The 287103-nt window shown below is 36.5% G+C and overlaps 21 protein-coding genes across 38 annotated transcripts; 11 read left to right on the top strand and 10 right to left on the bottom strand.

Annotated features, from left to right (window-relative positions):
• The first annotated feature begins 1433 nt into the window (after positions 1-1433).
• On the top strand, positions 1434-22319 carry LOC128677512 (nose resistant to fluoxetine protein 6-like). Its single transcript, XM_053758415.2, has 12 exons — positions 1434-2669; positions 7508-7647; positions 16179-16506; positions 17951-18065; positions 18683-18770; positions 19220-19386; positions 19777-19962; positions 20126-20299; positions 20683-20833; positions 21244-21430; positions 21648-21790; positions 22134-22319. The coding sequence occupies exons 1-12, from the start codon at positions 2582-2584 to the stop codon at positions 22278-22280; spliced, it is 1914 nt and encodes a 637-aa protein (XP_053614390.1). The 5' UTR covers positions 1434-2581; the 3' UTR covers positions 22281-22319.
• Positions 22320-27692: 5373 nt separating this feature from the next.
• LOC128677813 (nose resistant to fluoxetine protein 6-like) lies at positions 27693-34209 on the top strand. The gene is made up of 13 exons (XM_053758930.2): positions 27693-27801; positions 28251-28387; positions 28991-29203; positions 29530-29677; positions 30269-30377; positions 30642-30729; positions 31006-31166; positions 31359-31544; positions 31865-32035; positions 32509-32650; positions 33179-33365; positions 33496-33638; positions 33849-34209. Exons 1-13 carry the CDS (start codon positions 27738-27740, stop codon positions 34071-34073), a joined length of 1974 nt encoding a protein of 657 aa, XP_053614905.1. The 5' UTR covers positions 27693-27737; the 3' UTR covers positions 34074-34209.
• A 3791-nt stretch (positions 34210-38000) lies between these two features.
• On the top strand, positions 38001-47456 carry LOC128677470 (nose resistant to fluoxetine protein 6-like). The gene is made up of 12 exons (XM_053758355.1): positions 38001-38113; positions 38616-38752; positions 39628-39979; positions 40408-40516; positions 40843-40930; positions 41928-42094; positions 42589-42774; positions 44185-44355; positions 44685-44823; positions 44982-45168; positions 45899-46047; positions 47003-47456. Exons 1-12 carry the CDS (start codon positions 38050-38052, stop codon positions 47309-47311), a joined length of 2058 nt encoding a protein of 685 aa, XP_053614330.1. The 5' UTR covers positions 38001-38049; the 3' UTR covers positions 47312-47456.
• A 3014-nt stretch (positions 47457-50470) lies between these two features.
• Positions 50471-64249, top strand: LOC128677472 (nose resistant to fluoxetine protein 6-like). The gene is made up of 13 exons (XM_053758357.2): positions 50471-50688; positions 54432-54571; positions 55923-56244; positions 57229-57337; positions 57745-57829; positions 59089-59255; positions 59574-59652; positions 59978-60081; positions 60734-60907; positions 61298-61448; positions 61699-61885; positions 62659-62801; positions 63217-64249. Exons 1-13 carry the CDS (start codon positions 50619-50621, stop codon positions 63385-63387), a joined length of 1902 nt encoding a protein of 633 aa, XP_053614332.1. The 5' UTR covers positions 50471-50618; the 3' UTR covers positions 63388-64249.
• A 14-nt stretch (positions 64250-64263) lies between these two features.
• On the bottom strand, positions 64264-83090 carry LOC128677471 (nose resistant to fluoxetine protein 6-like). The gene is made up of 13 exons (XM_053758356.1): positions 82938-83090; positions 81257-81393; positions 74611-74763; positions 74011-74173; positions 71626-71743; positions 71167-71254; positions 70506-70672; positions 69665-69850; positions 68313-68492; positions 67266-67416; positions 66559-66742; positions 65879-66021; positions 64264-65270 (listed from the first exon to the last, which is right to left on the bottom strand). Exons 1-13 carry the CDS (start codon positions 83056-83058, stop codon positions 65052-65054), a joined length of 2010 nt encoding a protein of 669 aa, XP_053614331.1. The 5' UTR covers positions 83059-83090; the 3' UTR covers positions 64264-65051.
• Positions 72164-73443, top strand: LOC128677473 (D-erythronate dehydrogenase-like). Its single transcript, XM_053758358.2, has one exon. The coding sequence runs from the start codon at positions 72268-72270 to the stop codon at positions 73222-73224; it is 957 nt and encodes a 318-aa protein (XP_053614333.1). The 5' UTR covers positions 72164-72267; the 3' UTR covers positions 73225-73443.
• A 468-nt stretch (positions 83091-83558) lies between the features above and the next one.
• Nedd4 lies at positions 83559-116737 on the bottom strand. Of its 5 annotated transcripts, none has more exons than XM_053759011.1 (21): positions 116455-116737; positions 114113-114192; positions 108444-108525; positions 107933-107971; positions 106808-106977; positions 105355-105505; positions 103429-103503; positions 102130-102245; positions 101477-101600; positions 98954-99595; positions 96744-96825; positions 96337-96435; positions 96134-96259; positions 95593-95717; positions 94554-94695; positions 93731-93940; positions 92972-93078; positions 92429-92562; positions 91639-91867; positions 89955-90124; positions 83559-89617 (listed from the first exon to the last, which is right to left on the bottom strand). In XM_053759011.1, the coding sequence occupies exons 1-21, from the start codon at positions 116602-116604 to the stop codon at positions 89515-89517; spliced, it is 3156 nt and encodes a 1051-aa protein (XP_053614986.1). In that variant the 5' UTR covers positions 116605-116737; the 3' UTR covers positions 83559-89514. The 5 variants fall into 5 exon arrangements, with proteins under 5 accessions (XP_053614986.1, XP_053614987.1, XP_053614990.1 ...); XM_053759012.1 differs by having other exon boundaries at positions 106814-106977; XM_053759015.2 differs by lacking the exon at positions 116455-116737 and adding an exon at positions 115770-116102.
• Positions 116738-117850: 1113 nt separating this feature from the next.
• On the bottom strand, positions 117851-121200 carry Nse4 (Non-SMC element 4). Of its 2 annotated transcripts, none has more exons than XM_053759018.2 (7): positions 120873-121200; positions 120234-120341; positions 119978-120096; positions 119560-119729; positions 118848-119041; positions 118418-118530; positions 117851-117978 (listed from the first exon to the last, which is right to left on the bottom strand). In XM_053759018.2, exons 1-7 carry the CDS (start codon positions 120985-120987, stop codon positions 117925-117927), a joined length of 873 nt encoding a protein of 290 aa, XP_053614993.1. In that variant the 5' UTR covers positions 120988-121200; the 3' UTR covers positions 117851-117924. The 2 variants fall into 2 exon arrangements, with proteins under 2 accessions (XP_053614993.1, XP_053614992.1); XM_053759017.1 differs by having other exon boundaries at positions 120234-120344; positions 120873-121190.
• A 350-nt stretch (positions 121201-121550) lies between these two features.
• Positions 121551-125380, top strand: LOC128677864 (uncharacterized protein). The gene is made up of 5 exons (XM_053759019.2): positions 121551-122089; positions 122179-122332; positions 122694-122913; positions 123446-123590; positions 124164-125380. Exons 1-5 carry the CDS (start codon positions 121925-121927, stop codon positions 124269-124271), a joined length of 792 nt encoding a protein of 263 aa, XP_053614994.1. The 5' UTR covers positions 121551-121924; the 3' UTR covers positions 124272-125380.
• Positions 125381-125459: 79 nt separating this feature from the next.
• Positions 125460-138521, bottom strand: LOC128677861 (uncharacterized protein). The gene is made up of 20 exons (XM_053759010.2): positions 138159-138521; positions 137544-137744; positions 137125-137284; positions 136651-136793; positions 135541-135692; positions 134054-134619; positions 133819-133923; positions 132982-133103; positions 132361-132552; positions 131564-131756; positions 131113-131206; positions 130307-130512; positions 129945-130187; positions 129112-129241; positions 128604-128749; positions 128023-128219; positions 127618-127737; positions 127185-127362; positions 126740-126867; positions 125460-126531 (listed from the first exon to the last, which is right to left on the bottom strand). Exons 1-20 carry the CDS (start codon positions 138437-138439, stop codon positions 126489-126491), a joined length of 3600 nt encoding a protein of 1199 aa, XP_053614985.1. The 5' UTR covers positions 138440-138521; the 3' UTR covers positions 125460-126488.
• Positions 138522-139543: 1022 nt separating this feature from the next.
• On the top strand, positions 139544-142436 carry HSPC300 (Haematopoietic stem/progenitor cell protein 300). The gene is made up of 3 exons (XM_053758506.2): positions 139544-139802; positions 140340-140422; positions 141101-142436. Exons 1-3 carry the CDS (start codon positions 139682-139684, stop codon positions 141125-141127), a joined length of 231 nt encoding a protein of 76 aa, XP_053614481.1. The 5' UTR covers positions 139544-139681; the 3' UTR covers positions 141128-142436.
• LOC128677562 (3-ketoacyl-CoA thiolase, mitochondrial-like) lies at positions 142420-147964 on the bottom strand. Its single transcript, XM_053758505.2, has 8 exons — positions 147861-147964; positions 147156-147322; positions 146501-146632; positions 145841-146105; positions 145156-145316; positions 144370-144507; positions 143833-143987; positions 142420-143300 (listed from the first exon to the last, which is right to left on the bottom strand). Exons 1-8 carry the CDS (start codon positions 147877-147879, stop codon positions 143219-143221), a joined length of 1119 nt encoding a protein of 372 aa, XP_053614480.1. The 5' UTR covers positions 147880-147964; the 3' UTR covers positions 142420-143218.
• A 475-nt stretch (positions 147965-148439) lies between these two features.
• LOC128677561 (3-ketoacyl-CoA thiolase, mitochondrial-like) lies at positions 148440-153901 on the bottom strand. 2 transcript variants are annotated; one of them, XM_053758503.2, is made up of 8 exons: positions 153748-153901; positions 152405-152571; positions 151519-151653; positions 150977-151241; positions 150540-150715; positions 150033-150233; positions 149687-149841; positions 148440-149022 (listed from the first exon to the last, which is right to left on the bottom strand). In XM_053758503.2, exons 1-8 carry the CDS (start codon positions 153767-153769, stop codon positions 148941-148943), a joined length of 1203 nt encoding a protein of 400 aa, XP_053614478.1. In that variant the 5' UTR covers positions 153770-153901; the 3' UTR covers positions 148440-148940. The 2 variants fall into 2 exon arrangements, with proteins under 2 accessions (XP_053614478.1, XP_053614479.1); XM_053758504.2 differs by lacking the exon at positions 153748-153901 and adding an exon at positions 153179-153409.
• A 1550-nt stretch (positions 153902-155451) lies between these two features.
• Positions 155452-164485, bottom strand: LOC128677613 (3-ketoacyl-CoA thiolase, mitochondrial-like). Its single transcript, XM_053758585.2, has 8 exons — positions 164334-164485; positions 163627-163793; positions 162572-162703; positions 161754-162018; positions 161028-161203; positions 158793-158987; positions 157310-157464; positions 155452-156180 (listed from the first exon to the last, which is right to left on the bottom strand). Exons 1-8 carry the CDS (start codon positions 164350-164352, stop codon positions 156099-156101), a joined length of 1191 nt encoding a protein of 396 aa, XP_053614560.1. The 5' UTR covers positions 164353-164485; the 3' UTR covers positions 155452-156098.
• Positions 164486-165148: 663 nt separating this feature from the next.
• Positions 165149-165882, top strand: LOC128677607 (uncharacterized protein). The gene has a single exon (XM_053758578.1). It carries the CDS (start codon positions 165187-165189, stop codon positions 165880-165882), a length of 696 nt encoding a protein of 231 aa, XP_053614553.1. The 5' UTR covers positions 165149-165186.
• Positions 165883-166021: 139 nt separating this feature from the next.
• On the top strand, positions 166022-167022 carry anox (anorexia). The gene has a single exon (XM_053758576.2). The coding sequence runs from the start codon at positions 166165-166167 to the stop codon at positions 166930-166932; it is 768 nt and encodes a 255-aa protein (XP_053614551.1). The 5' UTR covers positions 166022-166164; the 3' UTR covers positions 166933-167022.
• A 59-nt stretch (positions 167023-167081) lies between these two features.
• Not11 (CCR4-NOT transcription complex subunit 11) lies at positions 167082-173805 on the bottom strand. Of its 2 annotated transcripts, none has more exons than XM_053758574.1 (10): positions 173630-173805; positions 173452-173543; positions 172891-173114; positions 172361-172521; positions 171629-171776; positions 171146-171268; positions 170454-170651; positions 169816-169955; positions 169360-169525; positions 167082-168730 (listed from the first exon to the last, which is right to left on the bottom strand). In XM_053758574.1, exons 1-10 carry the CDS (start codon positions 173680-173682, stop codon positions 168605-168607), a joined length of 1431 nt encoding a protein of 476 aa, XP_053614549.1. In that variant the 5' UTR covers positions 173683-173805; the 3' UTR covers positions 167082-168604. The 2 variants fall into 2 exon arrangements, with proteins under 2 accessions (XP_053614549.1, XP_053614550.1); XM_053758575.1 differs by having other exon boundaries at positions 167082-168696.
• Positions 173806-182734: 8929 nt separating this feature from the next.
• On the top strand, positions 182735-217106 carry RIC-3 (RIC3 acetylcholine receptor chaperone). Of its 11 annotated transcripts, none has more exons than XM_053758649.2 (13): positions 182761-183072; positions 183947-184255; positions 188320-188450; positions 198311-198448; positions 199684-199789; positions 200390-200410; positions 200711-200802; positions 204972-205544; positions 206496-206588; positions 213790-213912; positions 214888-214960; positions 216108-216160; positions 216964-217106. In XM_053758649.2, the coding sequence occupies exons 1-13, from the start codon at positions 182916-182918 to the stop codon at positions 217084-217086; spliced, it is 1992 nt and encodes a 663-aa protein (XP_053614624.1). In that variant the 5' UTR covers positions 182761-182915; the 3' UTR covers positions 217087-217106. The 11 variants fall into 11 exon arrangements, with proteins under 11 accessions (XP_053614626.1, XP_053614624.1, XP_053614616.1 ...); XM_053758641.2 differs by having other exon boundaries at positions 182762-183072; positions 188320-188495; positions 204975-205544; XM_053758640.2 differs by having other exon boundaries at positions 182762-183072; positions 188320-188495.
• Positions 217107-220495: 3389 nt separating this feature from the next.
• Positions 220496-221757, bottom strand: ND-B14.7 (NADH dehydrogenase (ubiquinone) B14.7 subunit). Its single transcript, XM_053758653.2, has 2 exons — positions 221172-221757; positions 220496-220594 (listed from the first exon to the last, which is right to left on the bottom strand). The coding sequence occupies exons 1-2, from the start codon at positions 221662-221664 to the stop codon at positions 220584-220586; spliced, it is 504 nt and encodes a 167-aa protein (XP_053614628.1). The 5' UTR covers positions 221665-221757; the 3' UTR covers positions 220496-220583.
• A 336-nt stretch (positions 221758-222093) lies between these two features.
• cpa (capping protein alpha) lies at positions 222094-224043 on the top strand. The gene has a single exon (XM_053758652.1). It carries the CDS (start codon positions 222125-222127, stop codon positions 222989-222991), a length of 867 nt encoding a protein of 288 aa, XP_053614627.1. The 5' UTR covers positions 222094-222124; the 3' UTR covers positions 222992-224043.
• Positions 224044-227310: 3267 nt separating this feature from the next.
• On the bottom strand, positions 227311-255289 carry LOC128677649 (murinoglobulin-2-like). Its single transcript, XM_053758639.2, has 30 exons — positions 255041-255289; positions 251001-251176; positions 250337-250409; positions 249919-250081; positions 244930-245100; positions 244035-244150; positions 243391-243589; positions 242692-242817; positions 242054-242245; positions 241373-241552; positions 240468-240794; positions 239596-239818; positions 238907-239076; positions 238560-238706; positions 237990-238097; positions 237611-237807; positions 237259-237341; positions 236579-236697; positions 235883-236021; positions 235446-235570; positions 234641-234763; positions 234001-234209; positions 233216-233364; positions 232604-232749; positions 232029-232212; positions 231612-231772; positions 231069-231186; positions 229884-230077; positions 228743-229430; positions 227311-228403 (listed from the first exon to the last, which is right to left on the bottom strand). The coding sequence occupies exons 1-30, from the start codon at positions 255139-255141 to the stop codon at positions 228255-228257; spliced, it is 5256 nt and encodes a 1751-aa protein (XP_053614614.1). The 5' UTR covers positions 255142-255289; the 3' UTR covers positions 227311-228254.
• Between the last annotated feature and the right edge of the window lie 31814 nt (positions 255290-287103).

The following is a 287103-nucleotide window of genomic DNA, read 5'->3' as shown; positions in this document are numbered from 1 at the left end:
AGATTTGATTAGTCTAACATTGGGCCAACCAGCATTCTAGGAAAAAATTTAAAAAAGGCGACTGTGATTGTGCTACGACTCCTAATTCAAATTCAAATTCAAAATTCTTTATTCAATTTAGGATGATATACATCACTTATTGACGTCAAAAAAAATTACTTAAACTAAGTCTACTGCCGGCTTCCAAAGCGCAAGTGAAGCCTTTTCTCTAAGGACGTCAATTGACAAATATAGGTCTTATACATATATTAAAAATTACGAGGACGAATTTACATCATTATTAAAAATGTCAAAATTTGTATTTCCAATAAAATTATTGAAAATTGTCACACAAAATATATATATAAATAAAAAGCTAAATGTACAAAACGTTGTAATAATGTCATAAATCAGTTACATATGTTATGAGGATACTGCACCATGCTTGGGCCAAACATTATTGTCGTTCACATAATCGTCAGACTTGTAATATGCCTTTTTACAAAGTACTTCTTTTATATAATTTCTAAATTTTTTGTCCGGCAAATCAAGAATCCATTTAGGCAATTTGTTATAAAAACGGATAGATAAATCTATCTAGTAGTAGTAGATGATTAATTAAAAGAATTGATTCAATTGTGACGATGACGCTTGTTAGGTTCTTCATTCATAGATTTAAATAAAATAATAAAATTTTACTCAAGGGTATATTAACTTTTGGCCCCATGACACAATGCTACGGGTAATTTTAATTCCCTTCTACATTGATACAAGCGCCTGTGAAAATAATGTTATTAATTATTATTTGTTGTAAGTTTTACTTCGTCATTTGGTAGGCGTTCCTTATAATATAGGAGTCAAAGACAAGAGCATTAATTGCAAAATCTGTGTTCGTACATGCATACAAAGGACGATAAAAGATTTACAGTTTTAATACTACACCAATTTCGATGAAATTGAGCATGAGGGTAGAACAAAGTCAGAAATTACTTTAACAGCCAGTAATATAAAAATGAAAAATAAAGACGGGAGTCGGGAATATCTAAATCTAGCCAATTAATTTGAAGACTGACGACCTCGGTGGCGTAGTGGTAAAGTGCTTGCCTCTGAACCGAGAGGTCCTGGGTTCGATCCCTAGTCGGGTCATGATGGAAAATTATCTGTTTCTGATTGGCCCGGGTCTTGGATGTTTATCTATATATGTATTTGTTATAAAATATAGTATCGTTGAGTTAGTATCTCATAACACAAGTCTCGAACTTACTTTGGGGCTAGCTCAATCTGTGTGGTTTGTCTTAATATATTATTTAATTTCGGGTCAGGGCCGGTACAGGGCCGGTTTTTCTGATTTTCCAATCAGACCAGTCCATGGCCTGCGGTGACCACTTCCCATCATGAAGAACTCCATGTCTGTGTTTTGTTCAGTAGTAGGTACCCACAAAATAAATAATATTACCCAGTATCCTGTTTCTTAAGCTGTAAAATAATTGTGATGGTTGTGGGTTGTAGATGAGAATAAATAAACATTTATTATTTGCTACGGCTCGCCCCGGGTTCACTCAAATTAAATCATAACAAATTCTGCACCTAAACCTTCCTCATGAATCGCACTATCTATTGGTGAAAACTGTACAGAAATCCGCTCGGTAATTTTTGAGTTTATTGCGTTTATGCAGACAGGTGCGATTGGGGGACTGCGAATTTTCTGTTCAAATGATCTGTATCCTCGCCGAGGATGAATGCGTGCGATACTTGTTTTTTCTAAGCTTTGTTTTGTTTACAGGCAATCGTCACTGAGACTGTAGAGGTCGACCCGTGAGGCTCGCAGTCAGATCAGATTGAGGATAACGAAAGAGTGTAGAGTAGGCGCGGGCAATTCCTACACAGATTTATAACGACCGATTTTTTTTTTATTGCTGTACCAAATATATCTAATTTTATTTTAAATTAGACATCAAATATTTTTTTGGGATAGCAATGATTGTTTATTTATTTCAGGCAACAAGTTAGGCGCCGGCCGTCTTGAAACCCTTCCTCGCGCGATGAGAGCCAAACTTTTGGTAAAAAAATGTACTTTTTAAATTGAATAAATAACATAGGCCTATATAATAAGTACTGGTCTGGGTCAAGACAAGATAAAGAGCCGATTGGTTTTTTTGTTTGAGCCTATTCTGATCTAGTACAAAAATCCGTCAGTCTAGTTACAATAATTTATCTTTAGGCACATCATACCCGTGCTGATCTTTAAGAAATGTAATCAAGAGGTATATTTCTTAACATCGCGTATTTACACTCAGCTTCGACTATTGTTACGCTTTTTTATGCCCTCAATGAATATTATAGCCGCACGTACTACTCCGCAGGATCTGTATGCGCGTGCCGTACTCTGTGCACGTCGTATTCACATCTCGCATATACATTGCCGTGTTACAGATTACTGCTGGACAGTGCTCAAGACGAGTGAGCAACTGGTTCTTAAAAATAATAATTCGAAACTAATTTTTTAAAATATTTGTAATGTTTACACCTCTGTAACTGTCGCTGTGCTGACTGTAAAAATAGCGTTAAATTTTTTGACAATATTTTTTTTTTGTTTTCTAAAATGGGTTGTTTAGGAAATAAAGTGTTTGGTGTTGTGATCCTGTTGTTTTTGTTGAAAAGTTGCGCAGGAGTTATATTCAGGCTAAATGGTGAGTAAAAAAATACTACCTACCTATATATGTGGAATGTATGTGTATTAATTATACTCTTGAATACTCCTATTCAACCGACTTCCCAAAAAGGAGTTATATGTTCCAGTCGTCATCACCATCGTCCATTTTAATCTTCCAAAGGATAGGAAACGACTTTCTTTTTGTTTTATTATTTATTTTAAGCTTTACACCAGTACCGGTGGTTATGTGCACCTAATTCTTCCCTTCCCTAATTCTGATGGAGATAACATTTTGCATGCAAATCGTATACAAGCGCCTAAAAGACTCCGGCTCAGGTATTATCCATCACAGCTACGATTTTCAGGCATAAAAAGTGTTTCAAGAAACGTTGAACTAATCCTGTTATTCATAAATAGGCTAGACATTGAGCCCCAATTGCACAAACAAAGCATGACCTGCTTTCTTGTATCTACATGTCCTAATTTAAAGTTGGACTCTCAAATTGGAAAGATTACTATGACATTTGAAAGTTAAACTCTTCTTTTAGTGATGTCCTTAAACATTGATTTTGGCGCCAAATTTGGCACCGGATTCGCCTTTGTCAAAAGCCTTCAAACTATACCGAGCTCTGGGGGCCACCATAGATAAAATATATTTATTTTATCTATGGGGCGGTCTACCATAAAACATAAAGGGCGTCATTGCCACTCGTACTAATTTTGGAATGGAAAAAGAAACAGCATGTGGACGTGACACCTATTTGTATGTTTGTATGTTTCGTGGTAGGCATTCAGAGATCAAAAGAAATCTTTCACGTTTAAAAACTGTAGTTACCATTGTTCTATCTTTCTTTCTTATCGAGTGTAATCGCCTAAAGGCCTCTGATATGACTTTTACGACTACCTACCGATACGTAGTGACAAGTAGTCGCATACAAACAAGTGAACTTAACAGTTGACTGTAGTTCCTCACGATGTTTTCCTTCACCGGAAGCAAATATAATAGCTTTTAGTCGTAAATTTCTCAGCTATAGCAAAACCGTCATTATTTTCATACAAACTATCACTAGCGATTATAGTAATTTTAGGATTGTTTTGCCCGGGGTGGGTTGTTTTATAGTAAATTTCATTAAAATCGGTTTAGCGGTTTAGCCGTGAAAGCGGAAAAGACAGACTTTCTCATATAACAATAACATGGATTGAAAACCTATGTATGCATGCGAGGTAGCTTTTTTGCCATACAAAATTATGTTTTTTGATTGTGGCTGCGTATACACATATACATACATGCATTACGATTCCATACAAAAAAGCGCAAGTGTTACATGCTAGTGTGCACCAGGCCTTAAATTAATATACTTATATTTTTATTTGTGTGAACCTTGACAGCGCCATTGTTATTATATACTTTAATATATAATTTACTTTAAAATGTTGCAAGTTGCAAAAGTTGTGTGTCGTTTTGGCTTATGGCAGACCTTTAGCCCAATGTTTTACGATTGTCACACTTCACTTTTAATTTAGAGTCACAGAAAATAAAATTATTATGTCGACTTTATACTTGGCTTTACTTGGCACTTTATTGAGAATATATATATATATATATATATATATATATATATATATATATATATATATATATATATATATATATATAAATATATATTTCAATGACGTAATCTATTTAAATGTCAAATTCAAATTCAAAATTCTATATTCAATTTGGGATGATATACATCACTTATTGACGTCAAAAAAATTACTTAAACTAAGTCTACTGCCGGCTTCCAAAGCGCAAGTGAAGAAGAAGCGGCGCAACAAACTTCACCGCAGCCTTTTCTCCAAGGACGTCAATTAACAAATATAGGTCTTATACATATATTAAAAATTAGGAGGACGAATTTACATCATTATTAAAAATGTCAAAATTTGAATAAATAAATAAAATAAAATATGTATTTCCAATAAAATTATTGAAAATTGTCACACAAAATATATATATATATATATATATATATAAATAATAAGCTAAATGTGCAAAACGTACGTAATAATGTCATATAGTCAATAATGTCATTAAAGTGCATATAGACTGAATAAGGCACATAACACATTGTATTAGCTCTCGGTTAAATCCGGTAGATACTTGTAGAAATCTAATTTTCCCAGCCATAAGAATATTTTTTTTATCGTCATACGTTTTTTCCGGGGATTTCATTAGCTTTTTCACACTTTTCCGTATGCCAGATAGAGTATTTGCAAATGCAAAACTGAAACTGACTAAAATGTAAGCAACTATACTTCAAATTTCAAAAAAACCGTTAGTCATTTTCATTGTGTACACATTGCGTAGTTAGTATGAGTGCTTTTATTTATCGCAATGACCAGCAATGTATGTCGAATCGGTTAAACTTTGGCGAACTGTTTGGCGACAGTGTGGAGCCGGTATTAAACATATAACTTCCCTCTGTTTGTCGTCGGGGGTTAAAAAGTGAAGTGATATGTCTAAGAAGAAATTATTGTCAGAGAAAGCTATCCTCGTAACCTTGGGCCCACCCATGTGATAAATACGTCACCGACAGCTATGGTAATATCGTGGAAATTGTATCATTTTCTTGTGATGTCCACAACTTATTTCATGCTCAAGAAATAATTTCGATTATTTTATGCCTTATCCCTTATTCGGAAACGAGGAAGAGGACCATAACTTGCAAGATTTGAGTGATTTGAGTTGATCAGAGACTACCGGCACAAAGGATATAAGCCTTATTTACATTTTTTTTATTTAACTGGAAGCGGTGGTGGTGTAATGGTTAAGACGCCCTCCTGTGGATCGAAAGGTCACAGGTTCTAATCCTACTCGTGACTCATGTATAGTAGTTTTCATCGGCCACCACTTGCTTCCGGTGAAGGAAAACATCGTGAGGAACCTGCACATTGGTTGATTATTAACTTGGACGTTTTGCTACCGTCACTTAGATGTCTAGAATTAAGATAACGAATGCGTTATCTCATTTCTAGATTAACGAAACGGCCAAGCTAGACGTTTTAACTAGAATGTAGAGTGTGTGAAGTTAGGTCTGGTAAAGTTAGGGCGCATATATCAAGAATCTTGGCTCTACACGAGATCTGACCACTTTTTCATACATTTTGACTAAAGTGTAGAATTTGTGAAGCAAACTAGACTCGTCTTAGCAACATTTTAATATGAAAATGTTTTTTATTATGATATGCATCACTTGGCGTTGCAGGATTGGCTCCAGACGCGGGAATTCCTCAACGGTATACCGCACGGCATGACATTTTTGTGTCCACTACTATAATAAGTAGTTCCAACGGTTGGACTAGTGGAACTTTGTAGTCCCAGTTGTTTAACTTTTTCAACAATAGTTAGCCATTGTGATACACACGGGTGATACAATACTCGGCGCGCATGTCCGACTCGCACTTGACCGGATTTTAAAGTCAGAAGTCGTTTGCTAAAACTACATTATGTGTCTAGTTGTTCGTGAACCAAGTTCAAGTTTACTAAGTAAGGTCTGCCGGAAACTTTTATTTTTAGCACACAGTCTATCCTGAATTGAGCTTGGCACGATTGCCGTCTGTCAACGTCAACGCACCTCAATGTCAAACTCTATGGAAAACAACAAAACACAACGGAGCACGCAACTATGACGGAGTAGGGAAGCCGGGTTCTAAATCGAACTATTGAGAATACAAATTCTTGTATCTGACAATAGTTATGTGTTCATATTGCCGATAAAACTAATGAGAACTATCTGTTTCCTTTGCCTGACTACGGCAACAACAACATTCCCAAAAAGGGTTGATATTAAGCACGCGTGGCCGGTCGAAAATCAAAAGACAAATCTTCAAATTGTTTTACGCGTTCTCAGGGATCTGGGTCACACAGCCGTGAGAATGAAAGAGAGAGAGGGACCCTATTTTGAACTAGTACTTTCAGAGTGCAGTAGTTCAAGAGACACAGTAGTGGAATACCGTAATAGGTAACATAGGAAATGTGTTCGCAAAGTTGTCCAATTGGTTAGCCGACTGCAATTACACAAACGAACGTGTAATTAGTGTAGCAGTCGACGGAGACACTGTATTTAAGTATATTATTTTAAAAATATTTTTTTTCTTTCGTTTTCCACATTTTAGAAGCTATTTATCAATTTAAACGTTAAGGCACAGGCCTTACGGACAGATAAGGAGTACGAGCTATGGACTCACCACGCGGGCCCAATCGGATTCGCGGGTTTTAACGACTGCAAATACAGACAGAATCAACGGCTCAACGTGCTGCGAAACACGATGAAACTCAAGATAATACATTTTTGGTCATCCATCCAATGACCTACCATTGGCCCAGCACGCTAACCACTGCACCATTGCGAGCTCTTCAAGCGATTAATATACAGAGTTATTGTTAAGACATCAGCAAGCTCACAGGACTAGATAACTGACATCAAAAACTATTTTAGTTCGACGGGTCATTTGCTTCTTCTTTTCGAGTGTGTTAATTGCTAACACGGGTCAGATATTATTCAAGTCGCCCAAAGGCATCTGACATAACTTTCACGGCTACCTACAGCGCAAGTAATCGCATACATCTAGTGAACTTAAACTGTCAACCAGTGTGCAGGTTTACTCAGAAAGGTTTTTCTTCACCGGAAGCAAGTTAACATACATATTCAGATTGGTTCGATATTCGATAGTTCGAACGTGGGAAATTTCGATCACAAGCGGATGGTCTTAATCATTTGACCACTACCGTTTAAATTTTCTGGTATTGAAGATTGGGTTTCGAGCCATTTTCCATGTATTGAAGTTCGGTTTTAGAAGAATTTTTAATTTTTTTAAAATTTTTTGCAGAAACTCAATACGAGTCAATGCCGCCCCTGTTCGCGCTGGACCCGTACGAGCCTTGTCTCCGGGACCCTGGCGGGATGTACTGCTTGGCCGACTTCGACCTGTTCTCTGAGGAGAAGTCTGACCTCATGCGGCTCATACAGGTACCTGTTGATATACATATATCTCTCTTTCTCTCTTTCTCATCTGAGCAATTTCTCGGTTTCTTTCCCAGCCGTTAAGCGTCAGAGCCCAGTGTCCGCTTTCGTACTTGTTCGCATGGTCGTCGGCATCGACATGACGTACCCGTTGATATACCTTTTAATTAGTTGCCATTTTGAATACGATTTATAGTATTTTTTTTTATATTAGTACAAATCACACAGATTGAGCTAGCCCCAAAGTAAGTTCGAGACTCATGTTATGTATTATGGCCAATCAGAAAAAGATATTTTTCCGTCATGACCCGACCGGGGATTGAACCCGGGACCTCTCGGTTCAGTGGCAAGCACTTTACCACTGCGCCACTGAGGTCGTTAGTCGTCGTCAGTAAAAAAGAAACAAACCGTTCAGTAGATTTTGCGTGAAAGAGTTGAATGTTAGTAGGATTTGCAGGATAATTGGCACGACCCAATTTTACGCCCAATTTGATTAGATTGACAATCAAATTGGGTCGTGTGGATGGAAATATGAAATTCAAGGTCATTGGGTGCTCGGTATCGCCCGATTTGGGATCGCTCAGTCAAATACTGAAATTAGCGATTTAATGTGTACGTGTGGACGCATGATCAGATCGTGCGACCCAATTCAATCGGCAATCAAATTGGGTAATCAGATTGTATCGTGTGGCAGGGGTTTAAAAGAAAGGCTGAAATTTTGTATAGACGCCTTAATACAAGTTGTGTAAGTTTTACTTATTTTTGTTATAGACTGTACTTACGATTAAAGTAAGCCACGCCTCAAAGTAATCGATTTCCCCAGTAAGATAATCAATATAATCGATAAACTGTTCACTCAACTCGCTAAAATACTGCTCTGTAATCTTGTTTACCAAGGAATAAATGCCAGCAATTATTATAATAATGCGCTTAATTGTTAGGAAGTCAACAAAGCTATGGGTTAGTTGGCGGTCAAGAACATGACATGGTCAGGAATATTATGTAGCATGGTCAAGTGTAGCCGTAACGCCAGGGGCGTAGTTATTCGCTACACGGTATCATGCAATGGGGTTCTTGAGCTTTGGGGGCCCTTCGCACTTTCTTCGTCGCACACTCGCCAATGCACTGTAACTATCTGTTGCCCGCAACTCCATTCCCGGTTCCCTTCGTTTGATCTCTGGTCTTTAATTATATATATTCCAAATTTTATAAAAACAGGTCTAGATTGTATAACCGTAAAAACGTCATAGAGAAACTATCGCATAATATAGTGAAATGAGTGTTTTTGCAGCGTATTCAAATCTTTTTGGCAAACAACTAATTTTAAAAATTAACGATTCATTATTAAATACACACAGTAGGTATTTAACAAACCATGTACTTTAGCATTAACGACAATTATATTGACGTCAACATTTATCTTAGATTAATAAAGACTCATTTTTAAACTCACTGACTTTAGACTTGTCGGGGTTTTATCGTGGGTTGGATAGTGAATAGGCACTAGGCAGTAGGTAGTAAAGTAAGTTTATTATAAAACTTAAGGTAAGACCTAGAACAATTAATATAAATTAAAAATCTAAAATAGAGATTAGGTGATACGTTATACTATACATTCACAATAAATGGAGCACTACCAAATAAGGGTATTATTGGGTCTGTTATTATTTAATGTTTATAAATTTATCACGGTCACCCTCTTGCCTCGCTAGCTTGATCGTAATGTTAACGCGTCAAAGTGTTCGAGCGGATTTAGAATTTTAAAATTTATGACAGTAGTTCCAAAGGTGCCAGCGCAGGCGAAATACTTTGAAAGAGATTCCAAACAAAGCGTTGCTGCGTTACATGTTTAAAACCAAGTCTATTGCCACTTAGTTGTGGGACCGAAGGTCTTATTTAGACCAGGGCTTGTGATAACCAAGCCTTGCCACCGCATAACGATAAACGATCTGTATAAACGATTCAAGAGAAAAATGGCGGGAAATACCGAGTACACGTGGTTGTGTAGTAGCGTTGTACAATACAGACATGCGAATAAAGAAACAGAATTGACAAGTGTTTGTCGTTACACCCAGTGCTACTATGAAACATAAAACACGTAGCACGTAATTGCGTCCACACGTTCTTTTTTTTTTACTTATAAAAGATACCTCATGTGAAAATGAAGAAGATTTTTTTTGTTGTGGACGTAGTAACGTATGTTTCGTAGTAAGTCTTGTATACTATTCATGGCTTGGAATGAAGCATGGTGCTATTCAAACCATCACAGTAATTGTCGGTCATCATAGATAATTAAATTGTGTCACTGAGGTCTACCGCTACGTTTTTACCGGTAAATACTTAGGTATTTTCTATGTAGATTACCTTCTGTCAATTAATTTTATAAAATCTTTTCCTAACTAATATTATAAGCGCGAGTTTATTTGTATTTTTTTTTTTGTTACTGTTTCACGCTTTGTTTGCTAAAGATATATTCTTGAAAATTTTCCATGTATGTTTATTGAAGTACAGAAAAGGACGTAGGGTATCTTTAATTCCGGAAAATTATTTGTTTCCGTGAAAAAAAAAAAACATACGGGCGTGTATGAGATAGTTTCCAATAAAAGAGTTTTGAAACCCAGACGATTCAATAAGTATAGTAACCTTACTACAGCCGCCTTGAGCTGTATGGGTTGCTGTATTAAGATGAAATAATGACAGGTAGTTAGCCCATCGCCTATGAGAAGAATCTGTATTATAATATAGAATATTCATTATTTGACTTGACTTTTATTTGTCATCTGTTACAATATTCCGTAAACGCATCAAAGAGTTTACTTTATTGCGGCAAATTGAGGGCAATACATTGAATTATTAGTTTTCAGTTTATTACTAGTTTCATATTATATAAATATAAAGTATAAATATGAAACTAGAAATAATTCAAAAGATTAATTACATGGAAGCTATGGAAGAAAAAATAAAAAGAAAAAATAAAATATTTTTTTTTTCCATAGCTCCCATGTAATTTATCTTTATTCCTTTTTTTTTAGGAATAAAGATATTTATATAATATATAGTAAGGTGGTAAAATAAACAAGTTAATATGTACGGAAACCTCGACACCACGGCACCGTGCTGAGCTGGCCGCCATTTCGGCTTACATATTGTATTCGATCTATATTCGTTACTCTTTTGTATGTTTGGATTTTATGTGTTTGCCGAATAAATGATTTCTTCCTTTCTTTCACAATTACTATATAATATACTATACTATATAATATATCAGATCTTTGTTTATCTCCACCGGAATCTTTATTTATATGAATTATGAATAAATCGTGTCATGGCAAAACATAATTTTCGTGTGTACCGCAGACTTGGGAATAGCAAGCCTCCTGAAGTGTCTCTGCAACTCAGAAAATATCTTGAGAGATATTTTATTATTATCTGAGTATTGAGATACTCCGAAATAATTTATCGAATCTTTCCGTACGAATTTCAATTTGTCCATATATTTGTACAAATAAGAGCGAAATATGTATATGTGGTCGTCCAAATCAAAAGGGATTCTATGGCGCCTGGAACTTACGCCATTATTGCCGTTGTTTTGTATTCGAACAACGGCAATAAAGACCTAATTTCCAGCTGCTATAAGGTTCCTTTTAATTTGGACGACCACATAATTATCATTCAAAAAACAGTAGATGTCACTTCAACCGACAAGTTACGTCGAAAACAATAGCCTGGCCGAGCCTGGCTGAAGGAATAAATGAAAAAGTGCTTGATGTGGTCAAGGAGTGTCAATGGTCTGAGAACTAGTGAGGATGCTGGCTGAAGATCGTGCAAAATGAAGAAGAGGTAGGTACAAAAGCGGACTCTGGGCTCCGACACTTTACAGTGGAGGAAGTAAACGGAAAAACGCTAAAATAAGAGAGAGTTGAGGTACTTCTATTTGCTTTATAATTACAAACTCTGGCGTAAGTAAAGTATGCTTAAAAGCTGTTCATATTTCAACAACGACGCCATTAATTTTCGTGAAACCATTATACGGTTAAGGCACAGATGATAAAATATAATTTTGTATAAATTTTACGGTCAAGAACGAGTTGGAGCTACTATAATGGAGTTTTATTTATATAATTTATTTTGTTGTTATGTTCAAAGCCGGTATAGGTACATGTTCAAAGCAGCATACGTGACTTACATCAAATCGAATTTAACATACGCAGCAAATTCTAGTCGAGAAGAATGCATAAATGTAAATTAACATATAAATAAACTATATTTGGCCGCGACAGCACTATAACCTTTATTTATTATTTTAATTAATCATTTACTGATAATTATAATTCCTATTTAAGGTTCACGCAAGCTCAAAAATGCATATATATATATATATTTATTTATTTGAATGGAAGACTATCGGCTAAACAGATAATGTACTTAAAAAAAAAAATAACAATCTTTTAACTATTATTATTATTAATCTTATTCCGATTTTTGTTTAAGATAATAATTTTTTACTGTTTTTGTCATGGACAAGTATTTTATTTTTGTTATGTGCAAAACACAAAAAAAAATAAGGAACGTTAAGTATAAGTAGTAAGTCAGCTGCCACATTAAATAAAAAGACGTACCATGAATATGTATATAAATATAAGCACATAAGGAAGTTCTGGCAGCATGACACGGCTATATTTAGTGAATATAACTTGAGGAAATTATTTAAATAACTACCTTAACCGGCGTTAAAGTTGCCAAGTTTTATCAAATTTGAGTTTTGGCACGTGTGATGTTACTCTGATACATACCTACATACACATAGATGATATCATTAATTATTTATCAATATACGACCTTCGTGGAGGTCTCGGGTTCGATCCTCAGTCAGGTCAACATGGAAAATGATCTTTTTCAGATCGACCTGGGTCTTATATGTTAATGTTATCTATATTTGTGTTAAGTGATACTTCCTATAACACAAGTTTTGAACTTACTTTGGGGCAAACTCAATCTGTGTGATTTATCCCTATATATTTAAAAAATAAAATGGTCATTTATTCCAGTAATCCGGGTTACAATAAGGTTAGGACTTCCCAGTGAGTAATCTAATGATACTCGAGATGGGAATGACCTGCTACTTCCTTATAAAGTTTTACATGAAGACTACAGTTGTGAATGTTAAGTAAATGAAACAAACAAAAAGGAACGCAGTTATGGTAGGAATGAATGTGAGACCACAAGTGTGCGTGTGTAAGTTGAGGTAAATATTATATATAGTGTGAGGAGCAGTTTGGTGTGCGATAATAGTGGTAATGTGTGAATCGTAGCAGAATGATAATTAATATACAGGGTGTTAATTTGCATTCTTGCCATATTCACACAGCTAATAGTACTAACCAATACCAATCAGTTTAGTTTAATTTGAGACATCCTAGAATAACGCAGGCTGAGTAATCAATAAACTTAAATTTACAGGACACTGAGGAATAAACCAATTTTTTCGAGTGCATTCATAAGTCGCAATAGGAATAAATCTAGTGGGCGTGGCCGTCTGGCACGGCCGAAATCACCCGAAACAGCGCATGTAAATGAATAATTTCAGATTTCCCTTCCTACTTTACGGGCTTAGGACCGACAGAAATACCTATTTTTAATTAATTAGTTTTATTTTTTTATTACATTATCCCTCATTTCTTCAGAGATCAAAAAGTTAAAACTTATTTTTGTTTTTATAAATTAGGTATTTTTGGCGTAGTTAAAAAGCTGAAATCATCCTATTTACAATTAATTCGTCTATTTACAACACTAAATTAATCTAAGTAAAAAAAATCTAAGTCTTTCTAAGTAATTGTTCGAAGTGCTCACCATTTTCACGAATGCACAGTCTTGCACGGCGTAAAGAATTTCGTTTTAGTTTTCGTAAAACGTACAAATCCTGTTTCAGTTTATCGAATGCTGAAACGATTCGTTCGCGTAACACTTCAACACTGTTGATTTCTTCAGTGTACACCAAACGTTTAACATCACCCCACAAATAATAATCTAATGGAGTTAGGTCTGGGGACCATGCTGGCCAGTTTACTGGACCTTCACGCCCGATCCAGTTATTACCGAACTTGCGGGTCAAGTATTCACGCACTTGGATTGCAAAATGTGGAGGAGCACCATCCTGTTGGTAATAAAAGTTTTGCAGGGAAGCGAGAGGAACGTCATCCAGCATCTCGTTTATAACGTGATCCAGCAACTCCAGGTACGTTGAGCCGGTAAGACGGCCCTCAATAAAATAAGGTCCGAGTTAATGTCCGTCTATTATGCCAGCCCAGACATTTAAACCAAATCGGTGTTGAAAAGAGTGTCTTTTTATCTTTCTGGGGTTTTCGTCCCGATAACTCCACCAGTGCTCATTATGGATATTGAATACACCAACTCTTGTGAACAAACTTTCGTCTGTCCACAAAATGTTGGCGTTTCGGTTGTCTAGCAGCCAGCGACAAAATGTGATTCGTGCATTATTATCCTGTGGGAGCAGATCTTGTACTTTTCTAAAGTGAAACGGGTGTTTCTGTTCACTTTTCAATAGTCTCCACACTGTCACGTGGCTCACATGGAAGTGTCGTCCTGCCTCACGGGTACTGGCACGGGGCTCTACTTCGAAGTAGTCTAGAATTAATTCCTGCAACTCTACAGTAAGCCCTACACTGCCTCGAGCTTGCGCGTGTCTTGGGACGTCAAACTGACGAAAGTCTCTCAATCGCTGTGTGGCCGCAAGCATAACCTGGCGGGTCGGCCTCCTTTGATGTGGAAACATTTCCGCAAACATATTCACGGCTTGCCGCAAACTGTCACCACATATGGCATACAAGCGCACCATTTCCACCAACTCGTGGTTGGTATACGCTTCAGTCATTTTCTTGATTTGATTGTGATACGCAACTTAAACAACACGGACCGAGCAGAGCGAGCGGAGCGAGCGAAATCTTGACATCCGCCGTGCGTCGGCGTCGCGAATAGACTGGGGCGGGGTGGTGGTGCGTTGCGGGGTTGCGGGGATGGCTGGCCGTCGGTCGGCGTTTACGCCGCACAAAGAAAAGGGGCGGAGCTTTTTTTGCCGACTTATGTACTCAAGTTTGCCGACGGACTAGTGATGTGCATATGTTTCGATAATAAGTGTTGTTCATAACATAATGTCGATTAAATAAAATATTCTTAAAAAAAATACCTAACTTTTGATCATGTTTTTTTAATTGATTTGTGTTCAGAATCAGTAATATAACAACCTCTGTGAATATGGCAAGAATGCAAAGTAACACCCTGTATATACTCAGTACTTGAAGTTATAACTTTATGTAGGTTTAGGTAATAAGTTTTCAATTTCATCATAAGTAAGTGCGTCCAAGTATTGTAATGAACATTTTTTGCATTTATATAATTGAATAGGATAAATTTCAAGAAGCACATTTAGTTTGTCAATTTATATTTATATTTATTTATAAATAAAAAGTAAAAAAAAAACAAAAAAGCGAATAATATAAATATATCAATAAAAATCAATAAATATATTGGAACAAATCACACAGATTGAGCTAGCCCCAAAGTAAGTTCGAGACTTGTGTTATGGGATACTAACTCAACGATACTATGTTTTATAATATATTGATAAACATTCAAGACCCGGGCCAATCAGAAAAAGATCATTTTCCATCATGACCCGACCGGGGCTCGAACCCGGGACCCCTCGGTTCAGAGGCAAGAACCTTACCACTGCGCCACCGAGGTTGTCTGGTCTGGTCAAAAAGGTCATGGCTCAGTGGATCTACTACTGGTTACACTGATTTTCAGCTATGTCTAGTGAGGGAGTGCGAGTCAACTGATTTGTGAAGTGTGATGAGTTGAGTGTAATTAAAACGTATAAATAGTTAAGTCGATAATTATAATTTATATCAAAAATAGCATGGATGCACTTTTTATCCTACTGGGGCTTGTCTTACGAGGGAACTTATACAGGGTTACTGGTATAAAACGCATAATCTTCCAAAGGCGCATAAGGCACTAACATCTTTTGTTCTACGACTTTTGTCAAAACGTAATAAATACAAAAAAAAAATCGTTTCCATAAAACGCTAACTCTATGTTCGATTCCTCTACATAACGCTCGTGATTCATGGCATTGAGTTAAGATGTATAGAATCGCAAAATATTGTATTTTTTATATGAATTAAAAAGGAACTACGAGTCACGAAAAGTCTTTCTCTTACCCAAATAGTTTTCAGGAGGTTTTGCGTTTGATACCAGGGGGCTTACCATCATCTCTTAACGCGATCCACTTTACGACCTAAACTGACCTGCATCGCAAATCCGTACCATCGACTTAATTTTTTGTATGAATGCATCATTTTAGGTGCCTAAATTAAACCGAGTTGCATTGGAATCGTTCTGTAGTAGGAAGTTGATGGTAGACCTGCTGTAACCCTGTATAGGCAACTAAGCGATAAAAAGCCTTATTTTATGAAAGGCAAAGTCTAAAGTCAATCTTAATCATTTTTTATTTTCAGGAATACTCCGCTCACTCACTGAAACATTTCAACCATACACAAATTCACAGAGGTATTTGTGTCAGAAGAGCGTGCAAACAGTACTTAAAGACATCAAATTTAACGACGGATCTAGGTGTCATCCTTGAGGCGTGCCTCAACGAAACTGTATGGAAGAGCTACAAACTTCAAACAAGACTGAATAAAATTAATTACTGTGATAAAACTAATGAAACTAGAACTTTGGATGTCAGTGATATGGCTATGGTGGTCGTGTACCTTGTAATAATAATACTTAATGTTGGTGGAAGTGTTTACGATGCGGTGATCAGCAAAAAATCTGGAAAGGGTGAGATAGTTTTGATTTTATCTTAAGATGAGAATGACATTACCAGCTGCGCGCCGGAGCTTCGCTCCCGTGGGAATTTTGGGATAAAAGTACACTATGTGTTATTCCACTTTATATTCTAACCCGTGTGCCAAATTTCATAACAATCGATCCAGTAGATTTTGCGTGAAAGAGTAACAAACATGTATACACACATACATCCTCACAAACTTTAGCATTTCTAATATTAGTAGAATAAGGATTATAATATTATAAGTATGGAATTATTGAGTTTGGCTTTACTGACCTAAATAATCGTAGCTGTGATCCTGATAAATGATAAAGTTAAATAGTTTTCATCCATACTAATATTATAAAGAAGAATATTAGTATTTTTGATTGTAATGAATAAACTCAAAAACTCTTGGGCCAATTTCGATGGAATTTGGCACAGAGATAGGCGAAACGTTCAGGAGTGACATAGGCAACGTTTTATTATGGTTTTACCTGACCGAAGCCGGGGCGAGACGTTAGTTTATTAATGTACATAACAGAGTAGATGCTTTGAGTTTCACCCCTCAACGTCTGTAATGATTTATGCCGGCAACAATACAATACTACGATAAGCAAGCATTACCTACATTACATTTTTAGTCAAATTCAAATTCAAATTCAAAATTCTTTATTCAATTTAGGATGATATACATCACTTATTGATGTCAAAAAAAATACTTAAACTAAGTCTACTGCCGGCTTCCAAAGCGCAGGTGAAGAAGAAGCGGCGCAACGAATTTACATCATTATTAAAAATGTCAAAATTGGAATAAATAAATAAAATAAAAGTTGTATTTCCAGTAAAATTATTGAAAATTGTCACACTATATATATATAAAGCTAAATGTACAAAACGTACGTAATAATGTCATAAATCTATTACATATGTTATGGGATACTGCACCATGCTTGGGTCAAACATTATTGTCGTTCACATAATCAAAAGACACAGTACAGTAATAGTGTACACAGAAAGGGTATATCGAGAGAACCAATATAATATTGGTCATAATAATTTCGAAGGTTTAAAAAAAACGGTGGTGGCGTATTGGTTAAGACGCCCGCCTGTGGATCGAAAGGTCTCAGGTTCGAATCCCACTCGTGCCACATGAGTTTGTATACGAATCTGACTCATCTCTAGTAGTTTCCATCATTCACCACTTGCTTCTGGTGAAGGAAAACATCGTGAGGAAATCATCGTCCACCACTTCTCACAGGAAAACATCGTGAGGAAACCTGCACACTGGTGTTGATTCTCATTAACTTGTGTGTGAAATGGAGAAGGCAATGGCCAACCACTCCATTAATAATGCCAAGTTGATGTGTGTGTTTCATTCCATGTAATAATCACGACCCTCAGCCATAAGGTATACGACTATGAAGAAGATATTTATCGATTCATCTGTTTCAGGCAATTCATATTTACTAGCCTTCTCTATTCGTCGTAATTGGGCCAAGCTGGTGGAACCCGCGGGCGCTGGTCCAGACCCTAGGCTCGAGAGGTTCAAGATATTTTACGGGATAAGGTATATGAGATGAATACTTATTACTTTCTTTATTTCTGCGTCTTCTTCTTCGTCGGAAACAATTCTTTTTCCGGGTTGAATCTTCAAGCTGCATGTATGCAAATTTTCAAGATATTGGTTGATTAGATAGTGTGTTAAGTGGTAACAAACAAACTCATTTTCGCATTTATAATATTAGTTAGGCATTTGGACTATTCAATATTGTTGCATCATCAATATATAGGACGAGGTTTTTGTCGATGGAGTTTAATTTTTCCATTTTACTCAGTTCGGAGTTTTCCATTTTACTCAGTTCCTCGTAGGATTATTAGATTTTACCTCCCCACATAACATTGTTTTACACTGGTCAACTTTGACGTCAACTTTAACCTTTGCAGAACAACGCAAAGTATGTTATTTTTTTGTCTAAACGAGGGCGTCGGGCAGGTCAGAGTTAGCGTCAAAGCTGACTGGTGCAAATCACTTTAAGGGTGAGTTGATCGATCCAATTTGACGTTGATTTTAACCGGCGCGCCGCTTACGTTTAGACAAAATGACGTATTTTGTGTTTTTCCGCGCTCAACCAGCTATTCTGAAATGTTCAGCAAAGATTTGACTATTTGTTTTTATACTTTCAGGACATTGACTATGATCTGTGTGTTTTTCTCACACACGATGCTAACAATGGCGTTTTCATACATTGATAATCCTCTTTATATTGAAAAGGTAAGTACTTACATGGAGCTAGAAACATGTTTCAATATATAAGAATTCTTACTCTTTTTCCGGGACGGAAAGTAGCTTACATCGCGTTCTTCGTGCTCCTTACTGTATGTATGGCTAAGTAAGACGTGTAGAGGAAACAAACTTACTTTCTCATTTATAATATTAGTTAGGGATGTTAGAATACATCCTATTTTGCTAATATTATAAATGCAAAAGTTCGTGAGGATGTATGTGTTAAAGTTTGTTAATCTTTCACGAAAAATCACGTGGACAGGTGATTTTGCGTGAAAAAGTAACAAACATTTTGACTGTCATTATTTGGTACACGGAATACAATCTGGAATAACACTTAGGGTACTTTTTATCCCGAAATTCCCAAGGGAGCCCGAAGCCCCAGCGTGCAGCTACTATAGACATAAATTGTTCAGTAAACGTTTAAAAATCTGCAGTCAGCTGACGACCCGACGAAACAGATCCTATTCAACGGCAACCTGGTCACGTTGACCTTCTTCGTGATGTCCGGTTTCCTCCTGGCCTACAACTTCCAGCTCCACGCTGAGAAGTACGGCGTCAGCTGGTTCCAGGTCCCGAAGGGCATACTGCTCAGGTGGCTACGGTAAGATACACTATGTATATCTTGATAAAACTCTCATAAATATTCTGCCTATCTAAGCATATATAAGGATAGAGAGAACGCGGGAAGCGACTTTGTTATCTACTTGCAAATGATGGTTTTATCCCGCAGTTAGATATTTGTTTGGCATATACAATGTTAGTGACCTTAAGGCCAACTCCGGATGTTCAAGCGCTAGCTTGAAACGTCCGGAGTTGGCCTTGGGCTGACCTACTGACCTGAGCAAAAGGTAGTATAGTTACCACTATTTGCTCAGATCAGTAGGATATTGCAACAGGCATCATTCAAACACTAAAACCCAACTAAAAGACGGGGTTGTGCCTGGTTAATTGGTGAATAAACTGCAGTAACTCGCCAACGGCCTCATTTCAGATTGACACCAACATTAGCGCTGGTCCTCTTCACCATAGCGACCGTGATGCGGCACGCGGGCGCCGGCCCGCTGTGGAAGCTCGTGGTCAGCAGCGAGGCGCGCGCCTGCCGCACTTACTGGTGGGCGCACCTGCTCTACGTCAACAACTACGTGTATGATGACGCGTATTGCATGCCGGCCACTTGGTAAGGACCAGCATCTTTAGGAAGCAAGTATAGTCTCAATATAAATATACTATTGTGTTGTCAAGCGGTGGCAGTGGTCAATAGTAGTAAAGCGGTAGCATAATCTCCTGTGGCATTTTTACGTGCATGTGATGCATTCATTCTAACTTCCACAACTCCTCAGGTACTTGGCCGCAGACACCCAGCTGTTCTGCATCGGTATCGTCATATGTTTCGTCGCTCGTACTCCTCGAACTCAGAAGATCATACTGCCCGGACTGCTGCTGGTCTCCATGGTGATCGTGGCCGCTCACACCTACTTCCAAGACCTGGATCCTGTCGTGTTGCAGACGCCAGAGTAAGTATCTTGGGACTAACCAAATTGGTAGTAGATTATACCGGGAATGAAGGCAAATGACGAGAGCCAAAGGTGAACGAAGAGAAATAACTACGATGATTAAAAAAAAACTATTGTTTTAAAACATACGATAGATCTAGATATATACCTAGGTACAAAGCTATGATAACTTATTTTCTTAATCATCTGTTATATCACCATCTTTAAATATAATCGAGCGTTAATACTAATCAATTACCATGGCAAATTAATCCTTCACAACCTTATATTCTATCACACGGCGCTGTGAGTTCGCCATTTTTGTAAGTAGGAGCTATCAAATGATATTTTTAGGAAATTAATATACAGTTTCAAATTTATAATTTTTTTAATGTTGGTTATAGGAAGTACCGCAACCTGTACGAGACGGATGACACGTTCCGCCTACTGTACACGAGAGGCCACACCAACCTGTCCACCTACATCCTGGGCTTGGCTGGCGGGTTCTACGTCTACTACCTCCAGCGAGAGAAGAAGGATTGGAACAAATACAAGGTCTGAGGGTTTATGGCGGCGGAAGAAACCAGGAAAAGTTCAGATGAGTGAAACAAGGTTACAATACGACAGATAAGGGCTTTGATCGAAAATGTCTCACTGCTGGTCATAGGCCGGTTTCCATTATTTTCGTTCGGTTTTGTCAAACTTATCGGTACTTAAGGAATTGTCAAAATCGTCTTACAATCGGCAGCTTGTTTTGTTAGGTATTTTTTTGTTGCTTGTTACATGTTTAACACAGAAGTGGGTATCTGTTCCCAGAATTGATTTAGCATTAGATGTACATGATACTTATATGGTAGAAGATAAAACCGATGTATAGCAGAAAAAGTAGAATAATGGACCCTAGACTCCGACACTTAAGGTCTATACTGGACTTTTTCTTTACGTCTATACTTTTTCTTTTCCAGTCTTACCGCTGGGCCTTCTGGCTGATGATCCCCATGGAAATAGGGGTGATCCTGTCTGGAGGAATCTTCTACACAGACGAGGACCATGTCTCCACACCCGTGAAACTGCTGTATGCCACACTGTACAAGCCTTTCTTCCAACTGCTCGTCGTAATCTTCATCGTAGGATGCGTGCTCAAGTTTGAAAGTAAGGTCTAATTTCTAGTCTTGTCAACAATTTCTTGTTTGATAGGAATCGGTAGATGATGACTTGTCCTTTTATAAGTTAGTCACAAAATTGATTAAGTTCACCCCTACAATTGCCCTAAGTAGACATGTTCAGTAACTGACTGTATTTGTATGAACCAGGTAGGTCGGCTGTGTTACCGTCTGCTCATACCACTGAGTATTCTTTTTGTTACCAGATTTATATCGCAGCATTTTGGAGTGGCGTGGATTCACGTGGACGGGACGTGTTTCTTACAGCGCGTTTCTGTTGCATTTGATATTCCAACGCGGTCTCGTGGGCATCCAGCTTACTCCTGTCCACATGTCTGACTATTATGCGGTAAGATTTTTCAAGGGGCAAACCAAAAACATATCATACGTACGTAGTTGACGTCGTAAAGAGGGCTAAGTAAGCGTGCTATATATATAGTCTGATTGCTAAGGATGCCGAAGACAGAACGAAGTGGAGAAGAAGAATTAGGGAAGCTAATGGCGCTTAATGGCTCTTCTGAAACGTTTATAAGAGAGAAACAGAGAGATTACTTTCACGCTATTTCATTAATTATACCTACAAGGACTTCTGATGAAGTCAATTTTGTTATAAAACGAAGACCCTAGTTTGGACTACTTTAAGAGTTTAATAAAAAATTTAAGATTGATTTTTGAAAATATATTGTTTTCAGATGGTGGTGCTTACGGCCACCATAGCCTTGTCATTTTCCAGCGCAGCTCTGCTCTGGATCAGTGTGGAAGGCCCGATCAATGCGCTCACCAAAGCGGCGTTCAGACCGGCCACTTCTGAACGCAGAGACAACGTGCAAAATGTCTAAATACACCCGCTGTAATCGATTCTAATAAATGCTTGCCAATTTCATACTTTTTTCTTTCTTTTCTTTATTTACTAAATAAATATCAGAATAAGAATAAGAATATGGAATAATGAATTGGCCTTATTAATTTCCTTCCCAAATCATCTAGTTTTTATCCAATAAATGCTTGTCTATTTCATTTTATGTTCTGGACTAGGTACCTACGCAGTTTCCTTGGATTCATTTGAATAATAATTATGATTATAACCACTTCACCTATGGGATCGGCCTAGGGGATCCTAGGTCTTCCTCAACCATAATGGGTTTGAGCTCAGGGCTGCATTTCTACTTTTCCTGCTCTACTTCGTTCGGTTTCTGACATTCCCAAGATGTTTGTTCGTAATAAAAAAGCTCATTGCTAATACATCCAAAATTGAAACAGAGTTATGTGTCAATGCACTATGACAATGACATGTATGTTGATAAGAACAGTTAACAGCACATCAACCTACCCAAATTCATTGCAAACTAGCCGCTATTACCGCGCCATAGATTTTCATGCAGGATAACTTGATGTGCTGTTGACTGTACTGTATTTGAAGTTTATTTCAGTGACGAAACAATGATATAAATAATATTAATGTATTTTTATGTTTCTCGATGATCAGAAATTGGAATCACCTGCGCATACGCAACCTAAATTAGTCAAATTTCAAGGAATAAATATTTTGAGGTACCTAAATAGATGATTACTTCGTTTTATGTTCCAACTAATGTTCGTAGTTCATGTTATTAACACTTTGAAAGAAACAATATCTTCCCCAGTGATATTTACGCCTTATCTGTTTATTTATTTGATCAAAAATTTACCCTGACATTTCCTTCTATGGACAGTCCAGTTACATAAGTTGTTTTTGACCAACTTTAGTCTCTGATCTTGGAGACAAGTGATGGCCAAAAGGACATATAAAAAAACAAAAATCATTTATCTAGACAGAAATTTACTTATTTAGTTTTCTTACTGACAAATTCCTGGCACACAGCCGCAGTCACCCAGCTGTTTTTCGTGGGCGCGTCGACATCTATATCCTGTGGAGGAAGCTCCATCTCATCCCGGGCACTCTCATGTTGGTGTCCTTCATACTGCCGGCTTGTTGACCTTGACCGAAAGGTCAACATGAAAAAGATCTGACACCAAAAAGAAATGCAATAAGAAGTATAAAAACACACAGTAATCACATTTGGAACGAAATAAATAAGTTTCTCATTGGAGAGAAATTATTGATTTCTCATCATGGTGATTGTCCAAAAATTAACATGTCTCAAAATTACAAGATAAGAAATCCTTACACACAAACCCATGTTTTTTATTATATATGTTGGGTAAATATTTTATGTGCTGAATTTGAATTGAAAATGAGACGTCATGGTACGTACATTTTGTAAACATGTAAAACAAAACTTACACGCGCATGAAACATGTATGACGGAAGGATTTTTGAAAGTAGCCACTGGATGAAGAACAACAATAAGTTTTAATTTTGGATTAGATTTTCATAGTGGATATTTCACTTTGGGATCTTCAAGTATCTCTCTGCCATTTCTTATGAAAATATCTAGTGACGCGTGCTCGTGATTTTTAAGTAATTGTAACGCGTGAGTATAATATGGAGCTAAATAATAAAAAAGATTTATAATAAATAAATAATAATAAAATAATAAAAAAACTTTGTTTGAATACTTATATTATATTTGGTTTGGTAGAGATAAAATCGACATTGCCCGAAGGACGATGAAATATATAATATAACTAACTATATAGCTTGACTGAAAACTGATTGCGTTAAAATTAAATTAGAACTTTTGAATAAAAGTAGCACATAGGGTGACATGCTTCTAAGGGCTTAAAACTAAGAAGTAGAGAATGATGAAGTATCTGGTTTGTATCTGTTAATTAGGTCATCGACGTATGTACATATAAACAAGTGAATACTATGTTATCGTGTATAGATTTTGTGCTACGGCTAATAGCAATGAATTTGGTAAAGTTGATGTTCTGTTTTCTGCACATAATCAATGTTGTTTCCAACCGTCTTAATGTAGTATACAATCTGTATAAATGTCATTTCACAGCTCCAAAACCTGTTCTAGTTTATGTAACGTCATTATTTATTTATTTTGTATTTTGAAAGTTAAAGATCCATAATCAACAGTTGATCATTTATAACAAGCAAAAATAGTGATCACATAACGAAGGTATGACCGTATGATGGTGAACACTACTGAAAATAAAAACATTAACAAATAAATACTTTGTGTCACATTTATCATACCGTCTCATCATGATTGTATTTGTGTCATTTTGCGCATGACGCGTAAGACTAGACGAAGAAGGAACAGGTTTACATTTAAAAGATATTTTTTTTACATGGCATGAAATCTAAATGACAATCCAGTTCTAAAGTGCAAACTACGTCGTCTCATTCGACTGTTTCAATTAACGTGGAGGCTGCAGTGGAACTAAATTTATTAATAATTATACAATTTTAACTTCAACCTTCACTGTTTGTGAAATTGAAATTGCTGAATGCAGCTATCTAAAATGGGCTTTGATTTCGTATATAATATGCATGTGCATGGCCACTTCGATCTGTCTCTTCAATGGTCACGGCTTCACGGCTTGTAGTTTGCGGATTGCGCAGATTTTCTTTACAGATTATGCGATATGTATGTACTTAAAATCAAATTCAAATTTCTTTATTCAATTTAGGATGATATACATCACTTATTGACGTCAAAAATTACTTAAACTAAGTCTACTGCCGGCTTCCAAAGCGCAGGTGAAGAAGAAGCGGCGCTTCAAACTTCACCGCAGCCTTTTCTCCAAGGACGTCAATTAACAAATATAGGTCTTATACATATATTAAAAATTAGGAGGACGAATTTACATCATTATTAAATATATATATAAAGCTAAATGTACAACACGTACGTAATAAAATCATAAACCAATTACATATGTTATGAGGATACTGCACCATGCTTGGGCCAAACATTATTGTCATCCACATAATCGTCAGACTTGTTATTACAAGTGCCTTTTTACAAAGTACTTCTTTTATATAATTTCTAAATTTTTTGTCCGGCAAATCAAGAATCCATTTAGGCAATTTGTTATAAAAACGGATACAGTTCCCAACAAAAGACGTTCTAACTTTGGCCAACCGATGCCCGGGGACAGACAATTTATCTTTATTACGTAAGGCTCTATCACCAACTTTTTTAAATAAGTTGCATAATGTTGTCAAATATGTATTAAGAGGGTAAAGTTAAAAAATTAATATCTTTAAAAAAATCTCTAAGGGAATCTCTTCTCTTCAAACCATATATAGCACGTATTGCTCTTTTTTGTAAAATGAAAATAGTGTTAATGGTGCTAGCACTCCCCCAAAGTAGTATCCCATAGGACATTAAGCTATGAAAATAACTAAAGTAAACTAATCTAGCAGTCGCCACGTCCGTCAGTTGTCTGATTCTCCAAACTGCGAATGCCGCGGAACTAAGCTTTTTAGATAGGCCATTAATATAAGCGTCCCATTGCAATTTGGAATCAAGGGTAATTCCTAAGAATTTGGTGTTTAGTACAAAATCTAAGCTTTCTCCATTCAGAGTCACGTCGACGTGAGCCTGCCTAACATTGGGAAGTGTAAATTTAATGCATTGGGTTTTATTTGCATTCAGCAATAAGTTATTAGCAGAAAACCAATTCGAAATGGTAGACAAAATACGATTTACATCATCAACATCTTCGCTATAGCGGTCTACTTTAAAGATTAATGACGTATCATCAGCAAACAGCACGATGTCAGCCCGCTTTTCTACCATGTATGGCAGATCATTGACGTAAACTAAGAAGAGAAATGGTCCTAGAATTGAGCTTTGTGGTACGCCAATTTTTACATTACAACCATTTGATTTAACGTTATTAATATCAACAGTTTGTAACCTATCTTTTAAGTAAGAAACTATTAGCTCAATTGATTTAGAATCAAAACCGTACTGACTAAGCTTTCGTAAAAGTGTTTCATGATCTACACAATCAAATGCTTTAGAAAGATCACAAAATACTCCGATGGCATCCTGTGAATTCTCCCAAGCGTTGTAAATATGACTGACAAGAGCCACTCCCGCGTCAGTTGTACTTTTTCCGGCAGTGAAGCCATATTGATGGCCGTGGAAAAGATTATGGGTCTTAAAATGATGTAGCATTTGATTGACCATTATCTTTTCAAATACCTTGCTTAATACGGGTAATATGGAAATTGGTCTGTAATTGCCAGGCTCAGATTTTTCACCTTTTTTGAATAATGGAATTAATTTACTATATTTCATTAAATCTGAAAAAGTACCTTGGTCAACACATTGATTAAATATAAAAGCTAAGTCTACAGCCATGACATTGATTATATTTTGAATCAAACTAACAGACATACCCCAATGATCTTCAGAATTTTTAATATTTGGCTGTTTAAAAGTTTTAATGATGTCACTAGATTCTATGTGTGAAAACTTAAATTTAGATCTACATGCAGTGACATTAGTTTTAAGTAGAGATACAGCATTACTAGGGCTTGAATTTATATTAGAAGTGAGTTCTGGAGGTATGTTAGTAAAATAATTTTGAAATAAATCAGCTATTTCTTTTTTCAAAGTCGTCTTTTTATTATTATAAGTAATTTCTGTAATTAAGTTTTTGTCACCATCAGCTTGGTAGTGTTCTTCTTCTTGCTCCTTACCAAATCCCATTTTGATTGAGGTGCGCGCATAATGTATTTTCCTTCCACAACTAATCTTTCCTGTCATACCTTCAAGACTGACATTCCTTCCATCTTTTCTTCGGTCTTCCTCTTTCCCTCACTTTTCATACTACTTCATCATAGTCGTATTCCTCATGGCTGAGGGTCGTGGTCATTACGTGGAAATAAACACACACAACAACTTTCTTGGTATTAGAAAAATTGAGTGGTATGCCATTGCCTTCTCCATTTCCCACACAATAATCAACCAGTGTGCAGGTTTCGTCACGATGTTTTCCTTCACCGGAAGCAAGTGGTGGTCTATGAAAACTACTATACATGAGTCAGATTGGTATACAAACTCATGTGGCACGAGTAGGATTCGAACCTGGGACCTTTCGATCCACAGGCTTAACCATTACACCACCAATACTTGCTTGGCATTATATCAAATAAATATATCATAATCACGAGTACGGCTTAATATTTTAAGGCATCTTGATTGAGTTAGGTAATTCAAGTTATCTTTAAACTATTCGTGTACCTATACCTAATACAACATGTTCTTAAAATTTTTTTTTTTTTTCAGCTGCTCACCAAGTATTTAATGCAGTGATGTTTAGGTTATAACTTAGTCGGCAAGTATCAGTTAAGTTACCCAGTGTTTAATTTTAAAAATATAATGATTAACTTGTTATATCTACTGTTAATTTTGGTTTATAAGTGCTCAGGATTTGATGTAGACGGTGAGAGTAAAATCCACATTTTTTCTCTAAAACACAAATCATATAAATTTCAGGATTTCATAAAGGATTTTCAATTTTTTTTATAGCTTTTAACCGAGGCTTCGCCCGCGTCAATTTTCCACTAGAACATTGTTGCATTCGTCGTTTTATTTTGAGGACAGTAAATTAAAATTAGTCCATGTACTTAATTATGATAAATTAATTATGTGGGCAAGTTATATAACTTCACAAGTATGATATATCAAATTAAAGTGTTCATACTTCCACGAAACGAAGTTGGTATTCAGTCCTGTGTTACAGTGTAATTAGTAAAAAGTTATTTTGTAAATCTGTTTATTTTATTGTTTTTTTTTTGTATTAGTGTCCGTCGCAATACAAATAAACTTTTTCTATGCCTATGTCTAGATAAATATTTAAATTTATATCAAATCTATCGTCTCATATTCCAGATGTCCAATATGACAAAATGCCTCCGCTGTTCTCACTGGATGACTACAACAGATGTCACCTGTACAACGGCACGTACTGTATGGTCAAAGTTGACCTCTTTGCCGACCCTTCCAATGATCTGATGAGCTTATTAAAAGTAAGTATTACTTACCAGCTGCATCCGTGGGTATATTAGGACAAACAAAACTCAATGTACCCATGTTATATTTCATTAAAATCCGTCCAGTAAAAGGAGTCACAGAGCAACAGACTTCACTCACATCCAAACCTTTGCAATATTGGTAGGAAACAGGGTTATATTTTGTGGTAACACTATTAGATTTGACCTTTTTAAATCTGTACAATTTTTTTTCCGAATAAACGCGTGTGAAAGTGAAATTGTTATTATGATTTTTTTTATAGACGATGTCCTAGCAAGCTTACACCAATAAGCCCGCCATACATTCACAACTCTTTGCTCTGTCTATCCCGTAAAGTATAAAGACGTGATACTATATATAAATTATTACATATACTTTATCTGACGACTTCCGTGGCCTAATGGTCATCATGCCGGACTGCAGCTGAGGTCAACATGGAAAACGATCTTTTTCAGATTGCCCCAGGTTTCAGATGTAGTTTTATATATGTACTTATGTTATAGAATATAGTATCATTGAGCCACCAAGTCTCGAACTTACTTTGGGACTAAATCAAATAATATATCATTTCAGTTATTAATACCTATTTTATTTTTCAGAATTACACCCTGTCTAGTCACATAATGCATTACAACCACACGTATCTGGACAAAGGAATATGCGTTCACAAGACGTGCAGAAACTTTATAGGCAGCAGAGATTTAGACACACAAGCGGATTTACATCAAGTATTACAGACATGTCAGAATTACACCATTTTCGATGAGTATGGCCTGGAAGCCAGGGTCGCTGAGGTGTACTACTGCGATAAGGTATAAACATTTTATTAAAAATCTAAGAAACCCAAACGCTGAAGTAGTTTGCATCACATCCGCTAGAAGAGGACTGACGGTTACCAAACCAAGAAAAATCTGGATTAAATTCTCTATCATACAAAAAGGAACTAGATCAAAATCGGTTCAGCCGTTTGGCTGCTACGATGCCACGGACAGAGATACAGATACATAGACACGTTAAACTTACGAGTATAAATCCCCGCCTTCTGTAGACTGTAGGGGGTTAAAAATATTACGTTTTCAAGCAACATACATACAGACAGCCTTTAAACTTATACTAAAACCTAAACTTAACGTTTCAGCCTAACGACAGAGAGAAAGAAAAAATAACTGCTGGGGACTGGTATGTCCTGACGGTGTGCTTGCTGATCGTCTTGGTCAATGTCTCCGCGACCATTTACGATTTCCAACTGGACACCAATACAAAAGCTAGAAATACCCTCAATAAAGGTAATATTGTTTTTTTTATTATTATTTATTTAATTATCTAACATAAATACAATTTAATTTCAAATTCTTTATTCAACTCACTTGTTGACGTCAAATTTTACTTTAAAATCACGAGTGAAGACGAAACGTGCAAATAAAACTATGAACCTAATGGGTTTATCTAAGTATCGCACAGTCGCACAAAAGAAGTTTAGTGTTTACTTTTCTCTTTCTCATCTTCGGATGTTACCGCGGTTTCATTCGGGTCTGTGACACCGCGAAGTCCGACGTCAGGATAAACTCGTTTCATAGCTGCGATAGAAATCGGGAACACACGCGGATGTGTGTGTGTGTATATATATTTCGGTGATTTTGAAAGACAAATTACGCAAGTCAGAACTTGCCTCGTTTTGGCAGCAGGGGCAATCCCAACGAATGCTAGCTTGGTGTAATCAAGGATTAAAAGCGTGCCAATAATCCAAACACCGTATGAATTAAAGTAGGAAAGCGGAACCTGCAACTGCTCTCTAGTACCAAAACAACTCAGATGACAGGAAGAGAGGGAAAAACGAGGGCTTCTTCTATAAAGATCTTGTCTGTTGCATTTTTCAGGCGAAGAACTGCTGCTGTGCTTCTCCATGAGAAGAAATTGGAATTATTTGATAAAAGAGAACAAGAAATTCCCAAACGCACCAAACTTTGATGGCATCAGTTTTTTTCGGTATGCTTATGTTGATGAATAAAGTTTTTCAAACGCCTTCAAGTCATTTGACCATATTTGACTTTGGCTTTGGCAAATCGAGTCCTAGAAATAGGACCAGACGAAGTCCTCATTTCTATCGGGATCCGAATGGATAAGATCCAAGTTTTATATTCAATACCACTTCGTAAATGCATTTTAATTTGTACTTACTTAATAGATGTACTGTATAGATAAATCGATATTTATATTTACTATTTATTTGTTACATTTAAATGATTACAGTGTCAGTGCCTCGTTCATGATGGTCTTGGGGCATGTGAACTGGATCTACACAATGGGCTTCATCGATAACACTCACGATTTTGAAAGGGTATGTAATTTTGTAAACATTGAATAATTTATCGTTTATATTTTTGCTTGGTATTAATGTTAATTACATTGGTGTTAGATGTTTTCATCAATTCTATCTAGTTACATTGATATTTACTATAATAGTTAGGAATTAGCTTTTGTTCTAAGTAGTTGCAATCTGAAATCTAACATATCGTCATTCAAATAAGGTATTTTTTAGGGGAATTCCTTCTAATTCTATTGCGAAGAAGTGAATCTTGAATATGATTTAAATGACCTTTGATATATTTTCCAGTCGTACACACAGCCGCAATGGCAAGTGATCTTCAACGGGATGATCGTCGTGCAGATATTCTTCGTGATTTCCGGGTTCCTCATGATGACCAGCCTGAACTTGGACTCCGAGGTGCCGGGCTGGCTTGTCATGGCCAGGACTTTCAAGAACAGATTTATCAGGTATCAAATCTTACACTTTTGCTCTTAATATGGCTTTTTGATAATGAGGTGAAATTTTTTAAAAGTCTAATCAATATTTATTTTTCATAATTATGTGGATAACAACGTTCGGTGCAGCTAGTTTTTCAAATTATTTTTAAATATCTGTAGTGTTTTAATAAAACTCTAACAATATATTTGACAATATCTCAGGCTGGCTCCATCACTCGCTGTGATGTTAGCCTTCACGGCGACCTGGATGAGGTTCCTGGGGTCTGGTCCACTGTGGAACAAACACGCGACGCCGGTGGTCAACGACTGCGGCACCTGGTGGTGGACCCATTTGCTCTTTATCAACAACTACGTGCAGGAGAACAAATACTGCGCTATTCAGACCTGGTACGTCCCCATTTTTCAAAATATATCTTTGTCTAAAGGTGTGATGAAGAAATTGAGTCCCAACTTTAGTTCAGCTGTAGGTAAAGTCTCTATTTCCTATTGAGCTGAGCTTGCTAGGGTTATTTTTTTTAAGACACTAACAGGTGATTAAGCTGATACGTGTGTGTCTTGAAGTTTAAAGTTTTTATCGCAACACTTTAAGCGTTTTCCCAAGGTCCGCTTTCTTACAGTTTCGTCTCCACTTCCCTTGCTATTTATTGCAGTATTATTAGTTAGCAGCAACATTCTACTGTAACTGTAACGTGATCTTTTGTTTCCAGGCATATAGCAGCAGACACCCAGCTGTTCATGACCTGCCTTGCCGTATTCCTACTGACGAAGCACTATAACCGGTTAAATGTCATGTACGCAATGCTGCTGATCTCCTTCGTTCCGCCGGCTCTCCATGTCTACTTCCAGGACATGGACGCCATGCTTTTGAAGAATCCTGAGTGAGTATTTTCATTTAATTTGTGTGACTGTGGCATTGTGCAGTCAACTCACCTAATGTCGTGTCACAACTGCCCTACTTCCTACGTATTTCACGTACGATGGAGGATGGCAAAATAATGGTAGTATGTATCACGACTTGTGATAATGATATTTGTACACTAATGAGAAACTAGTGATAAACACTAAGCCAAGAGTTGCCAATATCGAAGGCCATATTTACCTGTGTGGGGGCTTTTTGAGATTAAATCAGGAGCTAACGGGCTAGCAATGTATGTATAGGATATGAAAATAATGTGTAGTATATTCTTTCCCTTCATTTACAATCTACGTGGAAGAAGAAGCAAATAGCACATTCTAATGTTTTTTTTCGCTTCCAGATCAGCATGGAAGCAAGATGATATTCTTTTTGTTATCTTTGCCATTGCAAAGTCTTATTGTTGTTGAAGAAAAATTAATGTGTAATTATTTGCAGGTTTTTGCGCACTCTTGAAGATAAGAACTTCGGCGGTTCATACGTGTTGGGACACAACAGTTTATCCTGCTTCGTGCTCGGCACTATTGTCGCGTACAAACTGCGCGAGTGGCTCAAAAATGGAGTTGTCTTTGAAGGCACAGTAAGTAGTGACATATAATTTCTCGATTTCTTCCTCAGCTCGTTTTCCTTCACCTTTTCAACTACTGAAATCATCGCTTCAAGATTGCGGTGATATCACCATATTTATCTCGTCATCACCCGCTGTCGGGTATACGCCAACCTTTTCTGTCTAGTGCCATCCTAATCCAGTCGTTGCCAGTAATTTATTTTACATCTAGATGCCATATACTACGCTCCGCTTTCTATTTCTAGAATAATCGGTATTAGCATAGTACTATACCGACTCACTCACTACAGTACAGTCTATCAATTCTTGCAACACGAACGTTGCTTATTCTGTGGCCTTGGACTTTTGCCACTGTACACAGCCTCTCTCACCCTTCACACCGAATCGCTACCATGCAAGTACTACTGTTTGGCGGCTGAAATAGATAAAGACCCTTAAAGACGACCTTTGCCTGTGACCTTTGACCACCAACGTCTATGAAATTTGTCGATTATTATTATCACCATCAAAATGCCACTTGACTTGCCCGTTTGTTCCCAGCTGTACCGCTGCCTGTTCCGGCTGAGCGTCCCAGTCATAATGCTCTGCTTCAACGCCGGCAGCTTTTTCTACGAGGAGGACCACCGCACGCCGCTCTGGATCAGGATGCTCTTCAACAGCACTCATAAGTTCATTTTTGGACTGCTCACTGCTTTCATGATCGTCGGATTTGCTATGAAATTTGATCGTGAGTTTTTCTTTACTTTTCTTGACAAAATTATTAGACTACAAAATCGCGGGCAGGATCGTTGATGAAGTAGGATTCAAATCTGGAACATTTCGATCGGCAAGCATAACCTTTAACCTCTATGTTCCAGGTGTATCGCAGAGGTTCATGCAGTGGCACGGGTTCGTGATCCTGGGCAAGCTGACCTACTCCGTGTACATCGTGCACATGAACTTTGTGCCCATTATCGCTGGCACCAGGGTCGGTCTGGCGCACTTCTCCTATTTGAACATGGTTCGTACCCATAACTCAAAAGCTAGCCGACGAATTTTTGTACGGCTTTAACCAGATAGTGTGCACCAAGATTGCTTGGTGCACACTAACATAGCTGTGGAATGGAATAGAGGAAAATAGCATTAATAACACACTTTTACATTAGATAATGATGATTAAACGTAAACTAAAAGTATACAATAATTATTAATTTTACCGTTTATTCTACAGATGCTGTACCAATTCGGAGTAGTCGCGATATCATATATGATATCGTTGCCACTATTCCTAATGGTCGAAGCGCCGGCTACACCCTTCATTAACCTTTTGTTCAGCCCTGCCAAAGCCCCAGTGGTCAAAAATAAGACAAACTTGGAACAAGACAAAGACGAAGGAAAACAAAAATTGCCCGAAGAAAGTATACGGGAAAGTAATGGTATTAAAAAAAGTGAATAGGTTATAAGATTAAGTTTTGACGTGACAACGTCTTAAATTAGGTTGTGGCTGGGAGTCACTTATGAAAAAGTTTAACGCCCGGTAACGTTACGATGAGTCACCGAACGAGAGAGAGCCCCGCCGAATGCATTGCGTCTCTCTCCCACTCAACTATGATCGGTCTGCCGCGCGCGTAAAAAGACGTTGTCACGTAAAATCTTCGCCCGTAAAACCGACTTTACAGGCAACCATTTTTTTTATTATATGAATTATTATTATTTATTTAGATATTGTTCAATTAAATCGTACTCACTGTGGCTGGAGAGCTACCATGGGGCATATAACACGCAGCAAGTCATTGCGTCCACACGTTCTCTTTTTCTAAAGATGCGTACGCAGTGCATAAGAGACAGCTTGTGGACGTTAGTAACGTGCTACTTTTGTATGTTTCGTGGTAGGCCTTCATTTTCTTTATAAAATAAAAAGTTATGATATACATTTATCCATATATTATTTATTTTAACCCACATTGTTCAACTATTAGGCCATGGGCTTCGTCCGTTGGAAACTCGAGATAAAAAGTACTCTTTGAACTATTCCATTTATATTCTGCCCCTGTTTCAAGTTTCATCGAAATCCATCCAGTACAATTTACGCGATTGAGTACATCCTCACTCACAAACATCGAAACTTCCGCAATTATAATCTGTCTGTCTGATCGTGATAAACTCAAAAACTACAGCAGGGATTTTGATGTGGTTTTCACCAATAGATAGTGAGGGAGGTTTAGGTGTATAATTAAAAAAACTGGCCAATCATATCAGTCGGATTTATCTAGCAGTTTAGTTAAATCGTCAGATTTCAATATGACATTTTATCACAAGTGATAGAACAGGCCGTCATTATTTTAAATATTATAATTTTTTTATGAAATATTACATGAAAATCTGTGTTAGGCTTGTTAGGTAGCAATATGTTATGTTAAAACTTTGGCATTGTTATTCATTCAAAGGTCTCAAAAATACCCAAAAGGTTAAGTAGTTACAACTTGCGCATATGCGTTTAACAATTTTTAATATATTTTTTGATTGTAACCATGATTGTGCTTTTTTATATGAGCTTGAAATAGAACCCGCCCTATATCCGTTGAAGATAGGTTTTCTTGAGTCGAGACAATGTGAAAAGAAATTTAAATGTTAACTTTTAAAATTCTCTCATAGTTGACAGCTAGATTTGGGCTAGGGGTACAAAATACGGTCCCCCCGACGGGTTCCCATCTTGTCGCGATGGTGGGGCTTAGTAACCGGGGGGGCTGGTCTGACACAACCAGCCACCCCGGTGAACCAAGAGGAACCCAAGGCCCAGATACTTTGGTGGGTGCTCTGGGCCTGGTGGACGGTCCCCTCGGTAGTACTGCCATTGGCTGGTGACCCGCCACCTGCCTTTGGATGTGGAAACTAGAGGGGACCAGAGGTGGGGTCGCGGGGGTTTGTCCTCCGCGACCACAGCGCGGCCGTGGCGCTGAACACGGTGCGGTGGGGCCGCAGGGGAAGAGGAGAGTCGGTACGTCTCTCGACGATCCCCCTGTCCTCTGCGGCCGAAGGGTGGCTGCCTCTGTATCGGGCGCAATGTGTGGGTGTCACCTGCCTATCACCTCTTGCGCCCGTACAGAGGCAGACTTGACGTCCCCCATAACGGCAGCGTGGAAACGCCCCAGGGGTTTAGTGTGTAGGCTGGGCCGACTAGCGGCCCAGGAGTCCCACACTCAGTGCGTAACAGGCATTCCCCTGGGTAAACAAAAAAAAAGGGGTACAAAATACTTTAGCTTTGAATTTATTATTGAATTTAAAATTTTAGAAACTCCTGACTCCTTAGTTCATGGCTACCTCTAATATACTAGAAAAGATCTGGTGTCCGAACGGATGAACACACATTTATCAAATATGAACACTCTCGATTAAAATATTTTTCTTTAAAGCGGTAAATAAACAAAGAACAAAAGGCATTAACTTGATTCGCATTAATCGAATTCAATACTTGTAATGAAATTCCATTGTGTTGTAATGTGAGTTACATACGTGGCTGCGAGGCCGCGTCGCCCGGAGTGAAGTCAGCGTAAAAAGTGTAACACTACAATTTTGAAGGTTCTGGTGTGATTGAACCGTCCGGATGTCTACGTCAATCCTGTTTGAGAATGTTATTGTTGCTTATTAGCTAATAGGAACACATAGCCTTGGCAGTTGATGAAACATCCACGAGAAGTGTCTTATGAAATTTGGAAAATAAATATATATTTTATTTTGACCTTGCATGTTAGATAGATAAAATGTGTTAACACCTGGTTAAATGTTCACCTCTACTCGCTCCAAAAGGTCTTTAAATAAAGAAAGTTTTTGAGGATGTTTGTTACTCTTTCACGCAAAATCTACTGTACCTATTGTTACGATATCTGTTACACAGGTAGAATAGAACCTGGAATAAAACACGGGGTACTTTTTATCCCGAAATTTTAATAATAAATAAATTTATTTATTTCGCGACCAAATTGTAGACAGAAATGTTAAGATTAGAAATATATATCTACCAAAAATCACCTAAATCAAATGGCCCGTTTTGACATATAAGTAGAGCAAATCAACCAGTAAAAGTTTATTTTCTGCTCATAAATAATATATGCAAAAATACTAAGAATGCAATGCACTGGTCAACTTTGAGGTTAACTTTAGCCAACTCAGAAAAACGTAGCGTAGTTACGCCATTTTATCGCATATAGTTCGTATCAACTTGGTAATATTTTGGGAGAAAATTAGTTACTATACGCCTTCTGAGAAACATGTAGGAAAAGAAAGAAAGAAAAACTCTATTCGTCAAAACAAAACAAATTTACATAATATGTTTACATATTATACTAAAATATACCTAACTTTATAGGAACTTAATAATGGAAAATTCGAAAGTCGTAGCCGAAAAGGTAACCAGCTCAGCTATATGCTGAGCTGGTTACCTTTTCGGCTACACATGAGACACAGCGCTGATTTTCAGCTGACCCTATATAAGTGAAATAAAATATATAAACAAGAATTTAAAATATAAGTAACTAAGCTCCAACATCGGAAACACTTGTTATCTGCAGGCCAGTTGCACAAGCATCACACTTTCACATTAATATTAGTATGGATAATACCAAACTGTTGTTAGACCGTATTTACAACTAAATAAGTATTTTGTATTTCGTCTCGAGGGGCTATCCGCTTGAGCCGCAGTCGCTTTGAATTGTTATAGTGGATTAGTAAGTCAGTATTTTGTTTAGAGTAAAAAGTAACTACTGAAAGTAACCACTTAACTATTTATTGTCTTCACATGATGTGCTTAGGCTAGCGACCCGTTTGGCTCGGGAGAAAATATAATAAATTATACATATTCAATTCCCCAGGAATTACACTTACAATTGGTTAAAACCGCATGAAAATTGTACACTTACAATTTGTATCGTGAACAGAGAGACAGATGCGCCAGAGAACTTTGTTTTATAATTTGTAAGGGTAAGGATAAAGATAAATTGACTTTTCTAAGATACAAAATTCAATTTATCTTCACTGTTATGTATCCGTTTCATAAATTAGAATTGAAACGTTACAAAGATTATCAGTTAAACATAGCAATATATAAAAATTTAAAGCCATTTAATCTCATCTATCTATACATAAGATAATTAAAAATTCTGACGACATAAATATGTACTAAAATTTTTGAATAAAAATGTGTAAATGCGAATGTAAGTTTGTTTTTGAAACAAATGAACAATAGTTGTCAAGAACCATACGGAAAAGATAAATGTTATATTCCGTGTCGGGAACCCATAGATTTTTAGTCCGCTCTGACTTGTCAAACAAAATTCAACAGCGTCTGTTGTATTTGGTTATAAATATGCAGGGAGTTGTGGTTTACTACAGTATTGTTTTTAGTTCTTTTTAAATGTCGACGTGAACAACAAAAAATGTTAAAAATCGGAATTTTATTTTGTGTTTTGTTGGTTAAGTGCTATGCTTTCGATTTAGACGGTGAGTTCCGAACGGAAAATGGGAATGAATAAAAATAAAATAAAAATGAAATGCAAAAGCTATTGTTAGCGGAGATACGGTGATAGTGAAGAGGTTAAAAAGTCAATCCGAGTTCCTTGACTTTGTCACAGAAATAATATAATGCCATCAAAATGTAAAAATAATAATAAATCCATCAGCTCAAAGTCCAGGAAAAATTTTAAGGAGAAAACTGGACAGATCATAGAACAGCAGCAGCCATAGGCATAGGCATAATATAAATATGGGTCCTTGGGGCTCTGATACATAATTATTGTTAAGACACAACAGGGCATTTGGGAGCTGGCAGCTTTTTTTGCTCAGCGTGTAAGTCTCGCAATACAGCGAAGGAAACTGCTAGTGTTTTGGGCAAGTTGTATGTGGCGCGTTGGAAGATTATTCTTACTTATTGAACAAAAATTAATTCGAGAATCAAACTTGAGACGTGAGAACTAAGTAAATAAGAATATGACTTTCTTTCTAGATGAGGTATACGAGAGAATGCCCCCGCTGTTTGCGCTGGACGAGTACCACCGTTGTCTTCTGTATAATGGCACGTACTGTGTCATCAAGACCGAGCTCTTTGCGGAGCCCGACAATCAGCTCATGAACATGATGATAGTAAGTTTTTCTCAGTCATAGAGTACGCTGGTACGGGTCTTGGCGGCCAATGTATGTTATCAAATGTTAGGTTACGCCGCTTCCGACTGGCCCCGGCAGTCTTCAGTCAGTGCGTGATGGTCTGACAACTAATAATGACGAAGTGAAGTAGAAACTGGTGGAAAGTGGACCCTGGGCTCCGTCACTCACTCCGTCACTTGCGGCAGAACCAACCGGGAAAACGCTCAGGGATGAGAGGGATTCTTTTCATTCTTCCTCAACTACTATAAAGCTTAGGGCTTTAGTTTCTCCCTCATCTAAGCGGTTTGCCAGAATCTTCCAGCTATAGAGCGTTAGAACCGGCTTTCCTATTGATCCTAAATATAAGTCCATGCAGGCCTTGGGCAACCTTCACGTCCATTTTTTCACGTCAACTTTTATATTAAATAGTTATTTTTCAAGCTACAAACTATTGGCATTTCGGAACGACCACTGCTGAGAAGAAATGCTAAAAGAAACTCATTAGAACAGTGTTGGTCCCTATCATGCCAGATCGGCTTACCATTATTGTTTCATACATTTTTTTTTCTAATAATATATCAAAGTACATCCACGTTCGGGATATCAGGCCAGCAATAGCTGAGCTCCCTGCTGCCAAGACCGGACAGAAACAGAACAGGCAAAATTAGTTCCCTACATTAAATATAACCGAAGCATCGAAAATGCATACTTTGTATATATGATCTCTAACATTAGGATTCTTGATGGAAAATGATTGAATTGAATGAATTCTCGAGGGTAAATTATATTTCAAAATATAGATACACTTCCTTCTACATCGAGATAGTTTCACTATACTTCATGGCTTCAATTTATTTGTTAATCCAAATTTTCAGAGTTATACCAAATCCAGTCGAGTGAAGCACTATAACCACACATATCAAAACAAAGGCATATGTCTCACCACGACCTGTGTTGACTATATCGAAGGCAAAGATCTGAAAATAGATGAAAATCGCCAAGAAATACTTGAAAAGTGTGAGAATCTGACCACTTATTCAAAATATGGCATACAAGCAAAGGTATCAAATATCTATTATTGTGATACAAAGGAAACGAAAGTGGATAAAAAGGATGTTATAGATTGGACTGTTTTGGTACTAATTATTAGCTTAATTTTGGTAGTTCTTGCAGCAACTTATTACGACAAAACACTCGATGAAAAATCTTCGGCGAAATTAAGCTATGGTGGGTGAGGCAAACTTTTATTCACGAATTCAATCGGTTTTATTTTTAAGATTCACAACTTCGTTTGCAATCGGTTTTATGATTAAAATATATTTTGGAAATAGCAGTTATTTTTAAAACGCAAATTCTTGAGCAGTTACTCGGGTTCAAAGTTTTAAATACACGCTTAATTTACATGTTTTTCACTGCAAGTAAACAAACATAATGACAATAACTTGTCTTGCTGAGATATACATGTATCATGCCTGTTTTATTATTTAAAAGAAATAATTGTATGCACAAGCAACAAAGAAAAATTCATTGCCAAACAATTCATTTTAAATCATTCAATAATTATTAAAATATAAATGTTTTTAGATACGCAAATGCACGGCAAAAGTATCAAAAGTAAATGAAAAATATAATTGTGTTTTTTTTTTTTTTTGCAGGGGAAAGAATGCTTTTGTGTTTTTCATTAAAAAGAAACTGGGATTTTTTGGTCGCGCCTGTCAGCCAGGATCCTAATGTGGCCAGACTTGCTGGAATCAACTTCATAAGGTGAGATACATCGATTATATTAATTGCATATCGTTGCTATCTGAATTCATAAAATTTAAGATGTTTTTTTCTATCTTGATTGTTATCGTAGTTTGGGAATTTAGTCAAAAATTTGTCGGCATTTTTGAAGCTATTGTCAAGGTTGTAAATGAAATTCGTTCTACAGCACGTTATTATAAAGTGCACAGCTGAGGATTTGTCTGGGAATGTGCTCAGATGAGAGAGAAAAACATCATCCTAAAAAATGGAAATGCACTAATTAAAATAAACCTTTTTTGCAAGTATCTATGGTTGTTTTCATCACAAACAGTTGTTTGATGTTCCAGGACTTGTGCTTCCTTTATGATGGTGCTTGGTCACGTGGTTTGGATTTTCGTGATGGGTTTCATGGACAATGCACATGATTTTGAACGGGTAAGTCATCTTTTATTTAAAGTGTGTCAGAAGGCTACCACGAAACATAAAAGCACGTTACCGTTACTATCGTCGTCCACATTCTGTCTCTTTTTCTCATATCATCGTGCGTATCGTGTAAAATAAACAGAGAACGTGTGGACGCAATGACTACATGTTTCATGTTTTATGGTAGCCCCCGACCTCCCAAGTTATTTTAAAGTATATTTCTAGTAGTTTATTTTAATATTTATAGGGAAATAAATAAATATATATAAAAAATTGTCATAGCGATAGAGGATCCTGACATTATTTGTATTGTTTTAATATCATGCCTCCTATACAGATTATAAATATCAAGAGAAAGGGCATATAAGGTGTGAATTCTTCTCATATGTGATGGGCCAGCCACCTGTCATATTCCATCAATTGAGTTCGCCACATGTTGCGTGTGGTTCCGCCGTAGAATAGGACTACTCCATATCCTCTTGTGGATGTCGTACGAGGCGACTAAGGGATACATAGCCTGGGCAGCTGATAGGAAACAATAGCATTCCCAAACAGGATTAACGTTAGGCAGGCGGTCAGTTGTAAAATTACAACCGAATCTTGTCAATTTTAAGGATGTTTTTTTTACTCTGACCCGGGCTTCGCGGTTTCACAACCCCGAACATAACCAAGATGCCATCCATGCATAGATGATTGAGTTCACGACATTTGGCTTTGTCTGTAACGTAGGTATCGAAAAAGACATAACGGCCAAACTCCACAACACAGGTTCTACTAGTGTGAATTTTGGTGCCACAAATACATAGCTTAATTGCTATAGACATTTTTCTTAAGCTTTTAATCATCATCTATCATCTGCAGCCTTCCCTCCGTCTACGCCAACCATCTTTATCCTGGGCCTTCCCCATCCAGTTGTTGCCAGCAATTTCCTTTACATCATCGACCCATCTTTTAATATTGTTAATTTATTCAGTGTTTCTATCTCAATACATGATTTACTTTTTTCCAGTCGTACACCGATTACCGTTACTACGTGATCTATAACGGTATGATCGTGGTACAGATATTCTTCGTGCTGTCCGGGTTCTTGCTGGTCTACAACATGGAGGCTGCCTCTGACGTCAGGAGGATCTCCATCAGAGCGATGCCAATGATCCTCTTGAGAAGGGTTATTAGGTAAGTCTACTGTTCCTGACTGCACAGCACATTGCACCAATCTAGCGAGTAACAGAGGAATGGGAAGGATTAATTATCCAAAATAATCATATTAACAAAGATTACAACTCTATTCTCAACAAGAAAATGGTGCGTTCGTTTTTCGAAAGATGGAAGTATTTAAAGAAACTGATTTACAAATAGAAAGAAAGAAAAGTTATTCTGCAAAAATTTACTACTAATATCATGCCCAAATTGATTCCAGATGTATGTCTCAAAAGCCATAATGCTGATTTTCAGCTGGTACCAGGACATGTGGTTTTAGCAAATTGTGGGTTTAAATGGATTTGTTATACATATCACACATGCTTTTTAACTTATTTTTGAAAACAATAATGCGATGAAAACATTCTGGAATCGAGCGGGAATTGAACCCGCACCTCTGTCTATCCGGGACAGTGCTCTTGACAGCTGACTGAATTAATCATTCATCTCTTTTATGGGTTTGTCAACAGACTGGCGCCGCCAATGGCAATAGCGATAGCTTTGAACGCGACGTGGGTCCGCTTCATGAACACGGGTCCGCTGTGGAAGTTCTACGTCCACTCCATGGTCAGCGACTGCCGGCGCTGGTGGTGGTCGCATCTGCTCTTCATCAACAACTACCTGACTGATAACACGTACTGCGCTGTGCAGACTTGGTGAGAACCGTATTTGCGTACTCATATATTTTTATAATTAAAAGCGTTTATTCAGGAATTAGGTTAACCTACTTTCAGACTTTTCTCGTCAAATTTTAAATCTAATTAATACTGGCAATTTAGGAATGACCACTGCTGTGAAGAAATGCCGAGAGAAACTCATTTTGTATTATTTTATGAACACTGCACAAATAAAGTAGCTACTAATAGTTCCCAAAATACAAATTCTAGTCTAGCTTGGGAACTATAGAACTTATGTACATAACGTTCCATCAATCTTAAGTACTTCAGATTCTGCCAGTTTTTCCGTTACGCCTTCTACCAAGCAAAATACAGGTTAATTCCTAGTTTGCTGGTGAATGGTTGAGCGTTGGACCTGCCTTAGAAACTGTATCATATGTATGTACAAAAATGTATTGATTTAAGACAATAAACTTAAACTTATCATGTGGTAAGTATTATATATAGGTCGGAAAGCGCGGGTTCTTTCAGATGTTTTTTTTAATATTCTCAGTTAATGGGGCACAACAATGCCAAAGTTAAGTTTTTGACATTATCAAAGTTAAGTTTTTGACATTATATGTGGTTGTTCCGATAAATCACACTGGTTGATTATAAACTTGTATGTGAAATGGAAAAGGCGATGGTATACCGTTCCAACCTTGGTTGGAACGGTTTCATTCCACGTAATGCCCGCGACCCTAAGCCATGATGAATTACGACTATGAAGAGATACGTTCACAATGCTACTATTTGTTATGTGTTTGTAATGTTTTATCTACAAGAGATTCCCATTACTGTTTTTTACCTAAAATGTGACATGCGTGTAACATTTAAGTAAAGATTACATTAGCAACGTAACGTAAATATGTAAAATGGAAGTAGTAATAAGGACAGTGAGGAAGGAAATAAATACAAGCTTGTGTAAAGTGAGCGTCGTATCATATGAGAATGTGAAATAGTAATGACGAAAAAGAAACATTTAAGGAAGATCACCGACAATTTATCGATGGTATCAAATATTTATTTATTAATTAAAACGCTTTAAATTTAGACAAATGCGATGGAGATTCAATACATTTTTTATTAATGTAGCACTGTAACTTATTATTATTGTAGGATTATATACGCCTACTCATATTATAAATGCGAAAGTTTGTGAGGATGTATGTTTCACGCTAAATCTACTTACTGGACGAATTGTTATGAAATTTGGCACGACGTTATGAAATTTGGCATTGACGGGTAGAATATGAACTGGAATAACACATAGGGTACTTTTTATACCGCAATTCCCATGGGAGCGATGTCCGCTGGCGATGCTAGTAGTTATGTAAATCTGTTGATTAATTAAAGTTGATTTAAATCTGGTTTATGTAGAGCCTATATACCAGTAGTATATGTTCACAGGCACACAGCAGCCGACACACAAGTGTTCATCGTGGCGATCTCCCTGTATCTCCTGGTGAAGCCGCAAGCCCGTCGCTTGGTCACCATCCTTGCATTCATCATCGGGTTGGTGATACCTGCCCTTCATGTGTACTTCCAGGACCTGGACGCGCAGATGTTGAAGACGCCAGAGTAAGTTTTAACTCTTATTGTCCCTTACCAAATTCAATTTGAACTTTGTCGCATACTTAGCGTCATTTTCTTCCACAACTGTTCCTACTATACCTTAATTCGGCTAAAAGACTTATCATTCCTAACAGGTAGAGTATTTTGTTTTTCAATTTTTCTTCAGTTTTTTCTCATTCTTCATATCCACTATCTCCTTTGTCACGTGCCGGAGTAAGTTTTACAATATAACTGCTTCCAACCGTTATTTAATGAAACCTAAAAGAAGACATAATATGATTGTCTATGACTGAAGAACTTAAAGGAGATACTATAACAATTTCATTTTCTCGCAGGATGCTACGTTCTCTCGACGACCCCAACCGTTACCCTTACGTATTTGCTCACAACAACATCTGCGGCTTTCTCCTCGGAATGGTGACCGCCTACAAGGTTTACCACTGGCAGAAACAGGGGTATACAATGAACGAAAAGGTACTTAATATACATCCACATATGTAAGGATGTATGAATAGTCTGAACGAATGGTGATAAATAAATCACCATTCGTTCAGACTCTCTCTTTCATCTGAACGCATTTCTTCGGTTTAGTTACTTTGAGGACGTTTAATTTACAACAGTTTTGATTTCAGCTTACAAGATTTCTGTACGCCGTATGCATACCAACGATTGTTTATTGCTTCAATTTGGGGAACCTGTTTCACGAGGAAGACTACCGGACGCCATTGTGGATAAGGATGTTGTGGCAAGGAACCCATAGGCTGTTCATCAGTCTGCCGGTAGCCGCGCTTCTCGCCTGCATGACCGTGGGGCCGCACAGTAAGTGTTGTTTCCTTTGTGATTCTGGGGAAGATGATAGCCAGGCGATCTAGCGAGAGAAATAGCAATGATTACCAGTAAGAGTTTGATCATAGCTATATCTTTCGCTTGCTATAAAAAGGAGCTACGCGCAAGTTATTGTCATATCTATAGGCTTCGTGGTTAGTGTGAGCGCAGTTTAAGTGTAATTACTGTTACTGTACTTTCTTTCTCTCTTGACTTTTCTTTTTTGACGACCTCCGTGGCCTAATCATCAAGCGGGACTGCTACTGGAGGTCCCGATTAGTAGTATCCCATAACACAAGTTTCGAACTTACTTTGGGGCTAACTCAATCTGTGTGATTTGTTATCCTATATATATTTCTCTCATATGAGCAATTTCTTGATTTCTACAACCAAAGAGCGTCACAGTACTGGACCTGTCATATTCTATTGGTGACCAGATTATTATAGTATTACTGTGTCGTGCTCTAACTGTCCAAATTCCGTTAACATTTTTATCAAATCAGACTACCTAGTAGGTAGGTACATTCTTTTTGCTAAATATCAGTTCGAACAAATTCTTCTGCTTTGTTATATTAAAGATATTCTTTATGGCTTTTATGTAAAACAAAAGTTTACTTATTTAGAACCGCACGCAATCGAAGTGGCGAACACAACAAGTATTATATAAATAGCCATAACGACTCGCAAAGAGGATTCTTCTTGTTCTACTTATTCTATGGTTCAGTTCCAGACGGCGTGGCGTCCATGATGCGTTGGCCCCTGTTCAGGGTGCTGGGCAAGCTGACTTATGCCGTGTTCCTTCTGCACGAGACCTTCACGCCAATGGTAGCTGGCTCCAAGACCGCCCTCGTGCACTTCGACTACTTAAACCTGGTACTTGTACTTTGTAAATCTTTTATATTTGACGACCTCAGTGGCGCAATAGTAAAGTCCCGGGTTCGAACCCCGGTTGGGTCATGATGGAAAATGATATTTTTCTGATTGGTCCGAGTCTTGGATGTTTATCTATATATGTATTTGTTATAAAATATAGTATCGTTGAGTTAGTATCATATAACACAAGTCTCGAACTTACTTTCGGGCTAACTCAATCTGTGTGATTTGTCCTAATATATTTATTTATTATTTAATTTGCAATGTAACTTGTTTCACTATGTCCCTATGAGGAATCTTGCAACTCAAATTTTAAATTATATCTTCAACCAACTGAGCTGAAATTTTGTACACACGTTTAGTTTGGATGACAATGCATTATTATGATAAGCGTGACCTGACGATGCACCCAGGAGCGGCTCCAAACGTGAGAACTCCGAACACGGACATGTTTTTTTTGTCTTACATTGCTACATGGCTGATCAACTTAGATGTAAATAACACTGAACCTATATATTAATCCCATCCCAACTAGCTAAACATACTTTCCAAACGAGATTAGAAAAAATACGTGGAGCAAAATAGCAAGCAGCGAAATCGCGGGACAGAGAAAGTTTAATCTTCCTCAGGACCGTACAAAAATTCGCAAACAGACGGGATAAGATACTTTTTATGATATGAAAAGATAAAACGAAATTAACATTGGACCATGCATAGATAAATTCATATATATTTATTTTTTATTTTTTTATATAAGGTACTAATTAAATCTGATTATCTATTAGGGTGATTTCTGAGGAAATTTTTATCATGTTTTTACCCGAGCTCTATAGGGATAGAAACCGTTGATCAACAAGATATAGAATCTATTATACATTTAAGATATGCTTTTATATCACTTTTCACATATATCTAAACACATCTTCGTTTTGTCAATAATACATTTTTATTCCAGCTAATACACCAATGTGGAATCGTCGCGTTGACCTATTTATTATCAGTACCATTCTACCTAATGATGGAAGCACCAGTCACACCTTTACTGAAGTTGATTCTAATGAAACCAAAACCCGAAGACGACATCGTAGTACAAGATCCAAGGAAGAACTTCATATCAGACGTGATCCAATATAAAATAAAGAAAATAAAAGACGATACTTCATCTGAGAAAGAGAAAGAGAAAGAGTTAAACGATAAAAGAGATAATATTATGAACGAGTTATTGGAAAACGCTGCGCGGGATGACGTGAAGAAGACAAGTTGATTGGTTGATTGTTATCTAGTTTTAATGAAGTTATGTAATTGTATATATGTGTAACTTTTAATTTAAATGACATTTAAACATGTGTATTTAATAAAATAATGAAACTAAATAAAACTAACTGAATTAAAGTTATAATGAAAACTTACAAGTTAAATATTTACAAAAATACCAGTCCAGGCAATTCGATGCCTTGAGGCAATGTGCCCAGAAGGCTCGCAGCATTACCACGTTAAACGAGCTATATACTAGCCCTCAAGTCACCGCAGTCACCTCTATAATTTTTTTGGGGATAGCGTGAAATAATTTATGGGCTGAAGGCTCCCACGGCCCAATGTCTCAAGCCCAAACGGCTCAAATATGAAAATGCAAAGATCTTAACATATTTGCGCCGTTTAAAATATAAATTTATTTAGAAAGTTACCGTTCTAAATTTATTATCTTCATAGACAGATTATACAATACTTTCAGTATCCATAGTGAACAATCTCCGTTAATTAATCTGTATTTTTGTCATCGTAGAAACTAAATCGACATTTGCAAATAACTATAACTATATTGATACAAATCTTCAAGAGTAACATATAGTCTACTTGTGATTTGAGATCTGGACGTCGATCGCTATCGACGTCCGACGGCAATGAAAGACCTGGAAATTCAAATTCAAATTCAAAATTCTTTATTCAATTTAGGATGATATACATCACTTATTTGACGTCAAAAAATTACTTAAACTAAGTCTACAGCCGACTGACGGTGAAGAAGAAGCGGCGCAACAAACTTCACCGCAGTCTTTTCTCCAAGGACCTCCAAAAAAGTGGGTGGCAGTTTCTTTCCATTCTTTCCACCTACCACGGTGGCGCAGTGGTAAAGTTCTTGCCTCTGAACCGTGAGGTCCGGGGTTCGATCCCCGGTCGGGTGATGATGGAAAATGATATTTTTCTGATTGGCCCGGGTCTTGGATGTTTATCTATATATGTATTTGTTATAAAATATAGTATCGTTGAGTTAGTATCCCATAACACAAGTCTCGAACTTACTTTGGAGCTAGCGCAATCTGTGTGATTTGTCCTAATGTATTTATTGTTATTTATTTAGCTAAAAAAAAAGTGGCTGAGATATAAAAGCACATTTGGAAGTTCGGATATTTTTTTTATTAATTTATCAAATTGGGCGTTGAACTGATTAAGTTTGAGAACCGCTGTTGCGGAAGATACTGGCCACTACATAGATCAAGTTCACATATAAATATATACAGCTCTGTATTGCCATTTATATCACAGTTCAAGTACTTGTTACCTATGTATATGTAAATTGACCACGTACATACAACGATTAAAATAATATTATTTTCAGTTTGTATAATAAATAGTGAGTATGCGAATACTTGCCGCGGCAGGGAGTCGTAAAAGTCATGACAGATGCCTTTAGGCGACTTATAAAATAGTGTGTATCCTAATAAAATCTAACACCAGTCCACTGTTCATGATTAACACGGTCGAAAAGAAAGATTTTCAATTTTAATAGCATTTTTCAACTCCATTCAGAATCAAAAAAGACTTATTAAGATAGATCGATACAAGTTTAATTGTTAGACAAATTAAAAAAACCCCCGACATTCAATATTCATTTCGCTACAACTTTTGAACGGCTTAACCGATTTTCATGAAACATTGCTCAAAAACACTCGGGATAAAATTATCTACGACACAAAAAAAAAAACTAAACGAAAATCGGTTCATCCGTTTGGTAGCTACGATGCCACAGACAGACACGTTAAACTTTTAACACCCCTCTTTTTGCGTCGGGTGTTAAAAATCATTCATTCACATCACGAAAGGAACACACTCACAATACAAAAAATGAAAGACATAAATTAAAAAATTAAGTAACTCCTACTGCGAAGATCAACTAGAGAAGAACTGGCGGTATCCAAACGACTGAACACAGTTCGCAATCATAGCCAAGAGCACTCTCGATTGAAATTATTTTTCAAATAAAAAAAAACTAGATCAAAATCAGTTCAGCCGATTGGCTGCTACGATACCACGGACAGACATATAGATACACACACATATTTTTAAGCCCCGACTACAGAGTCGCTTAATAAAGAAATTATCATAATTAGCTGACCTGTAAAGTAGTATTGGTCTAGTAAAAATATGTATAACTAGCTGCGCCCGGGACTTCGCTCCCGTAGAAATCCCTATGTGTTATTCCAGGTTATATTCCTTCCGTGTACCCAAATTTCATAACAATTGGTCCAGCAGATTTTGCGTGAATAAATAACAAACATACTCACAAACATCCACGCAAATTTATAATATTAGTAGATACTTAAATACTTTGTAGGTAAATGAGACCGTAAGCAGAATGGAATTTAGGGCGCAAAGTAAGCAAAATCACTATAATAGTGTAAACAAAATCACTTCCCGCTGTCTGTCTGTCCCTATGTATGCTTAGATGTTTTAAACTACGTGACGGATTTTGATGGGGGTTTTTAGAGCGATACAACAGGTTTAGATAAATAGAAAATATTTTATTTGAAATGAGTAAACTCTACTACTAGGTTGATTTTGAACAGAAAGAAGAAGAGTACAGAAATAAACGTAATCATACATAAAAGAAATATTATTAATATGTATAAAATATTATTATCAATGGCCGTCTTTATTTTATTTCTAGAAAAACACAAGCTGTTTTTTATTATGGTTTTACCCGAGCGTAACCGGGTCGGGCGGCTAATCCTATTAATATTGAAACTTAAATGCGAAAGTTGCTGAGTATGTATGAATGTATGTTTGTTACTCTTTCAGGCAAAATCTAGACTGGACCGAATATTATTAAATTTGGTACACACTGGTAGAATATAACCTGGAATAACACATAGGGTACTTTTTATCCCGAAATTCCGACGGGAGCGAAGCCCCGGAGCGCTGCTAGTATTTTATAAATGTATAAAGGTGCAAGTCTTAGATAATTCTGACCTGAAATAGATCATTATGTCATTTTCCATCATGATCTGGATCGAGCTCGGACTTCCACGCCACAAATATTGCCAATTTTAAATTATTAACAAATGTTTTGGCTACTAAACCGCTTACAGTCCAAGCGTATATTGAAATTTGTTGGACATGCTTGGACATATAAATCTAATCTGTCGTTGACAACTCTAATAATCAAATAGAGCGACAGCGGCCGCGCGCGCGCATGTGAATTCATAAATCACGCTGTGTTCGTAATATGAAGTGAATAAAAAAACCAACTTGAATTCTCTACTTGAAACTCTCTATTTCAAAGTCGGTTTAAAATGAAGTTATTTAGTTTTTTTATATTGGTATTGATCGAGTGGACCTCTGCAGTGATATACAGGCTAAATGGTATTAATTTTAATAATATATTTTCATATATTAGTCTTAGTATTGATTTAAACCATATAGACATTTTCCGTGCCAATAAGGCTGTTTTTATGGCAGTATAGTAGACATGTGGATCGCCTGATGGTAAGCAAACACCAACAGAAAACCCAACGTGTCAATTCTACCACTGTGGCGTAGTGGTCACCACGCCTGTCCGCTATCTGGAGTTTCTGGATTCGATTCCCGACGCGGGCAAACATTGACCTGTGATCACAAATATTTTTCTGCTGTTCAGGTTGTGTACTGTGCGTTTCTGTGTTTATGTCCATTAGACCCCCGATAAAAACAGAGTTTAGTGTTGGCCGTTGAGTGTCATTTACTGTTTATATTACTGCGTTATCAAAGCATGTTGCTTCAGATACATATATAAAAATATTAGTAGAAATATCTTTTTTCTACTAATATTTTTATATATGTATCTGAAGATTACTTACGAGATATTTTTATAATCCTTTTATATCCTCATTAACTAATATTATTATGACCGTTTATGACCAATAAGTTACTGAGAAAATAATTAAGTAACATTAATAATATATTTCTGACAATATCCATACAAGAAAAAAATCTATATAATGGGAAGTTTTGATTTTTTCGATTATGAAAGAGAAAGACTAAATTGAGAAATTTTTAAACGATTAATTTGTCATAATTTGTCCAGGATTTAAATAACAATAAAATAACTGCACTGGCCACCAAAATTGTATTAGAGAAATAAGTTGACAACGTTATTCTAATTTCAAATATTTTACACTGTCAAAAAAATTGCCGCCGATAGTTGAGTTGTATTTTTGGTTTCCAATATATATTTACATTTTAATTGCCACAACACAAGAGTTTCATTTATTACGACCATAGATATTGTTCATAATTGTTTATTTATCTTGATTGCTTATAAAACGAATCTCAATTAGTGTACCAATGAGTAACTGTGTGTTTATTAATTCGTAGCAATTAGTGTAATATTATGTATTGTTGTGTAGGTAAAGGAAGACGACCTCGGTGGCGCAGTGGTAAAGTTCTTGCCACTGAACCGAGAGGTCCTGGGTTCGATGGTCCCCGGTCGGGTCATGATGGAAAATGATCTTTTTCTGATTGGCCCGGGTCTTGGATGTCTATCTATATATGTATTTGTTATAAAATATAGTATCGTTGAGTTAGTATCCCATAACACAAGTCTCGAACTTACTTTGGGGCTAGCTCAATCTGTGTGATTTGTCCTAATATATTAATTTAAACGTTTTTATAAAAATTGCAATAAATGCATTCATTGAGAAAGAGTTTATACTCTCTCTTAGCGTGTACCCGGTTACTTCCGTCGTCGACAACGCTTTATAGGTATTCTTTCCAATGAATACATTTATCGCACTCAGCGTAAAATTGGAAATATTTGGAATGCATTTTATGCACTACACATGCTTATGATACAGTACATGGACGGAGTATTAGGTACATTGTTTTTTTAATCAACACTCGAGCGCAATCATAACATGTTTTTGTATACTTTTCAATACCGGCTACATACTATCACGGACCAATTTTGTTGGCTTTTCATTATGGTAAATAGAAGCACCATACAAATTGCGCAATGTTTATGCATTCGCGCTTCTGTCCGAGTTCGGCAACAGTGTGGAACTGTCATAACCACAACAATTAACAAATTCGTGTGGCACAAGTAGGATTCGTACAGTCAAAGGCATATCAACCTATCCAAATTCATTGAAAACTCGCCGCTGTTACCGCGCCATAGAGTATAACTGTTGACTGTACACAGAAATTGAATGTATATTCGATTTGATTAAAATATTAAAATTGATCTCGTGACATCACAGAGATAGATCGAGATCAATTTCTGGTACCTATTTACCTAGGTAGGTAGGTATATAGTGGTACAGTTACCTAGTATCTGATCACTGACCACCACTCAGTTTTAAAGATGTATTGTTTACTTAGCACAATGCCGAAACATCGTGTCATGGTCAAAGTTAAACAAATAGTCTTTACACATTACGTTCACACCTGTACTTTTATGATTCTAAACCGAGATTAAACAACTTGTGGAACGAACTTCAACATCGGATCACTTTGATAGGTTTAGTAATACTCTGTATTGGTACTCAATATCGAGTGTCTGAGCAACAAACAGATATCAATATTTGTATGCAAGATTACGATTTCATAAGATTCATTCGTACACTATGATAACCAAGACAGCAGCAAGCAGCGCAGCCAGCGTTATGGGTGCTTTTGAACCGGATACAATTCGGGGTGGAATTTTTGATTGACATTGCAATTATTTATGTTTTATTTTATTTTGTTATTTGTTTTTTTAATAATAAATTTATTTTGATCTGCCTTAAAATAGACAGCAACAACACAAAAAATGTGTTGTCCACATACGGCTGACATTTTTTTATTGTACATTTCCAATGTAATTAATCTGAGAAATCAAGTAAAACATAATTAATTGTTAACTGGAGTGTTTGGTGGAAATCACAACATAAAATGCATTAATTTGTATACATTTTTATTGTAGTTGTAGAAGTTTTAACTTTACATTTAACAATATAATGTTAATGGTAGTTTCATCAATTACAATTGAACGATAATTGTCCTGTCCACAATGGCTCATTGACTGGGTACAAAATAAAATGTATAAAAGTATATAGATAATCAAACACGATAATTAAATGTCACTTTAATTGGATTTACAATTTTTTAGGTCCCATTAAAATGTATCAAAAATGCTTCTTGACTCCAAAATCCGTGACGTCACAATACCTTACTGTCATACAAGCTCCATACAAAATTTAGTTTTTGGCATCAGAAAAAAGTTTCTGATTTAACCACTTAGTTAAAAAATAGCCAATACCAATCAAAATTTGCCAATTAACATTGCCTTCGAGATCGCAAGTAGATTTTATAATTTTTGTTCTAACTGTAACACTTCCATTAAAGCTGAACAAATATTTTATCGGATGTTTTTAGACCTTGTACATGTAAACTGTGAGGTTATTGGTCTAAGTTCTCGTCTTGTTGGGTAAGGTACAAGGTGAGACGGATTTTGTAGAAATGTTGACGCAAAAATATATTCCAAACTGTCAGAAAGGAGGAAAATTTTTGATAAATAGTATATATTTCATAGCGCACACAGCACAGCACTTATTGGCCTTTTTTAATAGTTCCGTTGAACACTTTTAAAATCACCAAAATTGTTGTCTCTTGTATAGTTAAAGTTGTAATGAAAAATTGAATTAATGATCGCATGTCACATTTTGTCCACAAAATTTTAATGCGCTCTTAGTTATTGAATTTTTAAGTCTAGTATACGTTGGTGCATCCTTCACTGGCCGAATTTCAGAGAAAAACATATGTTTTGAGGCGTATTTTACGATCGCATGAATGGACAAACAATACACCTTATTACATGAAATCTTCAAATAACTAGTTGTTTGTCACGAACTTAGACCTCCCGGACACAATAAATTTTTACAAAATTGTGAATATTTCAAAAACGGCTTAACCGATTTTGTTGCCCAACAAAATTAAAAATTCTATTATCTAGGACCAAAGGTTCGAAGGTTATCGCGTTACAAAAAACATACACACATACAAAAAAATGTATTTTTGCCCCAAGTAGAATGTTAGACAAAAATTAACAAAAATTTTGTAACAAAAATTAGATACAAATTTATTCCCAACAGAAACGGAGTATTACCGCATGCCGCCGGTGACCCATCTGGACCCGTACGAGCGATGTCTGTCCAGGCCTGGAGGGGTGTACTGCAGCGCGGAGCTGGGCGTGGTGGCTGACGGGCCCAACGAGCTGTATTCCCTTATGAAGGTCTGTTTTTACACCTGGATCGACCCCAAAACTCAATTGGTGGAACACAAAATTTTTATTTGTCAATAAAATTGATGACATATGTGTACTAATGGCTAATTGATAATATGTGTTCTATTGATATTGATATTGAATAGTCATTTATATTTAAAAGCCTGTTTAAGGTTATATTCTACCCGTGTACCAAATTTCATAACAATCTGTCTAGTAGATTTTGCGTGAGTGAGTAATAAACATACAACACACATTCATCCTCACGAACTCGCATTTATAATATTAGTGGGATAGGATATTTCAAGCAAATAAATTCATTTCAAAACTTATTAAGCTGCTTAAAAGACACAGGTGATGTGAAAACCTTCGTGTCACTAGATGCGATACGCAGGGAATTAGTAGGTACTCCGTACGAAGTACTTACTAAATCCATGGCGTTAAGTCACGTCTGGCCATAGACACAGAAGAACACTGAAATTCATTCAATATTATTTTTCAACCTCAATGTTTCTTTCAATGTGTGATTCATGGAAAGACCTTTTGTAAATTAGAGGCTCTGAGAGTTTAATATATGTTAACTTGAAGCTGCACCACCGATGAAAATAAACTTAATAATATTATAAGACTTTACTTAAAGAAATAACTTTCTTGTTATTTATGATCAACGGATCAAATTATCCTTGTTATTATGTAAACCTTTTAATTCAAGCATGTTCACGACACACAATATTGTTGTGTCGGTTACTTCCCTATGCCTACAACGGTTCAAGAGTTCACGTGGTGATCTGAAATGTTTCTGCTCAATTACTAGTCCCACTCGTGCAGAATCACGTGACTGTTGCATGTTATCAATGGCTATAAATGCATTTGTGACTTTTTAATACCCTTAGCTTGAGTGTTATAGCCTTGTTTGAATGTTGGCAATTGTCTTTGTCATGTTCCTGCCATTAAAGCGCCATTTAGCCGCACACAAGAGCCACCTTCTAATTTTTATCTATTTCTTAGAGAAAAATAAAAAAATGATCTCGAGAAATTATGCCATACTAGAAAAATAATTATATTAGAAAGTATTTTGTCATAACACAATGTAACAGTTAACAAAATTGAATCCGTTTAGGCAACTGTATGTTAAAACTGTGTTTTAACCTCCTAACTAAAAAAATATATAAAATATCTAATATTGAGTGAAAGTACAGGATCAGTCAATAATACTATTTTCTACATCTTACTTAACATGCTAAAAATGTATTCTAATTATAGTAAAATATAGAAGTATAGGTGCATCGTAAAATATAACCCTTTAACTAAATGTGAATACGAAAGTTTGTTTATTAACATGAGCAAAATATTTTTACAGGAATATTCAGAACACACGGTAACACATTTCAATCGAACACAACTATTCTACGGAGTTTGCATGACATCAACTTGCCGAGATTTCTATAATGCCAACGAGACGGACCTAAAGCACATCCTTGAGGCATGCCTGAATAAAACTCTTTGGGATGAGTACCAACTGAAGACCAGAGTCACTGAGCTCATATCCTGTGATAAACATGGAGATACAAAACAAGTCTATGCAGCGGACATAGTAGTTGCAGTGATTTTGATGTTAATAGTGATGCTCAACCTAATCGGAAGCCTTTACGGATTCTATTGTATCTCAAGAAATAAACAAGGTAAGATATATTTTAAACTTACAAGCGTCCCGTCCAGTCTTCGCTCGGGCGAAACCATAATAAATTATATACATAAACCTTCGCACTACGGGAATCGCACTATCTATTTTAAAAAACCGTATCGAAATCCGTTGAGAATTTTTAAAGATCAAAGCATTCATAGAGACAGGCAGCAGGAATGGGCTTTGTTGTACTATGTAGCGATGGAGACTCGCGGCTCCGAAAAAAAAAATGTAACTCTCAAACTACACCTATCTTCACACCAAAAATCTCAATCCAATGCTCCATTTTAACATAAAAGAAGGACAAACAGACTTTTAAATTTATAATAAGTAGTAAGTATGGATTTTATATGGTTTTTATATATTTCTGATAGATATTAACAATTTATAACTGGTTCGAACTTGACCTAGTGCCTTTGATTGGTATCGAATATTAGCCACTGTCCTTCTATCAGATTTTAAAATAATTATGAAACGTATGCTAAACAGTAGACTGTGGTAGATACTTATTTTGTGACCAGAAACAACTTTTAAAAGTTGTTTGTCTTGAATCATTTGTTATGAAATCTATTTAATATACGCCCTTAAGTTCATTTTCTAATGAAAATCTTACATATTTATTGAGAAATATATCATTACGTTCACTTGATATATGATTGTCTGAATAAATTAAAAATTCTATAAAATAAAAATACAATGTAATTGTCATTGGTACATAACCAAGCATTTAAAATTGTTTTTGAATCATTTTACAGATTTTAATTTAAAAAATAACCGAGGCAAAAGATTTTAAAAGAAATTCATTCTTAAAAAGTTAAATAATTGCTTCATTCACAAATCAGTCAGTTACACAAGTTCAATGCACTTCCGTGGCAAGATGTTTAAGTATTAGAACTATTTATCAATGAAAGTGAACTTTGAACCTTATTCTATTGTCTATATAAAGATTATCTCATTCATAAAATTACTCAATTCATTGCAGATAGAAACTGGCTGCTATGCTTCTCAATTGTTCACAATTGGGAAAAGTTGGTGAAACCTCCAAATCCGGACCCTGAGGTGGCCCGGTTCAGGGGACTCAGTGGTATGAGGTGAATATCTTCGTCTTGGCGAATCGTCTCTGGTGTTCAAATTTGTGAGGACCAGTTGCTCGGTCGTCCTCCGTTGTTTTGACGTCCGTCAATGGACAATTCAGAAAATTTATGTAGATTCGACGAAAGTCGACGCACGACAATGTCAAAACAGAATAGAATGTTTTTACCTTCTAGGCAACGCGGACCGCAAACCAGAACTTGGTTTATTCCGGCGACTAAATTTCATCAAAACCGGATAGCGGTTTTATATACTTGGTTCATAAATCAAACATCAAATCATTTATTCAGAAATTAGACCATCACAGGCACTTTTTCACGTCAATTTTTATATTAAATAGTTATTTCTCACAAGCTACAAACTGCTGGCATTTCGGAACAATTAAAGATTTTTACCCCAATTCCAGGAGTCTAACAATGATGCTAGTCATATTGGGTCACGCGTTTCTTCCATCGGCGCTCAGTGCTGTCAACGAATTTGAGTTTGAGCAGGTAAATATAGTCCTTTACTTTTAAGTCACTTGAGTTTACATAAAACTATTAAAGCGTAAAGTTTAGAAATAAATATAAATATCAATATGTCAGAGACAAATCAACATGATTACAGTTAGGACTAGAGTAATTTCTAGATTTGCTTTTATATTTACAGTTATCAACGATACCAATTATATTCTCGTAGATATGGAAAGTTGTTGCAGTATCATGGACTGGGCATGTATCACGGACTAAGACAAAAGGATAAACAAACACCCTATACCTAAATCTATATATATATAACTCTTACGTTACTGAGTGACTGACTAACAGACAACGTACAGCCGAAACTACTGGGCGTTAAAATTTGTAGGTGTAAAACATGTAGGTTCGCCGGGGAGTGTAGATGAGCACTAAGAGAGAATTTTCGGAAATTCCACCCCGAAGGGGGTGAAAGGGGTGAAAAACATTAATATGAAAGTTCTACACCGTTGAAGTCAGTGATTTGAAAATTTGGATTTTAGTTATTTACAACAAATTAAAAAACACGTGTTTCAGGCTTTTTCGAAAATTAACCCTCAAACCCTTCAAAATAGGGGTGAATTATTGTATAGGTTTTCACACAAATTTCAAGATAAAAATCTGAAAATTGATAACCGAGATTTTACTATGGAATTCACGCGGGCAAAGCCGCGTGCAAAAGCTAGTATGTTATAAAATTTGTATCGTGTATAGTAAAATAAGTAAACATCCAAAATATAATTGACCATGACAATTATAATTTTCCATCTTGGCCTGAGTCGAGGATGCCGTTTGTTTGTCCGCCATGAACACTGCAGAGGTCATCGCTTAAAAGTTGACGAGCCCAAAATAACAACGATTTGACGACCTCGGTGGCGCAGTGGTAAAGTTCTTGCCTCTGAACCGAGAGGTCCTGGGTTCGATCCCCGGTCGGGTCATGATGGAAAATGATCTTTTTCTGATTGGCCCGGGTCTTGGATGTTTATTTATATATGTATCTATTTATAAAATATAGTATCGTTGTGTTAGTATCCCATAACACAAGTCTCGAACTTACTTTGGGGCTAGCTCAATCTGTGTGATTTGTCCTAATATATTTATTTATTTAACAAACAATTTATAATTTATGTATAATGGCAATGTGATGTAATCCGAATGGTTGGAATTAAAATTATATATACTTTTAAATCAAATTAATAATAATATTTTTTAATAAATATCAGCTGCTTTAACCACATTATAATTACAATTTCCAGTTGTACGACAACCTGGCCTACCAGATCTTCTTCAACGGGACCCTGATCGTGCAAACATTCTTCGTGATATCCGGCTTCCTCCTGATGATGAAGATATTGACCTATTCTGAGCACCACCAGATGTCTTGGAGGATGGTGCCCAAAGGAATCATCTCTAGATGGCTCAGGTTTGTGACACTCACTTTATATTAATTCTTCTTTGTTACCTTTCTTTTATCTGAGCGTATTCCCTGTTTCTTCCACAGCTATTAAGCGTCGGAGCCAAGGATCAACTTAATTACTTTTGGCATCCCTTATCAGACCTTTGGTACCTCTTTGTTGGTTGGGCTGGTCCTACCAGACATTTGTTTCATACGTTAAGCAAGGTGGCACTCTTGAAGTTTGTCTGCTACAAGAAAGTTTATATGAACTCATTTTAGATAATCTTTTGTCTTGTTCTCCTAAACGTTGATTAACAATCTAAATATTTCATACCTATTTCTCAGGCTTACCCCGTCGTACGCTGTCCTCCTTGCGTTCACAGCTACTTGGATGCGTTTCACTGGAGCAGGACCTTTCTGGGCTGTGAGTATACGTATTCAAGTTTCTATAATACATAGCAGGTATTACATGCTGTAAGTTTTTTAACTTTAATCTGCAGCGTTGCCCGGGTAAATAATACTTTTCAATGAGTTTTATGTATTTAGAACCAAAATGAGCATAAACCTATTTGACAGTCCATTACAGACTTACTTAAATACTAACAAATATTTTTTCTTTCTAAATTGTTACAGTTTAACTTTGAAATGGTATTACATATATTTATATACCTATATATATCAGTTTATACGAGTATTATAAAAGTATACAGTGCCCGGATACAAGACTTATATAATTTTGTTCCTTCCAGAGAATAGCAGAAATAGAAGTAAATGACTGTCGCCGTCACTGGTTCTACAACCTGCTGTACCTCAACAACTACATCGACAAATCGCACTGCATGACACATACCTGGTACGAACGTAACATATAGCTGAATCGAAAAATATTTACCTTAGCCGTTTCATCATCAACTGCATCTGCCCTCTATGACCCACTGTATAGGAAGCTTTCCGTCTACGCCAACCTTCGCTATTATACTGGGCTATTTATAACCAGTTGTTGCCAGCAAATTTCTTTATATCGTCGACTCACCTATTTGTCGGATGTCGTACGCTTTGATTGACCATTTCTGAGGTACCACTCAGTTTACGCAGAACTTTTCCAAACCTTGAATTTTGTTTTTCTATCCATAGAACTGTAAGTATTGAACCGTCACTGTACCACTCGCCTTTTTCCTTAATACGTAATTTTCGTCAAGCGATCACTAGAAGTGGGCCCTCAGATCACACGCACATACTTTTCGTGATCTGGTCAGATTGGTATGGAAAGTATATGGCACGACTGGCACGAGTAGGATTCAAAGTTTAACACCAAGTATTTGTAAAGAAATTAGGCCTTTACAGACACTTTTATCAACAAGCAAAAATTTACTCACATTTCGGAACGATCACTGCTGAGCTGAAATGAAATTCGATCATGGGAACTTTCAGTTCACAAGCGGGCGTCTTAATCACTGGACCACCACCACTGTTCTTAGTACACTCAATTTCTATGTCTTCGTCAGGTACCTAGCCTGTGACATGCAGCTCCACGTTCTCGGCCTCATCATCCTGGGCGTCTTCACCAGCGGCCGAGCGAGGAAGATCGCGCTTGGCTGCCTCTTCACCGTCGGAATGTTGACGCCGATGCTCCACACTTACTTCCAGAACCTTGACGCGGTTCTTCTAGTGTCTCCTACGTATGTTCACAATGTGATTACTTATATCATTATTTATTACAAATTTAACAATGTTTAGATGACTTTTGGTTCATTGATATTACTAAAACCAGTGAATAACCAAATTACAGACAATTTGCCATACTCACTTAGATTTCGAATCCTATAAATAATGATGATTACTTCATCGTAAAGATAAATAAGAAAGATATTCATAAATATATTTTGGCCATATGAGACATTCATTTGCTGCTATATCCTTATCAACAGGATCATGACAGTAAATCATGAATGATGTGCTTGCCAATGGTCGAAGATACGAAGTAGAGACGAAAAAGTAGCAGAACACCAAGGGATCTAGGAAAACGCTTAGATGCGAAAGATGACAATAATTCGTCTGTCTGTCAACAGGATCATGACAACATTTTTCGTGACGGACCCCACGTTCAACAACGTGTACAAGCGCAGTCACACAAACATCGTTAACTTCGCTCTGGGTCTCATTGCCGGCTGGATCGTCCACGGCTGGAAGAAGAAGCAAATTGATGAAGCCAACTTTAAGGTAAGAATACGTATTTTCATTAACAATGAGCTTCAAAGATTATAGTTACTGTATTAAGTAGTGGACAGTAAATCATTCGGCTGATTTATGATTCCACCTATTCGTTTTGACTAGAATCCGCCCGCCAATGACATAACTGTATAAATATATAACCTATAAATAGAAAACTAAGTACGAAGGTACTACTTATTTCTGTAGAAATGTCTTCCAATAAATAAAATAGGTATGTAAATTTCATTTGTGTTTCCAGAAATACCGCTACGGCATGTGGCTGGTGTGGCCGGCCATGCTGGGCGTGGTGGACCTGGGCGCGCTGTTCTACCAGGCGCGGCCGCCGCCCGCGCGGCCGCTGCGCGCGCTGTACTCCAGCCTCGTCAAGGCCAGCTTCGGCATGTGCGCCGTGCTCGTCATCATGGGCTGCGTGCTCAGGGTCGAGGGTTAGTTGGTACTTACTCTATTGGATTTGTTTAGCACATCAACGAAGCATAAGACTTCGTTGATGTGCTATACAAATTCGCTTCGGCGGCGTTTGAGGCAATCATTAAGGCAGTGAAGCCGAAAATGGCCAAGGATATTGGACAAGCGGTTCCCCGCAGCAGTAAACATAAAGGTATACTTTTAAGCGAATCCGACCTTCAGAACCTCTCGCAGTCTTTTATCTGAGCGTATTTTCGGTTCCTTCCTCAGCCGTTGAAACATTTGCGTCTCCACTTCGCACGGTTACCCGACCTTCAGAGCATTGCAGCCGTAAACGTAAAAGTGGAGCACGCACACGCCCGTCTGAGACTAGAGACCATTTTTCACCTACAGTCAATTTGCGAATGCCTCAACGCTCCATCCACGTGGGAGCTAAATGAAGGGTTGTAACTTTATTTAAAATTGACCCCTCAGCTCTCTCTCGGCCCGATCGCACTACGATGCTATTGATTTAAAGACAATTGAGTCTTTATTATCTCCAGGCCATGGAATTAGTAAGTATAGGTACTCCGTACGAAGTACTTACTAAATCCATCCAGGCTCAAAGTGTTAATAATATTAATACGGTATTACGTCTTTCATATTTTGTGACAAATCTGTCAACTGTAACAATGCAATTCGTGTTATGTGATGTAGTCGCATTGTCAACGCTGACGACTGTTTTCAACTGTATGAATCTCATTAAACTGTGACTATGCCATGACTGAAAATCTAACATCTATTAATCTTGCAGACTTGTACCGAGGTATCCTGGAGTGGCGAGGCTGGACGGCCCTGGCTCGGCTGTCGTACTGCGCGTACCTCATCCACGTCATGCTCATCAGGATCCTCGGCGGCATGCGGTCCACACTCACGCACGTCTCCTTCTTGCAGATCGTAAGTTAACCATCTCTCGTTTACCCGGTCCTCGTAAGCCGTGGAACCCAGCATCCCTTTTCTTACTTTTTCGCCTCAACTTCTCAACTTCGCACGGTCGTCATCAATACGGTATCTCTATCTAGTATATATATATATATATATATATAAGTAAGTATATTAATGTTTCTTTGGATGGAATCAACTCAATTTTGATTTATAATAAATTGAGCTGAAATTGGGTACACGTTTAATTTGGATAACAATCCATTTTATGATGAGCACAAATTGTGTACCCAGTACCGGCTCCCATTGAGGGAACTATTAAACGATTTACTGCACGAACATGATTAATTGGCACGCGTTGAATGCGACAAGATCTTCTCTAACGACAAGAAAGCTTGTGGTTTTAAAACTTAAATATTACGTTTCACAGAACATGGAAGTATATGGCATGATCGCTCTGGCGTTGCTTGTAGCAGTGCCTTTCTGGTTGATGGTGGAGTCACCGTTGTCACAACTGGTGAACATACTTCTGGCGGGGAATGAGAAGGAGAAACCTACCAAGACTGAAGTCAATATGAACGAGAAGACAGAGAAGAAGTGATCAGTGGTTGGTTATTGAGACTGTATTTTGTTTCACCTTATACAACACGACGACTTTGTGAAATACTAGATGTTGCCCAGTGCTTCGTCCCGTGGGGATTTTGAGATAAAATATAGCCTATAGCAATCTTGGGCCATATACCATTCTAATGGTGAAAGAATTTTTGAAATCAGTTCGGTAGTTTGGGAGATTACCCGGCTCAAACACACAAATGTAATACCTCTTTAAAATAATAGTATAGATATGATCGAAGGAAAATTTTAGGCTAGAAGATGGAAAGGAAAGCCAAAAGGGCATTCATAGATGATATAAAAGACAAGTAAAAGTCGTGTCGTATAGGAAGGTAACATCTATGGCAGGAAACAGAGTACAATGGAAAATACTCCATTGACAAGAAGCTCGTTCTATGATGAATGGATTGACTAAAAAATGGAATGTTGTTTTCAGTGTTCGTGTTTCTGTATGACAGTTTAGTCATAATTTCTTTTATTGTAATTCATACTTGCATACTTACTCATATTATAAATGTGAAAGTCTGTCTGTCTGTTCCGCTTTCACGGCTATACCGCTGGACCGATTTTGATGAAATTTGGTAGAATGTAGATAAAGAACCCCGTTCAAAAATAGGCTACTGATTTTTTCAAAAATCAACCCACAAATGACTATAATGAGGGTGAAAGTTAGTATGAAAATCGTGTCTGTTCCGCTTTTGCAGAGAAATTTACGCGGGCAAAGCCGTGGGCAAAATCTAGTAAGTTATATATGTTTAAATAATTATATAATATTTAATAAGTATTATTTAATGTGCCAATATATTAAGTATTTTTTTCTAAGTAAATATTTTTAAGTTAAGGTTTAGGTAATAAAAGGAAATAATTTAAAAAAATACGTTTATTTTCAGTTATTTCAGTCATCTCGCAAAATATTAGTACAAACTAATTTGTAAAATTTGTTTTGATTTTTTTTACTAAAATATTCGAGATTTTCCCCAGTAACCTAACTTCTACATAAAGCACTAATCCCATATTAGTGGCAATTAATATACAAACTTAATAAAACAATATCACAATATCGACCAGTTAGTTCACAAGTACAGCCAACTGCACATCAACCTGTACAAATTCATTGCAAATTGTACGTTATTACCGCGACATAGAGGTCGTAACATGCGGTATTTTGTACATTGGTTAAATGACTATAATCTAATCACACGTCCTATAATTCTAGCTAACATATCTTTGCACACTATATAACACAATTTTACAAAAATTAACTTATTTATTTAAAAAAATGTAAAATGTTAAAGATTTCGAATTTGAGCTAACCTTATATTATTATCTCCAAATGTTACATACTTTACATGGCTTTTTATCGATAAAAAAACTCCTAATACCTTCGTCCTTCCTTCGTCTTTTCCTTCTGCTCGTTCCATAGTTGTTACTCTGTATTGGTTCACTCGCAACCAGTTACGTTAGAATAAAAACTAAAATTTAGGTAAGTTTTCTTACCAAAATGGACGAAGACGGATATAGTAGTCTGGAAATCTCCTTTGGTGCCCGTGTTCAAACTGTGAAAAATAATGAGGGCTCGGGGCGCCACCGTTCCTAATGACACCTAGAACATGGGAAGATAAGAGAGTGATTGATTGAAACACAATTTCACGATTAAACATCGCTCCGTCTTCTGATATGAGACAGTAAGTCCATGGGCTTCAAAGCCGGTAGAACGGGCAACGATGGTCTTGGAGTAGGCGTGGGGGCGGGAGACGGCCTCTCAGGGGTGGTCAGAGCCTTCCACAGCTCGATGGCTGGCAGCTCCACGAGGAGGCAGACGGGGACGGCGATCAGGTATGAGAGAACTGACACGGTGATCAGGAGGGAGATCTGTAATGGAAATGAAGGCTGGAGATGTCACAAGAATTTGCCGTTTTTGCCCGACCCTGGCAGAATGAGAGAGACCAATGGCAGAATTAGGGGAAAGCCCAAAATGTGTCCAAATGACTTGACGTTGTCAAGAAGACAGAGTTATAGTAGTTAATATATCTCTTCGTTATGAGCGTATTCCCGATTTCCGCAGTGTCCCACCTTTTTAATTCTACTCCACTTCGCACAGCTTTCGGTATACAATTATCAGACCATTGGTCTTTTAGGACTTAAGTTAGCACTTATTGATTTTGTTCCTACTGCTCCAGTGGTTGTTATGATAATGAATCATTAGCTTGCTTATGTTCATTTTGGACGCTCGAAATTGCCATGGAAGTGGAGCCCCAAGGCGAAAAAAGTTCTACTAATATTATTATTTTTTTCTAGCATCGATGACAAATCTATACCGTGTTTAGTATCCGATAATGTAGGATACGCATTACTCAATGAGAACGTCCCCTTTCACAATACGTCAATGCGGCTGAATTACACAAAAAAGTATTGGAAACTTATATACGAAATTCCCATATCCCACGAACTAACGGGCGTAGTTAAAGATCACGACTCACCATAGAGTAAATGGAGATGTGTCCGAGCTGCGTGTTGCCTGCCAGCGTCAGGCGCAGTATCATGAAGTGGATGATGAAGACGCAGTAGGACAGCCGCCCGAGCGTGTGGAACCCGCGCCATTCCAGTATGGAGCGGAGACCGGCTGGAAAGATACCCAGACAGTGGCTAAGTCGCTAAACGATTTTCCTCTTCTTTCATGCTACAAACCGCAAGGTTCCCATCGTCGTAGGAATTGTATATACAAAAATGCATAAAAATTTGCTTTCTTTACGTCTTACTCGTCATTACTTACTTGCAACGACTGAAGCCGCAACAAAGAGAGATTGAAGTAGAGAACTAAGCTAGCCCCTTTCCAGGCAGAAAATGAAATAAGCCTCGACTAATTCTTTATGTGATCAGCTGTTTACCGTTAATTGTAGCTGTGCTCACCCCTTCTCTATATTTGATACATGTTATCAACACTTATAATTACTTGCAATCTAATAAGAAGACGTTGAAGCAGAGAGATAAAGAGAGACACGATTGAACTGATGGTGATAGCAGGTCGAATTGGAGGATAAACCGCTGCCATTATTAATACCAAATAAATTTACACTTGAATTGACTGAAGCAGCCAAGACGTAATGATAAGAGACACTGAACTGATGATGTCAGGTGGACTACAGGTTGACACACTTACACTTGCAATGACTGAAGCAGCCCAACAAGAAGACGTTGAAGCAGAGAGCCACGACAGTTCTATCAAGCGCCGCGTACACCGCGCTGGCCCACCGCGGCGGGGCGGAGTCCGACAGGAACACCGCCCCCACTAGCACCACGATGGAGCCGAGGGTGATGGACAGGTGGAACAGGAGGTTGAACCACTGTAAAAATTATGAGGCTTAAAAATGTATAGTTAATTTCATTTCCACTTGTCATTGAGGTTAAATATACATATGTACAGTAGTAAACTAAACAGTCTACCAATTGCTTCTCCCTCTCTCTCTCTCTCATCTTTCCGATCGCATCCGAGACTGTCGCCACAAAGCCCTGCGTAAATTGACAATATAAAAAATAACCTTAAAATTATATAGAGTTAGCGGTGATTTTTAACTGCCCACCTACCTGACGTAAGTCTTCCTTGGGAATACTACTATTGCCAATCAGCTAGGCTATGTGTCCCTTAGTCGCCTCGTATGAAATCCTTGAGTTGATATGGAGTTATCCTATTATAAGGTAGAATCACACGCCACGATTCAACTTTCTGCTACTAAATGTTAGCCTATATCTGACAACCGAACATCAAATTTCTTGATTAGTATTTTTGAGACTAAAGTCTTCCTTGACTTTTAGTCTTTCTCATCTGAGCGTTTTTGCAATCAAGACGCCTATCATTTTAAGAATTACCTTGTTCTGGTTGAGCTTGAGTCCTCGAGTCTGCGCGTGGTGCAGCAGGAAGGCGCAGCCGACGCCGCCCATGTACCCGCTCAGGTTCATCCAGCTCGGCAGGTACAGCATCGTCAGGGTCAGGTTGCCCGCGAACATCGTGCGCAAAGTTCTTGGGAAATCCAATTGATTGTGATATATTGTGATATTATTGTAGTGTGATGTATTGTGATAAATCTAGCTTCGCTTTTGATATATCTCTTTCAATCTTTCAAAGTCTAACTAGCTATTACACCCAGTTCCGCCCATAGAAGCCTGTGTACCGATTTTAATGGAATTTGGAATAGATGTAGTTATTTAATGACCCGAAGCCAAACAAAGCTACCACAAGCGGAGCTGCGGACAACAGCTAGTTTATAATATTAGTACAGATTAGTGTGAATAATACCTTCACAGGCAATTTTTTACGTCAATTTTTTTGTAATATGGTGTATCTCAATAAACTACACACTACTAACATTTCGGAACGCATCATCTGAGCGTATCTGAGTCTATTGTCAGCTTTTCTATTTTTTTTTCTTCACTTTCTTCTTCCTCATGACTGGTGGTGATCATTGCATGGAATGAAACACACGTAAAAAAATTCTTGGCATTATTAATGGAGTGGTTTGCCATTGCCTTCTCATTTTCACACACAAGTTAATATCCCTTCACCGGAAGCAAGTGGTGGTCGATGAAAACTACTATACACAAATCAGATTGGTATACAAACTCATATGGCACAAGTAGGACTCGAATCTGGGACCTTTCGATCCACAGGCGGAGGTCTTAACCATTACACCACCACCGCTTCACTTTACCTTTGTTTAATCTCTCCTCATTTATTTTTCACTGTTCTGTCTCTTTATCTAGGGGCACGGCGGTGCCCCCGCAAGAAAAAAAAGCGGCACGGCCGTACCATCCTTTTCTCGAAGAAATTCTGGCCAAATTCGAACCCCAATAACTTCGTTGTGGATAAAACAGTAAGCCTGCATTTTCTATAACTAAGCAGGTATGAGTAAAACTTACTCAGGCGACTGCCCCGTGACTATAGGCTTGATGTCGTAGAAGTAAGACACAATTCCGGCCGCGAGCGCTGAAGCAGCGATCAGGCCGCCCAGCACCGGCGCTGCTACCTTTTGGAACCGTACCAGGAACAACATCACTATCAGGCCTATGACGTACAGTTGGAGATCTGCGGCCAAATACCTGCAGGTGACCGGTACAAAGACATATAGGTATATTATATATATAAAATCAAAAATCAAAATCAAAATCAAATCATTTATTCAGAAATTAGGCCTTCACAGGCACTTTTTCACGTCACAATCTAAATTAAATGATGTTTACCAAAGCTACAAACTACTACATTTCGGAACGACCACTACTGAGAAGAAATGCCGAAAGAAACTCATTCAAACAGTGTTGGTCCCTATTATGCCAGAAGGGCTTACCATTTTTTAAATATAAATTTATGTATAATTTTTTATCAATAATATAACATGTAAGTACATGGTCAAAGGGTATACTGAAACATATTATGATTGTGATCAAGTGCTGATGAAAGGAAAATATATATACTTATATATATATATGTATAATTAACCAAACAAAAAAAACTTTTAATAAAAGATTGAGCTGACCAGTTCCCCCGGCAGCACCCGTTCACGAGTTGACGCGTGAGTCAGCCATCGCGTAGCTCAACTACAATAGAGGGAACCTCCCGACCCGATCCACGATAAGATCAGATCACCTCATTTTTAGGCCTTTAATTGCATATTAAAAAGTGGAACATTCCGTATTATTTTTCGGCGGTACATAACTGCTTATTAAATTTACCTAATTAATAATCTTTTTTACTCGAAATTTTCTTTCATTCTCTGCATTTTAATCATTGTGTGTGTTGATGTTTATAACCAGATGCAATGATCTATCATGGTCTTTCCTTGTCCCTGAATGCCATTTCTTTACTTCTAGATTCTGGACAGTTTAGTTAGTGGACTACACTAAACATTAAACTAATCAAATGACAATAATGATGTCAGACCAATTTTCAATCAACTTCAACAATTTTTACAAGCACACCTGAATGTACAAAATTGGCTATTCTATAAAATCGGATACTTTTTTCTGATGTCAATAATAAAATTTTATATAGAGCTTGTATGACAGTAATGTATTGTTATCACGAATCGTGGAGTCAAAAAGAATTTCTAATATACTATAACGAAACCGAAAAACCAGTAAATCTCGTAATTAATGAAACTAATCAATTAAAGTGACATTTAATTGTCGTGTTTGTCTATTTGAATACTTGCATACATTTCATTTTTTACCCAGTTGAATAGGCAATTATTGAAGTCGTCGGCACGTGCACTCACCAAGTGTGGCCCATACAGAACTTGCCCATGGGCAGGTGGTTGTGCAGGTACAGCAGGTGGTACCACCAGCGCTGGGCGCAGTCGCGCGCCTCGCGCGTCACCAGCCAGCTCCACGCGGGACCCGCGCCCAAACCAGGGAACCACGACATCGTGAACCACAGCGCGACACCAGCCACTGGTGTCATCCTGGGAGGTTAAACATCACAATACATTTCTTTCTTTTGACGACCTCGGTGGCGCAGTGGTAAAGTTCTTGCCACTGAACCGAGAGGTCCCGGGTTCGATCCCCAGTCGGGTAATGATGGAAAATGATATTTTTCTGATTGACCCGGGTCTTGGATGTTTATCTATATATGTATTTGTTATAAAATATAGTATCATTGAGTTAGTATCCCATAACACAAGTCTCGAACTTACTTTGGGGCTAGCTCAATCTGTGTGATTATTTCTTACCGAGTGTGTTACTGCGTTAGTCAGTGGTAACTGCTGTCAGAGTTTGCAGGCATCTGACATGACATTTACGATTACTTGCCAACATGTAGTGACAAGTTTAAATGTCAATCAGTGTGCAGGTTTCCTCACGATGTTTTTTCAATTACACATTTGAGACCTGTTTCCCTTCTTGTTGACAATGTATTTGATAGCCGATATAACATAGCGAAGAGATTGACTTTCGTCGCGTTTGTGTAGAAATTTATTTCTGTTTAGAAAATACATTTTACAAAGATATATACTTAACAAAAGAAGTTTGCATACATTTGTGCGATTCTCTGCTCCCTAAACTAGGAATAAACCTGTATTTTAGGGAGTAAGTAAAAATTAAGTAAAAATTGATACAAACCTTACATATCTGTTGATAACACTCATGATACACTTCATTACGGTCATTGGTTTAGTTTCGGCGGTGATGAGAATGACGTAGGCTGAGAGGAAACCAGACATGGAGAAGAATGCTTGCAGCCAGAGTGGAGAATTCATTACTGCTTGCCAACCGAACTGGTCGTACATCTGTTTAGAGAAAAAAAAATCTTCATCTTCTTCATAGTCGTATTTGATACAATACAAGCTTAATGCTGAGTGTGTGCCGACGCGCTGTCTGTTTATAGTTATAGTTAGAGCGAATTTTCAAAACAGTTTATAGCAAATTATTTTTTCAATGCCAATTATTTTTACCTACTTTTCGCATACAAGACCTGATTAAATAATTTGATTTGTTGGTTAATAATATATTCATTTACGACCTCGGTGGCGCAGTGGTAAGGTTCTTGCCACTGAACCGAGAGGTCCCGGGTTCGATCCCCGGTTGGGTCATGATGGAAAATTATCTTTTTCAGATTGGACCGGGTCTTGGATGTTTATCTATATATGTATTTGTTATAAAATATAGTATCGTTGAGTTAGTATCCCATAACACAAGTCTCGAACTTACTTTGGGGCTAACTCAATCTGTGTGATTTGTCCTAATAAATTTATATTTATTTATTTAACGTTTAAAATCTTACGTTTTCAATGTACTGCGGGTTATCTGTGAAGGAGTAGATGTTGATGAAGAGAACATGAGAGAATATGACGCACTGCATGCCTATCACTCTGAAAGGAAAATTGCAGTTAAGACAGAAAAGTATAGGGCACAAAACGAGAAACATCGTCCACGCTCATAGTAAAAAAAGTTTTGTTTTCATTAAGTCACTTTTATAACCCATAATTTGACGTGTCAGTAACGTTTCGTACTGTTAGTTAAATTTCTAATTCCCCAAGGGAACCAACAAGATTTGTAAGTATCTACTAAACATAGATAAAAGATTAATTTTATCTATGTTACTATAGTACTACAAAATATGAGATGTTCCAAAAAGGATATGTGAATACTGTTGAGAAACCAACAATATTTTGGTATTTCACAGTCCCAGGACTTACCCCATTGAGATTTGTGAATCTTGTATGTAGTGGAAGATATTTACCTGATGCCCTCAATGGCTGTGAGGTCCTTCATCCTGTCGTCACTGCGCGGCTTGGAGCGGTCGTATGTGAGGATCGACCAGTTGCGCTTCAGCGAGAATGCCAAGAGGTATCGGTTGCCTGCATCAAATTATAAAATACTTTTATTTTTGTTTGCTCGCCTATGGTAAGGAATAGCAGATGTTAGCTATATATATTTAGATTAATATGTTTTTGTGTATATATATATATCTAGATTAATATGTTTATGTACTAAGATGTATCGTTTACGTATAACATGTATGGAATCAATATAAAATGAAATATCCCTGGAGTACAATGCCATTCTTTCTTTCTTTCTATGTACAAACATTACGACGTGAACGTGACGGCGTAAGTGTATGAAAATTTACGACCCGCATTAAATATTTGCTTCTTAAAATTATCTATCAATTTGTTACATGTCTGTCACGATTTTTATGCATAACAAGTAAAGTTTACATGCCAAATAAACCATTATCTATAACATAAGGCTAAACGTTGTTATCAACTTATGTAATCGAAGCTGTGTTGACTTTTGACTTAAATATCAGGCAATCATAACTAAGTAAACTATAGTATTCCGCTCAGTTGTTTTTTAAACTCCAATTGACAAACTCCAAACAATGAAGGTCGTGATAACTGGTGCTGCCGGCTTTTTGGGGTCCCGAGTGGCTGACGCGCTGCTAAAACTTGATTCTCCAATACCCGTAAAGAAACTTATCCTAGTTGACGCGATACTACCGCCGAAGCGCAATGATCCAAGAGTCAATGTTGTTGCTGTTGACTTAACATCACCTGAAGCTGCTCTCAACCTCGTTGAACCTGACTGTGATGTGTTCTTCCACCTAGCAGCCATCGTCAGCGGCCATGCCGAAGCAGACTTCAATCTCGGAATGGCCGTCAACTTCGACGCTACTAGATCGCTCCTCGAGGTAGCTAGGAAGAAAGTGCCTGCACTAAAATTCGTTTTTACCAGTTCCTGTGGCGTTTTCGGAGGAAATCTTCCCAAAATTGTGACTGATATGACAGCCTGTCATCCTCAAACCTCATATGGTGTGCAAAAAGCTATGTGTGAACTACTGATACAAGATTATTCAAGAAAAGGTTTCCTAGATGGACGTTTCGTGAGATTGCCAACGATTTGTATAAGGCCTGGTGCTGCTAACAAAGCTATGACTTCTTTTGTCAGCGGAATAGTCAGGGAACCTTTGAATGGTCAAGTTGCTATTTGTCCTGTAGATAGAGAGCAAAAAGTTTGGATATCAAGTCCTAGTATGGTTGTGAAGAATATAATCCATGCTGCTCTTGTTCCTGCAAATTCTTTGGGTTTATGGAGGGGGATCAACATTCCTGGATTTTGCGTATCTGTCGACGAGATTTTGACAGCTCTGAGGAAGGTGGCCGGAGAAAAGGTAGTGTCTTTAGTAAGGTTTGAGAAAGACGCGGAAATCAGACGGATGTTGGAATCTCTCCCCCTTAACTTCGACAACTCACATGCCCTTAAACTTGGGTTTGGAGTGGACACTGATTTCACTGATGTCATCAATTCGTACATTCGAGATGAATTGAAACAGAAATAATTTAAAAAAAAAACGTGCATGTTTGGCAGGTATTGAAAATTATATAATTACTTATTTATTTAAAGTATAAATAAACATATTTAACTTATAAAAATGTATGTTGTAATATATGACCTTGATACTGATTTATATTATATCGGTATTAATCGCAATGTATTTATATTTATTAATTATTTATTACATAATATATAAAGATTTCGACATGTCTGCAACATTATTATCGCCTTAAGTTTGCAGTCGGTTTAGTTTTTTTTATAAATATAGGAAAGACATACTTACTCCCTTTGGGTTCATTCACCGGAAAATTTTCTTTCACTCCCTACTTTCATACTAATAGAAAATCTGTCTATTACGCTTTCATGTCTAAACTATTACACCAATTTTGATAAAACTTGGTACCTGGATATGGTTAAAGATCCCATAAACCTTCTAGAGCTTCCGTCAAGGGGTGAAAATTAAATTTTAGATAGCACCAGGTAAGTAGATTTAAGTTTTGACATTGACGTAGGTTTCATACAATTTCTGCGTTGATCCGTCAACGGACGACAACGTCATGAAGAACTTTGAAACGAAGTTTCATTTTAACTGTTTTTTTAAATAACAAATAATGTTTATTTTGTTTCCACAACATTAATATTCAGTAACGTCTTATATGTACACATAATGATGACGATTTTGATCACTATAGTGCCAAATCTGATTCCTAAACTATCCGAAGAACCTGTCTCACCTCCTGATAAAATATAAAATACTGGTAACCTACATCTGTAACTTAAAGTCACTTACTGTCAAGTTTAGCCCAGCGGTCGCCGACGACATGCAGCACAGTGCCCAGGAAGGCTAAGGCGACCAGCACTACACACAGCACGGCCAGCGCACGCGCAGAGCTCGCGTCCGTCGCGGGAGGCGACCCCTGCGTGCTGCACCAGCTCACTGACGTCACGACTGCCTAGAAAAAGAAAAAAACATATTATTATATGATTTATTATGGTAATTACTTGTCACTAGACATCGGCAGCTAGTCGTAAAAGTAATGTTAGATGCCTTCAGACGTCTTAAATAAAATTTGATACCAGTGTTAGCAATAACATAACACACTTGAAACCCTATTCATACAAACAGACAGACGTGACAAGCGGGCTTCTTTTTATAATATACTAGCTGCGCCCCGGCTCTTCTCTCCCGTGGAAATTTTGGTATAAAAAGTACCCTATATGTTATTCCAGGTTATATTCTCATGTACCAAATTTTATAACAATCCGTCCAATAGATTTTCCGTGAAAGAGTAACAAACATGCATCCTGACAAACTTTCGCATTTATAATATTAGTAGAATGTAAGGATGACAAAAGTGATAACAAAATACAATAATACAATGAATCATACCTGTAGCCCATATTTGACCACACTGTTGTTGACACAATGCTGAGCTGCCGTGTGCTTGTCACCTGAGCCATGGACTTCCATACATCGGGACACACACACGCCTCGGTGCACCAGCGTGCGATTGTAATGCTTCAAGGTTTGTTGGGAGTAGGCCTGGAAGAATTAATATTAAATTAGTTTTTCAGTGAAAACTTCTTTGGTTCACTTTTTGTGTTGGGTGAAAAATGTTAAACTCGCGTCAGAACACGTGACCTGATCGAAAATTCTTAAGACGTCAAAATGCACAACGTTAATATTCAAATTTTAACTTATGTCGTCACTCCGGGAGTGCAACCCGTTTTGTTATTTATTTATATAGGTATACCTTCAGATCTGTACATGAGCCACAACTAACTATTTAAATATTAAAGAGACAATTGCTATCGCTGCCGTCTATTAAATGAATTCCGTTTTTATACTATTTTAATATTATACAAATCGGTGAAGTCAGTCGTAAGATTCACTATTCTTTTCATACTTTGATGTGTCTTCAATATTTCTTGCCTATTGAGACTAGAATTTGCAAAGTCTCATTTTACCCATCCTTGACTACGCCTGCTTTTTTGATGTCACCGAGGAACTTTTGAATAAGTTGGAACGTTTACAGAATCTCTGTATACGTTTTGTTTATGGCCTAAGAAAGTATGATCACGTATCTGCCTATAGAGTCCAATTAAAATGGTTACCAATTCGCCTGCGGAGGAATTCTCGTATTCTTTGTCTCCTCTTCAACATCCTCTTTAATCCACATTTCCCATCTTATCTTCGAGATCGCTTCTCTTTTGTTCACTCCTCCGACTCTCCTTGCAGGTCCCATCGTCGTACTATCCTTAAATTTCCCGTCCATACTTCCAATTTCTTTTCCTATCCTGTCTCGGTCCATGCCGTCAGGCTATTGAATTCCCTTCCACCGATTCGCGATTCTCAGTCCATTTCCATTTTCAAAAGACGCGTCAAAGATTATTACCTGTCCAGTTCATCCTAGTTCAGTAGGTATATGTAGTTTATGTGTTATTTATATACATATATGTATGTATTTATGTATAATACTTGTATGTATGTGTATTTTATTTTTTAATTGAAATTTTCGTTTTCTTTTCCTTTTTCTTATTTTTTTTGTTTGTATTTTATGCACACGCCAGTCTGCCTCTATGTACCACATCTCCTCTCACGGGTCTACTGGAAGAGATTTATCATTTGACATAAGTAGCACCCTTGTACTCATTTTTATAATGTAATTTATATTTTAAGCTTTTTGTGTACATAAATTGATAAATAAATATTTTTACCGTCCATAAAATATAACAAAATTAAAACATAATCATTATAAAAAATAAAATATGGATCAATGGCGGAATTATTGCAAATAAATCTCTTCTAGCCATTAATAGTATTACTTTTTTCTCTTAATATTATTGCTACAAATAAATACAAAGATCACCGCAGGTATCACGCGTATCTCTTACCGGGTAGACAGGGTCTAAAATCGCAAAGCAACACAAATGACGAGCTCCTTTCTCGATACTTGAATAAATAAATATTTATCGATAGTTACTCCAAGTTAAGAAACACTACATAACCTTCACATGGCCACTGTAAGTATTGTATAATCTGTGTTATGTCGAATTGGATTTGTCCAACTAAGTAATTTCCTATTTGGGAATTTAATTTTAAAATCCACGATATATTTACTGGACTGGATGTGACAAGCAAGATCATCACGAGGTAATTCATCTTGATGGTTGAGGAAATTGATACTCGATGATTGAAATATGTAATACCATGTCTGTATTTAAATTAATCTACGTTGATAGCTCTACCTGGTTTTAATGTTTCCTGTGTTATTATTAAAACGCGTGTGCTCTCTCTATCGTCTTGAGTATTTTCCTGGTTTCTGCCGCAGCCGTTGAGCGGAGCTCAGGAACCGCTTTCCTACTTTTTCTTCGTCGATTTTGCTATAAAATCAGACACATTAACGTGTGTCGTTGGCATCAGACCTCTTATACTTTCATACGAATTAAGCAATGTTAATTGTTATAAGACCTCTCATACAAACTACAACTACACATTGCGTTGCATATAAATACAAGAGGTTTTATTTACGGCAGTTTATTTATTTTAACCGATTCGGTAATCCGCCGCTAATTAGCCAAACTGTATCGCCATAATATACAGCGTGAAACAACGCGAGCGATGTCACGGGCTAGCCCTAGTTCAATCATAATTGCATGGTGTGAAATAACCCATTACGATATCCGACTCGCCATCGACATAACCGGGTAACTGCTTTCAACAGATTCCCCGAGTCAAGGCCAGCCGCGTTTGCCGCGTGTTGCAAGTTGACTGATGAAACTGGCTCGTGCAAGATGTATGATATTGCTAATGGGAATATAAATATATGGTGATAATGACCAAAAATATACCACTGTATGAACTATTTATACGCCAAAACACTTTTTAGCAATGAAATGTGCATAGATTTATTTAGTACATATAGGTATAATTTGAATGACTCCCTAAAAATGTGGTTTTTGCATTCTCAACACAATTTTTATACGCAATCTTAAACATTCTATAAATTTCACATACGTACATAAGTTAGAAGTGCCGGAAATACTTTTACTCGTTATTGTCCCTGTTGTAAATGAAACCGTGGGCAAAAGCTACTAATTTTATATTTCAAGGTCAATGAACTGCAAGATAAAGGTTATTATATTCCTTTTTAAATTAATTTATTTTAAAAGTTTAGAGCATAATATAGTAGTTAATTAACATGTAACTATTTATTAACCTTCGTCAATTAATATAATTTGCTTACCAAAAATATCTTGATAAAAATCTAAATTTTAATTATATGCCAATCACCTTTTATACGTGTTCACGACGATATTATCTCAAACAAGTCTCGAACTTACTAATATTGTCTCGAACTTACTTTGGGGCTAGCTCAATCTGTGTGATTTGTCCTAATATATTTATTTATTTATATTTATTTATATTTATTTATTTATTTATATTTATTTATTTATTTATATTTATTTATTTATTTATATTTATTTATTTATTTATATTTATTTATATTTATTTATTTATTTATATTTATTTATTTATATTTATTTATTTATTTATTTATTTATATTTATTTATTTATTATATGAGTTAAAATCCATATTCATATTATAAATGCGAAAGTCTGTCTATCTGTTCCGCTTTCACGGCTAAACCGCTGGACCGATTTTGATCAAATTTGGTATGCATGTAGTTAAAAACCCCGTTCAAACATAGGCTAATTTTCTCCTAAAATCAACACCCAAATGACTATAATAGGGGGGTGGAAGTTTGTACGAAAAGCGTCTTGCGCTTTCGTAGATAAATTCGCCCGAGCATATAATATAATCTCTGGGTTTATATAAACCCAGAGATTATATACTTTTGTTTGTCTTTTGTTATATATTATATAGAATCATGCACCATTGCTCAGTCGTTTCGACGACGCATCGCGTTGTAGCTCCGTTATTTTCTATATGTTTCGACACTGACGTGCGTTGACGCACGTCAAAATTTCATACAATTTCTGCGTTTTTATTTTATTTATATACTTCGAGGGCCTGCGTTCAGTGTCGTGTTTCGGCCTTAGAATATAACCACTATCCACCCGTGGATATCGTACGAGGCGACTATGGGACACATATAACCTTGATAACTGATAGGCAACAATATCATTCCCAGGGTGACTAGGTAGTCAGCCGGTAATAAAAACACAGCAATTTGTATGTCCCTTTTTCACACTAATTCCGGGCTTTGCGGCATCATAGCCTCAAATGCAACCGGGACAAGACAAGAGACATCTTATAACAAACAGATACCGGATCAGATGCTACAAAGCAGAGATTTGTGGATTTTCTATGTTGTTTAGAAATGCCAAAGTGTTTTTTATATTTTTTGTGTGTGTTAATCATTTATTTAGTTATGTACCTAAATAATATTGGTTTTAATCATGTTGATTCTGTGATATTATAATTTTTCTGATTAGTAAACTTTAATTTGCCAAATATTTATAACTTTTATTCCACGAAAGTGGAGATAATATTATAACCCTACTTATATCACAATTCGGGATACGATATGAAAAGTCTGTCGGGTCAGGTTAGGAAGCGGGTTAGGTTCATAAAAAATATTGTATTTTTTTTGAAGTTCCTAACCTAGCCCGCGACCGGGTTCGGAATAATCCCATAAAATCAGTGCACAACAATGCACTTGTTTATTACTTTACTTAGACGACCTCCGTGGCTTAATGGTCATCATGCCCGACTGCTACAGTGGAGGTCCCGGGTTCGAATCCCGGTCAGGTCAACATGAAAAATGATCTTTTTCAGATTGACCTGGGTCTTGGATGTTTATCTATATATGTATATGTTATAGAATATAGTATCGTTGAGTTAGTATCCCATAACACAAGTTTCGAACTTACTTTGGGGCTAACTCAATCTGTGTCATTTGTCCCTATTTATTTATTATTTTATTTATTTATTATTTATTACACACATTAATCATTCTCCTTGACATCTAAACTAACCCTATAACCTTATAGCAAACAATTAAACTAAATGTTTGAACGAGTACACTAATAAACGATCAAACTCGTTGTTATGTACCGTATTGTTATTGCAATAAGGTTTCGGTTTTAAAGCTATGGATTCAAGACGAGTTTTTAGCATGGCTTTATGGTTTACCAATGGGTTAATGATTTCGACCTTCATGTTGTTAATTCAGAGGAAGAAGCAAATAAATATACGTACTTGTAACTAAATTTTGTCCGCGGATTCACCCGCGTTTATTTCGTGTTCTAAGTCGCGAAACCAAGACCATATTTTAATTTTATTTAGACCATCCGCTACACATCTGTGAAAAACGCATCAAATTCCATAATAAATTATTCACTTAAACCATTCTCAAGAATTGTAAAATTTAAATCCAATATGTTCAAGTACTAAATAATAAATTTAGTTTTTTTTTTATATAGCCTGTATTTTGTGTCCCACTGCTGGACAAAGGCCTCCCCTTCTGTCTTCCAAAGGTCTCTATACTGAGCCCTTTGTTGCCAACCACGCCGAAACCTGTCTAAATCTCAAATAATCATCTGGTTCGTGGTACTACCTCGAACTAGATGGGGTAGTTATTTTGATATTTCTAAGAAATATCAAAATCAATTTAGTAAAGTTGTTTTAATTCATATTAAGTTAATATTTTCCATGGCAATATAACATGACATATGTAATACGCTTTGGAAACGTGTAGGTAAGTCAAATTTATGTTCGCAGACCTACTATCGTAAATGAAGGTAAGCTAGTGACCTTTCGGAGAACGTATAGTGAGGAAATCCGGAAAGGGTGGAGAATATTTTCCGGTTTAAACAAAATATTATGAAATAAATAACAACATTGAAACGCATAGAGTTCAATAAAAGTATTAAACTAACAATAAACAAATATAATGCGAGTTTTGTTTGCTTGTTTTATTTTGATATGTGAATGTGTATTGCGGAAAACATTTACGACAAATAAACGTAGTTCCCCAAGGAAAACAGGTATGTTTTTTACATGAGTATTTCTGGGACAAGTTTCTCATTTATCAGTTTATAGAAGGATACAGACTACAGCCGGGTATTGACCTAAGATCCGGCTTAGTTCCCAATTTAATAATTTACCTATCGTTCGCACGGACAAAACATTTTTTTATAATCGTTGACGTAAATGACAATCCACGTTCAACCCACCGTCCAAATGGAATAAATAGGTTATCAGACTAAATTTTGATTTGATACATAAATATTATGAATCTCACAATTATATAATCATCCAATAGTGACTTCACTTTCGTATCCCAAGTATTTTCCAAAATATAACAAAAAACAATTCACATTTTTTGGATTTCTCGTTCGTCTTACCAAAACCGCTAGCCCCATACTTCTAAATGTATCGCCTTATAACGTGAGCGTCAAGGAAATCGACGTTCCCATAAAGTTTGATCGCTAATAAATTTACTGACTGATATAAACTCATTCACTCAGTCTTTTATTATATTATTACCATGGAATTAGTAAGTACTTGTACGGAGTACTTACTAATTCTATGAATATTGCATATTTTTCACAATTGACATACCATGTCTGGTCCCCTGATGCGACAATGCGATGCGACGCGGAGCCATGTCACTGAAAATCAGCAACATGGCTCCTCGTCACGGCACAAGCTGAGTGGTACCCTCTATATGGTATAGCATACTTTATGTAACTTTGTAAAATTATGAATTTGTCCATTTTCTATAATGTATATTTGTATGCCACCTATATGAATAAATGTATTTCTATTTATCTCCTTACACATTATAAAACAAAGTCTATAAACTCTGCCGCGTCTGTCTGTCCGTTCGCGGTAAACTCAAACACTAATGCACGGATTTTCGTGCGGTTTTCACCAATAGATCGTGTGGTTTCCGAGGAAGGTTTACGCAGGACGGGCCGCGTTTATATCTAAACTCAATACATTTAATATTTTGGCGTAGGTTTGTCTTAATGAGGACAGTCGACTTCCCGTAAGTGTCTCACCTCTAGCAACCTCAAGGTGGGTGAAGGAGAGTCGGAGCGCAGCTGAGCATCAACGATGCAATACACGTCTCCAGGGTTCTGGCACTGCGCCCACTCGTCCAGCGCATACAGCGGCGGCAGGGACGCGAAAGTAGTTTCTGAAAACATAAACCAATTACTTATACGAATTTAGTTTATCATCGTCATCACCCTTTTTCTTCTTAGAGCCATGCCCCACAGCTGAGGCGTTCTCGTGTTGTAGCTCCGTTGTTCTCGATAGGTTTTGACACTAACGTGCGTTCATGTACTTAGGAACTTCATACAATTTCTGCGTTGTTTATCGATAGACGTCAAAACGACTGAGCGCGTGCGAGTGGCCAATAACAGGTCTTAGTCGGCGAATCGTAATAGTGAAGAACAATAACCAATATCCTTTTTACCCGACTGCTCATAAAAGAGTTGTTAATATTTGAAGGCTTCATGTGTGATGGAGTAATGAAAGATTTGTATTATGGGGTGATGTGAATTATTGTTTTTTATCATTTCTTTCGTAAAGATTAATGGCTTATTCAACAGGCTCAACATAATCATTCTATAAAAATAAACCGGCCACTTTCCAGAAGTTAGTGAATTAACCCTCTGTAGAAATGCTGCTGTTGCCTGTCACTTGTCAAGGCTTTTTATCCCTATCGCCGACGAAATCCAATTAGTCTTAAGTACTAAAACGACTGCCATTGACCGATTATTAAAACGACTTAAATTTATATCCGAATAAAATGTGTTAATATAATATTATTACTTATATATGCTAATTAAATTGGGAAACCATTTTAAGATGTTATGATGCACTAGCCTATGCTTTTACTTCATTTATTATTCACAAGGGTGCTGCACATGGTACACGCCGCAGGCGCATCTAAAAGGGCTCTATACGCACACACCACTATAACAATATTATAAATATCTTATTTCTAGCGGTAAATAAAGAAAATTTTATATGAATGTGTGCACCAAATTTCATAGCAATCCGTTAAGTAGATTATGCGCGAAAGAGTAACAAACATACATAACTCATTCTTTTAACGTAATAAAGCCATAATTAATCGATACATTGACGTAAGTAGTTTGTTTGTTGGTGTATCTAGATTCTACAGGTACATCAATTATTTAATTTGATAGCCATTCATGACCCAGTACGGGGCAAAGACCTGTCTCTCTTTCTCCCTCGACGTTCGTTCCAGTGCTATATCGCGAAGCATTATTTAGGGAATACATATTCATCATGTATAATATTATATCGAAAAGAAGTCACTTCTAATATTTCAATTTGAATCAGGTCAAGTCCGGAAAATCCTCTACATTAATACATACCTAATTAATTACATTAGTTACTTATAACAGAAACTAGTTACCTTAAAAGTAAGCAAGTAAAGTTATGTACAGTTAGCAATGACAGTAGCTATAGAAGTGTTCAGATTCGTCCAGAGCTTTATGTGTAAAATAAAGCTTGTAGTAAAATGTATGGACATCAAAGACACCACAGCTCTTTAAATTTATAGAAACAAATCAATCGATACGAGTAAAAAATAAATATTTAATAACTAGTTGGTAAGATTTGTTGTTTAAGCGTCACATTAAAAACAAAACTCATTTTTTGACAGTCCTTCGAAAATAATTTAGGTATCGGGTTTAAAAAACTTACCATTGATTTGAACAACACTTCCCCACGCGACACTTAGAAGCACAGACAACACAGCTGCGCGCAGCATCTTTCCCGCGCGAAAATGCACTGAGCCGAAGATTTGGCGGGAATGCGCTTGCATAACCTCAAATGTAAGGTGGAGGTCGCCCCTTCTACATTTCGACAGATCACTAGTAAACTCAACGTATTGTCTGACATGTGGACATTCATTAGTGATGTAACTGGCCAGTCTGATGTGTGTAAGGGCATTTAAAAAGAATTTAGTTCACAATTTAAATATTTACAAAATTACAGTCAGCGTAGGTCGAAATTTCCACATCTTTATTGAAGACAAAATTAACTTTAATAATTATTACAATGCTGAAGTATGCCTGTTTAATTGTTGTTTGCTTGCAAGTTGTCCAGGGACAGAAAATAAAACTACTTTCGAAAATCTATATATCAATGCCGTAGTCAAAATGGCCGATAGGGCGCTCTACGTTTCCCGAAGGTGGTAGATAATGTTTTTAGTATTAAGTCTTGTTCGTTTGTGCCATCTTCGTCAATAAATTTAAATAAATAAATAGCTAAGCACTTTCTATAATGAAATTATGCGCAGAATTAACCAGTAAAACACAAAAGTATAATTAATAAATTTTTATTTGCATGAATCCTTCAATTTCAATAATCTATTTACACGATAGTTGTAATAATAATAAAATATCGCTATTGTTAATGCATAACATCAAAAAGTTCCGAGGAAAAAATCAAAACGCCACCAACTAAGCACAAGGCATTTCTATACAGAACATAGACAGTTAAATGAATAGACCGATCTGACAAATAAAAACTGAAAAAAAAAAAAACAGGGAGACACGAATTCGTTGATAAATCTAAACTTGGGGTAAAAAAAACTAATTCCCATTGGCGTTACTTTTGCCGTGATCGGTGTATAATTTTAACAAATCTATGTGTGCTATTGTCGAAACTGCATCCGCTACGGCGCATCACTGCGTCGCGAGCATTTTACGCAAGTTTCGGAGTTTCTCAAAGTATACATTATGCCGTTCAGTTGATAATATAATGGCTAATTTTTTTTTTATATGTTTGTTAATAACAAACAAAAGTTAATATTTTTTAAGAATAAGCGACGACATTTTCGTAAAATGCTCGCAAGGCCTCCTTACTAGCCTTATTCAATGTATTAGTAAAACTTCTATTTTATGTCTCATTTCAGCACTCTTTATAATATTTAGTTTTTAGAATACATATTTTAACATTTTGAATCGGCATTTTTTTTTTAACAAAACACTTTTTTTTATCCCAATTGCACGCATACACACTAAGCCTTAGGTGAGCTTTGAAAAATTTTTTCAGAACAATATTTTAATCTAATAATTTAAATACTAACAGTCTTACTACAATTGTGTATTAAACAAATATTTAAACAAGCCATGTCTATTAGTGTAATCGCACGATATCTACGCGATACATTATTTTCACAAATGTGACAATAATAATATAACAAAGACAATCGATTTTTTTTTTTATAATTTGATTTAGATATTTAAATGATTTTGTTAAACATTTCACACATGCTCTTCATCAAATTTTGTCATCAACAAAAATTAATCAATTATAGATTTTTTCCAAAATTTGAATTATTTATCACATTTAATTCGTAAAAGCATGTTTCCTGTAACGGGCACGCTCACTGACATTACTGTGGAATAATAACAACTAAAATTATAAAGAGACCAAAACTCACACAATTTAATACAATCATTGTAAACTATCTAAAAACGAAATAATTAAGTAAATAACATAACTTACTGACTATATATAAATAATACACAAATACATGGTGTAAACGATTGCTATAAAATATATAGTAAATACAGTATTAGTACAATATAAATATTTTATTTTTGTCCATTTAATGGAATCTTTTAGTTTTTATTAATTTTTAATTATTTTTATAATTACAATGTAGCAATTTTTTACACCGTATATTACAATATATACAACGTTTGATTATGAAAATATATCTATTTAGAGGTATTCCCCTCAGAGCAGTCACCTGAATAGCTCCCGACTCCAATGGCACATAGGGCGAATCAATATGATTATACAAAATGCAGATTTTTAAAGAAAAATCACTACTTTGAAAATCTAGGTGCTATTGCAGTTGGAAGTTATTTTAATCAGAGCTCTGAGAGGAATACTTATATATTTATAAGCAAAAGCCGACTGGACCAGTCGTTTAGGACGCAAATAAAAGCACCGGCACAAATTAAGAAAACATTAAAATGTATTTAATTTATTATACATAAGATTTATATACTTGCAAAATGTTAATAATTTTTGCGTTCTTAACTCGTGATAGTGAAATCACTTGTTCCGTTAAAATAGGTAAACATAAATCTGTGTTTAAAAAATAATTATAGTTCGCGTCAAGTTCATTACAAATTATCAACGGAATTAAGGTGTTATAAGGATAATTATCACAATAAACGCATTGGCTAAACATATGCATCGCAAAACATTTAATATAGGATCATCCGGTGCAAAATTTAACAATTCTAAAAGTAAAAAGTGATTAAGGGTAAAGGTACGGAACCCCAAAGCGGAATTCTAGGTACGAAACTTGATTCCTTAGTCTTAACCATAACCTTTCTTGCGATTTTTACATCTGTTTATCATTGACACTGATTGTCTTGACATTTACCAGTCTCTGTCTAACCCGTCATAGATGAAGTCGTTTTTATTACCATACATATGCTTCGATCCATACAAAATCGCTACATAACTCGTAATCGATATTATACTTATTGCCATCGACACCTTAATTACCGATTGAGATACGTCATCTAAAAAAAATATAACTCCATGAAACATAAAGTTATATAAACGCAATATATTGTAAATCATTTTCTCAACAATAAAATAATAATTTAATGTTTTTTTAATAAATGCTTTTCCGATACACACAACAGCAAAATTTTGTATTATTAAGAATGAATTAATCAATTTTCTTATGTCAGGATTTCACTTTTTTATATACTTTATATTTGGAAAGAAAAACCTTCCTTATTACATATTTACAAGCATAACTTTTATATATATATATATATATATATATATATATATATAGCTTTTAATTCGATAATCTGTTAAATCTATTTTCATTGTATTTCAGGTCGAAAATATACGGAATTTTGCAGTGGCATCTTCGCGAATGCGCAAACGACGGACTGGTGAAGCAAAATAGACTCTAATATAAGTCGCATAGACTTGTTATTGCATTGCTTTCACTTAACATTCGAGTCGCGCGAAAATGGCCTTGATTGCTGTGCAATTCATTTCCTAGCTAACATTAACTTCAATTGACATAACCCAGATACAGTTTTGATGAAAAATTATAACCACAGCGTTACGCGTAGTCTGATTTATACAACATCGCTCTCACCCCGAGAGAGATCATTCAAAACTAAGCTTTAAAGCGTACTCTGTAGACATACTTTACATTGGCAACAAATGTGCGTAACGTTCGCTGTAAGTTAGTTAACAGTTGATAATGCAAAGTGTGTCTACAGCGTAAGATCGAAGGTTCACTTTTCATTGAAAGTATTTTGTCGGGTGATAGCGGTGCCTTAATAAAGCACCTTTCTACCGCACCACTCCCATCAGGCAAGATGTAGTTCATTGAAAAGTGAGCTTTAGTGTGTCCCCTGTAGACATATTTTACTTTGACAACTTAGACGACTGCTCGCTGTTAACTCTCTTTTTGTCAACGTAAATTATGTCTACAGAGAACGATTTAAAGCTCATTTTACAATGAACGTCATATTGCCGAGTAGAAGTGTGTATATTTTGCCTGTGCCCAACAGTCCACACACAATATAAAAAGTAAGGTGAGCAAAAGAGTTTTTTTTTTCTTTTAATTATTTAGTACAGTACAAATGGCACACCAGAAGTAATTCGAGTAATAAAGATGTGATAAAAAAGTATATGTTATTTTGCAATTTGCAATTAACTTGTCAAGTAAATTGCAAATTATGTATGAGTACATTAACAGGAACTACATCTGACGTATGAGCACAGAGTGCAAGGTTCAGTTTGCAACAAATTGCCATAATGAGGATTACTTTATTAGGGACGGGTAAAAATATTGTGCATCTTTATATTTGCAGTAAAATTAAATATAAAGAAGTGCTTTAAATTTTTGATTAAACTGCTGCTGCCTTCTTAAAACCATTTTGGATTTAACCAACTTTTTTTTATTGATTTAATTGATGCGACCCACTGCTAAAATCTCAGTCGAGGGCAGCTTGTTTCCACCTCTGCAGGTACCCATTAATATCATCCATCTCATTCGCGGTCTCGCTCTCTCACTCTGGCCCTTCTGGCACCCATAGGGTAGCCAGGAGTGGGACTCATCAACAGACTAAAATAATAATTTAAAGGAATTTTGTCACGTACATCATGTAACTTACTGAGTTATAACAAAATATAATTTATATCGCTGTATTTGGGGCAAGGCGCTTAATATATATGTGCGTACATAACACATATTCAGAAACATATATTTGGGGATCTATAAATTTTTATTACGTTAACTAATTGCAAAAGTAATTACATACATACGTATGAATAATATTGCATTACATAAAAGAATAGGAATGAGACAAAAGAATAAGAAATATAACAAAGCAGTAATAATCAAATAAAAGCGAAAAAAGATTATGAGAAAAACATAACGTTATAAAACTTAATATAATATTTTTAGTTTTCCAAATAAATAAGAACTATACTGCTACAAATGACATTTTAAGATCGCTATATCCGATTTCGTCTTTTTACTATCATTTTCCGTCTTGACCTAACCAAGGATCGAACCCGGGAGCTCCAATGTCCGGCATGATGACCATCAGAGCACAAAGCCATTACTCTGCATGATTATAAACACATCATCGCAAAAAATCTGCCATCCAACAACGACATTAATCCATTGCGTCAAAAGGAACACGTGTATAGTACAGCGAGACACAAATCTAGAATCACATATATATACAAGAACGCAGCAACGCGCAATTGTATTGTTACGTTTGATCTGTAGCCCTGTGTATAAAGCTAATTTAGAACAACGTAATTAGGTAGGCACTTAATTTAGACAATAATTACATATAATATTGCATATGTATACATAACATAGGTTATGTTGAATGAAGGTTAACGCGAACATGCCACTAGGGGCGCTGTTGTAGAGCGAGGTTCATGTCAAAATCAATTTGTTTTTCTTAATTTGAACGTTCGAATTTGCTTGTGGTGCGCATGTGCGCGGTTTTTTTTTAATGTCAGTCTTACGGGTTGGCCCAAGAATCAACAGGCGCGATGCGTCGCGACGCGATAATATCATTTACATGGATGTAAATTACAGTGCCCTACAGTCTATACAGAACAGACATATCGTCCGTATGATAATCTCGCGTCGCGTCGCTTTGTCTCAATTAGGACCCGAAATTAGTGAACAGGACCTTGTTTGCCAGTGGCGCTAACTAGCGAAGTTAAAATTAACTTCGTTGGCTACAGACTCAACATTAAATAAATACAGATGACATAAATTGTATTAAACTTTGAACGATACTTATCAAAGTTCAAAACATTCGACAGAGAAAACTATAAACTTCGTCATATCTTTCGTTTCAGTCATACAAGAAAGAGAAATGTGTATTAGAAGTACACGAGAAGAAAGGGGACAGAGCGCTAATGTCTTTTGTCCCTGACAGAAGACAGAAGCGGCAAATTGGTCGTTATAAAACCAGGCACATGTGGTTTTATAACGACCAATCTGCCGTTTTGTATGAGATGCGCCAGGAATTTGTAATGTTTTATTACATTTGGTTACGCTAGCTTGTCGTCTTTAGCTTTCTTTGTCGATGAAACAAAGCAAATTATTTTATTTTTTTATTTTTTATAAAAAATAAAATTATTAACGGGAAATTATTAACGGGAGATAAGGGTGAGCTAAATATAATGGTTTAATAGGATAATCCTCATATATAAAGACCAACATAATCAAGTTTAAAAAATCAAATTTTCATCCCCTGAAGCAAATTCGTCCCCTCCCATTTCAACACAACAAAAACATATGTTATAAGTGTTTGAATGAGAAATTTTTGAGTTTTCATAGCCAAATATTCGTTCCCTAATGCGAATTGATCCCCTTTATGATTCACACATTATCGATGATGTATTTACCAAACGAAAACAAGAAACGTCATAATCTCAACTATATTATCACTTGACGAGCAGATTCATTAAATTATTATTAATATAAGTATATAAGTTCATTTTTTTTAATAAAAGGGGTGAACGAACTTCTATATAATAGTTTAATACAAATAAAATATCAAAAGCCAAATATTCAACCCCCGAGTGAAACTCATCCCCTATTTCATATCTCACATTACTGGTGATGTATTTGCCAAACGAAAATAAGGAACAAGGCCATAATCCCAATCAACAATATAATGACTTGCTTAACGAACAGGACTGTCAGTCTGACCTGTAGATCGCCCAGATCGATCCCCAGAGATCAGTCGACGCCGGCGAACCCTACGGATCCCTCGATCGCCTTTACGAGCTTCTCGCGTAATTGCTGGTAGCTATCATACGGCGGTAGGTCTATGCGGTTGAAACTGTAACAAATAATTGTTATTTACAAAATTATACATATATGTTGCAGGCTTCCTTAAACTGTGGTGGCCATTTATCATCACATGCCTATTTGCCTGCCTTTATAGCTGATAAGCAACAGCAGCATTCCTAAAGAGGGTTGACGTCAGGCAGCCGCCTTTTCACAACATTTTGCAAATCCTTTCCCTTTTCTCATTTCCTTCATGTTTTCGCGAACCCCGGGTTATTATAGCTAAGAATATAACCAAAAAACGCGAGGACGAAAGGGAGATCTTTCATTCGTTACATTTTGTCTTGTCTCTAATATTTTCTCGTGTCTAAAATAAAAATAAAACTCACCAAGTATGCGCCCTGGGGTAGTTATCGGGCGCGCCCCACTTCTCGATAGTGAACAACTGGGGTCCATTCGACCCGTAGAGTTCCTTGAACCCGTTCATTGGCACCCTCGATGTCCCAGTCACGAACTGTAGTAGACGAGATCGCATCTCGTTAGAGAATGATAGCACCACCTGTGAACAAATTAAGCGATCAGAGTTAGAGACTGAAATTCGTTTGTACAATGAGCTTTATTTGGGTAAAGAAACTATACACCTTTTTGCGGATACCCGCACTAGTTCTTTTAAGAGGCAAATCAAACGAATCCTCCGCTGACCTCGATAATTTTAAGCTTTTCCTATGATTGTATGATGATTGTTATTTTTGTATATGTTTATAAATACTGATTGTTTGTCACTGTTTACTTTTCGTACGTACGTACGTCATATTTAGTTAAGTAGTAGCGTTAGTTCCTAGCTATGTTTACAAAATTTGTCATGTTGTATGCACGTTTTTGGGTTCAGTCTAGATCGTAGTGTTATAGATTGTAACCTGTTGTATATGCCTATATATATAAATACATTCGTCATAATTGGTGTATGAATGATTCATAAGAGACGGAAGAGTTTGAAGTGGTGGTGGTGTAATGGTTAAGACGCCCGCCTGGGGATCGAAAGGTCTCAGGTTCGTATCCTTCTATACCAATCAGACTCATATATAGTTTGTCTGACTCATACATAGTTTTCATAGACCACCACTTGCTTCCGGTGAATGAAAACATCGTAAGGAAACTTGCACACTGGTTGACAGTTTAGTTCCCTAGTGCGCATGCAACTACCTGCCACTAGATGGCGATAAGTAGTCGTAAAAGTCAAGTCAGATGCCTTTAGGTGACTTGAATAAAAATCTGACACCAGTGTTAGCAATAACACACTCGATATGATGATGATAAGAGTCGGAAAAAGTGACAGAGAGCGAAAAAAATTATATCATGACACGTTCATGGAAGATGTTACGGCGGACAAAAAACTAATTTTCAACGAACTACATTTTTTTGGCATCGCTATATAATATACAATGGGCAAGATTAATTGATAAACCTCTCCAGTGTTGACAACCAACAGGACATAGAGCCGATTTGTGTTCTTCTCTTTCTTGACAGACTACCGGTGTTACTCACAGATTTCATGGCAGATTTGGAGTCAATTTAGTCTGCGATTTAGTGTTAGTGTAGTGTCAGGCTTGGATCAGATTTAGTGAACATTTCGTAAAATGTAGTATGTGATATAGTGTCCGGTTTAGTGCCAGTTTAATGTCAGAGTTGTTCAGTCAGATTAAATTAAAATGTTGTTTCAATTTAGCATAAGATTCAGCATTTGGTTTAATGTCAATTACGAGTAAGTGTCAAATTTAGTCACATTTAGTGATAATTTTGAGTAAATTTAATATCTGATTTAGTCTCTGTTTTGATGCCAGTTGAGTATCAAACTTGAGCCTGAAATAGTGGGTATTTAGAATCCAATTTAGGGTCACATTTGGAACAATTTAGGGTCACATTTGGATCAATTTACGGTCACATTTGGAGCAATTCGGGGTCACATTTGGACCAATTTAGGGTCACATTTGGAGCAATTTAGGGTTACATTTTAAGGACACTTCTGAGCACGAGCGAGAGCTCCACAAAGAGCGAGAAACACAATCGGCTCACCCTCCAGAACCACTGCACGACGATGTGGTTCGCGTGGTAGTCCCCCTTGTACAGCGTGTTGGCGCGCCAGTCGCGCACGTCGATGTGCTGGATCCCGCACAGCAGCAGCTCCAGCTCGTGCTCGTCGAATATCTTCAGCAGGTTGAGGGGCACCAGCGCCCCGAAACCTTCGAGGAACGCCGACATCTGCTCCTGGACTCGGCTCACGAAACGCCACTGGATCACCAATCTATATATATAAAACTCTTCCGTTACTGAGCGACTAACTAACTGACTGACAGACAACGTACAGCCGAAACTACTGGGCGTAGGAAGCTAAAATTTGCTGGCATGGTAGTTCCCTGGGGAGTGTAGGTGAGCTACTAAGAATGGATTTCCTGAAATTCCCACGGGAAACGCATTTTTATTCACATACGAAGTTGTGGGAAAAGCTGGTCTAAAATAATGTTTCGTTTGATCGCTTCCGAATGAGATTCTTTATGAAACTGTCATTTTAGACAAAAACTTTTATTGTCATCAGAGCGATCTTGTTTCATTAAACGCGTAATAAAAAAAATACCTTAAAATTCTGAAAATACGGTGTGTATTTACAACCTGGCTAACCCTATTTAAGAAAAAGTTATTGTTATATATTAGCTGAAGCTACCCTCAATAAGAGTATTACCTTCAATAGCTTTTCTAAAGCACCCTTAGTCGCCTCGTACGACATCCAAGGAGGAACTTCTTGGTTGACCTTTCTGCCGCAATCTGTATATGTATTGTACAACTAATTATATGATTTGTCACTCACTTTATATATTCATCTTTATTGTCATCGTCGACAGAGATATTAGCGCCCCCTGGCTTCAGCTCTCGCTGGATTGTCTTTCCAAACTGCTCCTCGTCCACGCTGAAGGTCAGGTCCAATTCTGATGGATCATTTTCCTAAAGAAATTACATAAGAAATTACAAAATTACATACCTAAAACTCCTTGCATACTAGCGCCATAAAATTACATTTTTACAAATTTATTTTATTTCTTAGCGTAATTTCGACAAAATATGCCACAATATGGTAATTATTTGTGTATAAAATAAAATGTATAAATGCATTCATATAAAGAAACACGATATCAGTATTACAGTAACATTTAGTGTTTTCTTTTTGTTCCCATTACAGTACAATTAAAACGTTAATTGACTCCAACATTTGTGACGTCACTTGTGCCCACTTATAAGCCCCCATATAATTAATTTTGACACGTGAAAAAAGTATCTCATTTGACTTGATAGCAGCTACCCTGATTTGATAAAGGATTTTATTAGAAAGTAGTTTTCCATGAATAATACTCACCCTAATCCACATAAGGGAATTGTAGTACTCGAGATCAACGGATTCCATATCTTTGAGATCTATAGCTTTGTTGAGCATCATCTTATAGAACGGACGGATGAAGAATGCTGCAACAAATATTGTATTCGTTGCCATATTTGAAGAATAATAACACAGAACATTACACACTTGTATGTGAGGATATACATATATCCTAACAAACTTTCGCCTTTATAATATAGTTAATAGGATTACAGTATATTGTTTTCCCCGTGAATACAGTCATTTTGTAGCATTAAAAAATAAATAAATAATATTTAATCAATACTGATTATCTGAGCGACATGACGACTAAAATCGAATTCAAATAAATATATTATTTGCACTTTATTATTTAGTCTTGTCACAAAAGAAGTATTTGCCCAGCAGTGGGACACGTAAACACGTAAACATATACAAAAAATACATCGGGGCTTAAGAGTCTCGCTTTCTCAAAAAATCGGGCGGTGACCACGGGCTGGTCGCTTACCATCAAGTGCCCTGCATACTCGTTTTCCCACTATATTTTAAAAAACAAAAAAACCTTAATTTTCCTTGCGGCGTTTTTATTTTTCTATTGCCTTGGTCTAGTTCTGACTTATTTCATTATTTTTAAGATACTTTTCTGTTTTTATTCTCCTTACTTCTTTATGAGCTGTAGAATCTTGCGGTGTTTGCTTACCATCAGGCGACCTGCATGCCCGTTTGCCCACGCTATATTATAAAAAAGTGATATCTCACCATCTAGAAGTTTCCCATGATAGACCGCCATGCCGGCGACCCTCCCTATGAACTTGAAGTAGGACAGGTGCTCCTCGTTGCACACCCCACTATTGGGGTTGATCTGCAGCGTGTAGTTGTCCATCGCCGAGTACTCGAACAACCCGTAGTAAGGGTTGAACATCTCCTTTGAAAGGAGGAAGAACCATTCGCGAGCCAGGCCGCCGTAGTCTGCATGGGTAATGCATAAGTTTTTCTTAGAGAAATTACATTTTCATTTCTATTCTACGACACAAGTTCTCTGTGTGCGTGGATTTTGGCGCTACCATAATAAATAGTAATGTTGTAATTTTTTTTTCTTATAAGTAGTATTATCTATAAGGATAAGTGTTTGTGGGTGAATTTCACGAGCGTTTTGAACGCCGCCGCGGGCTCTCATTAGTGTTTATTAAATTGTTACCACGCACAGTAATCAATTTATTTGCCCTATTTTATAAATAAGTAAAGTACTGGTGCATATGATTCTTTTTCAAAAAGAAATCGGACTCTTTAACGAAACGCTACACGCCGCATTGAAACGCTCGTGAAATTCACCCTTGTGTGATTGTGACTTTGTGAGTTTTAAGACGGATAATCTCCGAGACTACCGAACCGATTTCAAAAATTCTTTCACCATTAGAAAGCAGCTATATTATCCAAGACTATAAGCGATTATTTTTTGTTTTTTTATTTATTTTATCTCAAAATTCCTACGGGAGCGAAAACCCGGACAACATCTAGTTATTGATAAGTTTAATCGGTTTGTGTATGTTAGTGAAGAATGTATTTATTAAAAAAAACTCACCAAGGCCGACTTCTGACTCGAACTCGACCCACAGCTTTGTCTTGAGCAGCTCTATGCGGCTGACGGAGCTGATGATGCGATACGAGTCCTCCAAGATGGAGTTCCGACGGACTTTGATTTCGAACTTGTTGGGAACATTGCTCTAGAATTGTGAATATCATGCAAGTTAAACTCCTCATAAATCGGATTATTTCACAGTTCAAATTGATCCTTGATTGACCTCATAAATCGGATTATTTCACAGTTCAAATTGATCCTTGATTGACCTCATAAATCGGATTATTTCACAGTTCAAATTGATCCTTGATTGACCTCATAAATCGGATTATTTCACAGTTCAAATTGATCCTTGATTGACCTCATAAATCGGATTATTTTACAGTTCAAATTGATCCTTGATTGACGTCATAAATCGGATTATTTTACAGTTAAAATTGATCCTTGATTGACCTCATAAATCGGATTATTTTACAGTTCATATTAAGGACCTTGTATCTAGATTTTAAAACTTATGTGTGTCGCAAACATATGGACGTGATTGGAGTATATATAAATTAGGACAAATCACACAGATTGTGCTAGCCCCAAAGTAAGTTCGAGACTTATGTTATGGGATACTAACTCAACGATACTATACTTTACAACAAATACGTATATAAATAAACATCCAAGACCCGGACCAATCAGAAAAAGATCATTTTCCATCATGACCCGACCGGGGATCGAACCCGGGACCTCTCGGTTCAGAGGCAAGCACTTTACCACAGCGCCACCGAGGTCATGTGCACTGCTGCACTGAACCTATCTTTACTATGAAGCGTAGTGTCAGGTGGCACGCTCTAAGTATTATGACCAATTATTATAGATTTTTTTGGATACATTTTAAAATTCGATTTTTTATGTTTTGACTATGCACATATTATCAGTAATAGGTACTGATAGCCCCATTTTATGCATAATTAAACAATTTTGGGTGTATTGTATATGCGTTATAATTTTAGAAAATAAAATAAACAAAAACTTATATAAATCAACTTACCGGCTTGCGTAACTGACTCTTGAGATACTCGTATTTCCGCTTGTAGTCCCGCGAGTACGGCACGGCGGGGCCCGCTATCTGCGGATTGGACAGTCGGGGGTCTTCCCACTGCGTCGTCCGGGTATCTAGACAATTCATATAATTGTTATAACATACTATAAACAGGAAGAGGAGATAGGGGTAGACCTGTCACTATTTAACCACAATAATCCATTCAACACGCTAAGCACAAATTCAGCTTCAGCTGTAATATTAATACGAATACAATGATACTAAACATAAACAAAGGACAGTTGAAATAACACGCTAGGCGTTAATTCCATTCAACACGCTAGGCACAAATTCAGATGTCACCGTGTAATCTTAACAAGACAAAATGGGGATCAGAGACAGTAGTAACAAGACTCGCCTTTTGGCTGTAAGAAATCGCTACACGCGGTTAAGTCCGCCGCAACATATACAATGTAACTTGTATTAATTTCATATTCATATATTTTCGGGCAAAAAAGTTGTTACAAATAAATAAACAAAAAAGACTAACTGTGATCAATGAAGAATATTCTCCCATCAGTGTGTACCCTCTCCTCCCAGCCTTCAGGCAGCGGGCCTAGTTCGTCAGCAGGGCCAGCGGACGCCGCCGACGCACTCGGCAAACTTGACGCACAACCTATGAAATTAAACAAATATAAAAATATGCCGGTTATTTTGGGTGCGGAGCCACACTATTATATAATAATGTTATACCTGTTCGGGGATCTATCCATGTCGTCGTTTTTTTATTATGATCGATGAAGAATATCCTTCCGTTTGGTGCTTTTTGCATCGTCCATCCTGGCGGTAGCCCTGGGAGATATTAAGAAACTTAGATAGAGATATTAGAAATAATGTTAAAATTATATTAGTGATTAATATAAATGTGTGGTTACATTTAGTGATAATGGACAAAGGCATCTAATGTACACATTCGTAAAAAAAATATGATCTCTTCTAATACTAAGAAAAATGTTTATTAGCGGAAATGCCAAGATTGTTGAGTAGCTCTCCAGCAATACGCTAGGAGTTTTTCCGGCATATAGCAATGACCTAAGTTAGTAAAACATATTGTAACAATAGTACTCAGGACATCAGGATTTTTAATTTATAATACTCACCGTCACTGTTGGGCAGATTTTGACTCTGATTACTGCTCGCGCTACTGCTCCGAGTGCTTTCAGTCGATCCGTCTGTCTCATCCTGCCAAACGCCGAAACTTTAATTTCCCTAATTACTACGTGTTTCTACTTGATCCATTTGCAGGAATATCTACCATAATACAATGGCTAAGGAACTTTGTGATTGTTGAAAAAAGTACAGTTTTGAGTAATCATTCTTCGGAAAAATATGAGCAAATTGTTTAATCTACGTAGTTGATGGATAATTCCTTACTGCCATTCTTAACTGGAAAGCCGTCAGGCAATGTTCATAATTGTGAACATTTCAGTTTATAGGATTACATAATTATTCTGTCTAAATCTTACTAGCTTGCTAAAATGCGTCTACTATATCAATAATATAAATATACCTTATTATGAATAACTATACAAAATCTTAGCTATTTTAAAAAATGTTAAATATTATAGAATAAAATAGAGTATAGTGTTTTTTTAAATTTTTAAATATTTATATCACTTTCTTGTTAATTTAATTAAGAATTAACAGTCACAATTTAAATACTATGTTTAATATGCGCACATTCATATCTATCTTACTATATTATGTAACTATACTATATGTGTAATATAAATCTACTACCTAAAGTATAATTTGTAAATATCATACGATAAATGTAAATATAGTATACTATCTACCCATTCCTTAAACGAAAAAGCACATATAGCTCAAGCATATACAATAAAAAGCATGGCACGAGCTGTCAAACAACTGTCAGATGAGCGTCAAACTGTCTCACAAAACACAGAAAGAAAAAACAAAAAGTTTAAAACCAATTTCCAAGAAATAATAAAAATTGATTCTAAAAACAAATTATATTTTTTGTGCAAGTCCAAGAATTATGTTTAAGACGTGTCAATTTCAACCTGTAAAACAAACCTATTTGTTAGAATTGTTATTGAATATTGCCAATTTTGAGTCTGTACAATTGACGTGTCAAAAGACGGTGTCAAGGACTAGGTTGAATTTGTTAGGACAGGTAGATTTGTGTCAAGCGGAAGGCATATATGAACCCAATTCACATAAATGATAATAAAAATGGAAATGCAGCTTTTGAATCCCCATCTCTATGCTCCAGGACATTTTTCTTATATTTACTATTTCTGATAATATATATAATTTGGAAGAGAATCTAGATACTGGTTGTAATATACTGTAATAATATGTTAGAGAAAGTCTGTAATTAGTGTTTTTTTTCACAAAAAAATAAATAAAAATATCAATAAGAACATTAACTTGAAAGGAAAATTTATTTTATTACTTACTTACGAAACCCGAGTGTAACCATTTTATAAAACATTTTTTTAAAACAAAAAAGATTATCCACATGGCCTAATCACAGATAAAATCCAGAACTCCACCAAAAAGATCCAATTAAAATTTCGACATTTTTGAAATATACACGTTCCACTTGCCATAAAAATACAGGAGATGTTCACGATGGCCGCAAGCGGGCTGTGGTTAGAGTAAGCACTTGTGGACATCACAATAGGCTGTTGTTCCTCACGCTGCCTCATAGACAATTTCCCAAAGCACTCCGTGAAGCGTGTGGGGTGACGCGAAATGTATGCGATATGCCTGCCTTCTTTTTATAGAATTATATGAGTTTGTGACCTGAATTATGGAAAAATGTCATATGATTCATGTTGGTATAACAATATAGACATAAACGCGACTTAACATGCTACGCGCTAAAATTATGCCACCAGTTGTTTTGAATTCAAGTGGGATTTTTGTTCGCATAAAAGCGCCATGCGTTTTGCGCCCCCGTTTGAGTACAATTTGAACGCAACACGCTATGCTATTTTTATCGCGCAGTAAACTTATGAAAAAATATTAATTACATATCACCATTGAGTATCGTGGAATAAATATATAAAATTTTGCTCTACGCCTAAACTATGTTATATTTAGGCGTACAATGTTAAATTTATTAAGGTTTTGGAGGAGATCCACCGTCACCGAAAAATATATGGTCATATTTGACTTTAAAAAAATTTTTTACAAGTTAGTAGCTTCGTTACGAGTCAAACTACGTAATCAGCGATATACAGTATAGTAACTAGCTCTATATACAAATGTAATGTGATCTAAATGGTCCCAGCAAAGCGTGTCTGTACATTCCTCGTCACACCCGCGCGCCCAGACTCACCTCAGACTCGTCCGTATCGGTCGACGTCCGTCTTCTTCGTGAGGTCGGTGACCTCGCGGGACTAGCGCCCCCTGTCGGCGTACTGAAATGATTCTCATCGAACGTCAACGCGTCCTCAGCTAAATCTTCAATTACCTCAGTTTCTTCTGTATCATCTAATTCAATTTCCCCATTTTGTATATCTATATTATCCACATTTTCTGATTCAGTAATTTCTGTCTGCACGTTTTGTACGTTCCTATTTTCAACTTCAACAATTCCTACAGTCGTTTCTACATTTGGTTCAGTTTCATTGTCATTAGTTTCTCCGTTTATGGCATTTGGGGCGTCACCGTCGACATCGTCTTGACTAGAAGCCGCGTTATCACAAACAGCTTGAGCATCATCACTTTCATTTGTTTCGTTGTCATCGTCACTTCTCTGTATTCTAACAGTAACAGTTTCGTTGGCGCACACAACGTCGTCTTGATCTTGGTTATCTCTTAAATTATTATCACAGTCAGTTTCATTACTTATACTAGTTGGTTCACCCGTGCCCTCTTGTGTTTCATCTATGTCATTGAGTTCCGGAGATCGTATTGGAGTAGAGTAAGGAGTTGCGTCAGGCGAGTTAGTGTCACCGCTTCTATTGCTTACATCCTCCTGTCAGAGATTTATATGATTATGCACCCACAAACTTATGTCTGCAGAATGCTTTTAGCTGCACATATAAGTTTGCATACCACTCGAATAAGATCTTTTTTTAGTGATTAATTTAAAGATCTTACTATAGTGTTGAGTGTAATTTCTCGCGTGCTTAGAATTGTCTATGACAGTGAGGACAACACAATGGATGTCAGTTTTGCGCCCATGACCCGTTGGCACCGGATTAGTATCGAATGATGTTCTATGAGTTTATGTGTAACTGTGTACCCATATTTCAAGTTTTCGGACCAATGACTGTAGATTATTAAGAATATATTTTAAAACGATTGTTTATAACCTTATGAAGCGTTGTATACCCACACGAAGCAGTGTGGTTATTTTAAAATGGCAAAAAAAATACCATTAAACAATAACAACAGTAAAGCACTGAAATGTAAAATTATAATTGTATAATTGGGTAACTTAAGTTAGGTAAGCAAAAACGCAGAAGCAGTAGTTATAAATAATAATAAAGATAAGACATGAAAAATTTGGAAAACACGTTGTAACTTCTGGTTTGATACCAAATACTTTTTTGTAATAAATCGAAAATGAGTACACAGCGTAAACATCCAATTTAATTAGTTTTAGTTACTCGCTAAAGCCCATGCTTTATTATAATATTGATAATTCCCCCTTCCTGGACAAAGTCAAAAAAATAAAACTTCATAATGAAAATCAAGTAAACCAAGTCTAAAGAATCAAAAGTAAAAATGTGCGAAGGCGAATATGATCTAAAATTATACAGTTAAATTAGACATGGTCAAACTTTACATCATAAAATATGTCTTACGGGTTAGATTTTTTACAGTATGTCCCAATGTTTTAATGTAACAATCGTTCAGTATAAGTTTTGTAGTCTAGTCTAACTCGTAAGACTTAATATTTTCTATGTCATCCCCGATATACCTACTGGAAGACGCCATCTTAATCATGCATAACTATGCAGTTGTATAAACATTTATACCATTGAACATGCAAGAGAGTGGGCTAGTACCCTTAAACATTTGCCTCGAAGCGAAATTTTGAAAACATAAATTATTGTTACTTTGGAGACACAAAGGATGGATTTCAAAACAAGATCGTAATATTTAATTTAGAGATACTTATTTTAGAGACTTTCATATTCGACCTAAAATAATAAGCATTTATATCCCGTTAGTTTTCATAAAACTATGTATAAATTACGTAATTAATTTGTAATGTACATTGTGATGAACGACATGTGGTATTTTTTAAAATCACAATAAATGTGATGTAATTTATTAACAAATTTATTTGTGCCTCCAAAATCTAGTAAGTTTCAATGCATGCGATATAGAATATATGCTATATATGTATATTTAACCTTTGTTTTCAAAAATGCATTATTTGTGTATTGATTTGAGAATATTACCCTTAAAAATGTAACTGCATGCACGACACGAAAACAGTTTTAAAACATGTATATCAATGTTATATTATTTTCAAATATAACAATCCGAAATAAACTCAATTGAATCCATATTCAAATGTATCGTGTACGAAATTGGCGAAAATTTTATACCATTGGTAATATCAATATTTTTATCACAAATCCCATCCCATTTTGCACAACCTATATTTTGCCATCTTGATCATTATTATAATTTTAAAATAAAATTTGGAACAAGTTCCAATTAACTTTTGTATTTCCAAATTTTGTAATTAAATTGTAAAATATTTCAAATTGCTTTACTTCACTTAAATTATAGATTTTAAAATATTTTAAAAGTCTATATAATATATACTATCTCGCTTTAAAATATTCACAATGATAATAATAAATTGTTCCCAATGATAAAGAGTTAAAGCACATACCTGGTGCTGCGAAGCCGAAGGACTGGAGGTGTGTTCCTCGTCCGCGGAGATGTGGAACCGCCGCTGGAACTCCGTCGCGGCCGTCTCCATGCGTTCCGCTTGCGACTCCGTGCTTTGCATACGACTGTGGAGCGACCGGTATGCGAAGTTGTTTACTCATTCAACATAATTGTTCCAAGCAAAAACATACTTATAAACAAATTAATTATTTAATGCTAAAAGCATTCTCGCCCAGCCATTTGGAGGAAAAGATAAAATATGCTGCGCATAAAAGTATAGTTAAGTCCTTTATGTCAATAAACTTACGAAATTTAAATATCATACAGATTTGGCATGTTTAGAATATAGAAGTAAATATAGATGTAGAATATTTTCTAAAAACAAAATGTTTGTAAGTAAAAAATAAGAAATGCCACTTTGGCATTTCTTATGATTTTATTATTGTAATGTCTTCGTATCATATTCAGAGTTAGTAAGTTTATTTACCTAAAGGACCCATGCCATATATATGACGCCGCCATTTCCATTAACCAATCTTCTTTTCTCATAATACACCACGTGTGATGCATTTATACTTAAAAAAACACATATTAAAACTCGCCTAGCGTATAGTACACGCTAGGCGCGTATTTTCGACTAAATATTAAACTCACGTGAACGTAGGTCGCTCCCACTGCGTGGACCTCTCGATGTGGTTCACATAGTAGGTCCGTCCGTTGGCGTCCTGGCGCTCCTCCCAGCCTGGAGGTAACGGATCTCCTCCAATGGCCTGAAACAAATAAACTGACATTAAATACCAACGTCCAAATTGTATTAATTTAAAATATTCTCATAAACATTTCAGCTATACGTGTGAGAAACTTTTGAAAGATTCCCTATTTGGGAGTCGTACTTACTATGAAAATACATTGTAATTTAAACCAAATCAAAAATGTCAAATTAAACTCAATTGGGATAATAGAAAGCTCTGCTTTTACTCCTCATTTACTAACAAAAATAGTTAAATAAAAAAAAATAAAAAATAAATCATATCACACAAACATTTGAAATTGGCGCGTCTGTCTTAAATGAACGATCGAAAAGGCTGGAGATCTTTAACTCAAAATAGTAATAAAAAGATTTAAGACTTTTTAACCATCACAATGAAGCTACACTTTGACAGCAGCTTTTCTAAAAAGGGCGCAACGCCAGTGCTGTTTTCAATTTATTTATTTTTTCTATGATAAAAACCTTGTGATCAGCCTTATTAATTTATTTTCATTGCATTACATATGCATGTGACTTAATTATATTTATAACAACCATCATGGCTATGAGCAGATGCATGCATGTTGTATGATTTTTAAGGTGCAAGTAATTTCCAAATGGAAATATTTCAATTTATTAGGTGATTTTTGTACGCGGAAACACGCCTCGCGTGTCACGCAATCACTGACGAAGTTTCGTAAAACACCGATGCGCGTTTTTAGCAGTCAACGTATTGTAACTTTGTTGTAATGACTAAAATACTCTAAGACTTTCCGATCACTAATCTAAAAGCCATAAACTTAAAACCAAATATATTCTCATGCAATCCCCACGGGTACACATGTGTAAGGTTTTAGTATAAACGTAACAAAAGCTTGTTTACCACATGGCAGAAGCTACGCCATAGTAGTAGTATTATTTACTGCCAATAACCGTAACAAAGCAAAATAAATAAATAAATAAAATATAGGTATGTAATTACAAAATCTATATATTCATATAGACATTACTTCTGGAATTGTTCTGAAAATGTAATTAAAATACGTAATCGATGAAGTATATTGTACATTTTCACTTTTTAACCTAAAAAATAAAAATAAAAATCGCGTGCAAATATATATTTTTTTAAATATATAAAGCGGATACCAGTAATTCACAGACAGCTACGCGAAGGCAAGCTAAGCTATAAACTGAAAATAACATACAAAATGTGAGGCATCGACCATCTCCCAGTCGTCGCCGGTAAAAGAGGGGATTGTCCGCTCCGCGCCCTCCGATACCTACCCACAAACTAGAACTGTATCACTATCGGCACGACGAAGCGAAGCGACACCGACATATCAAAACTACTTATATTATGATATACACAGACAATACTAAAGACATCACGTCCTATCGATTTCACTTTTACAAAAAACAGAAAAGAAAAACGTGTAAATTGAAGAAATATACAAGAATCGAAACAGAGATTGAAAATTGACGACCTCGGTGGCGCAGTGGTAAAGTGCTTGCCTCCGAACCGAGAGGTCCCGGGATCGATCCCCGGTCGGGCCATGATGAAAAATGATCTTTTTCTGATTGACCCGGATCTTGGATGTTTATCTATATATGTATTTGTTATAAAATATAGTATCGTTGAGTTAGTATCCCATAACACAAGTGTCGAACTTACTTTGGGGCTAGCTCAATCTGTGTGATTTGTCCTAATATTTTATTTATTTAGAGAGCTAAATATCTTCTGTCTCTTACTGTGTAACGCCTTATCGTGTTTGCCGCTTTGTATGAATAATGTTCTATTTCAGTCGGCTACGCCAGCTCGTTGTTTTTAGTTTTCTTTGTTTTTGACTTACTTAATATCCACTATCCATCCATACTAATATTATAAATGCGCAATTCTGCCTGACTGTCTATCTGTCTGACTTTTGTGTTTTTACGACCGCTGGACCAATTTTGATGAAATTTAGTATGCATGTAGTTAAAGACCATCTACTTTTTTTCCAAAATTCAACTCCCAAATGACTATAATGGAAGATGAAAGTTTGTATGAAAATCGTCTGTTCCGCTTTCGCAGATAAAATCAAGCGGGCGAAGCCGCGGGCAAGAGCTAATTAAAAACAAACGAAATTATTTTGACGATTCTATACTACTGTAATAAATACTTTATTAATGTATATGATGTATTAAATTATATTTCATGACACATTTGGTTGGAAATATAAAAATAAAAGCAAATTAAACTTCTACATAAAACGGTCATAAAGCTATCACGGAAGGAAAGCAACAAAGACAAAAATAACTACCTACCATACAATAAAACCAATATTACCATTATCACTATCACTACACGGTGTATACTACACACTATATAAAACAAAGTCATTCTGTCCCTATGTATGCTTATCTTTAAAACTACGCAACAAATTTTGACACAAGTTTTTTATTAGATAGTGTAAATCCTAAAAAAGGGTTTCGTGTTTATTTATCATGGTTTTACCCGAGCAACGCCGGGATGGGCTTCTAGTCTATAATAAAATGAGCAACGGAAAGTCTTAAGCGAGTCCTTAAGGTAGCATTTCTCGTAAATTTTGTTTACACAAAGAACACATGTTAAAAAAACTGCGTACATAACAAGATGATAAATACACATACGTAGTTGACAAGGTCAGAGAATTGTAAAAATATGTACAATCTAGATAAGATGGATATATATAGGATCATTGTGATAATTCATAGACTGTACAGCTGGATACGAAGATTTAAAGTTGGTTGGGAAGACCATTTTCCAACCATCATAAAAAACTTAAAATTTTTTAACAACTTTTATTATATAGTGATCACCATAAACGTAATATTTAATGCAGTAGCTGTCGAACAAATATATGTTTCTTTGCGAACATTTTAACAAGTCGTGATGTCACTTCTAATGTCATTTAATACGGAGCGTTTGGACGAGTCGAAAAATGTGTGATTTTATTTTTGTCATATCTTTAAAAGGATTGTCATTATCACAGTATTTTTTTTACTTATGTATCTATTAATAAACGCCTTCGAATGAATAGTCAAAACAAATATGAGTCAACTAGCCTATATCATAGCCTATATTATAGTATATAGTATATAAAAAGACTTACCGGCTGCACCGTCTGCCCCTGCTGCGGCGAGGGCTCCACCAGCTCCCAGTCGTCCTGCGTGGGCGAGGCGGCGTCCTCTGCCCCGGGCTCCCCCACGCGGCCCACGAGCGCCGCGTACACCTCTATGTATCCCCGGACGCGGGACCGCGCGCTGGAATCGTGGCTTTACATTCATTCGTTTGGTATTTGTGAAAACAAAAAAATGGTTAAACAGTTTGAGAATCCGATTCTTGTCGGTTGAATGTTTTCCATTTTACTCTGTTCCCTGCCATATTTTATGGGTGTGAGGAAAAATTGAAGCTAGAAGAGCAAAGCGAACCTCATTTAGATTTCCTTTTCTTTTATCTTTTCCCTTTCAAAAAGCCAATAAAGACATGATCTGAGATGAAACAAAAGGTAAGAGGCAGAGGTCATGTCATTTAGGGGGTAAAATGGTAGAGAACAGATTAAAACAAAAAGGTAAGGTTGACTAACATACATAAAAAAAGTTCGCGACTAATTAAAAACCATTAATTTTGCTAACATTTGACACACAAAGAATAGGACTTATAAGTATCTCTATAATTAAACACAGGGTAAGTTTATCCTGAAATTATTACGAGAGTAAAATTATAAAAGCAATCAAAGCTTTTCCAAAATCGCACACAACATCGAAATAGTTCCTCACACACACACAAAACACACATTGAGAGGTAAGATTGACATTGCACAGACAGACAGACATACATTGTGTGTGCTAAAATAAGACGTAAAGTAATAGAAAACAATTCTAAAATATAATTAGAAGTATGGGGTTTCGAAAACACACTGTTACATACAATATAGCAGCATAATAGACTAGAATAGAATAACATTTTAGTACGGTTGTAAATATTGGAAAGGTTAAACAAAAAGAAATTTTCAGGCGTGGATATGTAACGTCTGTTGCTGGCAACACAAAGTAGATTTATTGTTTTTTAATTTTTATAAGGTTGTCACTCTGAAATTTTTCGGCTACGGAGTCTGTCATTCGTGACAGAAATAATATAAAAATAAAATACATTTACACAACAATCGTCTTTGGTAACTCCAAAGACGTAAGATCCTAACAACGTCAGCAGACAACGGGCATGTTAGGAACCAACACTGTTTCAATGAGTTTCTTTCGGCATTTCTTCTCGGCAGTGGTCATCGTAAATACTAGTAGTTTTTGAGTAATACAATTTGACGAAAAAACAGTTAAGCTCTAACTTCAGAATTTTTTACTTTAAACTTTGATATCTCGACGCATTCTTGATTCTTGAGACAAAAAGAGTTCCAGAGAGAAAGAGAATCCTTTCGAGGCACGGAACCTTAAAACACATTTGCCTATCAATGTAGCATCAACACTTCCCACAACACATCCACGCCCGAGAAACCGAAAATAAAAAAAAAAAGAAAAGCGCGGCCACACGCACACGCATGCTCTACTTACACGGACCTGCGCGGGCGCAGCGGGTACTTGGCGGCGGGCGGGCGCGCCTGCGCGGCGCTCTCGCTCGCCACCGCCGACAGCGGCACCTCCACCATGCCCAGGAAGTCGTCGCGGGTGAGGCGGTTCTCGTCGAACACTTGGATCAAAAGCTTGTGCTCTTGAGGCTTCACCTATAGATCATTATGTCAGTGTGCCGTTTCCGTAATTTTGAATTAGATTCCTTAACAAATTGTATGACTCTAGTAGTTATTTCCAATCTAACACTCCGATATAATTTAAAGCATAATGTATATACGCATACTAATATGATAAATGCGAAAGTCTATCACTCTTGTCTACCTGTTCCGCTTTCACGGCTAAACCGCTGGACCGATTTTGATGAAATTTTGTATGCACGTAGCTAAAGACCCTCGTTCAAACATAGGCAACTTTTTTTTTTGCAAAAATCAACACCCAAATGTTTATAATGGGGTGTCAAAGTTTGTATGAAAATCGTGTTTATTCCGCTTTCGCTGATAAATTCATGCCATGATATGTTTCCAAAAAAAATATTTGTGATGATAACAATTAAAAAATCACACAATAAGGAGTAATCGGCCATTGTATGTAAAAATACATTGCATCGCAATAAAAGTGTTATTATCGTGTGAATTATCTTATGTTTATAATCTCTACAACACACTTAATGATTTGCATTTGAACGTTAGTACAATTACGTATGTTTCTGATATGCTATGCCTCCGAAAATTTACTTCAAAATGCGATAAAACGTGCTTGTAATTATTGGTACAACATGGTAGATCTACCGAACACCAGCTCCGCACTGTCGCCGAACTCGGACACACGCCGACGTGAATGCGTGAACATTGCGTAGTTGGTATGAGTGCTATTATTTACCGCAATGAAAAATCAGCAATGTATATCGAACCGCCCAAAGTTTGGCGAACTGTTCCGACGACAGTGTGGAGCCGGTAGAATACTTAGTCAAATAAAAATTTAATCTTCAATATAAACAATGTGTGTGTACATTTATTTATGTATGTGTAAATTGTTAACTCATACACATATTTTGACTGCAATATATTTGACACATATAAACTTTATACATATAGTATAGATACTCACCCTGAATACAAACTCCTGATTCCATACTGGATTCAATGTCTGAAACGGAAAAAATTTAAACATTGTCAAAAGTTATATATTTGCAATACAGTTAATAAGAAGACAAAACTAAATAATAAATTATTATTATTTAGTTTTATGATGTTGCCTCTTAGCTGTCAAGGCTTCCTATCCTTTAGTCGCCTCGTACGACATCCGCGGGAAGGTACGAAATGGTCCAAAGGGCAGGAGTTAAATGCCGTTATGGCTACCTTGGCTCCATGTCATTAAGTCCGATACATAAACAATAGGGAGATCCATGTGTCATGGGATTCGCCTCAGTTTGGGAGGTTAAGCGAGCGAGCGAATCGTGCTGGTATCAGCGCGATTCGCTCGCTCGCTTAACGCGCGAGTGATTCCCGCGTCCCGCGCGTCATTCGCCTCAGTTTCAACGAAGTTTAACGCCTGGCGTCTACGTCAACCAAAACCGTTGGACTGTGCTTACATTAAAAAAAATGTTACCCAATGTTACCTTTTTCTTGGTCTTCGTGAGGAATGTCTCGATGGTGACGTCACCCTCGACTTTCTGCAGCTCGACGCGCACATAAGGATCGCTGGGAAAAGCAAAAGTAATGATTAAGTTTTAACTTGCTACGGGCACAGAGTACAGCACGGACAGATTACCTTTTGAGGGTAAATTTCACGAGCGTCTTGAACTCCACCGCAGGCTCTCATTAGTGTTTGTGAAGTTGTACCATACACAGTAATCAATTTATAATCGTATTTTATAAATAAGTAAAGTACTGGCATAATGTAAAATAAATTTTATAAATGTTTAATTTACAAAAAAAAAATATTCTTTATTAAAAAATATATATGCCAGACTAATGAAACGCTACACGCCGCGTTCAAACGGTCGTGAAATTCACCCTTGACCGCTCTCAAGTTTCCACCATAGATAGATTTTACCATAGATAGGTACCATAGATACCATAGATACCAAGTGGAAACTTGAGAGTCAAAAGCTAATCTGACCGTTTTTACACTCCAACCAAACTATATATGTATACGAAATTTCAAGAAGATTGCATGAGAGGTTAAAGCGTGAAGAGGTAACAAATTTACTTTCGCGTTTATAGTATTAGGACTATTATACTTATACGGAACGGAGCTTCGGGAGCTTCATTCCCTCGGGAATTTCAGAATTAAAATACCATATGAGTTGTACCAGGTTTCTTTGAAACTATATATATGAATGAAATAATGAATGAATGACTTTATTGCTTTAAACGTGGTGCAATAGGTGGTATGTATAACATTCAGGTTTCACACATTAGTAATTTCTGACATGCAACAGACAGTTAAATTTGTCAAATTAAATTAAGTACAATGATGTCAAATTTAATTAAATTACGTTTACTCTATTATGTCAGATTTTATGGTCAATTAATTCTGAACTATACCAAATTTAATCGACATCCGTTCAGAAAATTTTGCACACAAACGTCCGCATTAGCGTTTGGCAACCCAACAAGAAGCTCTTAAATTACCTATTAGAAGAAAACTCACAAAGTGCAAAGATACACTTGACAACACCCACATTACTTTTGGCCATTGTGTAACAGTCACAGCATCAATAGTATAGTTGCAGATCAAGGTTGATCAATTGCGCTAATTGGATCAATTGTTGATCGTTGATATTGTATAATTTATTATATTGTAAATTTTTTGAACTGCTAAAAAAATGGTTAGGTACCTATATTCCATTTGTTTATGTGGACATATTAATAACATTTAACCATTATTTAACACATACAAATGCAAAAAATCTTACGATGTCTCTGTATATTTATATTTTACAAATCAATACCATGCATGACAAATATATATATTTAAATCTATACTATTATTATAAAGAGGTAAGCGTGTTTGAGGCGGGTAATGTCCAAAAATACCGAACCGATTTAAAAATTCTTTCACCATTAGATAGGTATATTATCCAAGATTGCTATAGACTATATTTAATCTCAAAATTCCCACGGGAGCGAAGCCCCGGGCAACATCTAGTTTTATAATAAGTCAGAGTAATCAGCGTGGCCACATGGTCGAACACCGTTTCAATAGGCAATCTTACTCGACGAGAATGTCCAGTACGAGACACTTCTTTCTACGCGTCTGCGTAGACTCGTATGCGTGATATAAACGTGTCTGAAACTTCCAAACAAAATTTGTCTTTCGCTATAATGAGTAAGGAAGTGCCGGCTACACACCATCGCCGAACTCGGACAGATGCAGACACGATGCGTGAATATTGCGTAGTGTGTATGAGAGCTTTTATTTACCGCAATGATAAATAAATAAATTAATTAATTAAATAATAAACAGATTGAGCTAGCCCCAAAGTAAGTTCGAGACTTGTGTTATAGGATACTAACTCAACGATACTAGATTTTATAACAAATACATATATAGATAAACATCCAAGACCCGGGCCAATCAGAAAGAGATCATTTTCCATCATGACCCGACTGGGGATCGAACCCGGGACCTCTCGGTTCAGTGGCAAGAACTTTACCAATGCGCCACCGAGGTCGTCAAAAAAAAACCAGCAATGTATCGGCGAACTGTACCCGCTTTAACGTACAGAGCGCATTTATGGTCATAATTCGAGATTCGTCAAACCTTATATGATTCAGTATCGCGGTCACGCCTGTCTTATCACTCCATGGGTGTATGAAAATGACGTCATTTCGACGTCGTCTATTACGTCTATACTAATGTACCTACCTACCTTGATTTACGCCCTGTGACGATATTCGATGGTGGCATAATATGAAATCTATATACTTATAATAAAACTACTTATAAGTGGACGTCTGTACATATATTTAAGAAAAAAATATTTGTGGGTCTTTATGGGACGAATTGAAGTCAAAACAGTTTTATCTGTCTGTATTTTTGTTCGCGCATCACGCAAAAACTACTGCACAGAATTCGATGCGCTTGTCACAGTTGTATACCGATTGGTTTATTTTAAAATCTCCCGTTGCTTCGAACCGGATGATACAGACGTTGACGTTGAAAACACTCGAACAGAGTTTCTTTGATTATATGTTTAAAAGGGAAAAATCTTGTAATAAATAATTGATAAGTATATGTGATACTGTAGGCAATATTTCTAGATTTGTGTTTAAATATTAGAAAGGAGTTAATCGAGCTAAATGCCAGTCACAGCAGTTGTACTTATATTGATAAGGATCAATGAACTGTGACGCACATTTGACTATACCAGCAATTACCCGTGTCCCTGTAATATGCTCTGGTGAAAGTAGGGGCGGCTCATTGTCTAGTCTAGCGACTGCTTCGGCCCTTATATGGTGAAGGAACGATATATTTAGCACAGCGCATCATGATAAATTTTGCCTTTAATTATTTCGTTTGAAATAAGTTTATTGCATAAGAAAAAACAAAGATACAGGAAACAGAAAATGCACCATAAAACGGCGGACTTATCCCATGGACTTATCCCATCGAGTCACGCGACATTCGAAGCACATAGGGCAAAAGAAGCAATAGGTACAACAAAAGAAAGGAAGTTCCTCTTAAATCATATCTATAACTCTGGGTTCAATTGGTTAATCGACTGGGTGAAAAATAAATGTATAAAGTTACCTATTGAAATAACCAAACACGATAAAAAAAAATCTTTTTTTTTTTTCTTAGAAATGCTTTTTGACTCCAAAATCCGTGACGTCACAATACATTACGGTCTCCAAGAAAAAAAGTAACTAATTTAGTAAATAAACACGTAATTGTTCTAACCTATTGTTTAGATCTATGTCGAGGCGTGACAGGTCCGGGTGTGACTTGAATATGACCTTATTGCTCAAAAGGCATGTGCACTGCGCCTGCGTTGACCGATATGGCAGTGTAAGGACACCGAAATATACTATGTTAAATCTATCAAATTGGAATGGATTTCATATCGATAAATCACTGGTAGGCTCCACTGTATTTACTGATGTCGAAATATAGTCTCTATAATATTATATTATGACATAAAAACTAAATTAAAACTAAAACAATGTAATTAAATATCAAATTAGCTTGGCACTAACGCTAGGCTTCAAGGCGTCACAGCTGTGAATGAAGAATATGCGAAAACAAGAGAGACAGATCCATACCCCACCATACGTCCAAGACCGCACCATTCCACTAATGATAAATATGCATACGTTTTCCAATTTCTATACATACCACATCAAAATCGGATCAGCGTTTCAGCTATTGAAGCGTCAGACAGAAAAATAGATTGATTTCTGAATTATTAGGAAAGTATGGAAGTTTAATTCCAATCCCACCAATCTATAATTCATACAACTAAATGTATTTGAATTATGCAACTCATGGCTCTAAATGACCCTGTGAATGATAAAAACGCGATACTGTGTGAAAACATTACATGCTTTTTGGGTAGTCATGTAATAAGATTGCACAGAGGCCACAAGGCGAAGATGATATGGTCCGACGAAATGTCAGCCTTCGATAAAAAATAAATATATTAAGACAAAACACGCAGATTGAGCTAGCCGCTGTTTCATAATAAGTAAGGATTTCCTGGTCGGGGGCGCCAGCGCAAGAACCAGACGGGTGATTGGTCCTCCCAATCTGGGACCATTTCACCCAGTTTCACCCGAAATTGGCAATGGTACCGTACGGTACTTCCTCCCACATATGTACTATGGGGCTGTGGAATGAGCTCATGTCATGGGTTTTGCTAGACTACAACGTGGAGTTCTTCAAAAAGGTCGTGAAGAGATTCATTCAGTTCATTCATTCACATTAAATGTGTTATTGCTACCACTGGTGTCAGATTTTATTCAAGTCGTCTAAAGGCATCTAAAATGACTTTTACGACTACCTACCGCCATCTAGTGGCAAGTATTCATTCAGTGCCGGCAACGTACGTGTTACACACCTGGTGATGCAGGCAGGATTGCGGCGACCACTTCCCATCAAGGGGGCCGACTAGCGCTACAATCACAATTTTATAAATTTACTCTATTTATTAGCGGATATTATAATAAAATATTATAGTTTTACAATGTCGCAGTTTACTGAAACGAAGACGTTGGCCACCAAAATACGTGAACGTAGTTGCGATATAGTTCTCAGTGAAACGCAGCTAACCAATGTGTGACGCAACGACAACCACACCGCCATGTCATTGGTTCGCTGAAACTCACTGCGAATCGACTCAATAGTGAGAATATGCGGGCGAATATGGGAGTCCAATATAAAGTAGATCATCGCACGTCCACCAAGTTGATATAGCCCTTAACGAAACCTGTCGGATTATAACGAGATGTTTAAAGTTTTGTCGACTTCGGTGGACTTCGGTGGCGCTGTGGTTGGACGATGGCTCATCTCCATTTGACATCGTCACGCAAAGAAGAAGAAGAATAGTGAGAAGTGAAATGCGAACTCGCACTTCGCCCTCGAATGAAAGGCAGAGTTTCGAACTAGGTAATTTGTTCAAATCAGAGACCTGTCCTGTCCATTTCAAGTCCTGACCATTATTAAAACCGTTTCTTAGGTAAACCAAATGGTTATATACTTATTTAATTATTTCATCAAATACTGTAAGCAGTCCGGTAACCTTGACGTGAAACGCAATCAGTTAAACAATGAAATGCTCCACATTATGTTAATGTCGTGTACTGAAGTCGCTATTGGGAATCACCTATACCTAATTACGTGCATCACTGTATAGGTACGGGACTGCCAGCGAACCTTATTACGGGGACGCGACCTAAAAAAATATTATTTGGAAAATTCGGTCTTTTCCAACATGTCCTGTTCAAATATGATAAAATGGCAACCCTACCTACATTACATACAATTACATAAAATAATAAATCTTAAAATTAAAATGAGCACACAAAAGCAAACTTCATAGAAAGCTAGGAACTCTTTTTTGTATTCAGCGGAAATAATTTTAGAAAATAAATAATGTCTGTTCCACATTGTTACATTGATTGTTACAAGTTGAACATTTCTATTCAGTATAGTTACACTACACTATAGAAATTCTCATTAGGTGTAATGACTTTTTTGTCTTTGTTCCATTTAGTTGACGTAAAACTAGATGGTCATTTTTATCACAATTAGTTACACTTTTAGAGTCAAATTTGGACTTACCTAGCACCAAATATGTCCTTCTTAGCTAAAGAGTGGGCTCCTATTATCTTCAGTCGCAGCAGGAAGCTGTTTTCGTCAGTCTGAAAATGAAATTTAAGACTTTCATAGAAAAAGATACAATGTTAATCTCTCTGGAACAATAGACAAAGTTCTTAATTCATCAAAAATGATTGCTATGCATGACTATGTGCCAGGTTTCATGAAAATTGGTATTGTATTTTTTGAGTTTGTTTAAAGACAATCGAAAATACAAACACTAACACTTTAGTAAAGAAGTAGGTATAAATTACCATATTATATTGCTGATTTCATCAAGATGATAAGAAGTACAGTTAGGAAATGCTATTATTAATGAACTACCATCACTCCTGTGAATTTCCCATTGGGAACAGTTAAATTGTGGTATTTTTCTGAAATGAAAGGTACCCTATACTTACCACTTTCCGTACTTCGAGCTACATGTACCCAAAAATATTGGTTGAGTAGATGAAGTTAAAGTAAAACTTCCGCATTTATAATATTTGTTTGGACTAGTCATAATTAAGAGTCCTAGTTGTTGCTGGCAACACAAGTTTTTTATTTTTATTTTTTTGTATAAGGTTGTTGTTCTAAAAAAAGGAAAAAAAATCGACGGCTACGAACTCTGTCATGTGTCCCAATTAATATAAAAATAAAATACAATATCAACAGCAGTTGTTTGGAATTTGACAAGATCCTAACACTAGTCACAAAGGGATACACAGATTATTGTTTGCACTTCAATACAGCTTCTTAATCTCTAATACGACATCTCTACATCCACATTGCTTTGTATACTATATGAATATATGGCTAACATTAGCCTTTCGAATTTTTCACCATTTTTTTATAAATTATAAGGTCTGTTTCAGGTTACAATATAGTTTTTAACCTGAAACATTATAAAAACGGGTGCCAGAAGGACGGACGGACCACTTAGCCAAAAAAAATTTTAATGATACTTACAGCACTTATGGTTTCCCAACACAACTGTGTTGGGAAACCATTGATATAATATGATTAAAAGATTTCAGTGAGTTGAATGAAGTTTGAATAACAATAATAATACAAAAGATTTCCTGTTAACACATGGATCAACTCTATTGTTTGCACCACAAACAAATGACAGCAAAGAATATCTATTGCAAATGCAATTTCTTGCAGCCAACCATTTGGTACAATGAAAAAGAAGAGAACTGAAGAGAGTGCAGTAAACTGTTGCTGAGGCTGAGAGAAGGATTATAACTTTGGGAGATCTTTGATATCACTATTCATTATGGTAACAGTATCTTCAAATTATGTTAATTTACTGAGACTGCTATTTAAACCTTACACCAAAACTGAATTAACATATCACGATGGAGCTTCATACGTTTAATAAATGGCAAACACGAGGAAGTTATCCAATAGCTACGAAATCTTATTAACAGCTTAACCTTCAAATATCATCGACCAAATTATAACAAATCGCTACACATTTTCGACTAGTACTCACGAGAGATCGGTCACTAGGAATTGTTCATACTATAAGCAGGTAAACGTGCCTCATTTAAATGTAAATCAATGACAAATATGTGTTTACATGTCGTCGTAACTAATTATTCAATGTTAAGAATCAGGAAACGATGTATCTACTTACACGTGGGTCCGACTGCCAAGCCATCACCCATGTGAAAATATCACTTATTTCCGAAGGTAATGGGGAACACTTCACATTCCTTTTTCCAGTTATGATTATTGAACAACGGTTTGTAAAAAATAGTGACACGTTTCTCAGGCCATTAATGTTTCACACTCTAGCATCACATGTACTACTTCTGTTTCACATTTAAAGTGTTTGTCCAGTTTTTTAACGAAAAATCTAATCACTGAATCTAATTAATTTCTAACAGTAATTAATGAAATACACAAATAAAAAACGAAAATATCACGAAGAAATACCCTCGATGACAGAAATGACAGTCAAGTCAATTCTATTGACAGCTGTTTTGTCACTTTGATTTTTTCATTGCGTTTTGTTTAACCCTGAGTATAATGAAAACTTTCCAATCTTATTTTAGAAAAGTGATTGAAACATTATCCTTAAAATTTTCCATTGCACGGTATTTTAAATTTCAAAGCGTTTTTAGGATTTTAGGATTTTGATAAACTTTATCAGACCATCTTCATAATCGTTGCTTTGCTGTATGACATATCTATGTATCTGTTAATGATAGTATGTGAAATTCATAGGATTCATAGGGGTCAACCTATGAATCCTATGAATCTCACATACTTAACTAAAGCATTTAAAATAAAACTGGTACCTAAATTCTTTATTTTACCTGATATTGTAAAGAATATCTCGGCTCAGGTCTCTGTGATCGTTGATAATGGTTGACAGACAATGAGGCCGACCGACTCCTATGACTGTCGACCTCCAAAGGCCTAACACTATGCATAACTGCAAATCCCGGTGCACGCGGATCTATCATGTCGTTAAGGCACCACAGAACTTCACCATCACTTCAATATTCACATCACAATAATTAAATCTGAATTATTTACTTCGCCGAAGTTAAGTCGCGCACTGACAAGCCATATGACTGGTCTAATCTTATCATCCAAAGAATGGGGACGATAAAAGAAGTGAGCGTTTACAATTAGCATTGCGTTGATAACTTCGCACAGAGTAGAGATAAGACCGAGCTACACAAGCAGTATACAGTTTAATTAAAAATCCCCGCCTCACTGATTTTTGAATATATATATATATTATATTATCGGAGATTTAGCAGTATAGGGGCAATATAAAATAGGTACGTACTTTCCACTAGTTATGTACCTATATATTTTCAAACATGATTATCAAATCAAATAGGTAACTATTGGTGGGCATAGGAAAACGTGCAAGGAAAGAAATGTTATAGGCATCTAAATAGTACCAACATACCAACTGCGCTAAAGTCTATAGCATGACATGACAAAAATTGACACACTCCAATAGAAAACTAATAAGTACATTAATTTTTTTTCTATTTTGTTAATGTAAGAATTTAGCATAATTCTTGTGCTATTTTTTTAAATTTCGCTATAGAAACAAAAATTATAAAAATGTGATGGTGGCGCTAGTGTTCGTGTTGGCCTAGTCAGGCGTAGCCCAGGAGTTACAGGAGTATTAGTAGGTACTCCGACTATTTCCATGGCCTAGTCTTATTACTAGAAAGGAAATTTTAAATGTATCTAGAAGGCCATTTCATTCCAAATATTTTTTTTGATTATATAAAATAATCGTATAAGTCAATAGAATACTTTTTGTTAGTTTATTTACGCAATCTTAAACAAATCGTTTGTAGATGAAGACTGTGAGTACATTCTTGAGAAAAAATATTTTATTTTCGTTCACAACATCATAAACACAACTTAACTAACTCTTGATAGAAAACCATGAAACTAATTAACATTTCGATGAATTTGGCAGCGCCGACGTACATTGTTGGTTTTTTCTTGCGATAATAAAAAGCTCGCATACAAACTACACACTGTACTTTCATAGGCGTCGACATCTACCGGCATAACAAAGAACATTGTGTATCCTGTGAGCACTTTAGAAACAAGCGCAAATAAAAACTAGCTTTAAGGTTACAGCAATAAGATTCATTTTCAAGTGAAAGCGGGAAAATGGAGATGAGGAATACGGGGGGGGATGTTTTTGTTGAAGTCAATAATTAAAGAATAATACAAAAATCAACGGTTTTATTTCTTAATTAACAACAATCACAGCACAATAATCATAATTGTCATATTATAGTTGATTAGCGTTTTATCACCATCATCGGCTCTTTAATCCGGAACGCCTCTATCATGTCCTGTAAATAAACAATACTTTACTTTTACCCCACGAAGCAAAAATATAGAGCTTTATTTGCATTTCTCTAACAAAAATTTTGTTATGATACGCGGGGCTGAGGCAGACGAGATCGATGATCCGTGTAGTACTTTTTGAGTTTTTCGCGAAAAGACAGACAGACAGACGCGGCAGAGGAATTTATAATTAACGTAACCGTAAGGATGAAAATTTATTTGTTTTAAACTTATAGGAATGTAGGTATATACACATGCTACTAGCTGCGCCCCTGGGCATCGTTCCCGTGGGAATTTCGGGATAAAAAGTTCCAGGTTATATTCCACCCGTGTACCAAATTTCATAACAATCCGTACAGCAAATATTGCGTGAAAGATTAATAAACACATACATATACACAAACTCACAAACTTTCGCATTTATAATAGTAGTATTAACGTCACCTGCCACCGCTGCATGTCGATGGAGACGATGAACTGGTTCTCATCAGACAGGTTGTGTCGCTCCCGCTGCGTCTGGTCCACTGGCGTTATGAACGGCAGTCCGTGCTCTTCGTCTGAAATAAAGGTAGGTACATATGTGATACATATGAGACACATATATTAAATTTTTAAGCATGACCTGATGGTGCACCCAGGATCGGCTCCCAACGAAGGAACTCTTCAACGGTTTAGTGCATGAATATGATTTTTTTGTCACTAATTGATTGTAACAAGATCTCTTTGCCGACAGTAAAAGCTAATGGCAAAAATATAAATCAGTTAAACACAAAATGATTCAGCTCGTTTTTCCCCAATATGCTCCTAAAAAGAGTAATCGAGAGAAAACATAGCGTGATCCTTGTCATGCGCGTGCCATAAAGATGTGAATTACCCAGCTGCACGGAGACCAGGCCATCCTTGACTAGGAAGGAGACGTGGTAGACGTTCTCCACGGTTCTGGAGAAGCTGGCCGGGTCCAGCACCACGTGGAAGTAGCTCAGCGGGCGGCCGCTGTTGCGGTAACTCTTCGTGATGAACCGGTTCACGCGGCTGACCATTTCCGAACCCTCTTCGGTTTTTTCCAATCTGATGTCACGAAGGCATTATTTTATTATTTACTAGCTGCCCGTCCTGGCTTCGCTTTAGTAAAATCATAATAAATTACATACCAAGTCGTAAAAAGTTCAGGCCGGCAATACAGGTAGACAGTGGTAAGCGATTTTGTTTTATACTATGTAATGATAGTGATTTAGAGCCATTCGCTGTTCCACTGCTGGGCAAAAGCTTCATTTAATAAATATTTATATATGCAATAAATACCGTATTTATATTAAAATATGATAATCATGATATATAATCAATCATCTGTCTTCTCATATGTTTAGAATTAACTTTTCTATTTGATCAGTTTATTAAAAATGCACATTTGGGTGGTTCGCAGAGCGTTTCGACAGCTGCGGCCGCGCGGTCATTACAATCCGTAAATTTTCTCAAGGAAGGAATCATTTCCAAAATCAATTTACCACAATTTGTGATCTTTATTGAATAGGACCCTGAAATAAAATTAAAAGATTCAATAATATAAATATAAACATTGTACATACTTGTCAACATTCTCGGGCGCTTTCAAGGCGGCGTTCGGGAGTCGGGCGCGACGGGCGCGACGGGCGCGCGGGCGCTGCGCCGGCGCCGACGCCGAGAACGCGCCGAACAGGAACGGCGCGCTCGGCGCCGCGCGCGGGAACTCCACGCTCCAGAACTGGGGGTTCTCGCGCTGGAGACATATTGGGCTCTCGTACATGCTAGGTACGGCGAAACACCAAAGTGTGGCTAGAACTAGGTTTAGCCTTTATCAATTCGGCTAGACCTCAGTGCTTATTCTTCGTTGGCTACACTAAGTGTATTGTGCACAAATTAATTAAATTTTAAATCGACACGTAATCATCTGTGACCATCTGCACTTACGAGTAGATCTAGCCGAAGATAAAAACAATACATCAAATTTAGACCAATGTTTCTTACCATATGCTTTGCCAATTCGTGCCTATCATAAACATTTGCATTGCCGCTCACTGCCTCTGAACATCGCACTGCTAAATCACTGGTTGCCTTCAGTACTCGGGAGTCTAAGTAGCTTTCACCTAAAAATAAATTTGTAATATAAAATAGATAATCGGTGACCAGTTCCCATCAGGTGGGCTTCATGCTAAGGGACTGCCCCCCATAAGGTGCTGTTGTTCGTGGAAACTCACAAATGATGAAAGAGTGAAACACAAACCTGGATGTCGAGCTCTCTCCTCTATGCTGCCCTCAGCCAATAGCGATTGAGCCTCTTGTACAGCATTGGCTGTCCTTTCCATACATTCCATATTTGTGCTGCCATCATCTTCTGGAATTACACAAAATATTTTAATATAATTTCAAAGTGAACTGAGATTTGTGGAGATCACTTGAGGAGGCCAATGCAGGAACACAAGGCAATCAATCAACCGGTGTCTACCAAATGATAAAGGAGATGTAAGATTGTTAAATTAAGTTAAGATTGAAAAGGCTAAATTTATCAAAATGAATTTCTCCTTTATTATTCAATTCAATAAATAAATAATTATTTATATCGATGTGATCTTATTTATTACTTAATCACGCTAAATGTACTAAACGGATTTCGATGAAATTTTGTACACACGTAGAAATAACAAATAGGGTAAATTTATTTTTTAAATTTCCACTGGAGCGAAGTCTTGAGGCGCACCTAAAATTAGGGTCTATAAAGCGTCCTTCACCTGCGTGTTATCGTTTACTACAAATGTGAGAAAAATAGATTTAGTTAATACAAATAAGAGGTCAAACATATCCTGCCGCGGACGGAACTGCTGGTAACAGTTAAAGAGTTCTACAATGTATACTTTGCACTCACCGATTGTGGTAAGATCTTCCAAAAGGGCGCGATACCTAAGTTTCCTGTCGTGGCTAGTAGTCATACTTTGTCTAGTACTTCGGGATCCCTGAATTGTACCGTTCCTTCGGGACATTTTGATTAAAACACACGACACCAATAGTAATTTATTCTTTTCTGTACTGTACCGGGAAATTGTATTCGTCCATAAACAAATAGGTAGCGCAAGCAAATACTACCGCTCAACTCGAAACAAAACATTGTGTTGAGCTGACTTTGACGTTAATTTTTTTTTTGTTTATTCCCTCGTTTTATTGAGGAGGCAAAGGGTTGACGTTAATTTTGTTTGACAGTGAAATGAAAAGACTCAACCTCAAATACCATTATTCTTCAATGACTTCGCTGCTGTAGTAAAAGAAAAGATAGATACTGTCAGACAATCAAAATCAATGTCAACTAGAGCTGATCCATCGATCATTAATTGTAACCCGGTCATTCACGACCCGTAAGCGTGGTGATCAATTCTAAATGATTCGATAATTCAGAGATTTCGATCACTTTGAAACTATACCTAGTGGATCAATGGATTTGGGTTCTATTGTATGATTGACTCGATTCCAGGATTCTCCTAGGTATCCAATCAATGCAGGTGTCAGGTCGCATACGCACTCGCGGGTCACAGGTCACCGCGCAACTGATCAAATTTGAAATCCAATCTAAACAAACAAGTTCATTCATTTTAGGTACAGGTGTAGCGTATCGCGAGCGCACTGAAGCCGAGAACGAGCGATTGACTTCTCTACTTATCTCTCTTCCGCATGCTATCGCACGAAAATGACGGATATTGTTGTGAAAGTGCAGTTCATGAGCGGGCGGCGACCGGGTCTTTAGTGATAGAATCTTTTAGAAATTCGTGACTCAATCACTCGATCACGGGTAGTGACCGAATCATTACGTCTCGATTAATCTTAATCGACTCAGCGCTAATGTCAACACAAAAACACGAACGTTGTTGTGTTGATTTTATGAATTTGTGCTAAATAAATATCCAGGTTTAAAAAACACATATTACCATGGGTATAGGCCAGGATTTCACTAGCTTGAACATAATATTCATTATTAGCGGTGGTGTTTTAACATTCGTGATATTGTTCATTTTTGCTAAGAGGCAAATAACAAGGTTTGCCCTACGATCCAGGAGAGGACCTCATGTTCCCATCGGTGCTGATGCAAAGAAGGTAAGCACTCCAGTAGGAAATAGATAAAATGCCCCCAGATAGCTTGGTAAAAGTTTCCTTGATACAAATACTCTTTTTTTTTTTTGAAGTGTTTGAAGAAAGAAATAGAACGACGCATCGAAGCGGTGCCTCGTATCATGCATGAGCCTCGTCTCTTGAGTGCGGAGCCCTCACACTACATCCTGGAGCCTCAGCAGCCATACCACTACAGGTTTAGAGCTGTTGATGATATTAAAACTTTAGGTAAGTGTTCTTTGAAGTCAATATACTAACAAAATTACAATCAGTTGATAATAATAATGTATGACAATAACAATAGCAGCTTTGCTGAAATGAAACCTCTTTCCTAATGAGAATTGTTGAGGTCTTTGTATCAATATTTCCCAAACTCAATTACAATTAAGGGGTCTTCAAGGCAAAAGTGAATAGGCATTATTTGAGCTAGCTATACCTATGTATGACATCTTAGACCTATCAATGCACCAGTCAAATAATTGTGTCTCGATTTTCTGTGATCAACACAATGGGTTAATTAATTATGAAATCATACATACCAATTTTATAAATGCGAAAGTTTGGCTATGAATGAATGAATCTCTTACAGAAGAAGAAATAGCCCGTCAAGAGCCAGGGCTTCGGCGTCATCCCCGGGAGTCTCTGCGCGCGTTCCTGTTGTCTTCCCTCGCAGCGCCACTGGACGGCAGAGGCCAAAAGCTAGTCCATCAGTTCTGTGACACATATGAGTTTGCCAGACACCATCCCGGAGAGTTTGGGGAGGACGAGTACAATGAGTACAGCCGACTGTTGCTCAAGTTGTTGGATGCGTGAGTACTCATTTGTTGATTGGGTACTCATATACATATATTTTATTCTCCTTTTTTGTATTTTTTGCCCTAGTCCGGTCCACCCCGAACTACTGTTAATAGATGATTTTTTTCTATGAAAAATATTTGATAATTTTTATATGTGTAGACTTTTTAAGTAGAGAATACCTGTATGTTTTCCTGTACTCTGTTTTTACATGGATGTCCTGGAAAAAAATGAACTTGACAACAAACATTGTGACTATAACTACAACCCCATGACTATCACCCAACCTATAGTATATTATATAAAGCACCATTGACCATCAGTCATTTTGACCAAATCCTGTGGTTATTTCGAGATAAAAACCCTATGTGTTGTGGTATCGCCAACCTCAATAGCAAATGTCATAAGAATATCCTGAGCCATTCGAGCATGAAGACGTAACAAACATACAAATTTTCACTTTTATAATATCATTGGGTTGAGATCACCTCAATATACAATAGTGAAACTTTACAATGATTAGAAGCGAAGGTTGTGTAACACCAGGGCGCGGCTGCTGAAGAGCGTGGGCGGCGTGGGGCGGGCGCCGACGCCGGCCAGCAGTCCGCAGCGCCGCGCGCGCCCGCGCCCCGCCGCACTCGCCGCGCACAAGCTGCCCACGGCGCTGCATAAGCATTATACCACCCTCGAGGTGAGAATTTGTTAACGTAATGCTAGTATCTATTAATGCAGGTGGTGGACCTGTTGATGACACCGGCGTTCTCGATTTCAGACTCCAGAATTTACTGTCCAGCTTTTTTCAAATTTGCAGTCAGAAACAAAAACACGACATCTGCATAAAGGATAAATCAATATTAACATTTTCAATAATATTTTGATAAAAAGTTTTAAAAAGTGGAAAAAAGTTTGATTTTATAGTTGTTGGCAACTATTATTTAAAGAAGTCGTATAAGGCGACTATGGGACATATAGCCTAGGCAGCTGATGACTGATAAGCAACAATAGCATTCTCAAAGAGGGTAACCGTCAGACAGGCTTCTTCAAAGTTATTTTTCAAGCCTTCAATCCAAATATTCTAAACATGAAAACTGCGTGATTTTCACAATGTACACAGTATATGAAGATAATTCTATATCTTCGACACCTCATGTAAACCCTGTCGGCCATTGGAATTTAAAAGAAAAATTTGAGTTGTCGCTTCGCGTCATCACAGCCCCGAAGGCAACGAGATGAGAGTGATTATTGAAAGACGGCCTCGTTCCAGAACATGCCAACGGAGCCCAAGCTGGAGCAGGAGGTGATCAGGGTCCCAGTGAAGAGCCCCTCGTCGCCCGCGGGCCGCGCGCCCGCCGCCGACGAGACCGCAGTCTGACACGCAGCCACCACGCTATAGACCGTGGACCTATTGCTATCTCTTTCATCTCTAATCCTGCACAATGGACATTTATTACGAAGACCGAAGCACATTTATTGGTCCTTCGAGCCGGATCTGATCTGGATCTCTATTTACATAGGCTTCGGATCTCTTCATAGATTATAGATTCGTACCTGACAGATAATTCAGTCCAATGTATTTATTAAATACGTAGATGTTGTCACACTTTTTCGACCCCCTTTTATTGACGTATTTTATACATGGAATATGACAAAGCGTTGTTATGCACACGGCTGAAGAAGCAACCGGGACACCGCTCAGATGAGAAAATGATACACATTGGTATATAGCGTGTAGCTGAACACATACGGACCATATGTGAGCAAGACAGACGTTGAGGTTGGAGCCATAGTCGCATCGCAATGAGTGCCTAAGAATTGCCTTTGAAAGGCTAAAAAGTAGGCTGTTTATTATAGTGAATGAGTGGAGGATTGAACAAGTGAACATTCTAAGCACATGGACAATAACCCTCCTTTTCGCATCGCCGTTAGTCGGGTAAATAGAAAAATGCGACTCAAAAAAGGAACTTGGCAAGTCATAATGGACTGTAAATATTGAGACTATCATGTAAATATCGCGTAGAGATTAGTCAAATTATGTAAAATAGAATTAAGATATAAAATCTAAATAACTGATATCTTATAAGTCGCGGGCAATAGTTAGTACATATAACTGTACTAACTATTGCCCGCGGCTTCGCCCACGTGAATTTAATAGTAAAATATTTGTCATTCCTTTTAAAAAATTATGAAGAGTATGTTTACCAATTTTCAGAATTAAAATTTGTATTAGGTTCCATACAATATTTTACCCCCCTTTTGAAAAGAGGTTGAGGGTTAATTTACGGAAAAACTTGAAACACGTGTTCTTTAATTTGTTGTAAACAACTGAAATCCAAATTTTCAAGTCACTAACTTCAACGGTGTAGAACTTTCATATAAAAGTTTTTCACCCCTTTCAACCACTTCGGGGTGGAATTTCTTGAAAAAGAAAAGAGGTGTTTTTAAGCTATCTTAGCTATTCTGTAAACAACCATTTGAATAAAATCTTATTGTCAGTTAATATGTAAATAAGGGAGATTATGTTTATTTATATTGTGAATAAGTGTTGAAATAAATAGCATCATAACAAACAAGTATTTTATTTATTTAAACAATATTTAGGCACATTATATTCAGATTTTACAAAAGTTTTATACAGTAACGCTGCTCCATATTTGTTATATTTATTAGGCACCATTGTATAAATAGTTATGTTAAAGGCAGGGACCGGACAAGCCGTTCGTTTTTTTAATCTTTTGAAAAGGTTTCCCATATTCTTGTGTAACCTGTTCAATGGCTAACCCAATCCAATGACTATCCCACATTGTGACCCTTTTAAAGGATTTCCCATATGATATGGCTAACTCTTTCGAAGGGGTAACCCGTACGTTATAGCGCTTACTCTGTTTGGCTTTCCCCTTAAATGCCTGCGGGGGGAGAGGGGTGTAGTTTTCATCACACCCCGCTCCTGTGCAAATTTGCGTAGCTCCGTGTGTGAAGAGCCTAAAAGACACGAAACGACACATTGAATCGTGTAAATAATTACGCACCGTTTTACCGCACGCGCTTAATAGGTATTTGTTGTGCATTGCAATTTATTCAAATTAAGACCGTATGGCCTGAGCTTAAAGCATAAATTAGCCTGCTATCTGAACCCCCCCTTCGTACGACTTACCTCAAAGAAAGGGTTTTGTAGACGTTGATATAGCGCTTACCAAAGCAAATTGAACGGGTTATAGCACCGAACGGCTTTGGAAACCTATTCCAAAAACCCGTGAAAGTGATAGCAGGCATTCCCTGGTTAAAGGCCGATGTGTGCACCGGCCTTTGCATAACCGTTTACACTAACTGAAACACATGCGCGTGCGTTTCTTGCGTTGCATTGTCATACAAAAAAGAGCGCGCATTCGCGTTACACAGTCAGTATAAATGCGTCTTAAATAATCAAAATACAAATATATTTCGATTTAAGATGCCTAGACGATAATACGTTTTGAACAAGAAAATAAAACGTCTTGTTTGAAATAAAATGTTTCGCCACGCCTTTTTATTTTTCAAAGAGGTATTTATAGAATATTACAGCAACATCGAGGAAGTATATACATTATGATATCTACATATCCACTTCTACAGCATGTTTGCCAAAGTAGCTTTCCCTGTAACAAAAAGAAAAACAATAAAAACACGCCTGGCGTGTTTTACATTTGTAACTGCATAGCGACACGCGTGGCGCAAATATATCCCTTACAATATCAGGAACGGCGTTAACATCGAAGTAAAAAGGAAATTTACAATATTACTATAATACTACTCGATCCTACTACGACGCATTTATTAAAGAAGCAGTATAATGTAATTTCTTACAGCCTAGTCCAAATGTTGTGCTGCATGAAGGGGGCCGTATGCCTGGTCGCCAGTAGCGCCCTCTGGCAGCTGAGGGCTGTACTACAACAGCCGATGTTATCCCGAGTGTGGATCAGCCATTCCAACATCTGATGACAAAAATATAGTATAAGACTTCTTCTTAGTGTAAAGTAGGATTTAGCACTTTTTGTGTTCTTTGTACAATAAAGGTTACAAACAAACAAAAGAGCTTGCTAGAAAGGGATGTATGACAGATTACTAGTGAAAAGGCAGTTTAATACGTTCGTTGTAGGAAAACGCGCCTAGCGTACAAACCAAACCCATTCCTTTTATCGAAATTTCAATGAAGTGTGCATAATAATTTATCAAGTTTAACGCGTGTGACATAATTAAAATTTAACTGTGTACATATGAAACCATAACAACTGGCAGCAATAAAATATACCTGTCTTGTAGAATTCTGCCAAGCTTCCCTCTGAAACAGTTGCGCAGTCGCAGCTGGTAACATTAGCGTGACGTCACTAGTGCATGGAGATGCTGATAATGACCAGTGGCCGCTGAATATGGCTGTCGTTATCATAACTAGATTGCAGAGGTACTGCTTAGCGGATTGGTTTTCGGTCCTGGATGCAAAGATAAAATAAATTACACACCTAGGACTTCCTCACACATCTATTGGTGAAAACCGTACAAAATTAGTTTATAACGTTCATACAGTCAAACACGACATTTTTACATACACTGTTATAATATATTTGGTAATAAACGATAATATTAACTTTTGATTACTCACATGTATTAATAGGGTCTTTAATATTAAGCCTTTATATATATTTTTAGGCATAATTAAAAATGTATGGTGTATAGGGATTACTCACTCATGGAAAGCGACTTGCGTTCGCGCCATTAGTTGTAAGAACCATTCCACAGTCGCCGGCGCGTCGCGGTCTGCGGCTTGTAGCGCGGGGATCATGCATTCTACGCTGTACTCGTGTACGCTGAAATAGGCGATTTTATTTGTACTCACAGTAATGAAACCAATGTTCATTAAACAGTGGTCAAGACGTTCGCCTATCGGTAAAGAGTCGCATGAGTTTGTATTATAGAATACCAAGCGTGTCCGGCGAAGGAAATATTAAGAACGAATCGGATACAGTTCTAAATGTCATAAATCGAAAAGTTATATAAATCCACTGCACGAGGATTAAGACGACGCGTCCCGAGTTTAAATTCCTTTGACGCCTTAAAATAAGCTTTAATATAAGAAAAGGTGGAATACTTACACAACCATACTACTCTGAGCATCGATAAGTTCATTAAGCCAGACGAGACTAGCGCTCTCTATAGCCACAGCAACTCTAACTGCGGTGGATTTGCGAACTAATTCCACTGTGTTCTCCCACCAGCTGGTCGGTGACGTCATACGTTCGAGATATTTGGTGGAAAGCGTGCGGCAAGTTTGGACGTAAGTAGGCCACGCCTGGGAAAACGACAACAATACTTTTGTACCTACTTTTGCATATTGTATCTCATGCAATAAAGTTTAAATAAGTTTTAACATTAAACATCATAAAACGAACAAAGAAGTCAATGAAATGTTAAAAAAATATTAGAAATTCGAGTAATGTATACACACGCCTGCCGTAAGAAAATACGCCTAGCGTGTTGCTGTAACCAAGCACCGCAACCGTGGCGTAACACGCGCGATGTGAATTCTCGAACAGATATTACAAAGTGCTATTTTCTATAAACTGCTGAGTTTTGTTTAGCACTTAATGCTAGGGCCGCCATTTGTGTGTGTAACTTCGCACAATATTACTTTTTGTATTTTTATTTACTTAAATATATAAAATAAAAAACTCACCACATTATCGTCAGAGATAATAGAGAAGTAATGCTCCACAATCTGAGAGAGTAGTGTCCTATTTGCGTCGTGTATCTTGTCGCTTTCCAGTGCTTGTCTGATGTAATTTAGCTGCTTTACGAATAGTGGCTCTTCTGTGCCGTGCGCTATATAAAACCAACCAATATATTCGTCTCTTTCTGTCATACACTCTTAATTATCTAAGAAACTTAAAATATATGAATATTTAAATCTAAGTTGTGATTACATAATTTGTTTTTTGTTTTTATATAGTATAGTAGGCAAACGACCATGCAGTTTAGCAGAATACTATGACCAAAATCTAAACTTTGTGAATCATTCTCACTTAAATGAAAAAGGAGTGCTCATTTTCTATTGAAAAAAACAATATTATATATAGAAAAATAGACAGAAAACTGAATGGCTTTTACCTAGGCTTAGGAATAAGTTTTTTAATGTGTATATACATATATGTGTATTGATTCGAAGTTGTTGCTATATGTTATACCTCGTTTAGTCCTGGCTATCACGGAGTAAGATTCGGCAAGACAGCGTTCTATTGGTCCTCTCAGAGAGTTGGGGGGCACGCCACGACAGAGAATTGGGAGTAGCTCGAATACTAATATTATATCCGATTGCTAGAAATAAAGAGATGTGATTATAGTCCTTATTTACTAAGGCATAAAAAGTATGTATATACTATTGCTGGCTATATTCTAACCGTTTACCAAATTTCATCGAAATTGTTGATTTTGCATGATTAAGTATCCGTACTTTACAAATAATATATCGTTATGACAAGATTCGTGCACATGGATGAAAATAATAAATAGAATTCGATACATAAAAAGGATTATCTTTAAATCCAATGAGGAAACGTTGTCGCTGAGTTAGTTTAACGTAGTTCTTTTTTTTTCTATCCGTTGTTCTAATTTTAACTTTATATATCTACAATTGTAGTCAATTATTGAATAACAATGTCTACTATATACTATTATCTATATACTATCTATATACTATTGAAAAACAATTGTCATCGTCTTTGTATCTCGCGCTCGCATCTAGGTACCTCAAGGTCTCAACTGAAAATCAGTGTATTGCCCCTCCGGGTAATAGTACCGCTGAGTTGTGTCCTTTTTGTATTGCTGCAACACACTGTTATTTGTATTGTGTGTGTTATTGATATAAAGAACCTGAATGTGTTGTGGCTACAAATAAAGATTATATTTATCTATCTATCTATCTATCCACACATAACATTGATAACATTTTTTTAATTTATTAAAAATGTAAAAATAATATTCTAATTGTATACAATAATGCACATCGATTGATTTATACTTCAGTGGCTCCTGGATCGATGCCCTGCAAATAATTCTCCAACAGCCGCCTCGCCGAGGCCGAGGTCTGCGCCTGCCTCGCCGCTAGCATCAAACACCCGGCTTTCCACGCCTCGCCTCGGTGTATAGCCTCGTGGAGGTAACACATGTCCACCGGCGGCAGCGGGCGGGGGTACTCCGCTGTCAGTGTGTTTAGGATTGAGAGTAGGACCGAGTCGGGGAATTCGTAACATGGTGAAGTTGTCTGCAAAAAATATACGACGACACTGAAGTTGAGAAGAAGCATCGATAATGAACTTGCCTAATTATTAAGAACATAATATTATGGCGGTGCTGATTTGGTTGAAAGTATGAAACATATACCTGTTTCCTAAAGCAATCCAACAGTCCCCTGGCGACGCTGCTGGCGGGCAGGTAACCAGCACTCTGAGGTTCCGCACGCGCGTCATGTTGGTACACGCCGCTGCGGTAACCCTTGATCTCTCTTTCTATCAGTTTGGTACACAATCGCTCGATACCGTTCAAAGCGAATTGGTTGGTGTATTTGTACACTTCTGGCCACACTTCGCCTATAAATTTAAAAAAAAATCCTATTTTTACAAGACTTGTAAATATAATAATCTGAAGGATTATGCAATGAAACAAAAAGGAAGCCATGAGCTCGAGATTTATTGGGATATATTACAGCACAAGTACACAGCGAAGCTAGAGAGAGAAAAACTTCAGTGACATGGATAACTGACAAGTTGTAGGTGCGGTTAATTACTTCAACATAATCCAATCATGTTATTAGCTTTCAGATAAATTAAAAGTTCGGAACTGATATCACAAAAGATTTAATGTTAACTAACATTTCAATTATTAGTCTTATGCTGTTGTCCCACTGCTAGCCTCCCCTCTGTCCGTTAACTCCTCCATATTAACATACATAGTTATATAATTAGATAAAAGATCAGTTTATTGGCCTTACTTTTAGGTATATAAAACATAACTACCTTTAGAATTGTAACGCTGTTGGTTTTCTAAATAAATAAATAAATAAGATAACCTTTATACTGAAAACTAGAATTACATTACAGGAAAGCAACTTTCGTCCAGGCGAATCTGCATACACGAACTACTCAACATTAAATTGATTTCACGGGATTTTTAAATACAAACATACTTACATGGCACATAGTCTAATACATCTTCGGGCTTTCTGGCAGCATCTGCTGGAGTCTTACAATATGATGACGGCAATTTCACTGAACGACGGTATACCTATGAAATAAATCAAAATAAAATACATATATAAATTTATTTCTTAAATCTGTAACCATTTTTTTAATGTTGATCAGAAAATGTCGGTATCAAATAACTTAAAATACGTACATACTTCAACTCTAATACGTGTTAACATGTGATAAAAAAAAACGGGTTGCACTCCGGGATTCCTGACAGAAGTGAAAACTTGAATATTAACGTTGTGCATTATTGACGTCTTACGAGTTTTCGATCAAGTCACGTGTCCTGACGCGAGTTAAACATTTTTTACCCATCACAAAAAGTGCACAACGCCGCTAAAGAAGTTTTCACTTAAAAAAAAAAAAAATCACAAACATTAAGTCAATTAGGTACCTCGGGAATATCTTTAAGTTTATAATCAGTAATCTTAAACTGCGCCAGCGCATCGCACGCCGCTTCCACAACATCGGGTTGATTAGAATCCGCGATGTACGTCCACAGTTTGCAGGTGACTTCACTGATCAGTTTGTCGAACTCTGGGGTTGACACGCGGAGCGCGGGGATTTCGGACAGGAGGCGGCACAGACTGTAAAATTAGCTAGCATAAAATACGATTTCACAGACTTTAAAATTAACCAGCATATCAATTTTTTTTTTTAAATCAATTTTGAAAAATGTTATTTTGACACACGAAAGTTTGCCATGCGTGTCACTCTCATAACACGCCAGGAGTATTTTCATATTGTGAATTAATGTTGTTTTGAATAAGTGAATCAATAAATTTAAGAACGAGCTTCTTGTCAATGGAGTATTTTCCATTCTACTCTGTTTCCTACCATAGATGTTACCTTCCTATACGACACGACTTTTACTTTGTTTTTTAATTATATGCCTTTTTTGGCTTTTCTTTCCCTCTTTTAGCTACATTTTATCCTTCGATTAAAAAAATAAATTTATAAACTTTAGCTATAGCTCAAAATAAAATTTAATCGGTTTACATCCACGAGCATGACCCTCAAAAAACCCCCAAATATTAATAATATTATAAATGCGAAAGTAAGTTTGTTTGTTATCTCTTCAAGTATTATCTGCACGACCAATCTTCTTGAAATTTCGCACACACGTAGTTCGAATTACGGAGAAGAACATAACCTTTCATCTCGGAAAAAGAAAAATTGGCGAGCACCGACCTGACCTGCAGCAGAGGCCTGGCGTCGCGGAGGAGCCGCCGCTGCAGCGCGCGCCAGGCGCCGCGCACGGCCAGGCTGCGCGCGCGCCACAGCCGCGCCAGCGCGTGCAGCGCGCGCACGCTTGCGCCTGCGCATCCCGCGTTCAGGATCGACGACAACGTCGGCACCAACTCCAGGCCGTGGCTCGACGGCCTGACATTTTATTTGGTTTTGAAACAAGAAAATAAAGACTATTGTTTGAGTCGGGTAATCTCCGAAACTACTGAATCGATTTCAAAAATTCTTTCTTTTTTTTTCATTTCAATCGCATACTTCGAAGTTTAGCTGTAACATATATAATATAATCTTGAGATCTTCAATTGCGCGTTCTAGACTTGTCAATTCGGTCATATTAACTATAACGTCATCTGTCCATACTTACTACGTTACTTTGTAATCTATTGTTTTTGTCTAGTATTAAGACTGTATACTGTTAATTCACCTTGAAAATATACAAAAAATAAATAGTTTTGTGAACCTAACAAAAGGTACAATACCATTAACTTTAGACTGGTTTGTTTCGTGATTGCCGCTTAGTCGGCATTGCGCATTTATCGCGGTAGATGTCGCCCCATGTCTCACCTGAGTTCACAAATCCTGTCAACAGCCTCGGCCCTGGCGAGCTCCACCTCCCACTTGGGCTCGTCCGGTCTCCCGGCGCCGGGCTCCACCAGCAACTCTTGCAGGTACGGGAAGCAACGCACCTGATCAATCAAATTGGTATTTAATCACACTATGCTTGAAAATTTACATATATGGTGACAAAAATAAATAAATATATTAGGACAAATCACACAGATTGAACTAGCCCCCAAAGTAAGTAGAGACTTGTGTTATGGGATACTAACTCAACGATACTATATTTTATAACAAATAGATAAACATCCAAGACCCGGGCCAATCAGAAAAAGATAATTTTCCATCATGACCCATCGGTTCACATCACCCCTCTCGGTTCAGTGACAAGAACTTTACCACTGCGCCACCGAGGTGGTCATAAAAACAAGTTAATAATTAATATAAATTATAATGAATATTTTATAATTATAATATATCTATATTTAATTATTGTATTCGATTATATAAATACATTACGCATTTTATTGTTTATTTTTTACCCACGCAAGTGGCTAGTTGACGTTTTTGTAGAAAAGGCTGCGGTGAAGTTTGTTGCGCCGCTTCTTCAGTCGGCCGTAGACTTAGTCTTAAGTCATTAACTTATGTAGGTATATTTTGATATTGAATTAGAATTTTATTAATAATTAACAGATTGTTTAACAAAATGGGATTTGTATTTTAATTTTTCTCATAAATAATATAAAGTCCTGTTTATACCTCTATGCGACAGCCATACGAGCGAATTAACAATGATTTTGGGTAGGTTGATGTGTCGTTGGCTGTACTTAATATGTTAAATACCTGTGTTTCAGCCAACGTAGTGTACAGTGAGATAAGGAAAGAGACGGGCGCCCCTTTGCCGGCCTTCAACGAATTCAGTATCGCCACTATTGTGGGCACGTTTTCCTGAATAATGCGAAAATATTACAAACTACATAGTGAAAAAACTGTATTGCAATTATAATTAATTTATATATTTTTTATAATTAATTTTATTTTATTTTTTTATTAGAAAAAAAAAGCAAAAGACATTTACCTTTGTCTTCGCCATCAACGGTAGTGCTTTCAAACATTCCATTTTCACTCTCGGCGATTTGTCATTTGCGATCTTATACACCAACACCGGCAACAGCATAACAGATGCCTCCTTCTTCTTATCCACCAACCCCACAACCATTCTCAAAGCCCTAACTATTATATCTTCAAACCAATCATCATTCCTCTTGTCCATAGCAACACCAAGCAAAAATGGTAACAATTCAAATTTTAATTCTTCGTCTAATCTATCCAAAGAATCGAACCAACTTTTTAATTTATCCGGGTTATCTCTCACACGCTCCCACGTCTCTAACAATTTAAATGTGACGTATAACTTGCTGTCTGTGTATAATAAAGTTTGGAAGACTTTATTCGCTTTTAGATTAGGCATGTGCAAGCGATTGTCTTCTTTATTATTTGATTGGTAAATGTCAATTATCTTTGAAGCTACTTTCAAGGCCGACGAGGTTAGGTAGGACGGTAGATGGAGCCACTGTAGAGAGAGCGCCACGAACATGTTAAGAGATATGTTGCAGCATTCGTATTTTTCTATTATGTCGAGGGCTGAAACAATAGTCATTATTAAAAGCTTTTATTTATATCTAGCTGCGTTCCGGGAATTCTTCAAAATGAAAAGGTTCTTTTTTTAATTAGTTATATCTGAATTGCAACATTGTAAACTTTGAACTTGTGGAACAAATAAACAGTTTTTATAATCGTCTTACTCTCTTACCTGATATTAAGTAAATTAAACCATTAGTATAGTCAACAGCACATCGAGTTACCCTACGTGAACCTCTGAACCTCTATGGCGCGGTAATAGCGGCGAGTTTGCAATGAATTTGGGTAGGTTGATGTGCTGTTGAAATTATTTATTTGTTGACTGTACATTTTCATTTACAAGAATATGTTGTTTTTTTTTTTTGCTAAGAAAGCAATTTCGTCATTGACTGCGTTGATTAATCACTTTGACATTTCGCTTCCGCTGTCAAGGGGTTAAAATGGTAAACATAACCCTACTAAGTAATATTATAAAGGCGAAAGTTTGTGAGTATGTTTGTTATTTTTAATAGTAAATTTTTATGAAATTACATAATGAAGTGGCCTGTACCTTGGATTAACACACAGGGTACTTTTTATCCCGAAATCACTGTAGGATTTGTCAAAAAGTCTGATAGTCATTTTCGCTTTACAGAGTAAGTGACGCTACTGTTCACAGTGGCGGATTAACACAATTGCCGCCCGTTGCGAGTCATTTTAGGTTCCTAAATTGAACTGAGTTTCATTTGAATCGTTCCATAAGAGTTGATGGTGGGCCAGCTGACCGGGGCTCGAACCCGGGAGCTCCAGTTTGGCAGTCCGATGTGATGACCTTTAGGACACACAAATTCAAATAATTTATTCAGAAATTAGATCTTCACAGGCACTTTTTCACGTAAATTTTTATATAAAATAGTTATATCTCACAAGCTACAAAGTACTCACCCCTAGCGAACAACTCGTGCAGATGCAGAGCGGCGGCGGCGGGCAGCGCGCGCGCCAGCTCAGCACAGCACAGCACAGCACAGCACAGCGCGGCGCTCGCGTCTGCGTCTGCGCAGCGCGACGTGAGGCTGTAGCACTGCCGGGGGTCGCGGCTTTCAAACACATGTGTATTTTTTAGGGTTCCGTACGAAATGTGAAAAAAAATAGAACCCTTATTAGATCACTTGTGTCATGGTCTGTCCGTCCGTCTGTCGCAGTCAATTTTCTCCGAATTATAAAATCGTGTGGAATTTGGTAAGATTTTGATAATTATTCTTTTTTATTATCATTTATTAAAAAATAGATTCTAACTGATTTTACATGGATTTTTTTAATATTAGGACATATCACACAGACAGCTAGCCCCAAAGTAAGTTCGAGACTTGTGTTATGGGATACTAACTCAACGATACTATACTTTATAACAAATACATTATACAGATAAACATCCAAGACCCGTGCCAATCAGAAAAAGATCGTTTTCCATCATGACCCGACCGAGAATCGAACCCGGGTCCTCTCGGTTCAGAGGCAAGCAATTTACCACTGCGCCACCGAGGTCGTCAAAATAACCATTCCATTTTTGAGGATACGGAACTATAAACTTGAGATCCTTCTAATGGAGATGGGCCTTCCTTCCTTCTATGGAGCTTTAAATACTGGCTGAGCTATCAGCCAGTATTTAAAGCTCCATATAAAAAAATATTTAATCAATTATTTAATCTTAAATTCCACCAATATACTTTCTCTCTTTAACACCCGAAGCCTGGGGTCCAAATAATTAATAAACTAGCTATGATTTGACGACCGGCTGCCTGCCTGTCGGTAATCAACTTCCGTGAATGCTTTTGTTGCCTATCAGCTGTCAAGGCTTGTTCAGTGGTAAAGAAGAAATAGTTTTTCTCTCTCTCTCAGTAATGGTCGCCAAAAATGTATGTAGCTTTGATTTGTGAAAATAAAATATTTTACTGCATTGTTCTAAATCTCTATTTTATCCCTATTTTGTTCATAACCCATCAGTTGAGTCCTATTCTAGGGTGGGAACCACACATCAAACCATGCTATACACACCCATGTTTCACTAGTTCTCTGGAGATCCTGGTTATCATCGGTAGCAGGGCTTCCACTTGATCACTGTCCTGCTTGTACAGTGCTGCCTCCGTCACTATTGAGTATGCTGCGAACGCCTGCTCCACCAAATCTGGGTTGCATATCTGTAAGTAAAATTAATCGAATTAAAACTAAATAAATATAAATATATATGCCTGACGTCTGCCCAATGCCTGACGTCAACCCTCTTTGGGGATGTTATTGTTACCTATAAGCTGTTAAGGCATGTTTCCCTTAGTCGCCTTATACGACATACATATGAGGATTTGGAGTGGTCCTATTCAAGAGTCCACATGCGACCAACCACAATTGTTTATATAACTAACTAAAATACTGTTTTTAGTATTCCACACCAACCCGTTACAGGAATGCTTTGTTAGTATTATAATATTGTTCGGGGCTTAAACTATTAATGTAAAGAAGAAAGAAAAATACCTGCTGACATGAGAGACAGGCAAGCAGCAGTGAGGATTGTGCAGTAGACTGCGGCAAGCTCAGGAGAAGCTGCCACGGCCTGACACTGCCACTGCGGCGAGGGTTGCATGTCAGCCACAGGAACACCGGCCGGAGGAGCTCCAAGCTGTTTGATGACACTCTGGGAAATTTGAAATAGACAGAGATAGAATTGTTTATTCTCATTAAATACGGTACAAATGGTATCCATAAGGATAACCATTATCGATAATATCCTTACATATTACAAAAAGAAATCACGGTCTGTAAACTCAAAATCTATCAGTGTGGTCATTATGATTAAGTCTAGAACTTCTGACGCTGCCTGATATTAATATTATTTTATAATTGTGTCTGAAAAATAATTCACTGTGACAGTATGAAAGATAAGAAATACTTACATATAGTCAGGATGTGTGCACAACGCATGCATTTGTACCAACACTTCGTCTTCTGCTTTGTTCTTCTCCAACACAGTTATGAATGGGTGCTGTGGAGACTTAAGACCGAACTGGCACTTGTAAGGCTGGCCGGGCACTAGACGGGACTTCAGATCTAGGATCATTAGGCCAGACATTGTGGAGATAATGGCAGAATGATGGCTAAAAAGATTTGATAAATAAGTTTTTGATACAACAAGCTTTCATTTTCATCAGTGAGATAGATAGATAGAGAGAGATCTTATTGTGTTGCAGTTTACAGTTGTTATAATAATGCATTGACATATAAACTGGAGTAAAAAGGAAAATTTTTACTCTGTAGGCAAGTATAAATTTAACTTGCAACATTTGATTATATACAAACATCCGGGCAGATGAAACTAAATGAAAGCTGGCAAAAATTACTGGGATTTTTTTAACTACAATATTATACTTAATGGATAGACATTTTTGTACTAAAATAAGAGCGATATAAGAATATGGTCATTTTTTTAGTTACTTGCAACTTACTTACTTGTTATTGTGATACAATGAAATGAATAAAATTGGTGAAATATATAAAAGAATATTGCTTACTGTGCACTGGGAAGAAGGGTCACAACGATCGACATTGTCTGGCCAATGTCCATAACACCCAGCTCTACCAGGGCCAGGAGACCCTGACAAGCCGTGTGGCTCACCATAGCATTCTTTGAAGAACACTTCTCCCTCAAAAATTTCAATTCTTCATTCTCAAGAACAAACTTCTGTCTTTCGCCAGGTTTATATTTAGATTTTATAGTACATATCAATTTGTCGATGGCATTCACTATTAAAACACTATTATTTGTGTTTAGTTTGTATTCTATTTCATCCATTTTAGTTTAAATTTCTCGGAAAATAAATTTAAGATACCGGACAAAACATGAAAACAGCTGGCAAATAACCTAACCAAATATTTTTACTAGCCTTTTGACTGACATAACAACGTTGACATTGACAGTTAACACAGGCAAACAATAACATTTATTTCAGTTTTATTTAACCTTGTAGGTAGACTACAAATGCGAGAATATTATTATATGCCATTTGCCATTCAATAACAAACCATAATAAATTATACACCTAAACCTACTTAGGAATCACATTATTTGTAGACACGAGTAAATGTAGTTTTTGAGTTTTTGCGTGTTTATTATACCGTGGTTCATACAGACAGACGCCCACGTCAGGGAGACTTCTTTCATATTTTTAAAAATACAATTTTTAAGTTTCCAACACTCATTCACCCGGCTGTCAAGCCAAGTATTTTCAGCTGTCAACATGAAATCATTCATTCTTTTATTTTAGTATTGTCAAAAGTCGATAGTTACACTATCGATACTATCAAATATTAATAGTGTTGCTCTCGAGTACCTACCATCGATAATAGGAAATAATAAATAAAGTAATCAAATTATTGATCTTTGTCTTATAAATCTTAGAACAATTAATAGTAGTGATACTATCGAAAGTTTCATACTATCGATAGTGTTCGATAAATTAAAACTATGAATTGTCTCAAACTCAAACTCAAATATCTTTATTGCAGTAACTGTGCAGTAATTGCAGTAACTGTGGTTTGCCACATACAATACAATCGTTTCAACAGTTTACCCTTACAGGCATGCAATATTAGCGTTATGTTACACTTAACCACATACTATGTTCTATATATGGGTAGGTGCAGTACTTACAAATTAAATTAATTACAATTAACGTTTGACCTGTTGTTCCATTATTGCAAATCAAATATTCAGGAGTTACTTACACCTTCACAGGTACTTTTTCACGTCAATTTTTATATTAAATAATATTTTCTCACAAGGTACAAATTACTGGCATGCAATGCAAAACTATCGATACGCCTAATTTTACAAGTTAATTTTACAGGTCTATCGACCATCAAGTCCGGCAACACTATTTCCTATTTCTTTCATCCATCCAAATCCATTCCATCAGCATTCAGCAGTTTCTTCACATCAAATTAAATCAATCATCCATCAGTTTCATTTTTGTTTTGTGCGAATAAAGCTTTCGCTTTTGTGATCATATTGTTTGCAAAATCCAAGTAAAACGACATGGCTGCTCCTCCTCGAGAAACAATACAAAAACAAATCCAACAAGACTGGGCAAATAGAGAATACATTGAAGTTATTACAGGAAGCATCAAGAAGATTACAGATTTTCTAAATTCTTTCGGTGAGTGAAAGTTCTAGTTCTCAACAATTAGAAGTTGAAAATTCCTTTATCGTGATTCCCGAATACTACACTGGAAACTTCAAGAAACAAGTCTAGGACTTCTTGAAAGGCCGGCACCTCTCCTGTGCTGCCCCTGGTATTGCATATATTTTTAGGCAGCGGTGATCACTTACTATCTGGTGATCGGCTGTCCCATGTCCAAGAAACTCCATACAAACTGTTGTTGTGTTAATCTTTTTATAATACTATGTTTATTCCGTACATAATAAAGTCTTTTGAAATTTAATTTTATTATTTTTATCTATAACATGTCTTGACTTTTTCAATAAATTAGACCATATGTAAGACTACTGTAAATAAATTAAATCCCAATTTCTGTGACTGTCAACTAAGAGATTTTTGTGGTATAATCTTGTCTAGAATAGAATAGCTATACAAATGGTGTTTGATTAGTTAGTTGTATAATAAGATGTATAATATCAACTACTTCATAGAGAAGCTATGAAGTAGTTGATATAATTTTTGATTCTTTTTTAGACATGTCATGCCGATCCCGACTTGCTACACTGAATGAGAAGCTGACATCACTGGAAAGAAAGATTGACTATTTGGAGGCTTGTGTGAGTATACCAAATTATTTTCTATGGCTACTGATACAAATTTATGCTAATTACAACTTCCCAAATCTAAAAACAGAGTCATCACTGCATAGTATAAAACAAAGTCGCTTTCTCTGTCCCTATATCCCTATGTATGCTAATATCTTTAAAACTACGCAATGGATTTTGATGCGGGTTTTATTTATATATAGTTTTATTCCTAAGGAAGGTTTAGGTGTATAATTTATTAAGGTTTTACCTGAGCGAAGCCGGGATAGGCCGCTGGTAAAAAAATGAAAATGAAAGTCACTAAATTGCGTTTTATTCATCACTGTTAGCTGTAGGATATCCAGGAAAGACATGCAAACTAAGGCTTAAGCCCTTTATACAAATAAGAAATTTTTTATTACATATAGATATATTCAATGTTAGATTCTTCATTCTTTGTGATTTCAAACTTACATAGAATTTAATTCCAATTCAAGCTATCAGATCGGGTTGGTGTACTCAGGCATTTGTTATAGGAAACACAATACCCTGAATTTTTAAAAGTGCTATGTCCAATTTTTAGGTAAAATAAATCTGTGCAAATGTATAAGTAAGTATTAAAATTAGTATCACTAGTATTAAAGTAAAATTATGAATTTGAAAAAAATCATGTCATGATTTTGTAATAGTAATTCTATTTTTTATTTTCAGGTAACTAAAGGGGAGACTCTCACATAGTAATTACAGTAACTTTTTATTTCTTACTTTATTTGACCATCATTATTTAAATGTACGCCAAAAACAAGTTTAGGAGCCCACACTAATATTTGATACTATAATCAAACATATATTCAATCAATTTATCAATATTTAATACTTCATAATGGTTAGTTGATGAATATTTAATGTAAGTTCATATATCTTCATAATCATAACATTAAAAGATCACTAATTAAACTTGATCTTTCAAAATAAAGTAAAACTCCTTGATGGCATTTTTGTATGTATTAGAAATTAAATATATGTAATAATGACTCATTTTGTAATTGGTTCCGGGTTGGAAAAAAATACTAAATATTGTGACTCAATCTCAAGTATTTTTTTTTTGTATGAATTTTCTGATATTTACATATTATTGGAATCCAAAATCAATAGTAATCTTATTTAAATATAAATTTAAAAAATAAGAAGTATAAAATATTATTGAAAATCGAGCCTTAGTCGCTAATAGAGTAAGGAAACTAAAAAAATTGAGCACCTGATGAAAATGTTGATAGTACATGAATAAAATAGAGAAATTATTTATTGGTCTGTATTAACTTGTTTTAATTACTTCTATTTTGTTGCCAAATGTCCAAGTAACTTTTACTTATTAGTAAAAAAAAAGTTTATCTTCTGAGGGCGAAAGTTGGCAGTTGGCGAGGGTTGGCATTTCACATCTGATTAACGAATCGACTCGCAGTGAGACGTAGCGAACCAATCACAAAGCGGAATAGTGTCGTAACGACAACCACACCGCTATGCGATTGGTTAGTTGCGTCACACTGCGAATCGACTCGATGTGATATTTCTGATGTTGGGCTCCAAAATATGTTTTAAAGTGAGGAATTGAGGGGGAATCAATAAATGTACTGCACAAACTTGGTTTATTGATGTAATTAAAATGCTTTTTATTTATTTTTATATATTTATCTAATTTTTTTACACTTTTAGGTTATTATATATTTTTACACAAAATTGCCCTGTTGTTCAAAACAAAGATATAGCATATTTTAAAGTATGTTTCGTCACTATCGCACTTTACAAAATTTGGCATTGACAGAACGAGACAAACATAGGCAATTTAGCTTATAGTATGCTTCATCTTTTTAAGAAGAACAGGGTTATATTATAAAAATTAATTGATCAACAATATACTACTTAGGTTACTCGATAATAACGACATACGTTCATGTTATTTTGTAAGTGAATTACTCCTAAATTAAGACTTTGTATTAGTATCATGTAAGCATTTAATTAGAATTTAATAATATACAATTCTATTATACTTGTCATTTGTTTATTTTGCAGTTTATACACCATAAATTTTTAATTATGCCAAAAAATAAAATGGGGCTTTCAGTACATATTACTGATAATATGTGCATAGTCAAAACATAAAAAACCGAAATCCAAAATTTATCCAAAAAAATATTTTGATTTTAATAATTTAAATAATTGGTTATAATACTTAGAGCGTGCCACCTGACTACTACGCTTCATAGTAAAGGTAGGTCCAGTGCAGCAGTTCACACAAAGTTGGATTTTCTTTGATAAATTCTGGCAATTTTTTTTTATTTATTTATTTTTTGTCTATGCCAGGGTCATTGCACGCGAGAGCGAGAGAACACGATAATCTATGAATTGGAATAATTGGAGTTTCAAACTACGTCCATAAATTCATTGACATTTTGGGATAAACGCAAACGTCAATAACATTTTATGATAAACGATAATTTCAAAATTTTGATTACTCACATGTATTAATAGGGTCTTTAATATTAAGCCTTTAATTTTTTTGGCATAATTAAACATTTATGGTGTGTACAGATACAAGAAAGAGGCATTTCATGACATGTCCGTCCATTCAGAAATATTTCGAATTCGTCAGTTTGGGGCGAACTATCCGCAGAATAGGATATCTCGTAGAACAGATTGGGTGTCGATTCTCATGTCTGTATCCTGTGCTTTTTAAATAGTAGTACTTATTTCGTGTCCTTAAGATCTACTATTGTAAAGTCAGGATTAGACCAAGGCCTACTCGTGGCTGTAGATAGCGCTATCTCTCTCTTACATAGATTCTAACAACAGCGCTATACCTTGTCCACCACCGCAGCTTGAAGCGACAACTCCTTTTTTCAAATTGCGCCGCCTGAAAATGATTACAACAAAGTTTTTTTATTACCCTACTAGCTGCGCCCCGAGGCTTCGCTCCCGTGAGAATTTCGGGTTAAAAAGTAGGTTACCCTATGTGTTATTCCAGTTATATTCTATCCATGTACCAAATTTCATAATAATCGATCCAGTACATTTTGTGCGAAAGAGTGACAAACATACATACACACATCCATGCTGTATCCATGGAATTAGTAGGTACTCCGTAGTCTATACTATTATTATAAAGTGGTAAGCGTTTGTGAGTTTGTATGTTTAAGGCGGGTAATATACGAAACTACCGAACCGTTTTCAAAAACTCTTTCACCATTAGAAAGTTAAATTATCCCAGACTGCTATAGGATCTATTTTATATCCAAATTCCCACGGGAGCGAAGCCGTGGGCAACATCTAGTACCTACTAATTCCGTGGCTACATCTTTTTATGAATAAGTATTTTATTTAATTTCTTCCGGCGTAGCTAGATGTCGCCACAAGAGTCCTGAACACAAAAGCTCTCAATACTTTACCTCATCTCGTGAACCAAGTGGACTGTCATCCTGGCGCCTGTCGCGGCCACAGGGTGGCCCAGGGTCACCGCTCCTCCATCCACGTTCACTCTGCACGGGTCTATGTCAAGTTCTCTGCTTGTTATTATGGCTTGCGTTGCGAAAATGTCGTTTATCTGTGGAAATTACAATTTAGAACTAGCGATCTTTATAGGCTCATCTTGCTCGGAGATGTTCCTGGACTTCGAAGTCAAGAAAGAGCATCAACTATAAGGACGGATTTGATAAGGACTTATACACGCAGCAAAATCCATGAGGACTTAAAGATCGTATTGCATGGGAGGCCCTAGTCAAGAGAACTACTACTACTGGTGGTCACGAGACACGACCCTTAGCCATGAGGATGCGACTATAATGATGAGCGAACTTTATAAATCGGTAGAGTGTCAAACATTTTTATGACACAAGAACAGATAACATTTTTATGAAAGCAGAGATTCTTCAAATAAATTTGGGCAGAATAATTATGCCGTCAACCAATTAAATATAGACACTTGCCTCAAACAAATCCACTTGCTGCACACCAACTGCCGCGGCCGGCCCCCAGCCCGTCACCCTGGCCAGCGGAGACAGCTGCTGCGAGGTGACTGTCTGCTCGTCTGCTAGCAGCACGGCGGCCGCGCCGTCGGCTGGGCTCTGGGTGTGGATGATACAAACTCAACGATCCAAAATCATTTTTCTATATACTGAGCAAGCAAACAGGTATGCGGCCCTTCTGACGGGAAATGGTCCCCGCAGGATATCATATTGATCTAAGCTACACACTAGCATTAGGGAACGACCACTGCTGAGAAGAAATGTCGAAAGAAACTCATTTAAACAGTGTTCCCTATCATACACTAACATACACTAACCACCAAGCTTGTGCCTAGGGTCCGTATCTGTATGGTCCAAAGGTTCTATTTCCATATGATCAGAGATTGGATTCCTAATTTCTTCCCCAAATAGTTTGACGCGAACCCAACGAATAGATGGGATCTCGGTAAAATACCGGGCGTAAACCTGTGCCTGTACTGAAGACGTTAAATCCTCTTATTGTTACTTAAGTTTTCTATTCCTTCTGTAGTCTTGTAGTTGTATTCCACTGCTGGGCAAAGTCCTTTATTTCCTTCTTCCAAAAAATCTATTTAATGCATCATGCGGCTATCTCGGCAGGAATCCATCCATGTTATCCGGCCACTAGCCATCTCTTTAGTGGTCTTCTCCTACGCTAGCTACTCGGGCCCATCTATCAAGAAAAAGAAAACTTTTTAGTTGAGCAATAAAATGTAAATAAAATCTTACAGCAGAGTTTCTATTAGTGATGATCGATCCTGACACAGCGGCCAGCCTTTCAAAGCTGAGGTCTGGTTCTGGCAGCTCGTCCTGAGTCACCGTGATCTCTTTATTCTTTATCCTCGTTGTTACACTTGTGAGTTCATTGGCGAAAATGTTTGATGCTTGCGCTGAAATCGATATGAACAGAAATACAAAATCAAAGCATTTATCCAGAAATCAGATCTTCACAGCCACGTCACACGTCAAATTTTAAATTCTTTGGAATTTCTCAAAAAGCTGCAATCTTCATTTAGACTCCGCACGACGAAAGAAGTTCCGCAGAAGTGGCGCTATGATTGCTGACCACAAAAATGTGGTCGTTCTTTTACATATTACCGCGGGTTTTCTATCATATATGTTCGATAGAAAAAATAATATCATGGAGAATCTATAGATATCATTTTGATGGGGTAGCGTTTTCCACCGTGCTACCATTGTTATATGAGAAGTTCCAAAAACTTGTTTTAAAAGCATAACTGATTTGTTTATCGCTATATAGATAGAGTAATTTAATTACTGCCACTCATTATCGTCAGCCATTGAAACGTCCCCACTGTTGAGGCACTAGCCTTCATTATGTATGAATAAGGATTGTGGTCCATGGCCTAAAGCGGTTAGCATACTGTCCTTGTGAGTGTTTAAATTCAATCACCTGCCTTCCATTTCAAGTAGCTCTTCATCGCGTATTCATCAGCCTCTTCTCTCGTCACCAGGTTCTTCATTGCCAACTCCTCAGCTGCTTTTGCCAACGTCATGCCCGACCGGCTGTCTACAAATTGAGTGGTGACGTGGTCTTCGAATTGGTAGGAGCCGCCGAGGCCGGCTCCGAATCGTACATTTCTGACTAGATGTGGCTGGGTTGACATCTGCTCTGTTCCACCAGTGAGGGTAACCTTCGCCAGCCCTGTTAGGATCTCCTGAAAATTGAATTAAAGAGTGATTGAGTCATCGTTAGATGCTGCTTTATTTTCACACGCCCCGACTTCGCTCGTGTAAAACCATAATCAAAAAGTAACCTATATCACTAATGAAGGTTTCGTCTATCTCTGTGCCAAATTTAATCAATATCGGCCCAGTAGTTTTTGAGTTTATTCATTACAAACAAAAGTACCAATCTTTACTCTTTATAATATTAGTATGAATTGACCGTTTGGAAGCAGTTTAAGTATATATATCCTATAAGTATTCTAGTGTTCTAGGGAGGGAACCATATGCCTCAGAAAATGAGTCTGGTGTCTAGTTATCAGACTACGGTAAAGAATGGCTTATCGAATATTATTTATAAGTTCAGTACAATCGTTTGTGTACTAACCAAAGCGCCGTTGATGACAGCTTGCAGTCCACTCCCGCAAGCCTTGTTGATGCCCAACGCTGGCTTCTCGATCGGCACCCCTGAGTAGATGCCGCAGTACCTTGGAGTCTTGCCACCGTCACATTGACTGAGCTAGAATAAAAACCTTGAACTATATTATTATTCTTCAGGTGCTTCTCTGATTAGAGAGGGTAGGCAGTCAATTTCGAATAATCCTCTCCATAATTGGCGAGGCGGATTATAGTGTGGTTGAACTCGCGCTATACCGGTCCACTAATTATCTGTTTTGAAGAAGACAGTTGGCCGGATAGAACGAGAAGAAAGGAATATAAGGTTGATTCTGTCGCTTAATTAGACGTTGCTTCAGGAAGACAAATCTAGAAATCTTTCCGGAGATTTGAGATTATACTCTCATCAGAGACCACTTGCACGAACGAATATATCGTCAGAAGTAGTATTCTGAATTCTGCACCCTTATATGACTGTTCAGTTCACTAGTTTGTACTGTATATTTGCAGTAGATAGTCTTAAAACTTTTCTATCATGTCGCGATTTGAACGAAATCTGACACCAGTGTTAGAAACACTCGGTAAGAAAGAATCAAGCTTGACAACTTTGACCACATGTGGAAGGGAAGAAGGTTCATGTAACTTACAAAGTGAACATTTCCCACAAATGTGTGGTCGATGGCCTTTGGATCTATATTGGAGGATTGTATGGCGTCTTTGGCGGCAGCAGCGAACACGTGACACGCGGGAGTTTCTCGCAGGGAACCGCCATATTTGCAAAATGGCGTCCGTTTCGCGCCCACTATGAATATACCTGGAAATTATTGAAATCATTGATTTTATTGTGAACGAATGATTGCGTTGGTCGCTTTATACTCTGCAGATTTAGAAAAAGGTTACATAGTACAAAACAATGTCTTGATCACAAAATACTACATGTCCTTTAAACGATTAAGTGAATAATATTGTATACTAATTGAATTATTTAAAATAACAGTGGAATTTTCTAAAACAAAATATTTAAATAACAGCATATCACTATCACTACATAAAAGTAGCTTCCAGCTGTCTTGTCTGTTGCTATGTATGCTTATATCAAACTAGGTGCACAACGGGTTTTGATGGGGTTTTTTAAATAGATATAGTGATTCAAATTTATTATGGTTTTACTAGACCGAAGCCGGGACGGGCCACTAATATATACATAAATGATTATGATCATTTTCCTAACTAACTGATATAGATCGCACAATATTGTGTATTTGAAGTGGCATAGATAAATTTAGATTATCAGATACATAGTTTATACCCATAAATAAATAAAACTTACTTAATAAACAATATCTACTGACCTTTGCTCGGTATCACCATAATAAAGATAAATAACTACATATAATCCAAATGGCCTGGCAACGTAATGTACGAATGGTACAACAGAATATTTATGAAGAATGATATTATTATTACCCAGTATCTTTGTTTTATCAACTGTTTATACAGTGATATTAAATCTACTTTTTGTAAACATGTTACTGTTATTTGAATTTATTTTTACGCAAGGATTTAATATGAGTATTGTTTTCCATTTTGAGTATGTCAATATGTTCTTTTATTAATTTTATCATAGTTCTTATAAGTCCTGAGCCGTATACACGAGTAAAGTATTCAGGATCACGATTAACATGCATACATAACCTAACTTATTCCAAAATATGTATGGATTATATTTTGAACCATCAAATCTTTGTATAATTATTACGTAAACACACAAAGCAAATAGTCGTGCATATTTATTTATATATATACCCCACCTCTTTGGGATGCTTTGAGATTTATCTAGATAAAAAAATGGGTGAATTTCTTTGATTAAGTTCTTTCTTTAACACATTTTACGGGAGTGGAAAAACAATGGTTAAAAATAAATGAAACAATTTGTTAAAAAAATATTAATACTCTGTAATAGAAAATAAATTACATTAATACAACAGTGAATACTTATTTCAGACAAGTTAGAAATTTTATAAATGCGAACAAAATGATATTTTATTAATTGTTACAAAAATATAATCGAAATTTACTTCACTTATTCTTTAATCCTTAACTCTCAACGCAAATTCTTTTTTATTTTTCGTTGTAATTTGTAATACATACACTATGAAAGCCATGTATTAAGTTACTGTTAGTCATTATATTTTATTATATGTATACATAGCCTGACAAGACGCACGCACAACAGTGAATGGTAAGACAAAGCACGAATTTTGCGCTTCATATAATTAATCTGAATAAAATAATATTCACCAAACCAAAAACTATAATTTGTATGTAATAAGAGAAAAGTTCACAATTTTCTTATAGGATTTGTTTGGAGACATATGTCTCGCACCAAACAAATCCTATATATTTAAATATAGTCTTCATATTTTGGTCGTTCAGACGGTTTCCAGGAGGATAGCAATGCCTTGTCCTCCGCCGATGCAGGCCGAGCCAATTGCCCTCTTGAGGCCTCGGCGTCTGAAATAAAACCGTAATTATTAACTATGCTGTTGGAATTTACAATAATTTTATTACCTATGTACTTTTTTGGATGATATTGTTTTAGAACTCTGTGCTGAATTCAAACAAATTTATATTCAAAATTTCTTTTTTGTTTTTCTTTTGTGTTCTGTTAATTTATTGTTACTTGGAACATGTATTTACGTAATTCAAAAGTGAAAACTTGTAAATGGCTTTAAAATTATTTATCTTAGTAATTTTTTATTTGTTAAAATAGCTGTAAGTTTTCTGAATAAATAAAATAAAATAAAATAATTGCACAATACAGTAAAATGAATTAACATTAAAACTTTAAACTTAAATATGTAAAGAAAACGCAACTTTCAAACCATGAATATAATTAGTGTTGACCAACCAAGTGCATATTATTGGGTTGTAATTTAAAGAATAGTGAATAATGCTTGGTAAAAATGTGTTATGAATTCTAAAGTAGAGTGTGTGTGATGTGTTTGACAGGTTTCAATAAAGGGATCTCAAATAAAGCTGATAAAATGATTTATGTTCGATCAGGTTGTCACAGTCTGGACCACTAATTCAGTTCAAGGTCTCTTTCTTCAGATCGAAATTCTTTTGGGATAGGTCTACCATTGTTATTTTTTGTCAAAATTTTCACAACGCCTACCTGAGTTCATGGGTCAAATGTGCTGTAATCCTCGCTCCGGAAGCGCCTACGGGATGGCCCATAGCGACAGCACCTCCGTTCACGTTCAGTTTGCTTTGGTCCAGGTTGAGTTCCTTCACGCAGGCCAGGGTTTGGGCGGCAAAGGCTTCGTTTATCTAGGGATAATATTCTTCCATTAATTAACATTCATTGTAGGTCATTTTAAAACAGCGGAGGTCCCAACACTCTGCCTTGAGGAATACCATCGTTTATGGAACGTATATTACCTACTTTTGCTCCAATTTTTAGTAATGTGAGCAACTGCATTTATTGTCTTGTAAATACTAGAGATTGTCAGCAAAAATACCTCAATCAAGTCAATATCATTGAGTTTGAGTCCAGTGACGTTCAACACATTCTTGATGGCAGGCACAGGACCGATGCCCATGATGCTAGGGTCGACGCCCACGAAGGACCACCCCAGTATGCGGGCGAGGGGCTTCAATCCGTGCTTCTTAACAGCGTCTTCGTTAGCCACAATCAGGGCTCCAGCGCCGTCATTGACGCCCTGTCATATGAAAAATATGAGAGGCTGTTTCGTAAGAGGTAAAGGCTCAAAAAACATGGAGAGAAACATATTTTTAGCTATATTACTACATGTGATAAGAATGTAACATATGAGACAAGAAAATTGAATGGCTAAAGACAGAAAGATATGGAATATAATAATCACTCTAAAATGGCAAGAATAGCTCTGCAATTTAAAATAATAAATGAACTCGCAAAATATCGATTCAGACGAATGTGAACTAAGACTGGTCTACTAGATCGTCCAACCTCTAAGTAAACGCGTACGAAAATACTAAGAACATACCGAAGAATTACCAGCAGTAACAACGCCTCCCTTGCGGAACAGAACTGGCAGTTTATTCAGAGCTTCAATCGTAGTTTCTGGACGAGGGTGCTCGTCTTTGTCGACAATCACTTCTTGCTTCTTTACTTTAACTGTGACCGGAGCCATCTCCTCTTTGAACGCACCAGCATCGTGTGCTGTAGAAGATAAGGTTCTGTTAGTGCAATTCGTTGTTTCCTCTTCAGGATATCAGTTATAGGAGAATGGACATACTTTAGGCATCTCTTGATTGTTTGCATCTATCGAGATAAATGGAATATCACCAACTCTGTACTACTTCTTTATCTAAGTAATTTTAAACAATCTTGAAAGAGCTCTTTTCATACATAATACATGCAACTATAGTTCCTTGACAATATTAATGGAAGTTGGACAAAATCAACAAGTCAGATTTTTACCAGCTTTCCATCTTGTCTGTGATTGGATGGCGAACTCGTCCACCTCTCCTCTTTTAAGCCCATATTTCTCTGCCAGATTCTCGGCAGTCTGCGGCATGGTGAACTTGCAGAAAGTGTCAAGAGAGCTGGCAGTCAGACTGTCTTCAAACGGTATTTGGGCGCCCAATGGTGTGCCGAATCGGACGTTTCTGACCACATAGGGTACAGCAGACATGTTCTCTGTGCCACCAGCTAGTGAGACTTCGGCTGAACCTGTCAGGATATCCTAAAACAAGATATGATATTTTAATGCAAAACTTTCGACATAGAAAACCCGAACGCATTGTTAGGAATAAAACTACTTACAGTGGATTCTTCAAATTTTTGGATTGTTTGGAACTTTTGGAATGGATCGCCTTGAGCAAATTATAAATAGGAAGTAGATAAATTGTAACTTGGTATTGGATATGAAGTTCATCAATAAATTTACAATGGCCTCTTAAACTCCATTTTAAGAAAGCACTCAACGAAGTTAAGTATGTAATGATAAAGCATGTGTTTACTTGCACACTGTTGATGATAGCCTGAAATCCAGAGCCGCAGAGTCTGTTCACACCCAGGGCGGGTCTGTCCTGCGGCACTCCTGACTTCAAGGCGGCGTGGCGTGGAGCCAGTCCTCCGTCGGAGGTACCGCTGAGCTGAAATGTGAACGCAAGTTAAATTTCATGGACAGACAATAAGTCTTATTATAAGATCATAAGTTAATGAAAACTTCAACACGAATATGTTTATATGGAGTTCAATAATGTACAGTACAGTACTATTCTGTTTGACATTACAAACTGGCTAAAGAACAGACGATGCACCTTCTGACATGATGTGCATCTTAAGAACAGATTCCAATGTTAGTACAGGTTCATAATTCATTTATTTCCAGACATGTACAGCATAAGGATTACAAAATATTGTGCAGTTAAACATGTACCCAGTGAGGGTGTAGCAATTTAAAATTGAAATTTTACAAAATTATTGCGCTATAGCTGTCTGATTACGTAATACAAATAATTTTAGAAAGAATATATTTTCATGTGGTTCATAGATAGAATTGAGCAGATTGAGCGTCTCAGATCTTGTCAAATAGGTATAATTAAGTCAATTCAAATTGAACGGTAATTTTAATAATATAATTGTAATTTTTACTATTTTTACTATGAGTCTATTGAGATAATTCACAATCGTAGGCAGTTTTATCATTCAGTTGGATTAAGATTAGTGATTCCTCTCATTAGTGAGCCTCTTTTAGGATTCTCTCTTTTGTTTATGGTACCTAAATGGTTATAGCAAGTTGATTGTAGCAACAGTGATAAATCAAGCGTAAACTGTGAATTTCTGACCCAGGTCCAGATTAGGAATACCAACCAGCAATGGTGAATTTTTCAGAATACTAACCCCATTGACTTGCCCCACGTTCACGGTGTCGATGATATCAGGGCTGATGGAAGAGGCCTTGAAGGCGTCTTTGGCGGCTACTGCCATTAGATCTGAAGGGTGTACGTCACGGAGCATGCCGCCCATACGTCCGAAAGGCGTTCTTTTGGCAGCCACTATGTAAATACCTGGAGATAACAGGTCAGGTATTTTAAGAGGACAGAGGTTAGTGCGGGTTTGCACTAATCGTTTCGAAGTGAGACACAGCGAACCAATCACATGGCAATGTGGTTGTTGTCACGTTACAATGGCGCAATATAATTGGTTCGCTTCGTCTCACTTCGAATCGACTCGATGGTGACATGTAAATAGCAAAGTCGCACTACGCACACTGTTGTTTAAATCGAGCTCGAAGTGAGGTTTCGGATTTTCAAGTTAAGTATGTTTAACGCCAAAAGAAATGTCCCAAATTCACAATCGCCACTCAAACTTTTCTTTTTCTCCCAAATCGCCCCAATTTGGTGCGACTATCTCCGTATGTTATGCACCTAGTAATGCCACAGAAATAGAAGCAAAAAAAGCTTAAACGAAGTTTTAGATTGAATTAAATAGTTATTAGAAATTTCACAAATCTTAAGCGTTTGTAAACCACCTTACGTTATTCGATTGCTCATCGGCGGATATGGCACACGTTGGTTAAACCTAGAATTTGTTTTTGTAAGAAATGAAAATGAATGATTTTTATTTTGTTAGCCTGCAATACCTACTTATCATAACAAAACTGGAAAAACATACCTAGGTACCTACTTAGTTTGCTTTCACATTCCTACCTAAGTATGCTTTCAGTAGGACAAACCATAATACTTGTAAAATATTAAATAGTACTTGGGTAGGTAACTATAAAATGCTTTGTGTAATTTATCATTTAGTGCATAGCCTTGCTACCACGATCGCAGATTCAAGATCATCGTTATTCCACTATCAATAAAAGCGAAATCACTATCGAGCCAGCTACGTAGGTAGACTAGCTAATTACGGTGCTTGCTTGTGTTGTTTGGACATTGAACTGAACGAATGAAAACTCCCGTGCTTATTTATAACCAAATGTCTCAATGCATATTATATTTAAGCGTACATTGCTATAGAGACTTTTAACTTATAATAATCCTATATTGCACATTATTATAATATAGATATGCCTAAAAATGTATTAGGTATACAACTCAAATATATTGTAAATGTGTATAGGTATATATGAATTGGTTTTTACCACGGATTTTTACAAAGTATTTATTACTTTACACAAAACAACAAATAAATGGTACGGCTAGGTTATTTAAAAGTCAATGGAGATAAACACATACCTTTATTTACAGCGACAGACATGATTTCGGCTGCAAACTTGTACGTAAACAACTAAAAATTAGAATTTAAAAAACTAGACGTCCCTCTCCTGTCGGGGACGGTGAGAAATGATAATAGTACCTATGTTATCAAAACCTTGATTGTGACCGGTTGCAAGCGCGGCAATAACTTATGTGAAACTGACAACATGAATATGAGGTTGTTTTATCTGATTCACATAGGTACAACAGGCAATTCGTTAGACATTGTTTGTATGGATAAAAATGTACCACCATACATTTTTTCCAACAATTGTTTCACCTAAGCAAATCGAAAATACAGACAGATGAAAATAATAAATTGGGTATCCAGTTGTTTTTGTGGTACTTATTCCACAAGCACAACTTTTCCAATTTCCCTAAGTCTTAGGTATCTACTGGTATAACAAGTTTCTTAGCAAATTTCATTACATTTAGGATCGGCTACCTACCAAGGAACTTTTCGACGGTTTATTTGCATGGTCAGCAAAAATGTCATCGCGTGACATAAATCATTTCCGTCACGCGTTGTTTGCTACAAGATCTCCCTGGCGTCAATAAAAGTTTGTTGCAAAAATGACATTTTTGATAACAATCTTGTTTTTGTGGGGAAGATAGGAGATTTTATGTGATGCATAAATTATGACCATGCAAATAAACCGTCGAAGAGCTTCCTGGTAGGTGGCCGATCCTAAATGTAAACATCCTAAACGTTGATCTATGCGTCGATAACAATAGATTACAATTGTTATACAACTCAAAGTGTCTTTGTGGGGAGCGCAAAGATTAGTTTTGGTATAGGTATCTTATCTCACCGAAACTAGGTACCTACCTTCTAAACAGCGGGTGGTCCCTGCTCCGCTCGGGTAAACTTTTATTATAAAGAGAAAATAATTTGTATTTTTGTTTGTAATGAACAAACTCAAAAACGACTTGACCGATTTTAATGAAATTTGGCACTTTTTTATTAGGTATGGTTCAACCTTCTTTAGGAGTCAGTACATAAATGTTTTCGAGTTTATCGCGTTTGTACAGACAGACGCGACAGGGGTACTTCTTTTTATGGTATAAAAGGATGTGTACTTATTATTAATGTGAACTTACAAAGGACAGTGCATGCAAAAAATAACTGGATTAGGGTTGAGAATCTCAAAAGGAAAAGGAAATAACGGTACCCTTATACAGACGCATGAAAAAGAAATTTAATCTTGCGGCGAATATAATCAAGGTACGGAATCCTTGCCAAGCGAGTTCATCTCTCGCGTGACAGATTTATACTTACTTACCTTTCGTTCCATTTGAATTTAATAAATTTACGTTACATAAAATTTAATTTTATGTAATAATCTACAACTCAACAAATCTACTAACAGTCTAATATCTAGTTTTACTATTTTTTTTACTATCAAGTGCCCAAATGCCTATGGAACTCTCCCGAGGGCTCTCCATGTCAATCGGCCTTTGGTGCCAGATCGAAACGTCTATGTGATTCAATACCAATCAAGTGACAAACCTTAACCATAAAACCCTGAATAGGAGTTAATCTCAAAATTTTTATCTACAAAAAGTTAAATATATTTAAACACAGAAACATGTGTTAGTCCCACCACAGATAGGACGATACTTCTTAATACTAATTTAATATGTTGTTTTAATAATTTAGAAGTTAGACAATAAAAAACTATGTAAAAAATAAACAAGTTTATTGATTTAATATATAGTACACAAAATATATGCAACAACAATTCTACTTAAAAATATAATTTCGCTTATCAATATGAATTAGATATTTATTTTTACGTGTTCAGTACACTATATCTTACACGATAAGGCACACCATTTGAGCATGCAATAAAGATATAAAGAATTTTCAAACCTTTACATATGGTGATTCCCCAAATTTTGAATTATTCTCTGAAAAACGAGAATTATTCTTATTCTCTGAAATTTCCGAAGAAATCTCTCGGAATTTTCAGAGAATAATCCACGAAAATTTCATTGCACTCAATTTCAAGGCACGTCGCTCGATACCTCTAGTAGTGACAACACACAATGCCTTTAAGATGATGCTCACTGATCACTGACTGCACTTGGAAAGTATCATACACAACATCCAAATGTAATAACAGATTGAAAGTAATTTAATTTCTTTCAAGACATTATTATCAAGTAATTTAAATGAACAATGAAAGAGGAGATCGAAAGAACTCGTATTCCTCACAATTCCCAGACAATTTCGACAAGGAGAGAGATAATTTGCCCGCTTCTGATACACTTATGTGTGTGTGTGTGTTGTGCGCCTGCGTGTGTGTGTGTTTGTGTGTGTGTGAAATCTAGACAGTTTCGACAAGGAGGGCGATGCCTTGTCCACCTCCGATACACGCAGAACCGATGCCGCGTTTCAATCCACGACGTCTGTAAACAAAATTATATTCACATTATTTTTCTTATAGATTAGGAATGGTCCTTACAATCTAAACAATTAGGCTATGTTGCTTTTTATTTAAAATCTTATGTAGTAGCAATAAGGTTGTTATTTGATTGTTGTTTTCATTCGGTTAAGAATAATCTCAATAAATAATAAATTTTAGATTGTAATCACGTAACTATAGAACGGCAACATTTCGAATTCTGTTTTTAGTTATGTGATTTAGACGAGCCCCGTGGCCTAGTGGCCATCACGCCGGACTGCTACACTGGAGGTCCTGGATTTGACCCCCGGTCAGGTCAATGGAAAATGATCTGTTACAGATTGACCTGGGTTTTGCATATCTATAGGTATATATCTTATTCGTGGGCCGGGTCGTGAGGTTCCCTCTATTATGGTTGAGCATGCGTCAACTCGTGCCTGCCAGAGGGAACTGGTCATCTCGTTTCTCATATATTTTCATGTAAGTTAATTGTGTTTCACATCGATATGTATATATATTATAATCAGCACTCGGATCACAATCATAACCTGTTTTGATATACCTTTTGACTATGTACATTATGTACTTTTATATATTATTAGAAAAAAAAAAACATTGTAAGAAACAATAATGGTAAGCCGATCTGGCATGATAGGGACCAACACTGTTCAAATGAGTTTCTTTCGGCATTTCTTCTCAGCAGAGGTCGTTCCGAAATGCCAGTAGTTTGTAGCTTGTGAGAAATAACTATAAATATAAAGATTGACGAGAAAAAGTGCCTGTGAAGGTCTAATTTCTGAATAAATGATTTGAATTTATGTTACTAGATGTTGCCCGGGACTTCGCTGCCGTGGGAATTTTGAGATAAAATATAGCCTAGGATAATGGGTACCTTTGTAATGGTGAAATAATTTTTGACATCGTTTCGGTAATTTCGGAGATTACACGCCTCAAACATACAAACTCACAAACGCTTACCTCTTTATAATAATAGTATAGATAAAATATAGTATGGTCACATAACACAAGTCTCGAATTCACTTTGGGGCCAACTCAACCTGTGTGATTTTTCCATTTACCATTTTTTTTATATCAAATCTTTGTAACAAAATCGATCTATTCATCCTACGTACCTGAGTTCGTGCACCAAATGCGCGGTGATGCGGGACCCGGACGCACCGAGCGGGTGACCGAGCGCTGTGGCGCCGCCGTTCACGTTCAGTTTCTCTTGGTCCAGTTTGAGGGACTTCGCGCACGCCAGCGTTTGCGCACAGAAAGCTTCGTTGATCTTGTAACATACAGATAAATTAATATCTTCTTCTGCATAGTCGTATTTCCTCATGGCCGAGGGTCCTGGTCATTACGTGGAATGAAACACACACAACAACTTTCTTGGGCATTATTAATGGAGTGGTTGGCTATTGCCTTCTCAATTTTACCAGTTTGCAGGTTTGCTTACGACGTTTTCCTTCACCAGAAGCAAGTGGTGGTCTATGAAAACTACTATATATGAGTCAGATTGGTATACAATCTCATATGGCACGAGTAGGATTCGAACCTGAGACCTTTCGATCCCCAGGCGGGCGTCATAACGACCATTGCTACCTACTTAAGACAACCCTTTTACAAAAATATAATTGTCATGATGTCTTGGTATATTGTACGCGTAATAAAAACTCCGTGCAATAAACCGTTGAGGATTTCCCTCATTGGGAGCCGATCCTGGCTGCACCATCAGGTCATGCTTAATATAATAATGTGTTGTAATGAAAACTGAAGTGACTTGGAAAATTTCGATTTTGTAGAACAAGCGGAGGAGAAATTTGCATTACAGACAGATCTACTATACATGCTTTCAGAAATATGTGGAGGCAAAAGGAATTTTTAAAAAATCTACTTGTTGTTACGTGTACGCGTGATTTCTAATCATCTTAATTAGCCATTTAAACTTCCCCACAGCTGGCTCACCGGCCTTCCTTATGGATTACTAGCTGCGCCCCGGAGCTTCGCTCCCGTGGGAATTTTGGGATAAAAAGTACCCTATGTGTTATACCAGTTCATATTCTACCCGTGTACCAAGTTTCATAACAATCGGTCCAGTAGATTTTGCTTAAAAGTGTAACAAACATACATCCTCACAAAAAATTGCATTTATAATATTAGTAAGGACTAGATGTTGCCCGGGGCTTCGCTCCCGTGGGAATTTTTAGATAAAATATAAGATATAATAGCAATCTTGGATAATGTACCTTTCTAATGGTGAAAGAATTTTTGAAGTCGGTTCGGTAGTTTCAAGGGATTACCCGCCTCAAATATACAAACTCACAAACGCTTACCTCTTTATAATATAGTATAGATTATCTTATAATATAGTATAGACTATATTATAAGATAGTATCTCTTTATAATATAGTATAGACTATCTCTTTATAATATGGTAAATCGCTTCGAATGAAGCTGTTCACATAATTATGATCGAACTTCACTTAGAAGTTCGTTTGATCTTCAATTATATTATATAATTAAAGATAATATGAAAAAAAAAGATTACCTATCTCTCAAAATACACGTGATTATCAGACGGCCCCCTCAGGGTACTACAAAACAGAAACTCACCTCAATAAGGTCGATATCGTTTAGGGTAAGGTTGGTGGCCTTGAGAAGGTTCTGGATGGCGTTCACGGGGCCAATGCCCATGATACTGGGGTCCACGCCCACGTACGACCAGCCCGCCAGCCTCGCCAGGGGCTTGTAGTTCTTGGCCGCTTCTTCGCTGGCCAGAACTATTGCGCCTGCCCCGTCACTGATACCCTATCGAGTTTTGTATCACTACATAATATAATGCAGCTTCCCGCTGTCTGTGCTTATGTATGCTTGCTTAGATCTTTAAAAATACGCAACGGATTTTGATGCGAGTTTTTTTTTAATAGCTTGTGTGATAACTGACGAAGATTTAAGTGTATAATTTATTATGCCGGCTCCACATTGTCGTCGAACGCGAATGCATAAAAATTGCGTAGTTCATATGAGTGATTTTATTTACCACAATGAAAAATCAGCAATGTATGCCGAATCCGTCAAAGTTCAGCGAAAGTGTGGAGCCGGCATTAAGGTTTTACCCGAGCGAAGTCAGCCAGTCAGTAACGGAAGAGTTTTATATACAGGGTTACTGGTGTCTAACGCATAACCTTCCAAAGGCGCATAAGGTACATAGAGACTAACATCTTTTGTTCTACGACTTTTTTCTTAAACGTAATAAATACAAAATTTATCCTTTTTTTTGTTTGTTTCTATAAAACGTTTATTCTATGTTCGATTCCACTACATAACGCTACTGTACTGTCTCGTGTTGCTTGGCTGTTACATAGAGTTAAGATGTGTAGAATCGCAAATTAGATTGAAAAAAAAACTATGAATCACGAGATATCGTAGAATAAAAGTTGCTTTTTTTGTACCTAAGTAGTCTTTAGGTTTTGCGTTTGATACCAGTAACACTGTATATTGATGAGAAAACTAAATATTGTTGTGAAGAGAGAAATATTGTTTATATGACTCATTGTGACAAAACTAAAGTAAAATTTAGAAAATAACACAATGTTGTTTATCTCACAGCCTGTCAAATCCAACGACGGCAATACCAGGCCGCAATGAATGAATGAATTAATGAATGAATAATTTATTTAAGTAACCATGAATCATATTTGCCTGGTTTGTGATCATTTGCCACAGCACCCTGTAATCACACCGCCTCTCTCAACCTTCAAACCGGAACATAACAATGCAAGCATTTCTGTTTGGTAGAAAAAAAAACTAATGTGGTGGAGGTACCTATAACCATCCAGACACCGAAGATCGTCCAATACCTTATTACAAACTTTTTACCTAATTTTCAATAAACAAATATTTATTGCGTAACTTAATATTTCGGTGCAAATGATTACATTCTTTTATCTCGAGTTATCTCTAAAGCGAAAAATATTATATTAGTATTAAAAATATTATCATGACAAGTTGCAAGCAGTTGACGATCTCGGTGGCGCATTGGTAAAGTGCTTGCATCTGAACCGAGAGGTTCCGGGTTCGAACCCCGATCGGGTCATGATGGAAAATGATCTTTTTATGATTGGCCCCGGTCTTGGATGTTTATTTATATATGTATTTCTTATATAGTATAGTTGAGTTATCCCATAACACAAGTCTCGAACTTACTTTGGGGCTAGCTCAGTCTGTGTTATTTGTGCTATTATTAGTTATTTTCGAATACTAAATAAACAATGATTCGAATTTTGTCCCCACGTTATCAGTTCGAAAGTCCACTTATCAATAACCTTGATTGCGTCAAGCAAAGTACAAAAGTTTAAGAGCAATAAATTTCATTATCACCGCTAATATTATACAGGGTTACTGTTATCAAACGCAAAACCTCCTAGGCTACTTGCTTACATCAAAAGAAGCAACTTTTATTCTACGACTTGTGATTAATATTTTTTTTTTTCATATAAAAAAATACAATCTAAAATCTTAACTCTATATAATAGCCAAGAAACACGAGACAGTGCTAGCGGAATCGAACATAAAGTTAACGTTTTATAGAAACGACATTAAAACTAAAAAAATATTTATTTATTTATTACGTTTAGACAAAAGTCGTAGAACAAAAGATGTTAGTCTCCCTACTTTGGGTAGATTTTGATCTTCCAAGATAAATCGTAACTAAGTGGGTACTAATTACGCACCATGTAACATAAATCACTTATAGCACTAGCCAAGTCACATGAGTGTGGCTTGCGGGTGCTCGCCTACTTCCATCTCCTTCTTCCTGATTGTGTGTGAGAGAGAAGAGAGACTTACTGAAGCCGAGCCGGCGGTGACCAGTCCCTCCTTCTTGAAGACGGGCGGCAGTTTCTTGAGGCTTTCTATTGTGGTCTGCGGCCGCGGGTGCTCGTCCACTTCTACCTTCACTTCCTTCCTCTTGACCGTGAGGGTCACCGGCACGATCTCCGCTTTGAACACGCCCGCCGCGTTCGCTGGTTGCAATGAATAAACGAGTGAGTGAATGAGTGAATGGAATACATTTTATAAAAGTTTCCAATTGAACCCAATGTGACTTAAATGTTGCCTATATTGACTAACCATGTGTTTCCGTAACCATATCTGTAGTACGTCTACAGCAATATACTATTCATTCATTCAATGCTATCCATACGATATGGCGTTAAGTCCACCATTTGTACATATTTGTTTGTAATTTTTTGCAAAAAATTTTTAAATAAATAAATAATAATAATAATACCATTCTCAGTCCATCCATTATTCTGCAATAGTTCGCACTCCCGCCGAGACCTGCTCATGGGCATATCATTTCATTGGTATATCCGCGAGCGGGTCTTGGCGGGAGACCTACACAACATCAAAACTCTCCAAAGGGCCTCTACGTGATGGATCCATATCCCCACGCAAGCCTCTCAAAAGACCGGACTATGTGCCGTGAATCCCAAAAGGAGATACTAATAATAATAATAATCGGGTCTGCTATTATTCCACTTTTTACATAATTTGGTAAATAAATAAACTTACAGTCCTTCCACCTCTGTTGTGACCTCAACGCGAAATTGTCAGACTCGTCGCGGGTGATGCTCAACTGCCCCCCTAACTTCTCAGCTGTCATGCCCATGGGCAAGCCGCAGTAAGAATCAGTAAGGCCAGCCCATAAGGTGTCTTCGAAGGCAATGTTGGTACCCAGGGTTGTGCCAAATCGTACTCCGCGGACCGCAAAAGGCGCTTGGCTCATGTTTTCTGTGCCCCCTGCTACGGAGATCTTGGCTGCTCCAGTTATTATGTCCTGGATTAAATATACAGTTTAGAAGCGTTTTATGGCTGACACGTATGTGTCAACTTGTGAATGGGTATAATAACTAGCTTTTGCTCGCGGCATCGCCCGCGTGAGTTTCTCGGAACAGACATAGTTTTCATACAAACCTTCACCCCTTTATACTAATTTGAGGTTTGAATTTTGAAAAAAGTAGCCTATGTTTAAATGGCGATATAAAATTACATCAAAATCGGTCCAGGTTTATCCGTGAAAGCGGAAGAGACGTAATAGACAGACTTTCGCATTTATAATACTAGCTGTCTACTAGCTGTCTCCGGGGCTACACTCCTATGGGAATTTTGGGATAAAAAGTATTCTATATATTATGTCAGGTTATATTCTACCCGCGTACCGAATTTCATCTCTTCTCTGTCTGATCTTTCACTTCAGCAGCGGTATTTTCAAAATCGTAGTATAGTTCTTAGCTTGACTACAACATTAGTCTGAAAATGTACAAGGTTTTGTGACATTCAAGTTGAGGAAAAGCTTTTGAACAGTCTTTAATGTAATTACGGTAATTTACCTGTGCGCAGTTGACGACCGACTGGAAGCCAGAGCCGCAGAGCCGGTTGACGCCCAGCACTGGTTTCTCCTGAGGGATGCCGGCCTTCAGGGCGGCGTGGCGAGGGGTGTAGATGCCATCGGTCGCTGTTGACTGTGTTTAGAATAGGATTTAAAATTGATGTATGGATGTATCTGTCCAAGGAGTAGTGGAATGGGCTTAATTCAACAAGATTGAAAAGAGGAAGGAATAGAGTGGAAAGGCCCAGCAGTGGGACATGTCCCACAGGCTCTTGCCATACCAGGGACATGTCCCACTGCTGGAACAAAGCCTCCCCTCTATTCATTCCTCTTTTCTGTCCTTCAGTTTAAAACTAGGTAATAGGTATGTAAAGATGTTTAATTTATCCTCCTCTAGATGTACCTACGTGAAAAAAATTCAGGTCCTATGGCTGTCTAATTAGGCATCAGTAATATGCATGAATGGAATAAATCCAAATTATTTCTTGAAACAAACTTACTCATTTTATAACACATTTTTTCATTTAATTAAAAACTGCTTTACTCGGTAATAGCATAGTATGTATGGCACCGAAAATTTACAACAAAATTCCAAATCAATATAAAAGCTTAAATTTAAATCTACTTAAAAAGCACCTCAAGTCTTTATTAACTGATAAATGTTATTATACTTTAAATGATTTCTTTAATGATAGACTCGGATAGAATTTAGGGCTAGTATAAGTACATTATAATTCTTTTTTTGTTTTGAATTTGTAGTGGATAGCATGCTCCTCTTTATTTAATTATATTTGCATACCTATATTCGGTAAAACGTGTAGGTCTAATTCATTATGACTATTTGTACTCATGTTTTTGGCAAATAAATGTTTTCTTTCTTTCTTTCTTTCTTTCTTTCTTTCTTTCTTTCTTTCTTTCTTTCTTTCTTTCTTTCTTTCTAATAGATATGTAGTTTAGCCATACTTTGTATTATTCAAAACAATTATATATTGCTATTAGGTATTTATATATTTCAAACACTTAATATTCATAACATTCCATTATTGTATAACTCACCGACATGACCTGCCCCACGACGACTGTGTCAACCTGCTCGGGGGACACTCCAGCCTCCTTCAGGGAGGCTGTTATTGCCGCCGTCTGCAGTTCTGTAGCTGAAGTGTTGCGGAACACACCCCCGAATGTGCCGAAGGCTGTCCGTTTGGCTCCCAGAATGTAGATTCCTATAGTATAGAAAAAAAGTTTTTGGAAACTTCATTTCAATTTTTTTTTCTTTGATATAAAAAATCGTTTATTCACGCATTGGAGTTAGTGGGTACATACACAATTATTTCTATGTAGATGGAGGATTTTATTTAGAACAATGAGACGATTTTTTTATGTACCCTACTTAAGTAAACCCTTTTTTTTAATATAAGGTACATAAATGGTAAATTTAGGTATATAGATGGTATATTAGGAAAATATAATATAGGTACTACTAGTACACCTACCAGTCGGAAAACAATGTTTTTGGACTTTGGTCAGAAACTTTGATCAACAGATTTAAATTATTGTTTCTACAAACTAACAAAATTGGCTAAAGTCAACAATGATAGGTAATTAATATACAAAATAAGTTTTAGCTCAAAACATCTGTTTATTCCAATGATTTTAGATTAATTTTATCAAAACATAACAAGTGGAATTTGACCCCGACCAGTTTTGTAGATTTTAGAATAATAATTTGTATTATTTTCGTTAGTATTCAAACTAATACATACCTTTTGTAGCTACGGCCATTATATCGGATATATATTATTAGTTAAAAATTAATAAAAAAAATATTAAATAAAGGACCAGCCGGTCGCGAAATAGACACCTCACCACAAACACCGAATGAAACACACACACACGAAAAAAGTTAATGTTTGAAAATGAACTACAAGTGAATGAATAATTGTATAGTTAATTCCTTTTCATTCGAATAAAGAGTTGCCATATAACAAATTTGGTAGAAATTTTAATATCTATTTACACTATGACACTTCATAAACTAGTGACGTTAGATAGTTATTACCTAAGGCTAAATGATCTGTGTTACCTAGGTCTGTGGTACTTATGGTACATTGTAGGGGCCGCGCGCGGGGCCCTTCTAAATCTATAACTTGTAGTCACCATGAAAAAAAATGTATTTCGCATGTTTTCAAAAAGTTTCCAATATATTCTTTCGCGGTCCCGCCCGTCTATGCTTCATGCAATTTTTTTACTTTATTGTTTGTAGCAGTAATTTTAAAGTTGCTTGCTTGCTTATAAGTTGTTCAAACAGTTTAATTTGTAAGTACTGCACGTACCCATATATAAAAATATAGTATGTGTTATAAGTGTAACATAACGCTAATATTGCATGCCTGTAAGGGTAAACTGTTGAAACTATTGTAGTGCATGTGCCACACCTTGTACTACACAGTTACTGCAATAAAGATATTTTAGTTTGAGTTTGCAACACTAACTTACCTAAATATTTTTTGAGTTCACTTGACATGACAAATGTCAATCAATGGTTTTTTTTCTCTGCGCACCACGGAAAAAGGTGATTTATTTTGTTCTAAATAATTATCAAGATATGCTTATGCAATGAGCGATGGTCGTCCTGCTAGTGGGACACTAAAAAAATTTGTCTTCAGAGGCAAGTCTGCAAGTAACGGGGACACCCGAAGTGAATATTTAGAGATTATTATACCGGAGCTCTTAACTGCTGGCTACTCCTTTTACACGTGGCCTTCGGCGCCTCTCTTGGCTTGGTATTTGTGGACCCAACGACGGCATTTGCGAGGCCTCCGTGTCTTAGAACTCGGTTGCGGCACAGGTTTGCCAGGGGTCTTAGCTGCTAAGTGTGGTGCTCGTGTTACATTAAGTGATAGTGTCGCCTTACCGCGCTCTTTACGACATTTATCAAATTGTTGCGAAGCAAACGGTCTAGTTCCAGGTCGTGACGTTCAGATCCTAGGACTCGCTTGGGGTTTATTCCTTTCTGACGTACATTCCCTACGCCCAGTAGATCTAGTGTTAGCCTCGGACTGTTTTTACGAACCGTCTCAGTTCGAAGAAGTGCTCTCGACTGTAGCATATATTCTGGACGGTACTGACGGTCGATTTTTGTGTGCTTACCAGGAACGCAGCGCCGACTGGTCTATTGAAGCATTGCTGAAGAAGTGGGGGCTCAAGGGTGCACTCATCGACCTGGATTCTCTGACCGAGAGCTCCAGCGTGGACTATAGAGCCTTGATCGGCGACAGATCTTTGCATTTACTAGAAATCGTAACTGCTTAGGTTATGGCCAGCACAGCTAGAGCTGCTCGCCTATATGTGGGCAACCTGCCATGGACTGTTGGTCACCGCCAACTAAGAGAATACTTTGCCCAATTCGGTCCAGTTCAAACTTCTAGAGTAGTATTCGATCGCTCCACCGGTATCAGTAAAGGTTACGGATTCATTGAATTTGTCAGCCCGTCTGCTGCAGCTGATGCTACCAATAAACAAGTTCACACTTTAGAAGGTTTAAACCTAACAGTTCAAATCCAGAATAATTAATTTGCTTAGATAGCATTTATAATGGCAGAGGCGCTCCCAGTATATCCAGATTCTGACTTCTCTGATGAAGATCAATCACCCTTAGACATATCCTTCAATAAGGCAGCCGATCATGTTAGAAAGATTACAAATCAACTTAACAATAACCAACTCCTAGAGTTATATGGCCTATTCAAGCAAGGCACTGAAGGCAAGTGCAATGTCCCTAAGCCAGGTTGGTTGGACAGTCGGGGCAGGAGGAAATGGGAAGCTTGGAAGTCATTAGGAGATCTCCCCTCTGATGAAGCAAAAGAAAGATACATAGCACTAATACAGAAGTTCGATTCTGAATTTTCCCATACGCCAGATGATTCACCAGGATCGAAAGAAGCCTGGGTGGCCGTGTCTTCTCTTAGATATTCTCCTGAACCAGATCTAGTTACTAACGAGTTGTCTCTGTTAGAGGCTGCTCGGGAGAACTGTGCTGAGCGAGTTAATGAACTTCTTGAGCTCAATCCTGAACTACGACATGAGAAAGATGATGACGGCCTCACTGCATTACACTGGGCTGCCGATCGAGATGCAACTGAAGCTTTATCAGCTGCTATTAAGGGTGGATGTCCGTTAGATGCAGCTGATGAATGTGGTCAGACCGCTCTTCATTATGCCGCATCTTGTGGCCATGTGGACTCAACTAGGATTCTTATAGACGCCGGGGCCTCTCTGCTGAAAGACGATGAAGACTGCACCCCCGTAGATTTAGCAACAGATGACGATATAAAAAAGATACTAGAAGGTGCAAGGAAATAGTGTAAATCATTAATTTTAGTTTGGCGCCAGTTTAGTTGTTAATGGGAATATAATGTAGATTTATGTATTTGAATAAACTTTTTAAAACAACTTAACGTATTGTTATTACACTTTATTCTGGGAATATCTTTAAAAATAATAATTACATCTAATAGGCGAAAAATTTATTTATTCAATGGTAAAAATTACCTAAACTTACATATCGCGAGGTGAGTGAGTAGAACTCACAAAACATACGAATATTATTCATACATCACAGTTTTGTTGGTAAAAAACATTTCTACTTTACACGTGTCAAGTGAAATCTTTTTACTTTTTTATATATTATGTATTTTGACAAGGCTAAACAACATATCATTTAGGATTTTCAAAATAAAACACAAATCTAAATAATGCTATTATTACTAGTCATACATAAAAGTTTGTAAAATTGTAACCTACTGGCGGAGAGATACCTAAATTAAGTCTATCCTAAATAGGTAACAATGTAAAACTAAAACTATAGTTAATCAGAGGAGCATTTGTACACTTCGGCAAGTGCTTACGTAAGTTGAATACATTTTGGAAGGCCATAGTACCTATATAGGTCGTTTTTTATTAAAGACGTATACACTAGCTTAAATATTAGGGTTTTATACTGTTCCTATTTTATTACCTGAAATAAAATGACTATTATAGTCCAGGAGGGGGCCTTGTAAGCCCTACTGTCACATCTAGCCATCTTCTATTATCAAGTTCGATTAACCTGCGGCAGTTAGATTAACCCGCCTGTAGACAGAGAAAGCTATAGACCCCGTCATTTCCATTTCGCTCATATAAAAAAGAGATGAGCTTATTAGACATACATGAGAAGAAACGAGACAGAGCGCTGACATATTTTACAACTCATCACGTGTCCGGCCCAATCTACCAATAGGGTAGTTGACAAGGTCAGAGGTAAATAAATATATAAACTAGATGATATAGATATATTTAAGATCATTATGATAATTCATACACTGTTACAATGCAGCTGGATCGAAATATGAAGATTTAACTTTCCAACCAACTGGTTGTTTCCAACCAGTTGGTTGGAAAGTTAAATCCATTTATCCAAGTTAAGTCCATTTTCAAAAAATATGAAATTAGAAAAATATATTTAACCATCGTAAAAAAAACAAAGATGTTGTAACAACTTTTATTACGAAGCCATTCCATAAACGTAATATGTAATGTAGCTGTCGAACAAATATAGCTTTCTCAGCGAACATTTTAGCACGTTGTGACGTCACTCTTACATATCATTTAGTATGGAGCGTTTGGATGAGTCCAAAAATGAGTTGATTTTATTTTTGACATATTTTTGAAAGTATTGCAATTATCACAGTAAGTTAAGTTTTTTCACTGGTGTGTAGTGTAGGTTAAGTCATACATATAAGAGTGTTTAATCTGTAATAAACATTCAGTATCATCTCAACACTACTTATCGCCCAACAACACATGGCGACCCTGTCAGGATTTTCTAATAATATAAGGGCCTTCGAATAGTAATCAAGGCAAAAATTTGTCAACTAGCCTATTGTAAAATTGTATTAGGCCGGCTTGTATGAAATCTATCTTATTTACGCTCGTCCGCCGTGTATATAGGTTTGGTCTCGAGCCCCGCGCCCCCGCGCCCCCGCAGAGGTCGAGGTCAGTTCTCCTTGCCGTCCTTGTGGGCCTCGCCCGAGTCCAGCTGCTTCAGCAGCCGGAACAGGGCCGCCGCCTCTCGGATGCGGCTGAACTCTATACAGAACGCTTCCACTTCTATGAATAGCTCCTGGCGGGAGGCAAGTAACAAGTATAGATTAACACTGGCAGTTAATTCTAAGCTGACAAAATTGTCTCTGTTAACACGAGGGTTACAATTGTTAAATATATGTCCCGTAATATACTGTCCCGGATGTGATCGAGTGAAACCAAAATACATTGTACACCAAAATTTTCCTTAGAAATAACACAATATTCGCACCGATAATTTTAAGTTTATCGCGTTCATACAGACAGACGCGACAGGCGTCTTTTTTAAATATATAAAGATAGCATAAATTTGGTTTTGAATGTAAGGATGTTATAGAGGATTTTTTATCTATGTTGTAACTGCTGGGTGTTCATTATCCAGTTTTGATTATTTATTATTATTTAAATGAAAAACCTCTTTCGATACATGGAAAAAAACTCCAATATCCGAATTTGGTGGTATTCATGTCTTAATGTCAATACAGTGTAACAAATCATAGGGAAATACAGTTTTATTTGTATTATATTCATATAGAGAAATAAAACTGTATTTCCCTATGATTTGAGAATATAGAGACATGAATACCACCAAATTCGGTTTAAATAATGGGCTCCGACTTCATCACAATATATAATAGAGGCAAAAATTTAATCAATTTCAAAACATACCTTTACATTGATGATCTTGTTCCTGATGAGCGATTGCAGGAACACACACACTAGTCGCACCAGCCGATTCTGCATGTACCTGTCTCTGATAGTCTCACAGGTAGATATGCAGTTGCTGATGTATAAATGGACAAAGTCTACTGGCAGATCCACTGATGTCGATAACCTGGGAAATGATAGACATAGTGTGTTACATAGGCGGCCGAAAGGGTCTAGTAAATATAGTGTCTCTTTTAATCTCTTTTTGTTTATTTTTATAACACATTGTAAGTTTATATAATGCTGTATCTAATTTAGTTTATAATCTTGGTCAGAAGATTTCTTCACCTGCTAATATACTTTTTACATCGTTACGTTAAAAATATAGTCAAAGCAAAATGAAACGAATTGGGATTAAAAAATTAATAGATTTCTTTAAATAATCAAGATTTTTGGCAAAACCTAAATATGTATTACCTATTGACAACTTCCATAGAATGCAGCGACATCTCCATGTTGACGAGCACACTGAAGTACTCCGTGATGTGCTGCGAGTGGATCAGTTTGAGGAGCACAGAAATTGCTACCATCGGATTATTTTCTACCAAGTCTGGGAGCTGGAACAAATACCATTCTAGTTACTAGCTGTCGCCCCCGGCTTTGCCCGCGGTAGCCTATGTTTGAACCTGGGTAAAATCGGGATGTCACACAAATTTTAAAGTACAGTGACCCCCAGCAAGGGCACAGCACCTATTGAGACATGATATTTGGTACAATAAGATCACTTTGACAAAAATAAAAGCTTGTGTTAAAAATGTCATTTTTGTAAAAAACCTATATTTTTACCAGATTTCTACACCTGCTATACAACGACCTCGGTAGCGCAGTGGTAAAGTGCTTGCCTCTGAACCGAGAGGTACCGGGCTCGATCCCCGGTCGGATCATGATGGAAAATGATATTTTTCTGATTGGCCCGGGTCTTGGATGTTTATTTATATATATGTTTTGTTATAAAATATAGTATCGTTGAGTTAGTATCCCATAACACAAGTCTCGAGCTTGCTTTGGGGCTAGCTCAATCTGTGTGATTTGTCATAATATATTCATTCATTTACCTGTTGTGGAGTCAATCCAATCTCATACACAGTGTCCGGATGTAGATCCAGCAAAGCCAACAATCTCTGTTGTTGCGGTACACTGAGAGCCGCCTTCAGTGACAACTGAGTCAGTTCCTTAGCCTCGCTCACTACGCTCACTGGCTCTTTCTCTTCGGACTTCTTCTCTTCTTGCTGCTTCTCTTTCTTTTCTTCTTGCTGTAAAAAGTCACAAATAAAAAAAAAGTATTTTTTTGTTTTACACCATACATTAAAATATTCAAAGGTTCCACTCTAGAATTGGACCACTAAATTATTCTCCCGTGTATGTTGTATGAGGCAATCAAGAGCTATATAACCACGGAAGCTGAGCAGAAATAGCATTCCTAAGTAGGGTTGACGTCAGGCAAGTGGCCGGTCGTAAAATCACAGGGGAATCTTCTAAATATAAGGTTTTCTACCGTCACCATTTTTGAGGCGTCATCAGAATGTAAAACACATATCCTTGACAGCTATAATAGCATTTTCAAGGAGATTTGGTTGGTCTTTACTAATATGGTTGGCCGTGTCGATACGACTGCTTCTTCGTATTAGCGAATCGGTCACAGACCGGTCGTAAAATCAGGGAAATCTTCAAAATCTATGTAGATCCCAGGGTTTTTGGGGTTACAGAACCGAAAGTTCTTCCATCAGCAATCAGAAACACAATTTACCTTACTGCTAGCAGTCTGGTTGTGTCTCCGTTCCCTCTCAGGTTTGAGGCCGGTTAATCCATCGCAATCCGTATCGTATAAAGGTATGTACGCACCGCGGTTCACCAGGTTCTTCCATACTGCCTGAAATTCACATTCTTCATAAAATTTCATCGTCTTAAAGATATAGGTATTCATTTTACACAGACATTACTAATCAAATCTCACTTCTAGAAGATAGAGTAAAATTTCCGTGAATTTACTTATTACTTGAGAGCGTAAAATGAAATCTCTGTTAAATCTCTCTTTAAATGATTTACAAATGAGCATGTCAATAGACTCAGATTTAAAAAAAATAAAAAAAAAACAAAGAAAACAAGAGGCAGGCACAGAACAAGATAAACACCGATAAAACCTAAGTTAATGGATAGATATGAATGGCGAGGAGAGGCCTTAGCCCAGCAGTGGGACACCACAGGCTATTAAAAAGAATTGTAAGTATACCTCATCAGCAAAAGGTATATCGGAGTCGATCAAGAAGCTAGGCGGAGGGATGGGCCCGGCTGCCTTCAGCGTGCGATGCAGCGGCATGTAGTCGTTGCCCATCAGAGCTTCCAGCAGCTCCTTCATTGCCATCCTGTTTGGTGGGCTCCTGATAATGAAATAAATATAAATAAATATATTAGAACAAATAACACAGATTGAGCTAGCTCCAAAGTTCGAGACTTGTGTTATGGGATACTAACTCAACGATACTATATTTTATAACATATACATATATAGATAAACATCCTAGACCCGGGCCAATCAGAAAAAAGATCATTTTCCATCATGACCCGTCCGGGTGTCGAACCTGGGACCTCTCGGTTCAGAGGCAAGCACTTTCCACTGCGCCACCGAGGTCGTCAAAGTAATCAATTGTATATAATAAGTTTTTTACAAAAATTTCACTTTGACACAAGCTTTTATTGTAGTCGGAGAGATCTTATTGCATTCAATGCATGAAAAACTAATCATGTCAGAGCAGTAACACATTGAGGAGTTCCCATGTTTGAGATATCTGTTTCAAAGTTGAGTTGAAAGATTCCAAGTTAAGGCAACAATAGCATTCCCAAAGAGGATTGCAAGTTTTATTTTGGGACAAAATTCACAGAAAAATTTTAAAAGTGGGATTTTTCATCTCAATTTCCATTCACTCATTAATCAGTTTATTATGAAGTGGAATAAAATGTATACCCATCACTAAGAGGAATCAACGCTGGAGCTGTTGCTCGGGCCATGGAGCTCATTTCCGACACCCGCTCTGCGACTACTGCTTGCAACGGGCTGTAGTCATACTCCAGGTCTTTGGGAGTCATTTCTGTTAGCATCACCTGCTTGGCCGACTTCTTCATCACCTGTATACATATTTATTTAAATATTTTATATACACAACTAAGTCCACAAGTTAAAATTAGATTAAAAGTCAAATTATAAGTAAAATTTATTGATGATTGAAACCACAGATTGAAACATTATAACATAATATGTGATAATTATAATAAGTCAATTAATCATGTTCAGTTTCTATTGTTCAGAAAGGTAGGAAAAACAGCGGAATAAAGGGAAGGAAACACAGGGGACAATGAGAGATTAAATTCGTCAAAGGGGTACATAATATTTAGTGTCAAATTATCTCACAAAAAAAAATAGAATCTTCTTTAAAAAAGCTACTTGTAACAATGGATTACAATGTTGAATGAACATAATGTGGCCACAACACTTACATCCTTAACATTAATAGGCAAGAATCCATGCAATTGTCCTATAAACAGTCGCTCTTGCGGCAGCAATGGCAACAACCCAGGTTTCCCTTCAAGCAAGTACAGGAACAACGGACTGAATGGGTTGTCTAACTTGTAGACGTCGAACAGGAGTGCAAGGGCTACCACACGCTGTCCGGGGAGCGACAGGTCTCCGCCGGTGATGAGGGATGAGAGGAGGAGGCACACTGGAATTGCATTATAATACTTTAAGTTTTAATTCAACATTTTGAATGTTGACAGGCAAAAAGAGCTTAAATAAATGACAATGTTTTGGAGATTAGAATCTCTTTTCGATATATTCAGTTTTATAGAAAACAAGACAATAATCTTCATATATTGATATTTTAAAGCAAGTCTGTCCTACTATCTAATATTACTAATAATACTTTCTAACCTGCCAGGCCGATTTTGATGATATTTGGAATAGATATAGTTATAATGACCCGGGGTCAAACACAAGATACCGTAGACGGAGCTGTGTGCAACAGCTAACATTATACATGTAGGAGTCCATAAACTTACAATTAAAATGTTCCGATTTTGGAAATCTCTTCTGTACTTGAGCACATATGGAATCCAAGCTTTGTGAATCAACGGTTTGTTCAGAAAACAAGCTGAAACAATAGATAATTGTTTAGTTTTTAAAGGTAAAGTACTCGATAGGTTAGAACAAAATGAAAATAGGTACCAAAATACTTACTCTAGAATATATTTACTATTTTCATTTAATAGCTGCTGCTGTGTTTGTGACATATTTGTACATATAATAAGCTAGGTATTATACTAATTACTTTATTAATGATGAATTGAATTCAAATAAATATCTTCATTCCGATTTAGTTCAACAAAACAGGAACACAAAATATTATTGACATATAATTGACACTGACACTATCTATTCTGACAGACAGCAGCACCAAGACAATGACATTTATTTTGTCTCGTAAAAATGCTGATTGCAATAATTATGAAAACATCAAAATGCCTCTTACATGGAGTACCTTCTAATTCCACGACCTCTAATGATAAAAATGCTGTTGTTTTTTCTTTTTCTAGTTTAGATAATACCCGTTCCGGCTTCGCTCGGGTAAACATATAAACATAATACACCTAAACCTTCCTCAGGAAACATCTATCTCTTGGTGAAACCGCACGAAAATCCGTGCAGTAGATTTTGAGTTTATCGCGAACGGATAGACAGATGCGACAGAGGACTTTGTTTTATCATTTGTAAGGAGGATTTATGACAGCAACTTCCCGCGAAGTTCAAACTCATTTTTTCTTAGCTCTCTTATATGCATGCTTAGTTTTCTTAGTATCATATCATTTACAAATTGAGGATTTCCATTCACTCATATACCTATTTGTACCACCTCTTCGTATTGATTGTCTAGTACAGTAGTTATTTGATGAAAGACAACATTAAAGTAGCTATCACGTATGCAAACTGCATACCTAACTTACTACGCCACGCCATTCTTAGAAACCATTATTTATTCATCATATATGATGCGCAGCCCTTTGCCGCCGATGTACCGAACATAAATTCCATCACTGATTCTTTCTATTCAAAGTTGGGCGCGGCGACATAAAACAATGAGACTATAGAAGTACCGCATATCTAATGTTGGAATGTTGGAAGTTCCTTCCCGTTACGTAAACGACGTACATACATAACAACGAAATAGACGTTCTGTCCCGGTTTGTTGCTTTTTTATGTGCTATTCCTAATATTTATTTCATTAATAGCTACCGTATTTACATTCAATTGTATTTTTGAACTAGGTAGTAAATACTAATACTTATTTTTCGTTACAATCGCGCGCTTGTTACAAGTTCAATCAAATCTATGTTATCTGAAATTTTATACCACACAAATGCCTAAATAGTACAAAACAGAAATCATACCCTGTTTTCTTTATAAAAACAATGATTGAAAGGTACTTAGGCACATACTACTGATTGAGGAGCTCGATACATGCCACTTTTGCAATGTCGGGCATTGAATTGGTGATCAAAATATTATTATTTCGAGTTCCTCTTAACTTTGAAGTTGACGAACTGTATTTGCAGCAGTTAAAACCCGATAATCACAATTGGGTAGGTATATAAACATTAGAGATAATTCATTGACGAAACATGAGTGTCTGCCTGCATGAGACTTCTGTTCTCTCCACATGTTGTTGTCGCACGAATGTCTTCGATAGACGTGGTCTGCATACAGACACCATCGATGACCAATTGTCCACCGATATGGACTCTGATGCTCATCGAACCACAATAGCTTCAACAAATCGGTAGTGTGAATAGACAGCGCGTGTTATTCCATTCGGCAATAGACACAGAAAATAATTGTTAGTTTATTTATTGCCTCATCAAATACAGCGTTCACAAGGAAAATGTATCTAGATTTGATAGGAATAAAAGGCATGAAACGCTTCTTTCGATTCTTATCTTTCTTAGTCCGATGACCACGCGGACAGATTTACTCATGGTGGTTTTCATTGACCTCTAATTGCTTCCGGCGAAGGAAAATCATGGTGATAAATGGTGATAAAATCTGCACACTAGTTTACCATTTAAGTAGTTCACTACACTAGTGGTATAGGTACGACTGCTTTCCAGTAGATGTTTTTTCCCTTTATTTGGGTTAAAACAAACAGCATTACATTGTATGTAGCTTAAAAATAGTTACATTTAGGTAGTATGTATAGATAAATGTAAACATCGTTAAATTATGATTATAATTATCATGATAAATAATAGCGTGTAAGGAAAAAATAGTTAATGTCTAAAGAATGGCGTGATCACTAGGCGTCAGATACAAACTCAAACTCAAACTCATACATCTTTATTGCAGTAACTGTGCAGTACAAGGTGTGGCGCATACAATACTATAGTTTCAACAGTTTACCCTTACAGGCATGCAATATTAGCGTTATGTTACACTTATAACACATACTATATTACGTGCAGTACTTACAAATTAAACTGTTTGAACAACTTGTAATTTGTCTTTGCACACGATATAAGTAATTTCACACGATATAATTATTTATGGAATACATACCTATTTACTCTCGTAAGGTATGAGTATTATACTCATAGTATACATTCAGCTTAATGTTGTTAGCCGTAATAGCCAGAGCCTATCAAAATATAAAATTTTGGAATATTTAAAGTCCTTGCAGATGTCATTAAGGACGGATTTACGGATAATCATATCCGTAAAAAATTCTGTGATCCGTTAGTATCTTGGTGAATTTAATACATTTCACACCAGCCTCCACCAGTCAGTCAGCACTCAGCAGTTCTTTGGTCAGCAGTCACAGTCACAGTCGATGCAAAAAGCAAGGAAATTCCTAAGATCTATAAGTACCTAATGCAGTGAAACAAGATATAAGGCCAGTGCACAGAACATTACTTCTGTGGGACAGTGTGACCAAACGTTACGACTCGCCATTTTGACGACCTCGGTGGCGCAGTGGTAAGATTCTTACCACTGAACCGAGAGGTCCCGGGTTCGATCCCCGGTCGGGTCATGATGGAAAATGATTTTTTTCTGATTGGCCCGGGTCTTGGATGTTTATCTATATATGTATTTATTATAAAATATAGTATCGTTGAGTTAGTATCCCATAACACAAGTCTCGAACTTACTTTGGGGCTAGCTCAATCTGTGTGATTTGTCCTAATATATTTATTTATTTATTTTATTATTTGTGTCCATATAAGTACAAACTTTCTAAGTGCAATAACATAATTATCACAATGTAACTTGCCCCATCGTGACCTCTCGTTTAGCACAGCTCCATGCTGTGACCGGCATGACGAGGTGGCCGCCATTTTGTTTTGACGAGTACCCGCTAAAATGGATGACCTTGAAGGGAATCACGGTTACGAAATTATTAGTAAAGGATTCGGCCTCTTGAAATATTTTTTTTTTAAATCGGCATGTACGTTGCTATATCCTTTTCCGATCGATTGTGCGTGAAATATATATCGTAAGGAGGAGTATTTGTTCTACCTGCCTAGAAATAGCATTCCCAAAGAGTTTAAAAAAAGTAAAATTACAGCTTAATCTCCAAAATTTAAACGAGCTACGAAGTATCACTTACAACAATAGATTTCTCTATAGTATATATTAGAAATTAGAAAATTAGTACTTACCTAATTTCTAATTTGAAAAAATCAGTCAGGTTAATCAGACAGGCTACGAGTCCTGTATTAAACTACGATCTTGGTTTTCTTCGAGGAAAAGACATATGGGTCTGAATTTCGCAAAAAAATCCCAGAGCCTAGTTTATGTCGTTTAAATATAACAAACCTATAACTACGTACGTCTTAGAACTAAAACAGAGACAAGTAAGTGACTTTGCAATTATTTATGTTTTATTTTGTTTTATTATTTGTATTTTTAATAAATGAATTTAGCTGGAATGAAAAAAAAAGTAATTATATTAGTGTCTACAATTTAAAAGGTGTGGTGTGACATAGTGGTATACTTAGGTACGAGTATTTACATATACTTAAAATATTTAAAGAATATACACAAAAACTATTTCGAATAATCAAATTGATGCCCTTATGTTTGCAAAGATTTGACACAATGCGCGTGAGCATTCAAATCGCGTACACTCGCTTCCACAATGGCGACGGACGCGAAAATATGTGAGCAAGTGTCGCCATTCGACTTAAGTAACAAATGGTGACTAAATCTTTGCTTTTATCACTGTTAAGTAGTTACATCGAAGCTTATACGTCGGTAAAATTTCAGATTTAATAACCATACAGCTACCTACATAACGAGCGACGAGCGATTTTTATGTTGACAAAATTAATCGATGTAGTTAATAAAGTACAAATATCATTCTAGAAATCCGCTCTACGAAGCAAATTTCTTGATAATGATAATTTTCGTTTCTCTCTATAGAATCCCGGCATTTAGCTTCCTGTTATCTCAAACTAAAATAAAAATTCGCTTGTATTCTCATTAAATCGATCGAAAAATTACGCGAGCCACTCACCTAGCTAAATTTTTCAATATGTAAGTCTGAAATTTTTGAAACAAAAGTACAGGTAAACACATAATTCAATATTTATGTAATTTATTTGTAATATACATTTACAATACATACATTTATGGGCTAACCCACAGTACAATCGCTTTACTTTACAGAGAAAGAAGTACCTATAGTGAAAAAAACTCTACCCTACTCTCTCTCTCGGCGGATGTAGCTGCCGAATATAATATATTTAGCAGCTACATCTACCGGAAGAATCAATTAACAAATCTCATTATCTAAGGTTGAGGCCCATTTCAGATAAGATATAATGCTATATTAATGTGTATGTGTGGGTGTCATTTTGTCTACAGATGAATGAAATGACTCATGCATGCTCAAGTACTGGGTCAAGTAATTATTCTTCTGTGAATCGAATGCCGGCTACATAGCCGAAGCGAGTATACTAATATTGCGTGGTTTGTATGAGAGCTTTAATTTACTGCAAGTAAAAACCAGTAATGTGCCTTTTACTGCAAGTCATGGGTGGATTACGCGCCACCAAAGAAGTCCCGCAAACGTGATTGGTATTACATTGCTAATACCAACGTGGCCGATCTGTTATTGATTCCACATATTGGAATTTAAATTTTACGCATGCTTTTTACTAATTTTAAAAATAATAATAATCATTATTATAAGGTAGCTATTTAATTTAGTTATATAAATTGCTTTATAAGATGAATCAGGAAACACACTACTCAGCAACTTATTGAATTTGAGAAATAAATCATTGTCGAATTGTTACCAAGATAGCAAAATTGCAGGTTGGGTCTAGCTAGCAAATAGTACGCGAACGAAGTCGCGGGCGAAGTCGAAACTAGTATCAGAATAAGTAGATTGTATTGGCAAGCATTATTGAAATGAAAGAACATCATATTTTTTTAGGACAGAGATGGTTGACGGAGACGGAAGGAGGCCTATGCCCAGCACTGGGCCACGGAGGGCTGAAGATGATGATTTTTTTGTAAAGAGTAGGTAAATAGGTAACTATATTATCTTAACATGATAAACGCGCGAATCCTTTTTCATTTGTTTTGTTTTTTCGTTCAATAGTAGGTAAGGTGTAGGCTTAAATCTATAAAAACTTGGGGCCCACATATTTTTTCAAATCGACAGTTAACCCATTATTAATTCTTATTCTTGTCACATACATTCCCTCCAACAAAACAATGGGCAGGCAGCCTCTTTTCGTCGCAGGAAGTAGCGCACGCGCACCTCGTACAAAATGGCCGAAGCCGCCATATTTTAAACCTGGCATGGTTTTATAAGTCTGTCTGGATGCTATGGAGATAGCACACCATAAATACAAAGGATATCCTTTCTCGTTTCCGCTATAACGTTTTAGTAAGCAAGGAACGTGATTCGTATGCCTGGTTCAATAGTTAAGTTCTTCCGCGTGGAATCGTTTTGAGTTTATCTATCTAAAATTAAAACATCATTGCTTTGATAACATTGTTCGCAGTTAAATAATTAATCTGTAATCATCTGGGAGAGCCATGCATATTTATGCCTTTTGCTATAGAGACCCTGGGACCTTGGGGTGCGGATGCAAAAACCCTTTACAAATAAATTTCCGCACGCCTGGTCGATGTCTCTGGGGACCGAAGGGCTGGTGACAATTTTGGCCAACGTTTGAGTTTGGCCATACAAAGAGGAAATGTCGCCAGCCTTCTGGGAACTTTACCGCACGACGACGGCGATTTAGTGTAAATTTTTTATTTAAATTAATTTAATATTTATTATTTTAGTTTTAATATTTAATTCTAACAAATAGCTTAAGTGTGTATGTGTACTTAATTTTATATTCGATATTGGCATAATATATTATTAAAATAATTTAATGTGAAAAAATAAAACTGTATTAGGTATGTTAGTGCTTGTTAAATTAACAATTAATTGATTATAAGCGATAAAATCATGCCATGATGAAGAAGCAAAGAGATAATTCGAGGAATCATATTTCAATGTCGCAACACGATCTTGCACTTTACATATGCACCTAGTGAGCTATGTAGTGGGACTTAAGATCTTGATTTCTTAATAGGCATCAACCAAATCTCGTTAACTAAACCTTTAAATAGATTTAATTTAGGTCTTACGCTAGATTAAAAACTCTACTACACTAAAAACTATATGGTTTCACAAGCACAGTCGTCTGTCGTCTACATTCCTAGTTTCCAATAAACTGACAATTAGATATGCCAACGAATGTGTAAAGTGAGGACGAGAATAGAAAGCGGACCCCGGGCTCCAATGCTCAATGGCTGAGGAGAGATAGAATGGTTTGACTAAAACCTTAGCATACTGTACTGAGGACCTATATTTGATTCATATTTCTGACTGTACCGAGATTGAAGACTAATTGTGGGTAATTGCAATGATTAAGTCAATTCACGAGATAGGTACTTAAAAATTGTCTACTTTAATTAAATTTCTAAAAACCAATACGAGGCAACAACAAGTTCATTCGGTTTCAACATTTTGAAGCATAGTAACTTAGAACAATAACTTGGGTCTAATTTATGTCATTGATCTAATGACTACCTACGATTTGAATTAATTTCATCAATAGATCTTTCAGTAACAAGTAAATTTATAAACCCACACGGGGTTCCACAAGGATCTGTCATAGGCCCCCTAATAAATTCGAAGTTAAATCTTTAATTTATGCACAGTATTATCAACATTACCATTGTTTTGTATACATCTACTTCAATATAAATATATCTGCTTCTCTTTCGCATAGATCGTAAAAGAGAATCAAAGGAAAAGCTATAAAATTGAGATTCTTCTCGTTATTATTATTATTATGTATCTCCTTTTATAAATTCACGGCACTAAGTCCGGTCCTTTGAGAGGCTTGCGTGGGGATGGATCCAAGACGTAGAGGGCCTTTGGAGAGTTTTGATGTTGTGTAAGTCTCCCGCCAAAACCCGCTCGAGGATATACTGATAAAATATATGGTATTATTATTATTTATTTAATACACTAGCAGCTTAAAGCTGTCTTTAAATGTTCATCAAGTCTATTTTTAAAAGTGTTTATATTAGGAGCACTTATCACAGTTTCTGGCAGAGAATTCCACAAACGCACAACACGGTTTGGCAGAAAGTGTCTTTTAGGATTACTAGCACATGGAAGCTTGCTTAGTTTCATAGAATGTCCTCTCAGTTGTTTGTTTAAGTTCACAGTGAACATGTCGCCTATGTTACTTACACTGTAGTGGTTATTCAGAATTTTAAATGTTTCTATGAGGTCACCTCTCGCCCTTCTCTGTTCCAGTGTCATCAATTTAAGTTCCACGAGGCGTTCATCATACGTTTTATTTTTCAGGAAGATAACAATTTTCATCCATTTTCATCCAATCTTTAACTAATTGATCTCAATGCCACCAAATCAACTATGTAGTCAAACGTGGGCTTTGAGTTTCGCTACTTTAGCCTCTGTCTACTCCGTAAGGAATGAAGACGTGACATTGTATCTGTATAAGTTGGTATTATAGTTTGTTTGAAGATAAGGTACTACCGTCCACCTGTTAAAGTTGCAGATAAGGAGTGTTTACATTTACCTGCGTTATCTCAGGAATCCTTAGCTAAGGCGCAGTTCTCTGCATCATTGCAGACTGCAACATCTTAATAACCCTCTGTCAATAAGGCTCGTTAAGTTTTTGTAAAGATTTTGTTACTGTTTGGTTTTGTATTTAATTGGTTTGCACGAGATGAGAGAGCACGGTGAATACTGAATACTTATAAGAAAGTTTATTAATTATCAATTATCTCAGTCTATATTAATTAATTTATTTTAGGTACCTATCTACTTTAATATTAATCAGGCAATGGCCTGCGAGGAGGAAGATTTACATAAGAACGGTAATTATACTCTATGCTAATTGAAACTGATTAAAGTTCATGTAGGTTTGCAACTAGATAGGTACTTCATATACTTACGTTACGTTACTTGTCGCTACTGTAGGTACTAAAGCAAATAAATGTACTATCTACAATAAAAAAAACACACCTGAAATTAAACTATTCCGCTTAATTACTTAAACGCACGTGATTCTGCAGATTAAAAAGTTAATAATGTATATAAATTTGGCTAACTAATTTCAGTAGGTATAACTATTTCTTGGATAAATTAAAAACAAATAGGTAAGTAAGCAAGGTATTTTTAGCTATGTTTTCCGTAAGCATGTGTGTATCTAACGAATGAGGTGCAGATGGGTCACGCGGGGTGTGTCACGCTTCGCATATGACTCTATTAGGCGAATTATCGTAATTTACGTGTTATGACGGACGGTGTTACGTGGAAAACTACGTGTGTTGAACTTAGGGGAGGCGTTCGCCGATATGTCCTCGCCTACGACCAGCAGGTACCTACTCCGAAGTGTCTAATTAGTATTCATCTGAGCGCGTGTAGTGCTTCTCGCGGTGGGGACGGGTTAATAGCCCACGCCGCCTCCGCGCTCAGGCATATTGTACCGAGTTGCGACCAGCGAGCGCCGTACGCTCGCCCGTCAAATGTTAACACACTCTGTCAATATTTGAACTGCAGTTTGGAACCCCGCCGATTTCTCCAGATGAAGCCGAGCCGGTGGCTGGGAAGGCAAGAAGTCGGCATAGCTGTTTGAAGTCGTATACGGCTGTGTCACTTCGAGCCAGCTCAATCCACCGGCTTTCAGCGAACGAAGATTTCAAGATGCGCGGATGCTCCCATAAGGATAAAAACGTCGGATCGCTCCCGTAAAGTTTTCGCCGGGAGGGGGCGGGCTTCTTGACAGCTGTCATTTCGCGTTTTCTCGAGACCGTAGGAGTAAAATGTAATGAAAATCTTTATTTTTATCACACACGACGATGTTCCCGTAGAGTGCGACCGGCTGTGTTCTTGAGTGACGAAACGATACGAAAACACGACGACAGAATGGCGAACGAGGAGGTGTTGGGTCCTCGAAAGACGATGTTCGTATTAGTGATTGTTGTGGGGTGTTTCGCGGTGTTGTGGCCCAGGATCCTGTCTCCGCTGATCTTGGGCCACACGCAGGAGCAGTTGAAGCCGAACAAGTTCGACCGGGAGGCAGGTAAAGTCGGTATTTTTAACTCAAGCTCAATGTCAATAGCAGGTCTGCTTGCGGCGTGTCGCGGCTGTTTAGATAGTTATAATCTAATTATACGCTGCTTACGGCAGACGAATTATCACCACACTGCAGCTGATGTCATGTCAGCCTTCGAAATCGGAGTATTGTGTGGTTTAATGTTATGTAAATCGGTAGAATTTTATTCGCTACCAGGTTTCAATAGTTGCGAGGCTTGGCGAGATATTGCTAAGTAAACAAGCGCCGGTCCAGTTATTGTTGACTCTGGGTTTAATGTTTACTGAAAGATCCAATGGAATGCAGTATTTCTGTCATAATAGCTGTGGATTATTAGATTTGAACATGGAATACTATACTGCATAGAAATTGTTCATTAAATAGCAAATTGCAATAGGAAAAGTATATAATTATTGTACTATTAAATGTTAAAATGGCAATGTCAATTGAGTTATAGTAAATTTAATGATTCCATAGCAATAATAAAAAAAACATAAAAATCAAGGGCATAAGTACTTAAATACTTATCTTTATTTACTTGCTCTGATACATTCTACCTCTCAAAAACATTTTCTAATGTCATCACGGTAGACTTGAAAACATCAAGAGTTTTTATCTGCAACAAGATTTTAATTTTCAAGAAAACTAAAATCTATTTTGAAATGTACCTGTGATGGTTCCAGCATACTTAATTGTTATGTAGCTTTTTTATTTCAATTTAAAGATAAATAAGTGGATACATACTGTAGATCAATACATCTCATATACATACTGTAATAATAAAGCAGAAGTTTGAACCAGTAGGCTGAGACTTAGCTCTCATAGTAATTGTTTACAACAAACCAATAAAGTAACTCAACAGGGTGCTGTGAAGTACTCTTCGAATCTGAAGTGGCCGTACTGGAAATTGTCAACGAAGTCTGCAACACGATAGCCCATGGAGACCTAAAATCACCGTATGCAGCAGCCGAATGTCGAAAATTTGTCAACGAAACTTGCGGATTGGACATAGCAGTGTTTCTGAAACGAAGCGAGAATGTTGGAAAGACAACAAAGATGTTGCTGGACACCATGAAAAATAGCAACAGTTCATGTCTGAAGGAGCATTTTGGTGTACCAGTAATGAGTTTAAGCTCCCACCAAGCGTACAATTCGTGGACTCTACCGGACAGTTAGTTTAATTTTTGCGGACTAAACTAACATTGCATGAAGGTTTTGCATTATTTAGAAGTTTTAACTATTCAGTTCATCAAATTTAATATTTAACTTTTATGCAGGAAATGAATACCACACATTGTTAAATACTCTTATATACATTTTCTTCCTTGTTGTATGTAATGTAATTATGTAAAATAGCATAGATTTTGAGAATATAATTCTGGATATAATCAGAAAAATTAAAAAGACATTTAAATGCACATCTCAAAATGCTAAAATACTGGGCGCAGTTCATATGTTAGCTTCATTACTGTAATTTACTTTTATAAAAAAAAATACAATTTTAGAAACTACAGGCACCTATTTCGAAGCAGACACGAATGTCTGGCGATGAGTGCGCCTCTATGCCCACAGAAAGCGCCTCTATGCGCACAGAAAGCGCCTCTATGCCCACAGAAAACTAAATGGTGTTGGCAATTTTCAACACAGAGTTTCTTCGTGCTAATTTATTAACACCAATTTAAATTTCTTCCATTTTTATGTTGTGATGGACTTCGCTCAGTGTCTCCATAACGCGACCTTACAACTAATATAAGGCTATTTACACACAAATTAGTTTGCTCACGACAATCGATGTGTTGGTAACGTGTTACATGTAATTTTCGTCATTGTACGTGTTTTAGCGACGAACTTTCTTGTGCAATTTCAAAGTATGTAGGTAGGCAGCTGTTGAGTAATCTGTTGACCAAAATCATATATGTCCGAATGTTGAAGACGTTCGTATTTGCAATTCCGACCGGAAAAATACACGAACCACGGCCATAGACTCGAGCACTTTTACTCTCTTCTATAATGTGTATTACGCCACAGATAATGTTGTATTTGTCCTCACAAATTTTGCAGAATCGTCACGCTAAGAAGAAAAAGAAGCACTTTAATACTAGAATCAAGAAAAGTGATTTGAACCCAGTAAATAAATGTGCAGCGTTAAATAAACTAGATGGTGCAGTATACGATTCAATACTTAAAGTGGTCTATCAATCATACCAACTCGTAGGCCGTGTAAATTTAGCGACGCGATTGTGTATAGTTATGAATTTCCTTACATTGATATTATGAGTGGAGCTAATTGTCAGCTCACGACTCAAACTATCTTTTCAAAATATCACCGGTTGATTTGAGATCCCTACATGGGATAAGTCCACTGTATATACGTGTATATTTCTTGCACGCTAATGCTAGAACATAGTGCTTGCAATGTCACGATTTCAGCGCTCCTAAGGGTCCTGGGTACCGCCTTCTTACGCGCGCTTGTTTATATACTATATACGATATCGAAAGGTAAAACATTACAAAAACGATCAAGGTTCAACTGCGATCCAGCAGAAATTATTAGCGTGATAGGGGGCTGATCCTCGCTCCCTAGACAGCATACGGAATCAGGCCCTAGGTATCGCCTGTTTTTGATTCTCCGTTATCTATGCTTACTAAATACAGCCTTTGGCTGCTGTCTCAAGTACTGGCCACTTGCAACTTTTTTCTTTTTTAACGCAAAAATCTTCAGCCGCTCTTCAAATCGCTCCAACGGTCGCGTCGCCGCAGGAATCTGCCGTAAACCCACAACTCAAGTGTTCTGAATGCAAATAGACGTACATTAGCTTTCACATTGTCCGTTTCAAGTAATACCCGTTCTGCGGCCTCCGAGACAAGAACAAAAGTTTTGACGACACATTGTCACTTGCTAAGGCCGGTGGTGGTGTGATTCATAAGAGGAAGCGATTGTCAAAGTGATCAACTTTATTTTATTAATCTGTTTCGTCCTGCAAAGATCTCTTTCGTTTTATTAAGCAGTTATATTCTAAATAAATCTTAAATAATACGTAAAAGTGGAATTTATTACACTCATAAAGAAAAGTTATTTATTGTAAATATGAATGTGGAGCTCGCAGAGAAGTTTAGTAGAGAAAATCTTTGGCTTTGCAATGCTGTATTTATTACATTATTGAAAATATTTCATTTCACCCATTGAAACAGTTAAAACTGTGCTACTATCTAATTCATTACTTTGGCACCGATTCAAAAAGCCGAAGCTGAACATACTACGACCTTTCATAAAAGCATATAATATGTTTCTACATTTTCTACATACCTTAGTTATTACATAAATTGACTTTTATTATGTTTATGTATCAGCGGAGAACATTGTGGTCGTATGTCGAACCTTTGCAACCACGATTTGCCCAACTATTTGTTATGTGTAAGCAAAGTTCGATTGTGACTAGTAAAACCATTGTGTGTGAATCGATTTTGGTTATTTCCTTTCAAATTTCAATCTATTTTAATGCGGTAATTACCGGGAATCTGAGCCGAACACTCGCTTAGCTGAGATGTGAAGCATGTAATCATAATTCATTTGAAAATAATAATGAGATGAAAAAAATCTCTCTCAATCCTAATCCTAACTAATACTATAAATGCGGACGTTTGTTTGTTTGTATATTTGTTACGCTTTACCTGCTCAACTCATCTTCTTTAATGTTGCATAGGTACATAGTTTGAAATACGGAGAAGGGCATAGGATACTTTTCAACCCGGCAAAATAACTGATTTGGTGGGAAATTTACGCGGGCCAAACCTCGGGCAAAATTTATTATATTATATCCGTAAGTTTTACGAAATAGGTGCTCTAGAAATATTTGTGAGTCGTGCAAAACGTAAAACAAAATGCCAATTAAGTTGAGATGGTAAAAATTTAAATTGCCATCGTGCGTGCTCCACTCAAATGTTTCGTTTTCGATTTTGTGACCACATGTAGACAATTAACTCTGCCTGTATTTATTTACGTTATAATACACTGTTAACAGACAGGCCTTGGTTCCCATATGGCTTTTTTAAACAAATTAGGTAATGTGCCAATTGACTTAGTAGGTCATATGTTGTCGCAACTGCTTAAGTTATAAGCGATAGCGGATTATGACTTTTAATTTTTAAACTCGGCTGTTTGTAAATAATATCCAAAACACATATCTGTTTATAACTAAAAAGGTAAACCTATAAAAAAATTTGAATATTAGAAAAATCTTACCTTATAGAAGCATGAACAAACCTAATCAACAAATTGCACATGAAATTTATTGATTAGGTTTGTTCATGGAGCGTAGGATGTGTTTGCTACTTCTCCTCCTATGTAAAAGCTAATTAAGGGAATGGGCTATTAACTAGATTTTATTTTCCTTAGAAGATAGACTAGCAATCTGTCACTATTTCGGGATCTTATTTCCATCAATAAGCCCACTATCAAGCTAAACATGTCTCGTATTTTTTGTGTCTCCTGACAATTTGTGTCTCGTGACACTTGACTCTATCTACCCCGTAAGAGATAAAAACGTGATACTGTATCTATATTTAGTTTTGTCCCTCACGTCATTGGTTAGCAGTTAACGCCAAATATTGGATAGTTACCGCCGGCACGCTAGAACAATGGGTTGTTACATTACGCTGTCAATCAGTGACTCATCCCCAGTCGGAATGTTCTAAATTAGGAAGTGGCTAGTTTCCAACACATGCACCATATGACACATGGATTGTATAAATTATACTATTGTTATAGTGAAAAGTTCCAGCTCGTTTTATGAATTATGGGGTAGTTAGTAGCCTATGACAACTGGTGCTGCTGAAGTGATTAATAGTTCCCCAAGGCACTATGTGTCATGCGGTGGTGCTACGCATAAGAAATTGAAAAGTAAAGATTACCGGATTATTTAGATTATATTATACATACCATACATGCTTTATACTTTTGACGGCAATTTAACAGGAATTATTTGGGCATGAAATGATTACAGTCTCTGAAAATGGCTTGTGTAAAAACTAATCAAACACTAACACTAAGTATTTTTCTGTTAATCTTTTGAATTTTTGGCGAATTGAAAAAAACCCAATGAATAATAATCCTATGAAGAACTAACACATAACCATTTTATTTTTATTTAACGTGCCATATAACAATAACTAAATTCTAATTCCAATATAGGAATTATGAGACAAACGCTATGATTTTTTTAAATATTTTTACAGCTCTAAAACAAGAACGGCCTTCAATCCGAGGCGTGGGTCCTCACCCAGCCCTCCGCGAGAGAGGGCGTGCGATCCCTCCCGGGGTCCCGACACCCCCGTCCAGAGTCGTGCCGATGCCCCCCCATGTCAGGGTACGATCCTCCCCCCTTTCGGTCTACTTCGAGCTGGACATCAAGGTCAGTGACGGAGTGTGCGAGTGGTGACGCTTCTGCAGTGGTAGGTTGAGGGTTTCCAATTTCTGTATACGTTTATCGCCTATTGATATACCGCGCTGGCATGCAGTGCCAAATTATATTTAAGACTAATAACAAAAATCCCAGATAATTCAAAAGAATAATGTCAGCTTCGTAACTACATCTGTGGAAAAGCAACAATTAGCAACTAAATGCGAATTCCTAATGAGGAAACAAATCTGTTGACTTAGTAGGTCATATTTTTTAATGACCTTTCCTCTCAGTTTCAATGCCAGATATAGTGTCACGTCTTCATTCCTTACGAGTTAGACATAGTCAGGAGTTTAGCTGGGGAGCGGGCTTATTAGTGGATGAGTATCTGAAATAGTGACAGGTCATCCTTTTCCCTTTTTGTTAAACCTGAGCGGGAACCCCTTCCGAGCCCGTTGCGTAGCAAGTTGGTAAACTGCCATGGTAAATACTACGTAAATTGTTGAGTACTTGGTCATTTTTACTATGACCCTTCAACAATATTTCTTATATACTTGACATTAGAATTATTGGGAACCATCTACAATTTGTAATCCTCGTCGCCTTGCAGCTTCGTCGCTTCTAACAACTAACGTGCCAAGTAAGTATGCTTTAAAATACTCTAAATTAAGAAGTCTTTACTTTTAACATTTCTTAATAATGTAATAGGTGATTACGTTTCAAGCACTAATGTAAATATTTTGGGTTTCTTGTAACATATGACGTATAAATAATATCAATATCAGTCAAGTATATTCCAAAATATAAGTTAGGCATATGAATAAATAAAAAAACCGTGATAATGATGACTAGACAAACGTGTATCGATTTATTCATCGAGTCCAACCGATCATAGGAATGTCGTAGAGTTTTCCATAAGACATAAGAATCTGCAACCCAAACACGTTCCAAACTAGGATTACGACAGCGAAGACAAACTCCATTCATGCGCAGTGAAGCAATTTTAACGCAAACAAAACTAAAGCCACGGACTGGCCCGTATGAGCGCATACGCATCGGCGTTTGGGCGTTTGGTGTGTGGCATGATTCATGAGCGGATAGTGGTTTGTGAGAAATAATAATAAAAAAATATAATTACATTTTTAAAATCCATTATCCCCTTTGTATTTATATATTTCCATCGTTATTTTATCGTTAAACTTAATAAACAAAAATCGAAATTCTTTCCGTGATAATCATGTTAGCTACATACCTATTTACCCTCTCTCATAATTACATAGTTGCATTTTTATTTCGATCGGTTTTATTCAATTAATATTTTTTGTGTTTTTGTAAACGCAATTTTTGTACTATTTTATTTTCTCGACTAGCTTGTAAGCTTAAATATTTGACATAATATATAGCATGGAAAATATAATGCCAATGAAAAAAAGACATGGGTAATAAAGTCCCATAATGGAAATGCTGGGATATAGGGAACATTTCAGCTTATGCCTCACACCGACCACAAACAGTGAGTCCAAACATGATGTCATATTTTGGGCCAATGAGATCTTGCGCCAGTTGCGCGTGTTATCTACATCAAATACCTATTTTGGGGTTTCCTTCCAAAATGGTAATTAGCCTTTCTAAACGGATTACTTATCATGGATACAGTGGGTTTTTCAAGTACAGTCTACAACACAACTATTGAAATTTAGTGCAAACTTAGCGCTATTACTGCCATTTATAGATGGTAATCTAGGTAACTTGACGTGCAGTCAACTGTACTTCAGATGTTACAGGCATTAATTTTCATTATATGTAGCGACGGCTCCAGTTATAATTATTAATATTTTTTTATATATTCTCTTGTATCTTGTGATACTTCTGGGTTTTGTTTTAATTTGTTTGTACTGATCTTAAGCTTGTTGTCGGATCACGTCTGAAAATTAAAACATTTATTGCCAAAAATGTATAATGTTTAATGAACTTACATCTCATTCCATTCCTGTGGTCATTTTCTTAGATTATTAAGCTACTACTTATGTATTTTCTGTAAATAGTGCACGCTGCACACACTTCTTTTCAAACTCGTTTGTTTGTCACAAGCTCCTTCACATAATACGTATTTCGAGCTAAGATTAAGAAGAACTCCTTCGATGTATCTCCCGCAATGTATGTTCATTCAAAGCGCCGCTATAGATCTTGTTAGCTATGAGACCAACGTACCTTCTAGGAGAGCTCTGCAAGCGTATAATAGTATATATTAAATTGTTAGTGATGATAGATGTATTACACAATGATTAGTGTAGACAGAATCGATCCGTTATCATTTTCATGGCATTGGTAAGAACATTTATCTAGTTTATTGATAGATAGACCTACCTGTGAAATTATGACCAGTCTGTGGTTATTATTATTAACAAAGACACTTGAATAAATTCTGTCAGAGCACGTGCAGCTTTCATATAATTCATCATCTTATCGAGAGCACTTGAGCTGGTGCCAAGAAGTTGTTACTCCATTTAATTAGTCTTTTGTCTTTCTCAGTAATTATAAAATTATTTATGTTTGCCTCGAAGCTCAACCGTAAGTCATAAAAAGAGTATATTCCTTTCCATTTCAGATTCAATGTATTTTATCACCAAAACAATTTTCTGCAAACGTTTAAATTTTATTTTTAATTTACTTTCAGTAGAACAAGTAATTTCTAATCTCTCTTCATCTATAGGTACATAATGTTTCGAAAGATCTAGAAAGTGTAAATTTAAACATTTCAACGGAATCGAACGTCACACACATTTTGAATTTTCAAACATGGCCGCCGTAATGGAAGCCATTGCTAGTTTCTACACCGATGGTCATTTACAAAATGTCCACTATTTAATTTACATGACTGTGGCTGGTGTTGTACTCATTGAATTTTAAGAGCATTTATGTGTTTACTTCAGTGATGACTCACGTTGAAAATTTTATTTGTAAAGGCGTATCTGTTATTTTTTGGGAATCCAAAAATGACAGATTTGTTGAAGTTTTTCAAGACATCTGATATATTCAAGGATCGTAGTGGACGTGTTACTTCCATGGATATAATAATATTCTATCGACTCCATAGTAGGCAATATTTTTAAAACTAGCGGCTCGTTCCGGCTTGGCGCGTGTAAAAACATAACAAATTATACATATAAACCTTCCTCTGGAATCACACTATCTATTGGTGAAAACCGCATGAAAATCCATGCATCAGTTTTTGAATTCATTGCGAACAGACAGACGCGACAGTGGACTTTGTTTTATAATATGTAAAGATTTAAAAGAATCATTGATAGCATGATATTACTATTCATACCAAAACTAAGAAGAAATAATAGTTCTTCAGAAAAAAATATTAGTTCTGATAAAGAAAATAAGTTTTGACAGACGGACAACGACGTGATCCTTTTTGGTTGCGTTTTTAACTTTTCGAGACACGGAACCTTGAAAAAGTGACAAGCGGCTGCAGAATTAGAATAAGCATTTTGTAGTCAAAGTACCAAGATTTGTATTTGCGCTAATTGTACTGTGAGATGTTCAGGCGTTGCGCAGAATGGCTGGAATTTGTGTGTTGCAGAATAATTGCCAAGCGGGGATAAATTCTGGTTGTATAGATGCTAATGTGACACGTAATATTATTAATTCACTCGTAGTTATAGAAATTATTGTCTAAAGCTTGGTCAGGTCAGAAGGTCTACCACGAAACATACGAACCGATAAGCACGCTTATAACGTCCACAATCCCACATTCTGTCTCTTTTTCCCATGTCGTGTTTGCATCGTGTAAAAAAAGAAAGTACTAGTGAACGCAGGGACGTGCAACGTGTTTTATTTTTCATGGAACCCCTTAAGGTCCTAAATAACTCAAGCTTTGTTTGTTTTTTATTGAGGTAGCTTCCTCAATAAAAAACAAAGAAAGAAATCATTTATTCGGCAAACACATAAAGTACAAAAGAGTATCGAATATAGATCAAATACAATATGTCAGCCGAAATGGCGACCAGCTCTGCATGGTGCCATGGTATCGAGCCAAGGCGCTGATTTTCAGCTGGAACCAAGTACAAAAGTAGGGAAGGTGGCAAAATAAACAAGTTAATATGTACGGAAATAGAAACAAACAACAGCAAACATTAGAACTAGATAGGTTTAGGACTGTTTCAATTTAACTAAGATAGGTACATATGTACCTAAAATGAAATAGTGACCGTTAAGTGGGAGTTGTTGAAATGACAATCTCCCAAAAAAAGATTTTGATAATGACTGGAAACAGAAATCAGTTGGAGATGCATAGATGACATTTATATAGGTAACTGATCTGCAGAAGGACATCTTACAGATAAAGACAGTATGGCATTAGGACTTTTTCAAAACAGTACAATTGTGTAAAACCTTTGACATTTTTATATTCAGATGCAGTAGGTGGAAATTCTAACAAAACTGTGTTCAGATGGCTATTTGACCCTCATTAAAAAATTAACATTAAAAACCTATTATACTACTAAGTATAGCTAAAGTAGAGAAAGTATAATCAGCTGTACTATAAGTAGCGATGCGCCCGCGCAGTGTCACCGCGTTATTTCTGCCCGGTCTAGGCCGCGAATGTGGGACGGTACCAATGCCAGCACTGTTTGTGTGTGTCTGTTTATCTTTGCTGTTTGGTGCGCACTATTCGACAAATTTCTTGAATATAGTGCCAAACTTTGACTGGATAAACGGAACAACTTAATTAATTCACATATTTAGTTTCTCGATAGAAAATAATCTATTTTGGATTGAAAATAATGGAAGCTGTTGGAAGAGGCTTTTGCCGGAGAGAGGCATGCAGATGTATTATAGTGAAACATTTTGTAACTAGTGAGGCTTTTGAACCATACTATATCTGAAATAAATAGGATATTTTAATCCTCGACGCAAAAAGAGAAGAGGTGTGTTAATAAGTTTAACGTGTTTGTCTGTCTATCTGCCTGTGGCATCTTAGCTCCCAAACGGATGAACCGATTTTCGTTTAGTTTTTTTTTTGTGTTATAGATATATATGCCATGTTTCATGAAAATCGGTTCAAAGGTTGAAGCGAAATGAATATTGAAAGTCGGGGGTTTTTAATTTTTCTAACAAATAAACTTGTTATTTTATTTTAACAAGTTTCTCATGGAGCAGTTCCTGTAAGAATTTTGGGATCAACATACCGTTACGAACACCAAGGTTGAAACATCTATTAATGCAAATAATAAACTTCTCAATATACTACGTGAAAAAAGTAATGGAAAGCTGGTAATATACCTACCAAGTATGCATGACAAGACTGAGGAACGAGGGACTTGACGGAATGTGCGATTTTTCTATTGAAAAAAAAAAACGCGTCCTTTTTACAAGCTTTTATTCAATTATTCGAAGGCTTTTATCTCACCTGTCCCGATGTTTGTCTAGGCTGTCTGTAAACTGTAATCAAATCTAGAAGTTGAATTTCATTTACATCCGCTTGTCCTATAGAGTTGAAAATTTCTACGTGTTTTCAGTTCAGTTTCAATAACGCTGCAATATTATGAGAAGTATAAACAAGATTGTACCATACATCCAGGATAAGTTCCCAATAATCAACGGTTGACAGCATGGGCGTGATTGGTTTTGTCACGCGTTGAATGCAACAAGATCTCTCCTACAATAAAATATTGAGGCAAAAAGTATTATTTTTGTAAGAAACCTGTTCCTGATTATAGAATACAATCATTGTTTTCCATCAAAACCTGAACTAGGCTTGTTGCCCACACCTCTGTCGTTCAAACAGTTTCTCAACTGAATAAACCCGGTCTTCCGATATGATCGCGTGGGTTGCCATGCTATTTATATCATCCTTCTATCTTTTACGTGTGCTATTTTTGTCATATTTTTGATATATTGCAACCCTTTCATGTGGGAGGGACTCCACTAGTGATAAGGAACCATGAATTCTTTCAATTGATTACTGGCGTTCAATGTACAGTGTTTGGCAGATAAGCGTGACCTTCCTGTCATAGGAGATGGAAGAAAATGACGTGGGGACCAAACTTTCTTTTCGAGTGTGTTTTATTATTATTGTTAACACTGGGCTCAGATTTTATTCAAGTCGCCTAAACGCGACAAGACTTTCCAATTTACAGTCGCACTAGACTAGTAAACTAGATAGTTTACTACCGCGAAGATCATGTGGTAGAAAAAAGTGTGGGGTATTAGGTTTATAGGGATCACTTTTTACCGAATAATTTTTTTCCTAATTTAATTTTGCATAACGATTTAGGCATATTTTTTTTGACATAATAATATTTTGACATACCTTTTCAATAAGCATAATTATAACTAGTTTAGGCTAATGTATTTTACCATAATTTTGATTTGCATAAAGCTATAGTGTAGCAGTAGGTTAGGGTGTCGTAGGGAGTGGGCCATGGGCCACCCATAAGCCGCCAATATGCTTTAGAATATTATGCTTAAAAATTCTTATGCTTATGGTAGGTATGCGTAAAAAATTTGAGCCTAAAACATTATGCCAAATTAATCTTGTGCGTAACTATTATTATGATAAGTAAAAGTATGCCATGTTAAATTATGACATAAAATTGTATGCATAAAAATAGGGTACCCCCCGACTGCACTTGTTAGTTATATTAGGTAACCATCCCGGTTTCGCTCTGGTAAAACCGTAATAATTATACAGCTAAACCTTTCCCTGGAATTACACTTATCTATTAGCAAAAACCGTAAAAAATCCGTCCGGTAGTAGGTAGGTAGATTCTTTTTATAATATGCAAGGATGCAAATAGCTTCCGCACCATCGTAACAGAATTGAAATGCATAATAGGAAATAATAATATTTGCTCTATTTATTTATAGCATGAGAGCAAAACATCATATTTTATAGTTCCACGATTTAACGGCCATAAATTTGATATTTTGATGAACATATTGGAATGTCCGCAAACGCAAATTACGTATGAAACAACACAGGACGCTGGGTTCAGCGACGGAGCGCACACTTGCGTTTTTAACTAGCTCTTCGACTCAATATATTTTAATATTTTTTTTATTTTTAATATTTTTTCAATTAATATTTTTTTTTATATTGTCATAATTATTTTATTTTGCGTCAACATTATTCAACTACAATGATCAGATATTTAAGGAAATAAATAGCCGACATCATGGTAGTTGAATGATCAATATTTGATTTAGATTAAAAGATCTATCTAAAGAAGAAAGGTATAGTAATATATAGTCTAGATATACCTCTCTCTTTTATTTCAACTTAGTCAACAATAACTACAATTAAACAGATTTTTCATCTTGGTCTTGTCAATAAAAATATGTCCAGAAAATCGAAAGTATATGGGTTTTCATATAAACAGGAAACCATCATGCCGCGACGGTCGTAAACGAAGTCGGCGGAGCTCACATTACGAATACAAGCCAATCTTCGTCGGTTAGTACGGTTTGTCAGCCGTCATCCGTTTTCAAATTACCGAAATTCCAGTTATTATAAAGAAAAAAAATCAGTTCCTCATTATATTTCCAAATTGCTGACATCAAAATAAGTTTTCAAAATACTCCAAAATAAAAGGGAAACGTGGAAATAATTAAAAATAAAAGTAGTGCGATTTATTGTTGTAATTGTTGAAAAATAAATATTTAGTGTGCGTCTATTTTCGGATGTGAAGCGTTTGGTCAAATTGGTCTACTAAATATTACATGTATTTTAAGTACCGTATTTAAAACTTCTGCGGACAACGACGAGAGACAAAAAGTTTGTTGTAACTGTGTTTTAAAAGAAATACAGATAATAAAAACAGAATTTACTCGATCAACACATGGACACCAGCACAAAGGTATACAATTGATTTTTTTTCACGCCAATTTCTCGTGGGGTTGGGACATTCTGGGTTTCACTTGCACATTCTTCAGTCATCAATCGCTTCCTTTACACATATTTCTTCTTGATTTTCTTATCTCATTTCGGCATTCCACGATTTCAATAAGTTTTATGTGATTCGCAATGGTTTTTTCAACCTAATAAATTTTCTTGTCCATTTAAGTCACAACTGTATAAAGCCTAGTTTCATTCTATGATCTAAAAATTATTTACATTTTTTATGAATAAATTGCAGCATATAATATTTTTTTTGTGGCCAGTGTTAAATTTATTTTTTTGTTTAGTTGATTACACATTTCAGAAAATTTTCGCCTTTATTTATTTAAAAACTTTATTACAAAAAATATATATACAAATGGTGTCCACCATTAACTTTCGCTTGTCACTACTTCTCTGTTAACATAACTAAAGAATTTTACTTGTTTCATTCAATATGATGAATGAGATGGTTGAGGTTAACTACAGGTCCGCCTATAGGATAATTGTTGAGGTAAAACTTGGTACAAAGGTCGTCTGCATCGAACGTCACTTTATGTATGCTGTTTAGCGGCTGAGCGCTAAACAGCAATGCTTGCATTGTTGTGTTCCGGTTTGAAGGGCGAGAGAGGCGGTGTGATTACAGCTTATTGTGGCAATTGACCTTAGGCCAAAAAGTCGGCAACGCACATGTGATGGCTGTCAGTGGCAGGTGGATAGGCTGCGGTGACCACCTACCATCACGTGGACCACATGCCAGTTTGCCTGTTTGGTATTTAAAATATTTAATAACCGCGTAGGTCCAACGTAACGTATCATTTAAAATTAACATGGCCCTATACAAATAGAGGCGAATTTGCGAAGAGTTTATGAAATGTTTACACGCGGTTGACTGTACCAGATATTCTAAAGGACTGCGAATGGGATGGCTTGTATGAATGTACTATAAGAGCCTAGTTAATCGATTACCTAATCCCTTAACAATGCATGGCCGTTAATGCGCTAAACAGTGAATTAATAGCCGTTTTAGTACCACTGCATAATGTGCTTAGTTTTCCTACATTCCGAAGGAAATGGCATCTGAGTGCCTACTGCGGCTTATCTATTTACAGCACACCAGCTCACCGGTTCAACTAGACTTTTTCGTCACAGTAGTTTTACTTTTTAACCAGTAACAAGAGCGAGTCGGATTCTCGCTCCTAGATGTTCTGAAAATTCGTTTATTTTATGAATTTTTACATACGGTATATTTAAGGAAAAATCCTACAAAATTTAATCATGGTTTTAATCCCGTGGAATATCGCAAAATTTCTCTTGATATCAAGGTGGTGATGCTTCATCTTAAGCCAAATACAAAATATATTTATGACCCACTAGCTGCGTCCCGGGGCTTTGTTTCCTCTCGGGATAAAAAGCAATATTATTCCCCGTTATATTCACGTATAACTTTACTTTATACCTTTCGTAACAATCCGTACAGCAGATTTTGCGAGAAAGTAACAAACATACATTCTCACAAATAAATAAATATAAATATATTAGGACAAATTTCACAGATTGAGCTAGCCTCAAAGTAAGTTCGAGACTTGTTTTATGGGATACTAACTCAACGATACTATATTTTATAACAAATACATATATAGATAAACATCCAAGACCCGGGCCAATCAGAAAAAGATCATTTTCCATCATGACCCGACCGAGGCTCGAACCCGGGACCTCTCGGTTCAGAGGCAAGCACTTTATCACTGCGCCACCGAGGTCGTCGAACTATCCTAGCTACGACTACTAAGATAAGTATATATATAGTAAGCCTTAGTAAGATATATACCTTTTTATTCTACTATTCTACCAATATGTATAATATTAGTAGGATAAAAAAGCAACACTACAAAATTATAATAATTTATAATACTTTTAATAAATGTGTTTACAGCCCCCTCCAATCCCGGGCATGCGGCCCCCCCTGGGCTCCCCCGGGGGCCCCGTGCCTGCCCCCAAGTCTTCCATGGGCTTCGTCATGCCAATTTACACTATATGCATTATAGTCTTCTTCGTGTACACCCTTAGTAAGGTTAGTAATGATAATTTATCATCAAAAGCGGTGGTGGTGTAATGATTAAGACGCCCGCCTGTGGTTCGAAAGGTTTCAGGTTCGTATCCTACTCGTGCCATATGATATTGTATACCAATATGACTCATATATAGTAGTTTTCATAGACCACCACTTGCGACCGGTGAAGGAAAACATCGTGAGGAAACCTGCACACTGGTGGACAGTTTAGTTCACTAGTGTGTATGTGACTACCTGATGGACACGTTTTTTTTTGTCATGATTTTAATGCGACAAGATCTCTTTGACGATAATTAATGCTTCTGATCAAAATAACAAAAAACTACAATAAGAATTAAATAATTTTTTTAAATAATTACTACTGTTCGTTTCAAATAATGTATGTCAAATGTCATGGTCAATAAGGTCTTAAGTTTTCATTTTAAATTGTGCGTTGATCACAGAACTGTTCGGTCTTTTACCATCAGAGTTGAAAATTTTAGTATTTACTGTAGTTCGGGCCTTTACTTCATTTTGTGTCTAAAGTAGAGAAATAATCTCTTAAGATATTAAAATTTCTTATTTAGAACGTAGGTGGCGCCCCCACTTAAATTCCAAAACGTTATTGTCAGTCTGAAAAGATACTCATTGCAGTATGTTCAAAGCAGGAATGTTTAACGTGATGATTATTATATTTTCAAATATTTTTATTATATATATGATTATTGATTATCTGGGTGGATCTCCGAGCGTTTCGACCGCCGCGGTCGTTATTATCCGTAAATTTTCTTGAGGAAACAATCATTTCCAAAATCAATCATTCATAGAATTGACATTGATCACAGTGCAGATTAATGATTTTAAAGTAAGATAGTGAAAACTGATTCTTGTTTTTGTTAAAATTTGAAAAATAACAATGACGCGCGGCTGCAGCGGTCGAAATGCCCGGAGATCCACCATCAAAATTTTAAGAAAACATTTCAAGGTCAAAGTAATTATGTATATAATGACAATTAGATTGTGAATGTAGACACTTTATGGTATAAATTATTGTATAAATATTATGTAACTTCATTTTGTAAAACCTATGACAAAAATTTCGTATGCCTTATGGCGGGACATAGAGAAGCTCATTCCTATATATTATACCTATTATGTAACCTGTGTTCACGAAATAAACGAATAATATATGAATAATAAATAATATAATAATTGTCAAAGCTACAAACTACTAGCATTGCCATGAATGTCCACAGATCCTGTTCAGGCGAGTCGACGCTCCATACGAACCCGTGGACCCGGATCCTCAGTTCAGGAGGCGGGTCTTCAGGGACGATTCTAGAACTTCGCCAGATAAACTTGGTAAGAAAATATATCGCAATAAATAAATAATTTTATTTCAAGTATAAAACCTAGTGACCTATATTATATATCTTACAGACTAACATACATATAAGATACTTAATAACCAGGTTATTATTTTGGACACTAGACAAAAACATATTTTTCATGTAACGTGTAGATGACGTGTCCCACTGCTGGGCAAAGATATCCTTACTTTTCTACCCGTCTCGGTCCACGGTAAAGTCATTTTTTCACCAAATATGTATGAAAATAATATGTAAAATAATTGTTATTTTATTAAAGAAAGCTGGCCATTTCAAATGGAATGATGTAAAGGGAAAGAGGAATAAAGGAGATCGGGCAGAAATATATGGAAATTGGCCATTTTTATTTCAATCGGCTCTTCAAACAGCGCCGATTGAAATTTTTGAAATCTTGAGAACTTTAATATTTTGGTCTGATTTGCAAAAAATACACTTAATGCCAGTTATATATAAATGTACAATCATTTAAAAAATGATATTCACTGTTTTTACATAACCGTATATACAATTCAATGAATATTAGTATCTTGGTATCTTGGTTTATTCCATTATTATGTTTTTGTTACCCATGCAGGACCCAAAGAAAGGGACACGAGTAAGTATAATTTAGTATTTTTAGTTAAAGTTAGGTATGTACTTGCAAACATAAAAACATTTATAAAAATTAAGCACATTAATTTATGAGCGGAATAATAATTCAAAAAAATGTCAGTAACGCCTGTTTGAAATACTTGTTAAACGTATGTAAAAATATAGTCACAATCGAAACAACATTTTTTTGTAAAAATGACTAGAAAATTGCAATAGGAACAACGTTCCCTATTCTAAACTATCATTCGATTTGAAAGCGATCAGTTTTACGTAGATAAGAATTAAAACAAAAGAACTATTGTAGGAGATATCGAGCTGGAGGCGCTCAGAGCGCGGCTGGCGGAAACGGAACGCGCCATGCAAAGGATAGTCAGCCAGCTGGCGCAGCGGGACGCGGTACTTGCGGGGGGCGGGGAACTGGCGAATGAGATAGAAACATGTTGCTTTTCACTTTTCATTTAATTTTGAGCTTACAAAGATCACTTTCTATAAACATTTCTTGATATTGTCTGTTTTTATAATATTAACTTTTTTAATACTTCCAACAGTTTAGACCGTGTGTGACAATATAAATAGTTATATATTTCCATAGTACATGAAAAATTGATGCACTAAAAACTCATTCGAAAATATTCTTGTTTATTGGAATTTAAAAATTCCAACAAGTAGTTTTATTATTTCAATGTAGTCGCGAATTATAAAATTGGAATATGTTGACAATTACCTATACTGTTATTATAAAGAGGTAAACGTTTGAGACTTTAAATGTTTGAGGCGGGTTATCTCCGAAACTACCGAACCGATTTCAAAAATTCTTTCACCATTAGAAAGGTACATTATCCAAGATTGCTATAGGCTTATTATTCTCAAATCAAATTCCTACGGGAGCGAAGCCCCGGGCAACGTCTAGTATTTTATAAAGTTGAATATGTTGTCAATACTTTTTCTCACAAATAACTCTCATTGGATGGACTTTATCTAGTAAAGTCCATCCAATGAGAGTTATTTGTAGTATCCTTCGCCAGTTCCATTAGACCCCTCAGAGGTTTCAAGTGATGTTAGCTAGCTTACGGCATGGTGGAGGTTGGCATTAAACGCACGACCAAAATAACGGGCGACCTATCCTTTAGTACAAGTCTAGTTATAGAATATTTATAATATAATCTTTTTTTTTGTACGAAATGTTTTTTTTTTTTATAGAATTTATCCCGTCCCGTAGCTATATTAATTGATTCCCCCGTGGAATGGATTTTTATGTAGTGTCATGCCTTTTTAATTTGGGTGAAAATCCTTGATTGTCTATATCTAACCAAATAGTTGAATATAACTAAATCGTGTTTACCTCGCTTTGTTTTTGTCCTTTGAAATTAATTTTAAATTTGAGTTATTTTTATTTTGATTTTTATTTCGAATTCTTACAAGTATGCATACATTTTAAATATATTTATTTTTAACTTACAACTATTATTTAGAATGGAATATAGATCTTTTGAGAAAAGACGTTTCTTTTTTATAAATTTTTTTTTTTTTTAATCAATTCCAAGTAAACACATCGAACATAAAATTTCAACAGGATGACCAAACACCATCTCTTTGTAAATCAGCAGTGAACTGAGAGACATTTCGCTCGTGTTTCTCACCCATTCTTATTATAGGAACAATCAAGGCAACGATTACATAAAAAAAAAATAGTTTTCCCGCCACATCCGGGAGCGGTAAATGTAAACTGTCGACTCTTGGACTGGCTCCAGTGTCGTCTGATGCATCCGTCTATTTTGGTCGCGCGTCTTTCGAATTTTGTTTTCACCTTGTGTTTTTTTTTTCTATTTTTAGCAGTTTGTTTTGTTTTTATTAAAGAGAAAGCGAAAAAGAAGCGGCCAATTGCCCTGCTACATTTGAATATTAATATTTTATTAACAAATTTTAAAATGTAATCGAGTAAAAAAGATAACTATGTAAATTAAAATAAATAAAGAATAAATTAAAAACAATGTTTTTAAGTACACGTTAAAAAGGATTATTTTTTGTTTAGATTTTTTATTATTATTATTGATGGGATACTATATTTTAAAGGCCAGCTGTAGATAGTCTTTAGCCAAATTTGAAGAACATATAGGAATAAAAAATATTTATTTACAATATGAAAAAATATTTATTTATACACACTACATAATACAGTACCAGAGCAAGACTTTTTTCTTTAATTGTCAAAAAATACACTTAGTTGTGTTTATCTTTCAAATAAACACAAATTCATTTAGTAAGAGGTCTAAATTGAAAAAAACATTAATATTTATTTTGGATACTAACTGTGGTGTTGTCGGGTGCAGTTGTTACGGCCATATCGGGCCTGGTAGCCGAGGTGCAACAGCAAATGGAGGCGAGCTACGCGCAGAACCAGCAGAGACAGGTCACTGCATGCTTACTGCACCCTTTACCCTGACCTGGAACTCCTTTACGCTGTCCTCATTTTTTACAATCTCCTGAAATCCTTGACTCTGTCCTGAAAACTCTACATTGTCTCGAAGTACATAAACAATTATTACTTTAAAAAAAGGAACAATTATCTATTAAGAAAATCAATCCTTGCTCTGTCCAGAAAACTCCATTGTCTTGAAGAAGCTTGATAAACAATTATTATTTAGAATGAAAAGGAAAATTTATCTATTAAGAAAATCAATCCTTACTCTGTCCAGAAAACTCCATTGTCTTGAAGAAGCTTGATAAATAATTATTACTTAAAAAGAAAAGGAAAATTTATCTATTAAGAAAATCAATCCTTACTCTGTCCAGAAAACTCCATTATCTTGAAGAAGCTTGATAAACAATTATTACTTAAAAAGAAAAGGAAAATTTATCTATTAAGGAAATCAATCCTTACTCTGTCCAGAAAACTCCATTGTCTTGAAGAAGCTTGATAAACAATTATTACTTAAAATGAAAAGGAAAATTTATCTATTAAGGAAATCAATCCTTACTCTGTCCAGAAAACTAAACAATTATTACTTAAAATGAAAAGGAAAATTTATCTATTAAGAAAATCAATCCTTACTCTGTCCAGAAAACTCCATTGTCTTGAAGAAGCTTGATAAACAATTATTACCTAAAAAAAAGGAAAAAATGTCTATTGAGAGTTAAGAAAATCATACAGTGAATTTGAAACGTTGATGTAATGAATTGACTATAAACACACTCTTTACTAAACTAAACAATCTCTATTGGGATTTTTCCTAAGCTTGCCCACTTATATTTTCACATAAACCCCATAGATATCGATGGGATATCGTTATTAAACAGTTTATCTAACATCAGTCATCATCGTCTCTTTGCTGATGATGAGATTATGACTCTTCAAATAAGCTTGAAACAATTAAGAAAGCGCTAGTGAAAATATGAGTTCTAATGCGGGCCTTGCCCAAAAGCCAGGCATGTAATGTGTGAAGCGGTAGTGGTGTAATGGTTAAGACCCCCGCTTGTGGATCGAAAGGTCCCAGGTTCGAATCCTACTCGTGCCACATGAGTTTGTATACCTATCTGATTTATGTATAGTAGTTTTCATCAACCACCACTTGCTTCTGGTGAAGGAAAAACATCGTGAGGAAACCTGCACACTGGTTGATTATTAACTTGTGTGTGAAATGGAGAATGCAATCCAGTGAATCCTGTCTACTCCTAAGACTCCGCTGTTCTCCTTAATCTTGGTCACCGAGCATTTCTTACAGGATTGATTTTGTTCACCCTTTGTTTTTGTTGCTGCTTTTGGATTTTTTGTTGAAACGTAATTTAAAAAACAAAAGCATTTTCTTTTTTCTGTCTCATTTTTTTGAAAAAGGAACAATGTCTCGTGATAATTTTGACTTTCACATTGATTTTTCACACCATCATGTTTTTATTCGTCTCACCATAATTAATTTTTGGTTGCGATTTTTCCTTTTAATTTTCCAGATAAGGGTAACAGCATGGTTTAAACTGTGGTTTGTCTCCGTTCTGTCTGTACCTATGTTACCACGCCATGACTAACGAAAAAATATTTAAACAATTTACTAATTCACTAAAACAAAAAATGAAAATAAAATAATAATTTTGTGTTATGATTTTTATTTTCGCTTCTTGCTAAATTGTGGCACTGTTTAGATATTAAAGCGTTTTGTTTTGTATTTGTTTAGTATAAGCACAGATTTTTTAGCATATCTGTACGTTAGACTACTTCTTACTTGAGTACCAAGTTTATTACTTAATTGGTTAGTGTGTTTTAACAGTAGCGCATGATTTTAATATTTTAAGTAGGTTTATGTAAAATACAATGTAGACGTTAATTTTCTGAAATAGTTCATGTTAATTAGAAAATTATGTTTACTTTAGATAAGTATTTTTAAACATGTAAGAATTATTATGTTTGTTAAAATTTGCTATGCACAAAAAAAAAAAAATCTTACAACAAGCGAAGAAAATGTCGTTTCAAAGTTTGTGTCATCAAAAATAACATTCATTGGAGAATGAGCAAAGCCTCAATAAGATGACTAAGAATACTGAATACTAATGAATAATAACAATTTTTTTTACAGCAGGATGCGCAGGATAACAATGCTCGTCCGTACACCAACGGAACAGTTCTACACAATCATGGACCGGTCCATATTGTAGCCAGCGAATACAGAGAATCCAAAGATAAGTCTCCCGAGCCAAAAGAGAAATCCCCACAACCCAAAGAGAAAGAACCAGAGACTAAAGAACCCTCTAAAGAGCCAAGCCCAGAAACCAAAGAATTTACTCCGGAACCCAGGGAGCCTGAACCGACTTCTGAACCGGAAAGTAAAGAACCTACTCCCAGACCTGTTATTCTACAGTCTGAAGATGTTAAAACAAAAGACGAAAGTCCCATACGAAATACTCAAGATAATTCAGAGGAATCAGGTTCAGAACCAGAATTGGAGCCAATTGATGTAGAGGAATCTAAAAACGATGCGAAAGCTGAAACAGAAGAATTCTTGAATGAAACGAAGGACAGTTTGGTCAAAGAGCAACAATCGACTTCAGATCTTTTAGAAGAAGCTCTTAAAGAAGATAAATATGAAGCCTTAGAAGATGAAGAGGATGAGGAAGATGGAATAGAAGTACCTGAAAAATCGAGCGTAAAGGTTAGTAGAATTTTTGAAGCATTTTACTCTAGTAATATAATCAGTTAACTATAGCACTATTCTTTCAACTATTTTGTCGTTGTAGGAGAGCACTACAGATCTACTGTTGTGCTACGAGCAATTTTGCTTTTCGTGTCGGGTGTAAAATGGATATATACGAAAAGATTTATAGCTCAGCCATTTAAATCCTTAAAAACAGCAGAGACATAAAATTAGAATATTGTCTGTTACATTCATCTTCCTTGCCACCTTCAATGAACAGTTGGACACAGGATCTATTAAATAAAAACCAGAGTCCGTCATTTTAGAGATTGCAATATTATATGTGGCTTTATTGTGAATGACATTTTTGTCGCACACGCTTATCGGAATGGCGAGCTTTTGAAGCATATTCAGTTTTCGGCTTAAAGCGTTAGCAAATTTTAATGTTTAACATAGTTTACAATAGGAATTTAACTGTTTTTATAAAAAATGCAGTCACTTGTTAGATAGTACTCCAAGAGTTACTCATTGTGTGTGATATTTAGAGCAGGACATATAGGAAATATGCAAGGTTTAGGCAATATTACTGAGAGAATGGCCTCAAAAATTCCCTTTGTCCAAAATTGAAATTTAGTACACCAAAAATATTCAGTTACTAATCTTTCGGATAAGGGAGAGATTATAGGCATTTAAAAAAAAGTGTGGTCTACAAATGTCAAATAAGAGTTTAGGTGGATTTATGTGGATAAGACCCTAAACACGTTTCTGGAGCAATCTACAACCTCCTTTATTGACGAACTAAATATAAAATTGACGTTTTCTCGTTTCCAACGAGGTAATATTCATTATATTCTGAAAAAATAGACGGTTGTGGAAAAAGACATTTGCACCGAACCCATTTGAATGGCATTTGATGAGGAGCAAGAAGAATGACATACATGTAGTGTGGTAACAAGTGGTTGTATGTAGGTGGTAGGGATGGAGACGAGCGCGGGTGTGGCGGGGACGGCGGGAGGCGCCTGGCGCCGCGTGGCGCCGCCGGAGCCCGCGCCGCGCCCCGCGGTGAGGAGCTCCCGTCCCCACTGCACTGTGCATATTGTCCAGACTATATACGACCAGTAAGGGTTGCCAGGCTAAAAAATATTTTGAAAGTTTTATTTTTAATATATATTTTTTTAATTTACAGCTAATAACATTTGTAAAAGAAAATAACAAATATAGATACGGCAGATTACAATACACTTTTTCGTAAGCATTTTAAATAGTAATTGTAGGGTCTGTATTGTTTGCAATAATTTATCCAAAAACAAAATCGTATTTTGTTGAATCTTAGTATAATATGTTCATTGATTTAAAATTAAATTCTTAGTAAATATTGTCAAATTTAGTTCTCCACGTCATAAAATTTCCTCTTGTCATAAAATATAAATAAAATAAAATAAACGTATTTTGTTTAAAGTTCTAAAAGTTTCATAAACAAATTATATTTGACATAACCTTGGCAACCCTTACTTGAAGATACACACATATACATACTAATTTCCTTTCTATAATCATCTTACTAGACGAATGAACTGTGAAATATCTATATTTTTTATCCTTAAAAACTCCCAATATTTCCATATGACGAAAATTAATTTCACTATTTATAAATATTATCTATATCTACATATGTTTATATACAAAGTACAATCTTTGCTTAGATTCTTATAATACGCACGCATTGCATGTCTATTTTTTGATATTCTGTAGTTCGTTGCCCCACTTTCTTTTTTCTTTATAGTCGTATTCCTCATGAGTGAGGGTCGTGGTCATCACATGGAATGAAACACACGTAACAACTTTCTTGGCATTATTAATGGAGTGGTTTGCCATTGCCTTCTCCATTTCACACAAAAGTGAATATAATCAACAAGTGTGCAGGTTTCCTCACGATGTTTTTCCTTCACTGTCCCACTTTATGCCATCTTAATTTAATATTCTAATATACGTATGTTGCATTGTTTTTGTCACTACACATTCAATACACATTCCAATGTTTTGAATATTTTTTGCTCAGTGTTAACGAGGTCTAACAAAAATTAACGGATTTTTTTAATAGCGTACTTATAAACACAATTAGACCTTAATATGCCACAAAAAATTTAATATACTACCTAGTATATTATAGTTATTGCTACAGTTAACCTATTTGTATCAATTGCCATTTTTTTATTGTCATTATATTTTTTTTTACTACATTTATAGAAAACTCTACCGTGAGCCTGAAAAAATTTATATAAATATATATAATGATACCTACTGAGCTCATTTCAAAGCCTTAAACACATAGTACAAATGAAACTGCTTTTTAATTATTTTTATGAATATTTAATGCTATATACATATATTCATTAAATATATTTTCTGTTACATGTCGAGCAGTTTTATTTAGTACTAACATGTCTAAAACTACTAACAAAATTCTGTAATTGGTACAACACTTAAATGGCAAATGGTAAGGATATTCTAAAGTATTTATTTTATTGGTGTGGCTCTGCTTTATTTGAGATGTGACTTTATGTGATTACTATAAGAGATATTTTTTAGTAAGTTAAATAATAACCTCTATGCTGTGTGTTTAAACCTGTACCAAGCTATTTTATATCATATTATCGGCTGTTTAATTTATATTTTACTAGCGGCCCAACCCGGCTTCGCTCGAGTAAAAACATAATAAATTATACACCTAAACCTTCATCTGGTATCACCACTATCTATTGGTGAAAACCGCATGATAAATCCATGCATCAGTTTTTGTGTTCATCGCGAACAGACAGATAGACAGACGCGCCAGAGGACTTTGTTTTATATTATGTAAGGATCAGTCGCTAGATGGCGCTACTCGCCATACACTTGCAGTAAATAGCTCCTGAGTACAATTATTTAAATAAAATAGTAAAAGTGCTTGAAGTCCATCTAAAACTGTGAAGACTGCTACATTATCATAGTGTCGTTTTGAGGTGTTAATATTTTTCACTCGAACTTATCTATATTCTAAAATACACGAACATTAAACATTGAACTTCCGTACAGTACTGTATCCATCCAGTGACAGTGTCAACAGTGCCATTTAATAACCACATCAGTGACAATAAACATTTATATTAGTCCCCACAGTCATACCAATTTGCAAGAACTTAGTTATTTGGACTTCTTCAAGTTGTTTGGATGATTACTTAGTGTTTTGCTGCACATTTCTATATCATCAATTTTTGCATTGTCACTTTACAATTGAAAAGCATATGCGAACCATAATAATAGCGACATCTCTTAGCTGCTTTTGCGATCACGTCATATCCCTGCGCCTACGCAAGCATCTTTGTCCACTGCTTTCTCTGTGCTTAAAGCATAACACTGGCGACATCTATCGGCTAACTGCGTGACTATTGCATTCGGGCAAGCTGCTTACTATATATCGATTAAGCACTACAGGTGCTTAACAACTCTGCTTCTACTGTGAATGCATTCATGTTTATCGTTTAACTTTTTATCTCCACATACCACTAGGTGTCGCTAGGGACATCATAATATAAACATAATAGTCTTGGGCTGATTGTTTTGGGCTTTTCAGCGTGTAGTAAATCACAATGAATAATTGCAACGGTTGCTTGAATGAAATAACTGGCGAAAAATATCTTCGCTGCAAAGATTGTAATAGCTGCTTCCATCATATATGTCTTAACATCAGAGATGAACAGTTCTTATCTCTATCAGCAACTTATAAAACTTCATGGACTTGCCCCTCGTGTTGTAACGTATCCCATCGGAGGAAAAATAATAATACTCCAGTAAGAAAACATCAGCTGCCTATAGATGACAGCCACATGAACATGTCCTTCGATGTGCAAGATAATAGCACAACATCCATAGCTACCACAGAGCCAGGGCCTTGCTGTTCAGGGTGCAACGGAGGTGTCACTATGGAGAAAATCAGCGCTTTACTCGATGAAAAATTGAAAACTACTCTTGCCTCTTCTATGAACGACTTTAGATTAGTTCTCAAAGAAGACGTGAAGTCAATGGTCAGGGCTGAAATGGGCGGTATGATCCAAGAAATTAAAGACGACCTGAACGTAGCCACGGACTTCTTCAACTCCGAACAGGAAACCCTGAAGACACGAATTGCTAATAAAGAAGCTTCCATCAAGACCCTGGAGGCTGACTGTGAACGCTTACACGCAGACTTACGCTACCTATCTACAAAAGTATCTGCCCTGGACAAGTCAGCTCGCAGCTACAATATCGAAATCCAAGCAGTTCCTGAAAATCGAAATGAAAATGTCTCGTCATTATTCAAAAAGCTCAGCGAGGTTGTCGGCTGCCCCATCTCCGACAGCTGTATCCAGGCCTGTCGTAGAGTAGCGAAAATGGATAGTTCATCTAGACGGCCCAGGAATATTTTAGTTACACTTTCATCACCTAAACTCAAAGACTCTGTTATATCCGCCGTACGGAGATTTAATAAAACAAACCCAAAAGACACCCTGAGCTCCCGGCACCTGGGAATCACTGTCGCAAGTCAGAAAATATACGTTGTGGAACATCTGTCGCCTGAATGCAAGCAGCTTTTCGCCGCCGCCAGGCGGTTTGCTAAGGACAATCAATATAAGTACGCCTGGACGAAATTTGGACGGGTCTACGTACGAAAGAGCGACATTACCAGCGGCATATATATTAAAGATCTCGATACTTTGAATAACCTAGTATGAGTATTTGGGTGCATATCATAAATATATCTATATTTTTAATTAGTTTTAATCTTGCCACTATATAATATATTTTTTCATAATGTTAGTTTTTTATCAAAATGTGAATAGAGTTCGATCCAAAATTAATGAAATAAATTTAAATGTATTGTCAAATAACTACGATATAATTTGTCTCACGGAAACCAATTTTAATGACAGTGTACGTGATTCAGAGTTATTGGATTCTCGATATAATATTTACAGACGGGATCGGTCTAGCACTTCTTTGAGTAAGACTGAGGGTGGGGGTATTGTAATCGGTGTAAAGAAAAATATAGAGGTTGTACGACAGTTTTCGTGGGAGAGCAATGTTGAGGACTTGTGGCTGACTATATTACCTCGTATTTCTAATGACAAGAAAATTAATATTTGTTTATGTTATCTGCCTCCTGACTTGCCTCGTAATTTTCAGCAATCTTTTTATGATAACTTGTGTACGGTGGTTGGTAACACTGGTACTAATGAGGAGTTTATTTGTATTGGCGACTACAATATCCCTGAATTATCCTGGACAGGGGCCCCTAATTCATTGCACATGACTAGCAATCAATCAAATAACTGGAAACCACTGCTGCTGCTGGATGCTATGGCTGTATGCCAGTTGAAGCAGTTTAATAATATTCCAAACTCCAATAATCACTTTTTGGATCTTGTTTTATCTTCTACCGAAATACGGGTGTACGGGGCTGATCCACTCAGCCGTTCTGACAAGCATCATCCAGCCATTGTTGTTGACGTGGACTGCAATGTTGGGATTGCGAGTAGTTTTCTGAAGCCGAAACATCGTCAGCGTTTTAATTTTTATAAATGTAATTATGAAAACATTAAATCAGAACTTTCATTAATTGATTGGCATTCCATCCTATCATGTTCTGACATAGATGCCGATCTAGGTAAGTTCTATGACATTGTCAATGACATAATTAGTAGGAATACCCCTCTCTGCAAAAATAAAAATTCTAAATATCCTATTTGGTTTAGTCCTGCAGTAATTCGTTGCCTTAATAAGAAGATCAAATTTCATAAACTGTATAAAAATTATGGGAATCCTTGTGATTATGATAACTTTTCCCATTACCGAAATTTGAGTAAACGATTAATTAAGACGAGTTACCAAAGATTTATTGCGTCAGTTGAGGACTCCTTAGAACATGATATAAAGAGCTTTTGGAGGTTTGTTAATGCAAAAAAGGTGTGAACCAGGTTCCCTTGTCCATGAGTTACTGCGATACTTCATCAAATGACCCATCTCAAATAAGTGAATTATTTTCTTCGTATTTTAGCTCAGTTTTTGAAAAAGATTCGCTTGAAAGTAACTTTGATTTTACGGATAGAAATTATAATACTTTGAATTCTGTAACGATCACAGAAGAAATGGTCTTAAACAAATTAAATGCCTTGGACGCTAATAAAGGACCCGGACCTGACGGTATTCCTGCCATCTTTATTAAAACTTGTTCAAAAGAATTATGTGAACCATTGCATATCTTATTTTGCAAATCATTACAGTCAGGAACTTTCCCCACTCTTTGGAAAATTGCTCATGTTGTTCCTATCTACAAATCAGGTGATAAAAATCAGTGTCAAAATTATAGACCTATTAGCCTATTATCTTGTTTCGCAAAAATATTCGAGAGTATTGTGTACGACACATTGTATAACCATTTCAAACCCTATCTTCACCCACAACAACATGGCTTTGTTTCTCATAGATCTACCACGTCTAACTTACTTGAGTATAAAAACTTTCTTTGTAGTGCTTTTGCTAGAAACGTGCAAGTCGACTCTGTGTACACAGATTTTTCTAAAGCGTTCGACAAAGTTAACCATAGAGCTCTCTGTATAAAACTAGCAGCATACGGCATTCATGGCTCTCTGCTTCGTTGGCTTCAGTCTTATTTGAGACTTAGGAGTCAACTGGTGGCTGTCAAAGGCTATCTATCGACACCTGTCACTGTTACGTCTGGGGTACCGCAGGGAAGTCACTTGGGACCTCTGCTCTTTGTGATTTTCATAAATGATCTTGTTGAGAACCTTTCTTGTCCCTGTCTTCTTTACGCAGATGACCTAAAAATTTTTGCTGCGATCAAAGAGTCCTCAGATACGATGGCGCTGCAGAGCGATCTGTATGTACTATCTAACTGGTGTAATAAAAACTATATGCAACTCAATGTCGACAAATGTTTTGTTATAACTTTCACTAGAAAGTCTATCGTAATCACATATGATTACACATTGGAAGGTATAATACTCGCTCGTAAGAATCTTGCTAAGGACCTTGGGGTCTTCTTTGACAGTCAGTTATCTTTCCGGGATCACTATGATTATATTATTCGGCGCTGCTCTCAACTGCTCGGTTTCATCTGCAGAATCACCAAAGACTTCAGAGAGACCCGCAGTTTTCTACATCTTTATTACTCGCTTATACGTAGCATACTTGAATATAATTCTGCAGTTTGGTCTCCATTTTATGATGTGCATAGCAACAGAATAGAAAGGATACAGGAGCGTTGTCTAAAGATTGTAAGCTATAGACGTGGTATGGGCCGTGCACTCACATCGTATCAGGAACGATTGGAATACTTTCAAGTAACCTCTCTTCATACACGTCGAGATATAACTAATCTCATAATACTTTATAAAATTATACACAACCATATTGACTCGTCCAACCTTCTTTTAGCTCTTAACTTCAATACTCATTTTAGATCTCGAAATCGCAACTATAATGCCTTTAATCTTCAAATTTATTCCAATAATACGTCTTACTACAATCCCTTGGTCAGAATGTGTCGCCAGTACAATGAAATCTTAGCCTCTAATAGGGAAATAGACATTTATTTGTTTTCACTGTTTAAGTTCCGGCGGCAGATAATGGAACATTTAAGGAATAATTGACTTTTCTTTTTTCATGTACTTTTCATTGTTTAATCGTTCTCTCTATATTCAAAATTATTCAAAATTGTTATCTACTGTTTGTTTTGTTCTAAACTTGCTTTTTAGCTTTCTAGCGTAATTATTATCTAACCTTTAAGTTTAAGCCTTGTTAGGCATGCATATGTTTGGATTACTATTTAGATCTACACTTTTATATGTTATTATTATATCCTGCTCATGATTGTAATCTGTTTTGTGTGCTAATAAATAAATAAATAAATAAATAAATAAATAAATAAAAGGTAATGTAAGATTGATGCTCAAATTAACAAATGCAAACAGTCATATATTTATTTTTTGTGTTATTGCACTTGTTCCAAAAAGTTTGTAAATATTTTATTTGTGTTGACTGAGATTCTTATACTATTGACGTTATATTCAAGGTGAAATTAAAAATCTACTCACTAAAACAAGTATTTTTTTGAGAGTATTTCTTCTTTATATTAAAAAATAGTAGTTATTTTTGTTAATATATATTTTTGTGAACTTTGTCATTATTTTCCAATGATTTTTGTAAATTAAAAACGACATTCCAGCACGAAGCCGAGGAGGTGAAGTCCATATTCCTGGAGACGGAGATCCCGCAGCAGTCGCGGGTGCTGGTGGCGGACTTCGCCGAGGACCGCGAGGCCCGCCCCAAGCCCACCAAGCGTTCTCCTGTGAGTACTCAAATTCAAATTCAAATCATTTATTCAGAAATTAGACCTTCACAGGCACTTTTTCTCGTCAATTTTTATATTTATAGTTATTTCTCACAAGCTACAAACTACTGGCATTTCGGAACGACCACTGCTGAGAAGAAATGCCGAAAGAAACTCATTTGAACAGTGTTGGTCCCTATCATGTCAGATCGGCTTACCATTATTGTTTCTTACATTGTTTCTTACAATGTTTTTTTTCTAATAATATATAAAAGTACATAATGTACATAGTCAAAAGGTATGATCCGAATGCTGATATATATATATATATATATATAAATATATATTCGGTGAACGGGTAACTCGTGAACTCACAGTGCCATCTATTTTATAAAGCGAAGATTATCAAAATTTTTTGGCGCAGCCGTTTGAACGTGAAGAAGTAACAAGCTTAAAAACTTTGGCCTTTATAATATTAGTGCGATTTTTGATTATTTATTTGTCCGTATAATTATATTTATCAATGCAGCGGTAAGCAGGTGGTATAATGGTTGACAGGTCTGTGAAAGAATGAAACCAAAAAGTCCTAGGTTCAAATCCTACTCGTGCCACATGAGTTTGTATACCAATATGACTTATGCATAGTTGTTTACATCGACCACCACTTGCATCATGTGAAGGGAAACATCGTGAGGAAACCTGCTCACTGCAATGTAGAGGGCAATGGTTCCACCACTCCATTAATAGTGCCAAGAAAGTCGTGCTGTGTGTTTCATTTCACGTAATGACCACGACCCTCAGTCATGAGGAAATACGACTATGAAGAAGATATTAATTTATCTGTATGTTACAAGATCAACGAAGCGTTCTGTGCCAAGAAAGTCGTTTTGTGTGTTTCATTCCACGTTATGACCACGACGCTCAGTCATGAGGAATACAACTATGAAGAGAAAGATACATTATCTCGTTATAACATTAACTCGTTTCTATCAGATGTTGGTGAGCGGGAAAATGACATTATCACTGATACAGGACGCGCCGAGAGACACGCCGGACAGAGACCCAGGTATAAATTTGGTTTACTATAGTTTTGGTTTGGGTCTCGTGGGAATTTCGGGATAAAAACTGTCCAAATGGATTTGTTACACATATCACACATGCTTTTAAAATTATTTTTGAATAATAATAATGAGATGAAAAGATTCTGGAGTCGAGCGGGTATTGAACCCGCGCCCCTGTCTATCCGGGACAGTGCTCTTGACCACTGAGCTATCGAGACCGTGCCAGTTCGGCTGAATTAATTCATCTCTTTACGTCTTACGACGACGTACAGTATTTTCACTATAGAGTAGTAGGTGCTCTTAATTAAAATTAGAATTAAAAATATATATTCTGGACCAGGTTATTCTGTACCCGTGTACCAAATTTTATCGAAATCCGTGTCCGGTAGAATTGTGAATTGAGTGACAAACATTCACACTAAACGTACGTAACATAAAAGGGTAAATATTTACAAATACGAAATGAATTACAAAGTTACTACTTATTTATATAGGTAGAAATATGTTGAAATGAATCTAATAATTTTGACTCCTTCCCAAAAATTGTTCGGCCACGCGATCGAAGTCCCGGGCATCAGCTAGTGGATAATAAGAAGCATTTTATTTACAGTCATTTATATATAAACATCCAATAAATAATATATACTATTAATAGAAAGAGGTAAATGTTTGAGAGTTTAAATGTTTGAGGCGGGTAATCTCCGAAACTACGGAACCGATTTAAAAAATATTTCACCATTAGAAAGGTACTTTATCCAAGATTGCTATAGGCTATATTTTATATTAAAATTCTAACGGGAGCGAAGCCCTGGGCAACATCTAGTAAATAAATATATAGGGACAAATCACACAGATTAAGTTAGCCCCAAAGTAAGTACGAAACTTGTGTTATAGGATACTAACTCAAAGGTACTATATTTAATAACATATACATATATAAATAAACATCCAAGACCCAAGTCAATATGAAAAATATCATTTTCCATGTAGACCTGACCGGGGATCGAACCCGGGACCTCCAGTGTAGCGGTCCGGCATGATGACCGTTAGGCCACGGAGGTCGTCAAAATCAATCTTTTTTCTCATTTATATTTTTAGTAATAAGTACGATAAATCCACATAATTAAATGGAGAACAATTGTCTATTTACAGAATCAACGTTGGATGATTTTACTACGGCCAGTGCGCTCACGCAGGCCGCCGAGGTATCTACAAATAATTTTATTATTAACAGTATTATTAACAGCAGGCCTACCATCAACTTTCAAAGAACGTTTCCAATGCGAGTTGCATTGGTTCAATTTTGGAACCTAAAATGAATCGCATTCATACTAAAAATTAAGTTGAAGGTACGAATTTGCGATGCAGTTCAGTTTAGGTCAGGTGTGTCAGGTGTGTTTTATTAACAGGTATTTTGTTACAATTAGCTACGAAAGAGCGTGACCTCCTGATACAAGCGTACTTCACTTAATAGGAAGTCACAATCACAGTAAAATTATGTACCATTTTGTTAAAGAAATAAATGAATTTTTAATTTCAATTTTAGAGTGCTATTCCACTTAGGTATCAAATTGTTTGTTCTATATTTTTGCTATCTCTTTCACCTTACATAACATTACGAAAGGGATAGCAATAATATTGGACAAAGAATTTGAAAGGCGCCATGTCTTTAAACACGCATGTAGAGTTGCCAGGTGTCCGGGCACCTGCAACCAGTTTTATCTGGATTAAACTGGATTAATATCCAGTTTTATCCAGATAAACGTGGATGAATTATGTTTAAAGAAGACTTAAAAAATACTTGGACCTAAAATTGCTCTCAATAATGTTGGTTTGTTGGTAACAAAATGTTTCGTTACTGGCAACTATGTCATGTAGTCTGTTTCGAAAAGCTAACGTGTTTTAATAGGTTATGGGCGAAATCCATATCCATTTTAATAAATAAAGAAGGATTCCGACAATAAAACGACTAATAAATATTTAATCAACGTCAACATTATTTACGCAGAAAGAGGAAGATCTATCAGACGAGGAGATCGAAGAAGAGATAGAGATAGAGGAAATCGAGGAAGAAGTTGAGGAAGAGGAGGAAGAGCCGCAGAAATTGGAGAAGGAACCCACACAGGGGTAGAACTGATAGATATAACAAATGATAATAACTATGTTATTAAGGGCCTGATTCACCGCTTGTTGAATACAGAATGGCCAGCGTTAAAAATTGTGTTTCACTAGTGTTGGATGGGGCTAACTGGCAAATAACTTCAAGTTAATTTATCTAGCAGTTAGTTTATCTGTCAGATTGCAATACGATATTTTATCAGAATGTAGTGAAAAAGATCCTAATGCAGGTATAGTCAATTGCAGGTTAAGTTACCGAGATGATAGCGGCGTATTTATGAATTTGGGTAGCTTGATGTGCTGTTGACTGTACATAGAAATATATTATACAGTGTACATATATATTCATATTCCGCTGTCCTAATTTTTTTTTTAAAATGGGTTTAGATGGAAAGTTTCCCGAGTAATGAGAATTAAAATCGCGTGTTACAACTACCACTCTTGTAAGTTTATTTATTTATATTATATTACACCAATACTCTGCGCAGACGCGCTAAAATATTTTGGCCAATCATAGCGTGCCAAACTCGTCCGTGACAACCCTGACTGCGTCGTCGCCGCTGGCGCCTGTGCCGCCTTTAGCAAGGCCGTCGAACAACTGTACGTAACTCATTTAACTGTTGCAGTGCTGTATTTAGATATCCAACCTAGTATCTTAGTTTCATGACCGAAGGATGATAATATATTTATTTATTTTATGCAGCTTTATTGTTATTAGTTAAACTTTAAAGGGTTTGCTTGGATTCTTTAGCTAAGATCATTGCTTGATTTTTAAGGCGCTATTTTAATCAGCACACTAGCGTCACCGCCACATTTTTGTCAATTGCTTTTATTTCTTAGTGGAAAATAAAGAAATATTTTAACAGTTTATTTATAGTTTCCTTTGACGACCTCGGTGGCGCAGTGGTAAAGTGCTTACCTCTGAACCGAGAGGTCCCGGGTTCGATCCCCGGTCGGGTCATAATGGAAAATGATCTTTTTCTGATTGGCCCGGGTCTTGGATGTTTATCTATTTGTTATAAAATATAGTATCGTTGAGTTAGTATCCCATAACACAAGTCTCGAACTTACTTTGGGGCTAGCTCAATCTGTGTGATTTGTCTTGATATATTTATTTATTTGTAATTCAAAGTAAGTCACAGTGGATATTATACTTTTTTATAATACAGTGTGGTCGCAGTTGACTTAAAGGATTTTGGTGGCTACCGTTTTCGAAATTAGATTATATATCGCCTTAATCGTAATGATACAAGGTCAAATATAATTGATTAATAATATTTTAACACGAGGTGTACGATTCATTTGAAACTTGTCATAAAATTTGGTTAGTGCTACGCAAACTACGAATTTAATATTATGTTGATTGTGCCAAATTTTGTCTTCGTGACTTATTCCAATTTTAGTCATATTTCGACGGATTTTTCCAGCTTCTTCCGACTTTACGTCCAAAACTTTATAAAGTTGTTCCTAGAACATGATATGTGTACTAGATATAGAAGAAAATATATTTTTTTTTCTTGTAACTTTATTATTATATTGGACGCGCCCTTTTTTGTAACTTTTCTTGAACGAAAGTATATAGAGTATATACCGACCCGGGTGTCAATTCTACTAACGAAAAGCCGAGATCGTGTCTCAATAGTAGTTCTCAGTGCGCGTCAATAAGAGATACTATTGAATAAATGTTTATGTTCATTCGTAAACAGTTTTGGTTTAAAGTTGGCAGAAATAGAGACCCCTGCCAGGCTTCGGACATCAAAAGAAGAAAGTTTACACACAGACAGGCGCGGAGGGTGACTTTGTTTTATGCTATACTAGCAGCCCGTCCCGGCTTCGCGCTTACAAAAATATATTAAATTATACACCTAAACCTTCCTCTGGAATCACACTATTGGTGAAAACCGCATGAAAACCCGTGCATCAATTTTTGAGTTTATCGCGAACAGACAGACAGACACGGCAGTGGACTTTGTTTTATAATATGTAAGGATAGTGATAATAAAATGCCCCAAAAAATTTGCTCATGAACACTTTAGTTTCTCATTAACTAAGTGTCGTCCATTCAGTCTAAAGTCTGTTTTTAGCCAAATTTTGACGTTTTCCAACTATCTAGTCCAGATGTCTGGACCTCTTAGTTGAGATCTCGTCAAAAATCGCATGTAATGTAATAGAAATAATGTTTAAAATTACGTGCACGTGAACTTCCCAATACATGCATTGTCAAAAAGATTTTTTTCAACGAGGAGTCATATGTATATAGGATATTTTAAACTTAATATTTTTTTAATTGCGTAGCCATAGCCATCATATAGTTCGTATGAGATTATTGTCTTACATGAATTAATTAAAAAATAATTGATCAAGTTTAGGGGTCAGTAGGGCTATCTACTTTTATCTTGAGTCGGGTACGATAGAATAAGATTTGCACTGGTGTTGTGGTTGAAGTTGATTAAATGCATTTAATTATGTTTTGAAAGTTATTTATTTCTTAAATTATTTTAAATGTGGCAACATTGTTGTTTTCAGTTTGATAAACATGTCAAAGTAAACGTTATTTATCATTGTATATATATATATATATATATATATATATATATATATATATATATATATATATATATATATACTCAAGATTATACAAATATATATTACAATTAATACATAATGTATTAATTGTAAATAACAGTGCTCCCAGAAATTTATTGAGGTATTTGTTAATTTTGTTATTGTCTTAATTATTTTCCAAACATGTGAAATTATTCATTTAAAATTCACCTGGAAATTATATTTTAACATCACAAGCTCGTAAATGGAAAATCATAGGTAAATACATTTTATCATTGATATTTCTTTCGTGAATTGTATTCTAATCATCTATGTTCCTATTTATTTTTGTTAGTATCAGTATGTTATATATCAGACTGTCTGTTGTGCAATTTCGGATTATGTGAAACGAATTTAACATTTAAAGTAGCATTTTGTTTTAAGATGCTTTGTTTTTAATTATAAGGAATAAAAGTTAACACTAATAAAATTGTTTTTCATTTGGCAATATACCACAATATAGGTACCAGTACTCTACCTATGGCACAGATAATTTTGTTGCATCCAAAGAGAACAAAATCCATAGAAAACAAGTTAATTCACATAAGAGACTATTTCCGTGCAATGCCCAACACCGGCACACATTGAGGGACAATGGATAAAGTAAATAAGCAAATATATGGCACTAAAAGTCTGGGATGAAACTTTGTAGGGTGGGCTGTAAAGGTCATTGAAAACTATTTTATACCATATGTGTGTCAGATTCCTGTGTAAACTCTTGTGGCATGCATAGTATTAGAACCTGGAATCTTCAGGTGTGTCTTAACACTGTTTAAAGTATTTAAAATTTTATAAGGCTTGAGACAAAACAAATGAAGTTTCAAGCATCTGTTTTATTGTAACACTTAAATAAAATTAATTACAAATTGTTCTTATTTACACTACCATTCTGCTAAATTTTCCAGTTTAATTTGGACCTGCAACAAATATACAATAATTTCAGAATGAAATTTAATTTGAAAAAGTTTAAGATGAAGTTTTGAAAACATATCATTATTGTAGTCAGTTTCAAATACAAAAAACTGGTTGATTGTGAGTAGCCTTGCACACAGAGGGTTTTAACAATAACAATTAATTATAACAAGTAAATAGAGAGATCAAATACTTGAGAACTTGATATAAGAGAAAAGGAGAACTTGAGAAAAGGACAGTAGTCTTAACAGATGAACAGACAGATTAGGAAAGCAGTTTTGTAATAGGATTTATTTCATATCTAAAATTACTAGCTTAATTATATTGTTAACCTGTTTACTATGTAAAACCCCAGAGTTTGTCATTAACCATCCTACACAGAAAAACAGTTAATTTATTCAGATTTGAGTGGAGAAAATTAATGGAAACAATGTTATATTTGAATGAATAATTCACATTTAAAGAGAAGTAGACAAAAAAGAAATTACCCTACGAGGTTGGCATAGTTGCATCTATTTCCTTTCAAGGCTTCAAGCAAAAGCCTCAAAAATTGATAAAAATAAACAATATTTGATCACGTACCAGTCGTAAAGTTTTTATATTCTTCCAAATCCTTGACTAGTGTCCAATCGTGTCTTACAGATTGAATGGTCTTGGTGGCATGACTAATCTCAGGGAAGAAAGTCCAGCCTTCATCAACACCAGTTTTCTTAATGACAGCTGCGACGCCCAGGAGCACACTTAGAGGCACAGCTACAGTTGCATTTCGTTGCCAGGCTCCAAATACTGATCCAGCAGCTACTCCGCCTAGGAAATAATTGATTTTATCGTTCTTCCCTCTGATATTTTGGGCCACATTCGTAGTCACCGTAAACGCTGCTGCCATTCCGACCATGGGGCCGATAAACCAAGCATATCGGCCAATAGTATTGACGAAACCTTTGGGGTGAGAGTACATAAGCACGTCGAATGAAGCTGCTGTGAGGCCAGTAATAGCTGCATACTTTGAAGTGACAAAGGTCTTCTTGAAAATATCTTGGCCTTCTGGAGAGTCATAGTATTTGTAGCTCAGCATTTTGGGTGGAGCTAAGATATTTCAACAAAACTAGTTACACAACACGATCGGTTTAGCTTTGGATTTTTGGTTTTGCTCTGTCACTGTCAAAATACCTAGTGTCAATGTCGAAGCCAATGGAAGTTGGCTGTCAAAGTCGTAAAGTTTGAAGCCCAATAAACATTTCAGCGGACATAATACGATTGTCCAGCACGCATGATTCTGTATACCTACTATAAATCTGTGTAATAAATCATAGGGTTTAAACGATGTAAATACCTAAAAGAATGTATAAATATGCTTAAAAAGCATTATGATTATTAACATGATAAGAATATGACATGGTTTTGTTTTAATGTATTTATAACTGTGCTTAAAATTAAATTTTATTTGAGTGTGAAAATTGAATTTTGGAACGCATACGACAAGCGATATTTTTTGCACATCCGTCAATCCGTCATTACTGTCAAAAGTATCAAAAATGGCGGCGGACGGTGACGAAGTGATAAGTGATCAAGAAAAAGTTAGAATTGTTTCGGATTTTATTCTTCATTCTCCACCAGGAGAATTCAATGAAGTTTTCAACGATGTAAGAGTCCTTCTAAATAATGATACCCTTCTTAAAGAAGGCGCCAGCGGTGCTTTTGCGCAATACAACAAGGATCAGCTCACGCCCGTTCGCCTCGAAGGCTCGGAACTCCATACTCTAATAACCGACCACAACGAGCTCGGTGGAGGCAGATTCTTTGATCCACGTTCAAAACGATTATTTAAGTATGATCATTTGCGTAAAGAAGCATCGGAATATGAACCATATGAACCGGACAGAGTGGCGGAGCCCTGGCGTTCTGCGCTCGATGACGAACTGACAGCGTACGTGGCGGCGCACTATAAACACGGTGCCAGTTTAGTGGTCGGGCGAGCTCTCGAGTCTGGCGCTGTGTCACTCGTCGCGTGTATTGAAGATCACCAATTCCAGCCCAAGAATTACTGGAATGGCCGATGGCGTTCAGTGTGGTCGGTGACCATAGGTGCCGGACCTGCCGAGCTCCGGGGAATGCTTCGTGTACAGGTGCATTATTACGAAGATGGAAACGTTCAGTTGGTTAGCTCCAAAGAGATTCGCGCGCCCTTAGTTGCCACTGGAGAGGTAGCAACTGCTAAAGAGTTCGTGCGATTAGTGCGCGATGCCGAAAATGCGTATCAAACTGCAATTTCTGATAACTACAAGACTATGAGCGATACAACCTTCAAGGCGCTCCGGCGACAACTGCCCGTGACCCGGAGCAAGATTGACTGGGCTCGGCTTGTCTCCTACACGATCGGGAAGGAGCTCAAGAGCCAATGATGTCCCGCCGCTGCGCTCTGAGCCGCAGCGGCTGCTCCACGCCTGTGTACATATATGCGTAAGAATAAATCTTGTTCAAATGTTTACGGGCACCGGGATGTCCTTTCCCGGCGCGTATTTATCTATGAGTATATAGAGAAATCGCTATCGTAACTGTTAAATTTTATTGCATTTTGTTACTATCAATATGGATGTTCATTGACTGGTGTCAATCACTCGGAAGTGGCCAATTTGGACTTCTCTTTGTTTGCAAAGAGATGTTGAATCAACGAGTCATGTCCATTTTTGTCAGTAGCATTGAGTTTACAGGATAATGTTGTACTTAGGTGTGGACCCGCGCTAGTGCGGTATCTGATTCTAGGTCTGTAGGAACTCCTGACTGAAACATCATGTATGAATATTTAATTTATTCGCTTTCCGGAATGGTTGGTTGTTGTGTGAGCAATACATTTCCAAAACAGTTTCCTACCTATCCATGTCAATTAAAATGTTATAACAATAATGTTGCACACACGGAAAAACTGAAAATCTGTTGTTGATTGATATAATACTGTAATGTTCTGTATCCATCGGGTTCTTATATTTTATATAATCAGTATTAATTTCCTTGATATTGCTTGCATAACCGTGTTATGTGAAAATTGATCAGAATTGTGTAAGGGAGAGATCCCAATGGTGCATTTAAAGTATAGTTAATTTAACTAATTGTCCACGTAGCTTTAATGCAGCATTTAAGAGCATATATAGCACAATTTATTCAATATTTTTCAATTTACAAAAAATAAAGTGTAGAGTTGCTCAAGTATAACACAGGGGAGAAAAGTGAAACGAAATTAGAAAATATATTGTCCATACTCTATGGCTTGAGTGTCATTTGAAGGCATAACTTTTTTTTTATAATAATGTAACAATTATAACTTCAATAAGGTTTATTTTGTAATTATTATAATTATTTTTAATAAACAACGTACATTCAACCCAAGTATTCTGTATTGATATATGTACGATTGAATTCATTTCAATAAAAATATATATTAAAATGTTGCTAACAACTGTTTCCTTTCATTTTTGATAACAGCTATTTATCTTTCACCCTTTATCTAGTTTTAAATTCTTTTTAATGTCATTATTAACTTATACCACACATTCTCTAAACTCTTTTTGGTTGTCTAAAGCTCTCAAGAGCGATGCAATGCCGCGCCGTAGCGACATTACGTCACTAATTAGATTCAATTAAAAATTCTAACATCTGAATTATATTACGTGAACAATGAACACATCATCATACTGTTAAATAACATCTCATTTTGTAATGTTTACGAAAATTCGTAAGCATAGCTCACTCTTTTATATTTTCCTCATTAACCTTTTTAGTATATTATAACCATTGTTCTATAGTTTCCCGACAATTGATTAGTTATTTTTTGATTTGTTACATTCAATGGGCCATATCATAAATGCGAATTAATGTGTGGTTCTTTATTTATAACGAAACGTCTGGATCGATCCATTGAAATTGAGTATACGAATATAGTAAAAAAACCTGGAGTTATTATTATTTGCGAATGTCTTTTTCCCATACAACACAAACTAGGACTAAAAATCGAGAGGAAAGCCATCAATCCATTTTTGGACGACATTGTCGGCTTTGTGAAACCTGGAGTACCTACCTACCTACCATTCTGTTTGGTACTTTTTATGTAGAAATTCTGCTCAGATTGGATCCCAGGACGTTTCATCCCTGTCTCGCTAATTCCACTATGTACTCTACATCTATGTAGTTTTAGAGAAGCTGTAATATCCATAATTTCACTAGGTATCTCCCGTGGGAATTGTGGTTTTCCCAATGTGTCATTGGTAACCCTAAATCGAACTAAGATTTTCGTCAAAATTTGCCTAGTTTTCTATAGAACTTTACGCGTGTAATAATAGGTATTAATTGTGACATGGTTATTTGCCTACAAAATATTGACCTTATAAGGAATGCAAAATGCACAGAACTAAACAAATTCAGGCGTGTCATATTGCCGTATCGATATCAGATAACGGTGTCGATGAGTCAGGGCTCCTACTCCGAAAACCAAAACGATACAATCGGTTGTTTATCGCTTAGCTACTAATTTACAGTAGTGCGCTTGAACAGAGTATGTAATTCATGATCAACAAAGAAGAAAAAAAGATTTAGTAGTACAATCATATAACTAAGTAACTACTTAATTGCGTGTTTTTGCTAGCCGTACACGTTGCAAACACTTGACACAAAGGAACATTTTAGTTTTGGAAAGAATAAAGGTTGCGAACACTACTCAATGGCACGTTTTAGAAAGATCAATTATTCAATCACTGATTTCTGGAATCTTGATAAAAGTTCGTGCCTACGTCTATTCTATCTACAGAACTGTTATAAAAATACCATGAAACATCAAGATGTGCCAGCTCTAGATATGTTTGTGAAAACTAATAGTTGCAACTGATTGTTTGGTCTTCGGGGACTCTGTGACTCAGGTTGTCGACGCCCCGTCTTATGTAAGCAATTGACTCATAATAAGTTTTTTTCTTTGAGAATTAGCGCGCACGAAGGGTTCCATGCCATTATCTATGAATGGCAAAAAAATAAAGTTTGTTGTATGGGTGATAGAGAGCCCTCTTGAATATTAATTTGATTCTGTTATTGCAGTATTTATTGTTATAGCGGCGAAATTTTCAGGTTCATGAGATACCTGTTGCAGACGGACGGAAAGTGAGGTTAGAGAAGGTGAGGACAGTTATGGTTAAACTTTTTCAGTCCGTAGCATTATTGTGGTTTTCGTAATTTACCACCATGGCGACCATTACGTATCCTCTACTATTACTTTGAGGCGGGAGTGGTCCAGTAGTTAGTAGCCAGCTATGGTAGAAATATCTCAGGTTCGATTTATTCTCATTATACCACATGAATTTGCATACTAATCTGACTCAGTTTTCATAGAGCAAGTGCAATTTTTTCACTGGAAGCAAGTGCCACCTGCTGTATAAGGTAAAAAATATTGTATATGGTGCATTTGTTTCTTTCATTTGTACTCACCCCAAAAATATTATTTTCTCTGCATCGTCTATTGGTTGACAGGTCTCTACCAGTCAACCAATAGACGAGAAAAACTGGTAGAAAAATTAGACTTTGATATGCTTTTTATTATGTTTTTGTAATAATTACCATTTTTTGGTAAAAAAATCAGTTAAACAGTTTTATTGTAAACAGACATAGTAATGTTGCAGATAAGTGTACTAAAAGCTAAAAATAACGATCCATTTATAATCCGCCATTTTGTGGCGGCGACTATTTTAAATTTTATATTTGTATTAGTGCACAGTATTTTACTCGTCACGCCCTTTCATTTGATACCCATATTGATAGGATTGAAAAAAAAAATGGTTATCCGTCATTTTGTAGCGGCGGCCATCTTGAATTTATATTAACATTGCATATACATAATTGTATTGTCACCAGAACAAAAGGCGTATACCAAATATCAGATGAATCGGTTGACAGGAAGAGGGTGAAATTTCAATTCTTTTCTTTTCTTGAGTCAAATTTAGTACTTACTGTACTAAATTTGACTCAAGAAAAGAAAAGAATAGAACAATCGAGCTCAGCTAAATAAAACCGTTAATAAAAAACCGTTTATAATAAAACCGTATATAAAAACATTGTGAAGATCTGAACACTTTCCTTGATAGTTTCCTAGGGTGTATGCATTTACTGCCATTGGATGGCGGTATTCGTAAAACAGATGCCATTAGACGACTAATAAAATGATACCAGTCTTAACACACTCTACAAGAAAGAATACTCTAATTTTAAAGCATATGTGATAAGGGGTTTTAGATATTATTTATTATCAAATGGTTCACTTTGATGCAGTATAAATATAAATAGAGCACATTCCTCGCTTGATATTTATAAGAATATGGGTTTATAAATATAGGCCAAGTAATTTCATTCGTTAAGCTTCTATTCTGTAATATACGTGAGTCGCATCCCCGTTCCATATAATCTTACTGACTTGTCAAGGGGAAGATATATAGGTAGATAGATACCTATACATATATAAAACAGGTTGTTCTTCGACTCGAAATAAATTCTAGAGGAATTTTGATGAAATTTGGCAAATCAGTGGGACTTAGGCCAAGTTTTATAATGTGAGTATTTCGTACTTTTTATTTCGAAATTTTGAAGAGCTGCAGAGTGGGCTGTAGGTTGTATCGTTGATGTAGCTCCCGAAAGTAGATGGCAAACTTTGTGCGAAAGTCGCATTATTAATAACTTAAAATAAAAATAATTTGGTATTAAATACAATCTTTATTCACAGCCTGAATAATTGTGGCAGCTATGATTTAAATAAATGCACTGTTTCAATTAAAACTAGATTAACTTATCGCAGAAATCTAAATAAGGCTTAATGATTACGATTTTTGACATTTTATTATTCCAGATTACTTATCGTATCTAAGTTCCTTTTCATTATACATTTTTTACGCGGTATTCCACTAGTATTCTTTGTCTAATATCTATTTAATTACACTTAACAATAAGAAAGAGAAAGCAATAATTGTGGCAATCCCTTGAATAAATTAGACACTAAACTAGGCATACACGAGTATTAAGTAGTTGTATTTTTTATAATAGGTACACAAATTGTCTTAAAACTATACTACTAGGTACCTATAGGTAGAACGATGTTTCACAAGAAACCACAACCACAACACATTCATATTCATGTTCAGTCAAATTAACAACAGAAACTACGCGTAACAAATTTCAGAAACTTTACCAGGTACTAATAGGAAAAAGAACATTATTCTAAGAAATATAAAACAATTTTTATTGTAAGGAATTGAAATGGCGACATTTTTGTTGGTCTTAAATAAAATTAAATAATTAGTGAATACAAGATATAAAAGAGCATTCTTATTATTATCTTTGACTGATTTCTCCGTTACACAAAATAAAATTTTTTGCTATGAGATGATATTTTATAGAAACAAAATTTTTCATTGTGGACTTGGCGAATATTTTGTGGACTGTGTAAAGCTCTCAACATTTCCATTAACAAAATAGGACTTTACGGTGGTAGGTATTTCACTCATCAAATTCTTTGTTCAATATATGTTTCATTTTATGTAGCATTATAAAAGAGATAACAATACCTAATATTGGACATAGAATTTGATACGTCGGCCGTAAATTTTTATCAATTGACCCATTTATATCAGAATCTTCAAGTTAACCGACGACTGGAGAGTAATACCTTCTATAGTTCGTGTAAGGGTTTTCTGGATTGAAATAGTACGAAAGCGCGTCTTGCGCCGGGTAGTAATTTAAGTTGAAACTTCTGTATATTTCTGGAGGAGGTAGTATGGGAGGCGGGACACCTGAAACGTTCAACCAAAATCGTAAAATTCGACGATCTAGGTGATAAAGTGTAATTTTGAATGTCCTCATATTGCCCGAGTTTTGCCCATGTTGTAGGTAGGTATGTAGGTGATAAAAGTCCAATAGAATCATATCAAATCGCAAATTATCACCTGGGCAAAAGTAAACAAATTTATATACTATTATTAAAAGGAGGTATGCGGTTTGTGAGTTCGTATGTTTGAGGCGGGCAATCTCCGAAACTACCAAACTGATTTCAAAAATTCTTTTACCATTAGAAAGGTACATTATCTAAGATCGCTATAGGTTATATTTTATCATTTTAGGAAAATAAATACCTGATGGTATACTTGGTGGCAGCGCTACTGTGGGCACGAAGTTTTCTGGTGGCAACAAAACGGCAGGAATCGGTCCTTCGATTCCTGAGGGGACATCCAAATCCTTCTCCGAATCTACAACGTGAAAACTAGACAATTTTGGATTGTCTTGTTCAGTTTCTGATGCAATTTTTTCTCTTTCCTTTTCATCGTCCCTTTCTTCTATTACATGTTTATGTTTATTAACAGATACGATGTTATTCTCAACATTAGCTTGTGCTACGTTTGATGGAATTTCGTAGATACGTTTCTTATCTTGACTATTAATTATGTGTACACCATCTAAATTGTTTATTTTATATGACTTATCAACTTGAAGTTCACTGCCTTCTGTGTTTTGCATAACGGAATTATAATCTTCGAATATATCTACGGTGGATCCTGTTTGATTTGTGTCAGGTTTATCAGTTGCAATGTAAACGCCTGCTATTGTTGTTTTGTTATCGTCGTCTTGAGTTAAATTATCAGCATACAAAGGATCATCTAGTGGTATGCCTTCAGGGATGTCTTCGAAGGAATATTCATTCATAATGACTAATTCGTCACTGTCTTCTAAAGACTTTGATTTGGCGTAAAGGTTATCAGATCGGACATACTCGTTAGTGTCGCCAGTAATCCTTGGTAGACATTCTTCTGGTATTGTGTACATCTGTAACAGAACATAGTATAACTTTTGTCATTTCTAATACCAAATGGAAAAGCTGATTTTATATCCGGTTAGCTTTTAGTTGGATGGAAGTATGGAGGAAAGCATATGAAAATCATAATTCTACAAGCTAGAAAATCCGCTATTTACAAATAATAAATCCGATTGTAAACTGTACGGGCAAAATGAAACGGATATCATAAATTGAGTTTCGTGGGAGTAAATCATGTCCAATTTAAAATTGAAACGTCTGAGACTGTGGGGTGTAATAATTTGGAATGGATCAGTCGTCTGCAAAAGTCCAAACTAGATTTTTTTTCTAGATATTAAGTTTCAAAAGTATGTAAGTAAGTATAACCTTATACCTATATATATGTAATTATATATGTATTCATTTATTTATTCATTCTTCATAACTTATTTTGAAGCGTTAAAAAAATAGAAGATAAGTCTCACCTGCGTATCATTAATTGTTGGCTCATAATAGTCTATGATTTTGGCGTAAGCTGGCTTGGTTTTGGCCTTGGGCCCCATGGCGTGTATGGGGTAGCACCGATGGCCGCCGTGGCCCAGGGAGTCGCTGCCGTCGCGGGTGCCCAGGTATAAGGTCACTCGCCCGCTGTTGGGGGATAGTTCTATGCGGCGGAGTACTGCCAATTAAAAATACAGGGTTACTGGTCTTCTTCTTATTTAAGAGCTATGCTCTTGTCGGTGGAGTATACGCCACGCCTCTCTATCCTCGGCTTTGCTTTTAAGGTCTCGATACGACACAACGCCTTCTTTCTCTTTCAGTTGGCTTGCATAACTTTTCCTCGGTCTCCCTGGACCTCTTCTTTCTTTCAACTTTAGGGTTACTGGTATCAAACGCAAAACCTCCTAAAGACTATATACTACTTGGGTACATTAAGCAATTTTTATTCAACGACTTCGTGATTCGTAGTTTTTTTTCATATAAAACAATCTAATTTGCGATTCTACACATCTTAACTCTATGAAATAGCCAAGCAACACGAGACAGTACAGTAGTGTTGTGTAGCGGAATCGAACATAGGGTTAACGTTTTATAGAAACTACATTAAAACTAAAAAAGGAAAATGTTTGTATTTATTACGTTTAGACAACGTCGTAAAACAAAAAAATGCTAGTCTCTATGTATCTTATACGCCTTTGGAAGGTTATGCGTTAGATACCAGTACCTAACCCTGTATATAAGTGTAAATTAAACCTTATTGATATAGTATGATGACTGTAATACAAAATGCGTACTATTAAAAGTAATTACGTGTAGAAGTTATACTGTAAGGAGACCTCGTGTTTGTTTATTTTACGTCAAAACGGAGCATTGAATTGTAGTGATTTTAGTGGTCAGGGGGCTTACCATCGTCTCTTAACGCGATCCACTTTACGACCTAAACTGAACTGCCTTGTAAATTCGTACCATCAACTTAATTTATTGTATGAATGCGATTCATTTTAGGTTCCTAAATTAAACTGAGTTGCATTGGAAACGTTCTGTAAAAGTTGAACTGGTTTTATTATGCACCGAGCTGTCCTATAACTCTTTGGGTCTGAAATCATGTCTATCAACAACGGTGCTCATTCCTATACTACATTAGCATGTTTCCTAGATCATATACTTACATTCATTGGTCTGTTGCAACATGGAGTATAGCATAGCAGCGTCGACGGAGTACCCTCCTGGAAGCGACACTTCCAACAGCGCCATCCCGGGGAACGCGCCCAGCCACACCACGCACGTCTGTGGATGGCAGCTTGTTAGGTCGTCGTATGGTTAAATACTTCTATGTGCTCTTCATAGATGGCGCTTTGATAAATTTGGATACGGAGTAATGGAGCCGCGCCCTTAGGTTAATTCTTATTTTCAAAAAACATTACTTCCATGTTTTGAACGCTTATATATTAGGAAAGCATGTCTGCCTGTCTGTCTGTCACGTTTTTGCGGCTAAACCGTTGGGCTGATTTTGATGAAATTTGGAATTATTATTTATAGTTATTTCTATATGTGACCCGAGTAGTAAATTTGTAATTCATTCTTGGTTTTAATTTTTCCTGTAATATAACCTTGCGTTTTAGTGTTTCGCTTGGGCGAACTATTAGCGGATAGTGTATTTCTAGCGAAAACAGATACTACTTAAATAAACAAGGACAATCATGAATACTGACCTCAATAACAGCTGCGCAGAAGCAAGCGGTGTTGTTGGTATCACAGGAGAATTGTCCGTCAGTGTGGACGGTGACCTGCACGGACAGTTGTTTGTCGCTATCGTCGTCTGAAGACAGCGTGGCGTAGGAGCGGGTGGCTTGGACCAAAGCGCAGCCTGACCCTGGGATATGTTATAGATTAGCATCTGTTTTTTTTTGTCTGTTGTTTTCCAATGCAAATTCAAATTCAAGATTCAAATCATTTATTCAGAAATTAGACCTTCACAGGCACTTTTTCTCGTCAATTTTTATATTTATAGTTATTTCTCACAAGCTACAAACTACTTTTTTTTATTCTCTCGTTTTCATAAATGCATGAAATAAATGTTCCAGTGCGTAAAAGCACAAAAATTGGCTATAAACACTCAAAACCTTTACCTTTGACGTCAACATGAAGCCGATCCGAGACTTCCAACTTGGCGACTTCGGGCACCTTGACCCCCGGGGTCAGAGTGACCCGCTGTGTACTGTGACCGCTCCGAGCGGTCACTGTCAGATTGGCTGACGGCAGAGGTTGGATGGACATCCAAGTTGTTAGCGCTTCTAGGGCTACTAACGTATCCTGGAAAAGAGTTTTAAATGTGTTTTTTGAAGCTGTGTTTGTACAGTTGTTTTGTCTGGTTGCTCCATAACCTCCTGTGCAGGTCGTACGAGGCGACTGAGACACTGGACATATAAACTGGGCAGCTCATAAGCATCAATAGTATGGCCAATTGAAAATCCGGATCTTCATTACACCTCCATAATTATAGCGTTACTTACAGCCTCGAATGTAACAGGACACGCGATCATTACTTTTTTCTTTTTAAAACTAATTAATATACCTATATAATCTAGTTTAATAGCCGTTAATGAATAATTTGTATCATCCATACATGTTATAAATTCATTCTAAATATTACAAAGAACGTTCGCGTCACGTTCGAGAGAGAGAGAGAGAGAGAGGAACCCACCTGAGTGGCAATGAAGCCGCCAGCCGGGTTGGCCCGCGTGGCCAGCCAGCGCAGCGCGCCGCGCGCCTCGCCCGCGCACTGCGCCGGACACCGCGACAGGGCTAGCAGCGCGTAGCCTGTTGCTTCCACTGACGTGGACAAGCTACCTACGATAAAAGATTTACTCTTTATAGGTTACTTTACGTCTACAGACGTAACAATTAAACTTCTTTTGCGTCTCGTTTAGTGTCTGTGAAAGGGTTAAACAATTAATTAAGGCACTTTGAGCCGTTCGTCCCGGTAACCAGGCTATCCGCAATGGACCCGTGTAAGTGGGTCATGGCCTCGTGGTGAGTTATGGCCTATACTCCTTATCCATCTATAAGGAAGGCCTGTGCCCCAGCTGTCGACGTTTAAATTGCTGATGACGATGGCGAATTAATCCCTATAAATCGAAGGCTGGAAGCTCATTTCACAAAAGAATTAAAATTGATATTTTTTCACGACATAGTAGATACAATTTTTCTAGGATGCTTTAAAAATTTTCGAAAGAGATTAAGAGTTACTATGCTTTAGTAATAAAATGACCTAATAAAACCCAATATAATACATGTAGATGCGGTAAATTCTCACTTGTCTCCCACCAAACAAAGTCCCCACTCCGCTTGGCGATCTTCAAGAGGGCCGCCAGTACCCTCACTTCCTCATCGTCTTCCAAACCAGCTGCCTTTCTGTTCTCCAAGTAGCCAGCTTCGTTGGTCTTCCTCAGGTCATCTTCGTATCTTGAAATAACAACTAGATAAGTAACGAGTTTGTGTTCTTTGATAGTATAGGTAATATGACCACCAAAATCGTAAAGACTTGATGACAATTCGCTTTAATAAATTAGGTACCTACTTAGTGATGCTTGATTCATTAATATTGATCCCGTCTAACTTAATCGAACCAATAAAACTATACTATAATGATGATATTCTGATGATCAAGAAGGGAAAAATTATGTTGGGTAATTACCGAACACCGACTGAAAGCTACTTATTATGATTATTCTCAGCCTCATAAAGGCGTCTATGCCATCATACACCTTTGGAGTCTAAAAGTAGCTTCGCTCAAAGGCATGGTGATTTTATCCAGCATCTTAAATCTTAAGTGAGAGTATTCTGCTAAAAGATCCTGTCAAAAAATAGAATTTTCTCCTTTCCTTATCCTCATAAAAGTATATCCCAATCAGTATATTGCCAGAGCGTACCTAAACCATGACTGGTCTTCTTCTTCATCTTAGTCATCATTAGCGTCATAAATCGGAGACAAAGAGAGTGTTATAACTATGAATCTCAGACATAATACCTTGGTCTTCTCAGTCAGGATCTTATGCTAAACGAACCTCTTAAATTAGAAGAAAAATCAAGTAATCCTACCGTCTCAGCCTCATAAAAGTGTATGCCAACAACGTCTGAGCGTAAACCCTAGCTGGCGACTTGGTCTTCATCAGTGGCATCGCTCGGAGACACGAGAGGGTGTTGGCCACCACTCTCGGGGACAGCTGATTGGAGCTCTCCATGAGGGCCGTGATGACGTACGCTGTGAGGGCTATGCTTGCGATTTCACCGTCTTCATTGAGACCACCCTTTGGGAAAGTGTTTTAAAAATGTAAATTACTTGAGAAATTATATAAACGGTCTAATAAAATCTTTGTAACATAAATTAATCGAACCTAAATTTAATGAAGTTATATTGTATTATTATTGTAATCTTTAGTAGTTAGTACTTAACTTCAGAATTAATTACCATTATATTCTATGGCATTTTATTGATGATATCAACGACGTTAAGAAATAAAAGTATGTAAAAAGACTGAAGAAACTAGAAAGGACTAGAAGAATTGGAATAGAGAATCCCAGTTTTGGAGGCGAACATATAATTATGGAGAGACTAAAAGGAGGAAAAAAGAGAAAAGAGTCGTATTTATTTCGCAGTCGTTAGATTTCGAATTTGTTGTCAATCTGGTTGATAAATCATTCAACAATGAAAATATTCACGATGGTACTGTCTATTCACCTTCAGTTCTCTATGGAAGACCTGACCCTCGTTCCTGAAGCAGCCATTTTCCATCTGCTGACGGAGAAGCCATTGTTCTGCTTTATCCAGAGCCGGTGGCGATGGTAATCCTGGCGATAGGATCTGAAGCAAAGGAATTATTTTAAGTCGCAAAATGATAAACGCTACTCGTACCTATCTCTCCTGTCTGACTAACTGAAGCGAGCTACTGAAAGAGATCATCTATTATCTATTTTTCATTCTCAATGCAACTATATTTTGTTTGGGTCACTGGGATTTTTTTCTCAATCAATAGACCTATATAGGTACTGTAGGAGCGTATACATGCATCCATACGTTGATTGGTGGCGATTGGATCCCAGCACCGCGCTGGGAACCGAGCGATGCCGAAGAAACCCGAGGTCGACGAAACGTCAAGATTCACCTACGTATCCTGAGCAATGTACTCTTGTCTTAATAATTATTCTATATCTTCTAAATAGTCATTTTATTTGAAGAATCTACACCAGAACCTATCTGTGAAATTACAATACTACAGGTACCTAATAAGATAGCTACATCTGTTTTATTTTGAAATAAAAAAATATTTATCTGTAGTCAAAGTTGACAATATCCAGTTAAACATGGTCTTTAAAGTTCTGAAACTCTTGGCTTCGTTTAAGTGAGGCTAGGTTCTATATTAATATTAGAATATAATACTGTATCTTTCAAAAAGGACAATTTTGGAAAACGTTGGATGCCACAATTCTCAAAAATCATACAAGATGTAAAACTTGGGGATTTGATTCTCCTATCGCAAGCCTACCTTATGTGCTTTCCTTAGATATTTGAGCGAGAAAGCCGTGAGCCAGGTAGAGGGCGTCGCATCGGTCGCACCGAACGCACTGAACCCACCTTGAGGGTGCACATATTGTAGTTGACGAGTGAAACCTGCAAGTTGATGAGAACTTCTTAGAAGACCCACATTTGTTAATTGACGTCTTTGAAGAAAAGGCTGCAGTGAAGATTTATGCGTTGCGTCTTCACCTACGCTTTTGATGTCGGTAGTAGACTTAGGGTGAGTTGCACTATCGAATTCGACGTTGATTTTAACCGGCGCGCCGCTGACGTTTAGTCAAAATGGCTTGGTTCTTTGTATTTTTCGCCGTCAAATTTGACGCAACCCACCCATTTAGGTAATGTTTTGACGTCAATAAGAGATGTATATTAATCGAAGTTAAAACTTAGGATTTGAGAACTGGCCTCTAGCGACGTGAGCCCTCGCCGTGGCGGCGGCGGGCGACAGCACGGACAGCTGCGACAGAGCCAGCAGGTTGGTGGCCAGGCGAGCCATGTTCTGCTCACCACAACCTCGCGGCAATAGCACCAGGGAATCTGCATCCTACGGCAGAAATAACAAAATTGAAATAATCTACTTGTTAGCTTCTTGACCTACTAAACGAGGGAGCATCAGAGCCTTCTGGATATGGTGCGTCAGTTGCTCCCAATTCACGCAGATCAGCCTCCACAGTGTCGCTCCAGGGTAAATTACGCAAGCGTAGTGAACTCCGCCGCAAGCTCTCATTAGTGTTTATTAAATTGTGCCCTACACAAATAATTAATTATCCTATTTTATAAATAAGTAAAGTATTGGTAACCACAATGTTACTTTTATAAATGTGTAATTTGAAAAAAAATCTTTATTAAAAAAAATGTTGAACACGAAAGAAACGCTACACGCCGCATTCAAACGCTTGTGAAATTCACCCTTCAGCGGTATTTTGGGTCGGAATCTCTTCAGAATCTCTTCAGTGACAGACTGATGGACTTAATTCTCATAAAAAAGCTACAGTCCATTCCTTACTCGATCATTTTTGTCATGCTGTGTCACAGTGTTGTGTGTACAGCACCTGTACCTACACTTCCTAATGTGAACAAAACAGTAATAAAGTCATTCACCGCTAACAAAGGTCCTGCGATGTCGCCCACTGCCCACATCGTCAGCATCTCGGTGCCGGGAACCGCGTCCACTGCCGGCCAACTCCAAGATATCTGGGAACTGTTGGATTCTACGCTTCCTGAAATAAGAGATTTGATGTTATATAAATACTAATCACTTTCTCATCCTTGTGTTCCCAGTTGCATCAAGGAATAGTCCTAATGGGAACACAAGGACGAGAAAGATGCCACAAAGACTGTACAAAATAAACCTTATAATTTTGAAGATTCCACTGTGATTTTACAACCGGACACTTGCTTAACCTCAATCCTCTTTGGGAATGCTGTTGTCTACCAATTTCCAAGGCTATGTGTCCCTCGTGCGACATTTCTCTCACTTGTCTCAGCGTTCTCCCGATTCCTTTCTTAGTCGTAAAAAAGACTTCCTCAGCCGGAAAGTCGGTGCCTAAAGACCAATTTTCTACTTTTTCGTCTCCCCTTCGCCCAGTTGTCGACTTCCATAGTTATCAGAGCATTGACATTCATATCATCCTTGATGACATCAAGCCAGAGCACATCTTAGGTTTGCCCCTTCTGCCAGGGCCAGGCGGAAACCGCATATCCAACCATTGGTTCCTACGTAAATTGCCGGTCGGTTTGTTTGACAACACACGCCCCACTTGTAAATATGACTAAGCTACCTTCAGCACAGAGCAACGCAGACTGATGGTCGTATACCGGAACCCCTTCAGGATCTACAGTTATGCGGATGATCACCTCGTCACTGGAAAAGATGAAAAATATGGAATATGGAAAGTGGTGAAACCTCAAGATTACCTACCTACTTAAGACTCTACAAACAGCATATTATCTGGCTACTAAACGAGGGAGCACCAGAGCCTTCTGGATATGGTGCGCCAGTTGGTCCCAATTCCCACCCGATCAGCCTCCACAGTATTATGCCGTTCGACTGGGCCGAAATCTATCAATTTTCTTTTTTTTACAACTTAGGATTCTTCTGTAAATGGTGCAACAAAGAGTTTATCTATTAACCTGAGGCCAGTGTTGGTGGTGTTCCCGCAGTTGGCGTCGCGCACGGCGCGCGCGCGCACGCTGAGGCGCGCGGCGCCCGCGAGCCGCGCGCGCACGCGCACGGGCCGCGCGCACGACGCGCGCGCTCCCACGCACGCCGTCTCCACGTACGAGACAGGACCTTCTAGGTGCGGGTCTGTGAGGATCTGAATTTGTACCTGTTAAGGGATGTTTGTATATAGTCAGATCGTTTATTGATTGTGAGAATGCGCAGATCAACGTAGGAATGTATTGTTATACGATATTATCGATAATTTCCTACCAAAATGGCTAGAGTTCGCTATAGAAAGAGACGAATGGAAGAAAAAGGAGGAAGCAGGAGAAAATAATAGTAACATACACTTAGAGGTTCATAAAGGTAATTGAAGAGCCGGTACTTGACGATGGTGGAGTCTCCTCGCCGGAGCCGCCGCGGGCTGTCCGCGTGGATGAAGAACTCGCGGAACACCTGAAAATAACAATTATAGTGAACTGGAGCTTTGGAGCAGTTATTTTTCCGGGATGAAAGTTATCCTATGTCTTTCTCTGTAGGTACGAACTAATTAAAAAATTACGTGTATGGAAAACAGAGAGGTAACAACAAACAAACTTAATTTCGCATTTATAATGTTAGTTGGGATTTGCACTTTTTAAATTTGCCCATTCTGGCCAGGGCGGGAACAGCATGACCAGGTATTCGTTTCCTAAGTAATATGTCGATTTGATCAGTACAAAGACAAAGAAAACTGCAGAATAGCTAGCGTATCTAATCCTGAGCGTAACCTTAAATACAAAGCGGCAGATTGGGCCCGTAACTGGGCACAAGGTGAGGGACAAAAGATAGCACTCGGTCCCATTTCCTCTCGTGAATTTCCAATAAGCATTTATTTTTCTTGCATTGACGTAACGTAAGGTATGGAGCAGTGTTCACCTGTAATGTAGCGGGGGCGGATACAGCCAACCCAGTCTTGGTGACACATACAGCATTAGCTTCAAACTTGCTGATAGAGTCCGGTGCGCGTGCGCTGTGGATTGCCGTGCTGTTGGCGGCCACGTCTATCAGCCGCCAGAGCCACGCCTGAAATGTGGAGACGAATGTTCACTTCGTCTTGCTCTGAATTTATAAAAATCTGTGAATGCACGCGGTGTGCTGTAACGTTACTTTATTCTTCTGTGACGTTGTCAGTCTGTTTATGTTTTAAGTATATTTTCTGTATTGTGTCTTTTATCTAAGTAAATAATTCCAAAATTTAAACATTTCTAACAAGAGGTACCAACCTCAGAAAAGTCACTCCTAGGTACAGTGACTTCACTGTCAAACATGGCAGCAGGCGCTGGTTCGCATCTCGTTGGAATTTCCTCTCCCCCCACCAGCCTCACCCCGGCCGCCGCCAGCCAACGAGCTGTGAGTTCAATACTGCTGCTCGCAAGGCCTTGAGAATCTGATACTGGAATGCAGAAGAAAATATCATCTATGAAGCGCCCGCGTGAAGCCATACATAAGGATCAATCTTCCTTATGGATGGATAAGGCCTTCCTTATCCATCTATAAGGAAGATTAGTTTCCCATTTGTTTGCTGTGTATAAATAAATAAAGAAGACCGCTTCTGGAGAATCAGACTAGGAACTCTGATTTGGGCTGCCTCAAGGCAAGAATTACAACGATTTCCTCCACTTGATTCTCCGTTAACATATAACTCAGTACCGTTCTATTTACGATGTACTCCATGGTCATAAATTTTAATTTCACGGTCAAGGTGAGTATCTTGGGCGGTAGTTGCAGATATACTACCTAATAATTAGTATAAAAAAGTAGAATGTAAAGGGTTGATAAAAAAGCACAAGACTGATTCGATGTAACCAAGCTGCTCATGGAACGCCTCTAAGGTTTGTCCTAGACTACAACAATCTAAAAATATGGATATACAAAGTTTTTGCCTACTTAGTGGTGTATTGAAAAATCTTACCAAAGAAACACTGTCCCGCTGCATCATACTCAGTCAAGTTTCTGTTAGTCTCCAGCAGTCTCTTCAACGCTGCCAACAGAGTACTGGCCATGGTCGGCGATTGAGGAATTTTTGCCGCTATGTCTATGGCCGCTAAGGCGCAAAGTGCCCTGGTGTCTGTTTTGATTCGGAAACGGGCTAAGGAGCCGGGAGCTACTTGGCGAGACAGCCAGACTGTTTCCACCTTGAAAAATATGATAAAAACAGTTTAAAAGCAGTCAAACTTGTATGCTATTTATTTTTCATGAACCTTTTAGTTATTATTTCGTAATCAAATCAAATATCTTTATCTCGCAAGTCGAAAAAAAAGGCACGGCCGTACCATCCTATTGTCCTTAGTATCCTAAGTATTCCTTCTATACCTGTGTACTACCATAGATTAGACAATACTTCCAGTAGTACTACAACCTATCCTTCGTGAAAAGGATGGTACGGCCGTGCCTTTACAAACATTGAATATTGAACACGTATAGTATTGTGTCACTGTGACTTGTTTGTAGATAATTAAAATTATAAATGGATCATTTTTTAAAATTAGAATATTATAATTAAACACAAAAGAAAAAGTAAATATTAGTCTGTGATCCTAAATAATTACGACTAATTATTTAGGATCACAGACTAATGTATGCGTAAATATTGCTTTTTTACGACTAAAAAACAATATTTATGCATACATAGTGGTCGCAACCAGCAACTTTTCTTTATGAATAAACTTACTATATGGAATCAACCTCTCTCCGTCTCTCAAATATACAAAATTGATGTAATTTGGCATTTAAAAATATGGTCTGTATAATTGCTAGTACATGCAAATATTAAAACATACCAACCTTATGGGCAAAGCACTCTTCCATCTCGAAATGTTTGCTCGTGCTGACCAACTCATCGCCGTAATAGAAATACGCGATCAAATGACTGTCAGGACACATCTGATGGGTCACTTTTATCGGCAACATGACTCTTAGCAAATGTCGGTCAAGGAGTGCATCTGATGTATTGTTGTCGTTAACTTCAAGAGCAGTGTGTACAGTGTTAAGGTCTGGATTGTTGGAGCAGTGACCATTTCTAGAAGCGACTTGGTAGTGATCGCCGGCGTTAGGAATAGCGCATTGGGTTGTGGCACCCCATCTGTATATTATCCCACCTCTGGTTATCACCTGTGAATTGAATGTTTTTGAAAGTCCGTCTCTTGCTTCGTAAAAGGGTTATATTATTGTGATAAAACTTGCAGAGTAGATGATGAATATTGCTTGCATCATTTCACATTATGAATAAAAACAGTATATGAGTTGCTTTGGGAAAAAGAAAATGTACTCACACGTTTTTACTTTTTATGTGCTAGTAGTTTATTCAAGCGGTGGTAGTGGCAATGGTTAAGACGCCTGCGGATCGAAAGGTCCCAGGTTCGAATTCTACTCGTGCCAAAGGAGTTTGTATAGAAATCTGACGGAAAACATCGCGAGGAAACCTGCACTCTGGGTGGCAAACTAATCCATTAATAGTGCCAAGAAAGTCGTTGTGTGTTTCATTCCACGTAATGGCCACGACCCTCAGCCATGAGGAATACGACTATGAAGAAGTTCATTCAAATTCTCAGAAAAGCAGTTATGCAGCACTCTACTCTAATCTGTACTACTATCTTTGTAAATTTTATGAATATAAATTTAATTTATTGCAAACAGAACTTGTATTGCGGTATCAAATCAGAACCAAGATACGATGTTAGAAACATTACCACAAAATGCACGGTGATTGGTCTAGAAGCATTTTTCATAGATAAATATAGAGGAACGAATGTCCTATCTGACTGTTTGTCAGCTCGCAGCGGGCCCAGGGCGGCGTGCACGGAGCTCCCGCGCTGCGAGGGGAGCAGCAGGGGGGGCGCCGATATCGTGCTGTCATTGTGGAGAGTTGCCTGGAAGACAATTGATGTTATTTGCCTCAGGAATTAGCTCAGTAACTATAATTTTCATTGCGTGCTCTTGACATAGGAAAACAGAAGTTGAAGAAAGTTGCACAACTGTCTAAACTCATCATTTACCCTAATATCGCAGAACTATCATCTGACTCGTGTCACGCCCTTCTCGTCAATGTTAATATCGTAGCAAGTGTGAGCCGATGAAAATGAAAATACAGATCACATCTTTCTACCACACCAAGAGTTGAAGGAATATGAACTTGACACGGACGTCGGTATCCATGGTTGTCAGACCATTGGCGAATATTGAAGGACACATTTAGTAATTTATTAGAGGTCTTTCATGGAAATTCTGAAATAGTGTCACGTTGCTAGCCCAAAACCAAGAAGAATATCCAGTTTGTAAATTCTCGATTTACTTTTAATCTGTTTGGGAGAAGAAGCAGCTTCCTATGTTTTTCTATCGATCCCAGACCAGCAAGGAAGATATTAGCTCACCTCAAATTTATAGTATGGAGCGCTATCATCAGCCGTATCGAACATGACTCTCCCTACGCCCTTCTCATCAGTTATAACATCGTTGCAAGTCTTAGACGAGGAAGAGTTTTCAGCTGGGTTGATGACGGGAATCCTGCACACGTGGATGAGCTCGTTTGATGCTGGTTTCTCGTCCCAGAGGGTTGCTTTGATCTGGACATTTTTCATAGATTATTTTGTGAAACTTTTTTTATTTTCAAAGAAATCTTAAAACAGTATTTGCTTCTAGATGATATCTAGATGTTACCGGAAGAATATAAGAGTTTACGTGAGTATAAGTACTCACTCAACTAAAAGACGTAAGATGAACGATTTCCACTCGTCATGACAACTGTATTGAAAATAATCCGATATACACAAGCAGGCATGTGGACCATCTGGCATTTCTTCTCAGCAGTGGTTGTTCTGAAATGCCGGTTGTTTGTGGTTTTTTGAGAAATAAAATTTCACGTCAAAACTGCTAATGAAGGTCTACCTTCTGAATAAACGATTTGACTTTGGAGATCACCAAAGCACTACTAAAGTAACATCATAATGTAACAGGTCTTCGTAAAAAATATGGTAAGTATAGAACTTTTAGAATGTCTGTCCCATGTTACCTTCAGCTTGTAAGGCAGTCCTGGAGCGATGACGGACCGGTGATTGGTGAGGAACTCCAGTGAGATGGCCTTGTCGATCACTTGCGACACCACGGTAGTGTTCTGCCAAGTTCCTGTGCCTTCTTCCTGTAACCAAAAAAGAAAATTGTATACAATGAAGTCGCTATTCCACGGAATAAAATTAGGATTTTATTGACACACGATTCTTAATTTGGGGGTAGTGGAACGGGATTCATTTTAAGGATACAATATAAGGAGTCCATAATGGTAATAAAAGGTAATTCCGAGAAACGAGAAGGCAGCCACATTGAGCCGGCAAGAATTATTCATCTTGACCTTCTTAACATTCGCAGCGTGTCTATTGTAGACAGTAGGAACCCTGAATCAGACTGCGATCCTGATCTCGCCATCCGCGCTGCTTCCACTGCTCTTATCCAGGTGTAATATGGAGTATTTTCACTTTTTCTCTCATCTTCGCGTGCTTCTGGTTGCATTCTCCCGAGGCTGTAACCCCGCAAACCCCGGGTAAATAGAAACGAAACCTTACTTTGAACATTCTGTTGTGATTTTACAAAAAGACGTATGCCATACGTCATCCTTCCATGGGAATGTTGCTGCCTATAATGAGCTGCTAAGGCTATATGTCCCTCAGTGTTTGCATGCCTTGTATCTAAATCTAATACTCTTTTACAGACTGACCTGGAACGAGAAGTCAGCGACGACCACATCAGGCGAGTTAAGGTCATCAAGCCCGATTCTCTTCGCCGCTGCTGCGTGTCTATGGCAGGCCCTGGGGGCCTTCAATCGGACCGCAGTCCTGATCCCGCCCCCTGCACTACTCCCCGCCCCGCGGATCCGGATCACTAGCATACCTTCAACTGCTTCCGTCCAGGGATATCTGGTGAAAGGGAATTTGGATAAATAAAATGTTTCCGGTATATATCAAAACGTAGGTGATTTGTATGTATTGGAGGCCTTCTGTATTTTTTTATAGTATAGTGGGCAAACGAGCATGCAGGTCACCTGATGGTAAGTAATCACCGTTGCCCAAGGACACCGGCAACCTTTAAAAACTATATACTTATTTAAATGAATTTGTTATACACACATGCTTGAAAGTAATAATGGGATAAAAAAATCTGGAATCGAGCGGTAATTGAACCCGCGCCCCAGTCTGTCCGGGACAGTGCTCTTGACCTACTATATACTTATTTTTCGCACAATAAATAAGGTTACTAAAACGACTCTTTTTAGAAGCATAAAAGTATGTTTCGGCCTTTAACCTATTTGTCAGGTTCGATTGTCGTTAGTCCACCATCCTCAAACCTGAAAACGGCTATTACCTGACACACACGGTCCACACGAGCCTGTCGCTGGTCTTCAACACTTTGGCCGCGTGACGGACGGACATTTGAAACGGCGGCAGCTCGTAGTTGCTCACGAGGAAGGCTGCAGCACCCTGGAATATAATTCTTATCCTTACATATTATAACACAAAGTCCTCTGTCGTGTCTTTTTATCTGTTCACGATCGCGATAAATTTAAAAACTATTTGCATGGATTTTCATCTGAGGTTTAGGGGTGTATAATTTATTATGTTTACCCGAGCGAAGCCGGGACGGGCCGCTAGTTAATAATAATATTTTAGCTGACGAATAATTACGCAAACTCATTATTCGCCCCGATATAGAGTGAAATTGAAAACCTACGCGTAATGAATACCTAATTAATGACAATATCAAAACAATTACGCAAAACGACACATCAGAATAGTTCACAGTTAAAGTAAGACAATAACATGATTGTGAGCTAGTTCTCCTATTATTGGTTTTAAGCACAACAATGGCTAGTAGGGTAGCGATCGAAGTACTGCGCCTTATTCACATTCAAAAATATTTATTCCAAGTAATGTAGTATGCAAGAGGTTACATGAACTCTACTGCTGAGTTCCAAAGCGCAGGTGAAGTAGAAGCGGCGCTACAAACTTCACCGCAGCCTTTTCTTGTAAGACTTCCTGTTGTGCTGTGTACACACAGACCATTTTGTGTATAGAAACAACAACAACTGGTCTGACAACTAGAAATGCCGACGACCGTGCGAAGATGAGACGAAAAAGTAGGATCCTGGCTCCAACGCTCAACGACTGAGAATAAACTCAGATGAGAGAGAGAGACAGAGTTGTGTACACAAACTTATAAATATATATTACAATGATTAAATAAATGAAAATGAACTTACTTGAGAGCCATCGCTGAGCCTAGCTCTAACAGTCCAGGTTCCCGTGGGCGCCAGCTCGTCGATCTCATGCTGGACCTGCGCGATGCCCATCCTAGTTGGCACATGGCTCCATTGCGCGGCTCTGGATCCGTCCCACGCGCCTCGAGGCCCTTCTAGCCAGATTTCATCGATCTGGAATACACATTAAATGTTTATTTACATGTAACATTTCACAAATGGGCGTTATGGACAAATACGAGTAGATAATTGTTCCGCAAGGAGCAAAGCATGTAAATATTATAAATATTTAACACAAGTGAACTTGTGATTGGCTGATTATATATTAATTATTATTATTATTAAATTTAAATTATTTTCTATAGTCTCTGTAAAACATATAAGTTTAAAACTTTTTCCAATAACACACATTTGAATGCGTTTTGCAAATAATGTTATGTCTTTTATTTATTTATGATTCTGATTCTGGTAATAGTTCTTTCTCTCTCTCTCTCTCTCTCTCTCTCATTTGTGCGATATCCTCAGCTGATATTCGTTGGGGCCAAAGATCCACTTTCCAACCGTCCATGTCCGTGAGTTAGCTGCTACAGTAGAGGACTGCCGCCTGCACTAATAAGGCCACGCTTAGCGTAAACCATGGTAATATTTTGACGTCAATAAGTGATGTATATCATCCTAAGTTTAATAAAGAATTTTGAATTTGAAACCGGCAAATTACGTAGGAAACAAATGTCGGGCGATGCCGTTTCCACACGAGCCTGACAGAATGGGCTAACCTATAAAAGCAAAAGCAAGTTATTGCAAAATTTGATTTATATAAGTACCTATTTAAAACCGAAATTGTAAACTTTCATATGAAGTTGATAGTCAAAAATGTACTTCTTGTTTAAAGGCTATTATGTAGATATTTTGATGGCACATTGAACAAGTAGAGAAAATGTTAATAAAACTGTTGTGCTTATAAATAAAGCTGTAGTTAATGCAGTCGACGTGAAAGTCTGTTAACTCATTACAAGAACAGTTATTGGATTTGCACAGTAATGACTCTATAGATGTAAATTGAATAATGTGTAGAAGTGTAACTCGTTCGAGCAATTTTCGTATTGTCCGCATTTTTATTTTTAACCCCGCACGCAAAAAGAGGGGTGTTTTAAATTTGAGCGCTAAGTTTGTCTGTCTGTGTACGTGGCACCGTAGCTCATCAACGGGTGAACCGGTTTGCATGCGATTTTCTTATTTTATACCTAATTTATTGCAGCGGTTTTTAGATACGTTTGATCAAAATCGGTTCAGCCGTTCAAAAGTTGTAGTGAAATGAATATTGTAATAGTAGTCGGGGTTTTTTTGTCTAAGAAATAAACTTGTATCACTATTTATTTCGATATCATATGAAATTGTTAATGAAAAACACTGGTCATTTACATCCGTGTGATTTTCTGATATTATTTTAAACGTTACTTTTCTTAATATCGACAATCACATTTAAATTTTTGACATTTTCGCGTATGTACAGTCAACATACCCAAATTAATTGCAAACTCGCCACTATTAATGCGCCATAGAGGCTCTTGCAGGGTAACTTGATGTGCTGTTGACTGTACGCGAACATATCTTATATTTTCAAAATACAAAAAAAAGTTTCGGTCGTTTAGTCCTTTGGGAACCACACGCCGTGTGTGTACAGAAGGCCACAAAACATACAAACACGTAGCACGTTCTTGACGTCCACCTGCTGCACCTGACGTCTCTTTTTTCCATATCGTGTACGCGTCATTTAAAATAAAGAGAGGACGTGTGGACGCAATAACGTGCTACGTGTTTTGTGTTTCATGGTAGTCCCTTGGTCAAAATGTTATTAATTATTATTTTCATTGATTCACAAGTGATTTTTCATTAATAACGGAACAATTTTGTGTTTTTTTTTTGTGAGACACTTTTCTGTGCTTTCGTCATTTTTGGGTATCGATGACAAGTGTTCCAATTAAACGAGTGACGAGTCCGTTTTATTTCGATCAAACCGTAATTTTAGTAATTCGAGAGGTGAAAGCAAAAGGGTACTCGTTGTATACAATTAGATTAAACAAAAACCTTTATTTTTAAACTTAGCGTTGAATGTATGTACTTGTGTAAATCCTAACTGTTCTACTAATATTATAAATGCGAAAGTTTGTGAGGATGTACGTATATATGTGTATGTATATTTGTTTCACGCACAATTTACTCAACCAATCTTCTTGAAATTTTGCATAGGTATATGATGTAGTTTGAAGTATGGGGAAGGACATAAGGTATCTTTCATCGCGGAAATATATCTGTTCCCGTGGAAAAATTACGTACTTACTTTACGGGAAATATACTTAATAAAATAATATCAAATATTTTGCTTTAAATTTGTGTTTAATTAGTTAAATTATGAAGGCGTGCCTAACACCGTTACAAATGTCCAATATGAATGAATCAACAGTAAAATATACAAGCTTATAATACCTACTTGCGAATAATGTCAACCACATGAGACTTGCTCGCATAATTGCATACATTTGTAATACTGACCCCGTTTCTGCGTGATCAAATGTGTCTGTTTGTATGTTTATAAATCTTTGGGACTTATATTACTAATGTGCACGCCGAAAATGGCTAAACATACGTGACTTATAAAGAAATAAAGTGTTTTTTTTTGCATTATATCTATTGTATTATTTATTACTAGCTTTTGCCCGCGGCTTCTCCTGCGTGTATTTCATAGCAGTAATTTTATCGCGTACTTTGTAAGACTGGTAAATATATATATTCAAATTCGCATTTTTTCTCATCTTTAGTTCAATTTCCCGTTTCCCGCTGTGTGTCTCGTCCCGCAAACTTGGCCAACTTGTCCGCTTCCTGCTATGTAATGTAGAATTGTAGATATCCCGTACCGTTTCCTACATATTATGTGCCATCATGTTTTTCGCAATGTGTCCCGTCCCGTTACCCACCACGTGTCTCCTTCCCATTTCCCGCTCCGACTCCCACTCCCGCTTTCTGCAACACGTGCCGTCCCATTTTCCATGACGTTTTACGTCCCGGTTTTTTATTAACCACAAACATAAATTAACCATTTTTTGTATTTACTATTACTGTTAATTACTATAAAAAGTAATAAGTAATTTCAACAATTTAGCTATCGCGGTTCATGAGATATAGCCTCGTGACAGACAGACATACAGACGTTGTCCGCGGTTTCGCCCGCATGATGTGTCTTTGCTCTGTCTACACCGTAAGAGATAAAGTCGTGTAAAATAGGTTTCTATATATAAAAAGTCTAGCAGGGTCAAATCACACGATCTTATTGGCCTTGGAGAATTGACCTCGAAGGGCCACCTCGTCTGCTGTAAAATGGACGACGTAATGCGCGCGACGTTTGCACTGACGACACCCAGGCTTTGATATAATCATAACAACCCCATTCCACCCTAATAGGGATGATGGTATTTCACTTCCGCCACGTTAGATTTCAAATACGTTGTGTTATTCGTAATCAGCGACCCGAAAAACCGTACAAACAATACCCATGTTGAAATTTGACTTTATTAGCCCCTGTTCCCCCATTTAGGGGTAAACTTTTGAAAAATTCGGAGATCCGTATTTACTCATTTATTGATAGAAGTAATCCTGTAAAGTTTCACCATACGAACTTTGAACCCCCCTTTCACCCCCTTAGAGAGTGAATTTTGAAAAATCCTTTCTTAATGCACCCCTAGGCCACATAAGGAACCAATGTGCCAAATTTGAAGTTTCTAGACCCAGCGGTTTAGGCTGTACGTTGATATGTCAGTCAGTCAGTAATTCAGTTTGTTCTTTTATATATTTAGATTGTGTCAATTGCACCATATGCTTATCATAATTATCTATCTAACCGAGAACACCCGGTTATGTTCGGTAAAATATTAACACGTTAGACAGTCTGGGGTGCTGATCTGAGAGATACCTTTAAAACAGTAATAGTAAGTACAGAACTAATCCGATCAACAGAAAATATAGAGGTATTCAAACCAGTTGCACAATAAACATTAGCACATGCATATAATTAAATTCAGTAATCGTTTTATAAGATCTTGACCTAAGAGCCTCCGGTGTTACCTAGATTCTATCATTTATGACGTGTATTAATATAATAATTATAAATACTGTTAATTAATATTAGAAAATTCTTTTTTTATAACGTTTATTAACGTCCTCTGTCCATTTTTGATTCTTCCCAACTTTAGGATGACTAAAGAAGAGATCGCATGGAAACAATGCGATCGAACGGAAGTGGAAAAAAGTTCTTTCACAACTAGTTACCAAACAGCTAAAGAAATTTCACAACTAGTTCTTTCAACCAAACAGCAAAAGAAAAATATACTTAAGTTTAGTTACTAAAGTGGACGAAGATTGTATTTTTGATATTTATTTTCTATAGTTACTTTTCTTTGGTACAATACAGTGTCATTATAGTGAAGCTCTCGCTTGACTGTTCCAACAGTCAAGAAATAGATCCAGAAGTCTGCGCTTTTGGAGCCACATTGGGAGGACCTCACGCTGGAGCCTTAACCACAAGTGCTGAAATTAGTTCCCTGGTGTCCAGGTAATATATTTTTTTGTATTTCTTTTCTTTTTGATGTGACAACCATGAGGTTTCAAGCGAGTGTTAACTCGAGTCATAATGGTCCCTACCATATTTCCGAAACACAAGTATGTATAATAACAAAGATTATTTGCTTCCAGATTAATCTAAACTGCGCCTAACAGTTTTACTAAGATTATTATCTAATTGTTTGTTAATGCGTGAGAACTATAAGATAGTGATAGTTTTGATATCAAATACATATTAATTATACGGAGCATAATATATAATATGAAAGCGTATTTGAGATGTTACGTTGTCATCGCAAATAAACCTGTGTGTCTCATGCGGTCTCGGTTGAGAGAGATCGGGGTGTAATGGTCGATTGATTCTGAAATAATGCTTACCGCTCCTGGGGCCGGTGACAGATTGGTCTTGAACGCGAATATCCTGACTCTAAGCGTGTCTCCAGGCCTGTAACGCGCGCGCTGAGTGTGGATTGCTACCAGTTTCGAGCTCGATATACGAAGAGTGACGTGACGCTCCCAGGTGCATTTAGCTTCTGCATACCTTGATAAGACAAGAAGGATTTAAAACTCAATAGTCAATTCCTTATTTGCATTCTTAATATAAGTAAATAGATCTTTTAGGGGCGCGGAAATTGAAGAGGGGCTGGCTTGTCCATAATTACGTAATATTGATGCCGTTTCTTTCAGTAAAACAATTACTTTTTTATTGATAATTAGTTTCTTTATTATTATTTCTAAACAGACGCGTATATAATAAAGTTTTGTTATACGATTAAGAACAACATATATTTTTTACCTTAAGTTTATAGCTAAATCTACTTTTGTGTTTGGCTTCTTGGGCACGGTGATGTCGAGGCATCCGCCATCCCCTGAAATGCGACATAACATACATACATAAATTTATATTTAAAAAATGGTAAGCCCTTCTGGCATAATAGGGACCAACACTGTTTGAATGAGTTTCTTTCGGCATTTCTTCTCAGCAGTGGTCGTCCCGAAATGCTAGTAGTAGCTTTGGTAAACATCATTTAATTTAGAATATGACGTGAAAAAGTGCCTGTGAAGGCCTAATTTCTGAATAAATGATTTGATTTTGATTAACTATATAAATAATAGAAAAAGAAATACTAGAAAAATAACGAAGATCACTATTTATCTCTTCGATTGCAGACCTTAAACTGAACGTAATAATTACTGAAATATGCTTTGGGTACTTTAGATCTGCTGTTAGTATTCCGAGTCCACATAAAGTTGATAAAACAACAACATTATGACGAGTCAGTAATGGAAACTCGGAATGATGATAGTTCTCTCGACCAGGTGATACATTATTGACATTAGTTTTGGGTTGAGTTATCAGGGTATATCCTGAGACACATGCTATGTTTCTGTCGCCTTCATAACTGATTATTATTAATCTAATGGAAAGTTTGAGAAAGCTAAACAAATTGGATTTTTACCAGTAGCTAGCTCCCTCGACGAGGTGATAAACTTATTGTCTTCAGTTCTAATCGTGAGTGACATGTGCGCTGTGCCATCGGTGTAGAATCTGGACACGCATGCGCGATTGCTCCCCCCCGCTGAGAGCACGCCCGGGGCAAGAAAAAGGTGGTTACGGTCCGTGCATGGGTTTACACTGGAAATATGTAATTGTTTAGTTTATGGTGAAAGATTTTGATATCTCAAATTACGAGTATGTTTTAAGGGATTTTGTGAGATTATTTAAAACCTACTTGCTGCGCCCCGGGGCTTCGCTCCCGTGGGAATTTCGGGATAAAAAGTACCCTATGTCATTACAGGTTATTTTCTACCCGTTTGAACCAAATTTCATAACAATCGGTCCAGTAGATTAGAAACAGACAAATTTACTTTCGCATTTACATCATTAGTTGGGATGTAGTATATAACCTTATATATTTAGAGCCTGTTCAAGTATCTGATAGTAAACATGTAACTTATCGAACAGATAGTGGTAAAAATTGTGTTTCACAAGTGTTGAATAGTGTGAACTGGCTAATTACATCAGGGAGATTGATGTAGCAGTTAGTTTTATCTGTCAGATTACAATACAATATTTTATCAAAAAGAAACGGGCCCTAGTGTTCAAATTTCTGTAATCAGTAAGTGTGTTAGTTATTATCATGGATTTAGTAAGTACTTCTTACGGAGTATCTACTAATTCCATGGTATAAATATTGTTCAGTCGCGCTCCCGTCATTTTGACGTCCGTCGATAGACATCACAGAATAATACGCACAAATTGTATGAATACATTTTCGATGTAACGTCAACGCATGTCAGTGTCGAACGTTATAGAAAACAACGAAGCAAGACGGAGCAATGGGGCATAGCCCCTACGGTACCAACTAAACTATTGACCAATGAATTGTTATAGAGTTGTTAAGTTTTCGATTAGTATTTATAGTCAAGTTGTTAAGTATATACTTTTTCAAGAGACAAGATTGTCGTTGTAAACATGAGATTGCAATAGCAATAGTAATTAACATTACAAAAACATAGTAATTCTTTCCTGTTGCAATTGCAATTGATGCCTGGCTGCAAGGTTGTATCTCTTATGTAGTTATTGCTATCCGTTGAGCCGTTGTCGCGTGTGGTTCCCGTCCTAGAATAGGACCATTCTATATAGTCCCGTGGATGTAGTACGAAACGAAGGGATACAGTCTTGGCAGTCATTAATTTATTTAATCGAATGGCATCTATTCAAATATAAATTAATTCACAATTCAAACATATAATTGGGCAGTTGATAGACAACAATAGCATTATCGAAGAGGGTCTGTTGTCAGGCAGGCAGACGATTGTAACATCACAGCCGAATTAAGAAAAAATAATATGTATTTTTAATGCTGACCTCCTGGGCTTCGCAGCGTAACAGCCACGAATGAAATCAGATGAAAAAGAGAGTTCCTAGCAGTTGGAATTTCCTGCCGCATGAGCCTTACTGGATACTAGTATAATTTTTTCGATGACCACTATGGAGAAAGAAATTAATGTAAGGTAATCTGCACGTCGATGATTTATGAACACGTGGAAAAGCCAATAACAAATCGCTCCATTAATAATGTCAAGAAAGCCGTAGTGTGTGTGTGTATGTATCTCATTACCTACAGTAAGTATAACAAGTTTGTTGACATCTCGAGTCTGTCTGTAAAGGAAAGCAGCTGTATTGGACACCTTGATCATGGATTTATGGATAAAATGTATGTTACAAGTTGTATATGTTTAGTATCTACCTTTGTGTTGGCTTTTGATTAATTTGTCATTATTAATTTAAAACAATGGTATTCGTTAAAAGGGAACACGTTTGCCCTCAAATGGGTAAACACAATTTTTTTTTGCATTCATTCATACAACAAAGTGCACAAAATTTGTACACAAGAAGTCTCCTTAAACGTGTTGAACATGATTCTCAAGAAAATTTACGGGTCGTATTGATAGCGGAGCCGTAGTGGTTGAAACGCTCTGGGAACTACCCTAAATCAGACAATTAGATGATCATGAATAATCGCGAATGATTATGTGTCTATTTGCTGTCATTATTTAACTATAGCATCTTAATGGATAAAAATACATAAAAATATTAACTACTAGATTTTACCCGGGGCTTCGCTCCCGTGGGAATTTTGAGATATAATATAGCCTATAGCAATCTTGGATAATGTACCTTTCTAATGGTGAAAGAATTTTTGAAATTGGTTCGGTAGTTTCGGGGATTACCCGCCTCAAACATACAAACTCACAAACGCTTATCTTTTTATAATAATAGTAAAGATTACTTACAAAATTCAATAAAGAACAGCGTTGAACAGTATGTATACTGTTCTATATGATATAGTATGTGTACTGTACTAGACTCGACAGACAACAATTAGGTGTACCTAATTGTTGTCTGTCGAGTCTAGTATGTTATTTGTGTTATTTGACGACCTCTGTGACGCAGTGGTAAAGTTGACCCACTGAACCGAGAAGTCCCGGGTTCGATCTCTGGTCATGGAAAATGATCTTTTTCTGATTGGCCTGGGTCTTGGATATTTATCTATATATGTATTTGTTATAAAATATAATATCGTTGAGTTAAGTATCCCATAACACAAGTCTAGAACTTACTTTGGTGTTAGCTCAATCTGTGTGATTTGTCCTTTAGGACAAATTTTTAATTATTTATTTATTTAATTTATTTATTTATGTTCATGTATTCTTACGTCTAAGATAAATTGAATCACAAAGATTTGAACGATATAAAATTTTTAAGATCCGATAAACAAAAGAATCTCGCAAAACGAAATAGTTTTTTTTTTCAGAGTTCTATTCTTTCTTTTTTTGTAAGTGGCCAGACTCCCATATTAGAATTTAAAATTAAAACTTTTCGATTGTTATGTATGCAGCTATATATTTTCTGTTTTTTTATTATTATTTTCGAACGTGTTAATTGCTTACACTGGTGCCAGATTTTATTCAAGTCTCCTAAAGGCATCTGACACGACTTTTAGGACAACCGAGTAATCGCATCCACACTAGTGTCAACCAGTACAGATTTCCTCACGATGTTTTCTTTCACCGAAAGCAAGTGGTGGTCTATGAAAACCAATATACATGAGTCAGATTGGTATACAAACTCACGTGGCACGAGTAAGATTCGAAGAATTTTTCTTCAAATATGGAACACTCTTATCATTCAGAAATGCTTTCAGCATATTTTTAGTCTGGTATTTTACCCTAAAATATCTGAGTAGTTCCTTCAGGACAATAAAAACAGTGCCAACATCTAACCAAACACTTTAGGCGCCACGACTTCATCAACGGAAAAAAAATACAACGGCAAAAGATACAAGATATCCTATTTCGAGCTGGCAGCGAAAACAAACTGAATTTTGATCCGTTTTCGTCCATGATTTGTTTGCAAATTGTGCGGGAAATAAGAGGATGGCGTTTTTTCTTTTTTTTTTTTATTGGTGGCCGGTGTGAATTGTGCTCTATTCATTTGAAAAAGGCGGGAATACGTGTTTTAAATGATTTTTTCTTTTGATATTTTAAACAACCATGTTTATTTTTAGCCCATCGATTAATGGAAATTAATCGATTATTATTTTTTCCAGTATTGGATATAATAATTTTTTTTGGTGGTTTTGATGATTCTATGTGGTCTGTGTGATTTGGTGGTTTATGAATTTCTTGTGATGTATGTATAATATGTATTTACTATGATTTATTAACTTATTATTTATCATGCATATAAATATTTGGTTAATTTTTCTATTAATGCAGTAGGTTTTAATCAAGATCATTTATAACGAATTCTAAACATAAAACCATCACAATGAAATGCCAATCTTATTACCCAAGTAATAATGACTCAAGAGAAACAAGACAAATGAGAGTTATGTTTTACCCGAGTAAACTGAGTTGTGACGGACTTTCTCGATAAACATTCACACAGACATCGTCACATCCCGTTACTGAGTTGCTGATAATTACTAACCTCGTTAAATTCCCAGGAACATCACAATCAATAAATCTCATAAACAGAAACACTATAAAAACACGCCTCATTGTCTGTGTTACATCAAAAAAAAAAACCATAAATTAATAACTAATCACTGGTAAGTTAGAAATTAAAAATGAAAACCGAGAATCGTAAATCGACATCCATTTAAAATTGGAACTGTGGTTAACGGAAACGGAACCGGTGTATCTTGTGATGCGCAAGCGGCTGTAGACTGGACGAGCATGCGCAAAGGTCGGCGCGAAATGTGTGCAGGCGTGCCCAACTGTTTTTATGTTTATACTCGAGCGATGTAGAGCGTGAACGGTAATTGATTTACATACTTAAATGTCTACTAATCTCATTGTCTTATTCAAAGTGGTTGCTGACAGGTGCTAGCAAACTTGGTACTGATTCCCACATAACTAATTATGGAATCTGATAAAGAGAGAAATAAATATAATTGAGCAACATATAGCTCTTTCATTTGTGCATGCTTTCTGTTTCATTCATATGGATAAATATATTTAATTATTCAAAGTTAGTGACTAAACAATGTGAACTATTTAAACTATTAACTAAACAATGTTTACAACAAATATTTATTATGAAATCTATTAAAACCACCCGACCCTTGCACACGTAAGAACTAGGTCAGACGTTGACATGAAGTTTTGACGTACGTTTTCGTATCAAAAACTATAGAAAATGGAGTCGCAACGTAGCGCGACTGAGGAATGGAGCTTAGCTATACATTGCGGGATTCAGCGGTAGATTAGTATGGTGACGCGGTTACAAGCGCTGCATGTGAATCGCCATAGCTTAATTATATCGCGAACTAAAGTCACGGTCAATGCCTAAGTGCAGATAAAAGGTTGAGCACCCCTGCTGGGTTAATAGGTCGTACGACGACCGCGGACAAACAATAACATTGGTAACTTTTTGATAAGATCATCTTTCGTGGAGACAGTCGGCCTTCCCAGAAATTATAAGTATTCTTGGTATTTCTTTATTTTAGGGTGTGCTAATTGCTAATACTAGTGTCCGATTTTAGTCAAGTCGTCAAAAGGCGTTTGATACGACTTTTTTGATACGACTACCTACCGCGTCTAGTAAGTAGTCGCATACACACTAGTGTACTTAAACTATGTGTGCAGTGTGCAGGTTTTCTCACGATGTGAACAAGGCGAAGGATATTTCCGATCTTGGCCCAAAACATTAGCATGGCATTTTATTAAAAATCTAACTGCGCCCCGTCGTTCCGCTCCAGTTGGAACTTAGATGTGCTGTTACACGTTATATTCTAGCCGTGTACCTACCACCGTAATGCGGACATTCGATTTTGCGCGATTGAGAATTAAACATCCTGACACACATCCAAAATTTCACAGTATTAATGAAAATTAAAATCTATTCTCGAGGTATACAATATTGGAAATAAGAATAATATTTTTAATTTCATCATAAAAAATACCGTTTACTTTGGAATCTACTTACTTATAGGATAGTTTGTATTAATAAGCTGGAAAATCTTCAACGCCGGCCATACACTATCTATACATGAACAGATCTCCAAATTTTGGCGGATTTGCCATACATTGCAGGTAATACAATAATACAAACTATTCAATATATGTTCATGCACACTCAAATGGTCAAAAACCGGTGGCGGCGTCGTATATATATATATATATATATATATATATATATATATATATATATATATATATATATATATATATATATATATATATATATATATATATATATATATATATATATATATATATATATATATATATTTTTTCCTTTCATCAGCACTTGATCACAATCATAATATGTTTCAGTATACCTTTTGACCATGTACTTTATTGTGTACTTACATTGTTATATTAGTGATAAAAAAATATACATAAATTTATATTTAAAAAATGGTAAGCCCTTCTGGCACAATAAGGACCAACACTGTTTGAATGAGTTTCTTTCGGCATTTCTTCTCAGCAGTGGTTCCGAAATGCTAGTAGTTTGTAGCTTTGGTAAATATCATTTAATTTAGAATATGACGTGAAAAAGTGCCTGTGAAGGCCTAATTTCTGAATAAATGATTTGATTCAATCTGTCGTCGGTATCTGTCGGAATTGCCGGCATAAGAATTCGAATGATGCAAATACGAAGCTCGTGTACGAACTATGCAAATGCATTGTCGCATCCGTGAGTTTCCCGATAACCATTACATAGTATAATTACAAAGTCGCTTTCCGCTGTCTGTCGCTATGTATGCTTAGATATTTAAAACTAGAGAACGGATTTTGATGCGGGTTTTTTAAAATAAATAGTGTGATTCCCGAGGAAGGTTTAAGTTAGAGATGTAACGGATAGCAGTTTGGCCGGATACCGGATACCGGATATTCGGCCTACCACCTGGCCGGATAGCCGGATATCTGGCCGCCGAATATCCGGCGGAACTTAGCCGTTTGGTGCAGCGCACACACACTTGGCGTAGGCGACGCGCGAACGATCGGGTGGCCTCGGTTTGATTCGGGTCTTTTCGTTGATGAGCGAAGTTAGCAATTCTTTCATTCATTGACTTATTGTGTCGATTGCAGTGCAGACACGTGCGTGATTTTAGGTTATTATTTCACTGTGCTATTGTTTTAACAACGAGAAATGGCATCGGCGAAGAAAAAGTCGCCCTTATGGGAATACTTTGACATAAACAGTGAAAATAATAAGTTAGCTGTTTGTTTATTATGCAATGTTAATATTTCACGTGGCGGTGAAGGCAAAAAAGCAGGTATGTAGCTAATAAATCTAATAGTCCATACTTCCATACTATCCATTATCCATACTAATATTATAAATGCGAAAGTCAGTTTGTTTATTTGTTTGTTTGTCCGTCTTTCACGTCGAAACGAAGCAACGGATCGACGTGATTTTTGGTATGGGGCATGGGGATAGTTTGGGGGCTGGAAAGTGAAAAAGACATAGGCTACTTTTTATCCCGGAACAATATCACATTCCCGCGGGATGACGTCGTGTAGTCCACGCGGGCGAAGCCGCGAGCGGAAAGCTACTAATAATCTAATTGCAATTCTTTATTTATCGAGTACAGTATCTTGCACGTTTAAGTGCAAGTTTAAAGTATTTATTTACATTAAGTATTTAATTTTTTTTTCTAGGTACTTCTGCTATGAAAAATCATTTAAAATCAAAACATCCAGATGAATTTCGTGCAGTGAATAAAGAAAAGGCCGCTGTCGAGCCTACTACAATTTCTTTAGCCATTGCGGGGACAAGTTCGTCGTCATTTGCAAAAAAGCAATTGACTATGACAGAATCTTTCGAAAGGAAATTGCTCTGGGATATAAATGATGCTAAAGCCAAAAAGTACCATTATTTAGTAGCCGAAATGATTGCACTTGACAACGAGCCATTGTCCATAGTGGAAAGAACCGGATTTACCAGACTCTTAGAACAAGCTTTACCCGGCTATAAATTGCCAAGCCGGACTTATATTAGCCAAAAAATCGTTCCTGATATATATGACAGAATTTACGAGAAAATCAAACTTAACATTTCGAGTGCCTTCGCTATTTCAGTGACTTCTGACATATGGACTTGCTTACACAATAATGATAGCTTTCTGAGCTTCACAGCTCATTGGATATCATCTGAATTTAAACTAGAACACGGAGTTCTGGCAATGAAGCCTTTCTCAGGGTCGCACACTAAAATACATTTGTTAATTCATGATAGTGGTGCTAATATGGTGAAGGGTGTCCGTTTGGCTAAGTACGATTCTGCTAGATGTTTTATACATACACTTCAAAGAGCAATAAACGAGTCACTCAAAGTGCAGACTGAAGTGACAGCAATGATTGCTGCTGGCAGGCGACTTGTAACGCACTTCAATCACTCAGGTTTAGCTCAAGAAAAACTGCTGACGATTCAAAAAGAGCTAAGTTTACCCGAGCATCAATTAGTGCAAGATATTAGCACTAGGTGGAATTCCACTTTTTACTTGATTGAACGTTTGTTAGAACAAAAGCGTGCCATATCATTGTATGTTGCTGATCACGATACATTCGTAAATTTGACAGCTCAACAGTGGAGTTTAATGGAGCAGTGTATCAATTTATTAAAGCCCTTCGAAGAAATAACAAAAATAACAAGTTCTGGACTATCCTGCGTGTTGGAAGTTATTCCACACGTAACTGCTTTAAAAAAATACTTAGATAAAGCTGAAACTGAGCAAAGAACTCCTGATTTATCACATATGCGCGCCTCGTTAAAAGCTGAATTAGAAGTTCGTTTTAACTCCATAAGTCAAGACTTAAACTACTTGATTGCAACTTACCTAGATCCGAGATTTAAAACAAACTACTTGGGGGTGATTGACGCTGAAAGAGCACGCCAGGAGATCTTGTTGGAATATTTAAAAATGTCTTGTGAAGAGTCCTCAAGTAGCAGTTCATGTTCAACACCGGCTAAAAAGAGTAGAGGAGAGGAGACAGAGTCAGCGGTATCTCGCAAAGCTCATGACACGTTTTGGGATTGTTTTGATGAGGTAGCAAATGAAAACAATACTGGCCAGGTTCAACGCGAAGAAAGAAACGCGTTAACCTGTGAGCTGGATTTTTATCTCAAGTCGGTGCGAATTGATCGCAATCGTGACCCTTATTCTTGGTGGGCAGCTAATGCCAAACAATACCCAAATTTATCAAAGTTTGCCAAAATCTATCTTTCAGCACCTTGCAGTAGTGTGTATAGCGAAAGACTTTTTTCTGAAGCTGGCCTTATTTATGAAAAGAAGCGAAACCGCCTGCTGCCTCTCAATGCAGAAAAATTGGTTTTTATTCACCATAATTTGCCCTTAGTACAGTATGAGTACTAATTAATTAATTTTCTACTTTAAACAATACCTAATTATGTTTCTTAAGTCTTACTAAATAAAGTAAATAATTACTAAACAATTTTTTTTTATCCAGATCTTTTTTTATTTCGGCCGGATGTCTATCCGGCCGAATAGTAGTTATCCGGTATTCGGCCGGATAGCATTAAGGCCGCCGGATAGGCCGGATACCGGATTGTTACCGGATATCCGTTTCATCTCTAGTTTAAGTGTATATTTTATTAAGGTTTTGTTTTTTTAAAGACATCCGTGTCGCAGTGGTAAAGTGCTTGCCCCTGAACCGAGAGGTCCCGGGTTTGATCCCCGCTCGGGTCATGATGGAAAATGATCTTTTTCTGATTGGCCCGGGTCTTGGATGTTTATCTATATATGTATTTGTTATAAAATATAGTATCGTTGAGTTAGTATCCCATAACACAAGTCTCGAACTTACTTTGGGGCTAGCTCAATCTGTGTGATTTGTCCTAATATATTTATTTATTTATTTTTATTACCCGACCGAAGCCAATACATTCTATACATAGAAATAAAAAAAGAAAAAATACAGACCATAGGAATTTTATTTATTTTTCTTTTGTTTGTAACCCCCGACGCAAAAAGAGTGGTGTTATAAGTTTGACCGCTAAGTGTGTGTCTGTATACGTGTCACCGTAGCTCATCAATGGGTGAACCGACTTGGATGTATTTTTTTTAATTTGATAACAAATCTATATGCGGTGGTTTCGTATCTATGTTTGATCAAAATCGGTTCAGTCTTTCAAATGTTACGCCGAAATGAATATTGAAAGTCGGGGGTTTTTAATTTGTCTAACAAATAAACTTGTATTATTTTTGTACGGGTCGGCGTGCAGAAGGCAGAAGGCCTGTTATATTAATTTCTTGTGTATAGTACACAAATAATAGGTAATATTTACAAATCCAATGATATTAGAATCCGTGAATTGTATTATAATTACACCAATTAAATTGGATTGTGTTTTAAATAAATGCAAATGACATAATTTTGAAAAACCACATCACAATGCTTCATCCGTCACGCTCCGTTGTTTCCCAACTATTGTTACCAAATTTAAGAAATCTTACGGATATATTTTTTGGACTTTTCACAAAATATAGGTTGGTAGATTTTCGCACGCGGCTTCGCCCGCATTTATTTCGTGCATTCGCTAAAATTTATTATTGTAAACAACTCGGGTTCTAGGCTATCACATATACAACTGTTGTTCCATCCAGTAGTTTTTGTGTGATGCGCGATCAAACATACTGAAACGGACACTGACAGATAGAAACGTAAAAATAGTTCTGGCCTCTCTCTTTCTCTCTCATCCGAGCGTTTTCCCTGTTTCTTTCCCAATCATTGAGCGTATAGGAGCCCAGAATCCGGTAGTTCCTCCCATAATCATTGTCCTTTTATATCACCTATATATAAACATAGTCCAATTACAGTTTTACTATTTGTATAGATTGGCTCAGTATTATCTGTACTTATTCGTTAGCATTAATTTTTGGTAGTACGTAATCATATCGAAATCAAAATCAAATCATTTATTCAGGAATTAGGCCTTCACAGGCACTTTTTCACGTCAAATTCTAAATTAAATGATGTTTACCAAAGCTACAAGCTACTAGTATTTCGGAACGACCACTGCTGAGAAGAAATGCCGAAAGAAACTCATTCAAACAGTGTTGGTCCCTATTATACCAGAAGGGCTTACCATTTTTTAAATATAAATTTATGTATAAATTTATGTTTTTATCAGTAATATAACAATGTAAGTACACAATAAAGTACATATGGTCAAAAGGTACACTGAAACATATTATGATTGTGATCAAGTGCCGATGAAAGGTTATATACTTATAAACAAAAGAAAACTTTTAATAAAATATCGAACTGACCAGTTCCCCCCCCCGGCAACACCCGTTCACGAGTTGACGCGTGAGTCAGCCATCGCGAAGCTCAACCACAATAGAGGGAACCTCCCGACCCGATCCACGACGCCGCCACCGGTTTGACCATTTGAGTGGGCATGACGTACTCGATCTCCATAGTCTAACATAATAGAGACCTATGTTACTTTCAGACACTTGAAGAGCACAAATCACGTATATGTTTTACAAGTAAACATGTCAAAAATATATGTAAATAATTATAAAAAGGTAAGATCAAGGTAAGTCAAGACCAAGTTTTTTTATCGCCATCGAAAAAATGTATTTGGATAGCACCTTTATATCACACTGTGTTCCGGTTTGAAGGGTGAGTGAGGTAGATAGGTAGGTGTTTACTGACGTACTATGACAAGACCCAAGCTCCCAAGTCGGCGCGCGTGTGACACCAATGGTGCTGCAGCTATCCTGGCTGCAGCTGCGGTGACCACTTTCCATCAGACGGGCCACACGCCTGTGTATAAAAAAATTAATTGTCCACGATCTCAGTTAGGATGTGGCCACACTAAAAAGTCAGTTTTTGTCCAACGATCCTAATCTAACTGCGTGTTTTTATTTCGTTCTAAACAATGGGCTGTTTGAACGCTTTTAATTTAGGAATCCACTATATTGTTTTGAAAATTCTCAGAAAACATGTTATGGTTAACTGACTGGCCTAAAATATTTTGGCAGTTAAAAAAAAACAACTATACTTAAATAATACTTAAATAATAATACTTAAATAACTACATTCTGTAAAAAAATAAAATTCCAAATTTAACTAATATGGCTTTAACAACATTGTTTCTAAGATACACTAGACTGAGGATTCTGTCTGAAATAAACTTGAATTTTAAATTTTATTTATTTATTATGGTCTTCCGTTTGCTATAATAGAATTATTAATAAAGCTAAACAAAGTATTGACTATTATAATAGGTATCATTTAATTTTAGATTTGCGCTTTTTATTAAGTAATTTATTTAATTTTATAATATAAATAAAATAATTAACACTGGTAATTTTTTAAAATACCATCTTTACTTAACTTGTCGAACTTATTTTCAACTTAACTGGTAACATGTGCGATCGTTAAAGTTCTAAAATACCAAGACAGATGGCGTCAGTAGTAAGCACAGTACACGTATTATATTTATACAAGGACGATTATTACACAAATACTGGTTTTGGATGATAATTCATTATACCACAAAAGTATTTCAAGTTGTACTTACATATTTTTGATTGTATGATCCATACTTAATATTATAAATGCGAAAGTCTCTTTGTATGTATATGAGTCTAATCTAGTCTAGTCTAATGATTTTAGTTAAAGAACCCCATTCAAACATAGGCTACTTTTTTGAATGAAAAATTAACCCACAAGATACTTTTCTACGCTGACGAAGTCGCGTGTAAAAAGCTAGCTTAAAATAATTTTAATTTCGTAAAATCGGAATAAGTACTTATTTTTCCTGCCGTTTCTTTCGATGGTTAGGAGATTTGTTTGTATCGAATGAATTGTCATGTAACGATGTTTTATTTCACAGTAAAAATATAATGTAAATTTCTTTGTCTTCTTTATTTTCATTATAAACGACTACTGTTGCCCGGGGCTTCGCTCCCGTGGGCATTTTGAGATTTAATACAGCCTATAGCAATCTTGGATAATGTATCTTTCCAATGGTGAAAGATTTTTTGAAAACGGTTCGGTAGTTTCCAAGATTACCCGCCTGAAACATACAAACTCACAAACGCTTAGGTACCTCTTTATAATAATAATAATAATATAGATATTTCAAACTTTTGACCTTTAAAAAGGAAAACTATATGTTTACAATTTAGTGGCGAATATACTATTTTTTATTGTAACTAGTTGGGAAACGGGAAAATAGAACTACCTATATAATAAAAAGCAGTTCTCTCAACAATTTTACCAAAAATTTATAGACACAATCTCGGCTGTTGCAAACAAAACTGCTAGTAAAATGTGCCTCAATTCCCGCCACGTCACATCGGGAAAGTAACATCACGCCAATAAATTTTTTCACACAATAAAACTTCGCATATCAAATTCTGGCAAATAAACCCCAGGGTAGTAAATAACAATAAAATCGTTTTTTTTTTGTTCGTGCAAAGATTAAACAGCCAGCGGGCCATATTTTTTATTCGGCTGAGTGTACTATAAGCGAAGTGAAAACTGGGCAATAATAATTAATTTTTATTTGGCGCGAACACGGGGTTACGGTTAGGTCGCGTTCATAAATATTACATTTGAATGGGATTTTTGTTGATGTTACACATTGTTTCTTGATTTTAGTTTTTATTTTAAAATGAGACATGAACACGCGTCGCATGCAAGATTTCTAGCTAATTAACAGAACTATCAATACTTTTTTAATTCCACAAACTAGCTAAACAACCTGTTTACAAAACTATCTACCATTTTAAACTGTTGGAATATTCATTATCATAAAGGGCGTGAAAAGATCTATAAGTAGGCAACGCGCCGCGTGTGGCAACATCCTTGGTGTTGCAGTCGTTCGTAGGCTCCGGTGACCACTTCCCATCAGATGGGCCGCATGCCTATTTGCTTGCTCAGTTTTATATAAACAAAATGTTTTATAATATAATTTAAAAGTTTTCAAAATTAAATAGAGAAACTGAATTATGAATTAAATGCCTGAAATGAAGCTGCAGATATATCATGCATGACAATGAACAAATAAAAAATATTATCATAATCGGTTGATCGGTTTGGGAGAAACACAAATACACAGACACCTTACTTTCTGTTTGTGTCGGTAAAAATGTATTAATGTTTATTTGTTAGTAATTTAGTGTACGAACATAACCACATTAATTAAAATTAATATTTAGTAAATAGAGAGAAACATGTACAACGGCGGTCTTATCCCATGTACGGATCTCTGACAGTCATCCGACGACAGGTTGAGGACAATGTACTTGTTTATGAAGTTTTCCAATAAAGTGTAAACACGCCCTACGTTGGAGTGTTGCCAGGTAGGAATCGGACTGAATTTTTAATGGTGGCAATATTAAACAATCGAGTTAACTCTTATGTAAAGTTGATTGCTTTTTGAATGTTCGTTTCGTATTGTAAGTCGGGATTTAGTGTTGTAATAAAATAAAGTTATGTTGGCAGCTAACGGATCTCGGCAGGCGTTTTCCTTGTTGATTTGTAATTAAGGTTATTTTTGTATAAACCGTCGATCAAATAACGGTTTAAAAATTTAAAATGTCGCGATGTATCGTGGGGATGAAAGTAAAATAAATAAATAAATAAATAATATATAAGAACAAATCACACAGATTGAGCTAGCCCCAAAGTAAGTTCAAGACTTGTGTTATGGGATACTAGCTCAACGATACTATATTTTATAACAAATGCATATATAGATAAACATCCAAGACCCGGGCCAATCAGAAAAAGATCATTTTCCATCATGACCCGACCGGGGATCGAACCCGGGACCTCTCGGTTCATTGCAAGATCCTTACCACTGCGCCACCGAGGTCGTCAAAAAGAAAAAATACTTATTTAAATTACTATATGTACATAAATTTGTATACTACAGTTACACAAATATTTACATCGCGCTTGAATGCAATGTTTAATATTGAAGTCTGCCAGCAAAATCAGTGAAAATCGTATTTAAACTGAACATTGTACATTTAAATTGAACTTTCACCTGCAATCAACGCACATGTTATATTAATAAGAAAGCGTACTTACAAACCTGTTTGGGCCTTGTTTTGAGAAATATATTTTAGTTTACCAATATATCCTACTAATATTATAAAGTTTGTGAGGATGTGTATGTATGTTTGTTACTCTTTTACGCAAAATCCACTGGACGGATTGTTATGAAATTTGTTGGAACACGGGTAGAATATAACCTGGAATAACACATAGGGTACATTTTATCCTGAAATCCCCACTGGAGCGAAGCCCCGGGGCGGGGCTAGTATCATATACAGGGTTACTAGTATCAAATGCAAAACCTCCTAAAGACTACTTGGGAACACCAAAACAAGCAACTTTTAGTCTACGACTTTTCGTGATTCATAAAAAAAAAATACAATTTAATTTGCGATTCTACACATCTTAACTCTATGTAATAGCCAAGCAACACGAGACAGTACAGTAGCGTTATGTAGCGGAATCGAACATTGAGTTAACGTTTTATAGAAACGACATTAAAACTAAAAAAAGGAAAATGTTTGTATTTATTACGTTTAGACAAAAGTCGTAGAACAAAAGAGTATCTATGTACCTTTTGCGCCTTTGGAAGGTTATGCGTTAGATACCCGTGACCCTGTATATTAAAATCAATACCCGCAACACTTGGTAGGGCAACTGCCAATTCTGCGTTTTCACGGACAATTTAAAACACCTGATAAAATTAGAATTAGAACAAAGTGAGCGAGGGGTGGGGGTGACCCCGCAAGAGATAAGAATTTGAAATGGGTTGTAGCTGCCCTGCCCACAACGTAAATAAGTGATGCGGGCTTTAACCCTTACACGGGTAGATAAACGGTAGACGATAAACTAACGGGTCACATCGACCTTACGGCGGTTTTGACCACTGACTCATGGTGATTTTAAATTAATTACTCGTGGAAAATTTTCAAGAAAAGTGAATATCCCACCAGAAATATTTATATGTAAAATGTTGCCAAGATGAGTACACACTGCTTGCCCTGTTTACTTTTTCTTCATCACCTTTCTCTCTCTTCGCGTGTCCCCTGTTTCATTCGGAGCTGTGACGCCCCAAAGGCCAAGTTTAGCGTAAAAAAGTTGCCATTAAATTTGGAAGATTTGGCAATGATTTTAAGGCTGTTAAGGCTTTGCTTGTTTCTTAGTCCCCTCGTACGACATCCACGGGAGGGTCCTATTTTTATTGAGCGGTCCTATTATAGGGCGGAACCACACCTTTGTCTTCATCATCATCAAGCATTTAAGAACGTTCTTTTAGCGGTGGAGCTGCCTCCATTTACATCAATAATCTGCCATCGACTTTACCTCACTATATTACACGACTCCTGCCTTCTAAAGAGAAGGCACGGTCTCCTGCCTTCTCTTTAGAAGGCAGGAGACAGTTGAAAACAACTGATCCATGAATCTCCTTCGTGTCTTTCCGAGCTTAGACTTTTCACAAATCAAGAACTGTTTGTTATTACTCCTGAAATGATTTGAAATCTCCTATTAAAATTGTAGTATCTATTGGTTCTTATTGGCCCTGTAATAAAAGTCTCCTATAATTTTTTTTTTGTCAATCTTGGTTGATTACATACTAATGTGAAACTTAAATTCATTTTTATTCATTCCATATTCTTGAAAATGCGATGCTAACTGCAAATATACTTGCGCAAACAAACGTACGGAACACATATATTTGCTTTAGATTTTCTGCTTAATATGAAAGCTAACAAACGACGATAGAAAAACTTTTCTAATGAAAGCTGCGGGGTCTCCAACTAGCAACTCATTTACGGTTATTATTTGGTTCGGGAAATACTTTATTTATTTCCGATATTATTTATTTTATTGCCTTTTCGATGTTTGGTGATTGCATTATGCATCCGATTTGAGTATGACCACTTCACTCACGATTTGTAGTCTTAATTAAAAAAAATATATTTACTGATTAAGTTTAATCTTAATAATAAAATGAAATGAAAAATATCGGACATACGATAAATACGTTAAGTGTTGTGAATGATAATTATTTTACTGCTTGCCGCGCCCCGGGTTTTCGCTGCCGTGGGAATTTTGGGATAAAATTACCCTATGTGTTATTCCAGTTTATATTCTACCCGTGTACCATACATTAACAAACATACATACATACTCACAAACTTTCACAGTGAAATTAAAACACAAACTATAAAACTTTGGCAAAAAAGGGTTCATAATACAGATAAAGGAAAAGAAAAAGGGAAAAAGAAAAGCGACTGCCACTGCCATCTATCACTTGGCCAGTATTATTATTAAGACATGCGTCTATATAACCTACTAGCTTTTGACCGTGGCTTCGCCTGCGTGGTTAGCAACGCGAGCGGTTATTTTCCCAGGATGAACGGTACCCTATGTCCTTCTCAGTACTATATAGTGTTACTGTATATTTCAATCACCTAGGACGCCCTTAAATGTACCAAACCCTTCGGATTACTCCAATTTATTACGTCACAATACTCACCACTATATAACAATGTCTGAATTCCTGAATGAGTAACATTACTCGGAATAGCGTCGATCGTCCTCTTGCTGCCAATATCGCGACCCATTTCAAACACTTAGTGACATTTTATTTGCTCTAACTACGCAATTGACTGCATTTGTGTTATATTTATAGGCCCAAAGTTACATCGTCTATTTTTAACTCCCTTATCTACAAAATCTCACAACACAGTATGTAACTGTTATTTGCAACTGGATATAGTAAAAGCATAATTATTATTTAGAAATTAGACCTTCACAGGAACTTGTCACGTTCATTTTATCATTCGGTTCATTCATTTTAAATTCTCTCTATTTCATCTGAACGTGTTCCGGTTTCTTTCTCAGCCGTTATGCGTCGTAGTACAGGGTCCGCTTTCCTACTTTTTCGTTTCCTAGTTGTCAGGCTATTGCCACGCATAGCATCCTTGACGAAATCATGCTAAATTATTGGGTTAGCCCTTCAGCCGAGCGGGAGCGGCATATTTGTTCGCTAGGTAATTTGCCGGTCCACGCTGGACGCGGCCGCACCTGTTATGTCACAGACACGAACAAGTCAAATTTTATATTAGATATTTAGTAATTTCTCAAAAAGCTAGCATTTTTTCTTCAATATTTCTTTTTTAATAGTCGTGGGTGCTGATGGAAAAAAAAATATACAAAATTAGATTAAACAAACAAAATATTTATGAGGACCGAGCGGAATAGATCCCCCATCCGGCAGCACCCGTTCACGAGTTGACACATGGGTCAGCCATTGCGAGCTCAACCATGATATAGGGAACCTCACGACCCGGTCCACGAACATTATTACCAGTTTGACCATTTGAGTGACCATAGGCCGCGGTGTTTGCTTACCATCAGGCGACTTGCACGCTCGATTGCTCTCTATACTACAAAAAAACATGAACTACTCAATTCCCATGACCTCACGATATCCCTAGATCAGTATCGATTTATGGAGTATCGATCAAAATTGCGTATGGATCATGTGTAGGTCAAAATAGGGTAATTTTCTACACTGAACCCTGTTGACCTGGCTGTAAATAATTTGCAACTGGTAAATGAGAAAATTCCAGTAACTATTTTCATAATGGCGGCGCGGGCGCGACGCACGCATCGAACCGCGAACCTTTTCAATATGCTGATTGTTTGCACTCCGCTGCGCGCCGTATTACATGCATTTTACATTTAATTAGTTGCGCGACGTGGACGCATCATGACATATTTTCGGTCGATTACCGGAAAAGTTGTGTAAAATCTATACTATTATTATAAAGAGGCAAGCGTTTGTGACTTCGTGAGTTTGTATGTTTGAGGGGGATAATCTCCGAAACTACCGAACCGATTTCAAAAATTCTTTCACCATTAGACAGGTACATTATCCAAGATTGTTATGTCATTTTATTTCAAAAGTCCCACGGAAGTGAAGCCCTAGGCAACATCTAGTGTATAGATAAATCTCTGTCATTTTCGCGTATTCCCCGGTTTCTTCCTTAGCCGATGAGCGTTTGAGCACAGGGTCCCCTTTCCTGCTTTACATTCGGAGGTATGACGCCCCATAGCCCAGGGTTAGCGTAAAAAAAGTCATTTAATTTGGAAGATTCGTCTAAGATTTTACAAACTGGCATTAATCCTCTTCGAGCTGTTAATGCTTTGCGTCTCTTAGTCGTCTCTTACGACATCCACGGGAGGATATGGGTAGTCTATTCTAGGGCGGAACCACATGCCGCAAAATATATAAAATGTATAGCTAATACATTTGTTTATAACTATGTTTTACTTTGAAAAATAAAGTTTAATATACGAAATCTATATATATATATAAAACACATGTGTTATTGACTGACAGACAGACAACGCACAGCCGAAACTACTGGGCGTAGAAATTTGGTGTGTAGGTTCCTAGGACAGTGTAGGGGAGCACTAAGAAGGGATTTCCTGAAATTCCCACGGGTAACGGATTTTTACTCACATACGAAGTTGTGGGCAAAAGCTAGTGAAAATAGAAAGTTAATAAATTGGGTGTAAAATGTATTTTTTTTTCTATTTATTAAATGCACTTCGTCGCACCGTTTGGCCATCTTTATTTGGTCTTAATTACGATAATAAAACTTCACGTTAAGTCCGTCATAATGATTGCCATAACGTTCAAATTTTCTTATAATTATCGACTACAAGTTTCAAATTAACAAAATAATGTTTCCCGATTGTTTTAGTGTCATTAAAAGAAAACACGAACGCAGTCTTCAATTCGGTATGTTTCATTAAAGTATTGACTACAACCCGTTTAATAACCTATGTAACATGATATTCTTTAATTTTTCCCGGCATTCTAAATGTCAATGCCAAGTTATTGGCTTTCCCATGATTGATGCCGACAGGGAGATTGAAAAAGTTTCTAGATTGTCACCTGGCTAGGCTTTATTACTCCATCATGAAGTGACGGTGGTCCTGTGGTGAAGACGCCTTTAAAAGGTACTAGGTTCGAATCCCACTAGAGCCACATGAGTTTGTATACCAAGATGGTGTTATATCCCGTGGAGGTCGTACGACTTGTTGACGTCAGGTAGGTGGTCGGTTCTAAAATCACAGTCGAATTATTAAAATTTTATTTTATTTTTTTACGACATTTTTAATAATGATGTAAATTCCTCCTCTTTATTATTAATATATGTATAAGACCTACATTTGATTGACGTCCTTGGAGAAAAGGCTGCGGTAAAGTTTGTTGCGCCGCTTCTTCACCTGCACATTGGAAGTCGGCGCAGTTAGTAGACTTAGTTTAAGTAATTTTTTGACGTCAATTTTCAATTTAGGATCATATACATCACTTGTTTCAATTTGAATTTGCTGACCCCGGGTTTCGCGGCGTCACAACCCCAAATGTGCGAAACATGAGAGACTTATAATAAGTACTAGCTTTTGCCCGTGGCTTCGCCCGCGTGAATTTCATAGTAAAATCTCGGTCATCAAAAAAAATGAAAAGTAAGTTTACTAATTTTACTAGTTTACTAATTGTATTAAGTCCCATAAAATCTTTTACCCCCCTTATGAAGAGCTTGAGGGTTAATTTAAAAAAAAAATCTGAAACACGTATTTATTAATTTACTGTAAACAACTAAAATCCACACTTTCAAGTCACTAACTTCCGCGATGTGGAACTTTCATATTTATATATATTGATTAGGGTGCCCAGGGTCTGGCAGTTGACCATTTATAAAGTCCAAATTCAGACGGTATGTTGCCCATCCACTCGGAAATAGATGCACGTAATATACCCGCCAATGAACTGTGAATTTCGGACCGTTCATTTGTGCATCCTTTACTGTGCACCAATTTATTGCTATTTATATTCACATTAGCTGTACTAGGGTGTCCATGAAAATGGGATAAAATGTTTTCTACAAGCTTTTATATTATTTGAAAATAGCTTTTGCTCGCGGCTTCGCCCGCACAAATTATTCTGCGAAAACCGAACACAAACTTTCATTTTATATTTCGTTTATTTCATAGTCAATTGGGGGTTGATTTTGGAAAAAATATCCACCATTTAAACGGGAGCTTTTAACTATTATGTAAACCAAATTTAATCAAAATCGGTCCAGCGGATTAGCCGTGAAAGCGGAACAGAGAGCCAGGCAGACAGACAGACAGACTTTCGCCTTTATAATATTAGTATGGATGTATGTGCGGTGATGGTAATGGTCATAAAATGCTCGTTTGTGAACCGAAAGGTCGTAAGTTCGAATCCTACTCATTCCACGTGAGTATGTATACCAATCTAACTCATGTGCAGTAGTTTTCGAAGACCAACTTTGATTCGGGTGAACGAGAAAACATCGTGAGGAAACCTGCACTCTATTAGTCGATAATATACAACCCAATGTTAGAAATGGACAAGTCAACGGGAAACTAGTCTATGAATATTGCCAAGAAATTCCTCATGACTGAGGAGCCATGAGGAATACGACCTAGAAAGAGGAGCAATGTATGCAATTATGTATGTTCAAGTGGAATCTTGTAACTCAATTTTGGTGTACCCTTAAAAAGTTATGGTGGCGCTAGTATCAAACCGCAAACCGCATGTCTCTCACACAATTCCAAATGCTGTCGATTCTGCATCCACATCGCCTCAAATACCCAGATCTAGTTCAGCCTGAACTATTCTGAGATCAAAGCTAAACTTGCCCGTGAGGATGAACCGTGTACAGTTGACGCCATTTATAATTAATAGTCCACAATCGATTTGCATCCCTAATACGGCGTTTGAATATGCTAATATTAGCCTAGTTAGGATACTGTTAAAATAACTCAATAATTGACTGTAATTATGAATACTATACATCTATATCTTCTATTAAATAATAAGGATCTTTTTACTCAATTTCTTTTGTTTTAGCGAAAAAATTAATAGAATATTTTGACAGGTCATGCCTCAGTTTTGTTGATTACGAGATTTACTATTTTTTCACGATCTCATTGAAATATATTCAGAAATGCTTTTAGTCACTGTCATCAAGATCCTTCAAAGATTGTTTTTGACATTAGAAAAAAGTATCTTATTTGGCTACCTAATTTGCTAATTAGATAAATCGTAAAGATAAACCTAACAAACAAAGAAACTTACATTTTTATTTTTTATGTTAGAATTTTGTGTAAAAGCCAATAATAGGTGATCTAAATTCTGTGGCCATTAGAATTAATGTTGGTCGCAATGTCAGCGGCCGCGATGCGATCTACATTTGTAATGACTTCGATTACAATGTGCTATCTGATTAATAATGTTTTATAACTATTTGAAGGACCATATATTTTTATGTAGTGGTGGTGGTGTAATGATTAAGACGCCCGCCTGTGGATCGAAAGGTCTCAGGTTCGTAGCCTACTCGTGCCATATGAGTTTGTATACCAATCTGACTCATATATAGTAGTTTTCATAGGCCACCACTGGCTCCGGTGAAGGAAAACATCGTGAGGAAACCTGCACACTGGTGGACGGTTTAGTTCACTAGTGTGTATGCGACTATCTGCAACTAGATGGCGGTAAGTAGTCGTAAAAGTCATGTTAGGTGCCTTTAGGCAACTTGAATAAAATCTGACACCAGTGTTAGCAATAACCTACTCGATATGATGATGAGAAACATTAGACATGAAGCAATATAGTTTGAATTCCACTAATATTAAAATGCGAATGTAAACGTGTTTGTTACCCAATTAGGTAGAATTTGACATTCTACGACAAAAGCTACCCTATAGAAGTCGCTTTTGACACATTCTGCGCATGATGCAATAAGGTTTACCGAGCGAAGATCCGCGGGGCGAAACTAGTATGTAATCGTTACATAGTAGAAAAAGTAGCTTCGCGCTTTCTGTCGTTATTAATGATTTAAACTAAGCAAAGGATTTTGATGGGTCTTTTTCAATAGACAGTGTGATTTCTGAGGAAGGTACGATTGTACGATTTCCCCGAACGAAGCCAGGATGGGCCGCAAGTAGCTACGAAGATAAAGAATCTCATTACGCTGTGCGTTTTCAGTTTTCCATTCCCACTGAATCCTCACTAAGCCGTTTCAAGTGAATGGCCATTCCCCAAACGTTAAAAAAGATATTCCTAATGCTCTGAAAATTACAAAGAAATAATCGTAATTAATTTCCGCGCCATTTATTCTGTTTTATCGTTTTCTGAACGGAAAATGGTACTTTATGAACGGCCGAGCTCGCCGGCTGAGTTATTGAATTTTATTCGTGGAGTTGATATTATGCCGGTCAATGTTTTAGACTGGTATGATAACGGTAGCCCCTCAATTTTCGGTGGTCTCTGCCTGTATAGAAAAAACACATTAGAAAAAGTTTCATCAAACGCAACTTACTTAAAAAAAAAGATACTTCGATTGCACAAGAAATGGGCCCAGGTTGAAAAATAAATTTATAAAATACTTTTAAATACTTTGTATCGGATTGTTACTTATATTAGATGATGGTATTAATACTAATTTAATAACTCAAAACCAAAATTTTTAATAACTCAAGACCAATATCTATTATTAATCTTTGAAATACGCTAAATAGACAAGATAACTATATTTTTGGCAAACGCCTGTGCATCAAATAATTTCATATAAATTAATAAATAAATATATTAGCACAAATCACACAGATTGAGCTAGCCCCGAAGTAAGTTTGAGACTTGTGTTATGGGATATTTACTCAACGATACTATATTTTATAACAAATACATATATAGATAAACATCCAAGACCCGGGCCATTCAGAAAAAGATCATTTTCCATCATGACCCGACACACACATCAAATTTTGATGATATTTCAAAACTATACGTCTTTTTATTTATTTCTTTATTAATTCATACATTTTCATTGGAGTTTGCCCTGCATTGGGACTTACTTAGGTACTTAATAGCGAAAAAACATATACTCTTAATAAATATGACTTTATTTATGTTCACTGTATATATAAATAGATTAGTCAATTCTACTCCTTAAACATCATTGAATACTAACATCATTGTCGCTTCTAGAAAAAAATACATTTCTCTGTGTCTAATTATATGTCCATTACCCGGAACCGCTTTAAACATGCATTCAATGATTCTTTTTTTTTATAGAACTAAGCAGGCAATCAGGCATGCGGCCCCCCTGACGGGAAGTGGTTACCGCAGCCGTCCTTAGGCTGCAACAATAGGGTTTTCTCACCCGCGTTGACTGCTCTAAGTAAATGTTTACAAGACTTGTGAGGGGAGTGAGGGACTCCGTGTACCTAATTAGTAGAGAAAATCATGCCTATATTATGATGTTCTCTATATCCACTTTAAAATATAGAGGAAGATTTTTTGAAACTCTTATTCTTTACTACTACTACTCTTACTAGACTAAGTTAACGTTAACGATAACTGGAGTCCAAAATATCGTATACAGACTTCATCGTGTACGATGGACTCAAGGATGTGAGCATAAACTCCCGTCGTTGGTGGCTAAAATAAGTGAGGTTTAAAATGAAATATAACAATCTGAACATTAGATACCTTAATCCTTTTTAAGTGCGGTAAACCCTAAGAAATATATTTTTGCCTTGTGATAAAGAAAGTGTAATTTATTTTTAAAGATAAAACTCAAACCTGTTCGAATACAAAGAGATCAATATACTGTTAGACCTATATTTCAAAATTTTCAAAGTATCTTATTAGAAACATTCTTAGAAAACGTATGCCCTTACGGGAGCATAAATAAAATCAGTTTTAATCATAGATCAACAAAAATAAAAAATAAAAATACCCGGGTTTATATAAAATGTATTCCTTTTTAAATATATTAAGTCTTAGTGGCCAGTTCTTGTGATGTATTTTCAAGGACTTTATTTGGATATTAAAAAAAATATTAAAATATTGTGATGTTATTAATATTTGCTAAAATGCAAATAGCTTCCAACTGGCTATTATTACGTAGCTCAAACATTCATTTTCGCGTCGAAAAATGCATATTTTGTAATCTATCAATGCATGAAAATTGTTTGTGGAAATGGAAAATCTGGCAACACCGTTATTTATCGGCTCACGCTGGAAATATTGGCATATTTTGGAATACTCGCGTTGGCAACACTTTTGATTTGTGGTATCGACATGCCGGGGCGGGAGCCGGGAATCAAGTGGAAGTTTAGGAATATTCATCCCAACTATTATTATAAATGCGAAAGTAAGTTTGTTTGTTACCTCTTCACTCAACTAATGACCTTGAAATTTTGCATATATATAATTAAGAATATGGAGAATGACATTGGGTAACAACCTGTGTTATTATATTCGCGAGGGCATTTAAGCAGGCGAAGCCGCGGGTAAACAGCCAGTCATCATAATATAAGACTAACATTTTCATATTTTTGTGATTAAAACACATGAATACAATTTTCTGTGTTCCGTGAATTAACACGAACCTTTTTGCACAAAGATTTCTCGATTGAATCCAATCGAACACTCTCTAACAATCGAACAGAATGCAATAAATGAGATTACACACTTGCATCTACCTTAGCCTTTCAAAAGAGCAGGTAATGTAAAATTCCTAGGATTCTGTTTCCAATTTAAGAGTAAAAGGACCTACACATGGCGGGTGTAAATATAGACAACACAGAATTAACACTCCATATTTTTATACCGAATATTTTTTTTATACAAAAAACTGATTTTCAATTGTAGATCTTATTGTCACGCAATAAGTACTACTATTAAGACATGATAACGACTTATTGTTAGTGGAATTGACAACCTGTTCGATGTTACATATAGGCTATCAGATACTTTATCAGCAAACGGTAATACAGTCCCTTAGTATCCCTTGATTAATCCGTTGCCATATCAGGAGGAGGGATTGTGAGTCTGTTCATATTTTCCATTACGAGTAAAATAATAACAAACCTTTGTAATTGTTGTTACCTTTCAAAATATTAGAAAATATACACTACTTTCAGGTAATATATTTATGGATTATCATTTATACAATACTAGCTACGCTCCGGAACTTCGATCCCGTGGGAATTTCGGGATAGAAAGTACTCTATGTGTTGATCCAGGTTATATTCTACTTGTGTACCAAATTTAATAACAATCGGTCCAGTAGATTTTGCGTGAAAAAGTAACAAACACACATACATCCTCACAAACTTTCGCAATTGTAATATTTGTAATATTAGCAGGTAGAACAATACATAGTAAGGCGAATTTCACGAGCGTTTTGAACGACGCCCTGGGTTCTCATTAGTGTTTATTAAATTGTACCATACACAGTAATCAATTTAATTATCCCATTTTATAAATAACTAAAGTACAAAGTAAAATCATTCATTATATCATTCAATTAAACATTTATAAAATTACCATTGTAACAGTACTTTACTTATTAATTATTTAATTGAATGAAATAGCCGTTTAATCCGGTGAAATTCCGAGAAACGAGTTTGAAAACAAAAATAATAATATATATAACTCAAATATATATAAGTGTATATAATATACACTTCTATTCTTATTATTTTTGTTTCAAAAGCGGTCCTTACTGTAAGTAGTGCGTCCAAATACAACTCGTTTCTCGGGATTTCACCGGACTAAACGGCTTTCCGCGAACAGGAAATTGCTATTTACATTTAGCCACTTGTACATTTAACCTATTGACCCATAAAAGAGGGTTGTATCCTGAAATGTTTCTGAACGTCCCATATTTAAAAACGTGAAATATCGTCACATTAATTGTAATATTTCTATATTTCTAAACTTGCTGTTGCCAGGTTTTACTGGCCTGTCTATCCCTGGCCAGACAATATTTTCAAATCTTTTAATCATTTTATATCCTCTCGCAGATAGTAAAAAGCGACTAAGGGACATATAGCCTGGGCATTTGATAGACAACAATGGGAATGCTTCTCAAGGAGGGTTGACGTCAGGCCGGCCGGTTGTAAAATCACAGTGTAATCTTCAAAATTTTAAGGTTATTTTTTATGCTGACTCCCGGCTGATTCTTACACAAATCTTCACTTCTATTAATCAGTAAACCTATATTAATCAGTAAACCTATATTAATCAGTAAACCTATATTAATCAGTAAACCTATATTAATCAGTAAACCTATATTAATCAGTAAACCTATATTAATCAGTAAACCTATATTAAATTGAAATTGATTTATCTTAAATTTAGTCAGTGTTTGATCTTTGGGTTTCTATTATATCCATTCAGTATGTTTGCGCGCGCAACTGAAGAGCAATATTGGTAACCTAGATAATAGCAATGGTCCATTTAAATTATATATTTTGGAGACAGGCCAGAAGAATCACCAGTCAAGCAGTGAGAAAAATCATTTTATATATTTTTTGCTAACTATCGTCATATCACAGTGATCGTGGTCACCCTTCACCAGTGCGGGTTGTTTGAGCTTTCTATCCGGGCTGTAATCAGCTGCATACATTTGACACAAGATAACTTCTATGTTTTATAGATCAGACAGTATCGATACAAGTTCGTTTAGTTAATGGAGTCTATTCCTATCCAACTAATATTACTAGTTGTTCGCCGCGAACGACCTCGCGAACACAATATTTTTTTACAAAATTGTTAATATTTCAAAAACGGCTTGTCTGATTTTGTTGTTCCAAGAACTTAAAAATTCTATTGTCCGATCCTACATATCTTTAAAATTTCATCAAAATCGGATCAACGGTTCGAATGTTATCGCGTTACAAACATACATACAAAAATGTATTTTTACCCCAAGCCCAATTGTAGTTAAATATATTAATAAATTCGAAAGTTTATGTATTGTATATATATATATATATGTATACAATACACAAACTATATATATATATATACATATAGCACAGGTAAAGAAGCGGCGCGGCACAACGACTTTTTTTGACAACAGTGTTTAAAAGACCTCAAATTAACTTAGTATGAGAACTTAATGGTATCTTGTAAATTTTTCAAAAAGTTGACAACGCACCGGTGACCTGTAACGGATTCCTGGTGTCCATGGGCTGCGAAATGCAGCTGAATGCTTACCATCAGGCGAGCCGCAAGCTCGTTTGCCCACTGTACTACAAAAAAATCTTTATATCACATACATAAGTATGTATAACTTGACGATCTCCGTGGCGCAGTGGTAAAGTGCTTGGTTCTAAACCGAGAGTTCCCGGGTTCAATCCCCGGTCGGATCATGATGGAACATGATCGATTTCTGACTGGCCCGGGTCTTGGATGTTTATCTGTATATGTATTTGTTATAAAATATAGTATCGTTGAGTTAGTATCCCATAACCCAAGTCTCGAACTTACTTTGGGGCTAGCTCAATCTGTGTGATTTGTTCTAATATATTTATTTATGATGTTTTATAAAGTTTACATAAATAAACGACGTTCAAAATGAATGAAATATATTTGTTTTTATATCAAATCTATTCCTATTTATTCAACAAGCGATTGTTAAAGGATTTGTTTCTCGAATCGCGAACCAGTCTCCGAGATCTCATTACTGAGAGCTGTGAACGACAAAGTCGAGATTGGAGCGTCGCTTGTTCACTACTTCTGCCAATAGGATGGGTAATGCTTGTTTTTGTAGAATAAAATATTTCGAAAAATTCCTGTTAAGTGTAGTTATTTACTGCTTTGTTTATCATAATGTACCTTTGTGCCTACCTATAGTTAAACGTTATTTGTATCATTTTAGATGAGGTCTGATCAATTTTGAAAAAGTAAGAAAGCGGAGCCTGGGCTCCGATGCTTAATGACTGAGGAGAGAACCGGGAAACACTCAGATGAAAGTAGATTGTTTTCTTGGATCATAAGTACACAGTCAAGTCAAAATGCAAAATGATTTGGTGGTCTATTAAACATATTAAAATAAAGTACTGTTTATTGAGCTTGACCTTTTTACGCGCACTGTCGTTATCTGAATATATTCGTGTAATGTGTAAATCGTACTCTTGTATAAACAAATCCATAATCTTATTTATAACTCAAAATATTTTCCCAAGAACTGCATGAAAATTATTTGTCAATCGATGCCGCAAATTAAAATGTGTGTTTAGTTGAAAAATATTTTTTTTTTTTAGCGAATGCACGATTAAATTACTAAAATGGTACGATCCATTTTGAGTGATTCTTTTGTAATATAAAAAAATGTCTAATACTGACTGCTTAACAGTTATTAATATTAATATATTATTATTAACAAATATTAACTAATGTTATAAATGCTAAAGTTAGTTTGTGTTCTTATTTCAGTTGAGCTTAACCAATATTAAAATTTTGCATTAATGTAGGTAGTTTGTAAGGAGAAGAACATACATAGGGTACTTTTTATCGTGGAAAAATAAATGACCACGCGGGTAAAGCTGTGGGCAAAAGCTAGTAAATCAAATAATTTGTTTCGTAAGTTCTCAGTCGGTGTAATATCGAATCACCAAGAGGCCGGAAAATGTGGCAAACCTATGTTTCTAGATTTACTCACTACGTGCCTACGAATTCTAAATGAACCACAAGATCAAAGATTTAAAGCGAACAGAAGTTTTAAGTAATGACAAGTTTATTTGTTAGACAAATAAAAAAAAAACGACTTTCATTTCGCTACAACTTTTGAATGGCTAAACCGTTTTTGATCAAATATATCTAAGAATCACCGCATAAAAATTAGCTATCAAATAAAAAAAAAATCGCATCCAAATCGGTTCACCCGTACATGAGCTACAGACACAGACAGACAGACACGCTTACCGGTCAAACTTATAACACCCCTTTTTGCGTCGGGGGTTAAAAATAGGAATAACTTTATTGCAATAGCTTTTTTACATTATCTGGATATGGGTTAGTCCTATTTTAGGGCGGAAACCAAACGCAGATCATCATCATAGTACAAATCAAATTCAAATTCAAATCATTTATTCAGAAATTAGACCTTCAAAGGCACTTTTTCTCGTCAATTTTTATATTTATAGTTATTTCTCACAAGCTACAAACTACTGGCATTTCGGAACGACCACTGCAGAGAAGAAATGCCGAAAGAAACTCATTTGAACAGTGTTGTTCCCTATCATGCCAGATTGGCTTACCGTTATTGTTTCTTACAATGTTTTTTTTTCTAATAATATATAAAAGTGTTATGTCACACGTATCGCCAAAATCGAAGACGTTACGTGTGTTACGGCTTCACATATCGGCGAACTCGAAGACGGATTCCGACGCTAATGCAAGAACGTATGGCTTTGTTACACATGTCACACATGTTACCCATGGCCCTGTCTATCCGGAACACTGTATATGAACAGGGCGTGGGTTCAATTCCCGCTCGATATCAGAAATTTCGAAATTTTTTAAACCGCTTAGTTTTAAGGTACTTACTTAAATATAACTTCTCTGTTTTGACGACCTCGGTGGCGCAGTGGTAAAGTTCTTGCCACTGAACCGAGAGGTCCCGGGTTCGATCCCCGGTCGGGTCATGATGGAAAACGATCTTTTTCTGATTGGCCCGGGTCTTGGATGTTTATCTATATATGTATTTGTTATAAAATATAGTATCGTTGAGTTAGTAACCCATAACACAAGTCTCTAACTTACTTTGGGGCTAGCTCAATCTGTGTGGTTTGTCCTCATTTATTTATTTATTCTGTAGGTAGGTGGTCGGAGTCTTTTGGACGGACAGTCCCCAAGATACAGGTATGTATGTATGTAAGTACCTACCTTATCAATAAATATTTTTGTTTTCATCTAATATTTTCAAAAATGCGTTAAGTTTGTGTAAGAGCTTTTAATTATCGCAATGACAAACCAACAACGTACGCCAAATCCGTTAAAAGTCGGTGAACTCTTTGCCGGTATCACATAAAGATTCCCTAACGCCATCTATCGACTTTAAATCCACGATATTGCTAATCAAGGCTGCGCGCTGTGGTCGCCTCGTTTCCCCCATTACGGCCCGACTTTATTTGCTCAGATTTAATCTAACAGTTCCCAGTCCCAGTCGGACACTAATGCGATGTTATCAACCCGTCTATACATCGTTCCATCCATACTCACTGAAACTTTTTTAATCTAACCGCCATTTTGTCGACCTTTTTAATTCGGCTGATGGTTTTTTAAATTCTCTCTCTCTTCTGAGCGTTCCGGTTGCTACTCAGTCGATTAGCGTCGGAGTCCGGGGTCCGCTTTCCTACCTTTTTCTCTCCACCTCGCACAGCCGTGAATTCACAATTGTCAGACCACGATTACTTGTGCCGCATTCTCGGTTTCCACAACAAAATATAAAGAAAAAAATTATCGAATTAAATAATTATTTCGTAACATCATTAAAAAATAATAATATAAATTGTGCAGAGTTAATGCGTTTTTAATTAAAAAGCAATATAAAATGTAAATAGACGTGATCGCGCCCCGTCCTACCTATTTGTAATTATAATTTTTGGAAACGATGACAAATTTTAATTAAAAACGAGTTGTTTCTCTTTATTGCTTTTCATTAGGGGAAAAAATGCTTTGCAAAAAGTATTTTTTCCCCGATGATACTAGGGTCTAATTAGTAGGGAATCTGTAGGCGGGCTTATTGAGGTGTTTCGTAACATCATTAGATAATTAAGTAGTTCTTGTAGGACGAATTTTCTATTGAGTAATAACGGTTAATGAACTTTATTTTGTCAAAGAAATTAACATTTCACTAACAGAGAAAAACATGATTGGCATTGATTGAGCAAAAATGTCTTCTTCTCCCTTAGTTATCACTTAGTAAGTACATCCACGGAATAATGTAAAGTGATTCTGCTAGGGCGGGAACCATACACCGTATCTGAGGAGCGCATTCCCTCCTGCTTCCTTTTTTTTTTGGTCCGGTTTTCCATGTTCAGACATAGAAAAACGGACCAAAAAAAAATTATTCATATAATGATATTCATATAATATATTATATATAAAAAAATATTCAAATGGTCAATCTGGTGGTGGCGTCGTGGACTGGGTCGTGAGGTTCCCTCTATTATCAACTCGTGAACGGGTGCTGCCAGAGGGAACTGGTCATCTCGTTTCTCATATATTTTCATGTAAGTTAATTGTGTTTCACATCGATATATATATGTATATATATATATATATATATATTATAATCAGCACTCGGATCACAATCATAACCTATTTTGATATACCTTTTGACTATGTACATTATGTACTTTTATATATTATTAGAAAGAAAAAAAAACATTGTAAAAAACAATAATGGTAAGCCGATCTGGCATGATAGGGACCTGGACACTGTTCAAATGAGTTTCTTTCGGCATTTCTTCTCAGCAGTGGTCGTTCCGAAATGCCAGTAGTTTGTAGCTTGTGAGAAATAACTATAAATATAGACGAGAAAAAGTGCCTGTGAAGGTCTAATTTCTGAATAAATGATTTGAATTTGAATTTTGAATTTGAATTTGATATGATCAAAAGAAATATATAAAAGTAATTGTTTTAATTTTAAAAAAATACTCACTGTGACCTTGACTTCATGTACTTTTATTTAAAGGGGATCCTGATGAACAGATGAGTTCACGAGGATCCCCTGGGGGATCGAGTTAGGGGATCCTGGTGGACGAAATGTTGTTGTACGCGGCTCTGCTCTCGGCGAAAAGTGGCTTACGTCACTCTTCAATTCTTTTAAGTTGAAGCTCTGTATAAACTCTTCGTTTTGACGTAAAAGAAGGACAATCAAATAATCACACTTTCATATGGATGTTTGGTTTATAATAGGGAACATAGAATTTTTGTCTGTCTATCTTTTTGTTCGCGCATCACGCGCATATTTTTAGTCTACTGCCGACTTCCAAAGCGCAGGCGAAGAATTGCGCAACAAACTTCACCGCAGCCTTTTCCCCAAAGACGTCAATTGACAAATGTATGTCTAGCCGTCTCGTCACCAATACCTAATTATACAAACAGGTTCATTCAATCGTTCATTTCGATTACGTTCAGCTCGGAACAAAGCTCGTCGCTTGCTGTCTTAAATTGGATTCGCCATCTTTTTCTTCTCTTTTTAGGGTACCGTTCATTTTTAATGAAGTTTGTCCGTAATTATTCACACCCAAAGATGGGTTTACGCCCAGTAATTGCACAGTTTCTGTTTCGCAAACACAAGTATTGTATTTGATGGGTAGAATATAGGAAAAAGGATAAGTATTCTATAATTTGTGTGTCACGCGAGTTCAACTTCCACTTGACCGATTTTTAAAATAATTATATATTTAACACCACGGGGTTCAGGGCAGCTAGCTAACTATAACATTGTGTGTTCCAAACAAAACTCTTTGTCAAAATAAACAAACAAACCAATCATCTTTTTTTTCATGTGTGTTATTGTTAACACTGGTGTCAGATTTTATTCAAGTCACATAAAGGCATCTGACATAACTTTAACACCAACCAACCGATATCTCGATAACTAGTGGTAGTAGCAGCATACACACTAGTGAACCTATTGTCAACCAGTGCACAGGTTTCCTCACGAGTTTTCTTTCACCGGAAGCAAAGCAAGTGGTGGTCTATAAAAAATTACTATACATGAGTCAGATTGATATAGTGAACCATTGTCACGCTAGGTCGACTTGCGCTTGGCATTTTCCTTCCTTGTGAAATTCAGTATTGATAGTACATTTCCGAGTCGTTAGCCGAGAGGTGGCCAAATTTATTTCAGAGAATATTAAACTCGTTTAGAATCGAGAAAAAAACTGATAGAATTGAATGAGATCCCATTTCTGTGGATTTTTCATTCCGAGTTTTAAATGGAGTTTTCAGTTCTAAAAATAGTGTGGCATTTGCATAAGTCATTTTAGAAATTATTTTCTAAAACTATGATATAAAAGCAAACTTTACGTATTTATAACTAGCTGATAGTCCGCTACTTCGTTCGCGTGGACTCTATGATTCCAGTGTACGAAAGTGACGTATATTGCGTATTTAGTATGTAAGTTTTTCATTATCAAGCCCTTTCTTGATAATGAAAAACTTTAATTATAAATGAATAACACTCAAGGGCCCCTAGTAAGTACTAAGCTAAATATTTGTGATCAAATAGCAAAATAAATAAATAAATATATTAGGACAAATCACACAGATTGAGATAGCCCCAAACTAAGTTCGAGACTTGTGTTATGGGATGCTAACTTAACAATACTATATTTTATAACAAATACATTATATAGATAAACATCCTAAGACCCGGACCAATCGAAAAAAGATCATTTTCCATCATGACCCGACCGGGGATCGAACCCGGGACCTCTCGGTTCAGAGGCAAGCACTTTACCACTGCGCCACCGAGGTCGTCTACAAACACAATCACAGGTACAAATATCGAACCCCGGACCACCAGATAGTGGGCGTGGTGACAAATCATTCAGGTGTTCGGCTACTCGATCCATTTTCCGTATTTGAAGTGACGTCACCCCTAACTGACGTCCACCCTATACGGGAAAGGATCACATATTAGAAAATACATCAAAAAAACCGTAAATATCTATGAACGTCACACATCCATTCCACTGCAAATTCATTGCTATTACCACAGCACAGAGAGACTGATGCAGTTTAAACTGACACACGGAATTACATAACAAAGTGAATTAATTATTCTACAGAACCAGTTCACCACAACCCAAACTTGACGGTGTTTTTTCTTTGTTTTTTTTTTTTGCATCAATTAAAATTCTTCACGCAGTTTCCCGCTCCGAAAAACTTCATTAAAAAGACAAGTAAGACATCCAATTAAAATGGACAAGTCTATCGGCTGAAATAGACTTTGAGATACTCATTTCACGCGAAATACTCGAAGCCACTTTGATCATAAAAAGTTCGTTAATCGCCCCACAGCCTAATTCAGAGTTTTAACCTTATTCCTTTCCAATCAATCTCGCAGTCTGGCGTGTAGTGCGTTTGAGTGGAGAAATTTTTGAAATCACAGTAAGTACCTATATACATATTATAAAACTGTAGTGGGCTATGTCTGTACATAGTAGGTATTATAGAAAAATAATTACTTGGGACTTTTGGAACTTTACTAATTGGGACTATTAGAAGCCATAATTATATTTTTTAGGATTTTTGTCTGTCTGTCTGTCTGTTTGTATGTTTATTCGCGCACCACGCCTAACTACTGGATAAAAGTATGATGCATAGCGGTTTGTATTGTATAGCGGAAGGTGCTATAGGTTTCATCGCGATACGTTGATTAAAACCCAAGATATCGACTATAATTTATGAGCGGACGCACGAAATAAACGCGGGCGAAGCCGCGGGGTAAAAGCTATTTTAAATAATTTAAAATATAGCTACGTATTTCTGTGGACTTTTACGTTAGTCGTACGCCTACTTTAAAGGATAAGGTTAAGTGGAGAAGAATGTGTGTCTCAGAAAAAAGATAGTATGCAAATAGAATAATTGTAAGGCACTAATAGAGATCTCAAACAATAATTGTACATTATTAAATACATCGTACATAATTAGGTCTGATTGGTCCGGATCTTGGATGTTTATCTATATACGTATTTGTTATAAAATATAGTATCGTTGAGTTAGTATCCCATAACACAAGTCTCGAACTTACTTTGGGTCTAGCTCAATCTGTGTGATTTGTCCTAATATATTTATTTATTTAATTAACCTTTATTCCTTGATGCGATGTACTTAATTTCTCCAATTTAAGCTAAGGCGGAATATGAAATATACCTATTTTTCGATTTCTTGATCCGAAGCGGGAGCGACGAGAGATGTGACGGCGGTGACAGTTTTGGTATACGTGAAATTTGGTATACAACCTAAAAATGTTTCGAACGGAGGTCTTGCTTCGTCACGACATTGACGTTGAATCACAAATGTGGCGTCAGCAACAATATCGGGGCGAACCGCAAACCATTATTATACAAAAGCGCGCAAACATTAAGTTTTCTTTTGTATAATTAGTTTTGAAACAATACATGGACTTAGTATTGTACTAAGTCTAAACGCGCGGTGTAAAGTAGACTTAGCCTAGAGCTGGCACTATAGCTACCTAAGGCAAACGCTTGAGGATTCCTGGCTTCGAGCTTAAAGTGCATGTACTTGATTAGCTAAGTTCCAAAGTCTGGGGAGGACTAGTGTGGTTTGCTCCTTGTAGACCCTATATTTTAGTCCCTTTTTGAGTATCCAAATATTCGGCTTAAGCCAAAGATTCAGCTGAAACTTTGGAATTAAAAAAATATATTTCAGACTAATTATTTAAATCTTTTTTTTTAATTTTTGTTTCGCGTGTCTACTAGAAGAAATGTATGTATATATAAGTAATATTATTGTATTTAGTTTTCCATATGTAAGTTTTATATGTACTCCGTTATGGTGTTATATACACACCAGTTGGCTCAGCGTCGTCTAGTTGTAGTGTTGAACGTTTCAGTCAACAAGTCGGCTAAAGGACGTATAGT

Source organism: Plodia interpunctella, chromosome 18 (genome assembly GCF_027563975.2).
Source record: "Plodia interpunctella isolate USDA-ARS_2022_Savannah chromosome 18, ilPloInte3.2, whole genome shotgun sequence".
In the NCBI taxonomy this organism is placed as follows: Eukaryota; Metazoa; Arthropoda; class Insecta; order Lepidoptera; family Pyralidae; genus Plodia; species Plodia interpunctella.
Note: the sequence above shows the minus strand (reverse complement) of the source record. Positions and strands in the feature narration are given on the sequence as shown.

Bases quoted from the DNA above. Each gene is read 5' to 3' on its own strand.
- LOC128677512 (XM_053758415.2), top strand. From the start codon at position 2,582: ATGGGTTGTTTAGGAAATAAAGTGTTTGGTGTTGTGATCCTGTTGTTT. The intron at 16,507-17,950 runs GTGAGATAGTTT...CATCTGTTTCAG, and splicing joins CAGCAAAAAATCTGGAAAGG to GCAATTCATATTTACTAGCC. The intron at 20,834-21,243 runs GTCTGAGGGTTT...TTTCTTTTCCAG, and splicing joins AGGATTGGAACAAATACAAG to TCTTACCGCTGGGCCTTCTG.
- LOC128677813 (XM_053758930.2), top strand. From the start codon at position 27,738: ATGATTAACTTGTTATATCTACTGTTAATTTTGGTTTATAAGTGCTCA. The intron at 29,204-29,529 runs GTATAAACATTT...TTAACGTTTCAG, and splicing joins AGGTGTACTACTGCGATAAG to CCTAACGACAGAGAGAAAGA. The intron at 30,730-31,005 runs GTATGTAATTTT...TATATTTTCCAG, and splicing joins ACACTCACGATTTTGAAAGG to TCGTACACACAGCCGCAATG.
- LOC128677470 (XM_053758355.1), top strand. From the start codon at position 38,050: ATGTTAAAAATCGGAATTTTATTTTGTGTTTTGTTGGTTAAGTGCTAT. The intron at 38,114-38,615 runs GTGAGTTCCGAA...CTTTCTTTCTAG, and splicing joins CTATGCTTTCGATTTAGACG to ATGAGGTATACGAGAGAATG. The intron at 46,048-47,002 runs GTACTTGTACTT...TTTTTATTCCAG, and splicing joins ACTTCGACTACTTAAACCTG to CTAATACACCAATGTGGAAT.
- LOC128677472 (XM_053758357.2), top strand. From the start codon at position 50,619: ATGAAGTTATTTAGTTTTTTTATATTGGTATTGATCGAGTGGACCTCT. The intron at 54,572-55,922 runs GTCTGTTTTTAC...ATATTTTTACAG, and splicing joins AGCTGTATTCCCTTATGAAG to GAATATTCAGAACACACGGT. The intron at 61,886-62,658 runs GTTAGTTGGTAC...TTAATCTTGCAG, and splicing joins CTGCGTGCTCAGGGTCGAGG to ACTTGTACCGAGGTATCCTG.
- LOC128677473 (XM_053758358.2), top strand. From the start codon at position 72,268: ATGAAGGTCGTGATAACTGGTGCTGCCGGCTTTTTGGGGTCCCGAGTG.
- LOC128677471 (XM_053758356.1), bottom strand. From the start codon at position 83,058: ATGCAAGCGCATTCCCGCCAAATCTTCGGCTCAGTGCATTTTCGCGCG. The intron at 67,417-68,312 runs GTAAGTTTTACT...GGATTTCCCAAG, and splicing joins GTCACGGGGCAGTCGCCTGA to AACTTTGCGCACGATGTTCG. The intron at 66,743-67,265 runs GTAATTCTTAAA...TAATTTTTACAG, and splicing joins TCAAGCTCAACCAGAACAAG to TGGTTCAACCTCCTGTTCCA.
- Nedd4 (XM_053759011.1), bottom strand. From the start codon at position 116,604: ATGATAGATCCGCGTGCACCGGGATTTGCAGTTATGCATAGTGTTAGG. The intron at 105,506-106,807 runs GTAAGTAGAGCA...CCACGATTCCAG, and splicing joins CTGCGCCCGCGCAGGTCCGT to CGCGCGGTCCCGCGTCCGGG. The intron at 91,868-92,428 runs GTGAGTGACAAA...TTATATATATAG, and splicing joins AATAAAGATGAATATATAAA to ATTGGTGATCCAGTGGCGTT.
- Nse4 (XM_053759017.1), bottom strand. From the start codon at position 120,987: ATGTCCCGAAGGAACGGTACAATTCAGGGATCCCGAAGTACTAGACAA. The intron at 119,730-119,977 runs GTAAGAAACATT...ATATGTCTCCAG, and splicing joins ACGAATTGGCAAAGCATATG to CGCGAGAACCCCCAGTTCTG. The intron at 119,042-119,559 runs GTATGTACAATG...TCGTGACATCAG, and splicing joins GCGCCCGAGAATGTTGACAA to ATTGGAAAAAACCGAAGAGG.
- LOC128677864 (XM_053759019.2), top strand. From the start codon at position 121,925: ATGGGTATAGGCCAGGATTTCACTAGCTTGAACATAATATTCATTATT. The intron at 122,333-122,693 runs GTAAGTGTTCTT...AATCTCTTACAG, and splicing joins TGATGATATTAAAACTTTAG to AAGAAGAAATAGCCCGTCAA. The intron at 122,914-123,445 runs GTGAGTACTCAT...GTGTAACACCAG, and splicing joins TTGCTCAAGTTGTTGGATGC to GGCGCGGCTGCTGAAGAGCG.
- LOC128677861 (XM_053759010.2), bottom strand. From the start codon at position 138,439: ATGGATGAAATAGAATACAAACTAAACACAAATAATAGTGTTTTAATA. The intron at 137,285-137,543 runs GTAAGTATTTCT...CAAATTTCCCAG, and splicing joins TGCACACATCCTGACTATAT to AGTGTCATCAAACAGCTTGG. The intron at 135,693-136,650 runs GTGTGTATAGCA...TGTGTTTGAAAG, and splicing joins AGAGAACTAGTGAAACATGG to CCGCGACCCCCGGCAGTGCT.
- HSPC300 (XM_053758506.2), top strand. From the start codon at position 139,682: ATGGCTGCTCCTCCTCGAGAAACAATACAAAAACAAATCCAACAAGAC. The intron at 139,803-140,339 runs GTGAGTGAAAGT...ATTCTTTTTTAG, and splicing joins AGATTTTCTAAATTCTTTCG to ACATGTCATGCCGATCCCGA. The intron at 140,423-141,100 runs GTGAGTATACCA...TTTTATTTTCAG, and splicing joins TTGACTATTTGGAGGCTTGT to GTAACTAAAGGGGAGACTCT.
- LOC128677562 (XM_053758505.2), bottom strand. The intron at 146,633-147,155 runs GTAAGTTACATG...TTTTTATTCTAG, and splicing joins TTGTGGGAAATGTTCACTTT to CTCAGTCAATGTGACGGTGG. The intron at 143,988-144,369 runs GCAAGTGTCTAT...TAATTTCCACAG, and splicing joins AGCAAGTGGATTTGTTTGAG to ATAAACGACATTTTCGCAAC.
- LOC128677561 (XM_053758503.2), bottom strand. From the start codon at position 153,769: ATGTCTGTCGCTGTAAATAAAG. The intron at 152,572-153,747 runs GTATGTGTTTAT...TGTTATCTCCAG, and splicing joins GTCTGTCGCTGTAAATAAAG to GTATTTACATAGTGGCTGCC. The intron at 151,654-152,404 runs GTTAGTATTCTG...TTCACATTTCAG, and splicing joins ACGTGGGGCAAGTCAATGGG to CTCAGCGGTACCTCCGACGG.
- LOC128677613 (XM_053758585.2), bottom strand. The intron at 158,988-161,027 runs GTAAGTCTCTCT...AAAACTCGATAG, and splicing joins TCACCGCCGGCTCGGCTTCA to GGTATCAGTGACGGGGCAGG. The intron at 157,465-158,792 runs GTGAGTTTCTGT...GTATGTTACAAG, and splicing joins ACGATATCGACCTTATTGAG to ATCAACGAAGCTTTCTGTGC.
- LOC128677607 (XM_053758578.1), top strand. From the start codon at position 165,187: ATGAGCGATGGTCGTCCTGCTAGTGGGACACTAAAAAAATTTGTCTTC.
- anox (XM_053758576.2), top strand. From the start codon at position 166,165: ATGGCAGAGGCGCTCCCAGTATATCCAGATTCTGACTTCTCTGATGAA.
- Not11 (XM_053758574.1), bottom strand. From the start codon at position 173,682: ATGTCACAAACACAGCAGCAGCTATTAAATGAAAATAGTAAATATATT. The intron at 173,115-173,451 runs GTAAGTTTATGG...ATGCAATTCCAG, and splicing joins AAAATCGGAACATTTTAATT to TGTGCCTCCTCCTCTCATCC. The intron at 171,269-171,628 runs GTATACTTACAA...TGTGAATTTCAG, and splicing joins ATATACCTTTTGCTGATGAG to GCAGTATGGAAGAACCTGGT.
- RIC-3 (XM_053758640.2), top strand. From the start codon at position 182,916: ATGGCGAACGAGGAGGTGTTGGGTCCTCGAAAGACGATGTTCGTATTA. The intron at 184,256-188,319 runs GTTAGTTTAATT...ATATTTTTACAG, and splicing joins TTCGTGGACTCTACCGGACA to CTCTAAAACAAGAACGGCCT. The intron at 205,545-206,495 runs GTTAGTAGAATT...GGTTGTATGTAG, and splicing joins CTGAAAAATCGAGCGTAAAG to GTGGTAGGGATGGAGACGAG.
- ND-B14.7 (XM_053758653.2), bottom strand. From the start codon at position 221,664: ATGCTGAGCTACAAATACTATGACTCTCCAGAAGGCCAAGATATTTTC.
- cpa (XM_053758652.1), top strand. From the start codon at position 222,125: ATGGCGGCGGACGGTGACGAAGTGATAAGTGATCAAGAAAAAGTTAGA.
- LOC128677649 (XM_053758639.2), bottom strand. From the start codon at position 255,141: ATGGTTTTTTTTTTTGATGTAACACAGACAATGAGGCGTGTTTTTATA. The intron at 235,571-235,882 runs GCCAGTTCTCAA...ATCAACTTGCAG, and splicing joins GAGGGCTCACGTCGCTAGAG to GTTTCACTCGTCAACTACAA. The intron at 233,365-234,000 runs GTAGGATTACTT...TGTTATTTCAAG, and splicing joins ACTTTTATGAGGCTGAGACG to ATACGAAGATGACCTGAGGA.